The 288358-nt window shown below is 39.4% G+C and overlaps 5 protein-coding genes across 16 annotated transcripts; 2 read left to right on the forward strand and 3 right to left on the reverse strand.

Moving 5' to 3' along the window:
- Positions 1-45019: 45019 nt before the first annotated feature.
- Positions 45020-91021, reverse strand: GPBP1 (GC-rich promoter binding protein 1). 5 transcript variants are annotated; one of them, XM_070743309.1, is made up of 13 exons: positions 90614-91021; positions 88079-88983; positions 86599-86661; positions 61809-61925; positions 59258-59381; positions 55732-55955; positions 54271-54337; positions 52726-52913; positions 51989-52126; positions 51682-51840; positions 49907-50076; positions 47336-47438; positions 45020-45882 (listed from the first exon to the last, which is right to left on the reverse strand). In XM_070743309.1, exons 4-13 carry the CDS (start codon positions 61869-61871, stop codon positions 45727-45729), a joined length of 1392 nt encoding a protein of 463 aa, XP_070599410.1. In that variant the 5' UTR covers positions 61872-61925; positions 86599-86661; positions 88079-88983; positions 90614-91021; the 3' UTR covers positions 45020-45726. The 5 variants fall into 5 exon arrangements, with proteins under 5 accessions (XP_070599410.1, XP_070599412.1, XP_070599411.1 ...); XM_070743311.1 differs by having other exon boundaries at positions 86599-86646; positions 90614-90988; XM_070743310.1 differs by lacking the exon at positions 90614-91021 and adding an exon at positions 90180-90460.
- On the forward strand, positions 72267-85316 carry LOC139163260 (tigger transposable element-derived protein 1-like). Its single transcript, XM_070744213.1, has 3 exons — positions 72267-72734; positions 73266-73610; positions 85285-85316. The coding sequence occupies exons 1-3, from the start codon at positions 72326-72328 to the stop codon at positions 85314-85316; spliced, it is 786 nt and encodes a 261-aa protein (XP_070600314.1). The 5' UTR covers positions 72267-72325.
- An 8315-nt stretch (positions 91022-99336) lies between the features above and the next one.
- Positions 99337-133970, forward strand: MIER3 (MIER family member 3). Of its 7 annotated transcripts, none has more exons than XM_070743316.1 (13): positions 111850-112055; positions 113053-113077; positions 116493-116638; positions 117211-117345; positions 120195-120315; positions 122881-122966; positions 123411-123483; positions 125556-125707; positions 128010-128091; positions 128778-128869; positions 130855-130982; positions 131103-131257; positions 131339-133970. In XM_070743316.1, the coding sequence occupies exons 1-13, from the start codon at positions 112047-112049 to the stop codon at positions 131791-131793; spliced, it is 1659 nt and encodes a 552-aa protein (XP_070599417.1). In that variant the 5' UTR covers positions 111850-112046; the 3' UTR covers positions 131794-133970. The 7 variants fall into 7 exon arrangements, with proteins under 7 accessions (XP_070599415.1, XP_070599416.1, XP_070599417.1 ...); XM_070743318.1 differs by having other exon boundaries at positions 111851-112055; positions 113053-113130; XM_070743317.1 differs by having other exon boundaries at positions 111852-112055; positions 131103-131245.
- Positions 133971-138256: 4286 nt separating this feature from the next.
- Positions 138257-150864, reverse strand: SETD9 (SET domain containing 9). 2 transcript variants are annotated; one of them, XM_070736369.1, is made up of 6 exons: positions 150484-150864; positions 145481-145848; positions 143726-143849; positions 139562-139677; positions 139217-139322; positions 138257-139034 (listed from the first exon to the last, which is right to left on the reverse strand). In XM_070736369.1, the coding sequence occupies exons 1-6, from the start codon at positions 150567-150569 to the stop codon at positions 138947-138949; spliced, it is 888 nt and encodes a 295-aa protein (XP_070592470.1). In that variant the 5' UTR covers positions 150570-150864; the 3' UTR covers positions 138257-138946. The 2 variants fall into 2 exon arrangements, with proteins under 2 accessions (XP_070592470.1, XP_070592471.1); XM_070736370.1 differs by lacking the exon at positions 150484-150864 and adding an exon at positions 149858-150414.
- Positions 150865-153752: 2888 nt separating this feature from the next.
- On the reverse strand, positions 153753-232196 carry MAP3K1 (mitogen-activated protein kinase kinase kinase 1). Its single transcript, XM_070743321.1, has 20 exons — positions 231553-232196; positions 188338-188494; positions 187046-187255; positions 185976-186176; positions 185189-185305; positions 184117-184265; positions 179634-179755; positions 178911-178992; positions 177555-177732; positions 175790-176080; positions 174969-175090; positions 173768-173859; positions 172314-172503; positions 170554-171808; positions 167495-167647; positions 162865-163027; positions 160534-160665; positions 159383-159525; positions 157785-157916; positions 153753-156911 (listed from the first exon to the last, which is right to left on the reverse strand). Exons 1-20 carry the CDS (start codon positions 232083-232085, stop codon positions 156762-156764), a joined length of 4572 nt encoding a protein of 1523 aa, XP_070599422.1. The 5' UTR covers positions 232086-232196; the 3' UTR covers positions 153753-156761.
- Positions 232197-288358: the final 56162 nt, after the last annotated feature.

The following is a 288358-nucleotide window of genomic DNA, read 5'->3' on the forward strand; positions in this document are numbered from 1 at the left end:
TCCGTGCAACCAAAAAAACCCCCGCAAAAAAACGGCTTTCGGCGACTGCTGGGAAGCTGCGCGGCTGTTTTAAAAGGTGACAGCCGGCCTGGGGGGCTTCCCAGCACCCCCCCGAACCCGGGTTCGGGGTTCGGGGGGTGCTGGCAAGCCCCCCAGGCTGGCTGCGACCTTTTAAAACAGCCGCGCCGCTTCCCAGCTGTCTCCTGAAGCCGAACGCGGAAGTTCGGCTTTAGCGTTCGGCTTCAGGAGACAGCTGGGAAGCAGCGTGGCTGTTTTAAAAGGTGACAGCCGGCCTGGGGGGCTTCCCAGCACCCCCCCCCGAAGCCGGGTTCGGGGGGTGCTGGCAAGCCCCCCAGGCTGGCTGCGACCTTTTAAAACAGCCGCGCCGCTTCCCAGCTGTCTCCTGAAGCCGAACGCTAAAGCCGAACTTCCGCGTTCGGCTTCGGGAGACAGCTGGGAAGCAGCGCAGCTGTTTTAAAAGGTGACAGCCGGGCTGGGGGGCTTCCCAGCAACCTCCCGAACTGAACCCGGGGTTCAGAAAAATTTTGCCTCTTCTTACGAACTTTGTTCGAGTTACGAACCGGCGTTCGGGAGGCTTCTAGGAAGCCCCGCCGCCCGGCTGTCACCTTTTAAAACAGCCGCGCCGCTTCCCAGCAGTCTCCGAACACCGGTTCATAACTCGAAAAAAGTTCGTAAGAAGAGGCAAAATTTTTCTGAACCCCGGGTTCATATCACGAGTTGTTCGTAAGACGAGGGGTTCGTATCTTGAGGTACCACTGTATAATTAATTAACAAATTTGGAATAAAGAATTGGAATTCCAATTCTAGATGACAATGACATAAAGCAGTGTTTCTCAACCTTGGCAATTTTAAGATGTGTAGTTTTTAAACTCAGAATGCCACTAGTGGCTGGCTGTGGAATTCTGGGAATTGAAGTCCATACATATTAAAGTTGTCAAAGTGTTGGAAATATGGAAACCAAATACATTATTGCTCTTTTATTTCCACCATAGGATTTTCAGGTTTCTTGTTATACTACTGTGTTCCTATGCAGTTAAGGGACTGATAAAACTAGTTGCATGTACAAGATTTCAGTATAAATAATGTATACTGATTGGACTTTATTGGACATCTTGGCTTCAATGCAATGTTGGCACAGCTGCCTATAATTGGTAGTCCAGAAAAAAGCAAAGTCTTTATTCTTTTCCGTCCCTTGTGAGACAAATAGCCTAAGACAAGCCTTTCAAATGAGCCTGTTTGTAAGCTCTTCAATTATATCTGACAGCTGCAAGTTTGTTTCAAATGTTGATCATGCTTAGGGTTTTGGTTTCCATGCAGAGTGAAAATATTCATGTAATAGGATAAAGGTCATGTAACTGGCTTAAAGATGGCCAACTTGATGTCACTCATGTCAAGGGTTTGGGTTAGGGTGCCTGACCTCTCCTCGCCTCAAAGAGATACAATTTCCCTACATATTTACTATTAGTCAACATCCAAAATATACTATTTAATCCTATGTATATATACTTACATATTATACATGTGTATAAGGACACAAAACCTTTTTTTACTGGCAGAGGGTTGCAGGAGGTTATGGCAGCCTGTTTCACTGGCAGAGCACTGTCAGGAGCCTGTTTTCACTGGCAGAGCACTCAGGCCACCACATGTGTCCCCACCAGGAATGATGTCCATCTGGCCATGCCCACTCTGGCCACACCCACTCTGGCCACGCCCACCTTGCCCCACCCCAAGGACAAACACAACCTTCAATGAAATTGAGTTTGACACCCCTGGTTTAGACTCAGCTCCAAGGATTTCAGCAGAGGAGTGAAAACGAATATATCCAGAAGGCCTCAATTAGGGAAAACCAACGTCGAACATGATTTAAAAGGCATGGAAGTAGTGATGGGGTCCTACGGGTACGGTCAGGTACTCAGAACCAGTAGAAAGATAGTATTTTTTTTCCCTTCTGGGCTCTGGGTATGTTTTTCCTATCGCAGTAAATGAGGTTGAATATGCATAATTTTAGAATTACATAATTCGAAAATTATAGAATTACATAATTCTATAATTCTGGAAGATCTGTGCATTAATGTGTGTCTGTACATACACATACAGTTTATATTTAATAATATAATGTATATTTTTATATGCCTGTGTGTAATATGTATGTACAAATATAGTATATATACATAGAATTAAATAGTATATTTTGGATGTTCAGTAATAGTAAATACATAGGGAAATTGTATCTCTTTGAGGCGAGGAGAGGCCAGGCGCCCTAACCCTAACCCAAAACATTGACATGAGTTATGTCAAGTTGGCCACCTTTAATTCAATTCAATTCAATTTATTAGATTTGTATGCCGCCCCTCTCCAAGGACTCGGGGCGGCTCACAACAATAATAAAAACAATATTCCAGCAAAAACAAATCTAATATTAAAAAGCACATAAAACCCTATCATATTTTAAAAAGCAAACAACATATACATACCCAAATATAAATATAAAGGGGAAAAAAAACCAGGCACATGACCTTTAAGCCACCTCCGATCGCATGATCATCAAGCCACTCCCACCTGGTCACATGGCCGGCAAGCCACACCTACAAAGTAAGCCACGCCCACCATGTGGTAGTAAAAATGTTTCCAGCCCTTCACTGCATGGAAAGTGTTGTGTATCAAATTGTAATAAGTTGCTTTATCCTCATAGGTAAGTTAGAAGTGTCTTACTTTACATGTGCAGTTGAATTTGAATTTGCATTTGAAACTTAGCAAGCTGCTTACACCAAGGTCCACTTTGCAAAGTGGGAAAATGAAGATCATTAATTGGTTCAACCAGCCAGCAGCCCTCTATTTAAAGAGACCTCTGCCGGGCAGGGCTTTTACTAGACTTTCTACTACTTTCTACTACTTGCAATTAATAGCTGTTAGTCACTCCGCTGTCTCCAGCCTCTTCAGTATGAGAACTTAATAGAAGGCGTATAGTAACAACAAGAAATGTTTTGCTCTTTCGCCTAATGTTAAAGATCTAAGAATTTGGGGGTGGGGGAAATGTTAAACACGGTCACTAAAATAGTCCATATTTAAACAATCTGAACTTACAACTGACCTCTTTTAAGTGTGTTTGAGGTGAGATGGACAACAGCTGCTAAGTACAGCTCTTCTTTTTTAAAAAAAATAAGACTTAAATAACAAATCAATGCAAAATCCATGTGTCTGTGTGTTTGTTTGTGTGTGTGTGTGATGTATGTAATATTCATACGCAATATTACAAGTGTGCGCACACACACTTTGTTCCTTTGTAATTAGAAGAGCTCTCTTGTTGAACTTTAGTGCCAATTTGGACTAGATGTCTAGAAAAGAATTTTGAAAATAAATATGACCTTTCAGTGATCTAGAAGAAAGAACATTTGCTGGTGACCTGAAAGTACCTCCAAGGCTGTGGGGTTGCACACACAAAAAAAACAACATGCATAAGAAAAGGAGTTGTAGGAAAGGGTGTGTGTGTTGTTTTGTATTTTATTCTGCAGCTGTTTGCAAAGCCTGTATTTTGATACTTCAAAGCTACTATCTAAGGAAGATTTTGAAAGGAAAGGGAGGGAATTTCTAGTCTATTTCTATTTCATGACATTTTCACATCTGTTCCCCCATGAGTCTGTTCTGTCCCATTCTTGCACTGGTTTGTGAAAGTTTATATACTGCACAGATATTACATATAAGTCTGCGTTTAAAAACATGCCCTCTATCAAAATTCACATTTCAAAAGGTACCAATTATAGAGGGTTTTCTCTTGAAATTTCAAAATTTCTGAGACATGTGGATCAATTAAGTTCTGATCCAAATTAGCAAAAGGTCAAATTTCCTGAAACTCTCTTAGTTTAGACGATTGATGAGTTATGAATGACCACTTTTACTACATCAGTGTTAAGTGACAGATTTGCACATTCAACCATAGAATAAGCATGATAAATCCCCATTATATTCATATTTGTTTCCTTGGTAAACTATGTTATGTAAAGCACTGGAAAGGAGAAAAAAATGCTAAAATTAAAAAAATGATTAAAAGCAAAGGAGAGGAATAGAATGGAATAGAATGGAATGGAATAGAATAGAATAGAATTCTTTATTGGCCAACTGTGATTGGACACCCAAGGAATTTATCTTTGGTGCATATGCTCTCAGTGTACATAAAAGAAAATATTTATTTGTCAAGAATCATGAGGTAATTGTCCTCATAGGAAACAAAACCAAAATTAGTTTATACTCATAGGAGTTTTCTGTTCCTGTATATCTGTACATAACCTATTTTCTTTCCTTCTTCCTTCCTTCCTTCCTTCCTTTCTTCCTTTCTTTTTTCTTTCCTTCCATCTATCTGTCTGTCTGTCTGTCTGTCTGTCTATCTATCTATCTATAGATCTACCATAATCTATTATCATCTATCATCCATCCATCTAGCTAGCTAGCTAGCTATAATCCACCATCTTTTACCATCTCTTTATCATCTATAATCTATCATCTATCATATTTCGCCTTTTTCTTTTGTTATTAAAACTTTTCATCTCTCTTTCTGCAGATCTCATCAATTCCATCCAACATTGACTTTTTGAGTCTTCCCCTTTTTTTAACTACCCACTAGTTTTTGCTTCACATAGTCGTCCTCATTCATTCTGCTTGCATAACCAAACCACCTCTGCCAGCAAACATGAAATACAGGAGGGTCGACTCCATTTTCACTGGAAGAGAGACTGAGGGAACTGGGCATGGATAGCCTAGAGAAAAGGAGGGCCAGAACGGACATGATAGCAGTCTACAAGTATACAAGGGGATGTCATAGAGAGGAGGGGATCACTTTATTCTTCAGGGCACCAGAGGGCCGGACGAGGAACAACGGCTGGAAGCTGACCAAGGAGAGATTCAACATGGAGATAAGGAGGAACTTCCTGATGGTCACAGCGATCAACCAATGGAACAACCTACCAGCGGACGTTGTGAACTCCAACACTCTGGACATTTTTAAGAGAAGATTGAACTGCCACTTGACTGGTGTGCTATAGGGTTCCTGCTTGGGCAGGGGGTTGAACTCGATGGCCTTCATGGTCCCTTTCAACTATAACAATAAATAAATAAATAAATAAATAAATAAACAAACAAACAAACAAACAAACAAACAAACAAATAAATAAAAATGGGGCTGCAGAGCTCATTTTCCTTTGCAGAACATTTGGACCACCACAGGCACCCCTGACCTGAGTAAAATTGAGCTGCCCACACCCACCCTGGCCGTGGCCCCCAAGGGTCCCCCAAGGGCCACAACCTTGATCTGACCCTCAAATGAAATTGAGTTTGACACTTCTGTAGTAGGCAATTATTGTCCCAAACTAAAATTAGCTCTGAAACCTTTTACTTAACAAAATAGCAATTGACTCAGTAATCTGAAGTCATCCAAACATACTCAAATAAATATCAACATCTGCTTGACATTCTCGTCATTAACCAATCCTTTCTAGGATTACCCAACACTAATATTTCTCTCTCTCCCCGTCTCTCTCTCTCCGCTTTCGTTCTCTCTCTCTTTAGACGCCGATTCCTTCCAAAGTTTGTCCAGGTACATGAACCTTATTCACCTCTCTACAAAGTGGAAAAGGGTTATAGAATAAATCATTCACTCTGGATAAATATGGTGCAAGTCATTTGTGAAACAGCAGATCTGCAACTCCTCCAAACATCTGTTTACTTTGGATATTTCAGGCGCACATTGAATGTTTTGGTTTTTAATTGTAAGTTATTTTGTTGGTACCCAAATATATGAAAATGAACTTTTGAGGGGGAACCCCCCCCCCCCTCAACAGCCTTCAGCTTTTTCTTTTCTCTTTTAGACTACATTAAGCAAAGGTTAAGTAGTGGCCAAAATCAAGAAGTAAGTTTTAACAGAGATAAATCTAAAGTGCTTCTTCAAGTAGCAGAAAACAGATGGGGTGCGCCTGGTTTTACAGCAGTACATATGAACAGAATTTAGCAATTTTAATAAGCTATTAGCTGAATGGGAATTAGCAATGGATCTTTAGCTAAAAAGAACACCAGGAAATCTGATCATAAGACCCTCAAATTATTCTTAGTTTATTTATTTATTTCATTTTTTTTTAATTTTGTTTGACTTACAAAACATTTAGACATCATACAATACAACATTAAACATATACGATTTATATATTTACAAGATTTATTTTTTACAATTCTATTTACTATACCATTTTCTTAACTTCCACCCAGTTGTATATTTTTTCCCACACTTTGTAATAGTCCTTATTTTGTTGGTTTTGAATCTCATATGTTAATTTACTAAATTTGGCGCAGTCTAATATTTTTTTAATCACCGTTTCTTTGTTTGGAGTCTTATCTTGTTTCCAAACTTGTGCATATGCTAATCTTGCAGCAGTAAGTAAGTGATTTATTAAGTAGTAATTTTCTTTGCTGTGTTTGCCTCTTATTATGCCTAATAGATACATTTCCGGTTTTATCTCAATTTTGTAGCCCAGCATTTCTTCCATCCATGTCCTGATTCGAATCCAGAATTTTTTTGCTTCATTACATTTCCACCATATAGTTTAGTTTAATTGTATTAAAATAAAGAGATACTTATTTAAAATAATAGCAAATAGTGAGTCTTTTGCCTCTTTGAAATTGGACATTGTTGCTATCTAATGTTTCATAACTAGAAACTGATATCTAAACTCTTCAAAATTGAAATCTCCATATTTTTATCTTTTCTAACTTTTCTGTAGCATGTTTTTCCCAAAATAAGACCCTGTCTTATATTTTTGAAACCCTGAAATAAGCACTTGGCTTCATTTTTGTAGGAAGTCTTATTAATCTGGGGTGCATTGAGCAAGACCTCTTACATGATTTCTTGCTCTGTCTCCCTAACCAGAAGAAATGGCAGAGACCAGCTGCACATGCGTTTAAATCTTTTTGCAGAGAGCTTCTTTTTGGAAAAGGGCTCAATTTCATGGAATGGTTTATTTTCAGATGAGGGCTTATTTTCAGGGGATGTCTTATTTCTGAGGAAACATGGCAGTTTGCATACAATATTTCCTACTTAATTTTTTTTGACAGGGAAAGCCCTGTACTGAATTTATATAAAAATATAGTTCCCATCCTTCTGATGCAAATCCATCACTCTTTTTAACATATGCTATTTATAGGCAGCATTCCAAAACATAAGCTCTTTTTTTTTTAATTGTCTTTGAATTGTTTACTGTGTTTGGAACAAGCCAAAACTCAATTTAAATGAATAAAAATAGAAAAAGCAGCAAATCTGAAAAATGATTATTTTGTCAATAAAAATTAATAAATGACTATTATTTTCAATCAAGGGTACATCTGAATTCAACTTTATATTCTTAAGGGATAATTTTGAGCTAATACCATATTCTTGTAAGCTGGTAATGAAAAGAATGCTTGTGCCATCTAGCGGGTTGCAGAATAACTACACAAAATGTATTGTACAACATTTTCATAAGGATGTTTTTATTCAAGAAATGAAATGCTCATAGTAGCACAGTACATTCCCCCAGTTCTGCTTATTTATCCATCAACTATGGATCAATATACTGTATTTTTCGAAGTATAAGATACAGCTTTTTCCTCCCTAAAAGAGGCTGATAATTTGGGTGCGTCTTATACTCTGAAGGTAGGGGTTTTTTTTAGCCCTAACCAGCTGCTAACGATCTTCCCAGCTCTTACCTTGCAGGCTCTTTCATTGTTTCTCTCTTCAAATAATGTTTTCCAAGCCCTACGTATTTGCAGGGTTTTTTTCCATTGCTCTACTTGCTCTGAATGTTTCTTTCCAGGTGCTAATGATGTTCCCAGCTCTTACTGTCTTGCAAGCTCTTTCATTGTTACTCTCTCTGAATAAAGTTTTTTAAGCCTTAACCGGGGGATAAAATGATGTGCTGGCTAAGGATGCTAGCCAGATGAATACCTGGTAAGCAGATTCTTTTCCCTATTTCCTCCCAAAAAACTAAGGTGTGTCTTATACTCCCAAAATTACGGTAGCTTCAGCAACTCCCATATCCTCACATGCAGGGGTGGACAGCAGGCAGGATGGGATGGAATGCAGTTCCACTAGTGGAAATTAATGTATTTATTGGATTTGTATGCCGCCCCTCTCCGAGGACTCAGGGCGGCTCATAACATAAATGAAACTGTGTGCCCAGCTCCAGTTGACCATCCCACCCTCCCCTCCTCCTCCTCAGAAAGCGGCAGGGAGACCAGCACTGGCAGGAGTTGCAGGGGGCCCTTTTCCTCCCCCCTCTTTTCTCAACAGCTGATTGGAACCCATTCCCCAACTATCCAGCCTGAGGCGGAGGGTGACCCAGGAAGGAGAGCATGGGAAACGCGAAGCAAATTGTCACCCCAGAGAGCGACATTGGTGAAGTTGTAAGTCGAGGACTTAACAGTTCACTTGAGTGATGATGATTGTTCAAGCCACTCCCACCTGGTCACATGGTTGGCAAGCCACTCCTACCCAGTCACATGACCATCAAGCCACACCCACAAAATCAGCCACACCGACAGTGTGGCATTAAAAATTTTGGCTGCCCATTACTGCTCAGATGCCTTGAGAAGTCTGCCCTACCAAGGCCAAACCATAGTCCTTTGATTTTCAGTAAGCAGTAGGAATCAGGTTACAAAATATATTTATAGAGCCACCATTAAAATGCTTTTCTGAAGTTTTTTAAGTAATTTAATGCTCTTTGCCAAGCCTCTCAACTGAAGTTTTAAATAAGCTGTCCACAATGCACTACAAAGTTTGGTACTGCAAAGTTCTTGAACTGCAAGCATCAAGGTACAAGAGCATTTCGCACAAGCTGTGCATGTTTCAGACATGATTTGAAAGCAGTGCTTTGGATCCCAAAAGTGCAACACTCGCCTGCTAATCATTAAAGCAGCCTAACTTTTTTCTGGATTTCAGGCAATCTTGAAGAAAGGAGATAACTGTTTTAAGTTTACTTAGTTCCTTAAAGTAGCAGCATTATTTACACAGAGGTTTGGTGGGGAGAAATTGGACTGTCCAAAGAGCTTTTTTTACAAAACATGTCTGACGTATGCATAATGCTCTTTCATGCCAACAAGATAACAAAGTTGTGTGCAAATTCTTTTGAACTTTATCCAAGATTTAAGTGTCAGCTGTTCCTGATTCCAACATGGAATTATTCCAGTTGCTTTTATTTATTTATTTTTAAAAAGTTCTTCACTAACATGGGCCCCTCATTTATTTCAATTAGTTTTAAGTCAATCTGTGGACTAAAATCTTACAAAACACCATATGAAAGAAAAATGAGAGGCAACCTTATGCAGATTACAGGGGTATCAACAGGAAGTCAAAACAAAGTCAAGAGGGTGCCTGGAGGGATGTGATCAACATCTCCCCTTTTTTTACTCATGTTGCGTATTCAGGACACACACAAAGAGGTGGGGTTTCAATTGCATCAGCACCATCTGGACTTTATGTCTTTGTCCCCTTCCCCCAGGACCCTGACTGCTTTATGAAGTTGCATAGGAAACTTGGGAAATGCTGTGGAAACGTATATGATATCATCAGAGAAAACCATAAGAGTCTTTAAGTGCTTCGAAAGGGAAACGTTTGAGTCACTTGGAAAGAAATTCCATGGTTTGGAAACACTGCTGGTAGGATCCTGGCATAAGCTACATACTGTACAGTGAATGAAAAGCCACTCCATAATCTCCAAAAAGACCTTGACTTAGTGTCAGAATGGCCAAACATCTGGCAACTCCAAATCTCAAGAAAAAATGCTTTGTCAAAAAGAATCAGAACACAGGTTACATATTAATGAGGACTAATCATCTAACAGATAGGTAGGTAGGTAGATAGGTAGGTAGATATTTTATTTATTTTAGTTAGTTAGTTAGTTAGTTAGTTAGTTAGTTAGTTAGTTAGTTAGTTAGTTTGTTTGACTTCTATGCCGCCCAATCCCGAAGGACTCAGGACGCCTTACAACAATATAAAATTACGATATAGAATTACAACAGCAATAAAAGAAGTGAAAGAAAAAAGAATCTAATTACTAAAACCCTAGCTAAAACTCGTATTAGGATGACTCCAGAACATACATACATACCATTCATCCACAATCAGAATTATACAGATGGTCAAGCTGGTTGTTAATTTAAGGCCCCCTTAAATTAACATGGTCGGTAGATAGGTAGGTAGGTAGGCAGGCAGGCAGGCAGGCAGGCAGGCAGACAGACAGACAGACAGACAGACAGACAGACAGATGATAAATAGGTGGATGGATGGATGGATGGATAGATGATAGATAGGTAGATAGATAGATAGATAGATAGATAGATAGATAGATAGATAGATAGATAGATAGATAAGAGAGTGAGAGAGGACAGCTAGACAGCTATCACCACATGCTACTTGCATGCAATGACCTTTCACAAGCAAGAGATTGTCACATAGATTATTGTATCCATGAGCATTCCTACTACCGTATTTTTCAGAGCATAGGACACACTGGAGTATATGACACACCCTAGTTTTGGCGGAGGAAAATAGGGAAAAGAATCTGCTTACCAGGTATACATGGGGTGAGGTATCATCAATATGCCGATGATACCCAGTTATACATCTCCACCCCATGTCCAATCAACGAAGCAGTGGAAGTGATGTGCCGGTGCCTGGAGGCTGTTGGGGCCTGGATGGGTGTCAACAGACTCAAACTCAATCCAGACAAGATGGAGTGGCTGTGGGTCTTGCCTCCCAAGGACAATTCTATCTGTCCGTCCATTACCCTGGGGGGGGGAATTATTGACCCCCTCAGAGAGGGTTCGCTACTTGGGCATCCTCCTCGATCCACAGCTAACATTGGAACACCATCTTTCGGCTGTGGCGAGGAGGGCGTTTGCCAGGTTCGCCTGGTGTATCAGTTGCAGCCCTATTTGGACAGGGAGTCATTGCTCACAATTGCTCATGCCCTCATCACCTCAAGGTTCGATTACTGCAACGCTCTCTACATGGGGCTACCTTTGAAAAGTGTTCGGAAACTTCAGATCGTGCAGAATGTGGCCGCGACAGCTATCGTGGGGCTTCCTAGATTCGCCCACGTTTCTACAACACTCCGTGGCCTGCACTGGCTGCCGATCGGTTTCTGGTCACAATTCAAAATGTTGGTAATGACCTTTAAAGCCCTTGATGGCATTGGACCAGAATACCTCCAGAACCGCCTTCTACCACACGAATCCCAGTGGCCGATAAGGTCCCACAGAGTTGGCCTTCTCCGGGTCCCGTCAACCAAACAATGTCATTTGGCGGGCCCCAGGGGAAGAGCCTTCTCTGTGAGGGGGCCGGCCTTCTGGAATCAACTCCCCCCGGAGATTAGAACAGCCCCCACCCTCCTTGTCTTTCGCAAGTTACTCAAGATCCACCTATATCGCCAGGCATGGGGGAGCTAAGACATCTCCCCCAGGCTTTCTTATATTTTATGTTTGGTATGTATGTGTTGTATGGTTTTTTAACAGTTGGGTTTTTTTTATATAATTCTTATTATTAGATTTGTTCCATTGTTTATACTGTTTTTTATTATTGTTGTGAGCCTCCCTGAGTCTTCTAATAAAATCTAATAAATCTAATAAAATAAATAAATAAATAAATAAATAAAATACATCTGGCTAGCATCCTCAATCTGGTCAACTTCAGCACATTATTTTATCACCTGGTTAGGGCTTTAAAAAAATTTTCTTTGGAGAGAGTAACAATGAAAGAGCTTGCAAGCCAGTAAGAGCTGGGAATTAGTACCTGGAAAGAAACATTTGGAGTAAGTAGAGGAATGGAAAAAGCCGTGCTTGGAAAACATTCTTTGCAGAGAGTAACAATGAAAGAGCTTGCAAGCCGGTAAAAGCTGGGAATATTGTTAGCACCTGGTTAGGGCTGGAAAGAAACATTCAGAGCAAGTTAGACCAATGGGAAAAAATCCCTGCAAAGACTTAGGGCTTGGAAAATATTCTTCACAGAGAGAAACAATGAAAGAGCCTGCAACATAAGATTGTTAACAGCTAGTTAGGGCTGGGAAAAACTACATTCAGAGTATAAGATGCACCCAAATTATCAGCCTCTTTTGGGGAGGAAAAAAGTGTGTTTTATACTCCGAAAAATATTGTAGTTGGAAAAAAATCATTCAGCTATAATCATCATCCTTAATAAATACATGGTTTTGATTTCTTTAGAAGCACCGGAAATTTCATGCAAATTCCATATGCTGACAACATGGAATGAGTCAACATGTTTAGGTTATTTCCACTTTCACATCTGGAATATTAACAAAAAGGAAAAGGAATAGGATTTGGTATGCTTTTTTGTGGGTTTATTTATTCAGAAACCCATGCTGTCACATGACATATTTGGTCTGCTGTTGCAACAGTGGTAAAGAAAACAGGAAATATCTTTTTAAAAATCAATATGGATTTTGTATTGTACTTTTTATAAATCAGTCCCAATCTGTACTCCAAACCATAAGAAAACATATGATTTATCTGTTTTTCAAAGCATTTGATTAGTTTTATTTTTGTAAAAACTTACCATTAAATGCTCTGAGTGTTCCTTTTTCCTAATCTGATTGGACCCACATTCCTTCTTGTGCCAGGGACCCTCCAAAGCCCCCATGTGATGGTGATAATTATGACAAAAGTGCAGAACGTATCCTTTCTTTAAAAACAATTCAAGGTGTTTAACAAACTTTTCTTGTAATATGTCCCTCCTCATTCTCTTCTTCTTTTCTTCCATTGTACATGGGTTCCTTAGCTCAGAATGGGACACCTTATCATAGCCAATTCACTACAGCCAACTCACTGCTGGACAACTTGCCATGGCCAATTTACTATGGGACAACTTGAGTGACATAGAATAATTAAATAGAATAAGAATTCAATTTAATTATTTATTTAAGTTTTTACAAAAATTTGCCATTCCCATTACATTCTGCCTGTCCTTTAGCATCATTTCTTTAATGATTCTATTCCATCATTTCTTGATATTTGTGTAACTCTTGTCTCACAATGAGTTGTCCTCTTGTGAATTGGCCATGGAGAGTTAGAGTTGGCTGCAGCAAATTTATTTATTTATTTATTCATTCATTCATTCATTCATTCATTTATTAGATGTGTATGCCACCCCACTCAATAGAGTTGGGGTGGCTAACAACAATAATAAAAACAGCATATGACAAATCTAATATTTAAAATAACTAAAAAACCTTATTAAAAACCAAACATACACACAAACATACCATGCATAAATTGTATAGGCCTAGGGGGAAAGGAATATCTCAATTCCCCCATGCCTGACAACAGAGGTGGGTTTTAAGGAGCTTACGAAAGGCAAGGAGGGTGGGGGCAATTCGGATCTCTGGTGGGAGTTGATTCCAGAGGGTTGGGGCCGCCACAGAGAAGGCTCTTCCCCTGGGTCCCACCAAATGACATTGTTTTGTCAACGGGACCCGGAAAAGGCCAACTCTGTGGGACCTAATTGATCACTAGGATTCATGCGGCAGAAGGCGGTCCCAGAGATATACTGGTCCGATGCCATGAAGGGCTTTATAGGTCATAACCAACACTTTGAATTGTGACCGGAAACTGATCGGCCACCAATGCAGACTGCGGAGTGTTGGTGTGACATGGGCATATTTAGGGAAGCCCATGATTGCTCTCGCAACTGCATTCTGCACGATCTGAAGTTTCCGAACACTTTTCAAAGGTAGCCCCATGTAGAGAGCGTTACAGTAGTCAAACCTCGAGGTGATGAGGGCGTGAGTGACTTGTCCTAGACAAGTGATGGTGAACCTTTCTTGCCACATTTGTTAAGTGAATTACTGTGGTTGTTAAGTTAGTAACACGGTTGTTAAGTGAATCCGGCTTCTTCATTGACTTTGCATGTCGGAAGGTCACAAAGTTGGTTGCATGAGACCGGGATGCTGCAAGTGTCATAAATATCAGTCAGTTGACAAGTGTCTGAATTTGGAACATATGACCATGGGGATGCTACAATGGCCATAACTGTGGAAAAAAGATCAATCATCAGTGCTGTTGTACCTTTGAGCAATCAGTTAAATAGAAAGTTGTATATAGACGATAGCAGCGGGTTCCTCCTTTTTTCATACCGGTGCGTTGTGCGTATCACAACATTTTGTGCATTCATCTCATGAGATTTTGCTTCTGTGCATGTGCAAGAAGCAAAAAATCACTGAAATCTTGTGAGGGGATGCTCTTGTGCATGTGCAGAAGAAAAAAATTGCCAAATTGTATATGCACGAGCCTCCCCTCATGAGATTTTGCTTCCGCACATGTGTAGGAAGCAAAATAAACCCAAAATTTCAAAAAAAGAGATGGTGGCACGACAGTCCAGCAAAGAGAGCACTGGAGCTGTCATGCGCAAATTGCACAATCCACTGGGCACTACCGGAACAGAGTTCCAGGGTGTACCAGTAGGAACCCAACACTCTAATAATACCAACACTCTAATAATATTAATACCACTCTACTACACCCTGGTCAGACCACATCTGGAGTATTGCATCCAGTTTTGATCACCACACTTCAAAAGAGACATTGAAACTCTGGAGAAGGTGCAGAAAAGAGCAACCAAAATGATTAGGGGACTTGAAACCAAGACTTTCGAAGAGAGATTGCGGGAACTGGGCATGGATAGCCTAGAGAAAAGGAGGGGCAGAGGGGACATGATAGATAGATAGATAGATAGATAGATAGATAGATAGATAGATAGATAGATAGATAGATAGATAGATAGATGATAGATAGATAGATAGATAGATAGATAGATAGATAGATAGATAGATAGATAGATAGATAGATAGATACAGGTATATGAGGGGTTGCCACAGAGAGGAGGGAGCCACTCTATTCTCCAGAGCACCAGAGGGCCAGATGAGAAACGACGGCTGGAAGCTGACCAAGGAGAGATTCAACCTAGAAATAAGGAAGAACTTCCTGATGGTCAGAGCGATCAACCAGTGGAACAACCTGCCTGCGGAGGTTGTGAACTCCCCAACTCTGGACACTTTCAAGAGGAGATTGGACTGCCATTTGGCTGGGGTGCTTTAGGATTCCTGCTCAGGCAGCGGGTTGGACTTGATGACCTGCATGGTCCCTTTCAACTCTAACAATAAATAAATAAAATAAACACTGGTCGAGGACGACTTGTATATCAAAGGTAAAGAGTAAATTAACGGAACACTTTCTGCAGGTTTCTCAATATGGAAGGGCCTAACATAAGGATGTCCAATTGCCCCTTTATTATTTGTAGCTGGTTAGAAGTCCTGGTAGATGAGTTTCAAGAAGATAAGAAAATAACCAAGATCAAAATTCAAGCAGAAGTATACAAGGTGAAATGCAGATGATGTACCGCTACAAGTATGCAGCCAGAAACTTCACTCAACACTTGATAAAAGTAACTAAAGAATTTGGCTGTCTTTCTGGTTATAAAATCAATGGAAAGAAAACTAAGATAACAATAACAAGGTATTTCCCTTAAAAAAAAAACCACCCCACTTTATTTTTAAAAAAATAGACTCTGAGATAACAAGGCAACCAGTGAAATATCTAGGACCGTTTGACAGGATGCAATAAAGATATATTTCAAAACAGATATAACAAATTATGGGAAGAAATAAAACAATATCTTGAAAATTGGAAAAGTTGTGACTTTTTTGGCAAGGATTAATCTTGACAATAAAAATGAATACATTACCCAAAATGAATTGTTTATGTACTGCTTACCATAATGTGATGTCTCCTATTTCAATTGCCAATAGCCCTGAACAATGGATTCTAAATGAATCAACATGATAAAACTGTACATTATTTTCTTTCCACTTCCTCCGCTGTACAGATAACAGATGTTTAATTTCACTAAAAAGAAAAATACCATAGGGGAAAAAGAGGTAAGCTCTCACAACTTGTTATGGAACTGAATAGAAAGTGGATATATTTCTATTTGCCAGGTTTTTATAATACATAGGAAGAAGGTCAGTAGAGTTATTTTCAAATAATAATAATAATAATAATAATAATAATAATAATAATAATAATAACAACAACAACAACAAAAGAGTTCGAAGGGACCTTGGAGGTCTTCTAGTCCAGTGGTCCCCAACGTTTTTTCCACCAGGGACCAGTTTCAGCAAGACAATTTTTCTATGGCCCAGTGGGGGCGGAAAGGGGCGTGGTTGGGGGCGGGATTAAGCATGGGGGTGCTGGTCCTCCCCGCCCCTCTTTCCCGCCATCGTCCTGTGGCCGGCAGAACCTGCCTCCCAAGCCCTCTTGCCCAGCGGGAGCTAAGCGCTGGAGAGAGGGGGTCAGGCTGGCCCTCCTGCCTCCCCCCAGCCAAAAACGCAAAAGCGCCCTGCGGCAGAAGCCAAAAGAGGCTTGAGCCTCTCGGTCCTTCCCGCCCCTCTGTCCCATCCATCGTCCTGTGGCCGGCAGAACCTGCCTCCCGAGGCCTCTTGCCCGGCGGGAGGCGAAGCGCTGGAGGGAGGGGGTGGTGGCATGAGGGCCGGCAGCTGCTGACTCCACGGACCGGTACAACATGCCCCGCGGCCCGGTACTGGTCCGCGGCCCGGTGGTTGGGGACCCCTGTTCTAGTCCAATCCATTGCTTGAGACCCTACACTACTTCATACAAATGGTTATCCACATTTTCTTTAAAATGTCCAGTGTTGGAGCATTCTGAATTTTTTGGAGGCAAGCAATTCCACTGTCAGGAATTTTTTCCTTATTTCTAAGTTGCTTCTCTCTGTTCTGTCGAGCTCTCTGGTAGAATCCTCCCAAAAATTCACAGATACAAATTTCAGACACACACATGTTTGAAAATTCAAAACAATGTTCTTTATACCGAAAATTCAAATAAACTAAGCACTTTTTTTGTATAGCAAAGAGCACTCATCTCCAAACAAACTGGTAATTTGTACAAGTCCCTTATCAGTTCTGTGATACTTAGCTTGCAGCTGTGAGGCAATTCACAGTCCTTCTTCTTTCATAAAGCGAAACACACGTTGCTCTGGTTTAGTTTCAAAGCGGGGGGAAATCAGCACACAAAGGTCGAAGTCAGCAAGGCAGGCATGAAACACAATGATCCTCCACAATGGCCAAACCCACAGGCTGCTACTTATAGCAGCCTCACTAATTACCACAGCCCCACCCAACCACAGGTGGCCTCATTTTCTTTGATAATAATCTCTCAGTTGTTGCTGCCTATGCATCGCTCTCCACATGCATGGCTGTATCATTAACTCTTGTTCCGAATCCAAGGAGGAGCTAGATAATTGATCTGAGCAGTCTGCCACACTCTCCTCCTCCCTGTCACTCATGTCTTCTTGGTCAGAGGAGCCTTCATCAGCAGATTCCACCGGGAGCAAAACAGGCCTGCGGCATGTGGATGTCTCCCCCACATCCACAGTCCTTGGGGCAGGAGCTGGGCCAGAGCTAACCACAACACTCTCCTTGATTAGTTTCCACTCATTGCTTCTTGTCCTACCCTCAGGTGCTTTGGAGAACAGCCTGACTCCTTCTTCTTTGTAGCAACCTCTGAGATACTGGAACATTGCTATCATGTCTCCTCTAGTCCTTCTTTTCATTAAACTAGACCTACCCAGTTCCTGCAACCAATCCCCTAATCATATTTTTTGCTCTTCTCTGCACTCTTTCTAGAATCTTAACATATTTTTTACATTGTGGTGATCAAAACTGAATGCAGTATTCCAAGTGTGGCCTTACCAAGGCCTTATAAAGTGGTATTAACACTTCAGGTGATCTTGATTCTATCCCTCTGTTAATGCAGCGTAGAACTGTGTTGGGTTTTTTGGCAGCTGCTGCACACTGCTGGTTCATATTTAAATGGTTGTCCACTGGGACTCCAAGATCCCCCTCACAGTTACTACTGTTGAGCAAGGTACCACATATACTGTAGTGTATTACCTTCTGGAGCATCATTTCAAATCAAAACATCTTTTCAGGGGGTGGGGTTCCATATAAAACTTACAAGATGATCAACATACCCATGTATTGATTGTCATCCCATATTTCCAAATCATAAAGTAATATTTCTAGTGAATTCTAAAATTTTGTTTTATTCAGCATCCAACCACATGCTACAGGATGCTGCAGATTGTGATTACATCACCATGCACTCACAGGTGTTAATGACAGCAACTGGGACTTCTGGGACTGCCATTGTTCATTTGACACAGTCATATGACTTTGTGCCTTTTATGACTATGTTGCTTAGAGACAGAGTTCCCAGTCCAATTAAAACAAGTTAGCAAAGAATACTTTAGCATCAGCCCGTTACTAATCTATCCTTCATGTAGATTTTTCTTGAGCGCCATCACTCTGCTAAACAAATAATTCCATCAACACTGTCAAACTGTTTCCTAAGTCAGCATTGCAATTCATCTTCTCATTGTTCCCATCATTCATCTCTTCCCACAAATGAATGTATGAGTGTAACTTTGTTGCTTGTATCCTTACAATTTATATTGATTCATTCCTAATATGATTGGATTGCTTATTTGTACCTGGACAATCATTCAATATGGTACCTTATGATTCTTGACGAACTTATCTTGGGGAAATTTTTTGTCTCCAGGGCTTCAGGGAAGTTTCCCTGAAGCGTCCAGAGGATGAAATAGCCTTTCTGAAGGACCGGAAAAGGTGGGGAGAAACCTCCATGGGGCCTCTCTAGGAATCTCCTGGGAGGAAACAGGGCCTCCACCCTTCCTGTGGTTTCCCCAATCACACACATTATTTGCTTTTATATTGATTTCTATGGGAAAAATTGCTTCTTTTTACAAACTTTTCTACCTGGTCGCGGAACAAATTAAGTTCATAAATAGAGGTACCACTGCATAAGACTTGTTCTGCCAGATAATGGCTCACACATTGAATGACATATAACCAAACTTAGGGTTGGTCTCAAACAGGGGTGGGAACTTCATAATACATAAAAACAGCTGTAAACAAAACTAGAATCGTTGCAGCTGTTACCAGAAATACAGTAACTGCTTACTGTTTTAAGCTTTTGGCATTTGCTGGTTAAAGTTGCTTTGCACAATATTGCAAGATAAACAGTGTTAATGTTGGCTCTGGGGCCTCCTCCTTTCTACTCCAACTGACATCTCCCACAAACTAGATCTAGACCAAAATTTGGACCAACGGAATACCATTTATACAAGAAAGAGTAACTCTCTATTTAATTTTCAGTGGGGCCACTCTTCTCCTATCAGTGTTTCTCAACCATGGTGTCAGGGCTCCAAACAGCATCCAAAATTAAATCAGCGTCCGAGGCAAACTATTCCTCAAAGTTCCAATTTATTAATAGAGCCATGCTGGCACACCCAAATCTGAAGTCCCTCGGATTTCACCACCCAGTTGGAAGTTCAAATCATTTCCCCCATACCCACAAATCCATCACATTGTCCAATCTTCTACTGCCATGCTGACAGGGTCCGCCCCAGCAGAGGGCTGCCTGCCGCCGGCGCTACTGGTGCACTCCTGGTGGCGGATGTAGGCATGCACACATCCAGTGTGGGTGCATGCCCATCCACGAGCAAGATTCAGCTTCCTGTGTATGCACAGAAGCCAACTCTTGTGTGAGAAAATGCATGGGAGCGAGATTTCAGCGATTTTTGCCAATGTTTTTGCTTATGCATGTTGTGGTTGTCTCTGGCCCAGCTCCTGCCCCAGGGAATGTGGAGGTGGATGCAGGGGAAACATCATGTCATAGGCCTGTTTGATTGCTGACAGAGTCAGGTAGTGCAGTTTCCTCGGATGAAGAAGAAGGGGGGAGTGACTTGGAAGAGGGGGGCTTGGCGCACAGCCCAGGAAGCCAATCTCCATTATCTTCTGTCGATTCGGATGCGGAAGTCTTGGACCCACGCAGGAGCAGAATTATGCATAGAAGAGACCAATTGAGGACATATTACAGGAGATAAGAGAGGCCATCTGTGTTTGGGTGGGGCTCCAGTAATTTTTTTTTATTTATTAATAGAGTTGAAAGGGACCGTTAGGTCATCGAGTCCAACCCCCTGCCTGAGCAGGAAACCCTACAGCACCCCAGCCAAATGGAAGTCCAATCTTCTCTTGAAGGTGTCCAGAGTTGGGGAGTTCACCACCTCCCCTGGCAGGCAGTTCCATTGGTTGATCGCTCTGACAATCAGGAAGTTCTTCCTTATTTCCAGGTTGAATCTCTCCTTGGTCAGCTTCCAACCATTGTTCCTCGTCCGGCCCTCTGGTGCCCTGGGGAATAAAGAGACCCCCTCCTCACCATGGCAACCCCTCAAGTATCTGTAAACTGCTATCATGTCCCCTCTAGACCTTCTTTTTTCTAGGCTGTCCATGCCCAGTTCTCTCAATCTCTCTTCGTAAGTCTTGGTTTTGAGTCCCCTAATCATTTTGGTTGCTCTTTTTTGCACCTTCTCCAGAGTTTTGATGTCTTTTTTGTAGTGAGGTGACCAAAATTTGATGCAGTACTCCAGGTGGGGTCTGACCAGGGCATAGTAGAGTGGTATTAGTACTTCCCTGGTCTTGGAGCGTATTCCTCTGTTGATGCAGCTTAGGATTGAGTTGGCTTTTTTGGCTGCTGCTGCACATTGCTGACTCATGTTTAGTTGATTGTCCACCAAGACTCCAAGATCTCTTTCGCAATTCACTACTGCTGAGTGGGGTATCTCCCAGGCTGTATGTATGTCTAGGGTTCTTTTTGCCGAGGTGGAGGACTCTGCATTTGTCGGTGTTGAACCTCATTTTGTTGGTATGGGCCCACTGTGATAGTCTGTCTAGGTCTTCTTGTACTCTGAGCCTGTCCTCAAGGGTGTTGGCTACCCCCGCCAGCTTGGTGTCATCTGCAAATTTTATTAGTTCCCCTTTTATTCCCTCGTCCAGGTCGTTGATGAAGATGTTAAAGAGTACAGGACCCAGGACAGAGCCCTGTGGTACTCCACTGTCTACTTTTTTCCATGTGGATTTGGTGCCGTTGAGGACAACTCATTGGGTACGGTTGGTCAGCCAACTGTTTATCCATCTACATGTGTAGTAGTCTACTCCATTTTTTTCTAGTTTGTGGATTAGGAGATTGTGGTCGACTTTATCGAAAGCCTTACTGAAGTCCAAGTATATGAGGTCCACTGAGTTGCGTTGGTCAACTGACTTGGTTATGGTGTTGAAAAATGATATGAGATTGGTTTGGCATGATTTGTTTCTGATGAATCCATGCTGGCTATTGGATATGATCTTGTTTGTTTCTAGGAAGTGGGTAAGTTGTTTTTTGATTATTTTCTCCAGTATTTTTCCAGGTATACTGTAGAGGTCAGACTGATTGGTCTGTAGTTACCTGGGTCGGTCTTTTTGCCTTTTTTGTGGATGGGGACTACGTCAGCTCGCTTCCAGTCTTCCGGTAGGTCTCCAGTGATCCAGGATATTTGGTAGATGAGGAAGAGTGGTTCCGCTATGGTGTCTGCCAATTCTTTTAGGACTTTGGGGTGAAGTCCGTCTGGCCCTGGTGATTTGTATTCGTTGAGTTCCCTCAGGTAGTCCCTCACTGTGCTTTTGTCTATGTTGAGTTCGGTTCTGGGGCAGTTTGTTGCAGTTAAATTGCAGATTGGTTGGAGGGAGGTTCCCTTTTGTGTGAAGACTGATGCAAAGTAGGCGTTGAGTAGCTGTGCTTGGTCATTGCTGTCTGTGTTGCTGATACAAATAGCAGTGTATGGGCTTGGCCGTTGTGGAAGATTATCTGATCGCAGTTCTTCAGGATCGTGCCTTGCTGTTTTCCGGACTTTGTTTGTTGATTTTTCACGCCTTTGAAACCAAAGCAGAGCAAAGTGTGTGTGTCTCTCTTCATTGGAAGGAGAAGGGCTGTGATGTTTCTTCACAGCTGCTAGCTAAGTACTTAAGGACTGATTAAGGGAATTGTATAGCCTACAAGGTTGTTTTGGGACGAGTGCTGTTTGCAATACAAAAAGGGTGCTTTGTTTTCTTTTGAATTTTGTGATTGTTGTGGTTGGCTCTGGCCCAGCTCCTGCCCCAGGGAATATGGTGGTGGATGCAGGGGAAACGTCAACATGTCACAGGCCTATGTTATTGCTGACAGAATCAGTTCAGAGTTTAGTTTTCTCGGACGAAGAAGAAGGTGGGAGTGACTTGGCAGATGGGGGCTTGGCACACAGCCCAGGCAGTCAATCTCCCTTATCTTCCATTGATTCAGATGAAGACGTTTTGGACCCACGCAAGCGCAGAATTATGCATAGAAGAGATCAAGTAAGAACATATTACAGGAGATAAGTGAGGCCACCTGTGTTTGGGTGGGGCTCCAGTAATTAGTACTGCTGCTATAAATAGCAGCATGTGGGTTTGGCCATTGTGGAAGAGTATCTTATTGCAGTTCATCAGGAATCCTATGTTTTCTGGACTTTGTTGCTTTTTCACGCCTTTGCAAACAAACCTGGAATTTTCTACCACTCTATAGAGTGGCCCACACCAGGAGCAGCCCATCACTGGTCCACCCATCTCCTTCAGTGCAGGTGCAGAACTGCAGAGATGACCTTGGCTTTCTAGAAAGAATTTGATATGGCTACTTACTAACAACCTCATACAACCCCCTCCCTCCCATTTTCCCACAATAGAAGATGCATAGTAGAATAATATAAAGAGTAGCAGGCCTAAGATCCCAAATTAAATGGCTTCAACCTGAAACATAGCAGCTTTAAAATGTGCGGGCTTCAACTCCCAGAATTCCTCAGCCATCTAAGGAATTATGGGAGTTGAAATATGATTGTCACCCAAATTAAAGGCAACACCAAACTTCTGGGTGGCAATAAAAAATAGTTTAAAAGAATATGTTAGCATGATGCTTGATTCAGTCTAGGATCTTCAAAGGAAAATGTTTTAACGAAGAATTTCATGCGAATGTTCTTGAAAAAGTCACATTCACATAAACTTAAAAGTGGTCCTCAACTGAGTACAGTTGCTTAGCAACCGTTCAAAGTTACAATCTACTGTATCTGCAAAAAAGGAAACTTCAATTGAAGTTCCAATGGTTGTCTCCCTCTGCTCCTTGGTCATTTGATTGCACTTTGGGCACTTGCCAATTCAGCCGCATTTGTGGCTATTTGCAGCATCCCACAGTCACATGCCCACATTTTACAACAATTTTACCTGTAAGTTACTTCCAGTTTTCTACAAAATCATACCATAGTGAACAATGTCATAGAGAGTTCTGGTGAGACCACATTTGGAATACTGTGTTCAGTCCTGGAGACCTCACCTACAAAAAGATATTGACAAAATTGAACGGGTCCAGAGTCAGACTACAAGAAGGGTGGAAGGTCTTAAGCATAAAACGTATCAGGAAAGACTTAATGAACTCAATCTGTATAGTCTGGAGGACAGAAGGAAAAGGGGGGACATGATCGAAACATCTAAATATGTTAAAGGGTTAAAAAAGGTCCAGGAGGGAAGTGTTTTTAATAGGAAAGTGAACACAAGAACAAGGGGACAGAATCTGAAGTTAGTTGGGGGAAAGATCAAAAGCAACGTGAGAAAATATTATTTCACTGAAAGAGTAGTAGATCCTTGGAACAAACTTCCAGCAGACGTGGTTGGTAAATCCACAGTAACTGAATTTAAACATGCCTGGGATAAAGATATATCCATCCTAAGATAAAATACAGAAAATAGTATAAGGGCAGACTATATGGACTATGAGGTCTTTTTCTGCTGTCAGACTTCTATGTTTCTATGTAATGTCCTCCATTCCTCTGCACGCAGCAGAATACCTTATTCTACCAGACTTGAAATTTTGGGCTTAGATAGCTTTTTTAGTTCACATGCCAAAAGGGGGGGGGGTTGCTAGCATCCCTGCATGTGCCCACACCTCTTCCCTTCCCTCCCCCATGCATGCGTGCCCCCCTGTGCTGCCCTCCAGCACATACGTAAAGGCCTTTGTGAAGCCTGGTAGGTAAAAAAAATGCCCAAACAGGCAAACCGGAAGTTCAGGAAAATGCACTTCCAGTTTGCCCATTATGCCGTTTTTTGCCCGCCGGGGCTTCAGGAAGCTTTCTTGAACCTTCCGGAGTGCAAAAAACAACACAACGGCAAACCGGATGTTTGTCCGTTGGGGGAATTTTTTGCCTCCAGGGCTTCAGGGAAGATTCCCTGAAGCATCCAGAGGATGAAACGGCCTTTCTGAAGGCTGAAAATCAATGGAAACATCTCAGGTGGTCTCCGATATGGCTCCATGTGCACACTTGTGACACATGTGCCATAAGTTCACCATCACGGGCTTAGAGCTACATCACCTTTGTTATGATTCATAACCTTTATGGTTCATAAAGTCATCTACCACAATGTCCTACCTGTCAATGAATACTTCGCCTTCAACAGCAATAATACATGAGCACATAATAGATTCAAACTCAATATAAACCACTCCAAACTTGATTGCAAAAAATACAACTTACTTTAAATATAAATACAATAAGCCGCCCGAGTCCTCGGAGAGAGGTGGCATATAAGTCCAATAAATAAATCCACAGTAACTGAATTTAAACATGCCTGGGATAAACATATATCCATCCTAAGATAAAATACAGGAAATAGTATAAGGGCAGACTAGATGGACCATGAGGTCTTTTTCTACCATCAATCTGTAAATAAATAAATAAACTTTAGCAATAGAGTGATCAATGCCTGGAATGCACTACCTGACTTTGTGGTTTCTTCCCCAAACCCCAAAAACTTTAACCTTAGACTCTACAGTCGACCTCACCCCATTCCTAAGAGATCTTTAAGGGGCGTGCATAAACGCACCATTGTGCCTACCATCCCTGTCTTACTGTCCTATTGTCCTAATTTATCTGTACCTACTTTGCTTATGTTTATGTTTATACCAATACCTACTATCTTCTACATGTTTTTGACAAATAAAACTAATAAATAAAAATAAATCACAAGTTAACTTAACAATTACTATGTTCATTTAACAACCGCTGTAGAAAAAGGTTATAAATTGAGATCAGTTATATGATTAATTGGGCAGGTTCCATTAAGGTCATATCTCAAGGACAACTTGTACAAGGAATGTGAGCTATTGTGCATTGTAGCACTGTGATTGCACCGGTAATGCCAATGAAGTTGCCTCTAATTCAGAAATCCCAAAAGGAAGTGAGTGGACTTCTTCAAACAGCACAGGATTGGAATTGAATTATGTGAAGCTATTTTCTGCAGACCAAAACTTAAAATAAACAGATGCCCTCCAGATGTATTGAAAAAAACAATTCTGGGAGTCTGATGTAAAATAAGCCTGCAACCAAATTTTCCTATTTTGACCTCAGACATATGTGCAGGAAAGAATCAATGTCTTCCTCCAGGGAGGAGGCTGCAAAGATTACTTGACTTTTCTCAGCAAAAAAAAATACAGGAAATGAGACTCACTAGTCAAAATAACTAGAAAAATCAGAACAGAATTCAAAACATAAAGTTTAATATTAGCTTGATGCAAAAGGCTGGGGTTAATTAGGAAAACCTTGAATTTCCCAGCATAAGATAGCATTTTCGTTTCAGAGGGAATTCGTCTGTTAGTCTGATACAACCTTGATAACATCGGATATCAAAAATGAATCAGACAAGTTTCTGTTCTCTTGTTGCTTTCTTAATTTTAATGGTCATTGCTTGAATTATAAAAGCTGGTAGAACGTTAGAACTTTAACTTTGCCAGCAAAACAAATCAATATGACAGATGGAATCTCTACTCTCTGGCTTGTTTCATTTTCTCACCACTTCAAACATCATGGGAGATTTCTGCTCCATAGAATAATTTTGTGGTCCCAAGATATTTCCTTTCCATTTTGCCCTGCAAAAAAAAATATAGTTTTCCAACATCCTGCATTACTTATGGTACTGTCTTTCCCCAACTGTTTCTACCCATCCAACCCAGTCTGGCAGGAAGAGCGTAGTCCGGATCATAGGTGGGTTCTAACTTACTTCTCCACCAGTTCACTTCCTCCCACGCAGCATGGCCGCATGTGCATTGTGCAGTAGCAAAAATTCACAATTTTTTAAAATGCCAAAAATAAGATGGCAGCGCATGCACAATTGTTCTGTCGGGCTCTCTGGTAGAATCCTCCCAAAAATTCACAGGTACAAATTTCAGACACACACACGTTTGAAAATTCAAAATGTTCTTTATAATGAAAATTCACTTAAACTAAGCCCTCTTTTTGTATAGCAAAGAGCACTCGTCTCCTGGTAATTTGTACAAGTCCCTTATCAGTTCTTAGATACTTAGCTTACAGCTGTGAGGCAATTCACAGTCCTTCTTCTTTCACAAACTGAAACACACTTTGCTCTGTGTTAGTTTCAAAGCGGGGGGAAATCAGCACACAAAGGTCGAAGTCAGCAAGGCAGGCACGAAACACAACGATCAGATAATCCTCCACAATGGCCAAACCCACACACTGCTCTTTATAGCAGCCTCACTAATTACCACAGCCCCACCCAACCACAGGTGGCCTCATTTTCTTTGATAATAATCTCTCCGTTGTTGCTGCCTATGCATCGCTCTCCGCATGCGTGGCTGTATCATTAACTCTTGTTCCGAATCCAAGGAGGAGATAGATAATTGATCTCCTTCTGAGCTGTCTGCCACACTCTCCTCCTCCCTGTCACTCATGTCTTCTTGGTCAGAGGAGCCTTCATCAGCAGATTCCACCGGGAGCAAAACAGGCCTGCGGCATGTGGATGTCTGCCCCCACATCCACATTCCTTGGGGCAGGAGCTGGGCCAGAGCTAACCACAACACACAATAATAATAATAATTAATAATAATAATAATTTATTAGACTTGTATGCCGCCCCTCTCCAAAGCCTCGGTGTGGCTCACAACAGCAATAAAACAGTACAATACAAGTCTAATGGTTAAAACCAGGGGTCTCAAACTCGCAGCCTGCATGCCAACTGCGGTCCTTGGGACAATAGTTTGTGGCCCCCATCTTAATATAAAAGTTTAATGTTAGTGCCGCCCGAGTTTGATACGAATGGCATTTTTCAATGTTGTGTGCAGAGCTGAATGTGGTTTGTTTAGTCTTCTATATCTGCTGTATTATTATTATTATTATTATTATTATTATTATTATTTTCATTTTATTTATTTATTACTGATTTATTCATTTATTTATTATGAATTTGTTAATTTATTTTTATTTTTTAACACAAAATAAGATGAAAAAATAAAGACATTTGATAACATTGGAATGTTTTTGTAAGAGCTTTTCTTGTGGAAAACCTGATGCAGCCCAGCCTCACCCAGACTCCAGCAGCTCCCGGGTAAATTGAGTTTGAGACCCCTGGTTAAAACTATAACTAAAAACCCACTATCTAAAAAACAATCAATACTATACAGTCACAACCACACATAACTCTTAATGGTCAGAGAAGGAGATACATCAATTGCCCCATGCCTGGTGATATAGTTAGGTCTTCAGGGTCTTGCGGAAGGCAAGGAAGGTGGGGGCAGTTCAAATCTATGGCAGGAGTTGATTCCAGAGGGCCGTGGCCGCCACAGAGAAGGCTCTTCCCCTAGGCCCCACCTGACGACATTGTTTAGTCAATGGGACCTGGAGAAGGGTGGGTGGGTGGGTGGGTGGGCGGGCGGACGGACAGACAGACGGATGGACAGACAGACAGACAGACAGACAGACAGACAGAAGATAGATATTTTTGTGGCATTCCAGAGTTTATGAAATCTATGGTGGATTGAGGTGGAGTGTAGAGGTAAATGCACTTTTATTCCATAGCTACACCATTTCCAACCTTCCTTACATCTGATTAAACACTTTCATTGCCTTCCTTAATGTCTTCAGACACTAATGTCTTCAGACATTCATACTCTTCATAATAATGGGCAACCTTTGCTATATTGCATTAGCAACTGGCACATTTACAAGCTATAAATATTCCACTTAATGCAGAACCTGATTAAGAATCCATATAATAATAGCAAAAACCATTTTGCAATATATTGTTGCTAGTCCTCATTATCAAGACAACCGTTAAGCAATGAGTATATTAAGAAGACTCAGCAAGGACTTCATTAGCAGGACATCTAAGTCAGCATGATAAAATATAAGCATCCTTTAGTGAAAGTAACAAGCATCCATCATTGTTACTTTCTTATTAGTGCTTAATTACCAATCTGTCTTCAAAACATTTAGCTTTTGTTCTGTCTGGGTCCCTCCAGAGGCAAACACCAACCCAAAAAGAGAAGCCAGACACACTGGTAAAAATCAAAGGCAGTTTATAGAATTCAAAGCAAACACAGGTAACAGAAAATGTCCTTACAAACAGGAACACGCTGAAACTTCAAAGATGTTTCATGAAGGCCATGAAGTAAAACAGGATTCTTGCTGTCAAAAACAACGCTGGAGATAACAAACATACGCCTCCCCCAAGTCTTCCAGTCTTCTAGGCCACAAGCCAAAATCAGAGACGCCGAGAAGCAAAGCAGGGTCACAGAACTTCCAGTTGATAACGCTCCACATGGCTGAAAAGGCTGGCCTGCCTTTTAAACCCTGCTGAGGAGAACCACACCCAAACCCAGCTGTTGCCAATTCAGTGATGCCAATACCTTTCTAATTGGTCCCGTCTCTGAGCTGCACGTCGCTGTCTCATGTCAATTATAGCCTGTGCTTCCTCATCCAATGAGGCCAGGCTACTGGCTGGGGAGAGGGGCCCCCCCCGGGGGCTCTCAGGCTGCTCCCCCTCATCCTCTTCCTGACTTTCCTCTCCCCCGTCTGCCTGGTCCTCCCCCTCCTGTTCACTGTCCTCCTCTTCCGGGCCTGGATCCAGCAGAGACGCAGCCGGTCCCTGAGCAGCCTCAGGCTGAATCACAACAGCTTTGAAAGATTTTTTTTCTTTATATCACATATCAGGAAATTGCCCTGTTTAGGTCAAGAAAATGAAGCATAGTTGTCAATGATTTTCTATAAATAGCCATAGAATAGAATGTTGAAAAGGATCCAAATCCAGCTTTAAGATCTCATGGAAATGAGAATAGGATCCTTATCTGGATTCTATTATTTCTGTTCTTTCTGCTGAATCACTGATGTAGTGAGCTCTGTTAGTTTGATGTATTTGTAAGCTGTGATGATTGTCTGATATGTAAGACAAAGACAGGTTTGTAATATTATTATTTTATTGATAGATATTGATTGATTTGAATGTGTATGACCGGACTGTTTAACTTGACTGTGCTATTTCTAAAGTAAACACTAATTGAATGTTAATGTTTATGTTTTGTATAAGTGAATAATTATTCCTATCTCCTGGATATCTGCTGGAATCCCATGTTTCCTCTGTGCATGTCCTTGATAACTCAAGGTTTCTGCACACTCCTTAACTCCTATTCTGTTCTATTCTATTCTATTCTCTATCTGTGCTGATCAGCAGGACAGGATATGCATTGAATTTATGTACAAACAAATCTAAATACTACTTCAGTGATGGCGAACCTATGGCACAGGTGCCACAGGTGGCACACGGAGCCATATCTGCTGGCACGCAAGCAGTTGCCTTAGCTCAGCTCCAATGTGCATGGCTCACACAGAGGCTCTGGGAGGGCATATTTAGCTTCCAGAGAGGCTCCAGGGGGATGAGGAGGGCATTTTTACCCTCCATGGAAGCCTTTGGAGCCTGGGGAGGGCAAAAAAATGAATCTATTAAGCCCACCAGAAGTTGGGAAACAGGCTGTTTCCAGCCTCCAGAGGGCCTTGGAGGGGTGGGAAGCTGTTTTTGCCCTCCCCTGGCTTGAATTATGCGTGTGGGCACTCACACATGTGCAATAGGGCACACCCATGCTTTTTCAGTACCCAAGGAAGAAAAGATTCACCATCACTGGTCCACTGAACCGTCTCTGTACTTGAACTCAGGGCCATCTCTGGAGACTTTGATGATTTCATTGGGGGACATGGTTGGTTCAATAATGTTGCAAACCTTTGAGATATCAGGATCATTGGTGACATCTAGCCCAAATAAAATACTGTTATTACTTTTTTGTTCATGCTCAAAGATATCTTCAATGAGTAAAGATATATTGTTAGATACTTGTGGTTGCGCTTGTGGTTGAGATAGTGGTTGTTGTGTTGAGATAGGATTTTGAGCAAATGAGTTTCCTTTTCGTATTGTAATTTTCCCCCCCAAAAGATGTAAAACGTGCTTCTAAACATGTTTCCATGGAGTCTAGGTATGTTTGTTATGTTTTTATGGTTGTTTATAAGGTTTGGAACCTATCAGACATGGTAATTAGCTTATCCAGTATTGGTAAACATGGTGGACAGAAATAAGGAAAGGTGGGAGCTGCCTGTAGGAAATTGGCTACATGTTTGTTTATTTCAAGGCAGGTGTGGTGGGCATATTTTGTTCATATGCAACATTTCTTGAATTCTTCATCCTTTATTATATTTATAACGCTTGTTGTTGTTGGTAGAGATATCTTCAATTTCTGGATTGAAGATGTTTGATTGTAGAGTTTTTTGAGTTTTTTCTTGGCATGGTTAATAATCAAATAGCATCTGACAAATTAATTAATATCAGTAATCAATCAATGTCAAACAAATTAATTAATCAATGTGTGATTAATTTATAGTACTTAATCAATCAAATAACCAATACAATAATTAATTAAAAATTTGTTTAAATTTTAATTAATTAAAAATTTGTTTAGAACAATTTTCTAGAAGCCCAGCTTGTTACCAGACACTTTTTTGTAATGAGTTGAAATAAATATGTGTGTTTCTATTCCATCACAATACATATGGGTAGTTAAGTCTCTAGAGCAAGTGAAATTGGATGTACGGAAACCTCCTAAACACTAAAAAGTAAAGACTGGCTTTCCTGAGGTAAACTAATTCCACATGTTTCTGTTGAGACTTCCAATTACGGATTTCTAATTCTTGTCCTGTTGGCTGATTCCCCCACCCCCACACACACACATTATTTCCAAATTAGCTACTTTGAACTATTTTGTTAATGCTTATGTTTTTGTAGGAAGCCTTTCCCAACCAGATGGTCCACACAAGTGTAGGACATCAATCTCATCTGCAACACATCTGGAGGGCACCAAGTTGAAACAGTCCTATCTATTTACCAATATTTAAATCATCTTTAAAAAGTTCCCTAGTCTCTCCAAAAGTGAATTTTCCCTCTTTTTTGGTGTAACCTTTATATAGCCCATACCAGTAAGCAATTCTACCCATAATGCAGTGGTACCTCTACTTACGAACTTAATTCATTCCGTGACCAGGTTCTTAAGAAGAAGTAAGAACTTCTTCTCCCCACCTTTTCCGGCCCTGTTTCACCCCAGGCAATTCCTAGAGAGGTCCCACGGACGTTTCATCCTGCCTTTTCTGGCTGGGAGGAAAAGGCGGGGAGAAGCCTCCCTGGGGCCTCTCTAGGAATCTCCTGGGAGGAAGCAAGGCCTCTACCCTCCCTGTGGTTTCCCCAATTGCACGCATTGTTTGCTTTTATATTGATTCCTATGGGAAAAATTGCTGCTTCTTACAAACTTTTCTACTTAAGAACCTGGTCACGGAACGAATTAAGTTCGTAAGTAGAGGTACCACTGTACATTAACTATATTATATATTTTATATGCAGCCCAAGGCAATTCCTCTTCACTCAGTTTGGACAACCACAGTATAGAGACAATTATCTTTAGACCCTTTTTTTTTCATATGGCCTATAGATAAACACACTTAACTTTGAGGCAAATTTTCAATATACCTCTTTGGCTTCAAAGCAAGGTACAGGAATCCAAAGTCCAAAAATGGCTCCCTTAGAGTCTTGAGTGCAGACCTCAAAAGTTGCCCCAGATTGTAATTGTAATATGATCAGAGGAAACTCTATGTTTAATATAACTCCATTTAATTTCAAAGTTAATCAAACTTTTGTTTTTCTGATTCTATCGCCATTTGGTCTAAGGCCCCAGTGATGACCATACCTAAGAATTTATCTTTGACTTACTTAAAGGGGAAAAGGTGGTTCAGCAGAGTAATAGAGTATTGGCTGAATCATGAGCTATCTTTCTATTAAAGGTTTCGTTTCTTGTTTTCCAATGAAAACATTTTGATTGCGTCAAAGACTTAATTTCCAGGAAAGTTTACAACTACCCACAAAAAATTACATCAACAACGAATTGCCTAAACTAAACACAACTGAATACAACCCAAAAACCTCAGGAAAATGACATCTATGAATCACATTGATTTGAAATATAAACAGGATACTGCTGTTTCAACTATAGTACTGTTTACCAATTTGCATGCAAGTAAACTGGGCAGTATTTTAAGGTTAACTTGGACAGCAGCAATAATTCTAATTACTGTATAGTACTCTTGCATATGGTCATAGCATCAGAGTTTTCCTCTCTGATCCCTGATTCTGAAGCTCCAGTTTTATCCAGTGTTTGGATGCTAGAAAGAAGTGTTTTCCAATCAGATTTCAGTCAACAAAACCCAACTCTCTGTTGCAGTTCTTTGAAACACTGTGAAGCAGAGGTGGGTTTTAGCAGGTTCTGACTAGTTCTACAGAACTGGTAGTGGAAATTTTGAGTAGTTCAGAGAACTGGTAAGTGCCATCTCTGGCCCTGCCCCCGTCTATTCTTCATGGGTGGGGGGATTAAAATGGAAGCCATAACTTTGCAATCAAAGTTTTTACATTTATCATACAAAGGATGCATATAAAAAAGTGTGGCCTTTACCTTGAAAAATTCTGGCTCGCAAACTTCTAGATTAAGTGGTAGGTCATTGCAAAGCATTGTATTATCTATTCAGGATACGAATGGGAATATCTGAACAAATTCTAAATTCATTAGTCAACCACATTCTAAAGTGAGTTTACAAAGAAGTAGGTTTACCAGAATTATCCCAGGATCAAGTTATTCATTTACTTTATAATTCTCACTTACTCTCACTTCAAGAAATTGTCACTACAATTAAATTCATAAAACTGGGGGGAAACTTTTATCCCTAATGGGGTAAGATATAAAAGTACTGTATATGTTTTATTTTCATTTCCTAGATTTTTAGGGCAAATGTTTAAAACAAATCCCTGCCCTTTAGTTTTAATAAATCACATATCACATGCTCAGCAAATATATTTTCTAACTGAAGACATATTTTATTTATTTATTTATTTATTTATTTATTTGTTTGTTTGTTTGTTTGTTTGTTTGTTTATTTATTTATTTATTTATTTATTTATTTATTTATTTATTTATTTATTAGATTTGTATGCCGCCCCTCTCTGTAGACTCGGGGCGGCTAACAACAGTAAAAAACAATATAAACAAATCTAATATTAAAAATAGTTTAAAAACCCCAATTTAAGAAACCAATCATACATACAAACATACCATGCATAAATTTTGTAAGCCTAGGGGGAAGGGAATATCTCAATTCCCCCATGCCTGATGACAGAGGTGGGTTTTAAGGAGCTTACGAAAGGCAAGGAGGATGGGGGCAACTCTGATATCTGGGGGGAGTTGGTTCCAGAGAGTCGGGGCCGCCACAGAGAAGGCTCTTCCCCTGGGTCCCACCAGATGACATTGTTTAGTCATCATATTTCCTTGATAATTTGTTCCATACATTGATCCCACTGAAAGTGCTAGTTATCACCTAAAAAACCTTCTGCAGCAGAGCACTGGGTTATCTCAGGCAAAGCCTCTCTAATGTTATATGTTCCTTCGGTAAGAATATTGCAAGAAAACCAGTTTAAAGTCAAGATTCTATGCAGGCTTGGTGACAAGCTTTCTCCATTACAGTCCTTGTCTTGCTTTATTTATAGTTTAATTTCCAGAGTCTTTTATCCCTTTTCCAGATTCACATGCCATAAGAACATAAGAACATAAAAAGAGCCATGCTGAATCAGGCCAAAGCCCATCGAGTCCAGCACAGTGGCCCACCAATTATCCATGGGAATCTTGAGCAGAAAGAGAAGGCAAGACCCTCCTTTTCCCGACTCCCAACAAATGGTACTCAAGGGAATCCTGCCTGCCCCAACCAAAATAGAGGCGGCACATGGACATCTGTTTCCATAACCATCGATACACTTGGCATCCATGAATCTGTCTAATCCTGCCTTGAAGCTATCAAGGCTGACAGCTGTCACGACCTCTTCTGGAAGTGAATTCCATAAACCAATAACCCTCTGGGTGAAGAACTATTTCCCTTTATTTGTCCTCACTTTCATATCTATAAGCTTTAGGGAGTGCCCCCTCGTCCTAGTATTGTGTGATAGAGAAAATAATTTTTCTCTATCCACCTTTTCTATTCCATGCATGCTTTTATACATTTCAATCAAGTCACCTCTTAAACGCCTAGTATTGTGTGATAGAGAAAAGATTTTTTCTCTATCCACCTTTTCTATCCCATGCATGCTTTTATACATTTCAATCAAGTCACTTCTTAAACGCCGTCTTTCAAGGCAGTGTTAATGTTAAAGTCTGATCTTTTAACCCAACTGATCCTTTAAGTATATGCCATAGCCATATTTCTTCTTTTGATGATCACCTGCCCATGCATCATTGCAGTTTAGGGTATGTATGAAAAAAAGATGAATAACTATAGAGAGCCATTAGATAGGGCCTTGGGGAATCAATGCAGTGACAATTACAAAAACAAAAACATGTTTAACTTGGAACACATAGGAAAGAAACTCAGACTGGTTTTGGTCTAATTCCCTGAGGTATAAGAGGAAGGAATGAGAAAACACAGTCAAGTTTTTAGGATTCAGCTTATCTCCCTTAAGTCAGAGTTCAAACTTCTGGAGTCTGTTTCCTGACCTGGATTATCTTGAAGGGCTGACAATGACAGAATATTTTTTGTATCCATTGAAACGTGTACAAGGCTCTTTCGGAATTTTAGAAAAAAAACATTAAGAATCACTAATCAATTGGAGATTATTCAAGGATAATAAATTATCTCTGGAATTTATGCTTCCACTGAGAAAGAAGCTGAGAAAAGACCCACCACTTTGCAAAGAATATTGCCTCCCATGAAGACCAGAGTTCCAATTCAACCTGGCATTTACCGTATTTTTTGAAATATAAGGTGCACTTTCCCCCTCCTAAAAAAGGATAGAAATGTCGGTGTGTCTTATACACCAAATACAGCCATTTTTGCTGTCCCGAAGCCTCGCCACTGCATCCCATTTTTGGACAGAGATTCTGGGAAGCCTGCAGGGATCTCCTGGGTGCTGGGCAGATGGCAAAAATGCCCCCATTTTTGCAAAAAACAGACCATTTTGCAAAAATGGGATGGGCAAAGGATCTGGGAATTCTTCAGAAATTTCCTGGGGACTGGGAGAAGACGAAAATGCCCCACTTTTGTGAAAAAATGGCCGGGAAATGGCCCAATTTTTTAAAAAAACGAGGGACATTTTTGCCTTTTAATTCCCTCATCTAACAAGACTGGAGGAGGAATTCTGGGAGTTGAAGTCCACTAGTCTTAAAGCTGTCAAGTTTGAAGTTTGTAAAAAGTGTACATGGTTGTCAAAGGTATTCTGCTACACTGGAATTTTATTAAATAATATATTACTAAACCATTTGGTTCAGAATACTTTTTTCCTTGTTTTCCACCTCTAAAAATCTAGGAACGTCTTATACTCTGGTGCAACTTATACTCCGAAAAAATACAGTATGCACTGCATATAATAAAATATAAGGGGAGAAGAAAATGCCGTATTTCTTAAAAAAACAAAACTGGAGTAGAAAAAGTATAAGTAATAAATAAATAAATCTCCCCCAACAACCACTGCTTAAACCACTGCTTAATCTTGGTTAATGTGGTGATGGAGCAGGGTTGCAGAATTGCCCTCAAGATACCAGATAAGAGAAGAACCAGGTCACTCCAATATGGCTCATAATGCATTTCAAACGCTAAGTTGTATGCGTTACCAGACAAAAAGGGCTTTTTTGTTTGTTATTTAACTGTTCTTTGGAAGGAAACTTTGTGAGAAGCCCCCGCCTAGAAGAATGAAATATTTTGGGAAATATTAAGAAAAATCTTAAAGGAGGCAGAAATCTGCCTCAGTTTCCCTGCCCTAAGCAGAAACCGAGGAGGCCAGCTTTTAGAAATGCAGATTTGGTAATCCATTCAGAAAGACTGCGCCAGACAGAAACTCCAGATACGCAGTTACATAGGTTGACAAGATTAACTCAGACAAACACCTAGGCCACTGCTGGCAAACCTATGGCACTGTTGCCACAGGTGGCACTCGGAGCCATATCTCCTGGTATACAAGCTGTTTCATATCATTTCATTTATTAGACTTCTATGCCGCCCCTCTCCGAGGACCCGGAGCGGCTCACAACATGCAGTACAAACAATATGTATACAAATGTAATAAACTAAAATCCCATTATATAAAAAACAGTCAGTCTACTCAATCACATCCATAGAAACATAGAAACATAGAAGACTGATGGCAGAAAAAGACCTTATGGTCCATCTAGTCTGCCCTTATACTATTTCCTGTATTTTATCTTAGGATGGATATATGTTTATCCCAGGCATGTTTAAATTCAGTCACTGTGGATTTACCAACCACATCTGCTGGAAGTTTGTTCCAAGGATCTACTACTCTTTCAGTGAAATAATATTTTCTCACGTTGCTTTTGATCTTTCCCCCAACTAACTTCAGATTCAGATCCACCCATAACATTTAAAGGTCAGAGAAGCTCAGCTCCAATATGCATGTTTGTGCCGGCCAGCTAATTTTTGGCTCACACATAGGCTCTGGGAGGGCGTTTTTGGCTTCCGGAGAGCCTCCAGGGGGATGGGGGGATTTTTACCCTCCCCCTGCTTGGGGAGGGTAAGACATGAGCCTACTGGGCCCAGCAGAAGTTGGGAAACAGGCTGGTTCCAGCCTCCAGAGGGCCCCTCCCCGGGCATTGAATTATGGGTGTGGGCACTCACGCATGTGCAATAGGGCACACACATGCTTTTTCGGCACCCAAGGAAAAAAAGATTTGCCATCACTGACCTAGGCCCATGATGGCGAACCTATGGCCTGCACGCCCGAGGTGGTACACCAAATCCTCTCCATGAGCACATCACCATCGCCAGCTGCTCTTCCGTGTTCCATCATGTGCATATTCGTTTACCAGATTTTTTTAATTGATCTGGGAATTAAAACCATATAAAAAGGTTTCCATAACCCTCACTTAGCCATTCATTCATTCATTCTCAACCACAAATGGTTAACTAAATTGATCTGATCCAAACTTTGATCATGCAAGCAGGAATTGCAGAGTAAAATAAAAAGCATAAGGCCTTTTATTTATTTGTATTTTACAAAACCATAGCTTTAGCACCACCTGGTGGCTAACTGGATCTTATTCCCCAACAAAATGCATATACTGTAGTGTCAAATGGACAAATGGTTAAAAAATCTCAAAAAATTTAATAACACCAGAAAATAATTCCTAAAGCAAAAGACATCAATCTAGCAAATATAGATACAATACTGTAGTTCTATGTGTAGGGGAAGATAGACCACCAACAATATAATTTTCTAAACTGAAAAAATTGTAAATTTCATTTATCAAACTTTTTAAAATATTACATTATCATCTGTAATTATGTGGGATGACTTAACTGAATTAGGGCTGATTTGGAAAATTATTACTTATTTCCATTAAGATCTTGACAATTACTTGGATCATAAAGGAAAAGGTAGATTTTCTTTCCTGCTTTGAAGTCCTATACTCATGGGCTCTAAAAATATGTGATTAGATTTTGATGGGAAATTTCATGATTAGTTAACTTCAAACTCCTTTAATATTTTTTTAACTTGAAAAATAAGTGCTAAAAATTTTTGTTGAAAAATAATGGGCAGTCTTGAATGATTATTTTAAGGAATGTCAATGACTACAAATTTATTTCCCTAAATCACAACCACAGCAACATAATTGACTCAAATGTTTGATGGTTCAATTTAGATCAGATCCCCTAATCTGAGATGTTTTCATTACTGTTATGAAACTTATCTGGTATCTTGAGGACAGTTCTGCAACCCTGCTCCATCACCACATTAAGCAAGATTGCTCACCGCCAGCAGTATTACAATGGTTATTGGGGGTGGTACTTTTAATGTTATAAGCTGTCCGGAGTTGCTTGAAAATGAGATGAGCAGTAAATACATTTATTAAATATACAAAACATATGCAATGTAACTTGGTAATACAGTATTGTCACATTAAAGATGTAAATGCAGTTTTCAAATATACCCCACTTCTGAAGAGCTACACACTGTTTGTAGCTTATTTATAAATTATTCAAATAGTTTTGAATTATACACTGCTCAAAAAAATAAAGGGAACACTTAAACAACACAGTCTAACTCCAAGTAAATCCAACTTCTGTGAAATCAAACTGTCCACTTAGGAAGCAACACTGACTGACAATCAATTTCACATGCTGTTGTGCACGTTCAACTTTGTACAGAACAAAGTATTCAACTAGAATATTTCATCCATTCAAATCTAGGATGTGTTATTTGAGTGTTCCCCTTATTTTTTGAGCAGTATCTTTTTTTCTGTAAAGTTGCCATGTGTGTTCTAGTTTTTGCTTCGTGTCTTCCAAAGGCTTGAGAAAAGATAATGTATTTTCCTTTTAATCATGATCAATTACAGGCATTCCTCGCGTAGGCTTAATAACCAGTCATTCCATGACTATCTGAACTGACAAGAGTGTTGAATCAGTGGTCCATAAAACCCGTCCTCTTAGCACCTCCATGGTTAAGTGATCGTAATCTGGACATTTGGCAATTACAATTGTCATTTGACCGTCTGGAATTACAATGTCATGGCATCCCTATTGCCTTCTTTGCTGGCTTCCTGCAAGCAGAGAGAAACCTTTGCTAAGCAGTGGGGTCATGTGACACCACACTTTATGACTTCATTGTTTAACAATAGAAATTCTGGTGCCAGTTACCATTATTGAGAACTATCTTAGCACCATATCAACATTATGCATGCCTTACTAAGGTACGCACATCAGTTTATTTGTTGTAGTTTTTCACCATTTTTGTATGATTTGCAATTGATCCATTTGCCCAGCCATGTATAACGAAGTTGGTGTTTTATAAATTTTCAGAATCCACTGGAGATGCAGGCTTTGTACAGTACAACCTACATTACAACTGCAGATTATTATTATTATTATTATTATTATTATTATTATTATTATTATTATTATTTATTGGATTTGTATGCTGCCCCTCTCCACAGACTCGGGGCGGCTAACAACAGAATAAAAACAGCATGTGAATCCAATACAAAACAGCTAAAGAACCCCTAATTCTAAAAACCAAACATACATACATACAAACAAACATACCATGCATAAATTGTAAAGGCTTAGGGGGAAAGAATATCTCAATCCCCCCATGCCTGACAGCAGAGGTGGGTTTTAAGGAGCTTACGAAAGGCGAGGAGGGTGGGGGCAATTCTAATCTCCGGGGGGAGTTGGTTCCAGAGGGTCGGGGCCGCCACAGAGAAGGCTCTTCCCCTGGGCCCCGCCAAACAACATTGTTTTGTTGACGGGACCCGGAGAAGGCCCACTCTGTGGGACCTAACCGGATGCTGGGATTCGTGCGGCAGAAGGCGGTCTCGTAGATTCCCCGGTCCGGTGCCATGTAGGGCTTTATAGGTGATGACCAACACTTTGAATTGTCACCGGACCAATGGACCATTTTTTCAGATCAGAGGTGGGTTCTGACTTATCTCGCCACCATTTCCCTTGTGGCTACATGCTCATTGTGCGCTGTGCTGACACACATGTGCAGTGTTGAAAATTTGGCTTCTGCGCATGTAATAGAAGCAAAAAACAGCCCAAAAAAATCCCAAATATATATTTTAATTCCCCCAAAACGATGGTGGCATCCATAGACCAGCACTGACAGAACTGATTCCATGAGGTCACTACCAGTTTACTAGTGGTTCTATAGAACTGGTGCAAAGTGGGAGGAACCCACCTCTGCTTCAGATCAATGGAATATTTGGGGGGGGGGGGTTGCACTATCAAAACTGATTGTTTCAATGGCCTCGATTAAAACTGCACAAAACTGGGCTATTTATCATCTTTCTGATGCATATTCCACAATACATCATACAATTTAACAGTTGCTGCAAATCATTTGGGTTCTCACTCAACTGGTCATCCATCATCTAGAAACATAGAAACATAGGAGATTGACAGCAGAAAAAAACCTCATGGTCCATCTAGTCTGCCCTTATACTATTTCCTGTATTTTATCTTAGGATGGATATATGTTTATCCCAGGCATGTTTAAATTCAATTACTGTGGCTTCTGTATGCTCTTTATGCTCATGTCCCAACCAAGTTGCCACTATTATCAAAAGCATTCTTTATAGACTGATCTGTTAATACATTAAATCACCAAGACATTTTCAGCGTTAAACCTTCTCTTAAGCATTTCATTGTCAAATGTGCTTTACTTCTGTCATAACAGCTTGCCTCCCACAGTTGTGGATGGGTCATCAGTGGAGGATTTCAAAAATAAGATTTGTAACCTACTTTTCAAAAATAAACTAGACAGATAGATTGGGGTGGTATAAGATCTCCTGTCTTGAGCAGAAAGTTGGGTCTAGACCAGTGACGGCAAACCTATGGCATAAGTGCCACAGATGGCACGCGGAGCCATATCTGCTGGTACACAAACTGTTGCCCTAGCTCAGCTCCAACATGAATGTGTGTGCCGGCCAGCTGACGTTTGGCTTGCAGAGAGGCTCTGGGAGGGCATTTTTGGCTTCTATGGAGCCTCCGGGGGTGGGGGAGGGAATTTATACCCTCCCGAGTCCAGGGAAGCCTTTGGAGCCTGGGGAGGTAAAACATGAGTCCATCAGAAGTTGGGAAACAGTCCATTTCCTGCCTCCAGAGGGCCTCCGGAGGGGGGGGGCAGGGAAAGCTGTTTTTGCCCTCCCCAGGCATTGAATTATGGGTATGGGCACTAACACATGTGCAACATAGCATGTTCACCATCACTGGTCTAGACCAGCTTTGCTGAGGAATTCTAGGAGTTCACAAGTCTTAAACTTGCCAAGGTTGGAGACCCATGGTCTAGAACAGGGGTAGGCAAAGTTGGCTCTTCTATGACTTATGGACTTCAACTTCCAGAATTCCTGAGCCAATCATGCTAGCTTAGGATTTCTGGGAGTGGGAAGTCCACGTCATAGAAGAGCCAACCTTGCCTACCTGTGGTCTAGGTCTGCGACTCCCCTCCAGCTCTATTATTCTATATTTTATAAACCAGGGGTCTCCAAATTTGGGAACTTTAAAACTTGTGGACTTTTAACTCCCAGAATTCTCCAGCCAGCTATGCTATGCTGGCTGGAGAATTCTGGTAGTTGAAGTCCACAAGTCTTAAAAGTTGCCAAGTTTGAAGACCTCTGCTATAAACCATTGTCGTCGTTCAGAAAGCAACCTCCTTACTCCATAAGTACAGTGGTACCTCTACCTAAGAATGCCTCTACTTAAGAACTTTTCAAGATAAGAACTGGGTGTTCAAGATTTTTTTGCCTCTTCTCAAGAACCATTTTCTATTTAAGAACCCGAGCCCGTAAAAATTTCCCAGGAAATTTGAGAGCAGCACAAAGGCCCAGCCAATTTCCTGCCATTCCCCCTGGGTTTCTTTGGCGCAGTGTATGGGAGGCAGCCTCACGCCGGGTGTATGGGAGGAGCATGCTCATCCTCGCCTCAGAGTCCGTCTTCCTTTTTTTTTAAGCCTTAAAGTTTTGGATTTTTTTTATTCCCCTCACCTCACCTTCTTCCTTCGGCAGCGACTCTCCTCCTCTTCTTCCTCCTCCCACCCAAATTCCAAGCTTTTCTTTCTTTCCTAATGGGTTTGCACGCATTATTTGCTTTTACATTGATTCCTATGGGAAAAATTGCTTCTACTTACAAACTTTTCTACTTAAGAACCTAGTCACAGAACGAATTACGTTCTTAAGTAGAGGTACCGCTGTATTCCGCTCCGTGTCCTCAGAGAAGGGCGGCATACAAATCTAATAAATTATTGTTATTATTATTATCATCATCATCATTCCATAATTCAAGCCTATTGACTTTTATGTTTTCTTTACATTAACAAATATACAATTTATTTATTTATTTATTTATTTATTATTTGGATTTGTATGCCGCCCCTCTCCGAAAACTCGGGGCGGCTCACAACAAGTGAAAAGACAATCCAATACATAATCCAATTTAATTAAAATATTATAAATTTAAGAAAAACCCCTATACTAACATACACACACACAAGCATACCATATATAAATTCAACGTGCCCAGGGGAAGATGTTTAGTTTCCCCATGCCTGACGGCAAAGGTGGGTTTTGAGGAGTTTACGGAAGGCAGGAAGAGTAGGGGCAGTTCTGATCTCCGGGGGGAGTTGGTTCCAGAGAGTCGGTGCCGCCACAGAGAAGGCTCTCCCCCTGGGGCCCGCCAACCGACATTGTTTAGTTGACGGGACCCGGAGGAGGCCCACTCTGTGGGACCTAATCGGTCGCTGGGATTCGTGCGACAGAAGGCGGTCTCGGAGATATTCTGGTCCAGTGCCATGAAGGGCTTTAAAGGTCATAACCAACACTTTGAATTGTGACCGGAAACTGATCGGCAGCCAATGCAGACTGCGGAGTGATGGTGAAACATGGGCATACAATAAACATTGTGCAAGAATCTGCAGGGATGTGGGAGGAAGAGAGTTAATATCCTGTTGAATTCTTCACACATCCTTGCCTGGCTATAACCAAACTGCACTACCTTTTTAAAATTTTGCTCACTGTCACTTATTATTCTCTTGGAGGATTTTGCCAAGCAGCTTCCCATTGACAAACTAATGTCCTCTTAATTTTTTTATTCAGATCTTTTCCAGTCTTGTAACTTCCTTCTTTCAATAAGGCATGGATACAGTTGCCTCTCATACACAACCATTCCATAAACAAACACTATATGTTGTTCAGCTTACACAATCTACACCTGCAAAATTTATTTTACAATGTTCTCACTAACATTTATGCTTCTTTTTCCCCAATAAAAGAAATTCTTCGGATACTAACGTTTACATCGTATACATTTCTAAAAGTATTTCTTCCAACACTCCTTCATTTACTTATTTCCATTAATTTCACGAGAAGATATTCATATTTTAATCTTGATTGTTCCTTAGTCTCCTTGACTGCATTCTTTGCACTTATCTAGCCAAATAGCACAATCATTCTCTCATCTCATTTTTTTCCAGCCATCACAAGTAGTCCTTGACTTACCATAATTCACTTAGTGAGTCTTCAAAGTCACAACAGCACTGAAAATACACAGCATTACCAAGGTCATGTGATCAAAATTAAAGTGCTGGACAACCAGTATGTTATTTATGACTGCTGCAGTGCTCTGGGGTCATGTGATCCTCATTTGCAACCTTCCTAACTGGCTTCCAACAAACAAGTCAATGATGGAAACCAGACTGGCTGAACAACCCACCTAATTCACTTAACAATTTCAGTGAATCGCTTAACAACTGTGGCGAAAAACAGGTCATTAAATAGAATGCAGCTCTTGCTTAGCAATGGAAATTCTGGTCCCAATTGTGGCTGTATGTCAAGGACTACCTAGATTCCGCATTTCTCATCCAGAGCCTCTTCCACTTCATCATTCCATCAAGTATCCCTTAAAACAGGGCTCCCCAACCTTTCCAGCTTTGTGGAATGGTGGGCAGGCGGGGAGGGGGAATGTTCCACCTGAACGTCAGACAAGCACATGCGCGCATAGCTCCATTTGCACAAGTGGTGGGGCAGGTACACCCACTACTCACGCAAATGGAGCGTGTATCCACACACTTGTTCCGCTGCTCGCACAATTGAGGATGTGAGCATGCACTCCCACCATTTCCACAGCCCAAGGCCCAGTAGGTGGGCTGCGGCCTGGGGGTTGGGAACCCCTGCCTTAAAAGTACAGCTCTTTCAAGAGAAAATGCTGGTTTCTGTGTGTAACTTTTCCTCTGCATAGCTGAATCAGATAATTCATTTATCAAAAATCTAAATGGTGCAAGGGATTATACACAACTTGTTAACTTTTAGTTTCTACAAAGTGACTGTTTTCCACTTTAAAACAGAGATTAGATAACAAACCATAAATTAATATTACAGTGGTACCTCTACTTACGAACTTAATTCGTTCTGTGACCAGGTTCTTAAGTAGAAAAGTTTATAAGAAGCAATTTTCCCATAGGAATCAATGTAAAAACAAATAATGTGTGCGATTGGGGAAACCACAGGGAGGGTGGAGGCCCTGTTTCCTTCCAGGAGATTCCTCGAGAGGCCCCACAGAGGCTTCTCTCTGCCTTTTCCGTCCCTGTTTTCTCCCAGGAGATTCCCAGAGGCCCCACAGACGCTTCTCGCAGCCTTTTCCAGCTCTGTTTCCTCCCAAGAGATTCCTAGAGAGGCCCCAAAGAGGTTTCTCCCTGCCTTTTCCAGTTAGTTTCGCAGGCTCAGGTTTGTAAGTGGAAAATTGTTCTTGAGGCAAAAAAATCTTCAACACTCGGTTCTTATCTAGAAAAGTTCCTAAGTAGAGGCGTTTCTAGGTAGAGGTACCACTCTATATTAAATTTATACAATATACTATATCCATTTTTACTCTTGACTAATCCGGAAGCTAGTGTTCTATTTTAGATACAGAACAAACCTATATGTTGTACACAACGCAAAGAAGTCAAGATTAATTCTGGAATGAAAATTATTTTGAATAAAGGACAATTTTAGATGAGTATATTCAGTAGAATGTTTCAAGATTCTAAGAGTTTTTATTTTGTACATGTTGGATAGATCCAGCCCATGAAATAAACTTTCTGCATCTGAATAATTTATCAAAATAATATTTATTTTCCCCACAAGGATCAGAACCAATTTTGTAGGATCCAGATTCCTGGGTCTTGCAGCATCCAAATAAAGCTTTTGATTTACACCACTTCCATAAAATTTGGAACCGAAGCAAGTCTCTTCATAATTACTATATAGAATAAACTGCTAGAGAATTACTGCTTTGTTTCAAGAAGTAGAACTGTAACAGTTCAAGAAATAGATGTTTTAGTGCACTCTTGTTAGCAGACATGCTTCTCGGTATACTGTCTGTGCACAAAGTGAACACTCAAAATTTTCACTGTAAAATAAATCTGCCTCAGTGAGCAACATACTGAATCAAGCTGCCATTTTATCCCTTACACCTGCAGTTTTAAGACAAAACTTTGCCAAATATTACATAATCTTTTTTATTATTATTAAATGAGAAAATCTCATTCTCTTACATTATCACATTGCTTAGTCAGAGAAATGCTGCAGTGATGAAGAAAGGCAATGTGGAAAAAAGTTCTCATTTCTACAACATCCATTTACAAAGAAATTAAAAATCAGGTTCAACACAGCTCATTAGCATAACAATCTTAGGTTCCTTCATGAGGAGTCCCAAAGATCCTCCTTCTACTGGTGCATATCACTACCATCAGAGTATCATTCTCCTTTTTCAACATTTCTTAAATTGCATGAGATGCAGTACAAATCTTCAACTCTTCACGCATCATCATCTGATGTGTCGCTACTGCTTGTCTCTGTATCTTCATTCTCAAGCTTTGCTTTGAAAGTGCTGTTTTTCCAGGGATTGAACTTGAAGTCACAGATGAGACCGTTTTTTAGAATGCAATTTTTTCGGAGGCCATTTTTTTGCAACTGAAACAGAAAACAAACAGAATTTGAAGTCTTAAAATGACAAAGAATCTTGACATTTTGGGTTTTGTGCTTGTGAAGGAAACATAGCTTTATATATATTTTAATAGTACAGAACACAATTTCTGTTTTTAATTTTGAGCATCTGTGACTCTTTTGGTTGATTATTGAACCAACCAGGATTTAAGAGAATTTTTTTAAACTTAAGAGCTGAAAATAATAATTAAAATAACCTTCTAGTGCACAAAATTGAAAAAAAAACCTCCTTCAAGTAAGGAAGGATAATTACTAATCTTCTTCCATTCTTATAGGAAGAAGAGTTGAAATACATATGGGCAATCTCAAGTTTTATAAACCAAAACTCACAAGAGTAGATGTAAGTTCTGACTGAGTCCCAATCAGGCCAGATGGTAGAAAAATGGGAGTAGATCAGGGATCTCCAACCTTGGAAATGTAAGACTTGTGGACTTCAACTCCCAGAATTCCTCAGCCACCTTTGCTGGCTGAGGAATTCTGGGAGCTAAAGTCAACAAATCTTAAAGTTGCCAAGATTGGAGATCACTGGAGTAGATGGCAATTGAAGTATTTGAGTACTAGTCGTCCTCGATTTAAGACTACAATTGGGACTTTTTTTGTTGCAAGTCAATGAGGTCATAAAGCAAGACTTGGGACCAGACCCAATTTAATAACCTTTTACTGTGGTTGTTAAATTAATCGTCATTAAATGAACAACCCACAGGTAAAAAGGCTTGATTATGTTGGAGGACAGGAGCTATGCAAGCTTGTTTTTAACCTGCAATGTGGTAGTGAAACTTAAGATGGATTTTCGTTTTCATTTGTTTATCATCGCAAACACAACAATCTCCACTGACATTATTAGCATGTGACAGGTACTAGAGGAAGCCTAGTGGGATAAGTCAGTTAAGTATTACAAAAGTTGGGGGGAAATGAAGAATGGCAGAGCAAGAAAAAAATGAAATATTAATCACCATACTGAATAGTTGAGAGGCTCAACTACTATTTTGCATTTCAAAACAATGACTGTATTTCCTTGTAAAAGGATTATGAATGCTTAAAAAATTACTTTGCATCTTAGAAGAGCCATTGTACTCTTCTATTAATACTTATATGCATTTTAAGGGGGAATCCTGAAGGTACTAAATATATTGTCCATTATTGATTTGCTGAAATACAAAACTTTGTTTCTCCCTCTCTCCTCCTCATGGTCTGCAATTAGTATTATTTGGCAATTAACTAAAATTTATTTAAAATTAGTTATCCTGATCCACATACTAAGACATAAGCAGAATGAGATCTACAATCCTAGAGTCTTAAAATATTACATCAACAATAAGATGCAGAAATTATTTTAGGAAATATTAAATAAGCATTCTGATCTACACTTTGCTCTACAAAACATTTCATTCTGAACACATCTTGTGCTAATTTATCTTACCTGTTCACTAATGATCTGAAATTCTCTCATTTCATCTTCTGTCAGTGGAGCACAAGTGTCATCATTTTCACTGTCTTCCTGCCAACCCATTTCCTTTAACAACCTTTTAAAAAAGGGAGAAGGGTCAATATTTTGCATGAGATTTATATCCTGCCCTTTGGTAAGAAGCTCAAGATGGCATATACATAGGCATATGAAGCCAATATAGACTCCACAATGATTCTCAGATAGGGGCATTTACTTTTATTTGCAAGACCTTTCTATTTGGAAAAAAAATTCTCACAAATTCATGAACCTGTAGAAAAAATGCATCTCCTTTTCTGGCTTGATTATTTTGCCCATCCTGTTAAATACAAGGCTCAGAAATATTTACACCTTTATAACCATTTCACCATAGTTTTTTTCCCCCCAAAGTCAAATTACAGGAAACCTCTCCTACTCCACCTCTATTTCTACAGAGCAGTCCATGTATGGAGATTCTCCAGATCCTGGTTGTCCCAAAAATGCTTTTTCAAGAAGGAAATGGACTGGGTTTTTTTTTCTTTGAAGCTGTTTCACATCGTCTCCAAGAAGCTTTTTTTCCAGATTTTCCCCATTTTTTAGTTCCATATGCATAGTTATATCAATGCATATACCTTGAAAACATATCCATAGCATACAGTTACGTAATTCTAGCTGATCTCTTTTATTTTCATATCAGCACCTCTATCATATTAATAGGTCATCAGTCTGTGTTCGTTTCCCGTTCTCACTCCCCTCCCACTCTCTCCATCTAGCTTCCTTCCCTTCTTTCCTTCCTTCTTTCCTCTCTCCATCCCACCTCTACCTTTCTCCAACTACTTCCTCTCTCTCCCTCTAAACCTTCCCTTGAGTGATTTCAATAAGTTTTATATTATACAGACTGCTAATATATTACTAAATAATTATATTCTTTTGGTGTCTCTTCTCGTTTATAACATTTTTATAATATTTATAACCATTATCCTTTAATTGTTGGTATACACTTTAAAACTAATATTACCATTTCCTCACATTCTAGTTTTGTCATCTGGGTTAAATCATTTATTTGTCACTCCTAATCTTTTCATTTTGTCCTCACTTTACTTCAGTTTCTGAATACATTAATTTTCTATCCAATTATAAAACGTCATTCAAACATTATAATATTCAGATTCTTCTCTATCTTTAAGTTTCATGTCATTCTGCTCATCTCTGCACAGTCCAATTTTTTTAAAAGTATATCTTCTCTGGATGGGGCCTTAGATCCTTTCCATTTTTGTGTGAATGTGATTCTTGCTGCTGTTATCACGTGTACAATTAAGTATATACAGTGTTCCCTCGATTTTCGCAGGAGATGCGTTCCGAGACTGCCCGCAAAAGTCGAATTTCCACGAAGTAGAGATGCGGAAGTAAATACACCATTTTTGACTATGGACAGTATCACAAGCCATCCCTTAACACTTTAAACCCCTAAATTACAATTTCCCATTCTCTTAACAACCATTTACTCAACATTATTACTGGTACTCACCATTGAATAAGACACTTAGTGATCCTGATATTTATAAACATAATTATTTATTAACAATAATTTTTTTTTTTTTACGATAATGCTGATGAAAGTTTTGCAGTTGAAAGTTTGGCGATGACGTATGACGTCATTGGGCAGGAAAAACCATGGTATAGAAAAAAACCCTGCGAAGTATTTTTAATTAATATTTTTTTGAAAAAACGTGGTATAGGCTATTCGCGAAGTTCGAACCCGCGAAAATCGAGGGAACACTGTATCTTCTTTGCCAAGTTATTTGGCAAAACGCCTAACAAGAAGACCTCTGTTTTTAATTATTATTTTAACATTTTTTCAACCCATGTCTGCATTCCAGTCCAAAATATTTTTTGCTTCTGCACATGTCCACCACATATGATAAAAAGATCCTGGTATTTGCTTGCATTTCCAGCATTTCATAGTCTTGTCCTTAAACATTTTAACAATTCTTTCTGGTGACATGTGCCATCTGTAAAACATTTTATATAAATTTTCTTTATAGGCTGTTGTCTCCAAGCTCTGGTCTGGATGGTGGAGAATGGAACGAGGAGGGATACAACTTCATCCATCTCCAGTCTTCAACACTTTCAGCAGTTCCAAGAAAGCTCCACACCCATTTACACTACTCAGGTGACCCTGAGGACACAGATAAACCTCCAAATGGCTTCAACTCTCCCAAATAATGCAAATGATCAGTGGTCTTGGATGAGAGGCGAAATGTCTTCAAAGAAAACGAAGTCCAGTTGCCTCTTGAAAATGCACCTTTGGGATACAGCAGTCCATCATTAAGTTGAACTGCACATTGGGGATTTAAATCTTTAAAATAATCTCATAAATTATTTTATGAATTACAATATGCTCAGATTCCTTTTCCTATTTTGATCATATAATTTATCTTGAATTATTTTTTTAAAATGAAATAAACAATTAAAATAACAATTTAAAGATACTCTAATAAATGGTCCATATATAGCCTTTTCTCCTGCTAATGAATAAAATTATTTTAATAAAACCAAAATACTAACCGATGTTCTGCCTCAAGTGAACTCGAAAGGATATCAGTCTGTGGAAATGCTGAAGACTGGATCATTTGCTGAGGACTCTCGTTTTCAAAATTCCTGTTTACGTCCCTCCCTTGATGGCCACTGTTGCCGTTATGTAAATTAAATTCATCATCATCATCATCATCATCATCCTGTTAAAGAAGTCACATATCTGAGTAAATTCCAAAAAGAAAAAAAAAAGATTTACAAACAGTAAGTTGTAGACACGTTTATACATTTGGAAAATGCCAAAATTAGGAAAGGCTAAACTTTGTCCCCAGAAATGTGCAGATATTTGAAATGGACATGGGAAAGTGCTTTAGGCAACAGCAGCACTTTAAAGAAACTGCGCCTTTTCATGGTCTTGCACAATTGCAGTCCCAGGAAAATATGTGTTCAACAAACATTAATGAATGGGACCCACACCAGGTCAAAAACACCTTTCCCACTTTACAGGTGAATGTAACGTATCTCTACAAAGAGCTTTCTGCTAAACGATCCCAATACTGAACGTACAGTAAAGTAATTCCTAATTGTTTTAACTGTTTTTACACAGATGTCCAAACCCTAAGTTACAGGTTGTCCTTGAAAAACGAATGTAATGGAGCCTGCCCAATATGGTTGGTTGCATGTCACAACAGTTAAGTGAAATAACTGCATATAATCACCCCATTCCATGTTCTTCCTGTTGCAAACATTAAACAAACAGGAGTTATTAAATGAAATACAGGTGGTTCAGGTGATGGAGGAGGCTGTACAAGCCCATGTTTGCCTGTCTCAGTCCTCGCAATGTTACCCTAAGGCATCGTGTGCTGTGCTTCACGCTGGGGTCCCCACAGTCCTTCAGCTTCCTTTCCCACCCAGCAAGCAAAGGGAAATCAGGGCAAACAAAGTTTGGAAACTCTGACAAGGAAGGGGAAAGCAGAGCACACCGAGTTTGCAAACTCTGGCAAGGAAGAGGACATCCCATCCAAGGACTTGCAGGACTCAAGCGTGCTTAGAGCACAGCAGTACACAACTTACTTTTCTGTTTTTTCAGCTGCTAAGGGAAGCAACAAGGCCCCGAAAGGATCAGTTTCTTACACAGTCAGCCTCCTGGCAAGTTCCTCCTATTTTGCAACAGGTTCAATTCTGGTGATACTGAAGAGTTTTTTAAGGCCCTCTATTTTTTAAGGAGGCTCCCAAAAGTGCATAAGTAAAACTCTACAGTATCGCAAAAATATGATGTAGGATCAGCAACATAGCAAGCACATGTGTTGACCTATTTGCTTTTATTTTTCCATTTGTTTTTCATTGTACAAGATAATTCTGAACACATAAGCTTTCTTAGAAGTATGCTAATCAGCACAGGAAAAAGGACTGCTGCTTGTTTTTCCAACCCTTATGAATACTCACAATGTGCTCTCAAAACTATACCTTAAAGGATTCCTAAGCTAAAGGCTAGATTAATTACATATATGCTGCTAATTAACATACCCATTATTATATAAATCCTAAATAACATGCTACGCATATTTATTCAGAAGTCTTATCAAGTTCAACTGTGCTCACTACCACAAAGTTGTGAGAAGGACAATAACTATAAAGTTTTAATTACTGTTATTATGCACGCATTATCTTTTTATTCCCTAACATTTAACTGGGTTTTTAAATTATAGATGTTATTCTGTCTGGTTTGTATTCTGGTTTAACATTTTATTATGTGAAAAAGCAATAAATGCTTATCATGTAATAAACACTGTTAGGCACCTAAGTACCTTCTCTTGCTCAACACAGTTTTCATCATGTTCTTCCACTGGATCCCGTTTTAACATCTTCAAAAATTCACTCTTCTTATCAGTGCGTGTTCGTGTTAATTTGGTTAAACGAGGCTGGCCAATTTTATCAACTGGAGATAAGGAATTTGACCGATTACACTAAAGAGAAGAAGAAATGTAATGAGTGGCCCCAAAAAGTTCTTGTTCTTGTTTAATAAACAACATTTTAGGTAGCTTAGATTGTTTCAGATCTTCCATTTACTTTTTCAAAATCGTCAAAGAAATATTTTGACCAAAAAAAATGTACCTCTATCACGGACTTTTGTGATACGATAGGCTTGGCAGTAGGTTTAAAAGCACTAAAACTTCCACTACCATATGCAGAGTCATGAGGAAATGAAGGCCCAGTTTTGTTCTCTTTTGTTTGGCTTTTCCACTGTGTGATCTAAACATATCAAAATAATAGAATATTTTTGTACTCGGGTTGATAAACAACTTAAAGTGTCCAACAATAACTTGTCCTTTACATTTATTTTTCTTAAAAAACATAATATATTGATATTTTAAAATAGCAACAATGAGGGAAATCCCTATACTGAGGAAGAAATAAAAGGAAGAGCTAACAATGAATTGTAAACATCTCTGTAATGTCTACAATTGAGTAAAATTACGGTAAGTTGATAAATATATAAAATTTCATATTACAGTACTGTTATAAAGTAAGATTGCAAGAAAAGTCCCTTGAGAATGATTTCCACAGGTATGAGAATGAACCCCCTCTTCTCTGTAATAGAATTGGCAGCTCTAGTTTAAAAAGGTGGGGAAGCTGAGTTTTAGCTGCTTTTTATTTTCAGCAAGTATGTCTGTGTGTGTGACTGTTAGCATATGGGTTTTTTTTAAATATTTAAATATTTTAAATTTGTCTGATTGCTTATGATTTGTTTTTACATGTTGTGAGCCGCCCCGAGTCTTCGGAGAGGGGCGGCATACAAATCTAAGTAATAAATAAATAAATAAATAAAGTACAATATTTTCAAATCTTACCTTTGCTGGTGGAATAATAGGTTTAGGAACTAAACCTTTATAGACATTCAGGCCAGTTCCGTTCCCAACCAATTGTGATGAATGAATATTTCCTCCCACAGGGACTCCAGATATCTGCAAATCTTTTGTATTGCCTTTTTTAATAATCAGCATTCGTGGAGATCTAGATTTAGGATTTAGAGGGTATTCTACAAAGAGACAAAAAATATGTCATTCTAGATTATGGCTACATTTAAATCAGAAATACAGCAATCCTCATATATAGGTAGTCCTCAGCATATAATCACAATTGAGAACAAAGTTTACATTGCTAAACAAGACATTAAAGTCAGTTCTGCCCCATTTTAAGACCTTTCCTGCCACAGCTATTAAGTGAATCATGCAGTTGTTAAATTAGTAAACAGTTGTTAAATGAATCTGACTTCCCCATTTATTTTGCTCGTCAGAGGGTGATTGAATGTCCCCAGGATACTGCAATTGTCATAAATGCCAGCTGCCAAGTTTTTTAATTTTGATTATGTGACCATGGGGATAGTGCAATGGTGTAAAAAATGGTCATAATTCACTTTTTCAGTGCTGTTGTAACTTTGCAGTCACTAAATGAATGGTTGCAAATGGAGGACTATTTATATACAGTTGTTGAAATGCTTTTAGATAAGGTATTTGTATTCACTGATACTTGTGATACACTGTTTAGACTTGGACAAGCAACGGCTATATCTAAAAATACAGAATGTTATAATTCTCCTCCAATTATTGAGTCCCAAGAGATCAGGGGGGAAAAATGATTACTCAGAAACAAGAGGAAGATCTCAACAATCTTGGAAACCAGATGATTCCTCCAAGTGCAGAAATATCCAAACCGTTAATAAGTATTACATGGAGAGCAGCGCTGAAACCCAAACTGTAATCAATGCAAAATAAAATAGGGAAGAACAGAATGAACATCTAGGTAGTGATTATGCTGCATTTTGTTGCAAATCTCACATACTTATTTTCAGCATCAGTCTAGTTTCTTAGCACGCAAATACATGAATAGCCAAAGGAGGACAAATATACATACCGGTAAGTGTAATTCTGTATGAATAACATCTATATGCTAACTAAGATATTCAAAAAATGGGGGGGAAACTTATGACCTACAAATATAGATACTGACTTTTGTTTTTAATACAAAGCCTCCAAAACGATTACTGTGGAAAATCAGCAATATAAATTACCATTTGTTGAGACAAAAAAAAAGTATAAGCCCCAAATAGATTTAACTTTTAAGGGTCTCTAAGAACATTCTTAAGGTCTCCCAAGCACTAAGAAAAGAGTCTGAAAATCCTAAAATGTATATATGCATACACACATATACATAGACACATGCATGCATACATGCATGCATACATACATACTTCAGTACAATGAAATATTTACTTTAAACTTAAGGCAGTATTACAATCCAAAATCCCAAGTTATAAATATTACTTCAGAGGCACTTACTGAAAAATCAATTAATATGGTTTGTATAATATAAAATAATAATCTTAACGTTCTTACCCCAAACACCTTCAGCTAATGATTTATTTTGGTTTGGTTCCCTCTCATGTTCAGGATTCAGGGATGGCTAAAACAACAAATCCACAGCTTGATTAGTTTAAGTTCCATTAGAAACTGTCTTGTAATTGAAATCTCATTTTCTAGATTGCAAGAAGCATTGTCAAAGAACTATGGATCAGTAACAAGAGATAGTGAAATTGGTAAACTAACCATACTAGTCAGAGAGAAAGTATAATCATAGTGAGGCTGTAATCTAAAAGAGTTACCGTATTTTTAGAGTATAAGATGCACCCTTTTCCTCCCTAAAAGAGGCTGAAATTCCGATGAGTCTTATACTTGAATGCAGCTTTTTCAAAGCTTTTCCCCAGCCCTAAGTAGGTGCTAACGATCTTCCCAGTTCTTATCTTGCAGGTTCTTTCATTGTTACTGTATGCAAAGAATGTTTTCCAAGCTCTAACTAAGTCTTTCTAGTTTTTTTCATTACTTGCTCAAAGTTTCTTGCTCCAAGTAAGTTTCTTTACAGCTCTAACCAGATGCTAACGATGTTCCCAGCTCTTACAGCTTGCAAGCTCTCATTGTTACTCTCTGCTAAGAATGTTTTCCAAGCCCTAAGCCTTTGCAGTTTTTTTCGTTGCTCTAACATGCTTCAAATGTTTATTTCCAGCCCTAACCATGTGCTAACAATGTTCCTAGCTCTTACCAGCTTTCAAGATCTTTCATTGTTACTCTCTACTAAGAATGTTTTCCTAAGTCCTAAGTCCTTGCAAGTTTTTTTCATTGTACTTTAATAATACTTGGTCTAGTATCATTAGTGGTAATATGGTTACCATTGGAGTCTTTCCTTGAGAATGAGTTTGGATGACAAGACACAATTTCCTCCAAGATTATTTTTGGGATTCTCTTAAAATGAGGACAACTTGTGTATTAGGAAACACAGCTATATCAAGAACAGTCTTCTGGAAAAACAAAACAAAACAAGGCAAAACAACCCACCCCTCAAAACCAGGAAGGACAGTTGGGTGTTTCTGGACTTGCATGTTGAGTCGTGAAAATCCTTGGTCAGAAAGAAACTTGCAGGCTTGCAAACTCCAGCAGGCCTGATCTCCCCCTTGATTGCTGGATGGGAAGGAAGATGGAGTTGCAAGCCCCAGTTGATTCATTCAAGCAACATTAACCTGGGTGAATGAATAGCTGTAGAAATCCTGCAGGGTAGAATTGGGAGGGTGGGAGTTGAGCACTGTAGCATTCCTATAGTCAGTCATAAAGTGTAAATGACTACAGAGATGCTGCTGCACCTTAACTTTGAAACCAGGTTGTAAGCAGCTTTTGAGGAGTCTATCATAAATTTGTATGGTCACTAAGTCAAGGACTACCTGCAATATCAAGAACCAACAATAATGTCATGGAATGTTCTGAATAGTTGCCTTCTGCAAGTACCTGAATGCACTATGATAAACTTACAAAATCTTCAGCTTCAAATTGTTTGGGTTCTTCCTTGCGTGTCTTTTTCAGACTCTCACATTCAGATGCTTTGTTTTCCTGTGATCCTTGGCTTTTTCCAGACTGAAAGCTCCTGGTACGAGCACGTGAACCTCCATTATGATATCCTGTTCTATAGTTTGAGTTTTCTGTTCCATTTCTGCCTTGTGAACGCCAACCATTTCTTTCTTTTCTTCCTGAGTGCCCTTGAATAAGATTTAAAAGATTAAAATCAAAATTACATGCCATGTTGCACAAAATTTATTATAGGAAAATGTAAATGGGAGAGGGGCGTGGTCAGCGCCGCAATGGGACGGCATCCCTTGAGCTCCTGCAGGGGGATACTGAATCCCCACTGTATGGGGGTGCCAATTCCTATCAGATCGGCCCGGAGCCTCCTTGGAGGGGGGGGGTGAAGAAGGGGTCTTGTCTGCCCACCGTTTCTGGGGTCGGCATACCCCGCGGTGGGCTGGCTGTTGACCTCGCCCGACGGGGGTGAAACGACTTCAGTCGCCATAGTCACGGTGACTACCTACTTAAACAAAGCATCGGGAATCATCTGGAAGGAGAAGAAACACAAGTTTTTTGTGCTGGAGGTTGAGGAGAAAGCAGATTGTGAAGAAAGGGTGTGCTACTATGCCGTAGGGAAATCTTGATACTGAATTTATAATATTTTTTTTGGAAGTTAAGCTAGAGCGAAAGTGTAGAAGAAGCCAGACTATTAGAGGACTGCTTAATCAACGTTAAATGGATTTTAAAAATTAACTAAAACCCAAGAACTATACATTTGTTTTGCTTTTGGAATTTTGGAGTTAAAACTTGGCTTTTTTGAAACTATCAAAATTTAAACCTAAAAGATCTTAAAAGAAGTTAAAAGAATCAAAAGTTACTGTGAGATTTTGTATTGGGGATATCTGCTGAAGCTGAGGTGTTATTTGGTTGGATTTGTAATTCACTGAATATGACCTTCATTCAATAGAGCTGGGCAGATTGTTCCTATAACAAGTGATAAAGATCAGCTGGGAACTAGAAGAAAACATATTTGAATTTGAAAGGAGGGCAAAAAGACAGACCATTTGATTTGTTTGAGATATCTTGGTTTTTTAGGCTATTTAAAGATAAATTTGACAGATGGATAAAGTTTTTTTTATTATTCAGATGAGATGGAAGAAATAAAAGATTTATTCAAGGATATCCTGAAAGACATAATGAGTTGAAAGAAGAAAACAGACATGACAACACTGTTTTTTCAATTGGAAAGTCTAATCAAGATTTATAGAGAAAATGGGAAAATCTGGAAAGATTGCATATTTTGGCAGAAAGAGAGAGAAGATGTACAGTATGTATGCATTGAAGTGTTGATATAATTTTACAACGTTATATGTCTTATGAGTATAATATTATGATAAATGTCTAAGAAATTAGGATCTAAAATAATGGATTGATCAATAGTTATAATTTTGTTTTTTTGATATTTTTTAATAGTAATAGTGTTTGGTTCTTTTTCCCTTTCTTTTTTATTATTATATTTTCTTTTTTTAGCTTATAATTTGTTTTATTTTAGTTAGTAAGAGGAACTTACTTGCAAGAGGAAGATGGAATTATTACTTGCAAGAGGAAGATGAAATTATTTTAATAAGGTCAAAGGAAATCAATGTAGGATTTAATTAAAAGAAAATTTGGATATCTAGATCAGTGTTTCCCAACCTTTTTTGAGCCGCGGCACATTATTCATGTTTTCAAAATTCTGGGGAACACTGAAGGGGGGGGCGGGGGGGCTAAAGAAAAGTTTGGACAAAAAAAATATATCTTCCTCCATTTCACTCTATTTCTCCCTCCCTCTTTCTCTCTCTTCCTTCCTTCCCTTCTTTCTCTCCATCCCTCTTTCTTTCTTTCTTCCTCTTTTTTGCTCTCTTTCTCTCTCCCTCCTTCCCTCCCTCTATGTCTTTCCCTCGCCCTCCTTCCCCCCTTTCTTTCTCTCTCTCTCTCTTGCTTTCTTTCCCTCTCTTTCTCTTGCTTTCTTTCTCTCATTCTCTCTCCCCTCCTTTTTCTCTCTCTCTCTTTCTCTCTCGTTCACCACGCCAGCAACAGAGAGAAAAAGAAAGAGCAAGAGAGAGCCGGAGAGAGAGTGGAGTGCGCAGCAGCCATCAGCCTCCTCGCCCTCCCAGACATCCCCAGCGCCCGGCCTCGCGCCGCCTCCCGTTAGCCCGGCCGAAAGCCACACAGTCCCGGACTCCCGGATCGCTCGCTTCTCCGGCCAGCGCGGCGCTTTCCTGGGCAGATGGCTTTGCTGACCGGAGAAGCGAGCGATCCGGGAGTCCGGGACTGTGTGGGTTTGCGCCATGAAGAGAAAACGGCAGCAGGGAAAAGTCGGCCGTTTTCTCTTCATGGCGCAAAGCCACACAGTCCCGGACTCCCGGATCGCTCGCTTCTCCGGCCAGCATGGCGCTTTCCTGGGCAGATGGCTTTGCTGACCGGAGAAGCGAGCGATCCGGGAGTCCGGGACTGTGTGGCTTTGCGCCATGAAGAGAAAACGGCAGCAGGGAAAAGTCGGCCGTTTTCTCTTCATGGCGCAAAGCCACAGAGTCCCGGACTCCCGGATTGCTCGCCCCAAGGCAGGAGGCGGCGGCGGAAGAGAGTGGGCGGATCGGGCGGGCAATGGGGCAGGGCGGAGAAGCCAGGGGCGCGTTTGGCCGGAGGCACCGTGGGGAGGCAGGGGCAGGGAGGTGCGGCAGTAGGTGCCTCCGGCCAAACGCGCCCCTGGCTTCTCCGCCCTGCCCCATTGCCCGCCCGATCCGCCCACTCTCCTCCGCCGCCTCTCGCCGCGGCACACCTGACGATGTCTCGCGGCACACTAGTGTGCCGCGGCACACCGGTTGGGAAACGCTGATCTAGATGACAAAATTAGAGGTCAAGGTTAGGAGGTTTGTTGAATACCAGAAGTAATTAATTTGGAACTAGTAATTTTGTGGGGGCAATTATATATGTTTTACTAATTTGATACTATTTTTATTGTAATTTGAAGGTATGCTGAAATGTATTGAAAAAGGTTTGGAGGAAAAAATAAAAAAAATCCCCCCCCCCCCCCCACAAATGTAAATGAAACAGGTTAACTGAACATTATAAAGTAGTTCAGTTTAATAACTGATTCTGCTTTACATGTATGAAGAGTCTTTGGACAATATGTGTATATATGTATACCCCCCTCCCCCATTTAAGTTTTCAGAAAGGAGCAAGAAAGCAAGCAATAAATAAACATTTATACAACTGTAATATAATACGCATAATGTATCTAGTGGTTTTAAGGGGCTACAGAGGAGTCAGATCTATACTAACAATATTTTTTATTCATTGTATCTATAAATTAAAACATATACCAGCTATAATTGAAAATAAATGTATACTGCTGTAATTGAAAATATGATTTACAAAGTAAATCTATTTAGATCATGACTATGTAAATAATTAAACACTTTGATGCCTTATTCAAAGACAAAACATTACTAACCTCCATTTGAATGGCCACAACTAGGATCCAATCCATCAGAAGAGTTATGCCGTCTACGATTAACTTCATAACGATTTTCTGTCCATGAAAAGGTGCTGGAATGTTTCTCAAAGTTCAGTGATGACTAAAGATGAAAACAAACATTATTTGCTATTTGTATCAGAAGCACAATTTAATCAACACACTATTATGTAAATTTGCTGAGGACTATAATCTTGTTTCAATACCAACTACTACAATCTCATCCTTACCATTTAAATATTCACGCATTGGGAATGGTAAGCTATACTGTATATACTACATCCATTCAAATATTCAGAATAACAGAATAACTGAGCATGGAGATCTTCTAGTATTAAGAGCAAGCACACTGAAAGCTATACAGAAAACTAACTCATTAATCATTCTTCCTAGATTTTTTTCTCCTCAAATCCTTTGTAGGACGTTCAGATAGTAAAGGATGTAAACTTGTTAACTTTTCTAAAACTGTTGATTCCAGGTACAGTCTACCATTTCAGCACATGGTGGAGCTAGCGTTCTATTAATCTCAATACTGCAATCAAAGAAAGTTGCTGCCAGTTTTATCGATTTATTACTTTCCAAGCTGCAGATCTCAGGACTACTTTGAGGTGGGAATGGAAGTACAGTGATCCCTCGATTATCGCGAGGGTTCCGTTCCAAGACCCATCGCGATAATCGATTTTTCGCGATATAGTGGTGCGGAAGTAAAAACACCATCTGCGCATGCGCGCCCTTTTTTTCCATGGCCGCGCATGCGCAGATGGTGTTTTTACTTCCGCACCTGGGAAGACCCAGGGAAGGTTCCTTCCACCGCCCAGCAGCTGATCTGCTCGGCAGCGCCGCAGCAGCGAGGAGCCGAAGATCGGGGTTTCCCCTTTGCGTGGGCGGCGGGGAAGACCCAGGGAAGGTTCCTTCGGCCGCCCAGCAGCTGATCTGCTCGGCAGCGCCGCAGCAGCGAGGAGCCGAAGATCCGGGTTTCCCCTTTGCGTGGGCGGCGGGGAACACCCAGGGAAGGTTCCTTCGGCCGCCCAGCAGCTGATCTGCTCGGCAGCGCCGCAGCAGCAAGGAGCCGAAGATCCGGGTTTCCCCGCCGCCCACGCAAAGGGGAAACCCGGATCTTCGGCTCCTCGCTGCTGCGGCGCTGCCGAGCAGATCAGCTGCTGGGCGGCCGAAGGAACCTTCCCTGGGTCTTCCCCACCGCCCACACGCCGCTCGAGAGCAAGAGGGGGAGAGATAGAGAAAGAGAGAGAAGGAAAGAAAGATGAGAGAGGGAGGAAGAGAGTGTGAGAGAGGAAGAAGCAAGATAGAGAAAGAGAGAGAGAAAGAAAGATGAGAAAGGAAGACAGTGACGTCATCGGGTGGGAAAATATTTTTAATTAATATTTTTTGAAAAATCACGATATACCGTTTCGCGAAGATCGAGATCGCGAAAATCGAGGGATCACTGTATACATGCATTCTATTTTGCTAATAAAATCAAGATAGAATTTTTCCTCAAAAAATAAATTGCATTCATAAAATCAAAAATTACAAAGTACAATGTAAATTGTATTTCCATTTATTTCCTTCAATTTATTCCTCCATACCCATGAACTTTTGCAGCAAAAGAACTAAAGCTTTGGTTGCCAGTTGTAAGAAATATTAACAATAAATATGAAGCATGTATTTCAACTATAAAAAGAATAGGGTTTGACATAAAAGTGATGCTAAGAAGCCAAATTCAAAACAGTGATTTAAAAAGTGTTATGAAACAGGGTTATTAAAAATCAAGAATTGAAGTCTAGGTTCTATTTTGAAATGTATATTAAATAATAGAAAAAGTAAGGGTAAATATTTGAAAAAACACCAAAACATTTCAATTGCAATTTTTATGCTGTTTATCTGAGGGCAGTGATGCTGAACAAGTCCCTCGGGTGCTAAAAGAGCATCTGTCCGTGCTATCACGCATGCACGAGTGCCCACAACCATAATTCAGTGCTTGGGGAAGGCAAAAACAGCTCCCCCCCTCCCGAGACTCTCTGGAGGCCTGTTTCCCAACTTCTGGTGGGGCCAGTAGGCTCGTGCTTCACCCTCCCCAGGCTCCAAAGGCTTCCCTCGAGCCTGGGGAGGTAAAAGGCCTTCCTCCATTCCCCCCCCCCCTGCCCCTGGAGGCTCTCTGGAAACCCAAAACACCCCTCCCCCAGCCTCTGTGCAAGCCAAACATCAGTTGGCCAGCAACACTTGCAAGTTGGAGCTGAGCTAAGGTAATGGCTCGCATGCCAGCAGATATGGCTCCTCGTGCCACCTGTGGCACCCATGCCATAGGTTCACCATCAATGCTTATGGGGATTTTTTTAAAAAAATATATAATAGGCAGAATTTCCATGTTGCACAAAACATCTGGGTTAAAAATTCATTCTTTACCCAGTCCCTTAGTACTTCCTTGAAAATCTGTTTTGGATAGTTGTAGCGATTACCATTGCAAGGTAAACAAAAGAAAGGTAAAGGAAACATTTCCTACATTAGTAATTTAATAAATAGCATAAATAACCTTTGATGATGGTGGTGGAGTAGGAAAATTAAGCCAGGCTGGAGCAAAGTCATGCTGCGCCATTTAGGTCCAGTCTTACAATCAGTGAAACAAGGCTTCAACACCTCATGACAATACCTGTCAAACAAATGTCATAAATTTTTAAGTATGACATATGTTAATCCTGAGGCACTTAATTTAACAATTTTTTTTTTAAAAAAACCCTAGAAATGCAATTAAATAACACAAATACATAATACGATTTGCCTAGCTTATTTAGAAAAGAATGTTAAATAGACAACACAGAGTGATCTCATATTTTGAACAAAGAATTTTAAATGTCAACAATTTTAATAATGACATTAAAATTCACATTTTATCCAATTAAAAAAGATCTACCGTATTTTTCGCTGTATGTGACGCACCTTTTTCCTCCCTAAAAGAGGCTGATAATTAGGGTGTGTCTTATACACTGAATGTAGCTTTTTTTTCCCCCAGTCCTAACTAGTTGCTAACAATCTTCTCAGCTCTTACCTTGCAAATTCTTTCACTGTTTCTCTCTGTGAAGAATGTTTTCCAAGCCCTAAGTCTTTGCAAGGTTTGTTTCATTACTCTAACTTGCTCTGGGTAAGTTTTTTTCTAGCCCTAACAAGGTGCTAACGATGTTCCCAGATTTTACCACTTGCAAGCTCTTTCACTGTTAATCCCTGCTAAAAATGTATTTCAAAACCTGCCTTTGATTTTTTTTTATTCTCTATTTACTCCAAATGTTTCATTCTAGCCCTAACCAGGTGCTAACAGTGTTCCCAGCTTTTACCACTTGCATACTCTTTCATTGTTAATCTCTGCCAAGAATGTATTCCAAAACCTGTCTTTGTAGGGTTTTTCTTTTCATTGCTTTACTTGCTCCAGATATTTCTTTCCAGCCCTAACCAAGTGCTATTAATGTACCCAAGCTCTTTCACTGTTACTCTCTGTGAAGAATGTTTTCAAGTCTTAAGTCTTTGCAGCGTTTGTTTCATTACTCTAACTTGCTCTGAGTAAGTTTCTTTTAGCTCTTTCACTGTTACTCTCTGCAAAGAAGAATGTTTTCCAAGCCCTAAGTCTTTGCAGGGTTTTTTCCATTGCTCTATTTGCAATGTAAGGAAGATCTGAGGCTGGGGTGTGGGTTCAGATGGGGGCGGCTAGCTTTCTACCAGGTTCTTTTCTTTTAAAGGGAGAGAAAAAAGAGGGGGGGGGGCGAATAACAAGCTTTTCTAGAGAAAGAAATGTATATCTCCCATCAATTGCAATGTAAAGACAAAAAGACAGAATTACACTGCAATTGATAGGAGATACACATTTCTTTCTCTAGAGAAGCTGGTTATTCGCCCTCCCCCTTTTTTCTCTCTCTCTCTCTTTAAAAGAAAAGAACCTGGTGGAAAGCTCCCAGACGAACTCATACTCCAGCCGATTCCAGGCCCCTAGCCTTCATCAGATTTTCCTCAGCTTGGACTTGCAGCTGCTAGGTCTTCAGAGCCTGAAGCTGTCATGCAGTTGCAGAGCAATGCCAGCTCTAAGTCCAGCTAGAGCAGAAGGGGGAGTGAATTTGAGTCGTGGGGTGGGTGAGTATGGGGGGGGGGGGAGAGAACCAGGAGGAGAGCCGAGTCTGGCATGACTGATGGAGGAATTCTGGGAGTTGAAGTCCACAAGTCTTAAAGCTGTCAAGTTTGAAGACACTTGAGTTAGAGGTTAGGAGTGCAAAGGTCTTCAAACCTGTCAAGTTTAAGGCTTGTGGATTTCCATTTCCATTTCTGAGCTAGCATGACTAGTGGACGAATTCTGGGAATTGAAGTCCACAAGTCTTGAAGCTGTCAAGTTTGAGGTTTGTAAAAGGTGTACATGGTTTTTAAAAGTATACATGGTTGTAAAAAGTATTCTGCTACACTGGAATTTTATTAAACAATATAATACCACACCATTTGGTTCAGAATGCTTTTTTCCTTGTTTTCCTCCTCTAAAATCTAGGTGCATCTTATACACCGAAAATACGGTATATGATGTTTGAATGTGAAGATGTTTCCTGTATAAACACTTTAATCAGAACCTCTCACTATGCAAGTGAAAGAGAGAAGAAAAGGAACTTACATCTTCAATTCATACTGACGGAGGATTTTAAAAACTGGATACAAGTTTTATCAAAACAATATTGCACCCCACCCTTAAGTCTCACCAAATGAGACATACTTTGAATCAACATGTAGAAACCACATATTATGTGCATAGTCTGTGACAAGATGGGCAGCAAATAAATTTAATAAATAAATAAAACAAGGCTATTCAGAATTAATAAAATAGATTCAAGGTAATCCTGACACTATAAATTAAGTAAGTAAAATACAAAACTATCCATCTTGAACTCTTGCAGGAAAGGTGAGATATAAATTATAACAAAAAATAATAACCAAACCACTTCCATATTTTTAACAAGAAAAACAGATTTGGCCACAGATTTGAAATGAACTCAACACAGACTTGTGGCTAAACTTGGGTAGAACTAAGGGTTCAAAATTCTGATCACAAAAGAGATAAAAATAATGCCATATAGCAAATTATTATTATTATTATTATTATTATTATTATTATTATTATTTATTAGATTTGTATGCCGCCCCTCTCCGCAGACTGCATCACTGATTTATCCTCCCCCACTCAAGTTTGGAGCATTTAAAAAATCTTTTCTGATTATATTTACCTGCTGATACTTTAAAAATTATTGTAAATCTTACCCAAAACAAGCAATAAATTATTGTTGAAGGATTCATAAAAATATATTCAAATTATCTCATAAATTATGCAGTGGTATATTAAGTACCTCTGGACTTCAAAGAACAGGCAGGCTTATTAATATTAATGTCATTTAATTATAACATTAAACTAAAGTAAATATATTTTTCTTAAATCAATAACCCTAACCTTTACAGATCTAATTTAAGAAAACTAGCCTAGCAAACTTAAGAAGATAAATATTTGTCAAGGAAAAAAGCTTTCAAACACTTTTCTAAAAAATATTTATTTCTTATTCTGCCCAGACTTTCATTAAGGTTGAATAGTTTCATAGGCATACAATAGTTTCATAAGCATACAAACTAAATACAAAATAAATCCAATCAGATTCACCATATTTACTCTACAGCACACTTTCCAGCAAACTTCTTTCCACCTCTTTTTTCTTTCTTTCTCTCCCTCCTTCATCCCTGCCCTTCTTTCTGCTATAGAAAACTGCCAGTATTATTTACATTACAATGTCCTCTTCTACTTATTGAAATATACACAAGAATAATGCTGACATAAAAAAGTGAAATATATGGTCCGGGAGGCAACCTCGTGCCAGGTGTATGGGAGAAAGCACGAGGGAGTCACCACAGCGAAATGGTTCATTCCCTCTCCAAGCACCCAGAGAAGGGGAAATGCTTTGTTCACTCTGGACTGCCAAAGCCTCCTTAGGCGCCACTGAAAGGCTCCTCTGGCAGCCTAGAAAAGCCTAAGATAGCCAGGATTAAAGGAGGAATGGCAGGAAACTGGCCGGGCCTTCGTGCCGTTCTCAAATTTCCTGGTAAATTTTTCCGGGCTCAGGTTCTTAAGTAGAAAATGGTTCTTAAGAAGAGGCAAAAAAATCTTGAACACCCAGTTCTTATCTAGAAAGGTTCTTAAATAGAGGCATTCTTAGGTAGAGGTACCACTGTATATGTTAGTCCCAAGCTAGAGAACACAGAATGGTTTCTTTCCAACAGTGTGCTGAATTTCTAACATTAGGTTAGGGGAAATTAATGGAATAACCTCCAAAGCTGTCAAAATACATCAATCCTATTCATAATTCCACACCAAAACATAAAAGCCAATGTTTTGACAACCAGCTTTGTTAATAATTTAGCAGTATTCAAAAATAACCATGAAATAAATAAAAAATTTGCAGCCAGTATCAAATCAGTTTTTAACTTCTCTTGCAACCTTTGAAATATCTAAAGGTGCAATGACTTGGAATTAAGTGATTTTTCTTTTCTTGCAAGGAGGCTCACTTCAGATTCAGTGACCTGAGCCTGCTGAAAGAGAAACATATACCTAGTTGGGGAGTTGGCATGTCAACCAATTAGGAAGTGCTAAGAAATTTGCTTAGATCCCTTATCAGAAAGGGAAAGAAGGAACAGGGCGAGCACACAGAAAAAAACAAATATGCTTCCAACTTTTTTCTCATTCAGAAGTTGCAGTTTGTTTTGCCTTTCTGTTTATGTTCAGCCAGCATAGAGCTGAAAGAAATAACATGCTTTTGACGATTGTTAGAGCAATGAGAAGAATTCTCTTCAATGCCAGATAATCTCGGCTTTTCTTTGTGTGAACAAAAAGATGTACTTTTCTCCATGCACAGAATGGTTTGATTAGCCCTGGGGGAAATGACTCCATCCATGGTAACTAAGCAAAAAAGATTTCTCACAAAGCCCTTTAAAAAGTTCTGAAAAATGAAAAAAATGAAGCAACTGTTTACCAAGAACTATTAACAGAAACTGCAGGAATATAAATGCTCAATTTTCATAACCACGAGCTTAGGCAGCTTTCATACACCAGGTTGATTTGGATTTCACACATTGAAAAAGCTAAGAAGCATTTTTTCTACAAGTAATGCTACATTTATTTATTTTATTTTGATATATTAAACAAATTTATATGACTGTCCAAATCCCCACCTCCATCGTAGCAGCAATAGTTATATTTATTAAAGAAGTCATATATGGCAAAAAAAAGTTTTACATCCATTTGTGTGTGTGTGTGTGTGTGTGTGTGTGTGTGTGTGTGTGTGTGTGTGTATTTACCTGTAAATTATTACTTCTGAATCCAAGGTCTTCATATAAATTATATTACTATTTAGATCAGTGTTTCCCAACCTTGGCAAGTTGAAGATATTTGGACTTCAACTCTCAGAATTCCCCAGCCAGCGTTCACTGGCTGAGGAATTCTGGGAGTTGAAGTCCAAAAATCTTCAACTTGCCAAGGTTGGGAAACACTGATTTAGATAATGGTGCAGTAAAATAAGATAATAATATTGAACCTCAACTTTTTACTTTCATATAATAGTATAAACTAGCCATTTCTATAACAGGAAAAATAATCAGTAAACCCCACAATCAGTAAAACCCAAAATCAAAGATTCATTTTTTCCCATCACAAGCACAAAGTCCAGAACCAGTTTCCAAGTAGAAACTGGAAAAAAGTAAATGTGGGTGGTCCCCCCCCCCTTTTTTTTTTATCAAAGCATTCAATTTTGCCATTTGGAAGTCAACTCCTTTTCTTTCTTTTTCCTTTCTTTTCTACACTTTTCCTTTCCCCTTTCCCTCCCCTATTTTTCCTGTTATTTGTTTTTGTATTTTTATATTTTATATTATAAATCAATAAAAATGTTTGCATTAGGTAATGGTAAGAATTATCTAAATTCACATAGTAGTTTTGTCACTTAAACTAAGCAGATTTCATCTCTGAACACCTAAGGAAGTTTCTTGTAAACGCCATGTATCCTGAATAACTTAGAATAGGCTAAAATATAATTTAACTGAACAGAAAACACACTTCATCCATATGGAGAAAATTACTTTTATAGAGAAATATATCTCATTTCCAGAGCCGAACATCTTTAAGATTGGTAACATACCATCACACAATTAAGAATGCTCCCATATTTTGCATTAATGCAACCCTACTATTAGTTTACGATTTCTATGATCTATGTTAAAAATTAGGTATTGTAATTTTGGGTGACAACTGCAGTGAAGACATGAACACAAAACATAAATTTATATGTTTATGTATTAGGATTAGGGGCAGTCATTCATGGAACTCTCTTCTGTAAACGACATTCTTATCTGTATATGGATGTTCATTTTTCTGTTACTTTCTTTACAAATTATCTCTCAGCAGTGTTTCCAGATAAATTAAGGATTTTTTAAAAAGACTTGGAACCTTAAAAATAGCAATGTATTAAAAGCATGGGGAAAAACAACTTCACTTGGAACCAAAAAAGTAATAATGTTGGTGCCATGAAAATGTTTTACAAGAGATCGCTTTCTTGCTATTACTATTCTGTTAGCTAGTGAGATATGTAGAACACATCTTCTGAAAAGATTTGGAGAAAGTTGTAAAAACAAATTCTCAGGTAGTGGAGAAAGGTAGTATTATCTTCTAGTCTATAAGATATATTATAGCTTCAGTGGATGAATTTAACTCAACATTCCCACCATTACAGCAACCTGTGTTAAAACTAAGTCATATAATAATTTAATTTTTACAATAGTAATAGAACTTTTACATACTGCTTCATAGTACTTTTACAGCCCTCTCTAAGAAGTTTACAGAATTCGCATATTGCCTGCAAAAATCTGGGTCCTCCTTTTACCAATCTTGGAAGGATGGGTCAAGCTTGAGCCTGGTGAGATTTGATCTGCCAAACTGCTGGCAGCCAGTGATCAGCAGAATTAGCCTGCAGTACTGAACTCTAACCACTGCACCACCAAGGCTCATTTGGCAACACATATTATTTTCATTGTTATCTTCCATTTTTTAAAATAATGAAGTTTGTTCCAATATTTTCTAATATAGTTTCCTCTAGCAAAAAATTTCTGAGGTTAAATATGGGAATATAGAAAACTTTATACCTAATTATTTTGCTTTTGCTTTGTTATTGTCCATACCAAGACTTTTTAAAATCATTACCTTGTGCATCCCATTAAACTTATCTTAACCAGGTTAAACACACTGAACTCTTTCAACCACGTGCCATAAAGCCAACTCTAGTTTCTCCCCATCTTTATTATCAATCTTGTTGACATACATATTGGTACAAAAATTCTCACAAACTTGAGTGCTTTCAAAAGATGCTACCAAGATGTATTTTATGAGTCAGATGTAAAAAACACTTTATTACATGTGACTATTAACAGCATTTAATTTAAAATTTAATTAAATCTAATTTTATATTTATAATGACTGTATTAACTTATTGCAATATAGTTGTCAGTGCATTAATCAAAGGCCAACCCTGGCCCTCTGATTATAAAAAAAAAAGATTTACGTGGTTATGAAGAGCAAAATAAACAATTATTTTTCTAAAAGTATAGAAGCTAAAATTGAATATGGATACATTCTAACTACCAGTACTATATTCTATTATCTGGACCCTGTTCTAGTTGTGTTAAAACTGCAAATATGTGTTCAGTTTTTGACCTATCTTGATGCTAATTGAAAAGCTTAGCATGTAGGTCAACTCTAATAAAAGGAACTAATTTCAGTATGAATAAAATCATTAAAAACCAAGCAAAGCGTAATAGCAAATTGTAAACTGTTAACCAATATATTATTGTGTTTCTTTTCATCCTTGACTGAGGAAACAGGTCAAGTTTCTTATAAAAGCCAAATGGGGGAAGGGTTCTTCCACAAGGATAAGTGTCACAACACATATGCTTGCTTCCTGGGTCCCATCAACTGGCATCATTGGATGAAATGGCATTGTCTGACTCAGAGCACAGAACACCAAGGATCCCACAATTAATTGTAAATAGTAAAGTATAAATAATTAAAATAAAAAAATCTACAGGGGTGTCAAATTTGATTTCATTGAAGGTTGCATCAGGGTAGTGTTTGACTTTGGGAAGGGCAGGATAGGCATGGCCAGCGCAATGTCAACTCATGTCAGCAGGCACATGTGGTGGCCAAGTGCTAAGGGAGGACCTTGCTCCTTCATATAGAGATTACCATAATTAAACATTATCTCAGTCCAACTACACTCACTTCTACTTTTCATTATGATCTTAATGAGTTAAGAGGGGCACGGATGTAAAAAACATGTGATTAGTACACAAATATGAGGACTCTGACTACTTCTTCAGACAGACTTCAGACACAGACTCAAAATTTCTACAGACAGTACTTTAATCAATCCTGTAGGATCTGTAAAACCAGACCCATTTAGAGCACATCCAAGCAACCCTATTTGCTAGATCCGTGATGGCAAATCTATGGCACGTGTGCCAGAGGTGGCATGCAGAGGCCTTTCTGTGGGCACACACGCCATCACCAACTGATCAGCTGCTCTCTTCTGGGTTCTGGTGCTCTAGCGCATGTGTGCTCCAGTTTCGGCACTCTGTTCCAAAAAGGTTAACCATCACTGTGCTAGATGTTAGAATGCCACTCACAATAGACCTGCAAACGTTTTTTGGATTCTCCTTCCCCAAGAGCGGTGTTCACAACCTTTCCAGATTGGCAGACTTGCAGAGGTAGTGGCAGCAGCATCAGGGGCAGAAGGGATGGTTTTGTGCACAAGCACCATTTTTAAAAATGCAGCATCACATTTGTACTTGCCCACCACTTCCACAGCCAAATGGGCCTTGGACTGGAAGTTGGGGACCTCTGCACAAGAGAATCTAGGTCAACCTAAGCATACCACTGGCTATCTGCTGATGCAGTGATCAGAAAAATTACATTTTGCTACTATTAACACAACGTATTCCCTAATAAATGCTTTTATTTTATTTATTTATTTATTTTATTTATTGGATTTATATGCCGCTCCTCTCCGAGGACTCGGGGCGGCTGTATTTACCTGCATTCAGTCAGATTTGCTCATTATTTTCCACCAGGTGCACTCTAGGCACCTATTCTCTCACTCCATCACCAGAGTTGACCAAGATCAGTACTGGTAGTCCCCAACTTACAATCATTCATTTAGTAAGCATTCAACTTTACAACAGCACTCAAGAAAGTAATTTATTTTTCCACACTTGCATCTGTTGCAGCAAACCCTGGTTACCTGAGATAGACAAATAAGATCCCGCTTTCCTGTAGTAACCGTCACTAAAAATTTCCAAGTGTTTACAGAATTTCCAGATTATGAAGAGGGATAACATCACTTATCCACCTCATGTGTGGGCACAACACCAATACACTGCCACACCTAAAACGTGGCTGGGCTATGTCCAAAGGGGGACCTCTTTTCCATATCCAGCCATGCTTTAGTTATATACACCAGGGCAGCTCTCTCTTCCATTAACTCCTACATGAGATGAACTTTAATACAAACCAACCAGGCATTAAATAGCAAGACACAAGCTGGCCCGCTGGTGGTCTCATGACCAGATATTGGGTATTCGAATCCAGAAGGCTGGAACACAAATCAATTTAAGACACCAACACTGTCTTCCTGAGACAGTGCATCCCAATGATTTTCCTCTCTGATTTATCACTAGGATGTTACTACCCACACTTTCCTGCCCAAGTAAGCCAGCATCTTCCTAGCCAAGGCATCTCTCCCCCAGATACAGATGGCATATTTGCATAATAATTGGACAGACTAGTTTCACAGCCACTCCTGCAAAGCACTCAGCAGGAGTGGCTGCTCCTCTCATACAACTTGCCAGCCTTTGGTATTAAAAAAGCTATCAGTTTGATGCATTAATTATGGTAGTTATTTATTCATTCATTCATTTATTGCATTCTATATTTATTATTTTCATATATGACTCAAGGCAGAAAACATATCCAACACACCTTTCTCCTATTTTCCCCGCAACAAACCTGTGAGGCAAATTGGGCTGAGAGTGTGCCTGGGCCAAAGTCACCCACCTGACTTTCATGGCTGAGGCAGAACTAGAATTCACCATCTCCAACTTTCTAGCCTGCTATCTCAAGGACTAGATCAAACTACCTCTCTAAAGATGACCAATAAGACCTATTCAAGTTTAAATTCAGCACAAAAATTCATTTTGTACCACTTTAAGATAGTTACTATATCTTATCCACTGCGCATCACAGTATGCTTGTGGTATAAAATCAAAAAAGGTACAATGCCTTGTACAATCAAATATATACAGTGATCCCCCGTTTATTGCGTCCCCAACCATTGCGAACAGGGTACTTCGCGATTTTTGAGCAATTGCTACCATCTCGATCGTTGCGAAATGCTTTACATGGTACTTCGCGATTTTTGAGCAATTGCTACCATCTCGATCGTTGCGAAACGCTTTACATGGTACTTCGCGATTTTTCAAAAAAAAAAAAAGTTAAAAATACAGTACTTGCCCGGTTTTTCCCGCCCAAACTGACCAAACTGACGTGTGGCATTGCTGGTTGGCCGAAATCTCGGCCAATCAGCTTTGCCATTGCAATGGCAATGGTGATACAGCAAAATTTCAGCCAATCACCATTGTCATTGCTGATGGGCAGAAATCTCGGCCAATCAGTGATTTGCTTTGCTTTCCTTTGCAACTTGCAACTTGTGCAGCCGTTTCTGTCTTGGAACTTTGTGAGCTGTTGGTCGGAGCTGTTTCTTGCATTGGAGCTCTGTCTTGGATCTGTTTCTTCGATCTCTTGCTTGGAGCTCTGTCTTGGATCTGTTTCTTCGATCTCTTGCTTGGAGCTCTTTCTTGGATCTGTTTCTTCGATCTCTTGCTTGGAGCTCTTTCTTGGATCTGTTTCTTCGATCTCTTGCTTGGAGCTCTTTTGTGAAGACTTCGTGGAAGATGGCACCTAAACGTTCCATGCGGAGTGGAGCCGGAGATGCTAAAAAGAGCAGGAAGATGCTGACAATTAAGGAAAAGATTGAACTTTTGGACATGCTGAAAGCGGGACATTCTAATGTAGAGGTTGGTCGGCATTATGGGATCAACGAATCGACTGTGCGATACATTAGGAAAGAGGAGAAGAAGATAAGGCAAAGTTCTCTGATATCATTCAACAAGGGTGCAAAAAGAATAGTGACGCCTAGAAACAAAAGGCTTATGAAGATGGAAGCTGCTTTGTCTGTGTGGGTACAAGACTGCCGCAAAAAGAGCATTGCTTTGGATACCAACACTATAAGAACCAAAGCACAACAATTGTACAACCGTCTTGAAGACACAGAAGAAGGCGATGCAGATGAGGGAAACGCAGGTAAGGGCTGAGGTTTTTTATTCTGTCATTACATACTGTATTTAAGTGTTAAGTGTTAAGGGTGGAAGGATGGATGGAAGGAGGGAGGGATGGATGGATGGGGGGAGGGAGGGAGAGAAGGAGGGAGTGATGGAAGGATGGATGGAGGGAGGGAGGGATGTTAGGAGGGAGGGAGAGAAGGGAGGGAGAGAAGGAGGGAGTGATGGAAGGATGGAGGGAGGGAGGGAGGGAGGGATGTTAGGAGGGAGGGAGAGAAGGGAGGGAGAGAAGGAGGGAGTGATGGAAGGATGGATGGATGGAGGGAGGGAGGGATGTTAGGAGGGAGGGAGGGAGAGAAGGAGGGAGTGATGGAAGGAGGGAGGGAGGGAGGGAGGGATGTTAGGAGGGAGGGAGAGAAGGAGGGAGTGATGGAAGGATGGATGGATGGATGGAGGGAGGGATGTTAGGAGGGAGGGAGGGAGGGGAGGGATGGAAAGACTGTATGCTTTCATTCAAGTCACTTCTCTCTCCCTTTCCTGTCATTCTCTGTAGATGACTCTGAAGACCCCCAGCCATCAACATCTTCTGCTTCTTCAGCCCAAGCCACATTCACAGCAAGCAAAGGGTGGTTTGACAGATTTCAACGGCGCTATGGCCTGAAGAGTGTGTCATTGCATGGAGAAGCTGCCTCAGCAGATACAGGTGCAGCTGAAAACTTTGTCCGGCACACCTTTAGAGATCTAATTGCAGAAGGGGACTACCATCCAGAACAGGTGTTCAACATGGATGAAACAGGCCTGTTCTGGAAGAGGATGCCTTCACGGACTTTCTTGATGCAAGATGAAGCCAAAGCCCCTGGCTTTAAGGCCATGAAAGATAGAGTGACTTTGGTCATGTGTGGGAATGCAGCAGGCTTTTTGCTGAAGCCAGGGCTAATTTATAAGTCACAAAATCCAAGAGCCCTCAAGAACAGAAATAAGAATGCATTGCCAGTGTACTGGATGCATAATCCTAAAGCATGGATTACAAAACCCCTCACGCGGGACTGGTTTCATCACTGCTTCATCCCACAGGTGCAGGTTTATTTGGCTGCCAAAGGACTAGATTTCAAAGTGCTTCTCCTAATGGACAATGCCGGAGGCCATGATGATCTGGCAGATGAACATGATGGGGTGCAAGTCGAATTCTTGCCACCAAACACCACATCGCTTATCCAGCCGATGGATCAAGGTATTATCCGCGCATTTAAGGCACTGTACACGCGCAATTCTCTTGGAAGCATCGTGGCAGCAATGGATGCTGATGCAAACTTCACATTGAAGGCCTACTGGCGTCAGTACACAATTGCATCTTGTCTGACGAACATTCAGAGTGCCTTAGTGGATATGAAGTCGCAGACAATGAATGCCTGCTGGAAGAAATTGTGGCCAGAAGTGGTGCATGATCACAGGGGATTTGCTCCCGAAGAAATCCAAGATGCTGCAGTCCAGAAGTCTGTGAAGCTGGCACAGGCACTAGGTGGAGAAGGCTTCGTTGACATGACACCAGCGGAAGTCAATGGTTTGATAGATGAGCATGGCCTACCGCTGACAGACAAAGATCTGGAGGAGCTGACCAGGTCAGCGAGTGAAGAAGAGGAGGGAGTTGTAGAAGCTGAGGAAGAAGAAGATGTTGGCCTAACGCTAGAGCGGCTTGCAGAAATGAACAGAACTGCTGCACATCTGCAACGCATGGCGGAACTTTGGGATCCCAACATGACTCGCTCTATACACTTTAAGGCCTCCCTTGACAACACCATTGCACCATACAGAGCCTTGTTAGCCAAGCAAAAGAAAACGCGCCAACAACTGCCCATAACTATGTTTCTCACGAAAACCAAGAGGTCTGCCACAACATCACCTGCAGCGTCCATTGTAGACATGGTGATAGAAGAAGATCCCGATTTATCCTAGTTATGCTAACCCCCCCCCAAAAATGTAAAAAATAAATAAATATTTTTATTGTTTCTATCAGGATGACTAAGTGTATTCAATGTGTACAGGTTACAGGTACAGGTAGAGGTACAGTAAGGGGATGGGAAATGGTAATTTGTGGGTTGAAAGTGTTGGGACTGAGTGGCATAGAGAAGAATGAATGACTGAGTGAATGAAATTCAAACACAGGTGAGGGCTGGGGTTTTTTATTCTGTCATTGTTTAAGTGCTTTTTACTAAAGGAAGGAGGGAGGGATGGAAGGAGGACATGAGAGCCAAAAACCAGGTAAAAAATGGACTTTAAAATCAAAAGTGGCAGGTTTACTCACTGAGAGCTAGGAACTTGACCAGAAGAAACCCTGTTAAAAATGGGCTTTAAAATCAAAAGTGGCAGGTTTACTCACTGAGAGCTAGGAACTTGACCAGAAGAAACCCTGTTAAAAATGGGCTTTAAAATCAAAAGTGGCAGGTTTACTCACTGAGAGCTAGGAACTTGACCAGAAGAAACCCTGTTAAAAATGGACTTTAAAATCAAAAGTGGCAGGTTTACTCACTGAGAGCTAGGAACTTGACCAGAAGAAACCCTGTTAAAAATGGACTTTAAAATCAAAAGTGGCAGGTTTTACTCACTGAGAGCTAGGAACTTGACCAGAAGAAACCCTGTTAAAAATGGACTTTAAAATCAAAAGTGGCAGGTTTTACTCACTGAGAGCTAGGAACTTGACCAGAAGAAACCCTGTTAAAAATGGACTTTAAAATCAAAAGTGGCAGGTTTTACTCACTGAGAGCTAGGAACTTGACCAGAAGAAACCCTGTTAAAAATGGACTTTAAAATCAAAAGTGGCAGGTTTTACTCACTGAGAGCTAGGAACTTGACCAGAAGAAACCCTGTTAAAAATGGACTTTAAAATCAAAAGTGGCAGGTTTACTCACTGAGAGCTAGGAACTTGACCAGAAGAAACCCTGTTAAAAATGGACTTTAAAATCAAAAGTGGCAGGTTTACTCACTGAGAGCTAGGAACTTGAGAGCAGGAAAAAACCATGAAAAATAACCATTGCCAGCCTCCGAACTGCCGTCGCCCCACCGTCTGCGCACGCGCGGACTTAAAATAATTTTAAAAAAAGATCGCGCATGCGCAGACGGTGTTTTTACTTCCGCAGCGCTACTTCGCGAAATTTCGCTCATTGCGGAGGGTCCTGGAACGGAACCCTCGCAATAACCGGGGGATCACTGTATACAGTAATACCTCATGATACGAACTTAATTGGTGCAAGGAGGAGGTTCGTAAGACGAAAGGTTCGTAAGACGAAACATTGTTTCCCATAGGAAACAATGTAAAGTCAATTAATCCGTGCAACCAAAAAAACCCCCGCAAAAAAACGGCTTTTGGCGACTGCTGGGAAGCGGCGCGGCTGTTTTAAAAGGTGACAGCCGGCCTGGGGGGCTTCCCAGCACCCCCCCCCGAACCCGGGTTCGGCGTTCGGGGGGTGCTGGCAAGCCCCCCAGGCCGGCTGCCACCTTTTAAAACAGCCGCGCCGCTTCCCAGCTGTCTCCTGAAGCCGAACGCCAGCCGCGCCGCTTCCCAGCTGTCTCCTGAAGCCGAACGCCAAAGCCGAACTTCCGCGTTCGGCTTCGGGAGACAGCTGGGAAGCGGCGCGGCTGTTTTAAAAAGTCACAGCCGGCCTGGGGGGCTTCCCAGCACCCCCCCGAACCCCAAACCCAGGTTCGGGGGGGTGCTGGCAAGCCCCCCAGGCCGGCTGCGACCTTTTAAAACAGCCGCACCGCTTCCCAGCTGTCTCCTGAAGCCGAACGCTAAAGCCGAACTTCCGGGTTCGGATTCGCGAGACAGCTGGGAAGCGGCGCGGCTGTTTTAAAAGGTGACAGACGGGCTGGGGGGCTTCCCAGCAACCTCCCGAACCGAACCCGGGGTTCAGAAAAATTTTGCCTCTTCTTACGAACTTTGTTTGAGTTACGAACCGGCATTCGGGAGACTTCTGGGAAGCCCCGCCGCCCGGCTGTCACCTTTTAAAACAGCCGCGCGGCTTCCCAGCAGCCTCCGAACGCCGGTTCGTAACTCGAAAAAAGTTCGTAAGAAGAGGCAAAAATTTTCTGAACCCCAGGTTCGTATCACAAGTTGTTCGTAAGACGAGGGGTTCGTATCTTGAGGTACCACTGTATATGTAGATAAATTATTCTTGATAAATCCATGCTAAACTAAAAAATTGCAATTTTTTCAATTTATAGATAGATTAGCCTGAAAAATCCATTTTTTTATACATTGAAAAAATTACACAGTCGGGGGGCGGGCTTTTCTGAGCAAAAATAAACAAATAAGAATTAATTTTTTTTCCACTTGTTTTCATTTCATTGTGTTCAGAAACGTTCAAAATAGTATACTAGCGAAAAAAGTATTCAAAAAAACAATTCCAGTAGCTAAAACCAACCTTTTTTTACTCCGGGTCTAGAAGGACCTGGAGGAGTACAAGTGTATAGTAAATGCGAGGAGAACATCGGGGTTAAGCATACTTACCAATACCATCATTCAAATTCTAATTTCCCTTATTATTACTTCTCCGTACTGAAGGAGTGGGTCCAGCAGTCACATGGGTTGCTCCTGTCCAATCCGTTGGAACTGAGCCTAGTATTAAAAAAGAGTGCCGGATCCGCCCCTTCCCCAGAATTCGCTCAGTTCGCATATCCTGCGGTTGTATTGTGATAGCTCGTTCAACATTCTAACACCTTCCCTTCGATCTTTTCCTTCAAAAAGTAGTAAGATTTATTGTCTTTAATTATTTACTTGCACTAATTGCGCCAGCCGTTTAAAAGAAAAAAAGAAAAAAAGCGGCTAGGCTTTTTTCCTTGGGAGAAGTTGCGGTTTCGTTTTCCCCCGGCGGTTTTGCCGGTTACGATTCCTGCGGCCGCTTGTGGATTCTTCTAATCCTTTGGCCTGGAGGTCCTGGTGCAAGTATTTACCTATTGAATTATTGATTATTTATTGTATACAAAAATATTTAAGGGCTTAAGAAATACCTCCTGCGGAGTGAGACGCCTTCTAGTCTCCTGGACTTAGTCGATCCCTTCCCCTTTAAGAAATTTTACGCAGCGATCTTTTTCGGCGCGAAGGCCTTCGCGCCCTTTTTAAATCTAGGCCTCTCGTGTTGGCCCCCTGCCAGCCGTGTAGGCCTCAGTCCACCGCGTGGATCCCGGAGCGGGCCTTGGGGGTCCCAGGCTAAATTCTCCACCGGCTAAGCCTCCAACCAGAGTGCCTTGGTTTACTTAATTATAAAGTTTAGGGAGGCTGGCCCCGCTGGGTTTGGGGGCACGAACTCTGGGTTTGCCCAGATTGTCCTCAAGTTTCAGCAGCTTCGAGGCCTCGAAGCAGGATCCATTCCTCTTGGGAAGTCCTTGAAATTCTTCTCCTTATTATTCAGTTATTGGCTCAGCCTTGTCTTCTGTTAATTGTCAGACTATGGCTTCTTTTCCCAAGAGAGGCACTACCAAAGGTCCCAAAGAGGTTAGGCCTACTGGTAATTCTACTGAAGTCCCCCAGGCCTCTTCCTCCTCCTTCTCAGGCACCCATTCCTTAGCCAAGCCCACCAGGGCTGAGAAGAGAAGGGACCCAGCCCTACAAAAAATACATGACAAACCAGCCAAACTTTTAAGGTGCAGGCCCAAGTGCATATCAATCCAACCCCCCCGGAGGCCTCTAACCTGCCTCTTTCTGGGGTTCCTGTGCTATCCCTGGATGAGCCAAACCTAAATCCACCCCAACCTAACCTATGGGGTTTAGGTCCAGAGGAGCCAGATATTACCGAGGATTCCTCCCAGCCAGAACCTGCTCAGGCCCTCAGGGATCCTCCGGCTTTTCCGGCTGATATTTCTTCCTTGCCACCGGAGTTTCAGTCTATCTTGACTATTCTGACTAACACCATTGACGCTAAACTCTCATCTTTCAATGTGCCTTCTCTGTCTCATCCCTCTCCACGCTCCTCCCGTCCCGTGAGTTCTTCTCCTTCCTACAGAGCCCCAGCCATGGAGGTCTCTGACTCCTCTCAGGAAGAGGATGAGGACGTGGATGCAGAAGAGGATGATGACCCATTTCAGCGTCTGTCGGAAGATGAGGAATCTCAGATTAAGATTCCAGCCCCAGCTGCTATCTTTCCTTCGCAGCTTTTCAAATCTCTCCTGCTTAAAGCTAGAGTATCCACGGGGCTAGCCGGGCAAGAAAAACAGGCTACTTCTTCCTCAGATCCTCCGGAGGATAATCTTCCTTTTTTTCATGAAAGAACAGGAAGACAATGAGGTAATTCCTATGCCCAAGTTGTTTAAGGATGCCTTGCTTAAACAGTGGGACCACCCAACTGCTGGCTTACTCCCACTCCCAAGGACTAGAAGCTCTACAAGCTCTCCTCCGTCTATGAGGAACTCCTAACATGTCCCAAGCCAGATGAACCAGTGAAGACTCTCCACTCGACTGCCGCCATGCCTGGCGAAGCAGAGGAGGTCCTCCGGCCAGAGGACAAACGACTTGAGCAATGCTCAAAAGGAGTCTTCTTGCAGACTCATGGGCCTTTAAGAGTGCTGCAGCGGCATCCTTCTTTTCCAGAGCTATGCTCTTGTGGCTTCGTCAGCTCCAACCACACCTGCCTCCAGATGACTTACGGGGCCAACAGGATTTCAACAAAATCTTCGCAGCTGCCCAATATGTAGCAGATGCTACCCTCCAATCTTCCAGATTTGCAGCCAGGTCAGTAGCAGCCTCCACAACGGCCAGAAGACTTCTATGGCTCCGCCCTTGGCAGGCGGGAGTAAGACAGAAGTGGCAGTTAGCCATGGGTCCGCTGAAACGTGACCTCCTCTTCGGAGACCTTCTGGACCCTCTCCTTACAGAGACCACAGACAAGAAAAAGGTCTTGGGACCTACCACCTAGAAGGTCCCTGAACCGTAGCCCTTTCGGCGCACAGGGCGTCTACAGGATCAGGGCTTCGCATTTCAAAGGAGTCCAGGTCAGTTTTCCCCTCGGTTTCGATCCCAATCTAGAACCACCAGGGGCAGAGGTTCCCGTTATCAGAGAGGATCCTCTTCTACCAGGGCTTCCAAAAGAGCCAGATGGTAAGTTTTCCTCCTTTCCCATAGGCGGTCGCCTAGCCTGGTTCTCTTCCGCCTGGCACCGTTCTTGTAAGGACCCCTGGGTCATTGACACTGTGGAAAGGAGCCTAAGGTTAGAGTTCATTTCACCTCCCCCTAACCGTTTTATTTCGTGTCCTTCTCCCAGTTCCCCTCCATCTCGTATCCGAATGGAGGAGGCTATTTCTCATTTGTTGACTATTAGAGCTTTTCAACCGGTCCCCTCTCTCCAGAGAGGTTTAGGCTTTCTCCCATCCTCTTCATGGTCCCTAAGACCTCTGGAGGCTGGAGAGCCATCTTAGATCTAAAAAAATTGAACCGGTTCATAAAATATAGGATTTCAAAATGCATTCCTTATCTTCCATTTTTAGCAGCTCTACATCGGGGAGACTTTATGGTGTCTCTGGATCTCACGGAGGCCTTCCTCCATATCCCCATTGTCAAGGTCCATAGGAAATTTCTGCGCTTTGCCTTTCAAGGCAGGCATTTTCAGTGTAAGGCCATGCCATTTGGGCTCTACTCAGCTCCCAGAGTCTTCACTAAACTCTTGGGATCCTTGGCGGCTCATATCCGGGCTTCTCCCTTTCATATTTTATGTTATTTAGATGACATTTTAATTCATGGAAATTCCAGAACTGGGTGGCGGCAGACCTCTCTTTTACCATGTCGGTTCTACAGAATCATGGTTTCTCCATAAATCTTAAAAGGAGCCACCTTGATCCATCCACTTCCATTCTGCATCTGGGAACTATCATTAATTCTGAGTTATCCCAGGTTTTCCTCTCCACTGAGAGAAAACGCAGCCTTTTGGATCTCATTGCTCGCATCCTGCCCCAGCAATCTACCTCCATTGCCACCCTATCTTCCCTTTGGGTAAAATGGTGTCATCTATTGGTATTGTCCCCTGGGCCTGTCTTCACGCCAGGGAACTACAGTGGCTTCTATTACCTCCCAGAGATCGGGCCACAGCAACTCGAATCGTCGCCATTCCACCGACGGTTCGCAGATCCCTCAAGTGGTGGACTTCTCCAGCCCTAGACAAGGGATCTCCCTTCCAGTGCCCCGACCAGTTGTAGTCACCACAGATGCCAGCCTCTCGGGCTGGGGAGCCCACGCCCAGGGTCTTTTAGCTCAGGGCACATGGGCACTGGAGGAGGCTTCCAGGCCCATCAATTGATTAGAATTAAGAGCCGTGTCTCTAGCTCTAAAACAATTCCAATCTCACATCTCCAACCAGCATGTGCTGATTTTCACCGACAATATAGCCACCAAAAGCCATATTTGCAGACAGGGAGGCACAAGAGCCTAGGCCCTCAGGAGGGAGGCCCTGAAGTTAGGCCTTTGGGCAGAGAAGAATCTCCAGTCGCTTCTAGCCGACCACATCTCGGGGAGCCTCAACGTCCAAGCGGACTGGCTCTCGCGAGCGACCATAGATCCAGGCGAGTGAAATCTCCATCAGTCACTGTTCCACCAAGTCTGCCTCAGGTTCGGCCATTCAGTGTTGGATCTATTGGCGACCAAAGCCAATGCCCAGCTCCCTCACTTCATCTCCAGGTTCCCGTCTCCGGGAGCAGAGGCAATCACTGCCCTCAGGAGTCCTTGGCCTCCAGGTCTATTGTATGCCTTTCCTCCAATTCCAATTCTGCCAGACGTGATCAACAAAATCCTCCTGGAGAAGGCCCGAGTAATTCTGATTGCCCCTCACTGGCCTCGCAGGCCCTGGTTCGCGGACCTCCAACAATGTCCGTCCAGGACCCCTGGCGACTCCCCGTTTTCGGAGGATATGTCGCGACAGGGGGCCTCCTTCCATCCAGACCCAGAGTGGTTTCACCTCACCGCCTGGTTATTATCCGGAGGGACTTAGACCTGCGAGGGTATGACCCGGACACAGTGGAAATCATCCTGAAGTCTAGAAGAGGGTCTACCAACCGGATCTACGACCATACTTGGTCCAAATTCCATCAGTGGTGCTTGCAGAAGGGCTTATCTCCCCTGTGTCTTCCCACCCACAGGATAATCACCTTCCTCATGAAAGGCTCCCACCAAGGCCTCTCTACCAGCACCATCCGCCGACACCTGGCCGCCATCTCTTCCGTCTTGGCGGGGCCTCGCAGGCAGCCCCTCCGCTCCCTTCCAGAAATCCAAGAATTTCTAAGAGGAGTGGCCAACTTCAGGCCTTCTAAGATTCACAGATATCTCACCTGGGACTTGCCACGGGTTCTCCACTCTCTTACTCAGGCACCTTACGAACCCCTGAACTCTGCGTCCCTCAGGTACCTATCCTTCAAGGTAGCATTCCTGGTGGCGATTACATCCGCCCGACGCATATCTGAGTTGGCAGCCCTTTCTATCAGACAGGACCTTTGTCAGTTTCACCAGGACAAGGTGGTTCTGCGACTGGACCCCACCTTTCTACCAAAGGTCAGTTCCATGTCCCACAGATCTCAGGATATCATATTACCTTCCTTCTGCCTCCAACGAGAGCATCCCCTGGCAACTAGATGGCACACTCTGGATCTCACTAGAGCGCTAAAGGTTTATATCCAACGCACAAGATCCATCCGGAGGTCTGAAGCACTCTTCATAGCCTACCATCCCAGATCCTTGGGATCCAGAGTGTCTTCTACAGTAATAGGTCGTTGGATCAGAGGGACCATCTCTAAGGCCTACGAGACAGCTTCCCTTTCCATTCCAAGGAATATTACAGCGCATTCCACCAGAAGTGCTGCCACATCTGCCGCTTGGGCGACTCAGGCTCCGTTGGAAGAAGTCTGCAAAGCAGCCACTTGGGCCTCGCCAAATTCCTTCATCAACGATTCGTACGCATCAGCGGACGCTGCCTTCGGCAGAAGAGTACTCCAATCCGTTATCTCTCACGATAGCTATGTACTCCCACCCTAGGGACCTATCTCTTGGGTATGTCCCATGTGACTGCTGGACCCACTCCTTCAGTACGGAGAATAGGCGTTGATTGCTTACCTGAACGCCTCTTCTCGTACAGTGAGTGGGTACAGCAGTCACTTCCCTCCCTTTGTGTGGTCTTCTTTACCTTCTATTCTATTTTCTTATAACACATGAGAGTTGAACATTAAAGAGCTTCACTACTGAGCCTAGTCTATGGATTCGCGAATTCTGGGGAAGGGGCGGATCCGGCACTCTTTTTTAATACTAGGCTCAGTTCCAACGGATTGGACAGGAGCAACCCATGTGACTGCTGTACCCACTCACCGTACGAGAAGAGGCGTTCAGGTAAGCAATCAACGCCTATTCTCATTATATAAGAATGCAACTAGTTTCACATTCAGTTCTAGCAGGTGGCCTGCCTGCAGCCTCAATCAGGAAGGAAGCCAAAAATCAGTTGCTTGTGCTAATCAGGCTCTGCACTGTTTGCTGCAAGGAGGTAAATTGCTGGGAGGCAGAAGCCAAAGGGTGGCTGGGTGGGGCTAGATTCGATGTATAAAATGCACCCAAGTTTTCGCCCTCTTTTGGGGGATAAAAGGTGCATCTTATACTCAGTATATGATACATCCTGCCATACATCCTAAACATTTAGAAAGAAGTGCAATGCAGCTTCTGATATCTGCAAGTGGGCATTGCATACCATCCAGAGGCTACAATACAAGGCAAATCATTCAGTGCAAAGATTTCTTGAAGATGGAAGATACTGATAATGTAATCTACCGGATCCCTTGCATGGATTGCCCATCATTATGTAGGAAGACAAGGAAGAAGCTAATCTCCAGATAGCAAGACTACAAGGGAGCAGTAAGACAAGAAGTCCCAAACTCATTGGTAGCCTCTCATTGCAATGAATAAGGACATACATTCAATTTCACAGCTGCTAAAATTGTTGGCCATGCAGGTAAAAAGACAGCCAGAGAAATAATTGAAACCTGAGAAACAGACCCCTTGCCAGTCAACAGGAGTAATTTACTAACAACGTATCATGTATTTAGGAGCCTGATGACTTGAAAGCATAAAGAAAAAACAGCCAATCAACACAGACTTGCAGCACCACATAAATATGATGCAAACCCAAAGCACATATTCTGGTAGTCAGAAGTTCCCCTGAAGATAGGCTCAAGAACAAGTGTGAAAGCTCAGAAAACTAAACCTCCAGTCCCAGTGATTGACCCAGGTTGGATCGTGCAATAACTGCCCAGATGTTGACTAGAGCAACCTAATTGTTTTTTTTTTTTACAGTTAACAACTACCAGCATCAAAGTAATATTTACTTATTGGTATTGTTTATCAGTTTAAAGCTGTGTTTGCTTATATACAAAATAACCCTACAAGTGGCAAATACATTTAATCAGACTTCCTCCATCCATTTCCTAAATTGGAGGATTTATTAATCCTAAAACTAACTACTTGAAAACTATCTAGGGCAATGATAGTGAACCTGTTTTTTCTCGGATGCCGAAAAAGTGTGGGCACATGCTATCACGCATGCGCGAGTTCCCACATCCATAATTCAATGCCTAGGTAGGGCAAAAACAGCTTCCCCCATCCCCTAGAGGCCCTCTGGAGGCCGGAAATGGGCTGTTTCCCAACTTCTGGTGGGCCCAGTAGGCTTGTTTCAGCCTCCCGAAGGCTCCAAAGGCTTCCCTGGAGCCGGGGGAAGGTTAAAGCGCCACCTCCAAGGCTCTCTGGAAGCTAAAAACGCCCTCCCAGAGCCTCTGTGTGAGCCAAAAATCAGCTGACTAGCACACACATGCATGTTGGAGCTGATCTAGGGCAACTGTTTGTGTGCTGGCAGATATGGCTCCGCATGCCACTGTGGCATCAATGCCATAGGTTCACCATCACTGATCTAGGGACTATATTTTTATGTTTTTCAGATCATAATTTTAAAAAATCATTTTGGGCAATTGTGATAAAAAACACAAGTTACAAAAACTGTGTTTCATGCAGTTGGAACATCAGGGAACCATTTTTCCTCTTCATTAATTTAGAATGCCCATGCTGTTGAATAGTCTCATAAATGCAGATTGTCACTCAAAAGTACAAAAAACTCCATCTGTTAAAAATCAGTTTATTCTTACTGCTGTTAAAAAAAATAAAATAATCTTTTTATGTCTAATTAGCCCTTCTCAATCCAACCCCCGCTCCTAGATATACAAAGCCTCCTTTAAAAGTGGCTATATTGCCTACAGGCCAACCTCAATAGAGATGTAAGTCACCTGACTTACAACAAAGTAGTAACAATCCACTTTGGAACAAGCAGCTCAAGTTAAAATCCTTACTAAGCAATTAAGCTTAGCATATAAAACAGAAAGGATTTGGTCTGGAAAATGTGTACATAAAGAATATTTTTAATGGCATTAAAAGTTACTGTGTTTGCAACCAACAGGAATTACAACTCATTTCTACTATTTTTCTACTCTTAATTGCAACAGCATATATATCTGAAAAACTAGTATTCTCATATGTTCTGCTGTTCTCTCTTACTCTTAATGTCTTGCTTTAGCAACCATAAAACTTTATAAACATGAATGCTAACAGAACTAAAAAAACCTCTTGTAAGATTTTTTAATACATTTTTATACATTTTTGTTTACATTTGCTGAAAGACATACAGGTAGTCCTCATTTATCAAACACTCACTCCGTAACCATTCAAATCTACAATAGCGCTGAACAAACAATAGTTACAACTATTTCTTGTATTGTCATTGCATGTAGTCATGAATACAATTTGCAACCTTCCCAGCTGGCTTCCCACAAGCAAAGTCAATGGGGAAGCTGGCAGAAAGTTGCAAATCACAATCATATGATTTTTCAATTTATGACTGCATTGCTTAATGCCAGTTTTGATCCCAATTAACATTATTAAGCAAAGACCAATTATTAGATAGCATGCCATAATTTTTACATACAAAAGTGTCGGCTCTAGAGCAATGAAAAATAGAACTTGGAAATACTACCACAATTTGTCATAATGTTATGATAAATATTATTTCCTCTGAATGCCCCACTAAGAATTTCTGAGGGTTTTTAAAAAAATAATAATAATATGAAGCTTCAAATTTTGAGATGCATTTTCAAATGTGCATCAAATGTAAAATGACATACATATCTCTTTGGATTATGGTCCCAAATATACTTGGTTAATTTATTAAGTTGCACATAAAACTAAATGCATGTCATTTTCTTCTAATTAAACGTAAGGTCACTTAGTCTTCAATCTCAAAAAAGTCTCCAAAAGCATGGATATACCTTTCTGCAAAACCCAGCAATTACTTTTTTTCTAGATTGCACAGCTATCCATTGAAACTTTCATGACTCTGGGAAAAGACACAGCTGCTTTAAATGTTACAGAGCATTACATGAATACTCTGAAATGCTTACTTGGAATCAAATCCAAAGCACTCACTGCATAGTCATTTAAAATATTATGAATACATGTCCTTCCTTCTAACCTTGTGAAAAATCCTTTCCCAACCCAAAGATCCATAAATTAAGATTGTCTATTTGCCAGTAACATAAATATAGGGAAAGGTTTGATTTGAGCAATACAGATACATGAAAACAGCAAATTGTAAAAAGTAAATTCCAACTTAAATTCCATTTATCTATTAATGTAAAAATGTTATATACTCACTAAATAAAGTTATTTGCTAGATACATTTAATATGATTTAAGCCTTTAAAGTAATTAAACTGGCAACTATAAGAAATTATTTAAAACTATTGTTTAGGTAGCCCAAAGTATGTTTTATTTATTAAGTATATGTAATCTGAGAAATAGGAAAAACCATATAAGCTGCAATAAATGGTACTTACTTCTGAATTAGATTGCTTTGTCCATCTTATATGAGGTAGCACTGGATTCTGTTAAAAATAAACCTGCGACATTTAAAAATATTGAAGCATTAAATAATTATGTGTACTCTCTGTCCTAATTAAATGTGTAGCTTTTTATTAAATAGAAATACAAAACAAATACAAATTTATCAATCACTATTAATCAGTTCTCAAAAATATCAAATCATTCTACAGATGTTCTGAAAACCCAGTTAAAATTCTATTTCTAATTAGAACCAATTCTAAATCTATTTTGTATAACAAGATTCCACACCTTGCCTTCCTTTGCAACACCAATTATTAACCTTACTGCCAGATTCTAAAAACTATCACTAATATAATCCAGATAGGGAAGAGACTATGAAATACCAACATTATGGAGGTAACCAAATTTCCGCATTTTAGTTCAGCAATGCTATCTAAAATAGGTAGCAGAAAGAAGTTTTAATAGCAAATATTTGTTGAGTAAAATCTTACAACTCACATAAACATGCTAGAAAATACTGTAATGTAATGTAACAAATATTAAATAATCTGTAAACAAGAAGGTGGTTCTTTTCTATGTGTTTACAGTTGTTCAGCAACTATGTCGAATCAAATAAATAAATGTCCTGAACATGTATTTCAGACATACATACATATACATACATACATATATACACATATATATATATATATACATATATATATATATATATATATATATATATATATATATGTGTGTGTCATGAACATCTTCTCAAGATTCCAGATCTCCAGAAGCTTTTCTACAGTTCAGACATTCATCTAGATTGGTGTAGAAAAGGCTAGTGGATCAAGTGCAATAGCAAAAGCTGTTATAGCAACGTAGAAATTCATAACAATTGCTTCAATTTTTCTGATTAATAAAAATAGTTTCTATGCTATTATTACTATTATTATTATTATTATTATTATTATTATTATTTTTCAATGACAGCCTTAGCACACCCAAAGTTTAGGAATATAGCTTCCTTAACAACCACATTTAATTGATTTTTTTTTTAAGTTGCACTCTTTCAAACATCCGGTTTAGGTGTCAATAACTTGCTTTATTAAACCTGTTTCTCAGGTTAGACATTATGGGATATTTAATATGTTTTAATATGCCACAATATAAATGCATGTGTAAGGAAAAGTTGGGCACACAAAGAAAAAGTGTTTCCTATTTGAAAAAAGTTGGCAAGGAACAGGATCAGAACATGTGAGTATGAACACCTTGTTTCTGAACACCAACATTTAAATTTAAAATATAAGAAATTCAACTTGAATTTAATGTGATTTCAAACATCCATACATTAATCAAGCTACATTTTTAAACATTCAATTTAATATCAAATATTTCTATTTGCTCAAGAAAGATAAGTTGTTGTAATAGCACAAGCAAGCAACTTCAGTGCTCTTAAAAGTCTACAAAGATAGTATTTGGATGAATACTTACAAAATCCAAGAGTACTGCAGAGATTGGCATCAACTTCCCAAAATTTGTTTTCCAGTTTTGCTTCCCTTGAAATATCCTGAGCTCCCTAATGATACTACATCTGTAGCAAACAGCTGACTCTCCAAAATCAGCTACCCATTGTTCACATATACGGACTCTGCCAAGTTATTTTTTGAAGCAAACAAGTTTGATTTTAGTAGCTTGTTTTCTGAAACAAAGTTTTCTTCACTTTTCTATTCCATGTATTTTGCACAATAATGAGCATCAGCTCTATAAAAAAATAAATACTCTTTTTAAGACATAAAGAGCAGAACAAATTCCACATCCAAAACGAGGTGCCTTTCTAAGAGTTAATTCAGGCATGAGCACACAGCAGCTATCTCCATATTTCCATAATGCGTCTTTATATAAAAAGCAAATGCAAATGAAAAATAAAGTCCATCGCCTTCATGTAGGAAATAGGGTTCACTCCAAGCAGCAATATTAATCCTCCTAAAAATTTAAACAGAAGTGGCCATCAACTATAACCAAAAGGGAAGAATGAGAAGCCACCGCTAATAAAATTTCTAAATATAATTGGAAAAATAAGTCAATCTCAATTTTTTCTGAATCCGCTGAACCGAAAAGAAAGAGTTTTCAAAGAAATACGCAGAGCCTAAGAAGTTTATATAATTATCCATTCCATAGGGACAAAAATAAGTCCAAGGTGTCTTCAAACAAAAAGGGGAAAAAATTTCAAAAGTTCATAAAGCTTTAAGTTCTGAAGATTTCAGAAAAACACGAAGTGGAAAGTGACCAAACAGATCGACTCCAGGGTGGAAAAATATTGTCCTTTTCAACTGAAAAAGCTTTTCCTCATCTAGTCGGAAGCAATGGAAAAAAATAACCCAGACGTTCAAAATGACCTAAAATGGAAGAGGCACATCAACAAATGTTATTAAATATCTCCAATAAATTTCCGCAGCCCCCTCCCCACAAACAAGACAGGTCCTACTAGGTACAGGAAGACAACCTATGCCTGCTGAATTCAGCAGCCAAGGCAGTTTTGGGGGGAGGATCTACCTGACCCCTGTGGGTTCTTCCCCAAACCCCAAAAACTTTACCCTTAGACTGTCTACAGTCGATCGCTTCACGTTTCTAAGAGGGGTGTGCGTAAGTGCACCACTGTGCCTACCATCCCTGTCCTGCTATCTGTCTGTCTCTGTCTGTGTGTCTGTCTATCTATCTATCTGGATTTATATGCTGCCCCTCTCTGAGGACTCGTTACTTTTATCGTTTCTTTGTACTTATGTTTATACAAACTACTACTATCCTATACATTGGATTGATAGATAAATACATATGTACATACATACATAGTATAGTAGTATAAGGGAAGACTAGATGGACCATGAGGTCAATCTTCTATGTTTCTACATTATACACACACACACACACACACACACACACACACACACACACACACACACGGTGAGAGTGCTGGCTACAAGAGCAGCACTGCCACGGGAAAACCGCAAGGACGAGGCTTTGGATCCAAGTTCTTTTACCCCCAAATAAAGTACAGAACCGAAGCGGACAATATAGCAAGATCTCGGGTTGGGGGGGTGGGTAGGAAAGTGGAAGGCACGCTTGCCCCGCGACCCTTCCATACTTTCGTGAGGGGAAAAAAGTCCAAAAAGACTCGGGGTTTGTCAACTCCCACGAAGCCAAAGAAAGTTTAAAAATGCCCGAAAGGAGGAAGAAAGGTCGGGGGGGGGGGGGGCTTTCGTTTGCTGAACCCTCGGGAGCTCCGTTTTATGTATGATTTGTTTGAGTTGTATGAGTGTTTTTAATCAAGGGTTTTTAACTGTTTTGCTTTTTTTAATCATTGGATTTGTATTTTGTATTCCTGTTGTGAGTCGCTCCGAGTCTTCGGAGAGGGGGGGGCATACAAATCTAATAAATAAATAAAATAAAAAAACAAACAAACACACACCCGGGAGAAGCGCGCAGTTTGCCTCCTCTTCCTCTTCCTTCCTAGTCGGCCCCCCCCCCCCAAAAAAATAAATTTGGACTTCGGTAAAGTAGGGCACAAAGTCCTTCTTTCCTCCACCTGCCTCACCTCAGTTTTACGAAGAGGAATCGCTTTAGTCAATTAGTCGGTTCTTCGCGAGCTCCTTTTCGGACGTTCGTGTGGGTTTTTGTTTTTTTTGAACGCGGTTAAGTAAGGCCAAAAAGACAGCCGCGCCTCGGGTTCAGAGGGCCTCGGAAAGGACGAGGAAGGGGGCGGTGGGGGGAAGGCCACACGCTTCGAGCTTTGAGCGAGCGGAGAGGGAGCCTTGGGGACGACGGCGGCTCCCAAGGGTAAAAGCTTAGGCCTCTCCCCTCCCCCCGGTGGACTCTGCCCCAAGCTCTCCCCGCCCCTCACCTGCCTTCCCCTCACCGCTTGCAGCCGCCCCCCCCCCCCCAACGCAAACATCATTTCAAACGCTACTTTTTCCGCTCGGCCTGCAGAGTAAGAAGGGGAGTGAGGTGGACCGTGTGGCCCTTACCTACCGGCAAAGTTCCCAGAAAAAGCGGGAGCCCCCGAACGCGAAAGTTCCTCTCTCTTTTTCTGTCGCCGCCTCGCTCTTCTCGCCCTCCGCGCGCGCTGCTCTCTCCTCGCACCAGTCAGTCCGTCCCAAAATGGCGCCGCTCCGAGCCGCAGCAAGCGATGGCCTGCGCGCTTGAAACCTCGCGAGAGTTCAGTTTTACACACACACAGAGAGAGAGAGAGAGAGAGCCGGTGCCACCTGAGAGGCGACTGGAAGGGACGGAGTACCGACCGAGAGCGGCCTAGCGAGAGGCGCCGGAGAGAGGTGAAGCAGGGATGCCCGTTTGGCTTTCGAGAGGGCCGGAAACGTGATTTCTCGGACCTTCCCTTTGCGCGTCGAACGCCTCCTTCTCTCCAACCCGCGAACACCCTCCTGTGACGTCACTCAGAACAATCCCGAACTTCCGAGCGTTCTGAAAGGGGGAATCCCCTTTCCTGCCGACTCCAGCTGGAAGAGGGAATCCCCGCCTCCCCTCTTTCCCCCCACTCCCAGTCCATGCCACCAACGAAGCCAACATTAAACATGCGCTCATCTGCGCGGGATACGTTTGTCCCTGATTGCTTCTTGCAATAGCTGTGCTTTATTATTAACTCTTTGCAACCGTAACTCTTCTCCGGAGAACCAGCGACCAGGTGTGAAAGCAGCAACAAAAACAAGAAATTTGTCATCGGCCCAAATCTCGAGAGCGGTGTGATCTCCAAGATAAACAGCCCATCCTTTCCAAGATGATACTTAGGTGCAATTTAAGAAGCGCATCTATAATAAAATATTATATTATATTAATATTATTTTATATATATTATATTATATGTTATGTTATATTATACCAAACTATATTATATTATATACAATATAATATAATATAATATAACATAATAGGAAATAACACAACTTTCCATAACATTTTTGAGACAAATCTTTCAGACTTCCACACATCTAGGTGATTCATTCTTTTTTCATATCTAAATATTCTCATGCTATTCTTGTTAATAGAGCAGGATCAATATCAGTTGTTTCAAACCTAAAGGAAAAAATATGTGAATTTGAATGCCTGAAAAGTTTGAAAATTCCCCCCAAAATGGTCAAATCTGAAGTGTGAGAAAAAGGTATTAGGAAAGAAAGCCCTTGAATATGCCAGAACATAACGTAACGTAACATAATATAACATAACATTAAAAAAAACATAACACAACGTAATATATAACACAACTTTCCATAACATTTTTGAGACAAATATTTCAGACATCTACGGTAGGTGTCCACACATTCTATTTTCATCTCTAAATATTCTCATGCTATTCTTGTTAATAGAGTAGTATCAATACCAGTTGTTTCAAACCCAAATGAAAAATAGTTTCAAAATTCCCCCCAAAATGGGGGAGTGTAAGAAAAAGGTATTATGGAACAAAGCCCTTGAATATGCCAGAATTTAGAATTAGAATTATAGAAATAACATTGCTCTACAGCGTGAGTTTCCCTACTATAAGAATAGATTTCAGAAACAGCATTTTAAATAATTATTTGATACAAATGTTTGGGTGCCTTTGTCTATAAACCAAAATTAAACCAATTCCTGAACAGGGGGGGAGTGCACCTGACTGTATGACTGTAACTTGTTCCTTATATCCTAAGATTTTTATTAATATTGCTTCTTCATTGCTTATTTGACCCCTATGACAATCATTAAGTGTCGTACCACATGATTCTTGACAAATGTATATTTTATTTTATGTACGCTGAGAGCATATGCACCAAGACAAATTCCTTGTGTGTCCAATCACACTTGGCCAATAAAAATCTATCTATCTATCTATCTATCTATCTATCTATCTATCTATCTATCTATCTATCTATCAGCGCAGAGAGGAAATACTTCAATTCCTGGATGGGTGCTCCTCATCCATGCAGATAAGATGGATTCGTTGAGCATAAGCATTCTTTGTGGGGTTCAAATAATAGGCCGAGCTTAAATGTGGCTTGCTAGTTTGTTTCTCAGCAAGTTCTGCCAGTTTATTTTAATTCATCAATTCATCAGTTCTGGGATTGACGGCAGATTCCACCTCTCCCTCTTCCCTCTTCCACCTTGCTCTCTGCTCTCCAGCCCTCCACCTTTGTTATCATGTTAATGTATGCTTGTTTTATTTTTTCACTGCTTCTTGTTCTACATACTTGTTCACACACTTTTCATTTCTTGCTGTTGTAAGCCACCTAGAGTAGCTCCACGGTGAGATAGGCTTGCAAATAAATTTAACAAATAAATTAATAATTCAAGCCATTGGACAGCCTGTATTGGGTTTTTTAAATACATTTTTAACATATTGCTTATCATGCAATTTGCTGCCTTCCTAAAAAAGCCTTAAGTATATAAATGTTGTGGTTAGCTCTGGCCCAGCTCCTGCCCCAAGGAATGTGCAGGTGGATGTGGGGGAAACATCCACATGCTGCAGGCCTGTTTTGCTCCCGATGGAATCTGCCGACGAAGCCTCCTCTGACCAAGGAAGCGTGAGTGACAGGGAAGAGGGGAGTTTGGCAGACAGCCCAGGAGGAGATCAATCATCTGTATCATCCCTGGATTCTGAACAAGAATTAATGACACATCCACGCATGCGTAGAGTGATGCATAGGAGACCACAACTGAAGGATTATTACAAGAGAAAATGAGGCCACCTGTGGTTGGGTGGGGCTGCTGTAATAAGTGCTACAGATAAAAGTGCAGCCTGGTGTTTTAGGCTCATGGCAGTTTATCTGATTCATTGTTTCGTCAAGATCGTGGTTTTTGTGCTGTTCAAGATTGTGTGTGGACTCTCTGGACTTTAGAATTGGACTCAATTTCCCAGTTATTGGGTGAGCAATTGGATTGCATTTCACCTGTGTCTTGTGTGTACCAGAAAATCCCTTTGACATTTAAAAAGGGAGCTGTTTCTGTTTTTCTGTTAATAAAAACTTTTGGGTTTTCCTTTTATCGTGTGGTGTGTGTCTTCCTGGACTAATTACCCTATAATTACCGGTGGTTGAAACACCCCGGCAGAAGAATAAATAACATTTCAGTGTAACAAATGTTACTTAAAACTATTTAAAATATTTAATGTTGACACTAAATATGATGCTCTGTGAATACCTAACCAGTTGTGATTAATTCAATAAAACATAGCATGATCCAATTCTGTAAATTGGAATAGATGGGAATGGATGGTGGAGAATAATTTTAAAATGCCCCAGGAAGACAAAACATTCCCAGGAAATGTTAAATCTGGATACATTGTTACAATAAGTTTCAGCCATCTCTCTTGAGCAGAGGCCTCCAAACTTTAAGAATTGTGGACTTCAACTCCCAGAATTCTCCAGGTTTGGCCACCTCTGCTCTTGAGATTCTAAAAATTTCGATTGCGGCAGAATCTTCTTAACAATTTCTAAGCTAAGACAAGATGGATTGAGAAGGCAGGGAAAAAGGGGAAAAAAAGCAGTTAATATACTTCGACGAAGTATCCTACTTTTTTCCCTATCAAAAATGGAGAACCGGTAGCGGAAATTTTGAATAGTTCAGAGAACTGGTAAATGGCACCTTTGGCTGGTGCCAGAGTGGGGTGGGAAAGGAGATTTTGCAGTATCCTTCCCCTGGAGTGGGTTGGGAATGGATATTTTGAGGTATCCTTCCCCTGCCATGGCCACCAAGCCACACCACACCCACCAAGCCATGCCCACAGAACCAGTAGTAAAAATTGGATCTCATCATACAATATTAGTATGACATAAAATGTTATTTGTACTCTTATCAATTGGTCTTCAAATGAAGAAGAACATGATAGAACATCACACCACCATAAATGGTGAATATTGTTTGTTTGTTTAATTAATTAATTAATTAATTAATTATTAATTAATTAATTGGACCTTTTATGCCACCCCTCTGTAAGGACTCGGGACAGCTTATAACATATAACAGAACAATGTATAACATCCTAAATCCAATTAATTTAACTTTATAATCTAAAACACCCCAAACCCATAAAAAGACAGTCATTCCCATTCAATTGACTTACTCTCAACACATTGGTCATCTAGGGGGCTAGAAGCTAGTGTCCCCAAGCCATAAATGTGTCTTAGGACTCTTTCGGAAGGCAAGGAGGGTGGGGGCAGTACAAATTTTTTTGGGGGGGACTGATTCCAGAGGGCCGGGGCCACCACAGAGAAGGCTCTTCCCCTAGGCCCCGCCAAACGGCATTGTCTAGTTGACGGGACCTAGAGAAGGCCGACTCTGTAGGACCTAACAGTCACTGGGACTCATGCAGCCCGCAAGTATTCTGACCCGATGCCATGTAGGGCTTTATAGGTCATAACCAACACTTTGAATACTAGACTACCAGGCAAACAATTGATAAAGAATATTTCAATCTAATAAGTGCATCATTCTCAGGAAGTAGTTGAGAGACTGTAAATCGTTTTTTGTGTGTGCCACTGGTCAAGTGAATTGCATTTTCCTATAACTAGTTATGATAGGATTTTTGTGTTTCAGATCAGAACTAGCCTGGTTTTGAAACTAAGTTAGTGTCTTGACTGTTAGCCTTCCAGCTGTTGAGTATTATTGAAAACATATATATATGGTCAGTGTTCTAGGGCAATGTTTCCCAACCTTGGCAACTTGAAGATATTTGGACTTCAACTCCCAGAATTCCCCAGCCAGCGAATGCTTGAAGCGAATGCTGGCTGGGGAATTCTGGGAGTTGAAGTCCAAATATCTTCAAGTTGCCAAGGTTGGGAAACAGTGTTCTAGGGCGAACACAGTGAGACATAGATCGCCCTAGAACAAGGACAGAAGCACCAGCCTTAAGATGACAAGTGGGACCTCGTCGAAACGTTGCCAGAAATCTCTAAACCTGAATATGCCAAGACCTTCAAACCTGTACCTGTGAAAATCTGTGTATATATATATATATATATATATATGTCACATGTTTAAGCTGAATTTGAAAATTAAGGGAGACTAGGATAGATCTATTTCGGCCTTATTTTGGCCTCATCAGCTAGCCATACCCACTGGGACTTGAACCTGCAACCTTTGCCTTGTAAGGCAGAGAATTATCCTCTAGGCTACAGTATCCAATCCCTTCAGCTCTGTACCAGGAAGGGTTACATTTTGTGTCGAATCACCCTGGTATATTGAAGGAACATCACAGCTCCTTTTTGCCTCTCAGCCCAACCCAGGGCCATTTCCAAGGCAGTTAATTTTATTGATAGCCGACAATTCTATCTGTATGTGTCACATGTTTAAGCTGAATTTGAAAATTAAGGGAGACTAGGATAGATCTATTTCGGCCTTATTTTGGCCTCATCAGCTAGCCATACCCACTGGGACTTGAACCTGCAACCTTTGCCTTGTAAGGCAGAGAATTATCCTCTAGGCTACAGTATCCAATCCCTTCAGCTCTGTACCAGGGAAGGGTTACATTTTGTGTCGAATCACCCTGGTATATTGAAGGAACATCACAGCTCCTTTTTGCCTCTCAGCCCAACCCAATATATATATGTGTGTGTGTGTGTGTGTGTGTGTGTGTGTGTGTGTGTGTGTGTGTTCGTAGATTTTCACGGGTATATGTATGTAGATTTTTCTGAGTTTCGGTTTTGCCACGGGGCAAAACCCGAACTCAGAACAATATACATATACATATACATATACATATACATATATATATGTATCACATATTTTCTCATATATATATATATATATATATACACACACACATACATATATACATACATACATACATACATACATCACATAGACTTATACACCACTTTCCAGTGCTTTACAGTCCTCTTTAAGCGGTTTACAGAGTCCAGCATATTGCCCCACAACAATCTGTCTCCTCATTTTACCAACCTGGATGGATGGAAGGCTGAGTCAACCTTGAACTGTTGAGAACTGAACTGCCAAACTGTTGGCAGGTAGCAGTCAGCAGAAATAGCCTGCACTACTGCATTCTAATCACTGAGCCACCAGAGCTCTTGATATATGCAAACTATACTGCTCAAAAATATAAAGGGAAACACTCAAATAACACATCCTAGATCTGAATGAATGAAATATTCTCATTGAATACTTTGTTCTCTACAAAGTTGAATGTGCACAACAGCATGTGTGAAATTGATTGTCAATCTGTGTTGCTTCCTAAGCGGACAGTTTGATTTCACTGAAGTTTGATTTACTTGGAGTTATATTGTGTTGTTTAAGTGTTCCCTTTATTTTATTTTAATTTTTTTAATCTACTTCATAATGCTGGACTAAATAAGTTTGCTGGTTGATCTAATCCAGCAGGAGTCATGTTACATTCCTTCTGCAAAAATAGTGTGAAAAATGCTGGGATGTCTCGCTTGTAATATATATTGCAGCAAAATTATCTCATTTTTAATGCCAGGTCTGGACCTTTCTGATGGAGAATCCAAAATTCTCTGCCACATCAAGAATGGCGAGGGGAAGATTACCAGAAACATGATACTTTGACCTAGAATCAAGAACCTAGAGATTGAGTACAAAGTATCATGAATTATGAAACCTAATCATCAAAGGAGACGTCCTATTTACTAATAGTTCTAATAGGTAGAAACTCATCAAGAAAGATTTTCAAATATCTGTGGAAAAGTAGGGGGATAATTGATGATTAGAAACATAGAAGATTGATGGCAGAAAAAGGCCTCATGGTCCATCTAGTCTGCCCTTATACTATTTGCTGTATTTTATCTTAGGATGGATATACCTTTATCCCAGGCATGTTTAAATTCAGTTACTGTGGAAGTTTGTTCCAAGCATCTACTACTCTTTCAGTAAAATAATATTTTCTCACGTTGCTTCTGATCTTTCCCCCAACTAACCTCAGATTGTGCCCCCTTTTTCTTGTGATTAAATAGTCTTATTCCCTTGTCTGCCCCAGTTTTCCCATAACCTTTTCACTATTTTGTCTGATGTGTTCTTGGAAACTTGATCACTTCCAATCATTTTGTGAATCTTCAGTTAACCAAAAACATTTCTTTAAGGTAGGTTTGCATTTTCACATCATGCTTTTCCAGACAGCTGGATTGCCCTTTTATGTGACTTTAAGAAAAAATATGGTCCTTGTGAATGCTGGCTGTATTATTATTATTATTTTTTTGGTACACCTGCTATCCAATCCAGGAGAGCGTCTGCATACAATGAAAAGATGCTTTCTCTTTCTGCATATAATAGAAAGATGTTCAGAAAAAAGCAGCAACTTTATATTTTCCATCTGTGGGCACTGAAATGTGTTTACTTACTGCAACTAGTGATTTTCAAAAAAATGTGGTGTTCAAAAAGTTTTTGCTCCATAGCAGATAAATTCACACAAATGAAAAAGAGAGAGGCAGGAGGGCATTTCAAACAGGTTAGCCCCGATTTATTAGTTAGACTAGACTAGACCAGACCAGACCAGACCAGACCAGACCAGACCAGACCAGACCAGACCAGACCAGACCAGACCAGACCAGAATAGAATAGAATAGAATTCTTTATTGGCCAAGTGTGATTGGACACACAATGAATTTGTCTTGGTGCATATGCTCTCAGTGTACATAAAAGAAAATATAGATTTGTAAAGAATCATGTGGTACAACACTTAATGATTGTCATAGGGGTCAAATAAGCAATGAAGAAACAATCAATATTAACAAAAATCTTAGGATACAAGCAACAAGTTATAGTCATACAGTCCTAAGTGGGAGGAAATGGGTGATAGGAATGATGAGAAAAAACTACTAGAAATAGAAGTGCAGACTTAATAAAAAGTTTGACAGTGTTGAGGGAATTATTTGTTTAGTAGAGTGATGGCATTGTGGGGGTGGACTGTTCTTGTGTCTAGTTGTCTTGGTGTGCTGTGCTCTGTAGTGAACTTTTGAGGGTAGGAGTTGAAACAGTTTATGTCCAGGATGCGAGGGGTCAGGAAATATTTCCACAGCCCTCTTTGGGGGTTTATTTGCCTCCAATCTTGGAATGGAGAATGTTACAAGCCAACCACGACTATTAGTGGAAAACTAAGCAGGGTCGGAGCTGGTTGACACTTGGAAACCTCTGCAGAAAACAAACCGCTTTATTGTATGCATTACTACTTCACCTTTAACAACAACAACACAAGAGCACATAATAGATACAAACTGAATGTAAATCGCTCCAAACTTGACTGCAGAAAATACGATTTCAGCAATAGAGTGGTCAACGCCTGGAACTCATTACCTGACCCCAAACCCAAAATCTTCAACCTTACATTATCTACAATCGACCTCTCCCCTTTGCTAAGAGGTCTGTAAGGGGCGTGCATAAGTGCACTTTTGTGCCTAACGTCCCTGTCCTACTGTCTTATTATCCTTTCTATTACTATGTTCTACTTATGTTATGTTAATATGTGCTATAATACTATACTTGCTTGACAAATAATAATAATAATAATAATAATAATAATAATAATAATAATAATAATAATTTTATCCCCCAGACTTCCCCCCCCCCAAGAAAATCCCTTCTCCCCGCGATCGACCACGTTCTTTGGAGAAACGCGCGCAACTTCCTGTTAAAAGACCCCCCCCCCCCCCTCCGCAGAAGTTACTCTGCTCTGCCAAGGCGTTAACACTTTTCTCCTTGTTGCAACCCGCCGCCGGGCCACTTTCGCTTTCATTTCCCAGGATGCAAACCCGCAGCGCTGCAGAGAAGCAGAAGAGAAAACGAGGGAAAAAAGGTAAGTTTCTCCAAGGATGAAAGTGGAAGCAAACCCTGCCGGGGGGGGGGGGGGGAAGGGGGGCGGAGGATTAAAATGCTGTAAGAAAAGGAAAGAGTTGATTTTTTTAGAACCGTCCGATCTCTCCCCTCCTTCTTGTTTTGGGAACGGCTAGGCTAGGACGCCGGGGAAAGACACGGGATTTTGAGAGGTGAGCGGAGGGAGATTCGGTACTTGACGGGATCCAGCAGCCCTGACGCAAGAAAGGGCGCGCCCATTTATGATGGATAGCAAAAAAAAAAAAAGGTGCAAGGGAAATAAAGCAGGCCCGCCCTAAACTTCAACACTCAGAAGTATTTCAAGCCATTGTTAAGGGGTGCATCTTATGCGCTGCGCCGCAGCAAATACATACATACATACATACATACATACATACATACATACATACATACATACATAAATGCATGCATACATATATACATACATACCTCATCCGATTCCTAGTAAAGTCAATAAGGTGCATAAGTCTACCAGCGTGCCTACCGTCCCTGTCCTAATATTTCTCTATTATTAGTACATAATAATATATACTAATAATAATTTCTGTTCAAAAAAAAAGGTAGTTTAAAAAACATATCAAATAACAGAATTACAAAAAAAAAACCATTAAAATATGTTACGTTTTGATTGATTTGAACATGTTCAAGCATTATGCCAAAAAATCAAATGTTCCCATTTTTTTGTCCACCCCCTGTACATACATACTGTACATATCATGTTCAAAACAATAAAGGAAACACTCAAAGGACACCTGGATCTCGATATGAAATATTCTCATTGAATATTTTATTCTGTAAGAAGTCGAATGTGCACAGCAGCATGTGAAATTGGCTTGTCAATCAGTGTTGCTTCCTAAGTGGACAGCTTGATTTCACAGAAGTTTGATTTACTTGGAGTTTTAAATACATACATACATACATACATACATACATACATACTGTACATACATACATACATACATACATATATAGTTTAGTTATAGTTTAGTTTACTTATAGTTATATATATATATATATCGTTATATATATATATCGTTATATATATCGTTATATATATATATAGTTATATATATATAGTTATATATATATATATAAACAATATATATATATATATTGTTTAAGTGTTCCCTTTATTTTTTGGAGCAGTGTATACACACATACACACACACACAAATATATATATAAGCAGTGAGTTCCCTCCCATATTTATTTATTTATTTTATTTATTTATTTATTTATTATTTAGATTTGTATGCCGCCCCTCTCCGCAGACTCGGGGTGGCATACATATATTTGGATCTGCCGGGTGACTTGACAAACACACACACACACTGCGTTTTTTCCAAATGAACCGAGGTGACAGAGGCCTGTTCTAAACTTAACGGTTTGGAATGGACAGGTCCAATCTTGGCTCATTTCTCTTGGGCACGTACCGGGAAAAGGGGATGAGCAATTAGCCATGGTTTGCAAAGCGAGATTTAGCAACCTGGGATTCTATTCCATCCAGCAGCTTTTGAAAGGGGAGGGTTGGTTGGTTGGTTTTACAGGGGGGGGGGGCTTTATTGTCTCTATTTGGACCCGAGGATCTGGCCCAGAATGACAGAATGAAACTTTTCCGCTGACTTCCATATTGGCTGGGAAGGAGAGTAGGTAAATGACACCTGTCAAAAAAAAGGGGGGGGGTGCGATCCAGTGGGCGAAGCCTTTCATTACAGACCGCATTTCCGGTGTCCTTGCCTTATCTAAACAGAGCCATCCTGTGGGAAGTAACAGGGGGTTTAACAGTCCAGCACGTAGATAGGTTCTATATATACCGGTGTTTCTCAACTTCTGCGATGAAGATGTGTGGATTTCAAAATCACAGGGTCCTCCAGCCAGCATACAATGGAATTCTGGGAGATGAAGTCCGTGCATCTTAACATTGGTGAGGATTTAGAGTTCAGCCATTCTTGTGAGATTAGAAATACCAGGAATTCAAACTTTCAGCACTCTCAAGTGAAAGTTTTTGTCTGAAATAGTGTAGAGTCTCCTGCCCAAGCAGAACTAGGTTAGACTAGAAGACCTCTAAGGTCCCGTCGAACTCTGTTGTTGTTGTTGTTGTTGTTGTTGTTGTTATTATTATTATTATTATTATTATTATTATTATTATTATTATGTGTAAGACTGGCTGTTCCCTGGATGTTGCATCATGATTTCCCATAATATGGAATGCATCCTCTGCTTTTGTGCTTTATTTAAAGAACTACTATCTGCTGGTTTTTCTATCCTTTCTAATCCAAAAGTACACTGCTCAAAAAAATAAACGGAACACTTAAACAACACAATATAACTCTGAGTAAATCAAACTTCTGTGAAATCAAACTGTCCACTTAGGAAGCAACGCTGATTGACAATCAATTTCACATGCTGTTGTGCACATTCAACTTTGTACGGAACAAAGTATTCAATGAGAATATTTCATTCATTCAGATCTAAGATGTGTTCTTTGAGTGTTCCCTTTAATTTTTTGAGCAGTATATTTTATGCACTGGAGTGTAAAATAATTAGTTTTATATATCAAGCTACACTTATGTTGCAATATAGTACTTCAGTTAGCTGAGAAATAACTTGATGTGCCAAGGTGTAGGCAGCTCAGAAAACATTATTTTGTAATGTTTAACCTAGTTCAAACAAGTAACCACAAGCTCCCAATCCTTGTTGATATTCTGCATCCTATGTCAACAGTTTAGTAAGCTTACTATGAACAAATACCAGTTTTGTTATGCTTATGCCGTGACTTATACTATTCTAACTAAAAGGATGTTGTTATGCATTTAAAAGGGCCTTTCCATCAATCCCATCGCAATCCAAACTTAAATCCAATATGGATAGAGAGGTTAATAATGACTATTTGTGAGGTTCTTGGTTCTACTCAAGAGTTTGAAATAATAATATTTATAGTAATTATCAGAGAAGTCACACATTTGGAAATGGAGATCTGTTAATAATGAGGCTCTTAAAAGTTAAAAAGCAACAACTAATTTTAGCTATGTTAAATTGCATTAGTTCATGGATTTAGAAGAGGGTTTAAACACTACATTCTCCTTTGATTTAAACACAAATACTGCTAATTTGGTTAATGTATTTATGTTGTTTTCTTAAAGTATGGAAGCAGTTCATTATTCTGGGTTTTCTTTTGATTTCTTTGGTTGAGGGTAGAAATGGGAATTCCAGTACAAGTACTAATAAACCTCAATCTGCCTAAATATTTCTGCTCAATCAAGTCAGCTAAGTGTTTTTCCCTTATTGGACAGGAAAGGGAGAAGTAAACTTTGGTGAAAAGGATTGAGTTGGAAGACACAAATGCGATAGTCCTCTCTTTCCTCTTTATGAATTGGCCAGTATTCTGAATATTCTGAATAATTGACATTTCTACAAATGTTTATTACATGAATCAGGAGCTCATTGCTGAAAGAATAGGAAGTTAACTCCCTTCTTAAATTTCAAAATGATTTCCATCTACATCAAATGAAGGTGTTTCCGCTCCATTAAAGTGGAATGCAAAGGAGTTAGACAACTGTTGTACCCTGAGATTTGAAACCTAGAATGTGTAATGGACAGAGAACAAACTTGGCAAGGACTAGAAGCTTTAAAAAAAACAGTTGTACCTTATGAAACCCAGGGGAGTCATTTCTGTCTTCCTCCCTATGAAGAAAATGAATTATAACTCTTCCCAGATTTAAATAAGTTTATGACTGAAATATATGTATGTATAAACAAAAGGACTCCATATACTATATATGTTTATGTGGATCTGTGTATACATATTTGTTGTGGTTAGCTCTGGCCCAGCTCCTGCCCCAAGGAATGTGCAGGTGGATGTGGGGGAGACATCCACATGCCGCAGGCCTGTTTTGCTCCCGATGGAATCTGCCGATGAAGCCTCCTCTGACCAAGGAAGCATGAGTGACAGGGAAGAGGGGAGTTTGGCAGACAGCCCAGGAGATCAATCATCTGTATCATCCTTGGATTCTGAACAAGAATTAATGACACATCCATGCATGAAGGATTATTACAAGAGAAAATGAGGCCACCTGTGGTTGGGTGGGGCTCCAGTAATTAGGGCTGCTGCTATAAATAGCAGTGTGTGGGTTTGGCCATTGTGAAAGAGTATCTGATCGCAGTTCTTCAGGAATCGTGTGTTGCAGTGTACCAACTCACCCTCCTTTCCCTTTTCTTGCTTAAAAGTAATTATCTCACAATGATTTTCTTATTCTTAAGTAGCCACACCTTCTCTGGACAAGCATCTCCTTGCCAAAGAGACCAAATATAACCGTCTCCTCTGCTCTCTTGGCTAGTGATACTCATTTCTGTTATTGGCAGATAAATTGGCTAAATAATCTTTTCAGAAGGGTGGCTCAGTGGCTAAGATGCTGAGCTTGTCAATCAGAAGGTTGGCAGTTCAGGGGTTCACAACCTTATTGCCGCGTAACAGAGTGAGCTCCCATTATTTGTACCAGCTTCTGCCAACCTAGCAGTTCAAAAGCACAAGTAGAAAAATATAAGTAGAAAAATAGGGGCCAAATTTCAAGTTCTTTTTATCATATGTGATGGACTTGCACTGAAGCTAAAAAAATATTGGACTGATTAAAACATGGTTAGAAGAAACGCTGGGCCAAAAACTAGAGTTAAAACAAGAGACATTCCTATTGGGAATATTGTCAGAGTAATTAAAAAAAAACAGAAGAAATTTACTTGATTATGCATGGGGTGACTGCTGTCTGAATAGCATATGCCCCAAAGTGGAAATTAAAGGTGGTTTCAATGGAAGAAGTGCTAAAGAAGATACTAGATTGCACAGAAATGAATAGATTGACAACAAAGATTAAAGACAAATAAAATTCTGAATATTATAAAATATGGATGAAATTTTATGTGTGGTTGGATAAGAAATTTAATTAGGAAAGCGATTGAGTAAAGATTAAAAAGAAAGGGAGGATTAGAAGTATTATTATTAATTTAGGTGACGAGAATATCCGGGAGCAGGGAGGTAGCACTAATAAAGTTTATACATCCAAGATAAACTCTAATGTCAGATTGAAAATAATAATAATATAATAATAATAAAAGCTTTGCCAAAATTACAAGTTTGTAGAAAGAAACTGCCAGTTTCTAAATGACTGTTAAATTTAGAGATATTCCACTCAGGGAAGGGTAAAGAAAGGAGAGGATGTAGAAAGGTAGGAGATAGAAGGTGGAGGAAGTAAGAGAAAATTAAAGTGAGAAGAGGAAGGTTGAGTGATAAGATAATGGAAGTTCAGACTGATTTAGATTGAATCCAAAGCAAGTTATTTTTTGGTGTTGTATTGCCTCTGTACAAATCGATAGTGAGACCACACTTGGAGTATTGTGTACAGTTCTGGTCACCGCACCTCAAGAAGGATATAATGGAACTGGAAAAGGTGCAAAAAAGGGCAACAAGTATGATAAAGGAAATGAAGCACCTCCCTTATGATACCAGGTTGCAACGCCTTGGTCTCTTCAGCCTTGAAAGACGGCGTTTAAGGGGTGACTTGATCGAAGGGTATAAAATCATGCATTGGATAGAAAAGGTGGATAGAAAAAAATTCTTTTCTCTATCACACAACCCTAGGACAAGGGGGCACTCCCTAAATCTCATAGGTGAGGACAAATAAAGGGAAATATTTCTTCACCCAGAGGGTCGTTGGTTTATGGGATTCACTTCCAGAAGAAGTCGTGACCGCTGTCAGCGTTGATAGCTTCAAGGGAGGATTAGACAGATTCATGGATGCCAAGGGTATCAGTGGTTATTGAAACGGATGTCCATGTGCCACCTCTATGTTGGTTGATGCAGGCAGGATTCCCTTGAGTACCATTTGTTGGGGTCAGGGGAAAGGGAGGGTCTTACCTTCTCTTTCTGCTCAAGATCCCCATGGTCAATTGGTGGGCCACTGTGCTGGACTCAATGGGCTTTGGCCTGATTCAGCATGGCTCTTCTTATGTTCTTATGTGAAGGTATTTTTTGGTGATTCTTTATTATGCTTTGTTTATGGTGATGCAATTATTTGAAGTATGGAGGAAAAAAATAAAAATAAAACTTGGGGGGGAAAAGAAAAGAAAAATAGGGGCCACTTTGGTGGGAAGATAATAGCACTCTATGCACCTTTGGCATGCAGGCCACATGACCATGGAGAAGTCTTTGGAAACTTCTAGAGCCTGAAACGACTTAGCACGCATGTGTGGGGAAACTTTACTTTTACCTAATCTTTTTAGCCTTTTGGAATATGATTGTGGTGCTATGTTAAATAGCCATGAGGTTCTCTATGAGCATTTGGAGATTGCTCGCTCTTGTAGCAGGAAAACTGTACTGCTCAAAAAAATAAAGGGAACTCTTGAACAACACACTATAACTCCAAGTAAATCCAACTTCTGTGAAATCAAACTGTCCACTTAGGAAGCAACACTGATTGACAATCAATTTCGCATGCTGTTGTGCACATTCAACTTTGTACAGAACAAAGAATATTTCATTCATTCAGATCTAGGATGACTTATTTTGAGTATTCCCTTAATTTTTTGAGCAGTACCGGTATATATAAAATGCAGAAACAACTTCAGCTAGCAATTTCTATTGTGAAGAACATAGTGAGAAATGGAAGTTAAACAGAACTGCCAAAGACAAAATTTGAAAGACCGAAGGGGAAAAAATAATAATCTAGAGCTGCCTAAAAAGTAGTCAGTTTGGCAAAACAAACTCACAAATCACTGCAAGCTACCCACTGAAAAGCGTAGCTAATGCTGGAGTGGTTTTTTGCAAGATTACAGCACTGCAATGTTTCTACAACAGTGATTTGCATTGAATGTTTCTCAAAAGGAAACCTTTCTTCCTCTCTTTCCATTGTATCACAAACTCATTGTCTAGACTCTAAAGCAGTGATTTTCAACCTTTTTTGAGCCGCGGCACATTTTTTACATTTACGAAACCCTGGGGCACATTGAGCGGGGCGGGGGGGGGAGCTAAAAAAAGGTTGGAGAAAAAAATTATCTCTCCCTTCCTTCCTCTTTCTTTCTCTCTCTCCATCCCTCTTCCTTTCTCTTCCTTCCTTCCTCTCTTTTTTGCTCTCTTTCTCTCCCTCCTTACCTCCCTCTATGTCTTTTTCTCTCTCTCCTTCCCTCCCTCTCTCTCTCTTGCTTTCTTTCTCTCTTGCTCTCTCTCTCTCTCTTGCTTTCTTTCTCTTGTTCTCTTTCTCTCTCTCTTGCTTTCTTTCTCTCTCTCTTGTTCTCTTTCTCCATCACTCGCTCTTTCTCTCTCTTGCTTTCTTTCTTTCTCTCTCTTTCTTTCTCTTTTTTCTCTCTCTCTTGCTTTCTTTCTCTCTCTGAGCTTCGCGGCACACCTGACCATGTCTCGCGGCACACTAGTGTGCCATGGCACACTGGTTGAAAAACATTGCTCTAAAGTATGTAATAGAAAATTGAAATGTTTGGAACCAAGTGCTTGGACTGATGAGTTAAAAGAGAAAGGCCACAATCACATACATTTGGAGAAAAAAAGATGAAACATTTGAAGAAAAGAAAATCTTGCCAGCCATCAAGCACCAGAGTGGTTCTGTTATTCTTTGGGGTTCTAGCACAGAAGATATTATACAAATGGCAGAAAGAATGGATTCAGTTAAATGACAACATGTCCTAGAAGCTAAAATTCAGTGAACAAACTGGAGCAAAAAAGATGCAAATATTTCAGCAATACTCCAAATCTCAACAAATCAACCATGAATTACAAGAAAGAGAAATAATAGTTTTGGTACAGCTTTCACAGTTTCCAGTCTAGAATATAACAAAAGGCCCTCTCATGAAATGGGAAACCGTATACATGTGATCGACTGATTTATTAATTAAAAATAAATTGAAATATAATTAGGGCAAAAGACTTAATATCTCTGAGCAAGAAGAATTATACCAGAACAGGAGAGGAAGAAAATCTAAATATAGCACTTAAAAGATGTTATTTTTGTCAAGGGAATAGTTAAAAAGTGGAAGAGTATGTAAACATATGTACCTGCCATATTCACTGTTTTCTAATTATGAATCTGTAAACAACTGCTCATACAGAGTAAACAAATATTCACATTTATAGAAATATGCCATGTATAAATAACTTTAGATCATGTTCATTTACTTACAGATTCATTAAAACATGCATATTTGAAAAGGGTGCCTAAAATTGTGTATGCAACTATCTAAATAGCCATGAGCCACATTATTTTGATCCAGTAACAGATCCGGATAAGCTATGAAGTCAATATTTTCATGTTTCATAAAGTTATTTTGGGAATTTGAAAAGTGCATTGGATTCAGGTGAACTCTGAGCTGAATGGCTGTATTGCATCATTCTATACTCCAACCAAAGCAGGATCTCAAGTGAAGCACACAAACAAAATAATTTTAAAGAGGTTTCCAAATGATTTTGAGTACTGCATAGGGAAAGTCATTTTGTGGGATCAATACTATCTTGCCTTCTAATTAGCTAGTGTTTTATCACAACAGGGAAAATGGACAACATAAAAATTTAATATATAAAATAAATAAAATAAATTGTTCAAAATGTTTACATATTCAATTGCAATGTAATGTGTTTAATAAGTTAAATAAATTTATTATAGAGATCCAAAATCTGTAGTTTCTCACCACCTCTTCCATTGGTGCTTTTAGACTTGGGGTTCAAGGGGCTCCTATAAAAATACATTATGCAATTACAGTATTCTGAATTTTCTTTCTCAATTTTTTTGGAAAGAAAAAAATAATATACTGTGGTGGGAAAAAAATTGTAGGACTACAAGGATATGTAATGTCCTCTTGGTTGCTTAACATACTAATGGATAAATGTATAAATAATATTTGTGGTGATGTTAGAAGTGTATTCGCTGGGAACAGGAATAAACATATGCTTTTGTGTAGAGATAATGCTGAATTGTTGACTGAGAACCTGAAAGACCTGCATTGAGTACCATAGAGCAAGGAATAGGATCTGAAAGTGACTGTCAAAAATATAGGTAGCTGTGTCTGACAGGGAAAATAGCATTATTACAAGTTATATATACTGAAATGGTAAAATAACTAGAGCAAGTAGATGAATTAATGTATTTTGGGAAAATATTGAGGAAAAAATAGAAAATAGAAGAAGAAATGTTGAATGTGTACATTCTAGAAGAATGATAGTGGTTAATATTCAGTCTGTTGGAAGTAAGAAACATTTGTTGAAAGAAGCAAAATATCTTCCTATAAGAGTGGGCTTCTATTGATTGATAAATGGAAATAAGATGGATATGTTAAATGAATCATAACAATCCATTGATTTCAGTGGAAATAGAATACAGTACAGTACTTAAATCTAAGTAGGCAAACAAAAAGAGAAGTGTCAAAAATAACTAAGTACTCTGAGTTGAATGTGGATCAGAACAGAAAGAATGAATGAGGAGTGAAATGTAGAACAAATACATGGAGGAATAATAAATGAGTGAAGAATAGTGAGAAAGCGATCCTCTGATGGATTTGATGTGATCCTCAAAGAAACAGAGGTGTGTGTGTGTGTGTGTGTGTGTTTGAGAGTCAGTATGATGTTGAAATTAAGGCATCAGAATAGAAAACCCATACCCGTGGTTGTGATCTAGGCACAAACTGTTGGATGACTGTGGGCCAGGCGCACTCACTTAGCCCTAGGAGGAACCAATGGCAAATTACTTCTGAAATTTTGCCAAGAAAACTGAAAGTATTAGTCTCAGGATGTGTGACAAGAGTCAACACTGATTCAAAGACACACATACACAAAACCAGGAGGTTTGAAACGTGTATGTATGTATGTATGTATGTATGTATGTATGTATGTATATATATATATAGGGATTGGATACTGTAGCCTAGAGGATAATTCTCTGCCTTACAAGGCAAAGGTTGCAGGTTCAAGTCCCAGTGGGTATGGCTAGCTGATGAGGCCAAAATAAGGCCGAAATAGATCTATCCTAGTCTCCCTTAATTTTCAAATTCAGCTTAAACATGTGACATATATATATATATGTAGATTGTTCTGAGTTCGGGTTTTGCCCTGTGTAATATTTTGCATGTCTATGCGACGTTTCGGTGAAATCACATTCACCATCATCAGGCTGAAGTTTCAAGCTTCGTGCTGTTGTAAAAATGGAATGTTTGCAACTGTCATTTCTTCCTAGTATATAGTGTGGGGGTGGAGATTTGGTTTGAATGTAGCAAATAGATTGGGTGATTATGTTTTAGTGATATGATTGGTTGGTGGAATCATAATTATTAGAAGGATTGACATGGTGATTTTTATGAAGTGTTTTTTTGTTTAAGGCTGGTTTCCAAATCTCTGGTAGGCAGGATGTGTCATCCCTTTTATTCATGCAAAGGGGTTTTTTCTCAATCTCTATGGCTTCTAAAGTAATTCTTCTAGATAAATTTTCTGTTTTGGAAAGTAATTTAGTTTTTTCAAAGTCAATTTCGTGCCCTGTTTTTTTAATGTGCTGGACAAGGGAGGAAGTCTTTTCTTCTTTTTTAATTGCATTTTTATGTTCTGCAATGCGTGCACTTACTCTTCGATTGGTTTGTCCAATGTATGTGGCTGCACATGTTTTGCAAGGAATTTCATAGATTCCTTGGTATTCCAATTGGATTTTATCTTTTGGGCTCCTTAGGATATATATATATATATATATATGGAGCAGCATATGGATGAGGTTAAAGCAATAATAACTTGCAAGTATTGAAAAGTATGGAGAAATAGGGTAGGGTTTGTGTAACTACCATATTAGCTACATTTTCATTCCTTTTCATACTCTTTTCCCACGCACTATATAGATGCTTACCTTGAAATGGAATAGTATGATGAGTATATACGTATGCATATACATTATTTCATGAGAAAATGGAGTATATTGAATATGGAAATAAGCCAGCTGTCTTATGCATATTTATTTGAAAATAACTTATGCATCCTGCTACAACGTAGCTACATTATTTGGCAACAAGTATTGCTCAATGCAGCAGAATTTAAGGCATTTCTAGATAACACTTTTGTTATGTATTATAGTTTTTAACAGCAATCCCCATCTCATCTCTTATTTGTTCAAAGTTGTTTGGGAGGCATATACTGTACATAAAAGCAATTAATTTGTAATATTTCTCACTGCTATCATTGGAGCCTGCCCAAGAAAGCTCTCTTATCCCAATCTGTCAGAATATATTGTGTACATTTATTCTATTCTTTCTTAGTGATTTTTTTGTGGGGAGAAATACAAATGGGGAAAATACAAGAGGGTTTTAAGTGGAAAACGACAACCCCTACTTTTTTGGTAAAACTCCATAAGAATGGAATGGAATGGAATGGAATAGAATAGAATTCTTTATTGGCCAAGTGTGATTGGACATACAAGGAGTTTGTCTTTGATGCATATGCTCTCAGTGTACATAAAAGAAAAGATACATTTGCCAAGAATCATGCGGTACAACACTTAATGATTGTCATAGGGGGTCAAATAAGCAATCAGGAAACAATCAATATTAATAGAAATCTTAAGGATGCAAGCAATAAATTACACTCTCATACAGTCCTAAGTGGAAGGAAATGGGTGATAGGAATGATGAGAAAAAACCAGTAGCAGTAGTAGTACAGACTTAGTAAATACAGTGTAGTTTGACTACACTGTACACAAAATACAAATGTAATGTAACAGTGTTGAGGGGATTGTTTGTTTAGCAGAATGAGTCCATCAGTGAAGCAACCGTGTAAAACAAAAAAGCTGGAAATTTTAACTTTCAAAAACTTGTTAGATTGGTGAGCCCAGGGATACCTTGTGGCCAAACCCCACTCTTTTTTTTCTCCTCAAAGTCTGTAGCCAGGAATTAATGGCTGAGCGTCTGGCATCATCGTCAGCCACTACGCGATTTGTTTAGTAGCTGCACTAGGATGGATGAAGGCGGCAGGTTCGGGAGATGCTTTGAAAACATTGGGAGTTGGAAACACTTTCCCGGGGATCCTCGCCTCCAACTAGAGGCGGCGCTCAGGCGGCCTGTCGGAGACCTGTAATGGGAACCCCACAAGCAGCCCGGGGGAGGCGAGAGGCGACGGCCTAAACGGCCCCTTCCAACTCTTGTCACTGCAGCTACTCGGGACTTACTATCTAAGCACATCGCGGCCAGGCGTTTCAGCCGCGGTGCTCGAACTACCGGGCCGGGCCGACCAGGTGGACTAGTCCCTTGAGGACCCGCGCCGTGGTTCTTTTATCCACGGCCCGTAACAGGGGTCCCACCAAACTTCGCTTATGAGGCGGGGGTCCGGGCTGCGAGCTGGGAGTTCCTATCTACCTGCCCCCTTCTCTTCCATCCGGCGTCCCTTCCCGGGGCTGCAGCCGTAAGCAAAGCCTCCGGGAGGATGGATGGAGCAGCAGCAACCTCGCCTCAGCCCGCCCGGCCAGGCAGGGAGGCCGCTTTCTTCCCCGCTCCTTCCCCACCCCGGCTGTAGCCCCAGTCCCGGCCGGCCTGCCATTGGCTTAGCGGCCCCATCCGGGCATTTGGCGCATCGCTGCTGCTCAGCCCGAGCGCTCCCAATATGGCGGAGGTGAGCGGGGAAAGTGGGTAGGGGCGCTGGGGTCCGGCCGGTTCCCGGTCGAATTTCGCGGCGGGGCGGCCCCTTCAGGCCGCTCCGGAGCCCTTATAACTCCCTCCCGGGGGTCGGAGGCCCAGTAAGGAGGCCTTGGGGGCCAGCTGGGGTCTCCTCAGGCTACTTGAAGCCGAGAAACGCAGCCTGCGCGACTAGGCCGCTGCTGTCTCCGTCCGTCCGTCCGTCGGTCCGTCTGCCTCTAGCTGTCTGCTGAGCGCTCTGCCGGTCTCCACCCACAGTCCCGGGGCCGGGAGCGGGGAGAGGTCTCCTTCCTCCGGGTTTAGCGAAGGGGATCGGGATCCGGGATGGAGGAGGCTCGGTCGGGGTGAGATGAGATGAAGAGGGAGGCGACGGACCGGTGAGGTTCTCCTCCGACGGGCAAGCCCGGATCTTTTGGTCACTCCTTTAAAGCTGCCCCTGTCACCTCACGGGCGGGCCCGGGCGGGATGGGACTGGTGTCAAGGCCCAGGTCTGGCATCGGGGACGAGGCGGAGGAGTTGGGGGGTGGGTGAAAGAGGAAGGTTGGAGGGAGAGAGACAACTTGGGGCGCTGAAATGCGGAGGAAAAGGGAGGCGAGAAGAGGAGCGGTGGGGGTGCGGTGGGGGGGGGGGGAGAAGCGATGGAGGGATGCTGAGGGGGGAAGGAGGGAAAAGAAATAAGTTAGAGGAAGAAATGAAAAAAAAGATGAGGAAGTGTGTGTGTGTGAGAGAGAGGGAGAGATGGATATATGTGTGTGTGTATGTATGTATCACATTTTTGCTGTATATATTGAATAATTAGGAGGGGTTGTATATATACTGTATATATTTATATATAGATATACTGTATACAGTATATTGAATAATTAGGAGGGGTTGCCTTAACATTGTCCTTTTATAAAACCACTTTTCCCAAGTCTCTCTGGCCAGCCTATTTCTAATCTTTCCCCCCCTCTTTCTCTCATTGCTTGTTCCAGGCTTCCTTTGGGAGTTCCAGCCCAGGTTTGTCCTGTTCAGTTCCTTCTTCTGTGATTCCGGCAGTGGGAAGCTTTTGGGTACGGCTAAGGGCCAGAGTACAGGCACATCTATCAAAGATGTTTTATGTGTTTTCTTGCTTATGTTAAAATGATTGCTTCCTCCTTCGTTGTCTCTAGTTCATGCTCAGTTGTTTTAGCCTAAAAATCACCTGTTCGGTTTTTACTGAAAGTACCAAGCTCTTTGCCAGAGGTATTCTGCCCTATTGAAATTCTTGTGATCAGTTTCAAATTGTCCTGTTTGATTTTCCAAACATTTATTGAATGTGCAAGAGGCTTCAGTTTAAAACATTACTGATTAAAGTTATATGTTGCTTCAGTGATCTGCACACCTCCTGAACTATGAAGCATGCCATTTTGGAATTAAACCATTTTCATTAGTTTGTATTTTTCAACATGAACGAAAATTACAGTCTTGATTACCATAGTTTCAAAAGTAAATTGGACTTACTATAAGATTATTAAAGTAGGTTTTAGACCCTTTAACAGTGCACTATATTATTTGTACAAAGAGAAATACTACAATAAAAGTAGGGAATGAGATCTGATTAGCAGCTTTCTGTTCACTTAGTGGAAATTTTTTTTGTGTCCTTCAATCCTATATACTTCTCCAATCCTCTTCCAGAAGTTCTGTCAACTCATTGGAATATGTTTAGGGGACAAAGTTGCAAGGATAGTGGGATGCTCAGCTAATAGATGTTGTTCCTGCAAAGTAAAATAAAAGCAATGTAAACGTATTTGGAATTAAATTTCATTGATGATAATGGGATCCAACCTTTTCTGGCTAGAATAGATTGTGTGTATTCGTATACATATTGCCTTAAGGAAAGTTCCATCCGATTGTGAAGCATTCATCCTTGATCCTAATGCTTCTTTACTTTTAAGCAATGACAATTTCTTTCTTTATAGGATGTTAATGAACTTAATAGAAATGTAATTTTATGAGTGGAAACAGCAAAGTTACTTTTGTCAGTGAAAATAAAGTACAATGTATCTATCTTGTAATAAAATCAAAATTAAAAATATATTTGACATACAACATCTAAATGTATGAACAGTCTTATATCTTTGATCAACTCGTTAGACAGTACATTATATTTTAAAATATTAACTAATTTGACTTAATGTTTCTGAGTATAATTTTGCCCCTTTGAATTCAGCATAAATTCTGAGTAGAGAAGAGTAGAACTATCTATCAAGGTATTCTTTCTTAAAGATGCATATTTAATAATACATATGTAATGTGTAAATATAAAACAATTTAAAAAGTACTTCAAATAAATTTTTCAGAAGAATTGGTAAAACATCTGCCTAATATATAGTGTAGTGCTACATTAGAAAATTGATATATGGCACAAGTTTGGATGGGTAAGATTCTCTCCAGTTGCTGAGCATGATAGTATGTTCACTTGGAAGTAAGCTCACTACAGTTCAGTAGGACTTTCTTTATGGGAAATTAGTTGAAAATTCCATTTTTTAAAACTTGATCACCATGTTTTTCATAAATAAACCCACCTGATTGGACTGATAACATCCCCAAGATGACTCACGACAGTAAGCACAGCCCTTGGTATGCCTGCAAAAACAATGTGATAGATCTGTTGCTGTGTTTCAAATGTTGGCCATTTGTCTAAAATCGGTCTTGGATTCTCTGAATCCAAAGCTGTTTTATTTCCCAAAATGGGCCTGTAAATCAGGCCCATTTCTTCAGAATGGCCTTGTTAACATTCATCTAGCAGACTGAGGAAGTGACATATGATATCCAAGTTTACTCCCCTCCCTTTAAAATTCATCTGTGGAGCTATAATATCACATTTTTAGGGAGTAAGCTTCATTAAATCATTATGGCTTACACTGATAAAGACAGGCGTAGAATTATATTAACTTTATAATCATGATCCAACTTTATTGTTACCTAAGATTTTTCATCTTATAGTAGTACAGTATGAATTTTATTTAGGATCAATGTTCAGTCTAAGAATCATTTTTTAAAAATAATGAGCAAAATCAGCTAAAGTTAAGCATTAATGATTGCATTAATTTTATGTTTTTTATCATAATGCTTAAACTCTTGAAATTTGCTTATTAAATGTCACATACTTGTCATAATCATTTCTATCATGATTGAACACACTTAATTAAGTGAACACAATTTGAGTAAACAACTCTGTTAAGTGCCATACATAATCCTTTTCAAAGAAAGAAAATTCTAAAAAATAAAATAAACTCTTATATTTTATGTACACTATTGCAAATTGCAGCTTGTTTAGATGGTTAATTTTGACAGTTTCAGGTAAATAACATACATTTTATATCCAAGTGTATATACTTTTCTTTGATAGAAACTGTATAATTTGAAGGCATTCTGTTAACTTCCAGCTTATTAAAAACAAAAATCATAAAGATACACTCGAGTCCAGCTTGAGTCCTGAGGGTTATAAGAGCCCATCTATGTAACATTCTTGACAACAGGATGGAATTCAGTTGATACTGTCTTCTTCCCTTTTTTCAGCCTTCCCTTTTAGCTTACAGTTTTGAGCTTTCTTGGTGGTCTCCCATCCAAGTATAAACTATGCTTTTCTTTGTCAAAATCACCCATGATCAGCTAGGTGTTTCTACCTGCCAATATTCATGCTTTAAAAATTGCCATTAATTTTCAAAATATGTTTTTCTAAATCTGCAAAACAGGCTATAACCATCCTCCCAAAGGGATATCCTGAAGCCATTGAAGCAACATCTTCCAGAATTCCTAGCATTTCACGACCTTAAAAATACTGAGATGGTTCTATAAACATAGTGAACTGTGGAAACCAGTTTTAACATTTTTTGGTAGCTTAACTCTTCCTCCAAAATGTATTAGCTTTAGAATTTGAACCATCTCTTTAAGATAAGTTGGCTATTTTTTAGCATTCTAAAATAGTGCTATTTTCCTGATAACAGATTATGTGAACTTCCACATACAAACTATTGTGCCCATATCGGTTTCAGCACATTCAGTAATCCATGAAATCAAAATCGAATAGCTATGAAAATGATAGTTACATTGTATAGCTACAGTGGGTTTGGACTGGTGTAGCTAATACTAGTACAGTATAGTATAAGTGCAAATATGATTATTTCAATTTTAGTGTAATAAAATCATTCTATTATGCCAGTTGAATGTGTTTGCTACAGGGAAATCCCTTTCTACTCCTATAGAATTGTTTTAAGATAAGAAGCATTAATCTAATATTGTCTTTGATTTACTCTGCAGAATGTACAGCTTTGTTTAAAATTCATGCCATAGTTGATTTCTTTGGGGCATTTAATTCTTGAATTTTGGTAATTTAACATTTAAAATATTAATACCTTTTGCTAAAGAGATTCAAATTATCTTTTTTTAGTTGGCTCTTTATCTTCTGAGGATCATGACTTTGACCCTACAGCTGAAATGTTGGTACATGATTATGATGATGAAAGAACTCTGGAAGAGGAAGAAATGATGGATGAAGGCAAAAATTTCAGTTCTGAGATTGAAGATTTAGAAAAGGTAAGACTCCCCCCCCCCCCAGAGAGTATACATCTAGAGGTTTATTCTTAAACATTTATTTGAGAATGTTGCATTCTACAACTTTTGTGGCAACAGTTTATACCACATAGTGATAGAAATCATTCCAATAAATAATTTCTGGGAACAGCTATTTAAAAAATAACTGGAAAACCTATTTACATGAGCAATATAAATGAGGGAAAGTAATGTTAGTACAACATTTTTTTGGAATGAAGTATTAGCTCCAAAGATAAATATAATTATTATATAATTTGCATATAATGAAACATTGATTGCTTTGTGGCACTGTCTTCAGGTCTCTTGTTGGTTAAGAGAATATCTTATATTTCAATTTAATGATGCATGCTAGATTGTAAACTAATAGTTCAAATTATTAAGGGGATTATCAGTTTCAATAAACAATGAAGCATGAATAAATATTTTTTACCAATAGCATAATTTCTATTTAATTATTTAAGCTACTTTATTCCTCAACAAATGTGCAAAATCATATGTTCTTCTACAAATAGCAGTCTATTTTCTCTTTATTTTTTATTTTTTTAAAAACTCAGGAAGGAAGCATGCCATTAGAAGATTTACTAGCATTCTATGGCTATGAACCTACCATTCCTGTTATAGCAAGTTCCAGCGCAGACAGTTCCCCAAGCGAACTTGCCGATGAGCTTCCAGACATGACTTTGGATAAAGTAAGTTTATCTGTTGCCCTAAAATGCAGGATATTCCTAGGTCCTATGATTATCATGACTTCATTCCACTGAGAGATTAAATTCTTTGATTACCTGACCATGAATCTGACATTGATTATTCCTTAAATTTCAGCAGGTTGTAGTTCTAGGTATACAGTGATCCCCCGGTTATTGCGTCCCCGACCATTGCGAACAGGCTAATTTGCGATTTTTCAACCCGGAAGTCAAAACACCATCTGCGCATGCGTGCCCTTTTTTCTATGGGCACGCATGCATAGATGGCGCCGGGCAGATCAGCTGCTGGGCGGCTTCCCTGGGTCTTCCCCCTCTTGCTGGCGGGAGGGCGAGCGGCGGGCATCAGCAAGGAGTTTCCCCACCGCCCACGCAAACTCCTCGCTGCCGCCCGCCCTTCGCCCGCCCACGCCGTTCATTCTCGCCGCTTCCCAGCTGAGTCCTGAAGCGAATTCGCTTCAGGACTCAGCTGGAAAGTGGCGAGAGCGAGCGCCAGCGAACGGCTTGTCCGCCGCCTGCCTGCCCGCTAGCGAGGAGCCGAAGATTGGGGGCGGCGCGGCTGTTTTAAAACGTCGCCGCCGGCATGGGGGGCTTGCCAGCACCCCCCTGACCCCCAACCCGGGTTTGGGGGGCTGCTAGGAAGCCGCGCCGCCCCCAATCTTCGGCTCCTCGCTAGCGCTGCAGAAGTAAAAACACCATCTGCGCATGCGCAGATGGTGTTTTTACTTCCGCAGCGCTACTTCGCGAAAACCCGCTCGTTGCGGGGGGTCCTGGAACGGAACCCTCGCAACGATCGGGGGATCACTGTATTTAACTTGAAAGCCATATTTCCGCCAAACCGGTGGGATGGATATGTGAGCAAGCCTAGCTGTAGGTAGAATAGCAGAATTCAGAATGAAGAGGGGATATCTATAGAATTGTAGAGTTTTAAAAATGTTTTATCGGTAAGATATTACAGCTTTGATGTAAACTTACAGTAGGATATAATATGGCAAGTGTATCAAGTGCTATTTTGTATAATTTTTTTTTCTTTTTTGTAAAGCTAGGATTTTTAAAAAAAGGTTTTTAAATATTGTTTGGGAAACTGGTATTCCAACTGTCCATTAGCTAACAAAAATGTACATATGTATATATGTAAATGCATTCAAACTCTGTCTTGTCTGTCTGCCCATCATTCTATTCATCCACCTACCCATCATAATTACTTAACTACTTGCACACACACACATTCAGAGAGAGAAAGAGGAGTAAAATTTGCAGGGAAATTAAAGTATTCTATATAATGGAAGCGGGTATTTCATAGAAATTAATTGCGGAGTTTTGAATGATTTTTTAAAAGTCACTTTCTTAAAACATCACTTGAAAAGGAATTCACAGAAAAGTAAGATAGCTATAGAGAGATAAAGAATAAAAAATTATTATGGATTAGAGCAAAGAATTTGAAATTAAACTTTATTTTCTAACTTTATAAAAATGCCGATATTGTGTTTTGGAGCAAAAGGTAATAACATTTACAGTGAAAGAGTGAGATAGTTATATGATATTTTACTCAAAAATACATTTTGCCCAAAGGAAAAGAGTGATGGGGAAAATTAGGTATGATCGACTGGGAGCTTATTATTGGGGTTGGGGGGAAAAGTTTAATTTACTGATATTTTTATTTTACATTAAAAGTGTAGTCCTTAAACCAGCTAGTCAACCAAGACAATTCTTACAATTTCTAAAAATAGAGAGGAAATAAATAGGCAAGTACAGTGGTACCTCTACTTAAGAACGCCTCTATTTAAGAACTTTTCTAGATAAGAACCGGGTGTTCAAGATTTTTTTGCCTCTACTTAAGAACCATTTTCTACTTAAGAATCCGAGCCTGGAAAAATTTCCCAGGAAGTTTGAGAGCGGCACGAAGGCCCGGCCAGTTTCCTGCCATTCCCCCTTTAATCCCGGGCATCTGGGCTGCCAGAGGAGCCTTTTGGTGGTGTTTAAGGAGGCTTTGGCAGTCCAGAGTGAACAAAGCATTTTCCTTTCTCTAGGCGCTTGGACAGGGAATAAACCTCTGCCAGCACCTAGAGAAAAGAAATGCTCCCTTCGCTCTGGGCAGCTGAGGAGTCACCACAGCGAAGGAAAGGAACCGTGTATTGGAGGCGCGTGCTCCTCGCCGCTTCAGAGTCCCTTTTTTTTTTTAAGCCTTAAAGTTTTGGATTTTTTTGATTCTCCTCAACTCACCTTCTTCCTTCGGCAGCGATTGTCCTCCTCCTCTTCTTCCTCCTCTTCCTCCCATCCAAATTCCAAGCTTTTATTTTTTTCCTAATGGGTTTGCATGCATTATTTGCTTTTACATTGATTCCTATGGGAAAAATTGCTTCTACTTAAGAACGTTTCTACTTAAGAACCTGGTCATGGAACGAATTAAGTTCTTAAGTAGAGGTACCACTGTATTGAATTAAGATTCTCTTTCAAGTTTTTTTCTTCGAAGATTGAGAAAACCAGTGTAATCTGATTGTAGCGCTTCCGTGATTGGAGAACAGACCCATTAATTACTGGATCCAGTTCACCTCTCCTCATCCATTTAATGCCCTAGTATACATTAGCACACGACTGTAATTATACATCTTTTTTCATACAGAGTTTATTGGAGGATTTTGAATGAGGGATGAGGCATATTAGGCACTTCTGTCCTGCCTTTGTATTAATTTCAATATGACACCTTGAGGTGAAAAATCACACTGAATTGCTCCCTCCCCTCCTGGCTCTGGATTGTTGTTGAATCAGAACTCAGCTTTATTAGTTAATTCTTTTGAGACGTGAATGATGCTAATGATTGATTCTTTTGATTATAGGAGGAAATAGCCAAAGACCTTTTGTCAGGAGATGATGAAGAAACACAGTCTTCTGCTGATGATTTGACACCATCGGTTACTTCACATGAAACAACAGACTTTTTCCCTCGACCTTTAAGATGTAAGGAAATATAATCAGTATCCCATATTAGCTAGATTAAAATTGTGAGACTGTTAGTCATTTGTCTTGGTTTGAAGAACAACAAATTCTGCAGGACTTGGTATATTTTGAAATTTTATTTTCTTTCTAAGCCATTTTGTCATACTTACAAAACGGTTGTAAAAATAAAGTTAAGAATTTTAACATAGTCCAGAAGTTATGCAAAAGGAGAGAACTATGATCTTATCTATGGTAACCAATAGTTCTGTGACATGAAAACCATGCTGTTTACCAAAGAATATCAACTGAACTTTTCTCTCCAAACCCCATCCTTTACAGTCTCCATATTCTGATTCAAAACATCCAGAGCATGCCTGGATTGACAGTATATAATTTAAGTACTAGTGGCCAGTGTTCCCTCTAATTTTTTGGGGGGGTGGGCGGAAAAGTATAGTGTCTGAGCGGCAGCCCCTTCGGGACTGGGCGGCACATAAATATTAAATAAATAAACAAACAAACAAACAAACAAATAAAAAACCCACCCTGTTTTGCCTCAGAGAATTTCAAAATAAAATACTGTACTGTGTGTCTATAACAGTGAGCTCATAATAGGGCAACTCTATCAATATCAAAATGCCACTTAAATAGTTGAGCTAGTTTCAAACTAGATTTTGATTTTCTTTCTCTCTTCCTTACTCCCATTCTTTTTCTTTCTCTTTTCCTTCCTCTCTTGTTTCTATCTGTTTCTCTCTCTTCCTCTCTTCCTCTCTCTCTCCTTCCCTCTCACTCTTTCCCTCTCGGCTTCTGGGCAGGTTTGGAAAACTCTGAGTTGATGATGATTTTTAAGTGAGCGATTGCTCACTGCTCAGCTTAGAGGGAACTATGCTAGTGGCATGTTAATGACCTTAAAGCAAAAGAGGATCTATTCTAGTGATTTCTTATGAATATTAAACAACATGGAGAGGTGAGAATTGAGGTCTGGTATTCCACACACAGTAACTATAGGCTCAGTTGCTTTGCCTCAAAACTACTGACAAGAATTTCCCACTCAGAAGTTACTCTAGAATTGTATCTTCAAATCTCAGATACTATGCTTGGCAATATTGAATGTAGCCAGTAGGTCTGCATGTCCCCTTCCAGTCTCACTGAAAGCCAACCAACAAAGCAATCAATATTATTTTCCATCTCTGACTGAATTTGAATCCTGTTCAAAAGAGCTAGACAATTAGCTTTCTTTCGGATCTTCTCTAACTGTCCATACCATGTTCTCAATATCATTCCCTAAGAAATATTGGACACAGTCAGACACAATTCATCTAATATGGCTAATATACTGTAGTCCTTAAGAGCAGGCAGCATCACAGCTTCTCTCTGGGTACATTAATCACCTACTTGACTTCTACAATCCCAGATCACATTGTCTCTTTTACATCATTCATTTCATGGTTCTGCCCGTCCAGACTTAGACCAAAAGAAACAAATCTTAGAAAATGTGATGAAATCTGTAAAGTAAAAGTAATTTAGAAATATAAGATTGCTATAAAAAGTATTATTTAGTCAGAATAGTAGGGCTAGGATATTACATGAATTCATTCTTAATGCATGTTGGCATGCACCAAGTAATTTTGTCGTGATTTTATCTTTGAGTTACTGTTGTGGACAGCCTGGAATTACATTTCTGCAAGTTAGGTGACCATGTAACTTTATTGATAGAAATTTAAGTGGAATGAATATATGTTATTACTGTATTCGTTGGAGTACAAGATGCACTGGAGTATAAGACACACCTTAGTTTTGGGGGAGGAATTAGTTTTGGGGTATTCATCTGGATGCTTCTTAGTCTAGTCAGCTTCAGCACATTAGTTCGCTCGTTTGGGGCACCCGTGCTTGCTTTTTATCCCCTGGTTGGTGATAAAAACTATTTCATTTCTCTCTCTTCATAGAGAGAAACAATGAGAAAAGCAGGCAAAGTTAAGATCGCTTGGCTAGCAAAAAAGGGAAGACCCTTCACTCCTTAGCACCTCATTGATGCTGAAAAAAAGCTTAGTAAAAGCTAGTACATTCTTAGTATAAGATGCCCCCAAATTTTCAGCCTCTTTTAGGTGGGAAAAAGGTGTGTCTTATACTTCAAATAATACAGTAGTCATTTTTCTCTGGAATTTTTAGGTATTGATTTGATGAAGATAAAGATAGATAAGGTTGGGCAGGGCAGGGCAGGGCCTGCACTTTTGCTTATAGTCAAATTTATAATTCTATGATGCAGGGATTAGGAGTTTGCAAAATGTTTCCATTTCCCAAAGGCTTCTCACTACCTTAAATGTTTTAATTCTTTCCATGCAGTTTTGGAAGTGTGTAGAGATGTAAACAGATGTTTTGAGCTCAAACAGGGCCTCTTCTGTGTTTCCATCATCCACAGTCATCTGATTGGGATAATACAAAAGTGTAATTATTAAATAAAGCACTTAACATTGAACATGGGAACATGTACAGAAGTTGGATGTGATTTGAAGGAGGCATTTTATTTCAATATTACAATAAAAATATTAAAATAGTTGTCTGTTAATGCTCCTTTTCTATTGTAAAAAGCAAACACTACTTGCGATGGTGATAAAGAATCCGATGGTGAAGATGTGGAAGTAGATACCGGTAATTCATCTGAAGATTTGCGAAAGGTAATTCTTAAAGTGGATCTATAGCAATATATAAATTGTTATATGTTGTATGTATATTCTATATACTTAAAGTATGAAAACAGTAATATCACGATGTATAAAATTTCCTAGAATAACATTTAGTCTGCGGAGTCTGCGGAGAGGAGTGGCATACAAATTTAATAAATAAATAAATAAATAAATAAATTTATTGCTGGACTCAAAGCTCCAAAATTTTATTTGCCTTTGAAAATATTTTATTTCCCCATTTTAACTGTAGCCTAAAGAGTAGGAGATCTGAGTGTATTGTTGCTGAATTTTGTTGTGATCTCAGTATGAGCCCAGTATTTGTGGGTATGGATCTTGAGAAACAATAGTATTTGAATCCTGATCTTTTTGGTTCACAAATATATACCATCATAATGAAACGTGTATGATCACAATACCACATTCTATCTTTTTCAGGAAATAATGATTGGTTCTCAATACCAGGCTGAAATACCACCTTTCTTAGGCAAAAGTTGCAATGATGAAAAAGGTAATTAATATTTTTTATTGATTGGATTTGAAAATAATTGTTTAAAATATATTATTAATTAAAGTAAAAATTAAAACAATAGATTTGAATTCAAGATCATGAGACATGGAATATTTGGTTGAATTATCTTGAACTTAATTTATGAATTGTTTTTGAGTATTTAAATGAGGTATGCTACAGAATACTATATTTATTCAAAAATTGCTAAGAATCACAGTGAAGACCACATTTTAACAGGCCTGTTGAGGAGTGGGGTATCTGTTACTTCCAATATTTAATGTGAAAATACTGTATATGATTGTGCTTGTCAGCTATATAATGGTGTGATTACACAGATGTTGCAAATGAGATATTGGTTATATCATGTGTAATTTCATTACATAAAAGTTATAAATCACCATAAAAGTAGTAAATTAAGATAAATTTAACTGCTGTGTCTGTATTCTTAATAGTTTGTGGTAACATATATACTAAATAGCAGGAGTACATATACTCCTTGACTTACAGTTGACTTATGGTTCCTTTAGTGACTGTTCCAAATTACAACAGCACTGAAAAATATGAGTTATGACTGTTTTTCAAAGTTACGATCTTTAGAGCATCCCCATAAATCAAAATTCGGGTGCTTGGCTGCTGATTCATATTTATGCTTGTTATACCTCTAGCTATGCAGCCAAGCATCCTACTTGCTTTTCCTACTGCCCGACCACACTGCTCACCCATTTTGAGACTGTCAGAAATCACTACCCCTAAATCCTTCTCTTCTGAAGTTTTTGCTAACACAGAACTGCCAATGCAATACTCAGATTGGGGAATCCTCAATCTGAGTATTGCATTGGCAGTTCTGTGTTAGCAAAAACTTCAGAAGAGAAGGATTTAGGGGTAGTGATTTCTGACAGTCTCAAAATGGGTGAGCAGTGTGGTCGGGCAGTAGGAAAAGCAAGTAGGATGCTTGGCTGCATAGCTAGAGGTATAACAAGCAGGAAGAGGGAGATTGTGATCCCCTTATATAGAGCACTGCTGAGACCAAATTTGGAATACTGTGTTCAGTTCTGGAGACCTCACCAACAAAAAGATATTGACAAAATTGAACGGGTCCAAAGACAGGCTACAAGAATGGTGGAAGGTCTTAAGCATAAAACGTATCAGGAAAGACTTAATGAACTCAATCTGTATAGTCTGGAGGACAGAAGGAAAAGGGGGGACATGATCGAAACATTTAAATATGTTAAAGGGTTAAATAAGGTTCAGGAGGGAAGTGTTTTTAATAGGAAAGTGAACACAAGAACAAGGGGTCACAATCTGAAGTTAGTTGGGGGAAAGATCAAAAGCAACATGAGGAAATATTATTTCACTGAAAGAGTAGTAGATCCTTGGAACAAACTTCCAGCAGACGTGGTTGGTAAATCCACAGTAACTGAATTTAAACATGCCTGGGATAAACATATATCCATCCTAAGATAAAACACAGGAAATAGTATAAGGGCAGACTAGATGGACCACGAGGTCTTTTTCTGCCGTTAGTCTTCTATGTTTCTATGACCATTGGAATGTCCCAAGGTTATGTGATCTCCTTTTGCAACCTTTTGACAAGTAAAGTCAATAGGGAAGCCAGATTCAGTTAAGATCTGGATTGCTAACTTATCAACTGCAGTGATTCATTTAACAACTGTGGCAAGAAAAGTCATAAATTGGGGCAAAATTCACTTAACAAATGTCTCGCTTAACAACAGAAATTTTAGGCTCAATTGTGGTTGTAAGTTGAGGACTATCTGTATAACAATATAGCTCCTCAGAAACATTGTAGAAAGTATGTGTATTCTTAAGAACATTGAGTATATGTATCCTTAAGAACATTGAAGAGATAGAGCAACAAATATCCTCAGAGAAAAGTCACAACTGGATCTTTATCATACCAGAGTGTAGGTCATAAAATGTTAATTTTAAAGCAGATTCTTATAAATTGTATATATTTTTTGCATAACTTACTCTCCAGTAATATAGGTAAAGAATTTCCTGGGGATTGTTGGATTACTGGGCACTTCATTCAATATTTCAATATTTCTTAATAGCATATGAAAATGAGGACCAGCTACTTTGGCAACCTGATATTATTTCAGAAAATAAAGTTAAAGAGTACCTTTTTGAAACTTCTGTAAGAACTGGAAATGAAAAAATAATTTGCAGAATTCCTGATGGAGTGCACACCCGGGACAATGAACAGGTATGTTTTAATCTTATCTCTACAATTTGCCAATTGAACTCTGTTTAGGTAGCAAAACAAGTACCGTATTTTTCGCTCTATAAGACGCACCTGCTGATAAGACGCACCTAGATTTTAGAGGAGGAAAATAGAACAAAAATATTTTGAGCCAAAAAGTAGCTATCACACATGAGCAAGTGTGATAGCTACTTATGCATCCATAATTCTATCCTTTCTATGTCTTCCTCCCTCTTTCCTCCCTCCCACTTTCCTTTCTATCTCTCCCTCCCTCTTTTCTTTCTATCTTTCCCTCCCTCCTTCCTTTCTATCTCTCCCTCCCTCTTTCCTTTCTATCTCTCCCTCCCTCTTTCCTCCCTCCCTCTTTCCTTTCTATCTCTCCCTCCCTCTTTCCTTTCTATCTTTCTTTCCCCCTGCCTTTCTCCAAGCCCTTCCTTTTCCCTCTCCCTAACTACCCCCTTCTCCCTCCTTTCTATCTCTCCCTCCCCCTTTCTCTCTCCCTTCATCTTTCATTCCCTCTCTCTCCATCCCTCTTCCTTTCTCTCTTCCTTCCTCCCTCTTTTTTGTTTTTTCTCTCTCCCTCCTTCCCTCCCTCTATGTCTTTCCCTCCCCCTTCTTCCCCCCTCTCTTTCTCTTTCTCTTGCTTTCTTTCCCTGTCTTTCTCTCTTGCTTACTTTCTCGCTTTCTTTCTCATTCTTTCTCCCCTCCTGTCTTTCTCTCTCTGTTTCTCTCTCGTTCACCACGCCGGCAACAGAGAGAAAAAGAGAGAGAGAGAGAGGGAGAGAGAGTGGAGGGCGCCGTTGTCTTCGCCTCTGCCCGGCAGCTCTGCAGCGAAGAGGAAACAGTCGCGCACCGCCTCCCGGGAGCCCGGCCGACTTTTGGAGCCGTTTTATTTTCGGCTGGGCGGAGGCGGCGCGCGGAGGCGAAGACACGGTGCCCGGCCACGCTCCGCCTCCCGGGAGCCCAGCTGAAAACAAAACGGCTCCAAAAATCGGCTGGGCTCCCGGGAGGCGGAGCGTGGCCGGGCACCGTGTCTTCGCCTCCGTGTGGCTCTGCAGCGAAGAGGAAACAGTCGCGCACCGCCTCCCGGGAGCCCGGCCGACTTTTGGAGCCGTTTTGTTTTCAGCCGGGCGGAGGCGGCGCGCGGAGGCGAAGACACGGTGAACGGTGCTTCGAGACCTCCCCGCCTCCTGAAGCGATTCCTGTAGCCTTCCCAAAGGCTCGGAACCGCCAACGCTCCTCCGGTGCCGCTCCGCCTCCTAAACCTGCGCGGTGGAGGCGTCCCCCGGCCCAGCACTTCCGGAGGCCGAAAGGCGCGGCTCTCTTCGGGGTTGGGAAGAGGAGAGGCGGCGACAGAGGCGGCGGTCTCCAGATGAGTATATCGCCGCCCCCCCCTCTGCTCCAGCGCCTCCCCCCCCCCTCCCTGCCTGCATCTTCGCTCCATAAGACGTGGCTGATTTTTCATCCTACTTTGGGAGGAAAAAAAATGTGTCTTATGGAGCGAAAAATACGGTATGTGGTGCTTTTTTTCTATTTTTTTTAAGCTAATACATTTTATATCTATATTAAATCTTATTATTTGGCTTTAAAACATTTGTCCATAAACAATGTTTATAGAAGGATTTGGTTAATTTTTGCTACCCAGATGAGGTCCCAGATTGCTGGGGGAATATGCTGCTTAGAAAGTGCTCTAAAGCACTATGAAGCGGTACATAAGTCTTAAGTGCTTTGCTATTGCAAATAGTGCAGATTGAAAAAAGAGCAGACCAAACAGAGAAAAAAGTTGATATAGTGGATCAAAGTTGATATAGTGGAGATTCTGCCCAGAGGAGAAATGGAGGAGAAACTACGTTCGTTGATTTATTTTTTCCCTAAGGGGCATCGCTCATTGTTCTAGATAATATTTAGTCCTTTGCTGCCCCCACTCCCCCAGCCACTCTATTTACATGGGAAGTTCATCTCACTGGTTGCAGGAGGAAGATAACTTTTGCCATTTTACCTTCTATTAGTGATCTCTGGCAGTCTGTTCTGGAGAACTGAAGGACCCTCCAAAACAGTGCAGAAAATAGTGTTCACTAAGCTTCTTCCATAGTGTTTTACCAGTATGATATTTCTGCTGGATCAACAGCATTTAGTGGTCGGAAGAGGTTTTGATCCAGCCTCATAACTGTTTACGCTGTACAATGTTTTATTTGAAGTGGCTAAAATAACCTTGTAATAGAAACATTTGACATGGGATTACAGCTGCTGGATTGTGTATGTTCCTTTTGACTAGTTAAACAAGAAATATTGCAATCTCTACTAGGCACTCTACGAACTCTTCAAGTGTAACCACAATCTAAAGGAAGCTATTGAGAAATACTGTTCAAATGGAAAGACATCACAAGGTAAGTTCTCTATCAAGAGGTTTATATGTTAAATAATGTTAAATCGTAAAGTGCAGACATGGATTGTGATGACTGTGTTATTCAATACAGTTCCTCGTATTTTTGTAATACCAGAACAAATTGCAGCCAACTAATCAGAGTGATGCAAGTGTAACAGCTGGAGTATTCCACATATTTAGATAATCAAAGAAGGCATCCAGTCTCTTGGAAGATTCTGTTGCATAATATTAAAGTTCTGATCTGTAACTGGAATTAGTTACACTTTTATAGACAAACATTTACTATTCTTTATTATTGTTGCAATACTAATAAATAAGAATGTTGAAACAATGAAATTGTATGAAATATACAGTTATATATGCATGACCTCATCATTAACCATAAGTGTTCTTACCTGCTGATTGAACCCCTGGTGCAATTGATGGAATACCATTTCCACTGATTGCTTACTGTTATTGGCTAGGTTCACCCTTCAGCCTAAGATATAAACTACAGCTTACAAACTATAGTACCTTCCAGACATAAGGTAAACAAAAATCAAGTAAACCATGTTATGGTTTAGTTTGCTGTATGAACCAGGCAAGTTTGTTGAAAAGGTTTTATTTTTTGAATTTTGAGACCAAATGCTTGCTGATTTATCATAATATGAAATGCTCATTAGTTTCTCTCTTCTTCCTCCTCTTAAGATATGACAGCTTGGACAGAAGAAGAATGTAGAAACTTTGAACATGCACTTCTAATATATGGAAAAGATTTTCATCTTATACAAAAAAATAAGGTGAGTGGTTTTAGAAATAAATTTTAAATGATAAAATTGTTACCATTTGAGTAGTTGGTCAGAATATGTAAAACAACATAAACAGCATAGTTTTTTGAACCAGTTACTTGGTTTTTAAAAAAAATTACAATGTATTACCATAGACATATTAGAGAAATATATAAACAGAGAAGGAAAAAGAACAAATGAAGGGGATAAAAGAGGAGGATACAAATGCGTAAACAAGGGATTTACAATTTATAGAGATTATAAATTACACATACCGGTATATAATTAATTGGTCATTAGCATGTGAAATACCCATCTAGTAAATGATGTGCCTCTTCTAAATTATTTTTAACTAGCTGCTATACTCATAAGTATGTTTCACTGTTTCATAGAAACATTAAAGTATCACTTGAGGCCTTTTGAAAATAATGTTATTATGCAGAACTAATTAACAAAATTAAAGTATATTACAAATAGTGTATCATTTCAAATGTAGCCATTTTAAAAGGACCTTGAAAATTAATGATATAAATAGACCAATTCAGAAAACATTCATTATATTGATGAAATTGTCCCATACACTGGTTAGATTATTTCCTTGTCAACTGTAGATCATGAATATTCTGGACTTTGCAAGAGCAGTGGATCCACTAGATTTGTCTATATAAGCTCCTAATGGATCCAAAGAGTCTGCAGAGGTCTTTGGAGATTTCCATGATTTCTTGTTCCAGTTAGATTATGGTAACATTCAACTATTGACTATTGCATTCCTCTGGACTGTCTCCAAGGATTGGATATTAAAAGTACTATTCTATGATCATTTCACTCCTACCTAAATGAGCAGTCCCACTTGCAGGTCATGGTGGGGCAGAACTTGAGTCCCAAACTTCCTTAGTTTTAAATATGAGTTCATTGGATATTTTCATTCTTTTCTTTTTATATGACATTATATCCTGACCTTTTGAGCATCCACAAATGGCCAGTAACATAATATAAAGAAGAAAAGAAAGCAGTACATTGTTAGTAACTACTTGTGGGGTCCAAATAGTGAATAAAACTTTCTGTTCCAAATTTTGGAACGTTCAGATTTATCTATAAACATAGCCAGTGAATTGTATTTAAAACTATGAAGTTTTATTAAGAATAGTATTTTAAGAGACAAAATAATTATTTTAAAATTTAGATCCCCCCCCACACTTAGGATTGTTTTTATAAGAATTAAGTGCCAAAATTCCAATTATCTCTCAAGCTTCTTTAAACATAGGTTTTATCTTTAATTTGTGCACTGTAAAACTGTGAATTATATGTGCATACCACCAGACCAGTCTGTAGGAAGTTCTTGAACCCTACAGTCAGTGACAATTACAGCTTTATTCCATTAAATAAGATTATAATTGTTCTGATTTTGCCACTTAATGTGTTATGAGTAGATTAAATTTATGAATACCTGAGTAAGATTTAATCCATATTCAGAAGTCTCTACTGTTCGCCATTGAAACATCTGCTTAAGGAAGAAGACAACGACTATATTGGAACATGCTGTAGTCCTCAATTTATGATCACAATAGAGACCAGAATTTCAGTTCTTAAGCAAGCAGTCATTAAGTGATGCATCATGACTGCTCCCTCGGCTTTCCTAGTTGGCAGTTAAGTGACCTTATGGGTCACTTAAGTTGGTAGAGTTTAAGGCAAGGAACATGGGGGTGCATTGGTGAAGGCCCATGTGTACTGCACATGAAATCAGGAGTGTGCTGCACTTTTATAAGTCCTTTTGTTCCAACACTTGTTGAATTTTGAACAGCTGCTGAACAAATGGACATAGGTTGAAGACTATCTGAAGACAGCTGATATGATATTTGCAGAGCTGTCATACTGGAATCAAACTGGCAATTCATAGTTTTCGAAGTATTAACAATTTGCTAAGTATTTTATCATTTGGACTCCTTCCCCATAAGAATTTACCACAAGTATTAAGGCTATTTTTTTTCTGTCTATAGGTGAGAACCAGGACAGTTGCTGAATGTGTAGCATTTTATTACATGTGGAAGAAATCTGAACGATATGATTATTTTGCTCAACAAACTAGATTTGGAAAAAAGAGGTACAACCACCATCCTGGAGTCACGTAAGTTGAAAGATTGTGCTTAATATCTCGTTTAGAATTTCCCACAATCCATAGTAGTTCATCATTATACTTTCCAAATGGACTTTATTAAATAACTTCTCGATGATCATTTTCTTGCAGGGACTACATGGATCGGTTGGTAGATGAAGCAGAAGCTTTAGGTGGTGCAGTTTCTTCAGCCATAATGTCAAATAATAGACTAGAGCCCATTCCTGATCAACAACTAAGCCTCCTGAATTCAATCACTGCCAATGATTTGACAGGTAAATTAAAAGGTAAATTAGAAAGCTTAGTATACCTATAGGTCGGGGAAATGGTTACATCTTGTATAACATTTCCCCCCCCCTCTTTTCTAGCACTGACCAACAGCGTAGCTACAGTCTGCCATTCTACAGATGTGAACTCAGAAGACGCCTTCCCACCTCTGGACAGTTTGCCCCGAACAGCAGTTAATCATGTGCCTGTCGTAACAGAAGATTTGCTTAACTTGCCTAGTAATGGTGAAAATGATTGTTTTAATTTATTTGAGACTGGATTTTATCATTCTGAATTAAACACCATGAACATGTGCGGTGAAGAATCTGAAAGGCCTGCCAAGAGATTGAAAATGGGAATTGCGGTCCCAGAATCCTTCATGAATGAAGTTTCAGTGAACAACTTAGCTGTGGATTTTGAGAATCATACACATCATATTACCAGTGCCAAAATGGCGGTCTCGGTAGCTGACTTCAGCAGTTTATCGGCAAATGAGACAAATGGCTTTATCAGTGCCCATGCGTTACACCAGCACACTGCCCTCCATTCAGAATGAATTTAAGCAGCAAATTAATGACAGTGAACACTGTTGGCAGTTTGTGGTAAACTTGATGAATTGATCAGGTTTGCTTAGTCTTTCACTGGAAGTTTGAACTATATGACATCAGTGATGTCTTTATGTACAGAACTATATCTTGATTTATCAAGAATAATTTCACTTTTTTTCCAATCCATAACTGTGGAAACTTCGCATAATATCTAGCAGAGTTCGGGACAAAGAGAACTATGTGGTGCAGCTTTAAGCTCTGCTTCCTTTCTTTTTAAACCCGTAGAGAGACTGCTGTCTCAAAACCAGCACAGAAGTTCTGAACTTAATAGAGTGGGTTTTTGTTCTAGGTTGCTTCTGCCCTAATGGATGCAGTGGAATAACATTTGTTTACAGGTACCAGTTCTGATCCTTGCTTAATGTAGCATTTTAAAAAAAATAAAAAGCAGGGAAACATTTCTTTAATTTAAACTGCACAACTACACAAGGATCTTTTTAAATGGAAGCTTCTGTCATCTGATATTAAACCAGAGCACTTCAGTTTACAAAACAACAGATTCATCTTGGTGATACTAGCACAAAAGACAGTAAGATCAAAGTCTGAGGACAAGCTTAGATGCTCTTCTAACATAACAGGCCACGGCTACCTTACACAAAAATAGTTATACTGTCCAAAGGTTTTGTGTACTTCAACGTATTAGCTGAAAAAAATGTGTGTTGTTCAAATTGGGGTGGGGGATATGTATACTTCCGAAAAATAGAATCTGAAAACACCAAGTATTAACACTGCTTAAAGCCACTAAAAATGATACAAATTGCTCACTCCACTAATGAATTACCTATTGGGGTTTGTCTTTACTTCAGAACCTGGCAGTTCAAAATAGCATGAACATTTCTAGATTAATAGATGGTGATATGCAATGTATCTGAATCGTTTTCAGCCATTAATGTAGTTTTCTTCCTGGATTATTCAGATTTAAGTATATTAATATTCCAGAGAGAAAACTTTTGACAAGATTGTTCTGTGTTGAAGGATTTGTGAAAGTTCACTAAAACTTTGGTTATCAATTATAAAACTTGCCAATGTTACACTGACACTTATATATATATATATATATATACATATACATATATATATTTAATTTTGTTACAACTGATTTTAAGGTATTTTTTCCAGTGTTGATAGTAAATTGCTTCATAGTTGTATATCAAAAAAGACACCTTAATTAATTCAAAAAGAGTGTACTTTATATTTCTACAGATTGTATTAGCATCTTAAATTTGAGCAACAGCAGAACGCTCAGTCACTATGAAAAGTTTTTGAGTTCCTCAAATTGCACATTTTAACCATTCTAGGAATTTAATTACCACGTATATATGTTAATGGTGATCTGTTGTAAAGTATGCATCTGAAACTTGTCAGTCTAATACAGTACACAATAATGGGTAGCCTTGGCCCTGGATCATATTCTGATATTTTCAGTCAAATTGTCAGCTTTCCTGTTGCTGTAATTTGTGCTGAATGCTGTATCTTGTGGGGTTTTTCTCTTATTCAACACATCTTATTTAATTTTGTAAAATACTCGCCGTATTTTTTTCCTTTTGTTATACATTCATGTTTATGGGTTTTTTCAGTGGCTGGTGTGTATAAAAACCATCACACAAAATGTATGAATGCTTATACCAGTTGCACTTAAATGAACACACCCATTCTCATCAACTGATGCAGTACTATGTTCAGTTTATCTATGCATTGCTGGGGTCTTAATGAAGACCGAGACAGTCTAGTTTCTCGTCTAAAATTTTGATTGTCAGCAAGTTAAATGGACACTTTAGTTATTTAATAAAGACTTTTGACCAAAATTCTAAAAATGGTATGAGAGAACAATGAATTCTGGCTAGTTTTAATAGATTTTTAATTGCTGATCTAATTTAGCCTATTGGCTAGCTAGCTGGTAATGTTTACTTTTAATTCCTTGTTAAAATGAGGCAATAATTTGCAAGATTATGTAAATATGTACATTCTGCATATCTTTTTAGATACCTATTCCAATATTTTCTGACTACTTCTGTGTATAGTAACATTTTGTGCATGCTTGATGTGACATTCATAAATTTGTACCACTATGACTTTATTCATGTAAAATAGCTATTTATTGAATTTTTCTTTTAAAAGCTGGACTTAATACTGTTTCTCTCTATTTTAAACATTTTACTGGAGAAATTGTTACTGTTTATTAAAAGAATTGCGTTTGAATCAGAATGAAGTTGGCTAAATTGCAGCCATATGAAAAGTACATTGTATTGATTCATTATAGGTAAAGCACAATTCTTCTAACAAACCGTGATGACTTCTTTGTTCATTGCTGAGTATATTCTCTGTTGCCCCCTGCTCTCAATCCATTTGTAAAAACCAAAAATCCATGGTGGGCACCTGCCGTTTGTAGAGTTATTACTGAAACTCCAAAAGATCATTTGATTCACTTGGATGTGCAACTGGTGCTGCAATAGAGCAATACTTCGACTTTCGTTAACCATTTCATCCTCTCAATTGATAGCTTTGTAACTGTTAATTTTTCTTCTTTATATAGACAGGCCAATCTTATCTTCAGACTGCTTTATGTTCTCCCAAGTATTGAATAGATTTTGTGCAGTTTTACTTTGGAATCCAATAATCAGATCCATGTTAAGTTCACATCCGGTAGTGCATTAATGATACTATTTAATTGAAACAAGCTCTTTGAATGTAAATGAGTGGATAGCCTAGCCACTAGAAGACTGTCCAGTGTTACAAGCACAGTGTCTATAAATGGGAAAGTAAATGTGCAAATAATGATATTTCCCATGGGGTGTTCTAGTTATTGCTTCAGGCCAATTGAGGACGACAGTCCGCCTCTAAGAAATCAGTCATGTCCATCATTAATAGGTTCAAATTACTTTACCCTGTGCATAAATTAGTGACAATCGCAACCAGTTTTAATATCTGATGCATAAGAGGAAGTTGCTATTGTCGCATTGGTTTTAATATTTGTACCTAAACACTTATATTTTTTTTGAACATTATTTTGTATTTGTTGTACTTTAATACCTGGTGTACAGTTCCAGAAATAAATGTCTGGAAACCCTTTTTCTCCTATGAAAGTTTTCCTCCTGATGCAACTTTTGTCCCTTTAATATGTTTGGACAAATATTTTTAAAATGAGTTATGCAAGTGACAAAAGGAAAGTGAATGGCAAAATCTATATTATTACTATGGAAAGGAATATGGGAAAAAAGAATGTGCCACTTGCAAAAAGGATTGATATGACCTGTTGTTGAGAAGAAATTGAATATTCCAATGGATCTACATCTAGAAAGGAGTATTCCTTATTGATCAAGTAATAACCAACAGCCAACACAGATTTGTTAAGAACAAGTCATGCCAAACCAACTTCATTTCATTCTTCAACACTGACCAAATTAGTTAACCAGCGAAATGCAGTGGACATTGTACCTGGACTTCAGCAAAGCATTTGCCAAGGTTTCTTTAAGGTTTCTATTTCTTCATAAGTTAGAAAAAAGCGGAATAGACAGCTACACTACCAGATGGATTAACAACTGGCTAACCAACTGTACCCAGCGAGTAGTCTTCGATGGCTCTAAGTCCACATGGAGAGAAGTAAGCAGTGGGCTACCATAAGCTTCCATCCTAGGCCCAGTACTCTTTAATATCTTCATAAATGACCTAGTTGAGGGAATAGCAGGAAAACTAACCAAGTTTCCAGATGATACCAAGCTGGCAGGAGTAGCAAACAGTCCAGTGGACAGACTCAGAATTCAGAGGGACCTTGACAGACTAGAACACTAGGCCCAAACAAGTAAAATGAAATTCAACAGGGAGAAAAGTAAAATCCTACACCTAGGTAAGAAGAGTCTACGGAGAAGGGCGACCTAGAAATCCAAATAATAAATAATCAAAACTACACATGCAAACTGGGCGAAACCACACTCAATAGCAGCAACTGCACGAGGGATCTTTACGGTAGACAGCCAACTAAATATGAGCCAGCAATGTGCAGCAGCATCCAAAAAGGCCAACAGTCTTGAGCTGCATAAATAGAAGAATACAATCAAGGACCAGGGAGGTACTAGTATCTAGGTATCTATAAAGCCTTAGACAAACTACACCTAGAGTACTGCATCCAGTTTATCCAGGTAAATGCAGCATCTTCTAGATTAAAGCAGGGGTCTCCAACCTTGGCAACTTTAAGACTTGTGGACTTTGACTCCCAGAATTCCTCAGCCAGCTGGCTGAAGAATTCTGGGAGTCGAAGTCCAAATGTCTTAAATTTGCCAAAGTTGGAGACCCCCTTGATTAAAGCATTCAAAACTACTAACACATTGGAATACTATCTGTCCGAAGTTTAATTTGCTATAATGAAATTTCAGAACAGTAGGAGTCTCTTGTCCCACTCAGGCATGCACATGCATAGGTGTCCAGAGTCTTTATTAAGGCTTCTATAACTTGCCTCAGCAAATTTCCTGGGCTTGCACCAGCGTGACTCCATCGAGTCCCAAAGGCTACCCAAATGAAGCCAATACCTCAAGGCAAGGCAAGTCCAGTTCACTAGACAAAAGCAACTTCCCAAGGCAAAGGCAAGGCAAGGGCAACAGCTGGAGACACAATCCAAATTTCAAGGCAAGAAACAGCAAGGAAACAAACACATTCCCAATATCATGTCCATCTATCTGCTGTGCTAAATAGCCAGTTTCTGGGCAGCCCATCGAGAGAGGCGAGGCTACTTCTTTATGAGTAAACAGGCTGACTTTTGCCTTTTCTCTGCCCTACACGTTCTTGGATCAGGTGCAGAAGGCAGTTCCTCATCACTGACAGCTGCAGCTATGCTTTCCCCACCTGAAGCCTCAGGGTTGTCCTGCAGCTGTGCCTCAGCCAAATCCCTTTCAGACAGCTGCTTGAAGCCACTGACCAATTAGCAATAGCAAAAAGACGTAAATGAATGAATAAATAAATACATTGTCATTGTATGTATATACACAGTATACCCATGCAACGAAATTCGTATGCCAAAACCCAATCTCAACATACATAACAATCCGAAAGAACATGCTCAACCCGCCACAATTTCCCACCTGAACCATCCAACATCCACACAACAGACCAAGTAGTATTGTCCAACAGTTCACTGATGGTGACCCCCTAGTATATTGTTAAGTGCAATTATAGCTCTGGGATTAAAAACTGTTCAGTGTGGTTCGAGTTTTAATTTTTCTGTATCTTCTTCCAAAAAGCAGCAGTCCCAAAAGATTGTAAGCAGGATGAGAAGAGTCTCAAAATGTTGTGCACCTTTCTAAAATAGCGAGATGTGAAGATATCGTCCAGGGCTGGTAACTGGAATTCAATGATATTCTGCTTTTACAGCCCTCTCTAAGTTTACACAATCAGCATATTGCCTCCAACAATCTGGGCCCTCATTTTACCCACCTCGGAAGGATGGAAGGCGGAGTCAACTTTTGAGCCGGTGGTGAGATCTGAACTGCTGAACTACAGTAGTCGCTAGCAGAAGTAGCCTGCAGTGCTGCACTCTAACCACTGTGCCACTCTGGCTCTTTCCCCTTCAGATGTGCCTGAAATTGGTTCATCCTCTTTTGAGCGGTCATCTGGAGAAGTATCTGGGAAGCATTAGGGGAAGTCACATAAACATATTTCATTTTTTTTCTTTGCATGACATGGATATCTTTGTTTGACAAGTTATAGTCTCGATAGATTCTAAAAGTGTCCAATGAATTGTAATTTATAATGTGATGGAAGGAATATTATTAAAATAAATGGGATGTAATTGTATTCCCCAAACCCCCCAAAACACAATGAATCCCTGCTTTATACTATTATATACATGATTTTTTTTAAAAAAAAAACTGAACAAATGTCTTGGCTTGGGTGTTTTACAGGATCAGCAAAGAGGTAAGCTTCATTAATCTTAATGGGAATAACATCAAGAAAAAAATAGGGTTACAGTCTAAAAATATTGAAGTGGACTTCATAAACACTGTACTGTATATGCACTACACAATTTATTTTTCAGCGATGACACTTCAAAATAATCTTTCTAATGATGCATTTACTATGCAATTTCGTAAATGTGCAATAGGTAGTACTCTTATCAAAAACATTTTACACAAAAATATATCAACAACTATCAACAGTATTAATTCATTACAAGGGAGGTATTAATGTAATATTTATTTATTTGTTTGTTTTGTCAAGTAAGTATTGGTGGTATACAGAGATATAATAATATTTATATACATGATACTAGTAAAAGAGAAACATTAGGACAAGATTTCAGAAGTCTACCTAAATTCCATAGCTTTAAAATTGTTAAAAATGGACACAAACAATATCTACTTTTAACAGGTTTGTTTCTATGTCCTTTTACTGGATTTAATGTATCAAAATCAATCTCAAAAGTCATTTATTTGAAAGCAATGTGTTTATTTACTCATCTAAATTTTTCTGTACAGAATTCCAAGAACTGTTGATGAGAATACGGATTCAAATACAATTAGTTTCTGCAGATCTGTTTAGAAGATGAGAGTGAGAAGGTGAGAGTTCCTGTTTACAAAAAGTTTCAGGTGCAGCCTGCACATGGATTTGTTATTTCTGTTTTTGGCATAACATAATTTTTCATGAAAAGTAGTAATCTGACATGTATGCTATCATATATATTACATATCAAATGTATAGTACAAGCACTTCTGTGGTTTATATCTTTTAGTTAACTAAAGGGACAAACTTCTTTTAACAATAGTAAAAAAAATGATAAAGCCATTCAAAATCCAAAATATGAGCATGTTAAATCCAATACATTTAACAACTTGAAGTCTCTATGTACACCAGGGAACACATTTATTTCAACTCATGTGCTTGTACCGGTGTTTGTGAAGCAAGCATTTTCCAAATAAGTTATGCCCCATATTAATGCACAAAGATTAAATTTCAACCAAAGCTTTTTGCTATTTAAAAAACACAGCAAAGTTGTCTTAGGAAGTATATAGTGGAAGGCATGACCTAATTCTCAAAACTTTTGTATCAAAATGTATCTTCAATAATTCTTTGTTAAACGATACCAATTTGGATTAATTAAAAATCCATACATGACCATCAAGAAATAACTGTGTAATAGTTTGAAAAAAGTTCTTCTCCTGGGCCAATGTTTCGGAGAGCTACCAAAACCACACATCTCAAGGGCCTGCAGATGGAATATTTCAGGAAAAGAAGTTGGTCTCAATTGTGCATTTATATTTTTTAACAACACAAGCAATTTTTTCCTCTGTTACAATCTTGGTATATCCTACTTCAAATATTTGAGAATGCTTAACAATTTAAATGATTAAATTATTCCAGAAATATTCAGAAATACAAATTTCTCACCTTTCTATTTCATGGCTGTAGTTTATGTTTGGAAGGTACTGTTTAAATTCTACAGGAAACCATTTAGGTATGTTCAGTTCCTGATAGCAAACATTTGCTTCTTTTTCTGATGGTAAAAGAGAAATATCTTAAAATGCCTGTACATTAATATTTTTCTGAACTTACTCAAGTAAGCAATCCCTCTACTATCTAAGTCCTTCTGCAGAAGATGAGCAGACTATTCTCTGATGTAGAATAACCTCTCCTATTTGCAAAATATAAATGGAAACCCACTGACAATATTTAGGCAGTTTGATAAGCAACGTCAATTTTTAAATCTAATCAACGGAGAAAAATTGGTCTTACCTGATGAACAGTTATTAACATATTGTCCCATAGCCAACGGATTTTGCATAGCAGTTGTAAGCCAAAAGACATCACACGTTTTTAAAGGACCAATTTGATCTCTTTTGCTGCATGACCTGAATGATATTATAACATTAGCCACAGCATTCTATTCTTATTTTATTTTATTTATTTAGATTTTTTATTGCTGCCTATTTACCCATGGTGACTCAAGGCAGCTTACAAAAATATAAAAACATTATATAAAAAACAATAAAACTAATAAAAGAGAGAATCATATATAATAAAATAACCCGCCCCACCCCAATGACAACACATCATTTGAGCCATTTACTGGGCTCCATCCTGCTCTGCATTCCGCATGGCAACTGGCAAAATCAGGTCTTCAGCACCTTCTGGAAGAGTTATTAAGAGTGGGTTGCTATCGGTATACCCTGGAGCTCCATTCCAGTAATGGTTGATAGATTGCGCAATTTGCACGCAACCGCTCTAGTGCCGTCTTTGCTTGTCCATTGGGTGGCGCCATCTTTTCCCCCAAAATTTTGGGCCTTCCTTCCTTCGCATGTGCAGAAGCAAAATCTCGTTAGGGGATGTTCACGTTCATGAGATTGTCTCAATTTTTTGATTCCATGCAAAAAACCACCAAAATTGCACATGTGTGAGCTTCCTCTCGTGAGATTTTGGCACATTTTTGCTTTCTGCGCATATGCGGAAGCAAAATTGCATGAGGGGAGGTGCAGGCAGGTGCCTGAATCAGCAGGATGCACACGCAGCTCACTGTTATGCAGGTAAGTGGTAGGCCATTCTAATCTCTGGAGGAATGCTGTTCCAGAAAGAGGGGGCCACCATAGAGAAGGCTCTTCTCCTGGATCCCACCAGGTGTATCTCCCTAGGGAATGGGACCTGCAACATTCCTTGCCTCTCCGCTCTGGTGGATTGGGTAGATGTGACTGGAAAGAAACGGTCCCTCAGATAACCTGGTGCCAAGTCATTATTGCTTCTTGGACAGTTACAAATTACATTTACTTGTTAGAGCTGAATTACTGTACACAACAGCCATACATTCTATTCAGTGGTGGTGTCAAATATTTGTTTGTGCAAACTATAGTAGAAATAGTATGATAGTAATTACTTGTTTTATATTTTTTTAAGTTAAAGGATGAGAATTTGTTATTCTGAAAATCTGAATGCTGAGACACTTGAATAACTTGTCTTTTCTGCTGGTCTCAAAATGCTGAGTATAGGCAAAACATAGCACGTGAAGGTCATAGCTTGACCTTCAGATGAAGAGAGCGCAAGAAACTACATTCAGCTAGTGCCCTAATCCACTACTGCCACTACTCCACCAAAAAGGAAAGAAAATAACATATAAGAGTCATTCTGTAATTTTAGTATATCATGTAGATATCAATACAAATAGCATTTTACCCACCAACAATCTATTATCTTGGCCACAAATTTCCAGCACCAGGTAATATGTGTAAGTGCTTTGCTTAAATGTTGAAACACTTAACAAGGCACATACTGTACAAGTAATACAGATAACTATATCAAACCTTACTGATTATTGCTTGCTTATGTGCCATTGATTCTTCTCCAGGATGCTCTGTTCTCAACCTAGTCCTCTAAGCCTTACAACAACGCACCTATCACCACATATTCACCAAATACAAATTCCTTGTGCGTCCAATCACACTTGACCAATAAAAAATTCTATTCCATTCTATTCTGTAATTGAGTCCATCTGGCTGGTCATCCTTTCACCTTCCACGTTTCCCAGCATTAAAGTCTTCTCCACAGAACTAGGTCTTTGTATAATGTGTCCAAAGTATGATAAGAGTCTGGTCATTTACAGACTTTAATATTTCTAACATTGGCATTGTAGTTTCCAGTCGCAAGCAGCACATCTTGCTTGCATGTCTGTCAATTTCAACTTACATGTGATCATTAAATTCACCAATCTCTTTTTCTTTATTAGTGGTTGAGGCATAATCATAAAGTTATGATTATAAGCTGCCCAGAGTTATTTTGCGGTAAGGCAGGTGGCCAATATGAATAAATTTAGACAACGCCATACCACACGATTCTCTAATTAGTATTAATCAGTTGTTCTTTGCATAACAGCCTGGTACTGTCTGTCTTTAATACCTTTTTCTTAATTATGTAATTAATACAATTCCTTGTTTTTTATGTCTGAGTAGAAAACAATTTGAACTTCTGATTAAAAGTCTCCAATTCACAAATGTCAATGGAGATTTTCAGCCATCCAGGTCATGGTTGTCCCAAATGTACTTTTTAAAGAGGCAGCTGGACTTTCTGGTTTTATCCAAACTTCTTGGATAAGAAATGAAATGTCTTCCAAGAAAAACCAGAAAATCCAGTTACAGTGGTACCTCTGTTTAAGAACTTAATTCGTTCCGTGACCAGGTTCTTAAGTAGAAAAGTTCGTAAGAAGCAGCAAGAGGGGCTTGCTGCGGAGAGGGGAGGCATACAAATCTAATAAATAAATAAATAAATAAATAAATAAATAATAAATAAATAAATAAATAAATAAATAATTTTTTCCCATAGGAATCAATGTAAAAGCAAATAATGCATGCAAAACCATCCATGAATTGTATTTAAGCACCGCCGACATTCTGATCCTTGTTCGGGGGTGGGTGAAGGAGGCAGGCGGAGAGAAAGACAGCGGAGGCAAAGGGGAATCCCGGTGGTAGTGGCAAAGGGGAATCCCGGCGGTGGCAAGGATAGGCGCTTCAGCCCGCAAGTCGGTGGTGGCAAGCACGAGGGGGGGGGAAATCCCGGCGGCGGCAGCAAGCAAAGGGAAAATCCCGGCGGTGGCAGTCATGAGGCAGGGGAATCCCTGCAGTGGTAAGAGAGCGCACAGCGGCCAGCATAGGCGGCAAGCATGAGGAGGGGGAATCCCTGGCGGCAAGAAAATCGGTAGCTTTATGAGCGGCCGCAGGCTGCAGAAGAGCAACAAGAAAGGAAGTTGAGTTTCCTTACCGCGATCCTCGGAGGTAGCATGGATAAGGTAAAACCGGACTCGGGTTCGTAAGTGGAAAATGGTTCATGAGAAGAGGCAAAACCCCCCAAACACCCGGTTCATATCTAGAAAAGTCCGTTAGTGTTGTGATTCAGTCTGAGGCTCCTCAGGGAATGGCTGGAACTCTGCCGGCTCCATGCTCAGAGGGGGAGGACGAGGACCAGGAGGAGGAGGAGGACCAGGCAGACGGGGAAGAGGAATGTCAGGACGAGGAGGAGGGAGAACAGCCTGAGACCCCCGGGGGGGAGCTCTCCCCAGCGAGTAGCCTGGAGTCATTAGATGAGAACGCACAAGCCATCATAGATATGAGGCAGAGAAGGGCAGCACAAAGAAGGGGACAATTAGCCAGGTATTTCCATCCCTAATAGGCAACAGCTGGGTTTGGGTGTGGTTCTCCTCAGAAAGGTTGAAAAGGCAGGCCCGCCCTTCCGGTATTGTGGAGAGTTATCTTTTGGGAGTCCTGTGACCTTGCTTCGATCCTTGGCGTCTCTGATTCTGGCTTGTGGCCTCGAAGGCTGAAAACTTGGGGGAGGCCTGGGTTTTATTATCTACAGTGGTGTGTGTGCCAGCAAGAAGCCTGTTGTATTGTCTGGCCGTCGTGACTCTTCTGTGAAGCTTCACAGCATTCCAGTTTGTAAGAACAGTTTTTGTTATCTGTGTTTGTTTTCAAAGATATAAAATGACTTTGCTTTTTACCAGCGTGTCTGGATACTCTTTTTAGTTGGTGTTGGCGTCTGGGGGAACCCAGACAGAACAGTTAGTATAGGTGTTCTTGGTAGAGGTATCACTGTACTTCTTGAAAAAGCACTTTGGGAATGATCTCAATTCAGTGTTACCTAAGCTATCCATATATTCAAATTTCAGCTGTGTTGAGCTTTCCTGCTACAACTCTAATTTGTGGATTTAAATTTTCTTTTTCGGCAAGGCAAAATCAGCAACTAGATATCCCAAAGGCTTTAATTTAGTTATTTTATAATTTGAATTCTGAAGATCCACAGCTCTTCCTCAGTAGCATATTGAATACTTACTACCTGACCTTTATATGGTATAAACATTGAGAGTAATTATTAATTGTTCTTTATTCATATCAATATTTACTCAACGCTCTTATGCCTTACCTGTATATAGCTTTTGAGATTCCCCTATTATTTCCATCAATAAGAACACCGTCGATACACCTAAATATAAATGGATTGCCAATGGATTGGAAAAATATGGGTTCATGATTTTCATACACTGTGCCTGTTTTTTAAAAAAGAATTATTTTAGATGCTTATGTATATTTCTTAGCTATATGTAATGAATTAAATATAGTTATTCTTCAATAGAGCAAAATCTTAACTTTTGTCTCAATAGCACAATATTCTTAAAATTTTGACATGGATTAAATACCATTTTAAATTACTGAATCACACCTACCATTTCCAAGGGGTTTGGTACATGATTTCTGAGACACGCTAAGCTGAAGAGTAACAGCAGTTCAACAAAACTGTTGAATAAGGATTTGGACACAGGTTCCTGCAGTTGAAATCCGAGTATAGGAGTACGGATTGTCCTCAACTTACAACATTTCATTTAGTGACTATACAAAGTTACAATGGTCTTTTTAAAAAAATGACTTGTTTTTCACACTTATGACCATTGCAGCATCCACATGGTCATGAAAAGAAAATTTGGATGCTTGACACCTGATTCATATTTATGAAGGCTGCACTGTCCTGGGGGTTATGTGAACATCTTTGCAATCTTCTGGCCAGCAAAGTCAGTGGGGAAAGTAGATTGACTTAACAACTGTGTTACTAACTTAAGAGCTGCAGGGTTTTACTTAACAGTGGTGGCAAGAAAAGATCATAAAATCGGGCAAAACTCACTTAACAAATGTTTCACTTAACAAAAAAAAATGGGGTTCAATTGTGATTGTAAGTCAAGGACTACCTGCATGTACCATGTCACACTGGTTTTGTTTTTCTAATTTATAATACTGATAATGGATAATACTAATAGCAATATGAAAGATATCACTGATGCTATCTCCACCATTTTTGGAAGGATTACTGAACTGGTAATGGTTGCATAACAGTACAAAAGTGTGCTATTTTTAAAAAAAGTACATACCATAGTAAATCTGGACCTGTCAGCACCGCATGGGCAATCTTAGAAAACAGAATCAAACTGTTTTGAAAAACATTTGGGAAACACTTAAGCAAAGGATGTTGGTTAGTTTGCAGGGCAGCTGTTAACAAACAGCTACAAGTTACTTCAAGTTAGTAATGGCCAAAAGACTAAATAAAGGCATTGGACAAGCAGTGTGTTGCTCCCAGTTTGGACTGGTTCTTAAAACCAGTAGCGCTGGTGGCAGGAGGCTCCACCCATCACCCAACACACTTTTGTGTTGTGTGCGTGCGAATTGGTGGCAAAATTATTTAGAACCCACCACTGTATCGGCCGGTTAATTCATATCAAGGAGAAAAGCTGTAGTTTAAAGAACTTTTAAACATATTAGACCCTAGTTCAAACTTTGCCAGCTCCAAAGGTGTTAAAAGATCCTGGAGAACTTTTGACTTCAGTGTTGATGATAATGAGGATCCAATTGCAACCCAGTGAGCAGAATTTAGAGCCTGGAAACCAGGATTCAACTCAGAAAATGTTGACTCCCTGGCTTGAAAACAGCTGTGTTGCTTTGTTAAAATATGAAATCATTGATCATCCTTTCACCCACCCACCTATCCATCTTCCCAATCCTTCTAAAAGGTCCTCCACATATAAACATTAAGTCAAGGATTAAACCTAAAGCTATGATCTGCTGTACCACCTGATGAATGAAATATAGAGCGGTTTATGTATTAATTTATATAAAATCAATATTTCCATACCAGGATACATTGATACGACCGTTCCTTCTGGAACAAACCCCTTTTCTACAAAAACTCCTATTCCAGCTGACTCCAGTGAACTGGGTTGTCGAATAATGCTGAATCCTAGAGTATTGAACAGAACGTCTTCTGGATTAAGGGCTCTTTGATCTTCTTGATCGTTGTATACAGTTTTGGATATTGTTTTGGATTGCACTGAGTTTATTTCTGGATATTTTGATTTAATTACTGGAATTACATTTAAAAGGCACATTTGTCTGTTCAAGTTATTTACAAATAAAGATCTAAACGTTTTCAGTAATGCTTGAAGGACATCTTCATCAGAAGCAATTTTGTCTTTAGATTCTTCTGGCACAAGCCGTAGAGTCCTGAAGTAAGATAGGAGGAAAAGGTAAGTTAAAGAATGGTCACGGTTTAAAATTTCATAAATTTGTAGGGGAAGGAAGCATAAAGAAATATTTTTTCTTTTTATAAGAAAATTTTGTTAAATTGTTAATGATTATAACTTCCAAAACATGGTTATTGTGATATCAAACAGATAGATAGGATGTCCACTTCTATACATCATCTAGGCCAGAGTCCTTAACTGGATGCTCCTCAGCACCTGCAAAGGTCATGTATTCCTCCAACCAACCCTGCCTTTTTAAAAAAAATCTTAGAATGGATGGTCTGGAAAAATAGTTTGTAATCACATCTGTCTTGTGCTGAGTTCCCTAGGCAAATGACCGATTTGCTACCTCAATGGCTTGTGTTTCTCCCGCCAGAGGGGAAAAGAAAACTTCAGTGCAGTGTTTCACAACCTTTTCTGCTCGGAGGAGGCACTCAGTGTCAATGACAATGGTGAGGAAGGGGGATGGTTTCGTGAACACACATGTTCACCCACCAATTCAGTGGCCCTGTTCTGAATTGGCTGTGGCCTGGCATTACTAGATGATGATGATGATTTCTTCAATTTATATGCTACCAGGGGTGGGCTACTGCCCGGACCGGGGTGGGGGGGGCAGTGGGGTAGCAAAAATGGAACTCCACCCCAGAGCACCCAATTGTCACTGAAAGATACTGAAAAGAAAAGCAGGGCGTCCTGCATAAGTCACACCCACAGTGTGGTAGTAAAAAAATTTGGTAGCCATCTCCCAGTGATCTCCCAGTGATTCTAGGCAGCTTACAGTTGTTAAAACATTTTTTGAAATCCAAAAAATAATATTGAAACATAAAATAGCACATGTCAAAGAGACAATGATGACAGAGGGAAGAAAAGGGAAGAAAGAGGTGTGGTATTCCATGTGTTGGTCAAAGGTCATATGGTTGGGGAAGTCCAGATATGACAAAAAGCCATATATGTGTTGTGGTTAGCTCTGGCCCAGCTCCTGCCCCAAGGACTGTGGATGTGGGGGAGACATCCACATGCCGCAGGCCTGTTTTGCTCCCAGTGGAATCTGCTGATGAAGGCTCCTCTGACCAAGAAGACATGAGTGACAGGGAGGAGGAGAGTGTGGCAGACAGCTCAGAAGGAGATCAATTATCTAGATCCTCCTTGGATTCGGAACAAGAGTTAATGATACAGCCACGCATGTGGAGAGCGATGCATAGGAAGCAACAACTGAGAGATTATTATCAAAGAAAATGAGGCCACCTGTGGTTGGGTGGGGCTGTGGTAATTAGTGAGGCTGCTATAAATAGCAGCCTGTGGGTTTGGCCATTGTGGAGGATTATGTGATCCTTGTGTTTCGTGACTGCCTTGCTGACTTCGACCTTTGTGTACTGATTTTTTCCTGCTTTGAAACTAAACCAGAGCAAAGTGTGTTTCACTTTGTGAAAGAAGAAGGACTGTGAATTACCTCACAGCTGCAAGCTAAGTATCTCAGAACTGATAAGGGACTTGTACAAATTACCAGTTTGTTTGGAGACGAGTGCTCTTTGCTATACAAAAAGAGGGCTTAGTTTATTTGGATTTTTGGTATAAAGAACATTGTTTTGAATTTTCAAACATGTGTGTGTCTGAAATTTGTATCTGTGAATTTTCGGGAGGATTCTACCAGAGAGCTCGACATAACATATATGGATGCTCAGTTCACATCATGCTGTAAGCATGAGTTAGCATAGGTTTTTGTTCAGGCATTGTAATCATCGAGTATCTGGGTAGGCCTGGAAAATTCTAGCCTGTAGCAAAATGTTCCAAGAGGGACGTGCTGTCTGGCACCATCAAAATACATTCTTTGCCTGCTGCCAAAACTCCCTAAAGTTACTCCCTAAAGTTATATCCTCGCACCTGCAACACTATCAATGAGATAGTTCTTTGTATACAAGTTACCACATCGCGTAAAACTGTGCATGTACATAGCTGAAGTAGCCTAGAGATAACATTCATTATAAGAGAACTGGGTAAAAAATAAAGTTGGCTTCATTCTATTATGCCGGGCTTCACGTTACAAGCTCCCAAATAAGCCCAAAGGAGAAATTCAAACACACGTTTGTAAAGTAAACAAAGTTGGTTTATCAAAAGGAAAATACTGTCCAAAACGCACTCTTAATCAGCCAAAGTGCTCTCCCACACACCACAAGCCTTGAATGCTGTGAAAAACATAAAACAAAAGCAAAGCAGATAAAAGGCAGCTGTGAAGATGTCATAGCCATCCCCCTTCAAGAATCCTCACGCTGAAACTTAACTGTGAATTGTTCCACAAAGTCCTTGAAAATCCTGAAGCCCTTCACAAAAATCTTTGTAAATCCCACAAACCACAAGTCTCTCTCTCTCATAAAACAGATAAACTCCCACGCAGAGAGGCATCAAGGCTGGCAATTTATCAGCAGCCCCATTAGCCTAATTGCCCCAGCCACAGATGTTCTTCCTTATTTTCTATAATACTTGCACATTTGTTCTTTCTTTGACATCAACCTGTTTCTGTGAACATCTATGAATGCCTCCCCTTCTGAATCTAAGCATGATGATGATGATGGTTCACTAATGGGGTAATTAGCTAATGGGCTGCCTATAATTACCCCCTCCATTGATCCTACTTCACTTCCAGAATGTTCCCCTGACCCAGACCCTTCACTGTCGGAAGCTGTTGGCAGTAAAACCCGCCTCTGATAATGTGAGGATTCTCCCACATCAACCCCTACAGTCCTTGGAGCAGGAGCTGGCCCAGAGCCAACCACAACACATTAGCTCCTCTGCCTATTTTTGAACCCTTCTCCGCTCTTCAAAGTGACATCAATCATCCTGTCCAAAGGCTTGGAGAAAAAGCCAGGCCCTTCAAAATCCCAGTAGATGGGGAGTAATTTGTATTTTAGGGGAATCACATTCCAGAGGGCAGTCACTGCTACAGAGAAAGCACATTCCAAGGTGCCAATAGGTGACACTGATTCACTGCCAGAGTGAAACATTCAGACAGATATTATGGGAGAATCATAGCCTTAGTCAATGTAGCTAATACAGTGGTTGCAACTTACCTCTTACCTGCAAATTATTATATACCTATAGTGATTAGAGTTCACAGACGTGAAATTAGCATCCCTTGTCCCCTTGGGGTACACAAACAGTTATGCTAGCCTTCTCTAGATATTGATGAGGGCAAAATGCCCACAACCCATATGGTAGTGTAAATTTGTTAGCTACACAAACATGCACACCAATCTCCCTGTGTTTCAACTCTTTTAGTTGGCAGGTTATGATGATGATGATGATTATTTATTAGATTTATATGCTGCCCCTCTCCGGAGACTCGGAGGGGCTCACAACAACAAAACAGTACAAATCCCATAGTTAAAAACAATTTAAAACCTTAATATAAAAAACAGTCATACAAGCTTGTACAAGCTTAACTTGTATTTAATAAATATCACCATTGCCTTCTACTGAGAAAAAGTAGGGGTCACTTCTAATGGCAATATATTTCAAGCAAAAAAGAAACTTTATTCACTATAATCTACTATACTACTGATGACTGGATGAAGAGTAGGATGTAGTAGGGCAACCCTCCCCCCAACTTAAACTGATATTTTGTGATCCATGTTCAACAGAACTTTTCATAAAATAAAAATATTTCATAAATCTGTTGCATTAGTATCCTAACAGACAATAAAAATATTTGTGTATGAAAGTATAAGACTATAATTCCATACAATTTCACTCAATAGTTTAAACCAAACATTTTCATCTTGCTATATTTATTATTTGCAAGGGAACCCAGAATCAATTCAAACTTGTCTTATTACAGACACCAGTTTGTTAATTCAGAAATCACAGATATCAGGTTGGAGAGAAAGCCCAATTAAGTTGAATGTGAACTGCTGTCAGTCTAGAATTGTCCTCATATATCACATTCGTAAATACTTCCTTTTGAATTTTAATTACTCTTCAAAGTAATAACTTACTTAATTGCACTGAAGAAGAGAACATTTGCCTTTTTAAAATCCATCATATAGGGAGAGAGGGGCGCAGGTTGTTAAAACAAAAATATTCTATCAGAAAGTGGGGTATTGATACACAAAAGGGAGGGAGGGAGGAAGGAAAGGTTTTTAGGAAGGAGGTCCTTCTGAGTCCTTCGGGAGTTGGGTGGCATATAAATTAAATTAATAAATTAAGAAGATGGAAGGCAGGCAGGCAGGATAGGGTTAAGTGATAAGGATAAAGGAAGAAAGAGAAAGAATATTGGCACAGAAAATAGAGGAAGGAAGGAAGGGAAGGAAGGAAAGAAGGGAAGGAAGGAATTTATCGATAAGGATAAAGGAAGAAAGAGAAAGAAAGAAAGAAAGAAAGAAAGAAAGAAAGAAAGAAAGAAAGTGAAAGGTGAAACTTCGATCAGGTTGGGAAATTCTTGCGAGAAGGTAAGGCGAACCTTCGCAATCCCGCAACCTTCCAAGAGCGCCCGCAAGAAACCCGCACAGAGTTTTCCAGGTCTTTCTGCATCGTTCTCTCTCTCCCCCCCCCCCCCCGCCGAAGCTAGGCCTTTCCTTCCGCGACCGGGGAGGGAAAGGCGGGCGCGTGCCCTCGCCCTCACCTGCGCTTGTGGCGGAGATTGAGTGCAATCCAGGGTACGAAGCGGTACTTGTAGGCCTCCCAGCGCCGCCGCAACCCTCCTAGCATGACAGGGGAGGGCCGGCAAACCGCGCCGCCGCCCGAAAAAGCAGCAGAAGGCGCGCCTCAGCGAAACGAATAAAAATGGGGGTGGGGGGGAAGTGAGGGTGTATTCGTGTGTGTGTATGTGCTCCCGCCAATCTCGAAGGCGGTTCTCAAATTTCGTGGAGGTGGGAAGTTAAGATGCTTCACCATGATGGCAGACATAACCCCCCCCCCCCCAAATAAAAGCGCTTAATATCCCAACTCGCCCTCCAGATCTCTCCAATTCGCGAAAAAAGAATCCTCCGGAACCAAACTCGACCCAGGCAGAGTTTCCCGGGACGTGTTTTGAGGGCGGGGATGCTGGCCATCTCGGTAGCAAGTTTTGAGCTCTGGTTTCTGTGCCTGTCCGGGGGGGGGGGGACCTGGGGCGGATGCGAATGGTGGGCAACAATTGTCGCACGCCGTTTGCAGGCTTACTTAGGAGCCGTAATGCTTGGTTTCACGTTAAAGGCTTTGTGCGGTCGGGCCTCCGATGAGCACTGGAGTTTTCGACAGTTGGGCATACCAGTATTAGTCAAAGTTGGCTCTTCTATGACAGGTAGACTTCAACTCCCAGAATTCCTGAGCTAGCATGATTGGCTCAGGAATTCTGGGAGTTGAAGTCCACAAGTCATAGAACAGCCAACTTTGCCTACCCCTGGGCATAGCTATTAGGAGCGCTTGTTAGCAAGTCAGCTGCGCCTTTCAGGAAAGTTGATGAGTTAAAATAAAAAATGGGCCACTGCTTCCACGGGGAGGGGTGAACACAGTGGGGGCATCAAATTTATGTACTATTTATTACATAATAGTTTTTAAAAAATTGTCTTTCCTTTAGTACCATAGTATGATCCTTAATTACTTTTAAAATAGGAAATAATTAAATAGTATGTTTTTACCCATAAATGCTTTAATCATTTTAATCATTATCGAGCTTGGAGCGATTAATGTTGAGTTTGAATTTGTTGCGTGCTCTTGTGTTGTTGCGGTTGAAGCTGAAGTAGTCCCCGACAGGCAGGATGTTGCAGCATATGATCTTGTGGGCAATACTTAGATCATGTTTTAGGCGTCGTAGTTCTAAGCTTTCTAGGCCTAGGATTGAAAGTCTGTTTTCGTAGGGCATTCCGTTTCGAGTGGAGGGTTTCTTCTGGTGAAGTATCTTTGGACATTTTCTAGGGTGTTGATGTCTGAGATGTGGTGTGGGTTCCAGACAGATGAACTGTATTCAAGGATGGGTCTGGCAAATGTTTTGTTAGCTCTGGTGAGTAGTGTGAGATTGCCGGATTGAGATTGAACTTGGTTCAGATTTATGACCATTGCTGGGTCCCAAGGTCACATGGATCCCCTTTTGCAACGCTTCTGACAAGCGCAGTTAATAAGGAAACAAATTCACATAGCAACTGTGGCAAGAAAGGTTGTAAATGGGGACAAAATTCACTTAACAAATGTCTCACTAAACAGAAATTTGGGGCTCCATTATGGTCAGAAGTTGAGGATTACCTGTAGTTCTCCCTTTCAATCGAATGAGAAAATGAAGACCCACAAACTTTTTTTTTCTTTTTTGTGGTAAAGCAGATACTATGAAAGTTGCTGCCCCCTGAAATTTGATCAGCGTTTTACTGTAATCAGTTAATCAATCTATTTTATTTATTTAAAACATATATAATGCTTTCCACCATTAAACTTCATGAAACTTTTTAAAAATCCACCTGTTTCAGAGATATTGCCTTGTTTCATTTTGTTCGCTTTCTGATTTTGTTTACAGTATTTTTAATACAGTATATACATTTTATTCAGATTGTAAGTCTCCGTATCTGTCAATTGAAAATTGAATGAATACTATTTCCTAGTTAAAAATTATAGATAGTTCTCCCCATATTTTAGCAGACGACCAAGCAAAGAAAGGGAAGGTGGAAGGAAAGAAATCCAATGGCAGGATGGATGAACCAGTGGTGGTGGGTACAAGCATTGGGAAACTTGAAAGACTAGGTTAGGAGCAGATGTTGATGAAGAAAAATCTATGTAGTTGTTAAGAGTTGACATTGACTTGAAGGCAATAACAAGTCAATGCCTACTGAATTGATCTCATATAATGATGTGTTTCAGCTTTTCAGTTACGGTAGTTATCATGGCAATGATTGTGGGCACAGGTATATTTTGTGGAAATTATTTCAATAAACAAAATGCTTGGCAAATTATGTCAAACAGTATGAGTAACAAATCTGAGATAGTCACAAAAACCAGAATATAGTCAAGCTGCACTCTCTGACTCCCTTTAACCTTCAGAGCCAGCAATCACACCATCTGAAGGGATACTGAGGAGTGATAGGCATACCCTTTTTGGATTCCCAGGCCCTTTAAGTAGAGCAATTATTTGGTAGTCACACTGCAGATTCTGCCTCCTGCATTGGTTCACTTCAATTGTCCCCTCCCTGGTGCTTTGGACTGTTATATGTAAAGGATGTCTCAGTCTTACTTGTGTGCAGGTACCATATTGCCTATCATCAGTAGAATTCAAGCAGCCTTTGGACAAAGTTGAGAGAAAGATGACAGAAGCTACAATTTGTTTGTTCAGAAGCCAGAGCCGTAGATATACATCCATCCCATCAGGTGTACACTCAAAGCTGAACTGAGAATTTGCTGGATCCTAGAATGCTGCTAGGATAAGCCAGCAGCAAAGTCTGAATTTTCTGTAATTACTTTTATAAAGAGCAAATTTCAATCCAAAATAAATATGGAACAAGAATGAGCATGGTAGTCTTAAAAAATAAAATCCAAATTCCAAGAATTATGAAAAACTAAAGCAAGTTCACAGTTCCTATTAAAAATATAATTTTATAAAGTTGTACAGTTTTATCGCTGCAACCCCAACAATATGAGTAGTTTTTAATCAGTCACTTTTATTGATGGGTTTGAAAGTTTTAAGAATCCTTACCCTTACCCTACAGGAATATGTAGATAAAGCAGTTGTAGATTTTTGTTATAGCAGTTATAAGTCCAAATAAAAACTGTTTCTAAGATCAAGAAACAGAAACAATGACATCCTTACTTTCAGGCACATTTCAGACCACAACAGGTGACAAGATCTTCTTTGTTTAAAGGAAAATACATGTAATGCAGTAATTCCAGGAAGTAATAAAGTCAGAGTAATTGCCATCAAAAAAGGACAAGTTTTGTCCAAAATCTTTTATTTACTATAAAGACAAAACCACCAAAATAGGTACAAATTATACTATAAAATTGGTTCAAAGGGGTAAAAACTTTTAATTAAAATATCTTGATATATTTAAAATAACAAAGAATATAATGAAGCCAAATTTTCTTAACCCAGAGATCTTTAAAATTTACTTGCACAGTAAGGTGCTAAGAAGTTAGCCCTTAAGCCCTGGAACTCTTAGGAATCAGTCACATAGCAAATATAATTTCAATGTGAAAGTGAACTTTGGTAGAAGAAAATCTATAGGATACCTGAGGTAGTAGAAACTGGAATAAACAGCAGTAGACGTTATTTACAACTTAGGTACCAAATAACATTAAGAGCACAAAATTAATTACATAATACAATTTTCAGTCCAGCTTTGATCCAAAGAAAATAAGATTACATCACATCTGCATTTAAAAACACAATTACCAGCAAGCAGAGGAAAATGCAAACAAACTCAAAGAATGCTTTTAGACACCTAGAGGTGGTCCAAGTTTGATATGTGAAAGACGTGGTGATCTACAAGGATAATACTGATTAGCTGAGGTTTGTCAGTTTACATAATTGACATTTAAGTCCAAAGTTGTATTTATCTGACAAGATAAATGAATCCAGTACATGAATTGGCAAGAGTGCATCCTTTAAAGCTTACACAGAAGAAACTTAAAAACAATATGATTGGAATAAAGACAGATTCTAAACTGAAACAAGTCAAATACAAACAAAGCTACAAAACTTCACATTTAGATTTTTTTTAACTCTTCAAAGTCTCCCAATAATAAGAAAAAAAAACAAAGGAATGTAACATTTCAAAAAGAAATACACATCCACCTTTAATGACATTGCTCTTGATTAACTTTAGCATAGTCATTGTGTAAACCTCCATTAACTTTGTTTCCAATTTTTAAAAATTGTACATTGCCTAAATTGTACAGTATTATAGCTTATCAAGTTTGTCCTGAGCCTTTGATCATAACCAATTTCTGATCAATATTTCGACTGGCTTCTGAAGAGTTAAAATCGAAACAGTTATTTTAACAAAAGTTGATTAAACACAGTCAAAACTTTACTTCAAAAAAAATTGCCAGAAAGTAAAAGAGCTGCCATTTTCCTTCAATATCCCATTCATCAGAATTTAAATCATCATTGAAATCATTAATGACACATCTGTTTAAAAAAAAAGTTCTGCATCCTTGGTGCAAAAATATTTCTTCAAGGATATTTCATTACATTGTGTGAAAATTTAAACACAACTTTTTCATTGGCTCTTTTCCATTTTAAAAAATAGTTCCCAACAACTTAATTGTCAACTATTATGTATTTATTTTTCATATTTCCACCTTGCCATAATCCAAATTGTAAATGATGGGGCTGTGCAAGGATCATGCTTCAAGGCCACATGGTCAGCTTTTTGTGAGACAAGTTGTCTCATCTATCCCGTATTGCTACAATGTCGTGCCCACTCAATGTTGTCTTGTCTGTCCCGTATTGCTACAATGTCATTCTCAATTTTGCAACCTCTCCATTTGTTATTAAGGGAAGACACCTAAATAAGAAACAGTGTCTTATCCTGTTTTTTGTTTTAATTAAAATTTCATTCATTCATTCATTTATTTATTTATTTCATTCGATTTTTTTTTTTTAGTGCCACCCTTCTCCTTACTCAGGGCAGCCTACCAACATGTTAGCAACAGCATTTTTTAACAGAGCCAGCATATTGCCCCCACAATCCGGGTCCTCATTTTACCCACCTCGGAAGAATAGGATTCTATTTTCAGGAAAGGCTGTTAATGTGGGGATAAAGTCACAGAAACTACTTCTGGTGGTTTCAGGCACGACTCTTTATAAGTGCCCATGATGTATTTCTCCATATCCGAATAGGTTCACGGCAGATCAAAGCACAGCCCCAGTAAAAAGATGACAAATGGCATAAGGAAAACAGCAGGAGAAACAGCAAACATAATGCAATGCTAAGAATAAGGCTGAATTTAAAGCTTCGGCTTTAAATAGAATAGAAGTTGGGTATCAGAAGGCAGTATGACATAATACTCCTTTCTACCACAATTTTACCATGAGCTGTGATATTAAAAGGGCTTCAAAACAGAACATTCACTTAATCCTTGGCTATGAAGTTCTGTTATTCAAAAAAAAAAAACCCCCCAACCTTGTGCACTCCTACCCCAATAATACATCTTGTTAAAAACCCTGACTTAAGGGCAGCATTTTATTGCAGGTTTCAAACCAATTTTAATCATATTCTTTTACAACAAGCTGCCCAGCAATATTTAGCTTGAACTTGATTCTGGCTATTTGGATTCATTTTAAAAACATTTTTCCCTGAATGTGAAGAAAAATAAAATGAAACTACACAGTGGTAACTTCCAAAGGACAGTTACAAGACTAATAGTAAGTAAGTCAACCACAGTTGCCATACTTAGTGACTTCTAAAGCAGGCAAAGGTGATTTTAAAACTATCCAAACCTTCTTTTTCCACATAAAGAACAAGTTTCACCATAATGTAGACACCAACTTTCTTTAGAATGGATTGTTGGAATTTGCATGTTCTAAAAAAAAGTGATGTGTTTTTAAATGGCTCTTTAGCCACTCAACTGCTAATATTGCTGAAGAAATGCTTTAAAATAAATGTTTTTGTTTTTTTAAAAATCACGTTTTCCACTAAATAATCATGCAGATCTAAAAGAGGAACTGCTTCTCTGTTCATGAACAGACACATCTTTGAGAAAGGCACAGTTTACATATTTCTGCACAATTTGTGAAATGTTACATATTGAACTTATGTCAAGATCTCGATTTGTCAGTCACGTACATATAGGTCCTCTACTGACTTCAAGTCCTCAAAACATATAATTAAGGCCGGCAGAGCAATTAATACGCATTGCTATGCAAACCTGCACAGGAAGACCAGCACTTTATATTTTCAGTAGCATCAAGTTCAGTGTAACCCCAGTTTTCTACAACTACCACATAGTGCGAAAGACAGGGTGTTTTAACAACTCCCTTGCTGGGGGTCTGTCCTGAGGTTGGAGCTCCAAACATCGAAGTGCCACATCCCTTAAGCCTGGAGTCAAATGCAGTGGGATTGTTGGAGCTGTAGTTGCACTAGCAATCTACAATTAAACAGAAAATAATAATTACACAAAAAAGCCCAAAACAACAAGATTATATTCTGCAGAGCATCTTAGTATTTGCACTACTGACAATGTACACATTAAGTTTCTTACAACTGATTCTCGTTATTTGCAGATTCCATATTTATGAATTTGCCTACTTTTAAAATTTATTTGTAATCACAAAAATCAAGTGTTATGGTCTTTTGCAATCATTTGTGGACATGCAAAACAGAAAAAGATTGAGTCACTCTACACAGACATTCCCAGCTGAGGTTTCAATATCCACAACTTCAGTGTCTGCAGAAACTTATAGAATAGAACTAACGTACCGAAAATCATGAGAACTGACTATATATTGATACTATAAATATATGCGTTCAAACTATATATGCAGTTTGCAAAAGATTTTCAGACTGTTCAGTAATGAGACACAATAGGGGAAAAGGAAGGAAAACATATTTGCTCTGTTTTTTTTCTTTTTCTTTTCTTTTTCTTTTTAATTGCTGCTATTTTTAAAGCACTGGAATTTATTCATACTCCTTTAAAAATAAAATAATAAATTGGGATATCGGGCATATGATGTGGCTATTAAAGAAAATGTTTCTCAAACTGTGAAAATGCTTTCAAACTATAAGATATCCCTAATCACCCTTTGAAAAGGTTATATAATGTTCTTCACATCCTTTAGTTTATGTGCATGGTTATCATTTAGCCTAATCCAGCTATCTGCTGCAAATTCCTTTCCTCTCAAATTCTAATGACAAATTTACACTGCACTCTTGGGCATGTCAGTGGCCTTTGAATGAAAGAAACTCTCTGTGCATTTCCTCAACTATAGGCTTTAACATTTTCTCTTAAGGATCATTTTACCTTAAATATCAAAGCAAGATGATTGGAATGTTTCTCTGCATTCCAGGGGGGCTTAGCGCAAGCCATTTCTATAATAGCACAGCCAACACTCCACACATCACAGCTCCTGCCATACTGTTGGCCTCTCAACACCTAAGAGAGGAAAAAATAAATGAGATTAATTTTGATTCATCAATGGAGCACCTTAAAAAAACCAACAGTGTAAAATGCTTTATCATATTAGCCTGAAGTAGGATGCCATCATAAAAGGTCACAAGAGATTGCTTTATTTCAATATCCATAAAACACTGTTCCTGAAAAATATTACACTTACAAATTCCAGTTCAGAGCATAAATATCAACGTTTTTCAGCTTTTGCTATATCCCATGAAAATTAAATACTTGTTCCTGTGAGACCAGTGGCCCCATTAACTTTAAAATGCTTCTCAACCTTTCTAATGCCACGACTCCTTAACACAGTTCCTCATGTTGTGGTGACCCCCAACCATAAGTCCAGTGCCAATTCTCCCAGCAGAGCTTTAAGCTGATTGGCAAAAAGGTCAGAGGGACATCCCCACTGTAAACGCCTGTTTGGCCGGATTGTAAAAATATGTTCCAAGGTGCCAGAATAGAAGTTTTAGTTCTTAATACCATGAGAAATTCATATTTTCCCATGGTCTTAGACGACCCCTATGAAAGGGCCGTTCAACCCCCAAAGAAGTCCCAACCCCAGGTTGAGAACCACTGCTTTATTTGAAGAGAATGTGGAAATGGAGGACTATTTGTGGTTCCCAAAGTGCATTAATCATTTATGTATTTTTAGCAATTCTTTGTTTAAGAGCAGCTGTCTACCATGAACTCTGCTTGACAGCAAAGAAAGAAAATGCCAGTGCTATTAGGGAAGTCAAGGTATTTTGCTATTTATTTCCAGAACAATATTTCTTAAAACACAAGTAGCATTGCTCACTTGTAGCTTTTTCTTAAAAGAGAATTCACATATCATCACAAGTCAGGCTGGTCCACTAATATTGTAATGCGGAAGATGCTTTTCAAAATAATAATTAACAAACCTTGTATCTAGATACAGGAGAGAAGGCATCAGATAAATGATTGAAAATGTAGATGCACTCTCCTGATTTGGATCATCATTTCATATTACTATGATGACAAGGACGTCAACTATTTCAAGTAAGAAAAAAGTGAGCAAAAGTATTGGGATATGACTATGGCTGCTATTGCCCTACAAATTATGCATATGTTTTTAGATGATGTCCCAATTCTTAGATAAACTATGGCCCTTTGATGAGTTATTGACTTCAACTCCCATAATTCCTGAGCCAGCCGTGTTCCCCATCTCTGCCATAGGTAATAGAGGAATGTTAAATTATCAAAGTCAATCAAATTCTGAATAATGGGAGGGCAAAAATGGGAATTATTTCAATCAGTTCTTTAAAATAGGTGGCTGATTGGCCTAAGTGGGAATCATGGAATTGGATTTTGGCTTGATCAAAGAAGGTTCTTCTCAGATTCCTGTACCCACTCAAATTAGTGTTTCATAGAATTAAAGAAAGGTTAAGTCAAAAGTCGTTAATATATTTTTTCCTAAGATGAAATCTTACCTCTGGTGCCATAAATGCAATGGTCCCCAATAACTGTCCTTGAAATTCTCCAGCACCAGTTCCTTTTGATGCCAATCTAGCTGCTGCTCCAAAATCAGCAATTCTTAGCCGATGACCTGTGCTATCAATTAACAAATTGGCACCTGTTGGCAGTATTAGAAATGCAATTAACTGATGAAAGAAATGCAAATACACTTGTGGTAGAAAATGAAAAAAATGAACTATTTTTCTTTATTCAATAAAGTAAATGCTGGGGTAAATTTAAATATATCTTGCAGTCTACATTGTTGTATTATAAATATAAAAGTTAGCATAATAATAATATTACTACTACTACTACTACTACTACTACTACTACTACTACTACTACTAATGAAATTTAGAATCAAAAGGACAGAATAACAATCTGGATACTTAAATAGTTATAGACTAAAAAAAAAATTGCTATTAAATATGTCTATTAGAGATGTTCCCAAATAATATTTTTCCAGAACACAAATAGAATATTTAAAATAAAAAAAGCTAAAGTAGGTATACTTTAGCAACAATATTAAAAATAAAAAAGCTAAAGTAGGTATACTTTAGCAACAATTAAAACCAATAGCAACAATTAAAACAATTTATAATGTAAATCTCTACCTTTGTCTTTTATATATAAATATTTATCTTATAGATGATTATACATATAATATATAACAACTAGGCTTGAAAAAAACCTAATAGAAGTTAGCATTGTGCATGACAGCATACAATCCTACTTTTTTGTACTTTCAGTACTACATCACAGAATAGTTTTGAAGGTAACCATAATTCCTTCTGAGGACTACAAGATATCTTCCTTTATGCCAAAAATCTGTGCTTTTCACACTATTTTAACATAATACAAGATGAAGAGAAATAAGTATGGAACATTATATAAGTAATGATACCAAGATAGCTAAACACATTGAGGCAAGTTAATATCTACCAACAATTTTAAGAATGAAACTAGATAGTGATGAATGTTAATTCATCACTATCTAGTTTCATTTTTAAAATTGTTGGTATAATTATTCCCATTATCATCTAATGGGAATAATTATACCAACAATTTTAAAAATGAAACTGATTGGCAATGTGTAAATGTCTAGCTATAGTAACATTGATCTTACCTTTGACATCTCTGTGAATGATCTGATTTTCATGAAGGTAAGACAGGCCACGAAGCAACTGCTCTGTGTAGTTGGCAACCACAGACTCCTTAAAGGGTCCATATTTACTTAACAAATGAGCAACAGATCCTCCTGAAAAACAGGAATATATTTTATCCATTTAGGTTGACTATACATGGGCCAGCAATGTGCAGCAGCGGCTAAAAAAGCCAACATAATCCTAAACTGCATGAACAGGGGGATACACTCCAAGACTAGAGAGGTAATAATACCACTCTATAATGCCCTAGTCAGGCCGCACCTGGAGTATTGCATCCAGTTCTGGTCACCACACTTCAAAAAAGATATAGAAGAAAGAGTGCAGAAAAGAGCAACTAAAATGATAAGGGGACTGGAGACCAGGCCATATGAAGAAAGGTTGATGAAACTGGGCATGGATAGTCCAGTAAAAAGACGGTCCAGGAGGGACATGATAGCTGTATACAGGTACTTAAGGGGTTGCCACGGAGAGGAGGGGGTCACACTATTTTCCAGGGCACCAGAGGGCTGGACGAGGAACAACGGTTAGAAGCTGTCCAAGGAGAGATTCAACCTGGAGATCAACCAGTGGAATGGCCTGCCAGCGGAGGTTGTGATTGTCCCAAATCTGGATGTTTTCAAGAGGAGATTGGACTGCTATATGGCTGGGGAGGTGCAGGGTTTCCTGCTTCAGCAGGGGGTTGAACTTGATGACCTGTAAGTCCCCTCCAACTCTAATAAATAAATAAATAAATGAATGAATGAATTTGAAAACAGCAATTTGAAATATACTGCTCAAAAAAATAAAGGGAACACTCAAATAACACATCCTAGATATGAATGAATATTCTCATTGAATATTTCATTTGCACAACTATTCCATTTGTACAACAGTATGTGAAATTGACTGTCAATCAGGACAGCTTCCTAAGTAGACAGTTTGATTTCACAGAAGTTTGATTTACTTGAACTTATATTCTGTTTTTTAAGTGTTCCCTTTATTTTTTTGAGCAGTGTAGTTGCAAAATTTGATCTACAGGGCAGGAAAGGAATTCTAGGGGCTTCCAATGAATTCTCTTTGGCTTCCTTATATTGATGTGTGATTGTGTCATCAAACAGACACAAATAAATGTTAGATTATATAATACTTTATATTTTAACAACATTTTTTTTACTAAGAATGGAACAATAAAATTTAGTGCTATATAATTTTCACAAAATATATTTCATTGAAATATAAATGTTGAATCTTCCAGAACTCTCAGCATAAATGTTATGAAAGTTTTACCCGGCCCTGTTTCAGTGTTTCAGTGTTTCAGTTCATATACAAGTTTCTTTAGTACTGCTAATAATGAATATGCACAATGTGACAAAGCCTTTGGAATGTCTACATCAAAATATGGTGAAAACATGCTTGCTTTAATATTAGTGCTCACCAAGTCAAAACAATCCTCACTATCTGTTGTGATTCAGCCTGAGGCTCCTCAGGGACCGGCTGCGTCTCTGCTGGATCCAGGCCCGGAGGAGGAGGACAGTGAACAGGAGGGGGAGGACCAGGCAGACGGGGGAGAGGAAAGTCAGGAAGAGGATGAGGGGGAGCAGCCTGAGAGCCCCGGGGGGGGGGGGGGGGGGCTCTCCCCAGCCAGTAGCCTGGCCTCATTGGATGAGGAAGCACAGGCTATAATTGACATGAGACAGCGACGTGCAGCTCAGAGACGGGACCAATTAGAAAGGTATTGGCATCACTGAATTGGCAACAGCTGGGTTTGGGTGTGGTTCTCCTCAGCAGGGTTTAAAAGGCAGGCAAGCCTTTTCAGCCATGTGGAGCGTTATCAACTGGAAGTTCTGTGACCCTGCTTTGCTTCTCGGCGTCTCTGATCTTGGCTTGTGGCCTAGAAGACTGGAAGACTTGGGGGAGGCGTATGTTTGTTATCTCCAGCGTTGTTTTTGACAGCAAGAATCCTGTTTTACTTCATGGCCTTCGTGAAATATCTTTGAAGTTTCAGCGTGTTCCTGTTTGTAAGGACATTTTCTGTTACCTGTGTTTGCTTTGAATTCTATAAACTGCCTTTGATTTTTACCAGTGTGTCTGGCTTCTCTTTTTGGGTTGGCGTTTGCTTCTGGAGGGACCCAGACAGAACACTATCTATTCCAGGGGTCTCCAACCTTGGCAACTTTAAGACTTGTGGAATTCAACTCCCAGAGGTCCTCAGTTAACTCTGGGAATGAATATATGAGTAGAATATAGAGCAAAACAAAATGGCTACACATGTCAATTTCAGGCTCGACAGGAATACATTTTGGCATCCATACCTGCCATCCATTCTATAAACAGGTTGTAGTTGCTTTTCTCACATGTAGAACCCATCATTCGAATGATATTAGGGTGATTCAAATGGTTCATCATTCTTATCTCTTCTCTCAGGGCTTCCACCACTTCTTCCTGCTCAGATGATGTATTCCTGACGTAGGTTACCTGTTTCATAAAACATGTCAGATTTTGATTCGACAATTCCATAAGCAGAAAAAGTAGCAACTGTCACTGTTGTAAACAGATCAGATTCCATGCTGAACTATTTGAAGGAAAATATTCACAGTATGATATCCTGCATGATATCACTAGGTCAAAGTGCAGAATGTACACCTGGGATTTACATGAGGTTCCTAAGAGGCTTCCAGCATTGTTGCCAAATTGTAAATTTACTGTGAAAGTAAAGGGAATATGCAATCATTAGAAGGAATTTTTAAAATTATATTTAATTTTATCCTGGTCTCACAGATTGCTTTTTGAATGTCATTGAAAGAAAGAGTGCAATGTTTGGACTAAACAAATTGTACAACTGTACAATATACAGTGGTACCTCATGATACGAACCCCTCGTCTTACGAACAACCCGAGATACGAACCCGGGGTTCAGAAAATTTTTGCCTCTTCTTACGAACGTTTTTCTTCTTACGAACCCGCCGCCGCCGAGAAGCCCCGCCGCCCGGCTGTCGCTTTTTGAAACACCCGGGGGGCTTCCCAGCGTCCTCCTGAACTCGAACGCCAAACCCGAACTTCCGGGTTCGGCGTTCGGGAGGCCGCCGAGAAGCCCCCCGGCTGTTTTAAAAGGTGACAGCCGGGCGGCGGGGCTTCCCAGCAGCCTCCCGAACGCCGAACCCGGAAGTTCAGCAAAAGTTTGGGTTCGGGAGGCCGCTGGGAAGCCCCGCCGCCTGGCTGTCACCTTTTAAAACAGCCGGGGGGCTTCCCAGTGTCCTCCTGAACCCGAATGCCAAACCCGAACTTCCGGGTTTGTTTCAAAAGGTGATAGCCGTGCGGCGGCATTTTTTGGCGGTTTTTTTTTCATTGCACGGATTAATAGATTTTACATTGTTTCCTATGGGAAACAATGTTTCGTCTTACGAACTTTTCGTCTTACGAACCTCCCCCTGGAACCAATTAGATTCCTAAGACGAGGTATTACTGTATATATAACAACCCTGAATACCTGCTATTTTTCCTGCTGTTATTAATATTTTATTGGGACAAAATTCAAATAAATTGCATATAATCCTTTCCTTAGAGGAATTCCAAATAACTCTTTACATACAGAAAAACATTCCATATGCAATACCTACTTAAATCACTTCTTGATGAATGTCATTAAAAATTGTATATTGTATATGAAAGGAAGGAGTCAAAAAAAGAAAGGAAAAATGCAAAGAGGAGAAAACAATGGAAATAATAGTAAGTCATGAATTAAACTGAGGGAAAACAATACTAAGAGTGTTGGAAGATATGTATGAAATGGAGGCTGGGGCCTTGGTAGAAATTTTAGAAATTAGGCAATAGAAGAAGGTAGAGGTGGGAGGAATATCTAGATTGGAAATGCGAGAAATAGATATACATAGAGACTTAAAATTGGAATATGGGAGGCAAGTCCCCCCAAAAAGAAGCATAGCAAATAAAGTATTGAAGCAGACAAGAGAGGATAGGTAGATGATCTTTATCTTTATTGTTGCTCTGATTTGCCTTTCCGCTTTCCTCTCTTCATTTTAAAGCAGAGCAATCAAATTATGAAGCGGACAAGAAATGATGGATGGAGGATTCTTTAAAGTTGCAAAGGATACAAAGAAGACAAAAGCCAGGGTATGAGAGAAGAGAAAAAGATTTTTATTTTCTCAGTCAGCTCTTTTATAATGAACTGTTATCTCTACTCCTACTTCAGTGTGCACATGCACCGTGTTACAAGAGGAAGTAACTTATAATAAGCAGGTGTAAGGACAAAGCTTTAGAGTTTGCAGAAAACCTTGACAGTAGATAAGAAAATAGCTTTTAATGATACCAGCTAGCACAGATGTCAGTCAGCACGTCCTCCTTAGAACAATTTGCCCCAAGGTTGAACCTTCCAAGGTCTACTCAAATCTCTATGACAGCAAACTTAAGCAAAAATCCTGCTAAATCCTGCTAACTGTATGAAATGAAATGAAATGAATATTCTTATGTAGGTCTTTGATCACATAGGACATGCCCATCCATGCAACCTCTGACCCACACAAAGAATACTATAGGATTCCTTTTGTTGTTGCTGTTCTGAGTTGCTTTTCCCTCCCCCCCCCCTCTCTATTTTTTATCTTTTTCTAGGCAGGTGACATGGTGAGAAGTTAATCAGTAAAGAAAGAAAAAGTTTCTTAATAAAGGGTAACATGATTAAAAACAAGAATAAATGATAGAAATGAAGGGAATATTCATGCATACATTTTTATTTGATAAAATGAAAATAATAATGAGAAATAGGTGGAATAATTGAATAATGGTTGTAATCTAATATAGATGTGTATTGCCATTAGAAGTACATAGGTTGATTGAATGTAATAATGTTTAATCTGATCAATTTCCTATGTATTGGAATGGATGGCGCCCAGGTGCCATACTGTTCACACATTGATTTATCATTTTTATAAAAAATAAAAACTTGAAAAAATGTGTATTGTGATATTGAAACAATGTGCGCATGCGACATGCTATGCATCCCATTTTAAAGTCATAAAAATTGTGATACTCAATTCAACAAATGCTTCCAACAAATCAAAAAGATGACAGTATTAATTAATTCTACACCCTACTCCCCCCTCCATTGCAACAAATAGGAAAACAATATGTATGATGGGCGTCCGATGGGCGCTATCTAACAAAATGAAATTCAATGGGGAAAAAAGTAAGGTTCTACATTTAGGCAAGAAAAACAAAACACACAGGTACAGTATATGTGATAAATTGCTCAACAGTAGTAACTGTGACAGGGATCTTGGAGTCCTAGTGGACAATCGTTTAAATATGAGCCAGCAGTGTGCAGCAGCTGCCAAAAAAGCCAACACAGTTCTAGGCTGCATTAACAGAGGGATAGAATCAAGATCACGTGAAGTGTTAATACCACTTTATCAGGGTTTGGTAAGACCACACTTGGAATACTGCATTCAGTTTTGGCCACCACGATGCAAAAAGGATATTGAGACTCTAGAAAAAGTGCAGAGAAGAGCTACAAAGATGATTAGGGGACTGGAGGCTAAAACATGAAGAATGGTTGCAGGAACTGGGCATGGCTAGTTTAATGGAAAGAAGGACCAGGGGAGACATAATAGCAGTGTTCCAATATCTCAGGGGTTGCCACAAAGAAGAATGAGTCAAGCTATTCTCCAAAGAACCTGAAGGTAGAACAAGAAGCAATAGGTGGAAACTAAACAAGGAGAGAAGTAACTTATAACTAAGAAGAAATTTCCTGACAGTCGGAATGGTTGATCAGTGGAACAACTTCCAATACTGGAAGCTTTTAAGCAGATGTTGTATAACCATCTGTCTAAAGTAGTATAGGGTTTCCTGCCTAAGCAGGTGGTTGGACTAGAAGACCTCCAAGGTCCTTTCCAACTCTGTTATTATTATATAATATACTGGTATAGGCTTTGATAATTAGAGAAACATCAAGAACAATGGAGAAATATTTGTGGGATCTGCAAGGAAAGAGGAAAAAAATGAAATAATTTTTGTAGCACTATGATATGGGAATACATGTAGCACTTGACTTATGACCAAAGTTGAGTCTGGAATTTTGGTTGTATGTCATTGTGCCTGTTGTTAAGCGGCTCAACATATTTGATTTTATGACTGTTTTTGATATTTGATTTTATGACTGGTTTTACAATAGTTATTACATGAGTCACAGCATTTATTAAGCAATTCACACAGTCATTAAGCAAATCCAGCACATCCAATCAGTGATTTTTTTTCCCATTTTCTTTTTGAAAATGACAAAAAGAGATCACAAATTTTAGTCATTTTGCAATGGGACATTGAAACCACTCATAAATGCATGGCAGTTGCAACATCACAAAATATGATTTATATAACTGCAGGGATGGGAAGTGTAGCAGCAGTCTTAATTTTGAGGATGGGCTGTAACTGACAGTCATAACTTCAAACAGCCATTAAACAATTGGTCATTAAACGAAGACTGCCTGTATTTTGGCAGAATGCTTCTCATGACATGGTCCTATTAGTGAAGTAAAATGCAAATCCAACAATTGGTAAAACAGGACAGAAATAAATTGGCTTTTATTCTGTTCTTCTCAAAATCCAAGATTTTCTGGTCTTTCAGCCAATAGTTTCCAGCCTAATTTTTAATATTCAAATGCCTGAACAGTATTATAAAAACAAGATACAATCCATGATCTTAAAAGACCAAGGAGAGACTATACTATGCAATCTTTTTTCATTAGAATGATTACTTTTAAAAAGTAATTTCATGTTCACAGAAGGGGGAAAATGAATGTTTAATGATAAAATACCTCTCTGTATGTCTTTGCCTATTATTTTCTTAATGTTAATTTTTCAAATATTTAATCTTAATGTTATTTTCCAAATATTCATCAAAAAATGCTTTCAAAATATTAACAAGCATCTTTTTACCTGTTTCACCGCCATTAATGTCCCAGTGCCAACATCCTGAGCTTGATAGCAAGAAGAAAAAGCTCCAAGGCCTATCTGTTGACCTTTAAGCCATTCATTGTCTTCCCTGTAATGGTGCTTTGCTTTGGTATGCCCAGGCAGAGTTTCTGGTGTCTGCAAAATAAATAGATAGGATTATGTAATCCTTTGGAATTTGGGTAGAAAAAAGCATTAATGTATTCTTAAAAGAAAATATGAAGCCTCTATTTAGAATACGCAAACAGCATAAGTATTTCTTTAAGTGCACAGGTTGTCCAATTGAGATCTGCCCCACCCAGCAATTTAAAGAAAAAAAAATAACCAATTTTTAGGATATGTTTACAGACTTTCTACATATATAACCTAACCTTTTTATAACCTGCTCCATTTCCAAACAACTATGGCAGGCATTCAAAGACAAGGGATAAACAACAATACAAAACTTCAAGTAAATTCATTACAATAGGCACTACCATTCATTGGGGACAAAACCACACTGAAATAAAACTAAATGAATTGTTTCTTTTACAGAATAGCTATTATCTGGGACAAGTATTCTAAAGAGTGGGAACTGCCATGAAGAATGACTTCTAATTCACTGCCCTTCATTCTTGAGGGGTATTTTCAGAAAGTATAGGTCAGTAGTCCCCAACCTTTCTGGCTTGGCGGCCTGGTCCGGCAAGGGGGCATGTAAGTGGCAGGTGCAAGCGGCACATCAATCCTCCATTCGTGCAAATGAAGCTTCATGAGCGAGTGGAGGGCTCTTGGGCTTGCATGCCAAGCTCCACTCATTTGACTTCACTTCTGCACGAAGCTCCATTTGCACAAGTGAAGCTTCACATGTGAGCACAAGTGCCCTTTGCTCACGCAAATGGACTTGTGTGAGCACAAGTGTCCGCTGCATGCTCAAGTGCAGCTTCACACAGGCATGCTTGACCATTTATCTCGTGGCCTGGTTTCAAACAAGCCATAGCTTGGTACTGGGCTGTGGCCCTGAGGTTTGGGCCCCTTTGGTGACCAGGTTTGGGACCCCTTGGTCTAGGTGACCAAGTAGAACAGTCATAGCAAAATCTGGTGAAATGTTGCCTATTCATATTCTGGTATTCTGCTATAGGGCTATAAAGGTGATAATTATACAGTGATTCAGAAACTGATTTTATTTGTTATTGTTTGTGATGTGTTGGCTATGTGTATAAAAACACATGTGGAAATTAATAAAGTTATCAATAAATACACTCTGGCAGCCTCTAATGTTCTGTGCCAGAGGCTAAAAATATGATCTTCCTGACATATGCAGTCACAATTCAGATAAAATAGAGCACAATAAGTATCTATGAAAAATGAGATGACCATCCTACACTTTAGAACTCACACCATGCATCTCTCTCACAAAATACAGTTTCCCCCAAAATATGATCTACCTCAAAAGTAAGTTCTAGCTGGATTTTTACACATGCGCCCACTATACGTCATCTCCCCAAAATAAACCCTATGTACAGATGCACAGGTAAAAATTCAGGTAGGGGGTGTATAACAGGGTGGAGCTGCCCTACTACTTACCTTCACACAGTTGCCTTGCCATTCCTGAAGGCCTCTGTAGCCGAGAATTGACCTCCAGATTGATCTAGAGTTCTGTTATTGGCTGCAGAGGCCTTCAGGAAAGCCCTGCTGGCCTCGGAAGTTTGTGAAGGCTTCTGACAGTGAAAAAGAGGCTGGAAGTGACACAGGCAAGTGATGTGACTCAGTGAAGTATACCCCCCCCTCCAAAATAAGATCTGGTGCCCCTTTTGGTGGCTAAAAAATATAAGACGGGGTCTCATTCTGGGCAAAAGGTGTGTAGAACACATTCAGCCATAAAAATCTGCATTCTCTTAACTGGGTGGCTGGAATTCAATTCAATTCATTAGATTTGTATGCCGCCACTCTCCGAAAACTTGGGGTGGGAATTGTCTAGAGATCATAATAGCCAAGAAATTAAATACTGCTTCATTGTAAAATGAACATAACAGACATAAGATTCTGTGCATAGAATACATGTTTGAGTTTGGGTTGGTCTGAACTCAAACCAAAACATGCACATTTAGAGTATTTTGGCCTGTTGTATTGACTGAAATAGGGGCATAGATATATAAGAGCTGCGACTGAGGAAAAGATGCTGGGAAGATCAAGGAGTGAGATATGCTGCACTAGGACTGAGAAGCAGTGAAGGGCTGCTCATCTCTGGCGCTCCTGGTGTGCCCTCCGAGGCCGTCGCGGGCGCAGGTATGCCTGGTAGGCACGTGTGTGTGTACCCATTGGCGCAAGATTTGGCTTCTGCACATGCGCAGCAAGCAAAATCTCATGTGAGGATGTGCACACGAGTGTCCTCGTACCAGATTTTGTTTAGTTTTGAGGAACAATTAGAGTTGCCGTAAGTTAGGGAGGCATATAAATTGATATATTATGTTGGTTAGTCCAACAGTCAGCCAAATGTTTCATCTGCATTTGACTTTTTTGTCCACCTTCTCATCAAGGACCAATTTTAAATGTAATCAAATTTAATAAAAGAATATTATTATTGGGACCAATTGTTGGTCCAGCACATTAATTTATTTGGAATTTTTATTGTGAATAATTTATTTATTTATTGGATTTGTATGCCGCCCCTCTCCGTAGACTCGGGGTGGCATACAAATATTTTATGAATAATGTATTACTATGGCTGCTTTAATTGCTCAGGATAGTTGCAAATCATTGGAAGCGACTGTTGCCCTTGATTGGGAATAAAAGAGTAAATAAATGAATAAATCCGTAAATGCCATCTATCTTTTTTATGCATATACCTATATAAAAAGTTATGATCCCAATTTTTTTTGCAGTTTCTACTGCAGTCTCTCGTAGCATTCTTTCAATAGTGATTTCCACAAAACCTTGTGATTACTCTATCACTACAAACAGCACTCTATTTAGGGACAAAATCCATTTATCTTCAAAATGCTATCAGAGATGCATTGTGCAATAGTAACAAGAAGAAATAGTAAAATCCTAAATACAGTACTCACATCCTGCTGAATAATGATGATATCTTCACCATTTCCAACTTGAAGCTGAGGAACTACTGGGAGAGCATCCTGAGATGCTGACATGGCCATGGCAATAGCTAAAGCTTCCTCTTCTTCAGCTTCCATCTTTTCCTTGCATTTCTGATTATGGTTAACATCGTCTTTATACGTGTTATCATTCTCAGCGCGCTCAGGAGACAAGACAGCCACTTCGGACTTGAATGTGACAGTTCCATCACTGGCTGGAGCTTCAAGTAAGTCTTCCATGCTAGAACTGAGTTCTGCACTAATATCCAGTTGGCTATGTTTCTCTTCCACAGGGGTGAAAACAGTCTCTTCACTTGGTATAGCTGTACTAATACTATTATCACACTGTGATACGTCATTTAAATTGAGCGACATGCTATTTTTGGAGGTTTCCCCCTGTTTATTCACATCGCATGGTTTAGGTCGGGATGGCTTTGGCCTATGTATATGACTGAATGGCAGAGGCCTGGCCTGGGTAAAAACAGGGGAAAGCTTTTCCAATTCTTTTTGTTCGGCACAGTTTCTTTGAATCTGGAGAGAGAGCTTCCGCTGCATTTGAGGAGAAGCCGAAGGTATTTTGCAGGGAACAAATCCCTGAGATCTGAGTTTAGGCATTTCAGTTCCTAAAGGTGCAGATGGGGTAGAGGGGGAAGGCAAAATGGGGAACATGGTTTGGGAATGACAGGGTGAGAGAGATGAGTTCAAGCATTGACCAGGGGATCTGCTTTTTGTTTGAATGGCTGGCTTTAGTTGTTCCGTTGCTCCTGCCGTAAGAGGAAGTCCCAGTGAAATACCAGCCATTATATCAGAAAAGTCCTCCGGCGTAGCAGTTCGCTTTTTACTATCTAGTCCTTTCCCACTTTTACCTGTTAACTGAATTGTGTTGCTTGGAGTAGTATTCTCCGTCGTCTCTGGCGAGTTATCAGGAACCGGAGGCTGTGCAAATTCATGCCTGCATTCCCCAGAATGCATTTGCTCCATGCCTAACTGGATGGCTTCTGCAATTTCCATTTCGTCTGCTATTCCCATCAATCGCCGACGCATTCTAGTATGATGTATTGAGCTTGTCATGCTCAACATTTCTAACAGTTTTACAAATACCTGGGGTACTCTTGCAACCATTCTGGCAGCACTTAAAAATATTCTCCGGGACAATTTGCCCACCATCGAATGGGAGTTGTCAATTGACCGCAGCGCAAAGCTCAGTAGCGATAACAGCTTTTCATACCTAAAAATGGACACAAAATTGTTAATTTCCACTTATTTTTTTGAAATACAGCAATCCCTTGCTATTTCGCGGTTCACCTTTTGCGGATTCGCTACTTCACGGGTTTTCAAAGGGGGCTTGAATCCATTAAAAATTTTAAACCATTAAAAATTCATAAAATTCTTCTATAGTCCTACTGTACTCTATTAAAGAAACTGGTAGGATATCACATGTTGTTCCAGCTGAGAAACATTATGGGTATAGGGTTTTAAAAGTCCCAATACTTGTTAAATACATTAAAAAATATCTTTCCTCTACTTCACGGAAATTTATTTTTCACGGGTAGTCTTAGATCTTGGAACGCATCCCCAGCAAAAAACGAGGGATCACTGTACCTTTAAAAAAAATATTAGCATTTTAAGAAAAAAAAATTAAAGATAGATTTTAACATAAGACTTTCCAAACCAACTAGCATTTTGATACTAAAGACCAACTTTTTAAAAAGCAAGTTTTTCTAAATTATTACCTGTCAATGATAGCATCAGCTTGTAAAATGTCTCCACTAACAATGTGGGGATAAAATTCTCCAGGAAATTCTAACAGCAATCTATCTATAAGACAAAGACGTCCAAGTAATGCTTGCCAGTTGTTTGATTCAGATTGTGTCCCAAGGATGCAATTTAAGACAAAATCAATACCCCCAATTCCAATGGACCCTGCAAGAAAATATTAAATAATTAATGGAATTGATTTTATGTGTTGAAATAAATTGCAGTTGCAAATAGATTTGCAAATAGATTTGGCAGGTTTATATGTATATACATATTTTAAACTAAAAATTCAAACCAAATCTCAAATTGCTAGACCAACCCATACATATTTCTACTAGTTTTCTCATAATTCCTATCATCCTTTTCCTCCCACTGTATGACTGTAACTTGTTGCCTGTATCCTAAGATTTTTATTAATATTGTTTCTTCATTGCTTATTTGATCCTTAGGACAATCATTAAGTGTTGTACCACATGATTCTTGACAAATGTATCTTTTTCTTTTATGTACGCTGAGAGCATATGCACCAAGACAAATTCCTTGTGTGTCCAATCACACTTGGCCAATAAAATTCTATTCTATTCTGCATCTCTAGGGAGTAGTACCTATACCAATGATGGCGAACCTTTTTGACTTGGGTGGGCACGTCCCCACCCACAATATAATGTCCTCCCCTCTGCGCATGCACACAGATATCACTTAAGCCCCCAGACTTCGCCCATTGGGCGGGCTATCTATCTATCTATCTATCTATCTATCTATCTATCTATCTATCTATCTATCTATCTATCTATCTATCTATCTATCTATCTCCCCCCTCTCTCTCTAATCTATCTATCTATCTATCTATCTATCTATCTATCTATCTATCTATCTATCTATCTATCTATTTAATTTTATTTAATTGGATTTGTATGCCGCCTCTCTCCGAGGACTCGTGAAGCCTGGGGAGAACAAAAAATGGCCCAAAAGGCCAACCGGAAGTTCAGAAATGAACTTCTAGTTGCACCATTTTTCGCCGCACCATTTTTCGCCACACCAAGGCTTTAGGAGGCTTTCCTGAAACCTGGGGCGAATGAAAATGGCCGATAAGAAGGCTGAAAATCAGCTGGCCAGCATGCGCATGTGTGCTGAAGCTGACATAGCACAACGCCTCACATGCCCTCAAATATGGCTATCACTAACCTATACAGTGCATGTATTCCTTAAATCTATCTTGACACTTGGTGACTTCATGGATAGGTTCATGAAGTTTTATTGGTAACATTTTCTGAAGTAGTTTGTTCTAGCCTTGTATGTCTGAAAGAAATTGATTAATCAAAGACACCTCAGGTGGGACTAGAATTCACAGTGTCACAGTTGATGCAGTGCCATTAATTGCTATACTATATTGGTAAAGTTGCTTAAGCAAGAAAAACATGAAATTTACCAGACTTAAGTATTTCTCGACCAATTGCCAACTCTCCTGCTTGACCTTTACACATCTCCATCAATGTTGAAACTGAAAGTTGACTTGTGCGGCTGTAAAAAGAAGAAAGAAAACTATTATTTTAAGATAAATAAAGGATGAATTATTATTGGAGCTGACTAAATACCTTGTTATGTAATTTTCACTGTTCTCTAAACAAAGTACAGCGGTACGTCTACTTAAGAATTTAATTTGTTCCATAACCAGGTTCTTTAGTAGAAAAGTTTGCAAGTAGAAGCAATTTTTCCCATAGGAATCAATGTAAAAGCAAATAATGCGTGCACACCCATTAGGAAAGAAATAAAAGCTTGGGATTTGGATGGGAGGAGGAAAAGGAGGAAGAAGAGGAGGAGGACAGTCATTGCCGAAGGAAGAATGTGAGGGAAGCGGAATCAAAAAAATCCAAAACTTTAAGGCTTTAAAAAAAAAAAGAGGAACTCTGAGGCTGGGAGGAAGAGCACATGCCTCCCATATACCCAGCGCGAGGCTGCCGCCCATACACTGCGCCAGAGAGAGAAATCCAGTGGGAATGGCAGGAAACTGTCCGGGCCTTTGTGCCGCTCTCAAATTTCATGGGAAATTTTTCTGGGCTCGGGTTCTTAAGTAGAAAATGGTTCTTAAGAAGAGGCAAAAATCTGAACGGCCGGTTCTTATCTAGAAAAGTTCTTAAGTAGAGGCGTTCTTAGGTAGAGGTACCACTGTAATTCATTTTCTTAAGAACCATAAGACTGCTGAATGATCACACCAGAGCATGCCAAGATTGCAATCACCGAACAAAGCAGTCACATGACATCTCACTTAATGACTCTTTGCGCAACAATGGTGAGTCAATCACAGTTGTGGTCATACATTGAGAACTATGTGAAATTTTTAATCCTGGTTTATTAGTATTTATTAGTAGTAATGCCTACAGACAAATGTAACGCAATATATCAGTATCGTATTAGGTAATAATAGCGTGCTAACATATTACTTTTTTTCTAATTTATTTATTTTTTTGTAACAGTTTTCACTTTTTCAGCGCAAATATGCGCTGAAATAGAACTGCATGCAAATCCACCAATGGCTAAGTTCCCCTTGAATTTGTCCCTGTACTATAAAACTGATACAGACAATTTCGAACACAGTAATCTAAAATATTTAAATAGATTAAAGCATATACCTGTTGGGATCTGCACATTTCACCAATATGGTTTCCACAACTGGTTTTAAAAGCTGTTGCAGTTTTGTCCTCTCTGTAAGGTTATGGCAATGAATATATACCAGCATGGCTCTTAATGTTTTCTTAAAAAAAAAAGAAGATAAATTTTAAAAAACCACTACTTCTTAAAATCCTGCATACATTTCTGCAACCGAAAGACAAACATAAAATACGCCAACCTGTACAAACAACATTTTATACACAAATTTCTTCTTCCTACAAATTTGTCAATTGTAAAACAACACATCTCTCTATAATTTTAAATTTGCTCCTTTTTCTCAAATTCCAAATAAATATTAAACTGAATGGAATAGCTTAAGGCAAAGTTACAAAAGTCCACTAGGAAAGGACAAAACCAACCAAATCAGCTTTCAGACTTTTTACAGAAAACTGCTCCCAAATGGAAAAACTATTTAAGAAGTGAATAACATTCGAAGTAAAAAGGAAGTAGTGACATTTATCTTTCATATATATACATGCAGCTTAACACTGAAAATCAACTTATGTAAGGAATTGGTTTCAGTAATATTGCAAAGCGAGAGTACTTCAAACGTTTTAAGAATTTGGAAATAGAAAAGTTGATGCTGTGAGTCTTTGAAGATTGTAGTAGCAATTCTTATTTAATGTTTTACATAAAAAGCAAAACAATAAATATGCAAAAATATTTGTTTGGAGGGTCTGTGTCTCAAGTAAAGAATCTATATCTCAAATATGCTGCACAGTTTCTAAATTCTGAATATGATTTAGAAAGGAAGATTATAAAAGAAAAAAAAATTACTTACTAAAGCAGCAACATACACTTTGTAGACAGGGTCAGCACAAACCATAGAAAGTACACTGCAGCAGGATTCCACAACAACATCTCCTGAGATATTTGTCTGGGATGACCCATTAGCTGCCCCTAGAGTTCCATGGCTTGTGGTGTTTCCACTACTGCTTCCAGAATTTCCAGTGCTTTCACCATTAGCCAATAATAGAGCACCACTAACATCATGGGAGAGACGTCGAAGGGCCATCTCTCGTATATTCCAGTTTCGAGAAAATAGGCAACCTACTAATTCCATTCCAAATACCTAAGAAATCAACGTTACAAGGAGATCCTACAATTACATATTTACAGGTACATACACATGTATACTTGAAATAAACCACTGAAATTCTTATGGCTTTGACCACAAACGGATGTACTGCATGCTTTTAAGAATTCTAATTTTCAATATATATTGTGAAGCAATGCAGATTAACAAAATTGTTTGTTTGTTTGTGTGTGTGTGTATATATATATATATATATATGCCGCTCACTCCAAAATGGACTCTGAGCAGCTAACAGTAGGAATAAATACAACAACAATAAAAGCAGTTAAAATCTAATAATAAAAACCAACAATACAATAAAACAGTAATGACATTAAAAAAACCATACATACATGCAATTAACTTGCAATATTGTACTAAACATTATTAAATAAAAAAGATGAAACATGACAGGCTGAAAGAAAATGTACCAATAGATTTAATTCATTAAAAACACTCTGAAGTAGACTGAAGTTAGAACGAAAATATTTTCATTTTCATTCTCCAAGGGTGAGCACAATTAATACAGCTATTGCAGTTGTCTACCATTGAAAACTATGTTTGGACTCTAGACTGCCAGAATTGGACACAGAAGTCACTGCTATCAAGCAATTTTAAGTATTTTATAGTAACAAAGTATCTGGTCACAATAGCACATCAACTAATTTAGTATAGCCACAGGTCTCCAAAGTTCTTAAGTATGATTCACCATGATTAGATATGACTAATAATAAAACAGAAAAATAAAATGAGAAGGCAAGAACTAAACAAATAAGCAAATCAAAGAAATTTAAAATTGACAACTGAAAGAAATCAATGTAAGATGTAACTCTTTTCTCTACTGTAATAGCTATTCATATCACATCTAGATGAAGGACATCCAGACAGAGTTTCAGCATAGGGTCTAATTATGACAAGTCACTTAACAACTATTCATATTTATGACCATAATGGAATGGGTGCTTTAAGACCCAGCCATTGTAAATGGTTGCCTTGCCCCATGGTCATGTGGCTGCATATCGGGGTTTGGCAACTGGTCACCTTTTCACAATCACAACATTCCATGGTCATATTAATGTGACCTTTTTTGCCAGTTTCTAGCAAAAAATGCCATTTGAATCAATGCATTCACTTAATGGTCATTGTGTTTACTTAACAATTTTGCAGTGAAAATGTTAAGAAAAACACTTCCCGTTCTATGCGTGACGCAACTTATGACTGTCACAATTTACACCTGGATTTCCAGTCCGAATTGTAGTTGGACTATTTGTAACAGTCTAAACATCTTCTATGGACATTTGCTGTGTAACAATCTGGAAAAGCAAGTTCTCTGGGGGAAAATGACTAACATGTACTCAGATATTCACAAAACAAAAAACATATAGTCAGCAACCTACATATTTGTGCAGACTGAAATAAAGTGTTAAAGTTGCAGCTGACAAAAGAAAAATAGTTTAGAAATTTAACATACCTGAATCCATGGTTCAGCTAAGTCCTTATAGGTAGAAGGAATTTGCTGAACCCCATAATGAGTAAGGTTAAAATTGCTATCTTGATTCCTCCTTGGTGAACCAGTTACAGGTTGCTGAGTTTGTTGCTGGACCACACATACAATTGAAGGAGAATCAACAGGGCTTGGCAATTCATGACTAAAAAAATAATATATAAAAAAATAGTCAGAATTAGCAGCAATGTAATTTGCAAATATGTAAACAAAAAGATATAAAAATTATGCAAATGCAAAAATGAATATATAACTATATTGATTATCGAATTAGAAATAATTCTTGAACAAAAGTATTGTGATGAAATACAGATAAGTGACTGTTTATTTTTCTTTCTTTGTTATGAATCAATGCAGAATTACTAAAAGTATAATTGTGTCATTGTTTTTAAAGAAAATGTTTTTAAAAATCAATAAAGTTTATTAAAAAAATAATGAATAGATTTTTTTTTCAAACTTAAAGGAAAATCAAGGATTTAACGTGATCTGTATTATAATCTATTTGTCGCAATTCAATTTCTCCAAATAACGTGCAAGTAAAACCAAGGTTATCTTCAAGGTTTAATTCATCTCAAAAATATGAATGTGTATCTTGTCAAAAAGTATGCTCTGGTAAAGCAATACAGTGGTACCTCTACTTAAGAACTTAATTCGTTCCGTGACCAGGTTCTTAAGTAGAAACGTTCTTAAGTAGAAGCAATTTTTCCCATAGGAATCAATGTAAAAGCAAATAATGCCTACAAACCCATTAGAAAAAAAATAAAACCTTGGAATTTGGGTGGGAGGAGGAGGAAGAAGAGGAGGAGGACAGTCGCTGCTGAAGGAAGAAGGTGAGGGGAATTAAAAAAATCCAAAACTTTAAGAAAAAAGAGGCACTCTGAAACAGCTGGGAGGAGCACACGCCTCCCATACACCCGGTGCGAGGCGGCTTCCCATACACTAGCTGCAGCTGCTGCTACCTGCTGCCTCTTACTTCCCATGCTGAAGGGCTCCTCTCTCCTCTCGCTCGCTCACTCGCTTTGTAGCCAGCACCTTTTCTTCGCTGTGGTGACTCCTTGGCTGCCCAGAACGAAGGGAGTATTTTTTTTCTCTGGGCGCTGGTAGAGGTTTATTCCCTGTCCAAACGCCCAGAGAAAGGAAAATGCTTTGTTCGCTCTGGACTGCCAAAGCCTCCTTGAATTGTGATGAAAAGAGCTTATAACAGACATTTATAATAAACTAAGCTGAATTGAAAATAGACTGATGAGGCTTTTAAAATGTTTAGGTATTTAACTCTGCTCATAAATGGACAATACAACAAATTCAAATAAAATAAATTCTCACCTATAGAAATCATGTGTTCTCCACTTAGATCTACAAAGGGGGCATATAAGTGGCTCCTTGTTTCTTCTACATTCCTCTGCCCCTAAGATTGCACCAAAGTCCCACAAAGAAAAATAGATGGATTCTCAAGTTAGTAGCAAAAAAGGACATTTTAGAACAGAAATTATTCGAAAATGTGCAAAGAATTTATACTGCATAACAAACAGACATTGGAAAAGCTAATGTTATACTTAATCACATATCTAAAGAATAATATGCAGTAAAGGCATATGCAATAAATGTGGGCACTACAGTACCAGATCTTAACAAAAAAATTCAACATGAGAATGTATGTTTAACAGTTCTATAGGCACTACATAAGCTTTGTACCTGCTCATTTAAATAATGATCTCTTTATATTTGTTATTTTTACAAACAACAAATTTTTACAAAGATAAATAAAAATTACTGTTATGTTTTATATATTTCTATTCTCCCTTGTATTTTAAAAGTGTAAAGCATGTTTCCTTACATTTATATACAGATGCTTATTTCATTCAAATTGATTCCTTTTCTAAGACACTAGCTTGTAAGAAAAGAATTCCATTAATGTTCAAGCAATTACAAAGCCACTTATGACTGCAATTACTTTTGTTTCTCCACTCCTGGCAAGGATCTCCTTTGCTATTATTCTTTAAATCCATTCTTATGATTCAAGTGCATATAATAATATCAGTGACGTACATATTGACATGCAGTGATGGTGAAGTTTATTTCTGCAGCCTTCTTCACAGACCGTTAAGCTTTCCTCATCCAACATCCCCAGCAAACAAATGGGGCACATTTGTTCCTCTTCATCCTTGATACTATAAATATATATATATAAATATAGATAAGTATTTAAAAATCACTTTTAGCAGGTCACACTTATTTATTTTTCTTCCAGGTCGAAAGTTACCAACTCCTACAATATTTCAATACAAAATATTTTATCATACTGCAAATAGACAAGTATCACACTTTTGGTGCAGTTTTTGATAATTATTCTGCATAATCTTGCTATGGATAGGATGTTTTCATCAACCCACCTATTAGACATTGACATATTTTTTTTCCAGTGGGATTGTAGGATCTGTGAAGCAAACATTTTGGTGCTTGGCAGCAGGTTTGCAATTTCTGCTTTCCGTGATCATATGAAAACAATTTGAAACAGATTTTGCTGTTTTCCAGCAGAAAACAGTAGAAAATATATTGTGTAGTGACATGCTTTATAACTATGATTAAATAACTGCAAAATTGAACCAGATTAATGATTGCTCCAATTTATGAGCAAAATTCTGGGCCTTGATTGTGTATCAAGAATTACCTGTATTCTATTAGATATAGCCCAAACTACAGTAGTACCTCTAGATACGAGCTGCTGCACATGCGAGTATTCCAAGTTACGAGCCGAGACGCGAGCAAAATTTCTGTTCGACACCCGAGCTCAAATTCGGGATACGAGACGAGCTTCCACTAGGTGGCGTAAGAATTCCTTGCTTCCAGTTATCTTGGCGCGAAAAACAACGTCTAAAGGCATTCGTTAGAGATGCGAGTTGATCGACATACAAGCTCGGGTCTGGAACGAATTAGACTCGTATGTTGAGGTACCACTGTATTTTTTAGCATATCTAACTGCTTCAGATAAGTCCATGTGCATTACAAATCTTTATAGATTTTATAATCATCACACAGACTTTCCACATTAACTTACTCTATTATTATTACTCCGGAGACTCGGAGCAGCTCTAGGAGCCACATTTCCAGAATGAACATGAATACTGTATATATAGAAACACAGAAGATTGACAGCACAAAAGACTATCTAGTCTATCTAGTCTGCCCTTATACTATTTCCTGTATTTTATCTTAGGATGGATATATGTTTATCCCACGCATGTTTAAATTCAGTTACTGGGGATTTACCAACCAGGTCTGCTGGAAGTGTGTTCCAAGCATCTACTACTCTTCCAGTAAAATAATATTTTCTCACGTTGCCTTTGATCTTTCCCCCAACTAACCTCAGATTGTTGCCCTTTGTTCACGTGTTCAATTTCCTATTAAAAACACTTCCCACCTGAACCTTATTTAACCCTTTAAATGTTTCGATCATGTCCCCCCTTTCCCTCCTGTCCTCCAGAAGGGAAGGGAAGACTTAATGATTGAGTTCATTAAGTCTTTCCTGATAAGTTTTATACTTTGTAGCCTGTCTTGGGACGCGTTCAATTTTATCAATATCTTTTTGTAAGTGAAGTCTTCCGAAGTGAACACAGCATTCAAAATGTGGTCCCACCAGTGCTCTATACAGCAGGATCACAATCTCCCTCTTCCTGCTTGTTATACCTCTAGCTATGCAGCCAAGCATTCTACTTGCTTTCCCTGACTGCACTGTTCACCCATTTTGGGACTAAATCCTTCTCTCCTGAAGTTTTTGCTAACACAGAACTGCCAATACAATACTCAGATTGAGGATTCCTTTTCCCCAAGTGCATTATTTTACATTTGGAAACATAGAACTGCAGTTTCCATTGCTTTGACCACTTATCTAGTAAATGAGTAAATATATTTTAGTATAGTTACTACACTAAATAAAGCGAACTCTGCACTTGTGTGAATATGTTAGGAGGGAGGAGGAGGACAGAAGAAGATGATACTACACTAAAGACATCTTCAAAATATCCAGGTTAAGGGTCAAGTTCATTTTATTTACTTAAACATTTAAGCCACCCAACAGCCAAAGCTATCTGGGAAGTATACAATTAAAAAAGAAAGAAAGAATGAAATGCATTTAGAAGAACTTAAGAACTACCTATTGTGTAATACTAAAATATTACATTTAAATATGTTAAAGGGTTAAATAAGGTTCAGGAGGGAAGTGTTTTTAATAGGAAAGTGAACACAAGAACAAGGGGACACAATCTGAAGTTAGTTGGGGGAAAGATCAAAAGCAACGTGAGAAAATATTATTTCACTTAAAGAGTAGTAGATACTTGGAACAAACTTCCAGCAGACGTGGTTGGTAAATCCACAGTAACTGAATTTAAATATGCCTGGGATAAACATATATCCATTGTAAGATAAAATACAGGAAATAGTATAAGGGCAGACTAGATGGGTCATGAGGTCTTTTTCTGCCGTCAGTCTTCTATGTTTCTATTAAAATCTTCCAAATTTAAAATTAGAAGCCTATTAAAGGCTGGGAGAGAATGTACTTTAAAACTTGGTTACTACAAACAGTATTTTGCAAATATCTATTGTAAAGTAAATTCTTTGCATTCTGCAAATATTTTGCATATAAAATGTTTCTCTTTGCACATATTCTTTCAGGGGTTCATAATCATATAAAAATATTCCTTTCAAGATATCAGCAGTCATTTTTTTTCAAACTGCCATTGCACCTAATCTAATAACACAAAATGTAACACAGGTATAATTTTCAAGAAATTGTCTTATTGATAGACAAGTTTCTATCTGTGGAATGACAAGAGTAAAGATTTCTTTTATGGCTATACACTTTTAATGTTTATTCTAGAGGGATTACAGACCCTCCAGAAAAAGATTTTGGGGAACACAGGGAAAAGAAGAATTTTTTTGCCAGTTTTGACATAGTTTTGGATGGAAATGATGCTTCAGAACATGCATGGTCTTTCACAAAGGATCTATTGACAGCTCCTTAGTAGCTGTGTCTTTTCCTAGGATTCAACGGCTGTGCCAATTCCCCAATATATGGTTTTTAGTGTTAGATAATATTTTGTACTTGAAGCATCTTGGGGTAGAACTCTATCTTTTATTTTACTATAACACTATAAATGTTAAAGTAAATATGGTAAATATATTCTGACAGTGAGGAAATAAATTAGAAAATAAATTAGACACATAATCAGCATGTAAATATTTCAGTTAAACCACTAAACTGAGAAAAAATGCTCATTTTTCATATCTGAGCGCAAGAATGTTAAATACTAAAAACTTAAATAAAATCCCTTTCCACAGATCTTGTAAATCACATCTCATTTTTACATAGAGAAAACTCCAAGACAAATTCTGCTTCCTTAGGAGTGGTTATATCTGCCTAGAAACCAAAAGTTATTTTCAAACATAATACTCATATCAATATTCTACAACTTTATTTTGTAAACTTTCCTTATGAAAATAACTTGAGTCATTTTTATTTATTATTCTGTTATTGTATTCAAATGGACTCTGGGCAGCTTACGAAATCCAATGTGTGGTTAAACAGCAAGAAAATAAGGTAGCCCAGTTAAAAAACAACAATAACAACAATAAATATTTGGACTGAAATTTAAAAGTATTGGAGCATCAGGCAAAATAGGAAAAAAAAGTTTCTGGGTCTTCATTTTCTTTTTCACCCGAAAAGGGGAACTACAAAAAGGTTCTTATTAGTTCAACCAACATTTGAAAAATCAGGATTTTAACTCATCAATTTCCGTGCAAGCCACATCTGGCTCTTGTTAAAATCACTCCTAATCGCTATGACCAACTCTTAAAAACTCTACTGCAAATGATGATCATGTGACCGTAGGACATTGAAACCATCATCAATACATGCTAGTTGACAAGCTCCCAAGTTGGGAGTGTCAACATAAATGCAAGGATAGGTCATAGGTCACTTTTCCAGCATGGTTAGAATTTGAACAATTGCTAAATGAATGATCTCAAGGACTATGTGTACTAGTTTATTTTTAAAAGCTGAGATATTCTTAAAGACCCTAATACATTTAAATCATGCACCCAAACAGTTTCTTATATATACTAGCTCTTTAAGAAAATAACACTGTGATTACAGCAGCTGGACTCTCCTTAAAAATGTCAAAAGACACCTACCAAGACACAAGGAAATAAACAGAACAGATAGAAATATTGCTCAAAACATAGTAACAAACAAAAATTAGTCCAAACTTCATACTTAAGTCTCAATCTATTAAACAACAAAAGAAAATAAAAAATGTTGACATACAATAACTATGGGAAATGGGAATATTTTACCTTTTTTAATATGACAAATAAAGCAAGTATCTACCTATATACTACATTATTATTTATTTCTGGTCACTCCACACTATACCCTCAAAGGATGACCCAATGAGCCACAGGGTTGTCTATTTAAAAAAATGGAGACTACAGTATTTTGAATAGCAGTACTGAATTCTTAAGAATAATTACTAACCTATTTTCTGAACTAGATGTAGAGGTACTAGAAGATGACAGTGTATGAGAGTTTGACATGCGTGAGACAAACTTCTGAATGGTGTTACGAGATGGCGCCTTGATCCTTGAACTACGCCTACTGTGGTATTTCTGGAACAAACTCTCAACCTTAAGATTGAAAGAAAATATTAGTAGGCAGGGTTAGAATATGAACTACTGAAAGTTGAACTCTCTTAAATAAATAGATAATTGCAGCCAGACTATAAGGTAAAATTATATCAATTTATTTATTTATTACAACAACAACAACAACAACAATAATAATAATAATAATAATAATTTAGATTTGTATGCCGCCCCTCTCCGAGGACTCGGGAAAAATGACCACACGTTTATAAAATAGCCGCATGCTATAAATACCAACTATGGTATGAATGAATTCTGTAAATGGCATCTTTTGTAATTAGACACATATACATATACATTCTCTCTCATTAATGGGAATGCAAATACAGATGCTAAATGTTGCCAAATTCCATTTTAGATGTGAGAACCAAATAAAATATGTTCAATGCTCATAATTTTCAATTTGACATAAACTAATGATGCTAACCCCTGAAGAACAAGAGCAGTAATACCACATAAATTAAATATTAATAAAATTATACATGAATAAAAGGGCCAATTTGTTACCATTGTTTAAAAGCTACATGACATTATCCTCTGCCCCGATCTTTCTCATAATTAATGGATATATTACAGCAATAATCAGCCAGGACTAAAGATAACTAAGATAACTTTTGCATATTTAAATATCTATATAATTAAAGAGAAAAAAGTCAATAGTAAATATAAATGTGTATGTAATATAGGGAGAAAGAACATGATCTTTTAGCTAACCCTGTTAAATTCCAGTTACTAAAATGGAGAAATAATAATTTATTATTTATTTATTTATTGGATTTATATGCCATATCATCTAAAAATTAGATGATCAATTTTCCATGACTTTGAAACTGTAGAAATTCTTTATGGTAAATTTCAGAAGCCACAACTGTTTATCTGTGACAAAAGAAATAGGACATAACTACCTCAAAGTTCTTCAAGGTTTTTCGCCATAGCATTGGATCTGAAGATTCAAGTTGAAACACTCTAAGCATAACAAACAGCAGATGAATGCAAAATGTTCCACGCCCACAGCTACATGTCTGTAAATAGAAATTCGTTTATTGTGATTATTATGGCCATATTATATTGTTTTTGTAACCTTCCCCCAAATCACTTCTTACAGATTTATGAGGATAACATTTCTGGTTTCTTCAACACAAGAAATAATTGATTAATGATGGTTTTATTATTTACAAGCTACTGCTGTTGCTGATATAATCAACAAGGCATTCATATAGGTTTATATTTCATTGATACTTGTCAATGACTATGTTCTGATTTATTGATTTATTTATTTATTCGATTTTTATGCCGCCCTTCTCCTTAGACTCAGGGCGGCTTACAACATGTTAGCAATAGCACTTCTTTACAGAGCTAGGCTATTGCCCCCACAATCCGGGTCCTCATTTTACCCACCTCGGAAGGATGGAAGGCTGAGTCAACCTTGAGCCGGTGATGAGATTTGAACCGCTGACCTTCAGATCTATAGTCAGCTTCAGTGGCCTGCAGTACAGCACTCTACCTGCTGTGCCACCCCGGCTCATTATGCAAGCGAAAAATAAAATATGTCAAGAAACTTCTGGAAAGCAAGAAATGTTTCAGCGTTTTCACATATTTTCTTATACCTAGGTCATCTTAATTGCATCTTCTCAAATGATGTATTTATTTAATAGTTATTGATTAAATAGTCAACACTGTTTCAATTCATACCTGAGGACCAATGAACACTCTGTATTTATTATCTGGGCTGTCTCCACCTATCAAGAAAGAATTGGGTCCTATCTGTTGCAAGAGATACAATCTAGCTCTCATGACTTTGTTGACACGACGATTTGTTTCCTCGGGACTATATGGTGAGAAGCCATCTGGAGACGGTGCTCTTCGTGGGGGTGTTATACGTCCACTCTGAAACTTAAAAAATAATTTTATTTTCAGTAATTTTTGTCTCTATTTTTCATTTTCACATTCCTCGATCTTTCAAAGAAATTCAGCTATTTCCTTCAAAACTAGTAGAATGCGCACAGTGATTACCATGTTTCCCTGAAAATAAGACATGTCCTGATAATAAGGCCAACAGGGCTTTTCAGGACATGCGTTGAAATAACACCCCCCACCCCCAAATAAAGCTCCCTCGATTACTTTCCGGGGAAAGGGGGGGGGGCATGCTTCTCTTTTTGCGTCTGACACTCTTTTGGCCAGGAGAGCGAGAGTGAGAGGCGGGTGCATGCACATCCCAAAGGACTAGCTCTTCTCTTCTGGGCTCTGCCTACGGCAGTTTGAAACACATTCCTGCTTGCGAGGAAGAGGAGGCAAGGATCAATCCCTGCCTTACCACCTCCTGCCAGAGATAATCCACTACATACTACAAAAATTATTCCTTATTTTTCTAAGCCAGTAGTAATATGTATTCCTCATACAAACCTATACAATTTAAAGCAAGGGGTCTCCAACCTTGGCAACTTTAAGACTTGTGGGTTTCAACTCCCAGAGTTCCTCAGCCAGCAGCTGGCTGAGGATTTCTGGGAATTGAAGTCCACAAGTTTTAAAGTTGCCAAGGTCGGAGACCCCTGATTTAGAGCACAATAATCCAGTTTATAATCAATCAGAAATTAAAACAGCAACAACAGACAAAATACAGTAAGGTAAAATGAGTTTACAGTACAGAAAACATAACTAAAACACCATTTAATGTCCATCAAACTAATTCAAAATATTAGCTGATATGGAAGGAGATATATGAATTTGGTTTCATAAGCTTAGGCTACCCCATAATTACTTACAGGTACAGGAGACACCCTTTTCCTTCTAACACCAGGTGACTCAGATTTAACAGTCCTGGAGGAGGAGGAGGAGGAGAAAGGACCACTAGGAGAAGGACTCCGTCTCCCTTTCTGAGTGGGTGAAGTGGGATTTGTTTGTCCATCAGGAGAAGGTTCTGTTGCTGATTTGTTTGCTTCACAGCCATCTTTCATTGGTATTGGTTTTACCACCTTGAAATAATAAGGAAAAAAATATAGGCAAATAGTGGAGGAGATTTCAACAAACCAATTTTTTTAATGCTAATCAGCATCTATTTTTAGTTAAATTTAAATTATGAGGCAATCTTCCTTATAAAATCTAGTAATACAGTGATGTTATTTACAGTGAATCCAATTTTTCTTATAGCGTGTGCAGCATCTTAAAAATATTAATAAACCTGGAGAGAAGGTTTATGCTTATATTATTATAGAGCCTTCTCTGTGGGGGCCCCAGCCTTCTGGAATCAGTTCCGCCCAGAAATCCGTATTGCCCTCATCCTCCTTGCCTTCCACAAGAGTCTTAAGACTCACTGATGTCACAGGCTTGGGGCAATTAGATCTCTCCCCCCCCCCCCCCATGAATGTTATGTATGGCTGAGTCTGAATGTGTATGATTTTTAAAACATTTAGGCTAGTTATTTAGTTTAGTTAATTGGATTTGCCATTGTATCTTATTGTTTTTACTATATATTGTAAGCTGCCCCGAGTCTTCGGAGAAGGAGGCAAATAAACCAACCAACCAAACAAACAAACAAATACTGTAATGTATTACATTCCAAAAAAACAGCACTGGTTTCTTCACTATCTGGTAATCAAAGCTGTGTCCCAAACTGTCTTTTGAATTTTATATTTTGGAAAACACTGCCTCTTTCACTGTATTAATGACCACAGACACATCAGATAATCATCATTAAAGCTCACATTGTTTTATTGTAAAAATAAAAAATGTGGGATACAAGTAAATAAATAAATAAATGCAAATATAAAACATGTCTTCTTTCTAGTTTTTGTAATCACAAAACCAACGAAGCAGAAAGTAAAAAGCTACCCATAGAGGGCAATGTTGTGTCATTTTAAGCAACAGAAATTTAAGTTGGGTTTGACTTTGGTGAGGCTTTGCAGATCTATGAAAAGAGCAACATGGAAAAAAAATGAAGCAAGAAGGATTTCATTACAATTCCTTACAGTATCAATTGTAAGGTAATCTAAGATAAGAAAGCAAATTTTGTGCTTTCAGCAAATTCTGTTTTTTAAGTGCTTTCAGAGTTACTTACTACAGGGCCTCTCCTACTTCTTCTTTCCAGCCATTCATGTTTCCAAGCCGGCATACACGTTGTCTTGAGCTTTTCCCTGATCATTCGCTCCTCTGGGCGATCATCCATTTTCTGCAATCCCCTGAGGGTTTCTTTAGTCTCCATGTCACGACTGTAGCTGAAATGAAGAGCAAAAACTATCTATGTGACTGTCAATAAACATGCTGAAATGCTTCAGGTTTTAAACCAAATTATAATTTATTCCCTCAAAACCATTAAACTTCTAGTACCAGGAGCAATGCATTAATGCGTCAACATAAATAATTTGCTGTCCTTCTTCTTGTTCATATTTCTGAAATGCCCACCCAGTGGACATCCCATGCTTCCCGTCTGAAAACCGTTGAACGCCATACCCCCAGACCAAGGAAAAGATAGTTAAGAAGAAATTTGTGCCACCAAGAAAAGAATAATACAGATTTAATTGTTTTGCCATGGTCATGTTATCAAAATTTGGGCACCTGGCAGCTGTTCTATCTGGGTCACTCCGGAAGCCAATACTAACCCAAAAAGAGAAGCCAGACACACCGATAAAAGGCAAAGGCAGTTTATAAAATTCAAGAAAAAACACAGGTAACAGAAAATGTCCTTACAAACAGGAAAATGCTGTATCTTCAGATATATCCCCGAAGGCAAAAGTCCATGCAGCAATACAGGATTCTTGCTGCCAATACGAGGCTGTAGATAGCAGACCTACACCTCCCACGGGTCTTCCAAACTGCTGGGCCACAAGCCAGGAACAGAGACGCCGAGAACAAAGCAGAACAAAGCAGGACACCGTAACTCCAATTGATAACACTCCACATGGCTTCAAGGGCTTGCCTGCCTTTTAAACCCTGCTAAGGAGGACCACACCGAAGCCCAGCTGTTCCTAATTCAGTGCTGATAATACTTCTTTAATTGCTCCTTTCTCTGATCTGAACGTTTCTGTCGCATGTCAATGACGGCTTGTGCGTCATCACCTAATGACTCCAAGCTACTGGCTGGGGAGAGCCCCCCCCCCCCGGGGCTCTCATGCTGTTCTCCTTCATCCCATTCCTAACTTTCCTCTCCCCCGTCCGACTGTTCAGCCCCCTCCTCTTCGCTGTCATCCTCCTCCGGGCCTGGAGCCAGCAGAGACACAGCCGGTCCCTGAGCAGCCTCAGGCTGAACCACAACAGCAGCTAGCATGTATATGATAATCCGGAGCATGGCACAAAGCAACACAGCCAGAGAACTGGTATGAGTCCCTTTATTGGCACCAACTTTGTCCTCAATATCCCGTTTACTCCCTGGAGAAAAGCTCTCTCAAAAACCTGCAGCAGCTTCTGGCTGCAGATACTCTAGTCCAAACACTGTAAGCAGAATGACTGCAAATCAATCACTCCAGATAATGAGTCTCAGAAGCAAAGAATTTTTGGCAATAATTCCAACAAGACAAGCACACAGAAGCACAACAATAATTCAAAGAGTCAGAAAGAATGCCAGGAAGGCAGGACACAATTGTCAACACTAGATGAAATTAGTGTTCCTGACAAACAACCCTCCCATCTGCCTCTCCTTTAAACTCCATCCCCAGGTGTGCCTTGTGAAAGGAATCCGAGCCCTTTCCTTCCTCATATGCCATGCAACCCATGTTGATCTCTTCTGTGTTCTTCCCTGCATGCCCTAGGATGAGGAAGGGGTGGGCCTTGGTCTTTATCAGAACCCCCTCTCCCTTGTTCTACCTCTCCCCTGCTCTGCCCAGCCTGACTTTGCCTTTCCCCAGTTTCCTCCACAGCCAAGAAAGCCACTCTGCTGCTCTCTGTCAGCTGTTCACCTTCCACCTCAGATTCAGATTCCTTCAGGTGGAGGGGAGATGACAATGTATTTACATCGATTGCAGTGTCCCAATGTCACTTGACCATCATTTGCAACCTAGTCAGGGGCTTCTAATAAGGAAATGGGGGGAAGTTGGATTTGCCTAATGACCATGGTAAAAAAAATGATTGCTTAGTGACAGAAATCCCAGTTCTGGTTGTAAATTAACAATCACCTATTACGTTTATTTTGTATTTAATAGTACAAGTAATACATTTTCTTTATTATCACATTAAAATTCATAATGTTAGTGACTGGATATGGCTGAGAAAGCAAGTTACACACCACTTAAGAGAATGTATGCCGAGTGTTCCAAAATCAATCTCTGGCACACCTTTTTAATCCAGGAATGCAGAATCTCTCCATGTCTTCAAGACCCCAGATACAACCACCTTGTTTGGAATATTCTCTTAAGTTATAATTTAACTGACCTGCCTTTATTATTGGTTCAGCACCCACTAATAATTTATTTAAGCATTCTGAAATGTGATACTAGCTTGTGTTTCTCAGTTTTATACTTAAATTATTGTCATTTTGCGTCTGGTCTGTTTTTATTGCAACATAGTACTAAGATTTCATAATGTATACTAATAACTAGCTAAAACAATTAAATCCATTTCTCCTTCTGTACTAAAATACACACTCCCCAAATGTTTGAAGAGACTTTATATGTAATTTTTCTAACAAAACCCAACTTACTTCCTGTCATATGAGAGTATGAAATAATTCTGCCTGCCTATCTATATAATCTCTCAAGCATGAACTATGAAATCACATAGTCAAGCCTCTACCGTGTTTCCCCGATAGTAAGACCCCCCCGATTGTAAGACATATGGGGGGTTTCAGGGGGGTTGGCTAATATAAGCCATACCCCGAAAGTAAGACATATGTCTTACTTTCGGGGAAACACGGTACTAAAAGCAAGCGAGAGAGGCGTCGGAGCAGTTCGCGGTGGGGATAAGGACTCCTCGGCCGGCAGAGGAAGTGCGGCGGCGGCAGCAGGCTCCGGAGGGAGCTCGGGCGGTGGCGAGAAGACGGGATTCCGAGTGCCAAGCGCCACCTGCCCGCCGTTCATGCCAAGGACAGGCAGCCCCAGTTCCAGCACCTCGGCCTGCTCACCCAGCCTCTTGCCCGGCGGGAAGAGCAAAGGCGGCGGCGGGAGTAGTGGAGGCGAGGCGGAGAAGAAAGAAGCGGCGGATAGCTGGCAAGGCGCCGACTAGAGGGCTGGACCCCGCCGCTTTGCCGCCGCCGCCTTTGCCTCTTGCCCGGCGGGAAAGGCGACGAAAGGGGCTATCGGGTCCCTTCCAATTGCCCAGCCGGCGTCGCCTTAGTCAGCAGCGGAAAAGCAAAGGAAGCAGCAGGAGAAGCGAAGTTCTTGAATGGTGGCGGCGGCCCTTGATCGCAGCCGATGAGGTTCGGCTTTCTTCGCTTCTCCTGCTGCTTCCTTTGCTTTTCCGCTGCTGACTAAGGCGACGCCGGCCGGGCAATTGGAAGGGACCCGATAGCCCCTTTCGTCGCCTTTCCCGCCGGGCAAGAGGCAAAGGCGGCGGCGGGAGCGGCGGGGTCCAGCCCTCTAGCCGGCGCCTCGCCAGCTATCCGCGGCTTCTTTCTTCTCCGCCTTGCCTCCACTACTCCCGCCGCCACCTTTGCTCTCCCTGCCGGGAAAGGCGACGAAAAGGGCTATCGGGTACCTTCCAATTGCCCGGCCGGCATCGCCTTAGTCAGCAGCAGAAAAGCAAAGGAAGCAGCAGGAGAAGCAAAGAAAGCCGAACCTCATCGGCTGCGATCAAGGGCCGCCGCCACCATTCAAGAACTTCTGCGAAAGACGCAGGAGCGGCGGCGACGGCGGAATGCTGCTTGAACCGCCCCCGCCTTCTGCTTAAAACCCTCGGTTCGTGCCTTTCCTGCCCGCCTCCACTCACCCGCGCTTCTGCCACTTCTAGATTTTATTTATTAAATATTTTAAAATAAGAAATTAAAAAATTGCCCGAGACAATATAAGACATACCCCCAAAGTAAGACACAGTGGGGCTTTTGGGGGTAAAAAGATAGTAAGACACTGCCTTATTATCGGGGAAACACGGTATGTAGCAGATTACAACAAGAGGAACTGAAAAAAATGTTTATATACCCATAAAGCCTTCCATGATTTGCTTACACACACACACACACAAGCACACACAATTTATCTGCTTAAATAACAGGTCAATATAATGCCAAGGTAAATTTATCCAATATATTATTCCATCTCACCAATTTACAACTGTGCCTGCTTATTATTTCAATACTTTGAAATTCAGGCCAGGTAAGATGTAGGTATTGGTAGTCTGATCCATATACCTACATAGCCTTTTAATCAACTTGATCAGGAAGGAGTTGTGCTTTCCCCAAAACATGAAATTTACAGTTTTGAGATCCCAATACAGTGGTACCTCGAGATACGAGTTTAATTCGTTCCGGACCTGCGCTCTTAAGTCGAGCAGCTCTTATCTCGAACGACTTTTCCCCATAGGAATTAATGTAAATAATTTTAATTGGTTCCAGCCCTCAAAAAACTCACAAAGTTAGTCTAAATTATGCAAAAAGACATTGCAAGAATAAATGTAACTTTACTTATTAATAAGATGATAAGCTGAGAGCTTTCCTTCCCTTCCTCTTTTTACCCAAAACAATCAACATGGCAAACTTTTATTTTTATTCATTAAACTGTAGTTATTTATTCAACTTCACTGCCACCCAATCCTGTAGAGGGAGGAAAGAAGGGAGGAAGGAAAAGGAAAGCAAGAAATGGAGGGAGGAAAGGAAGGAAGGAAGGAAAGAAAGAAAGGAAGGAAGAAAGAAAGGAAGAAAGAAAGAAAGGGTGAAGGGACAGGAACAGAGGAAGGAAGGAAGGAAACTTATGAAAGGGGAGAGTAACTTCACTGCCACCCAATCCTGTAGAGGGAGGAAAGAAGGGAGGAAGGAAAAGGAAAGCAAGAAATAGAGGAAGGGAAGGTAAAAGAGAGAAAGAAAAAGAGCAAGAAAGAAAGCAAGCAAGAGAGAAAGAAAGAAAATGAAAGAGAAATAAAAATAGAGAGGGAGAATGAAAGAAATGGAAGGAGGGAAGGAAGGAGAGAAAGCAAGAGAAAGAAAGAAAGCAAGAGAAAGAAAGAAAGAAAGAAAGAGAAAGAAAGAAAGAAAGAGAAAGAAAAAAGAATGAAAGAGCAAGAGAGCAAGAGAGAAAAAGAAAGAAAGAGAGAAAGAAAGAAAGAAAGAAAGAAAGGCAACTTCAAAGAAAGGCTCACTGAGCATCTCTCACTCTCTCTCTTTCTATCCCTCTCTTTCTCTCCCCCCTCTCCCCCCCTTTCCCTCTCTCTTTCTCTCTCTCCCTCTCTCTTTCTCTCCCCCCTCTCCCTCTCCCCCCCCAGGCCGGCAGCGATGTTTTAAAACAGCCGCGCCGTTTGCGAGCTAACTCCTGAGGTGCGGAAGTTCGCCTTTGGCGTTTGGGCCACTCGGAATGTGAAATTCAAAACAGCGTTCGGATCCCCCCACCCCCAGCAGAAGCCAAGGACCCCCAGAGTGGGGCGGCAGGGGAGGCGACCGCCTCTCCACTCACCAAGTGCCGGGATACGAGCCGAGAAGAGCCGGGCTGGCTTACTTTCCTTCCTTCCCGCGCTGATGCAGAGCCACTCGAACAAAGCGTCACGCCCCCCTGACGCTTTTGGCGGCAAGAGCCCAGCGTCGCTTCGGAAGCCGCCGAAAGCATCAGAGGGGCGCGACGCTTTGTTCGAGTGGCTCTGCATCAGCGCGGGAAGGAAGGAAAGTAAGCCAGCCCGGCTCTTCTTGGCTCGTATCGCGGAGAGGGGCGGCATACAAATCCAAGTAATAAATAAAATAAAATAAAAAAATGTCTCTCCTCTCCCAGCTCTTATCTCGAGTAGCTCTTAAGTCGAGCAGCTCTTATGTCGGGGTTCCACTGTACATGGATCACATAATGCAATGGCTTTAGTTATTCATGCCCTGATGACCTTCACCTTATAGCAACCTGTTGATTGAATAACTAATTCACTTATTTGATGATTTTTTTCCAGTGGCTCATTACAACAGACGGCTGTACAACTAAATAGGAAAATGTCCACTCTAGTTCCTTACAGTATTTCTCTGTAGGGCATAATTTTCCATTTTACCTGACTATGCATAATTTCACAAGGAAACAAGAAACTCCGGTTGCCTCTTGAAAAAAGCACTTTTGGGGACAACAATGACCTGGATGACAGAATCTCCACAGGCATATTCACAAAATTCCATGTATGTTAGATCTGTTGCAAAATTTAAATTTACAGGTAGTCTCACTTAACATTTGATGACCAACATTACAACAGTCTCAAAAATATTTATGATTCTCCCTCTAAGTTACAAACCCTTTATATTTTGTTTGTGACAAAAACACCCATCTGAAAGAATGGATTTGCTTATTAATGACCATGTGCTTTGTTAATTATCATATTATCCACATACCAACCACCTGATTTGCTTCATAAAAGTGGTCCTAAAATGAAGTCAGACCATCCACTTAACAACCCCAACTGATTACAACCAAAGTTCCATGTGCAGAATCTGATTTTAAGAATATTATTAGGTTTTCCTTTATCAAATCATGCCTATCATTCATAGGCAGGTAATTCAACAATTCAACTAAATATTAATATTTAAATATTAAACAAGTTAATATAGCAGATTTTAATATTATATTTACAGAAACATTATGCTATAAGATAAAAAACATTCAGGATTATCTTTACAATGTGGTTATAATAGCAAAGTTATGTTAGGGATTTTTCACACATGCCTGGAACTTCAAATTGCATTTCCCACAGGAATAGTTCAGTTAACCTCTGTTAATATCATTATATTTCCAGATAATGCATTTGTCATGGAGGCATTATAGCTAACATGACATTCAGTGATTAAAATCTGTGGGAACGTTTATGTAAGAATGTGTATAGAAATAACTAACACTGCATAAAAGTACTGTAATACAAATGATAAATAGTAATAGTAATTTATTATTAAACACAATAATTCTGGTTGAAAATGATGGGAATTCTAAACACATCTAGAGAGAACCACTTTGAGAAGGACTTAAATGCAGTATCTAAACAAACTATTCCTGAGTGCTGAGCAAACATTTTTCAAAGAATAGCACCTTATGTTGAATGCAAGCCAAAGTAGGCAGTTAGAATAGCTTGTACAATGCACAAGAATCAAGTTGAAGAAAGGAAAAAAAATCTGGTTTGCCCAATCCATTTTGCAGGCTAGATAATTTTCTGGATCTTCGCCACTGGTATTTTGAAATATGGTAAAATGCACAGGAGGATTGCAATCTCAAATTGTTCCATGCAGTACTATTGCAGTATTCAATCTGCAGCAAACTATACACAGAGCAAAAAAAATGCATACTATTCCCTGCACAGTACTCACAAAAGTTCAGACAGACTGTTTCAGAGCGCTGTAATTCAGCCAAACATAAATGTACATCGTGGCTGTTTTAAATTTCTATAGTCAAATTCAAAAGGGATTAATTGGGTTAGTAGGCATAGTTGGTCCACACACCCCAATCTTCTTGTTGATTTCTGTCCTTTAGCTCCCAATCACTATGTGGCTTCCCTTAATTTAAGAGCAGCATAACCATCTACATCTTTCCGAATCTTCCTTCATCATCCTTTCTCTTGTGTCCCTTTAAGAGTACTTGACTCTTCTCTAACCTTCTCACACCTACCTTTTAAAATCTTCCTTTTAAGTCATCACTCCTCCATTTTATTCTCCCAAATGGGAAAATACCTGTGTGGACAAAGCACAGAGATTCTGGGCCCATGTATAGATGCAACAGGCGTCTAAATCTACGGATGGACCACACGAAATTGCTTGTTCATGCAAGGAATAATCCATGCACAGAACATTTTGTGCATCTTTATTTACAAGTCTGATACACATTTCCCTGATTTAATTATCTCTAAAGCAAGCCAATATATTTACAATAATTTTTAGACAGCATACCTGAATGCAGTTGAAACCATTTTTTTTTATATTTTTATAATTTCAGTTAAATATTTAAGTTCAGTTCAAAAATTAACTTTGAGACAAAGACCCTGCATTAACATGTTCCAAGGCAAGGAAAGATAACAAATTCCATATTCAGTTGAAACCAAACAATGATAACTACTGTATTTTTGGAGCATAAGACGCACCTTTCCCTTCCCAAAAGAGGGTGAAAATGTCAGTGTGTTTTATATACAAAATATAGCCATTTTTGGCCTACTGAAGCCCCATCCCCACATCCCATTTTTTTTAAAAAAATTGGGTGTTCAGAGGGTTTAGGAGCCCTGCAGAGTGTTCCTGGGGACTGCGGGAAAGCAAAAACATTGCCCCTTTTTTGCAAAAATACTCTGCAGATTGCGCAAGTTCTGCGCGACCACTCTGGTGCTGTCCATCGAGCATCGCCATCTTTTTTTTGAAATTTGGGTCCTTTTTTGCTTCCTGCACATGCACAGAAGCAAAATCTTGCAAGATATGTTTGTATGTGCATGCGATTTTAGCATGCGTGAAAGCATAAAATGTGAAATTGCACGTGCGTGAGCATCTCCTCCTGAGATTTTGGCGCTTTTTTGCTTCCTGCGCATGTGCGGAAGCAAAATTGTGTGTGTAAGGGGCGCACGCTTGAGTGTCCAAATCGCCAGGATGCACATACAAGTGAAAAATGGGCCCAATTTTGCAAAAAAAAAAAAAAAAAGGGGGGGGGAGGGGAAGGGATACGCAGAGGGTTTGGGAGGCCTACAAAGTGCTCCTTGAGGCTGGAGGAAGGCAAAAATTTCCCCAATTATTGTGAAAAATGGGCCATACAGAGGGTTTGGGAGGCTTGAAGACTGCTCCTGAGGGCCAGAGAGGACAAAAACTTTTTTTTCTTACTTACCTCTTTGAAATCTTGGTCTTAGACACCGATGCGTCTTATAGTCCGAAAAATATGGTATGTTGTCATTGTGTTTTTCCAATATTGCCTGTCTGTTCTTCCAATAACAATGATCTCAACTAAAAATTTAGCAAAGCTGCCACATCTTTTCTCTATAAACCAATAACCACCTATCTCCAACCAAGGAAGAATAAATTATTTTATTTTAAGGGTTTTTTTTAAATTGTATTTGTATTATTTTTAATTGTACACCGCCTGGAGTCCGGAGGGAGTTCGGCAGCTTATAAATCTATTAAATAACTAAATAACTAAATACATACGTATGGTACATACGTATATACAAACAATCAGGTATTTTATATGCTCAAGTTTATATGCTGCTCAAAAAAATAAAGGGAACATTCAAATAACACATCCTAGACCTGAATGAATGAAATATTCTCATTGAATACTTTGTTCTGTACAAAGTTGAATGTGCACAACAGCATGTGAAATTGATTGTCAATCAGTGTTGCTTCCTAAGTGGACAGTTTGATTTCACAGAAGTTTGATTTACTTAAGAGTTATATTGTGTTGTTTAAATGTTCCCTTTATTTTTTTGAGCAGAGTACTGTACTTCACTTCTAGAAAGATGAAATTTCCCCCTCTCTTAATTGCATAGCTGCTGAAAAAAAGATTACATGTTGCATCCCACAATATCAATCTGCCAGGGGACATATCTCCCAGCTGCAGTTCAGTCTATTCAAAAATGTGTAGATGTTCTTGGAGCATAACTCTGCACATATCACTGGCTGCCTGGAAAGTCTATTTTCATAATATTGAATGCAACTCTGCAATAGATAAAAGAAAGCCTCAGTCTTTCAATGCCACAAATATCTTACACTTCATTTCCTATTATCAGGAGAGATCCCTGTACTTACTTACTTACTTACTTACTTACTTACTTACTTACTTACTTACTTACTTACTTACTTATTTATTGGATTTGTATGCCGCCCCTCTCCAGAGACTCGGGGCGGCTAACAGCGACAATAAAACAGTGTACAATAGTAATTTGGTATTGATGATTAAAAATCAATTAATATAAAAACCAAACATACATACATACATACATACCATGCATAGAATTGTAAAGGCCTAGGGGGAAAGAGGATCTCAATTCCCCCATGCCTGGTGGCAGAGGTGGGTTTTAAGTTGTTTACGAAAGGCAAGGAGGGTGGGGGCCGTTCTAATCTCTGGGGGGAGTTGGTTCCAGAGGGCTGGGGCCACCACAGAGAAGGCTCTTCCCCTGGGTCCCGCCAGGCGACATTGCTTAGTTGACGGGACCTGGAGAAGATCCACTCTGTGGGACCTAACTGGTCGCTGGGATTCATGCAGCAGAAGGCGGTCCCGCATGTATTCTGGTCCGATGCCATGAAGGGCTTTATAGGTCATAACCAACACTTTGAATTGTGACCGGAAACTGATCGGCAACCAATGCAGACTGCGGAGTGTTGGTGTAACATGGGCATATTTGGGAAAGCCCATGATTGCTCTCGCAGCTGCATTCTGCACGATCTGAAGTTTCCGAACATTTTTCAAAGGTAGCCCCATATTGCAAGATGCAAGATGCACACTGCATGGGATCTGTACTGACATTTGCAGGAATAGATTTTAGTATAGATCTTAGAATAGATCTTAGCATGGCTGGTTGTGGGGAATTCTGGGAGTTGAAGTCCACAAGTCTTAAAGTTGCCAAGTTTGGGAACCCCTACCCTAAAAAGAACATTGGGGATCCTCATTGGCTATAGAGGGAAATTTCAGAAAACTAAATGAGAAAAGTAACAGAGTAAACTTGCTACATACTGTAGGAGAGGGAAAGCACTATTTATGTTAAGGAAAAGATGAACTCTCATTGTTTATATATGTCATTTCCCAGTTCACTGTTAGAAACTATTTTTAAACATCCTCAAAAACAAAAATCAGACATTCCCATAGAAATAAATGGAGAAGTCTAAGATTTTGAAACAGACAAGAACACATGTTACATCTACTCTAACATGCAAAATACAGCAACAACAAAAATCTCTTATTGTTTGGGAAACATCTGAAAAAAATAATCTGCTAATATAAGTTACAAAGCAAATGAATTTATTTTTCAGTATTGCAATTTGGAAAAGACAGCAGTTGCAAGATAAACTAATGATAGCCATAAAGCATATGCACGTCAAATACTACTCAAAATCAGCATTGTTATCATTGTAACAATATTAAGTTTTTATGTTAGGTAGGAATCAAGGCTAAAGCTGAAGGTACAACCAGTTTGTAATCATTAATATACAGGTAGTCCTCATTTAGTGACCGCAATTGGGACCAGCAACTTGGTTAAACAAAGCAGTTGCTAAACGAAACTTAAGTGAAGTTAAGTGATCTATCTTCAGATTTTCTTTGCTTTGCTGATTTCTGTAAATTTTAAATGCAAATCTGCTTGTAAAGTTATGTTTTCCTCACAATCCTAAATGCACATGGTCTCTTAATGAGGTACTCTATATTGATTTTATTCTTTGTTGTATTTTGCAGAGAGAGCAGTGCAAATAGCTCAGTTAATACAGCTTCAGAGGTGAAACTGAAGCTGGTTTCAGTTCCTAAATTAATGCTTCACTTTGTTGGCACTGTGTTGCAACAAAAAAATCCCACTCCTTGCCCCAGGACTCATTTATATTCAGGGTGCTTACTAACACACTGAAACCACTGCAATGTGCAATTCAAGCTGTATTGAAGTCTCACCTGCAAAATAATAATAGTTGACTCATAACCTTAAATATTAAAATTTGACACAGCAGTATTTTTCCAGATAATATTTTGAATCTCAGATCTAAGATTCTTTCAGTCTCATGGAGCAGGGTCCTAGCAATATGAATTATGCTACATGCAGGCTGGACTCTTGTTGTACTAGGCTTCTTTGGATAACTAGAGGTGAGTTGAGAAGATGAATTCAGAAGCCGATGAATGTTGTGAGGGGAATTGTATGTTCTGACTTACAGAATTATATGTTCTGACTTACATACAAAATGAAGGTGCAGTCCCATCTGAAAGGGTTTATCAAAGCTGGACAATTTCTAGTGGGTCTTGAAACATGTCTTTCTAGAAAAGGTTTTGGAGAAGATGGCATGATTACAAAAGAAGCAAATACCTTGATCCCTTTGGTTAGGCCTGTGATCCTGTAATGTGTGTGAGATGGAAACTGCACTTGTTCTTGTTGGCCCATAATAATAAACACTAGAGTTAGAATAATTTCGACAAAAACATAGTCACCAACAATAAAAATAATTGAATGAAATGATTAATACAATGTTGAACTGTCCCCTTCAGCATGTTGTTCTGTGGCAAGTTGGCCATTGTGAGTTATCCCAAAGTGAGTTACCCAAGAGTAGCTGACCATGGTGAGTTGGCTGTAGCCAGTGGTCCTAGATTAGTGATGGCTAATCTTTTTTTCCTTAGGTGCCAAAAGTGCATGTGTGCGTGTGCCCACACCCATAATGCAATGCCCCTGCATGTCCCATTCCCTGTGCATACGTGAATGACCCGCCGCATTCTCTCCCCACCCCATGCATGTATGTACAACCCCCTGCACCCTATTTTGGGCCTAGCGGGCTTCCCTTAAGCCTCCAGAGGCCAGAAAAGGCCCGTTTCTGTACTTGGGAAGCCTGTTTTTCACCCTCCCAGAGCCTCCGTGTCAGCCCTGGACTTACCTGGCATTTAAAACAGGCCACAGAGATTTTTTGGAGGGGAGGGAGTGCATGGGTGGGGCCGGTCAAAAATCAGCTAACTAGCGCGCATGAGGTGGCCTAGGGCAATGGCTTGCATGCCTGCAGACATGGCTCCGTGAGCCACCTGTGGCACATATGCAAAAGGTTCACCATCACGGTCCTAGACCCTTTTAGAAAGCCCAACAACTGAAAGATAAGACGGGATAAGCAACATAGATGCATCGCCCGCCCCTTTAGCTCTCAGTTAAAGCCATGATGTGATGTAGCTGAAAATCAGTTGTAAGATTCTAAGTAGAAAACAAAAAAGGATAGTGATTAGTTTTCAAGGTCTGTGCAAAGCAAAACAACACTACAGTATTTCCAAATTTACACACCTCCCATACTGGAAAAAAGATTCTCACATTCTTCATTCTCACCCTCTCACATCATTGAGGATCCTCTTATAGTCCCCAAATTCTAGAATTTGCTGATATCAGATGTGGTAATTGCCTCACTCAAGAAGGTTGAAAAGAGGAATAGAGGTTAATCTTTATGTTTACAATTTATGTACTGCACATACTTAATTTTAAGTTGGCTTCGAATCTTCATCATTTTCTCCTATAAGCTTTCCAGATGCATCTAATTGCTTGCTTTGAATCTGGTTTCATTTCAAGGCTCAATGATGAATTAGCAAATCTAAACTCAACATCTGGCTTGACATGGACTTGTTTTAAAAGTCATTATGCTTTGCAGCATTAGAGAGGTGTTGACAGGTACATCGGGGTTGATTGTGAACCTAAATTGTGAACTTAAATTCAGTAAAAGATGACTAAAGCTGACAAAGCATTTTTATATAAAGAAAACAAGGCAGCATTCTTTTCAAATCAAATAAAAATTCCACCTTTGGTATCTATGAGTCTTTTGTTTCTAAACGCACCATCTGGAGAAAGACTATGCAAAAGATGGTTATTCTTATTTTAGACTAGCTCAGTGCTTCTCAAATACCGTGTTTCCCCGATAGTAAGACCCCCCCGATTGTAAGACATATGGGGGGTTTCAGGGGGGTCGGCTAATATAAGCCATACCCCGAAAGTAAGACATATGTCTTACTTTCGGGGAAACACGGGGGGTATTGCCGCCGGGCCGATTGCCGAGCGGGGACGGGGCGCGGGAGGAGGCAGCGCTGCACAGGACCCCTCAGGCTGCTCCGCCCGGGATGGGGCTCCTCCCGAGCCCCCATGCGCCCCTCCGGAGGAGCCCCATCCCGGGCGGAGCAGCCTGAGGGGTTCGGTGCGGCGCTGCCTCCTCCCGCGCCCCGCCCCCGCTCGGCAATCGGCCCGGCCGCATTGCTGGCGTTCCAGGCGGGCCACCCGGCATAAGCAGCGGTTTCGTGCCTCTCTTGCCGAGCGAGGACGGGGCGCGGGAGGAGGCAGCGCTGCACAGGACCCCTCAGGCTGCTCCGCCCGGGATGGGGCTCCTCCCGAGCCTCCGTGCGCCCCTCCGGAGGAGCCCCATCCCGGGCGGAGCGGCCTGAGGGGTCTGGTGCAGCGCTGCTTCCTCCCGCACCCCGTCCCCGCTCGGCAATCTGCCCGGCGGCATTGCTGGCGTTCCAGGCGGGCCGCCCGGCAGTCCAGGTTTCATCATTCATTTATCTCGGCTCGGAAATTATGCGGGTCTTTCAATCCTGCTGCTTCTTTTTAGCTCCTTTCCTCCTTTTTTTCGGTGCCTTTCATCAGCTGATGGACCCCAAACATTGCAGACCCTGTGCTTTTCTGACTTACCCTCGTTAAGGATGGAAGGCTGAGTCAACTTTGAGCCTTCGGGAACGCGACCCTTTCAATTTTTTTCCAATATAAGACATACCCCGAAAGAAAGACATAGGGGGGCTTTTGGGGGTAAAAAGAAAGTAAGACACTGCCTTACTATCGGGGAAACACGGTAGTAGGGTGGGCCCCCCTTGTGGGGTGCAGAGCAATGCCAGAGGGTGGCACATGACTCTGGGGAATGTGCTTTCTTTTTTTGCTGCAGGAAGTAGGGTTTTTTTTTTACACTGAACAATAGCACACAGCAGAAGATACGAAGTGCATATAACAAACCCTTAAGAGACACCATGAATGAAAAAAAAGAGGGAGAGAGACAGAGATAATGAGACAAACGTAAGTCTCCTGAAAGCTAAGACAAGGAAATATGATGAAGTGTATGTAGAACTTAGCTTCACTGTGACTACAGTGGGTGACGAGGAAAGACCGGTATGTTTACTGTGTCTAAAAATGTTGGCAGCAGAAAGCATGAAGCCAAATAAATTAAGGCGTCATTTAAACACATTACACATCAATCGTACTGATAAGCCGCTTGAGTTTTTTCAGCAAAAATGTGCCAAATATTGCAAATTGTCCCGGCAGAGAGTTTGGGGTGGGGGGTGCGTGTGAAATGTTTACTTCTTCTTGGGGGGGAGGGGTAGTAACAGAAAATAATTGAAAGCACTGGACTAACTAATACCCAGCATTGCCCAGGAATTTATTTATTGCAATCCTGTATTAGACAGAATACTCTAAGACACCCACCTCGGAAGGATAGAAGGCTAAGTCAACCTTGAGCCAGTGGTACAGATCTACAGTCAACTTTAGTGGCCTGCAGTACAGCCTGCGCCACCCTGGCTTATATGCATAACTGTGGAATGCCTTGAGCAATTTCAACCAAACTTGAAACTGCCATGCCTCCATCACTCAGCTCAGCCCCCTGCCCCCTGCAATGGAGCCAGTGAGCGCTGGCACTTTTGGGGGGCCCTCTCGGGCATCACAGAGCCCCCCAGCCACCATCAGGGGACTGCTACGGTGCCGAGGCTCCTGGAGCAGCCAAAGGAAGCCAAGCAGGCGGCAGCAGGTCTCATCTGGGGCTGCACGATGGCAACCCTGTTGGGATGAATGGTCAACATCGCTCATGGATGGCCAAACAAAACCGCAGCTGTTCAACATGGCGCTGCTCTGCTGGCCAGAGAATGGCTCATTGTACAACTCCTGGAAGGGCACCAGCAGCAGCTCGAGGCTCCCCACAGGCCCAAAGGTGGTGCTCCCTGCAGCCTCACAGATGACTTATTATCTGGAAACAAATATTGTGATGGCAAGACACCCCTAGCACCGTGTGTGGGTATGTTTGGTTGCAATTGCTCAAGGCGTTCCAGAGTTATGCTGGAACATGCACGCACACACGCACACACGCACACACACACACACCTGAGAAACTACTGATTTTCAGAAATCCTGCCAACCTAGAAATTTGAGTCATTTTTTTTCTTTAGTTATTATGCATAAGATTTTAGCTACTTTGTTAGATTGTTAGAAAACATAACAATCATTGCCTACATATAACAATGATTTGCACAGGCTATATTTAAACTAACTGATTAGACAGTGGTTTCTTATTAACTATCATTATATTTGTCAACAATTGTTCAATTCTTACTTTCCTACTTTAACTGCTATAATTCTCTGCATAGATTGTAAATTACAAAATTGGAAGGTCAATTAAAAATTGAGTTTAACTTTAATTTTCCATAATTACTGTTCAAGATAAATCTAAGCCATAGCCTTTGATTTTATTAAAAACACGGAAAAATAAACCCCAAAAAAGCATTTAATGAAGCAGCAACTAAAACACGTGGTAAGTAAAATCCGAAGTAGCAATTATTTCCCCAAACTGATTCCTACCAGATTTAAGCCATATCTTGATTCAAGCTCTACCCAAGATATAAATATCTCCCTGAAAGGCAGCCTTCAATAAATAAAATATTATGTTCCTGTAACAGCCATACCATGCCAATTCTAAAAGGTTAGGAATATTTTCAACATTTAGCCTGATGCTTGAATCTGAAATATTACTTTCAATTGTGAATTATTGAATACTATTCCAAAAAATTTAGAATTAGGAAGAAATGAGAGATACTTTTGCATGGAGTGATCAAGATATCTATCAAAGGATATGGATGGGTAGATGGCTAGATTGCTAACAGACAATACCCTAATACTAATTTCCATGAAAAAATATCCATCACCAATATCCCCAGGTAGCTAACAATTATTATACAACTGGAACATGCCAATATTAATAAACAAGCAGCAATATCTAAGAAAACCACCCAACAATTACAGTAATTGTATTTCCTATAAAATGCTAAAATCTACTATATATATTTATAGCCATTTTTTGCATAAGATTTTGTAATCCAATAACATATTTGCATATGAAATCTTATCAAATCTAAACACAGTTTAGATACATAGATAACAGAAAAGCTGCCAATTTATTTATGTATTATTTACTTATTAATTCAACTTCTATGCTGACCAATCCCAATGGGACACATAATAAGTTAACAATAAGTTCTTAAATATTTATTATTGTATACTGTACTGTTACTACAATAGATGTATTCTTAAATTTTGAAATAATCATTTTCACTATTTTTACAGTAGCAGTTCTGAATTTCCTGAGGCCACATTCATGACTTGTGGTTTCCTTCAAACAAAAACGTTTAAAAAAATGTTCCACTTGCTTGGCAATAGCGTCTAGCTCTCTTCACCTAACTTTACTGACTTTACCCTTACCCTTTCAATTTTGTTATGAAGCCCTAATTAACTGAGCTAACTAACCGATCATTCATTAGGAATGTAACCACCTACACAAGTCTTCATTTCAAACTAGAGTTCATTTTTTTCATAATGTTCTAGGCCAGTGATGGCGAACCTTTTTTCCCCTCAGGTGCCGAAAGTGCGTGTGCGCAAACGATAGTACACTTGCGTGTGCCCACACCCATAATTCAATGCCCCCATGTGCCCTGCCCCCACACATGCATGCATAACCACTCCACACTCCATGTGCATGAACGCACAAGCACCACCACCCATCCTGTTTTGGGCCTAGCAGGCCTCCCTGAAGTCTATGGAGGCCGGAAATGTCCCGTTTCAAGACTTCCGGCAGGCCCATTTTTTGCCTTCTCCAGGCTCCAGAGACTTTTCTGGAGTCTGCGGAGAGTGAAAATGGCCTCCCCTACCCCCTTCCAGAGCCTCTGCATGAGCCCTGTACGTACCTGGCATCCAAAACAGGCTGCATAGAGATTCCTGGGAGGAGAGGGGCAGCCTGGACTGGAAACCAGCTGGGCGGTGCACTCATGTATGCTGGAATTTAGCTAGGGCAACTGCTCATGTGCCCTGCAGATATGGTTCTGCGTGCCACGTGTGGCACGCGTGCCATATGTTCACCATCAGTTTCTAGGCCAACTCTGAGATTTTGAAGATGCCACAAGATTCCTGGCTGATTTTGCTATCACCGATATGGTTACCCTTCTAGAAATGTTTAACTATCTAGAGCAAAGTTTGTAAAAGAGAGCTTTCCTTTAGGAATGTGTTCACATGAATAAAGCATGAGTTCTTTCTTAACGGTTTGCTAAATATTTCATGTAGCAACCTAAAAACAAATTGCCAATACCTGAACTCACTGCCTTTTCCTACTATTATTTATTAAAGGTATGTTGCAAATGTAATAGCATCAAGCACAATATTTAAGTTCTACTCCCTGAACACTGTCTCCCTGATCAAAACGTAAACTCACCAATAGCTGGATCTTGCAAACATAAATATACCCACGGAGAAAATAATACAAGAACTACTCATCCTAATTTGCAGTTTGGTACTACATAAAGCTACAATGGAAAAGGCTGCATTCAAGACACATTCCCAATGCCATTGAAAACTTACATAGCTAGCTATCAATTTACAATTGCTCATTTAACCAATGGAGTTATAAGGTTCTCCAAAAGGCCTGTGAAGTACTTCTGGATATCATAAAACATCATTCACCCACCTACAGTCACATGACTACTTGTTTGTAGAAAGAATGTGTGAACTTCTTGGATTATTGAATCAGGGAAATTAGACAGAGATGTGTCAATTAATATGATGATAATTAGGGGGTGAGGGTGGGAGGTCCTGCTTTATATGAAGAATAGAATTTTGGGTATTCACTATCAAAGTCTGATCTTTTGAACACAAGAAGTGTGATATGGTAGGAACAAAGGAGATTTCGGAAAACCTTTGAAAAACAAAGGTTGATACTCAACAGGCTGGAGTAAGATGGAATCTGGGAAGAGAGTGTGAGACTGACTATGCACATCTCTCCCTCACTTAAATTCAATTCATACACAAGTCTTGACATTCACCCCAAGATGTCAAGGTCCTCTTCAAAAACGATGGACAAACATAATGCTAGAAAGATGATGAAAGAATAAAATAATTGTAAATTGGATTAAATCAAACATAATTTTGTTTTAGACCTGAACGATTTGAATATGGTATCCCATATTCAAAGACTAAATACTGAACAGCCCTCAGCCCATAAAAGACCTCTACAAGAGAATAACCTTTTTACTTATACAATACTCTAGAGCAGTGATGGCGAACCTTTTTTTCCTTGGGTGCCGAAAGACTGTGCATGTTTGCTATTGCGCATACACGAGTGCACACACCCATATTTCAATGCCTGGGGAAGATGAAAATAGCTTCCCCCGCCCCCTGGAGGCCCTCTGGAGGCCAGAAATGGCCTGTTTCCCAACTTCTGGTGGGCCCAGTAGGCTCATGTTTTGCCCTCCCCAGGCTCCAAAGGCTTTCCTGGAGCCGGGGGAGGGTAAAAACACCCTCCCCATCCCCCCAGAGGATCTCTGGAAGCCAAAAATACCCTCCCAGAGTCTCTGTGTGAGCCAAAATTCAGCTGGCTAGTACATACATGCACGTTGGAGCTGAGCTAGGGCAACGGCTCATGTGCCAGCAGATATGGCTCCGTGTGCCACCTGTGGCACCCATGCCATAAGTTTGCCATCACTGCCCTAGAGTATCAACTTGCATTAATTAAGTTTATGTTTGGATGGGTGAGTAATTAACTTAATAAACCTGGAAATCAAATCGCATTCCAAAACTGTGATTTTGTCATCACCTAGTTATTTAATGAGAAATAAGACTATAAAGAGTTATCTCCAATTTAATGCAGTGATCATTTGAAGGGATTTTTTTTCTTACTTAATTTTTATAAACTAGAAAATTAAAAGGGAAAAATAACCCGAGAAATTCATATGTTTAATATTCTTCATTAAGAACACATAAACAAGCATCCAACATAGCCCATTTTTAATGTAGAAACACAATTAAACTAAATCTTCACAAAGTTAACAGCTCAAGTATCCAAAAGTTATTCATTTCCTGCTTTAAGATTTCCAAATTATAATAGGTTATTTGAATAACTGCATATTACCGGTAACTGCATAACATAATGACTTTAAATAAGGGTAGAATTAGAATACCAGACTGATTCATTTATTATAGATGGATATATGCTTTAACAATGTCTTTATTGTAATTGCTAAAGATGCATAACGTTCCTTCTAATTCAGGTTAGAGGGGGTAAAATCTTCTTAATATATGGGATTATATTAGCTTTACATACAATAGATTTTTCCTAGTTTTTCTTACTGAATATGATTTTAAATAAATGAAATTCAATCAAACAAAATGGCCACTGATATTGAATAATATATTTATTATATTATTATTATAATATTATTATATATTATATTATTATATTATAAAAGAACAATTGTCTTGCAACTGGCAGCAGAGAAGCACAATAGTACTTCATAAATAGGCACAATATATTATTTATTTGTATTCCATCTTTATTATTTTTATAAATAACTCAAGGTGCAAACATAGCCAATATGCATGCCTCCTCCTATTTTAACAATACTATGAGGTGAATTGGGCTGACAGAGAATGACTGGCCCAAAGTCATGCAGCTTTTTTTTTGAAACCTAAGGAGGGACTACAACTCATGATTTACTGGTTTCTAGTCTGATGATTTAATCACTAGACCATTCTCTAAGTCTAAGCACATGCAAAAATTCACTGAACAGCTGTGGGGAAAAAAATCTGTGTTAAGATTTTGGAGCATGATAAAACTTCTCCTGTCAATACAGGTAGTTTTCAATTTATCATCATTTATTTAATGATCATTCAAAATTGTAGCAGTTCTGGAAAAAGTGGTCCTTGAAATTATGAGCCTCGCAACATTCTCACGATCACGTGAACATGATTCGGGTGCTTGTAAACCAGAATGTATTTATAATGGTTGCAGTGTCCCAGGATCATGTGATCATCACTCGCAACCAATCCAGCCAACTTCTATCAAACAAAATCAATGGGGGAAGCCAAATTCACTTAATGACCAAAGAAAATAGTTATAAAATCAGGTGCAATTTACTTAATAGCTGCATTGCTTAGTGATGGAAGTTCTGCAGTATAAATCCAGGACCAGCTGTACTATTAGAAATAATTTAAAGTGCTTTGTCTAGAACAGCATGTCTGGAGGAGTTTTGACATGGTATGGAGAAGGCACAGAGCATTCCAGAATTTTGCATACCATTTTATCATGGACCTTGAAGCTTTTCACATTCTTACCCACTTAATCTTAATTACCAACTGTTCTGATGACACATTAACCACATACTGAAGGCAACAGTATGGGGAGCAACAGTGAAGCTATAGCTGCTAGCATCCATGGCATTCCTTAAGCTACACGTGCTCTCTGGATGGTGCTAAATGGATGAAACAACCAGATGCAGCCGTACTGCCCTCTTGGGCCTCATGGCCATGACAAATGACAAATGAGATGACATGTTGAAGATGTTGAAGCTACAGGAACCTTGGGGGCAAATGATCATGCAATATTGGAATTTAACATTATGTAAAACAAGCAGTAGAACAAAGTCAAACTATAGTCTTTGACTTTAAGAGAGCTAATTTCAATAAACCTAGAGAGAGCTTGGGAAGGATTCCATGGATGAGAATCATCAAGGGGAAAACAACTCAAGAAGCTTGAGAAATTTTGAAAAGTGAGATTATAAAAGCCCAGTCTAGCACACTACCAATGAAGAAAAATAATAGGTTCCAAAAGAAACCAGCATGGTTGAATAAAGAACTCTGTGACAAATTGAAAGCAAAGTGTAAAAAGCGGAAAGAAGGGGAAATAACCAAGGCAGAATACCAGCACATAGCCTGAGCCTGTAAAGATGAAGTGAGCAAAGCTAAGGCTCACAATGAACAAAGGCTTGTGGCAAAAGTAAAAAGTAACAAAAAAAGGTTCTCCCAACATATTAAAAACAAGAAAAAAGTCAAAGAAACAATTGGTCCATTGCATGGAGAAAGTGGCAAGATGAAAAACAACAAGGAGAAAGCAGAGCTACTTAATTAGTTTTTTGCATCTGTATTTACACAAAGGGAAAAATAGTCCAACCTATCAAAAACAACATCACAAAAAGCCGTATCAGGAACACAAGTTAAAATAGGAAAGAAAATGGTAAGGGAACACTTGTCTACCCTAGATGAGTTCAAATCACCAGGACCAGATGGATTACACCCCAAAGTTCTGAAGGAACTGGCAGGCGAGATCTCAGAACCACTGAACTATATCTTTCAAAGATCCTGGAGGACCGGGGAATTGGCAGACGACTGGAAAAGAGCTGATGTGGTTCCCATCTTCAAAAAGGGGGAAAGAATGGATCCAGGAAACTACAGATCTATTAGCCTGACCTCCCCCACCCTTCTTGCCTTTCGTAAGCTACTTAAAAGCCACCTCTGCCGCCAGGCATGGGGGAATTGAGAGACTCTTTCCGCCTAGGCCTTTACAATTTTATGCATGGTATGTCTGTATGTATATTTGGTTTTTATAATAATGGGTTTTTAATTGTTTTTAGTATTGGATTATTATTGTATGCTGTCTTGCTATTGCTGTTAGCCGCCCCGAGTCTCCGGAGAGGGGCGGCATACAAATCCAATAAATAAATAAATAAATAAAATAAATACCAGGGAAGATTCTGGAAAAGATAATCAAGCAACAAATCAACAAACACCTTATAAGCAAACAAAGCAATAACCAAAAGCCAACATGGATTTGTCAAAAACAGATCATGTCAGACTAATTTTATTGCATTCTTTGACAAAGTGACAAAATTAGTGGACCAGAGGAATGCTGTTGATTTAATTTACTTGGACTTCAGTAATTGTGACCAGAAACTGATCGGCAACCAATGCAGACTGCGGAGTGTTGATGTGACATGGGCATATATCTGGGGAAGCCCATGATTGCTCTCGCAGCTGCATTCTGCATGATCTGAAGTTTCCGAACACATTTCAAAGGTAGCCCCATGTAGAGAGCGTTACAGTAGTCGAACCTTGAGGTGATGAGGACATGAGTGACTGTGGAGCAGTGACTCCCGGTCCAGGTAGGGCCGCAACTGGTGCACCAGGTGAACCTGGGCAAACGCCCCCCTCGCCACAGCTGAAAGATGGTTCTCTAATGTTAGCTGTGGATCGAGGAGGACACCCAAGTTGCGGACCCTCTCTGAGGGGGTCAATAATTTCCCCCCCCCCCCAGGGTTATGGACTGTTTTCCCCAAAATAAGACATCTCCTGATAATAAACCCAATCCAGCTTTTGAGTGCATGGCAATACTGTAAGGTCAAGTGTTTATTTCAGAGTTGGAAAAAATATTAGATAGATGCTTATTTTTGGGGAAACACAGTGGAACAACCTGGATTTCACCCCAAATGTGATTGTAGTGACTAAGTCATTGAACTAACTTCCTACCTGGAGAACAAATTCCAAAGGAAAATTTAAAAAATATTTCAGTTTTGAAAAGTTGCAACAATTTACTGAACCAACTGGCTGGAACATCCTGTGGTGCTGATGCTTCGAAACTACAAACGCCAGCCTTGGATTTGGTTTTTTCCACAGCTGAATATTGTGCCAATGTGTGGCTTAACAGCGCCTGCACTCAAATGGTCAATGTCCAATTCCACCGGACAATGTGTATCATCTCTGGCACATTGCATCTCGCTCCTGTGCCCTGGTTACCAGTACTTAACAATATCATACGAGCCAGCATGGATAACAGTTATTCTTGTCTAATGTTCTGTTAATATTAAGATACTTTACATTCATTGCATTACCACACTCTGTTAAAGCTTAATCCATGGAATAAAGAAATATTATTTTGGTTGCATTTATTCATGATGCTTCATGTCGCTTCTTTAAAACAATGTTTTGTTATCAGCAGATAGAGTCGTTTATAAGTTTCTAAATTGTAATATCAAAATCAATTTAAAAATCAAAATCAATTCCAATATTCTCCTTTGTTCCTTTTAAAAAATTTAAATGATGTTTGTAATTGTATCTCTTATGGTAGATTCCTTACATAGACTAACTCTTAAGAATACAATGAGTTTATTATCAATCCATTCTAAGACTCTTAAGTCAGTGATGGCAAACCTTTTTTCCTGTGCCAAAACCATGCCCACACCCATAGTTCAATGCCCCCCGTGCTTGTGTGCACAACCCCCATTCCCCATTTCCCGACTTCCAGTGGGCCCAGTGGGTCTGTTTTTCACCCTCACTCCAGAGGTTTCCCTGGAGCCTGGTGAGGGTAAAAACGGCCTCCCACGCCACCCTGAGGCCCTTCAGAGGCCAGAAATGGCTCATTTCCCGCTTCGGGTGGGCCTGGTAGGCCTGTTTCTTGCCCGCCCCAGGCTCCAAAGGCTTTCTTGGAGCATGGGAAGGGTGAAAATGCCCCCCAGTAGGCCCTACGGAGGCTAGAAACGCCCTCCATGTGAGCTGAAAATCAGCTGGCCGGTACCCACATGCGTGCTAGGGCTGAGCTAGGGCAACAGCTTGTGTGCTTGCAGATATGACTTTGCGTGCCATTTGGCCACACATGCCATAGGTTTGCCATCACTCTAAGCCATGGAATGACTTATGTATATCACTGAATCAAACATAGTTTTAATGTTGGTCTTGCTTTATGTACTTCAGCATTTAAAAACATGGGCTGTTCAAGGAAACTTTCTGTCACCTTATGAGTTAAAGGAATACATTTAAAAAAGATATTACTGGCTAGAGAGTGGCTAGGGTGTTTAGGAGGCACTGTGAGAGAGTGGTAATTTGGATACTAACAGATTTTGTTATTAATATGTACTGTACAGTTTTGTTTCAAATCACAACATTGGAGATATACTGTATCTGGGATGAATGCATTAAGGTGACCTCTGAGCTGTTTATTCCTTTAAAAAGAATTACGGTAATTTGTTATTTTCATATTACAGTGATCCCTCTATTATCGCGAGGCTTCCGTTCCAAGACCCCTCGCGATAATCGATTTTTCGCAATGTAGGGTTGCGGAAGTAAAAACACCATCTGCGCATGCGCGCCCTTTTTTCTATGGCTGCGCATGCGTAGATGGTGGAGTTTGCGTTCCCCGCCGCCCACGCAAAGGGGAAACCCCGATTCGGCTCCTCGCTGCTGCTGCGCTACCGAGCAGATCAGCTGCTGGGCGGCTGAAGGAACCTTCCCTGGGTCTTCCCCCTCTTGCTGGCGGGCGGGCGAGCGGCGGGCATCAGCGAGGAGCCGGGGTTTCCCCTTTGCATGGGCGGCCGGGAAGACCCAGGTTGCGGGTTTGGGGGGGTGCTGGGAAGCCCCCCAGGCCGGCTGCGACCTTTTAAAACAGCCACGCCGCTTCCCAGCTGAGTCCTGACGCCAAACGCGGAAGTTCGCCTTTGGCGTTTGGCTTCAGGACTCAGCTGGGAAGCGGCGCGGCTGTTTTAAAAGGTCGCAGCCGGCCTGGGGGGCTTCCCAGCACCCCCCCGAACCCAGGTTGGGGGTTCGAGGGGGTGCTGGGAAGCCCCCCAGGCCGGCTGCGACCTTTTAAAACAGCCGCGCCGCTTCCCAGCTGAGTCCTGAAGCCAAACGCGGAAGTGGTTTTTTTTAAATTAATATTTTTTTAAAAATCGCGATATAGCGTTTCGCGAAGATCGAGATCGCGAAACTCGAGGGATCACTGTATTTCTTTTCCCTATAAAAAATATTCCCCACCTAGTTAACAATGAAGAGAAGTCGGCATATTCTTACTTCATGTTTTAAGCAATGAGCTTTTAGATTGAGTGAGTATGGTCTGATTTTTTTGGTGTCCTGACAATTGGTCAACAGCTGTGGCTGCCATCATTAGAGACATGGTCAGCTGTTTTGTATACTTTTGGCATCGCATGACAACTGAAATGGAGTGACTGGACTTTTGTATTTGTACCTGCTTGACTGACATTAGCCATAAAAGCTCAGACCAGTATACTATATGCCAGGTGTCAAATTCAAAACAACACTTTGTTGTCATGTGATGTATCACAACTCCCACCCCCCCTAAAACAGGGTAGGTGAAGCCAGCACGTGACGCATCTGGTTCCCAGGCCACGAGTTTGGAACTCTTACCATACACTTTCATTTTTCCTAAGTAATAAGAATATATGTATTGGCCCTCACAAGATCTATGTAGACTAAAACCCATGTCCATCCATGCATAATTTGATGATAGACAAATGCACAACTATGGTGTGCATAATTGAGACTTTAGTTGGACAACAATTGTGATCTTATTGGAGATCATTCTCCCCGTCCTGCTATATAATTCTGAAGCCAGGGAGATTTAATTGCTGCATTCATTCATGAGACCTTGGCAATGATCAGTAACATTTACCTGAAAGTAATTGGATATGAGTCCTGTGTATAAAAGTGAGTGGTAAATGGCACCCAGCTGATTAATATCAGCTTTCCAGGTTTCCCAAGTTTATATGCCTGCTCACTTTCTCTCTCTCTCTTTCTCTCTGTGCTTGTTGCAGATGGCTGATGTAGGCAAGCCCGATTGATCAATGCCGATCTGCTTTTACTCTCACTCTCTTTCCCCTCTTGCTTATTGTGGATGGACAGATATGAGCAAGCTCCCTTGATTAATGCCCCAGAGAGAGGACTCCATGATTCCACGGATTAGTCAGAGGCTTAGGGCTCAACTAACGAGAGTTGTTAAAACCTGCCAGCACCCACTCTAATAACAGAAAGGGAAAAAGGAAAAAAACCTTAAAGGGACCAAATACACTCATGTAAAGAAAATGCCAAAAGAGAGAAGCCAAAATTCAGGAAGGGATGTCAGTAGCCACGCTTGTCCTAGTCTGAGGACCGAGTGAAACTGGGATCAAGGTTGGCGGACACTGTTGGCTCAGACACTATACTTTTCCGCCCATAGCGAAAAAAATTTAGAGGGAACATTGTTGGCGGACCCAGTGATTTATAGAAGAATGAGACTTGGTCCTTACCTCTGACTGGGTGAGGACATCCCAATCTGAATGATAACTCAACCTACATGATGGAGAAAGAATATGCACATTATGGCAGGCTTCAGTTCCATGGAATATAGTATCTGCCTGGACTGCCTGGATAGGTTGGGATTTGGTAATACAGTGGTATCTCTACCTAAGAATGCCTCTACTTACGAAAAGGCAGAGAGAAGCCTCCCTGGGGCCTCTCTAGGAATCTCCTGGGAGGAAACAGGGTTGGAAAAGGTAGGGAGAAGCCTCCGTGGGGCTTCTCAAGAAATCTTCTGGGAGGAAACATGGCCGGAAAAGGCAGTGAGAAGCCTCTGTGGGGCTCTTTAGGAATCTCCTGGGAGGAAACAGGGCCGGAAAAGCCAGGGAGAAGCCTCTATGGGGTCTTTCTAGGAATTTCCTGGGAGGAAATAGGGCTGGAAAAGATGGGGAGAAGCCTCCGTGGGGCCTCTCTAGGAATCTCCTGGGAGGAAACAGGGCCTTACCCTCCCTGTGGTTTCCCCAATCGCACGCATTATTTGCTTTTACATTGATTCCTATGGGAAAAATGGCTTCTTCTTACAAGCATTTCTACTTAAGAACCTGGTCACGGAACAAATTAAGTTCGTAAGTAGAGGTATCACTGTCCTGTCCTGGATGGTTCTGTTGCTACCTGAGCAGGTAATTCCAGTCTGTAGTTATGGGATAAGAGCAATCAAATCTTTACTGTTTATTTTTCTGCAGCATGCTGTCTATTCAAGTGGCTCTGGGCATATTGGGGGAGGGGGCACAGGAATCAGTCCTTTTCTCTCTGTCATTTCACTAAAAAAGGTGATCTAACCAATGATATGCAGTTACACATTGCCACTGACGGCTGGGCTAAAGATACTGTGGAAATCTTTGAGTTTAAGACTGTGGATGGAGAGAAACAAGCTGGAAGTGCTGTGTATTTGTAAACAACTTGGATAATTGAAATGTCAGTTTTGGTAATTACCATAATAAGGATCACACATTCTACAAAGAAACACGCCTGCTCAGTTGCTTGGCAGCAATTTCTAGCTTGACTTTTAGCAACCTGCAGACAAAAGAGATCCAATATCATAGCTGCCCCTCCCTCCAATGGGTTACTAACATACTTACTGAAGCCTTTGGAAGTCTTCAATAATTTTTAAAAAGTGGAGTTCCTCTCTTCTGCTGTAAGATTCTTAATCTGTTGTAAGAAGACTTGTCTTCCAGACAATTTTTACACTGCCTAAAAGGCTTATCGTATTAATGAGATGTCTATAATTATTTTTGGGATCCTGGTTTCAACAATTGTGGTTGACAGTTACTGTATAGCATGGGTATCAAACTTGCCATGTGACATTGCTTTCACGTGACATATTACAATGGTTTTCTTCCCCTTCGCAGAGCTAAGGTGGACGTGCCCTGTGTGTGAGGCATTCGGCTCATGGCCGCCAGTGTGACACCCTTGCTGTATAGGTTCATACAGTAGTTTACCAATTGTGGGTCTGTGCATATCTGGAAATAATCATTTACAGAAGGCTCTGTGATATAAATGTCCATATTATAAATAAGCCTTTGGTTTGCATATTTTTCTGGCTGATTTGAATTTACAAGCCATTTCCATTCATTTAAAATTTAATTGATCACTTGATAATTCTATTAATTCCAAATGTTAAAAAGATCAACATCAGACTGTTTGATATACTTTCTGTGCTGAGCCCTTACAGTGTTAGAGATACCTTGAATAGGTATAAGGAGACCAGTTTGGAAAGATTTCCTTGAGATGCTTGTGGATACAGTGATCTATTGACATCTATTGATCTATTGGGAGATTAAATTTCTGAATACTTCTCACAATAAGAAAAGATTCAAAGATTTACTTGTTTGTTTGGATCCCACCTTTATTATCTTCCTATTTTTCCCACAACAACCCTCTGAGGTAGGTTGGGCCAAGTGTGTGTGACTGACCCAAAGTCACCCAGCTGGCTTTCCTGGCTAAGATGGGACCTTATGTAATGTGTATACAAACTTGAAGGATTATCACTTCACAAATGGTGTTTAATCTTTCACGGAACTTTTTTTAAAAAAAATTTTTATCATTGTTTGAAGTTGCTAATAATATAAGAGGAGGCTAAAATATGTGACCAAATAAGCCCCATGTTCTCTGCTGTTTGTTATAACATTACCTCACAAATCCCTGTTGTGCTTAAAAACATGGATGGTAAGACATGTTGGGACTCACTAAAAATGGGCAGGCTATTCAATTTTGATAAATGATAGTAGAGGTTAAATGTGCAACTCCTTCTACCACATCTATGTTTAATCCTGTAAGAAGGCATGCCAGTGACACTTCATGCCTGCACAACTCCTAATAGCAAGAAGAAAAGTAGTCACAAGTTGCACAATATAATTCTCTAGCTGTAAGAACTTGTCTTCTAGAAACAGTTGGTACTTGCCACAAGCCGTATTTTAGAGATTACTAGAAGTTTTTGCCAGAAGCTACTTCCATTCAGACTCTTGTTACCTCTGCCATTTGTTCTGTTTAATGGGTACAGATAGGTAAGTAGTGTATGTTCTTGGAAGAAATTTTATAAAATGTTTCTCCACCTTACTCACTTGTTGTTCAGTAAACAAGATTAACAAGATTGCAAGGAAGGAAGGAATGCACGTAGGGTTTTAGGTGCTTTTTAAAAAAGAAATAACTACACTAATTTCCATTTAACATTTTTGTTCAGCACATAAATATTTGCAGCACTGAGTCTTAGATTGAATAAGAAACAGATGTCATATATTTATTTGTGTGTGAACTATTTTCGTGAATATAGTATCTGCACATATCAGGAAGAATTTGGGTACAGTATTAGTCCTCGGAAAGGGGCGGCATACAAATCCAATTAATTAATTAATTAATTAATTAATTAAATAAATAATAAATAAATAGAATGGACTCTAAAAACCTAAAGCTGAACAATAGTAGAAGGAGGTATGTTGGTTTCTGAAATACCAATGCCTCAATTTTTTTTTACAAATTTCTGTCAGAGTATTGGTTGGAATCTGATGTACAGAAGCAACCCCCCCCCCCAAATTCCATTTAAATAGCATTTTGAAAATGGAACTTGATTTTAATTAATATGCTGATTTTAGAGTAATTTCTCATATTTTAAAAATACTATCATGGATCTGTGTATAATAATAAAGAGGTTTTCATCTCTGTTTATGTTGTAAATATACTTAATAATTTAAGATCCATGATTTGATACTTGTAATATTGAAGCATTGTGCCTTTTTTATTTCCTTAGTATTAATATACATTTGTCAAGAATCATGAGATACAAACACACCCCTTTTCTCAAACTTTAGGAAAAGGTTTAGATTCACACACTACCCTAATCAAAATCAGGCTATCAGATGTGGTACGTGCCACTAATATATACCATATTAAATGAGAATGTATACATTAACAGAAGACTAAATAATCAACATTGCTATTTTTTGATGACTGCTTAAATAGCTCTTGAACCACAAGCAGCATTACCTATAAAAACAGATTCTAGAAAACAACAACAATAGAGAAATATTGCTCTTCTAGGCTTCCTGAATGTATCTAGCTGCCTCTTATGCAAATGATGCTATATACAGATAATTGGGCTGAACCAATAGAGTTCAACGAATATTCTTATGTTCTTACTTGAAATCTCATTACATCTTATTTTTATATATACTGTATCTACATATCTACACATCTACATACATACATACATACATACATATATATAATCACTTCATTCACACAGCACTACATCCTTCAATATATTGAATCTCCAAAGACCTATGCAAAGGTCCTTTTTGTAGACTTTACTTCAGTATTCAACACCATCATACTGGACTTTCTCCTAACTCAGTGGTTCTCAACCTTTCTAATGCTGAGACCTTTTAATACAGTTCCTCATGTTGTGGTGACTCTCAACCATATGTCTAGTGCCAATTTTCCCAACAAAGCTGATTGGCAAGAAGGTCACAGGGACACTCCCACTGTAAACGCCTGATTGGTTGGATTGTAAAAATGTGTTCTAAGGCGCCAGAATAGAAGCTTTGTTCCTAACACCATGGGAGATTTGTCCTTTCCCATAATCTTAGGCGACCCCTGTGAAATGGTCATTTGACCCCCAGGTTGAGAACCATGTTCTATTCTATATCAGATACCTGTACAATTAGCACAGGATCCCCCCCCCCCTTCAAGGCTGTGTGCTCTCACCACTTTTCTCTTTATACTGAGCCATGGTGGTGCAGGGGTTAGAGTGCAGCACTGCAAGCTGCTTCTGCTGACTGCTGGTTGTAGTTCACCAGTTCAAATCTCACCAGGTTCCAGGTTGACTCAGCCTTCCATCCTTTTGAGGTGGGTAAAATGAAGACCCAGATTGTTGGGGATGATATGCTGACTCTGTAAACCGCTTATGTAAAGCACTGTGAAGCAGTATATATGTCTAAATGCTATTGCTATTGCTACCAATGATTGAATTTCAAACAATCCATCTTTTAAAATACTGAAGTTTGCAGATGACACAACAGCGATTGATCTCATTCAAGACAACGATGAAACTGCATACGGGAGATTGAACATCTAGCCTCGTGGTACGGTCAGAACAATCTGGAACTGAACACACTCAAAACTGTCGAAATGGTGGTAAACTTTATGAGAAACCTTCCCATCCTACCACCTCTTACAATTCTAGACAACACAGTGTCAACAGTAGAGACCTTCAAATTTCTAGGTTCTATCATATTTCAAGACCTAAAATAGTAACCTAACATCAAAATCATCAAAAAAACACAACAAAGAATGTTCTTTCTGCACCAACTCCGGAAGCTCAAACTGTCCAAGGAGCTCCTGATACAATTCTACAGACGAATTATTGAGTCTGTCATCTGTACTTCTATAACTATTTGGTTTAGTTCTGCAACCCAACAAGACCGACACAGACTTCAGAGGATAATCAGAACTGCAGAAAACCCCAATTACTGCCAACCTGCCTTCCATTGGGGACCTGTATACTGCACAAGTGAAAAAAAAGGACCATGATAATATTTACTGACCCCTCCATCCTGGATATAAATTGTTTCAACTCCTACCCTCAAAATGACGCTATAGAGCACTGCACACCAGGACAACTAGACACAAGAACAGTTTTTTCCCTAACGTTATCACTCTGCTAAACAAATAATTCCCTTACCCCGTCAAACTATTCACTAAGGCTGCATTACCATTAGTCTTTTCATTATTCCTATCACCCATCTCCTCCCACTTATGACTGTAACTTGTTGCTTGTATCCTTATGATTTATATTAATATTGATTTGTACCCTATGACAATCTTTAAGTGTTGTACTTGTGATTCTTGACAAATGTATTATTTTTAATGTACACTGAGAGCTTATGGACCAAAGGCGAATTTCATTTCATTCATTTCATTTATTGGATTTATATGCCGCCCCTCTCCGAAAACTCGGGGCGGCTAACAACAATCATGAACAATGTACAGTAAAAAATCCAATACTAAAAAACTAACTTAAGACCCCTAATATATAAAACCAACATACGTACAAACATACCATACATACAGTTGTATCAGCCTAGGGGGAGAAGAAGTCTTAATTCCCCCATGCCTGGCGGCAGAGGTGGGTTTTGAGTAGCTTACGAAAGGCAAGGAGAGTAGGGGCAATTCTAATCTCTGGGGGGAGTTGGTTCCAGAGGGCCGGGGCCGCCACAGAGAAGGCTCTTCTCCTGGGTCCCGCCAAGTGGCATTGTTTCGTTGACGGGACCCGGAGAAGACCCACTCTGTGGGACCTAACTGGCCGCTGGGATTCGTGCGGCAGAAGGCGGTTCCTGAGATAATCTGGTCCGGTGCCATGAAGGGCTTTATAGGTCATAACCAACACTTTGAATTGTGACCGGAAACTGATCGGCAACCAATGCAGACTGCGGAGTGTTGGTGTGACATGGGCATATTTGGGAAAGCCCATGATTGCTCTCGCAGCTGCATTCTGCACGATCTGAAGTTTCCGAACACTTTTCAAAGGTAGCCCCATGTAGAGAGCGTTACAGTAGTCGAGCCTCGAGGTGATGAGGGCATGAGTGACTGTGAGCAGTGACTTCCGGTCCAAATAGGGTCGCAACTGATGCACCAGGCGAACCTGGGCGAACGCCCCCCTCGCCACAGCTGAAAGATGTTTCTCTAATGTGAGCTGTGGATCGAGGAGGACGCCCAAGTTGCGAACCCTCTCTGAGGGGGTCAATGTTTCTCCCCCCAGGGTAATGGACGGACAGATGGAATTGTCCTTGGGAGGCAAGACCCACAGCCACTCCGTCTTGTCTGGATTGAGTTTGAGTTTGTTGACACCCATCCAGGCCCCAACAGCCTCCAGGCACCGGCACATCACTTCCGCTGCTTCGTTGACTGGACATGGGGTGGAGATGTAAAGCTGGGTATCATCGGCGTATTGATGATACCTCACCCCATGCCCTTGGATGATCTCGCCCAGCGGTTTCATGTAGATGTTAAATAGCAGGGGGGAGAGGACCGACCCCTGAGGCACCCCACAAGGGAGAAACCTAGAGGTCGACCTCTGACCCCCCACTAACACCGACTGCGACCGACCGGAGAGGTAGGAGGAGAACCACTGGAGAACAGTGCCTCCCACTCCCAACCCCTCCAGCCGGCGCAGAAGGATACCATGGTCGATGGTATCGAAAGCCGCTGAGAGGTCAAGAAGCACCAGGACAGAGGACAAGCCCCTGTCCCGGGCCCGCCAGAGATCATCCATCAACGCGACCAAAGCAGTTTCCGTGCTGTAACCGGGCCTGAAACCCGACTGCTGGGAACCTAGATAATCGGCTTCTTCCAAGGACCGCTGGAGCTGGAGTGCCACCACCTTCTCGACAACCTTCCCCATGAAGGGAAGGTTGGAGACTGGACGATAGTTGTTCCTTGTGTGTCCAATCACACTTGGTCAATAAAGAATTCTATTATGACAGACCTGATGGGATTTGTAGATATGTCTGAGGAGAGTTGGTCCCTCAAATATCTCGCTCACCACGATGGGATTTAAAGGTTATAACACCTTCTTTTCATAAATCAAATATATAACTAATGCTTTCATTGTATTTTACTGCCTTTTAAAATGGAATTGTGGGTTTCTGTTCAAGTGCAGAATTTCTTACAAAAGCTACATATGCAGATATGCTAAATCAACTTACATGTTGTTTGCACATATTTCAGGCAGGTCCAATTTGGTCAATGCTTAAGGCATTAAGCTAGAATCTAGGAAGCATAAGTTCTTGTCTCACTTTTGGAATAAAAGTTGGCTGGGTGATTTTAGGCCAGTCACTCTCAGCCTCACCCAGCTCAGAGGATTGTTGTTGTAGGAAAAATAGAAGAAGGAAAGTGTATTAGGTATGTTCACCACTTGAGTTATTTATAAAAAATAACAAAGATAGTATTTTATTTATTTATTGGATTTGTATGCCGCCCCTCTCCGTGGACTCCGTGGATTTTAAAGGAAATAAAATTAAAACAAGCTAAAAAATAAAATATAGTGCAAATATATACTGCAAAGAAGTGAAACCAAAGTGGATAAAAATCTATGTTTTTTTAAAAAAATTGATTTTTAAAAATTTAAATAGGATTTTTTAGGGATTTTTATCAAATTAATTTTAATAAAATACTTCTGGAGTAAAATGTATCTAGATAGTTTTCTATTTAAGATACATTAATAATTTAATTTATTCAGCATGAAATAAAGCTTAGCTATGTAACATGAGGCTGTGTATTCTGCAATATTATCGTTTTTGGGAAACTCATTCAATGAATCCAAGCTCTGCAAGCTGAGATAATGTGCTCTGCATTGATGCTTTCACACAATTTCACAGTAATTATGAGATACATCATAAAACAAAGTGCAGGAATATTTCTTCATCCCATTGTTTTGAAAATCTATGTACACTACAAAGTGCATTGTTTGAAAAGAAATGCATCTGTACCACCAGGCTCTAAGTGTGAGAAGGAAGGGCAACCAGTAAAAATGAAAGTGAAACCTTCTAAGCAGCTTATAAATACAGTGGTACCTCTACCTAAGAATGCCTCTACTACTTCTAGATAAGAAGCGGGTGTTCAAGATTTTTTTGCCTCTTCTCAAGAACTATTTTTAACTTACAAACCCGAGCCCCCGAAACTGTAACCGGAAAAGGCAGGGAGAAGCCTCCATGGGGCCTCTTTAGGAATCTCCTGGGAGGAAACAGGGCCTCCACCCTCCCTGTGGTTTCCCCAATCCCACACATTATTTGCTTTTACATTGATTCCTATGGGAAAAATTGCTTCGTCTTACAAACTTTTCTACTTAAGAACCTGGTCACGGAATGAAGTAAGTTCGTAAGTAGAGGTACCACTGTATAATATTAAAGAGCACCTGTAATTTCAAATCCATCATGGCAGCGCCTGTTAGTGGTCATCCACTCATCTGCTGCCTGCCACGTCCCTCAACTTGTTGTCACTGCCACATCACCAGCCATCCCATTAAAGTGAATGGGACTGCCAGTGCGTCAACAGCGGGTCAGAGGAGTCACTGTGGGACAGAGATGACAGCTACTCTTTAAATATTATTATTTAAATCAAGTCGATTTAAAACAAGCTTTTTTTTAACTAGTGATTTAAGTCAACTTGATTTAAATCAAATCCATCCTGAGTGAAACTGAAAGAATATAAACATGTCTATTAATTATCAAAAATTAACAATATGTATAGATTAATTTCAATGTAATATTCATTTTTAATATAATTAATCTTATCTCAAAATATTTTCTAAGAAATTTGATTATTGAGTTATATCCATTGAAGTTGTAAGTGTACATTCAGACGTTTAATTCAACATACAGTGATAAATTTTGGAAGAAATGTAAACTCAAGTATTGTATAGAACAGTGGTGAACCTTTTTTTTCCTCAGGTGCCGAAAGAGCGTGCGCATGCTCACACCCATAATTCAATGCCTGGGGAGGGCAAAAACAGCTTTCTCTGCCCTCCCGGAGACCCTCTGGAGGAAGGAAATGGCCTGTTTCCCTGGTGGGCCCAGTAGGCTCCTGTTTCGCCCTCCCAGGCTCCAAAGGGGAGTGTAAAAATGCTCCCTGGAAGCCAAAATAGCCACATTATTAATATACTATCTAAGAATAATATATATTCAATATTAAGTGCCTTTAATATTTTGAGACTGTGTAAGGGAATCTACCAACAGTTCAAAAAACAAAGTGAAAATCAAAAGAGGCAAAGTACAATACAGTATTTATAATTTAAAGGGTCACAATATAATTTAAAGGCCTGACAAACAAATTGATTGATTATCATTCAAACTATAGGATGAAAAAACTAAATTGCATTGCAATGAACAAAAATGCAATAGAAATCATACTTCCTTAAAATGCATTTTAATGTTCAGTCTGCACCCTGTCAAAGGCCTTTTCAGTATCTAACATATTAGAAGAGTTGATTTCAGTGCACAGTATTTGTAGCTACATCCATAATATCAATCACCTGGCAAATATTGATCAAATACTTATCTAACTCAGCCATTTTTGATGCGTATGGTTACGGAAATGAAGAACTCATTCCATAAACCCAGATAAACAACCTCTCCCTCTGTCACACTGGGAATAATAATAATAATAATAATAATAATTATTATTTATTAGATTTGTATGCCACCCCTCTTCACAGACTCGGGGCGGCTCACAACAGTGATAAAAACAGTATAAAATGACAAATCTAATAGTTAGAATCTAAAATAACAATAGTACTGTACATTTTAAAAGTCTAAAAAACAAGGAACCCCAATATATAAAAACATACATACAGTCATATCATGCACAAAAACTACATAGGCAGGGGGAGATATCTCAGTTCCCCCACGCTTGACGACAGAGGTGGGTTTTAAGGAGTTTACGAAAGGCAAGGAGGGTGGGGGCAGTTCTGGAGGAAGCTGATTCCAGAGGGTCGGAGCCGCCACAGAGAAGGCTCTTCCCCTGGGTCCCGCCAGACGACATTGTTTAGTCGACGGGACCCGGAGAAGACCAACTCTGTGGGACCTAACCGGTCACTGGGATTCGTGCGGCAGAAGGCGGTCTCATAGATACCCTGGTCCGGTGCCATGAAGGGCTTTATAATGCAGTACAAAGGTTTCCAAACAAACCTAAATCCCAATCAACCAGGATCTATCTAGGTTCACACAGCAGCTTTTCCATCCAGTTTATTAGATGACAAGGTGTCAAGCAGAAGCCATCATGTGGAGTTAGAGATTTCGGCCTGTCACAGCATAAGGGGGGATGGGAGGGGTAATGAGTAGTTACTAGACACAACCAAAGATTCCTTTCTCTGAACCAAGGTCACCGTTTGTTCTGCCTCAACTGATGAGAAGAGGAAGTTGATAAACCCCTGCACACGGACTGGCTCTCGGGATGAACTTGTGGGTGTGGGGATGTAAGATGAACCTTAACCTAGGTGGGATTCTGGGAAGTATTCAGAATCAGAATGATTATGGCATAACCAATATGGTTCTGTTAATAAATTGAGCTCTGATTGAGAGAATTGGACTGGGACTTGATTTATTTCTCAGGTGCTATTTGGAACACTGACAGTTGGTTCTCCCCCCACCCCCACTGAAGACAACTGCACTTATCTTAAGGATGACTGCCTCTTCACTGATGTTATTATGTGACTTACAGAGCAGGGGGGTGGCGGCTGTTCACTGCTATTTTCATGGTAAGCACTGTCCGTTTTGTACTGTTCATGCTTTTGTTTTGTACTGTTTGCGCTGTCCCTTTTTCTACTGTTCAGATATAAAATGACACTGGGGTGCATATTGTTAACTTTTTCATTCAAACTGGTATTTGAAAAATCCATGTTTCTTGTTTAAATATATGATCGCTGACCATTTATTTGATTTGTTTTTATAATGCAATTTTTATATTCCAATTTAAAAGTTTCATGCTTTGATGTTATAAAGTCAAGCAGCATTAAAAATTATATTTTTTAAACATGTTCTTAAAATCAATCCTGAAATGTGTGAGACCTGTTTGCCTCTTCTATTCTATATTCTATGATTGGTCTCATTTGAGAAGAAATAATTTCTATTGCTTATCATATGACAATCACTAAGTGTTGTACCTCAATATTCTTGACAAATATGTATATATTTGTCAAGAATATATATATATATATATACATACATACATACATACATATATATATATATATATATATAGCGCACCGAGAACCTATGCACCAAAACCAAATTTCTTGTGTGTCCAATCCCACTTGGCCAATAAAGAATTCTATTCTATTCTATATCAGATATTCTATTCCACCTCCACTGATCATTCAAAGTTTAATTAGTATAGATTTTGCTATTCAGTCCCCCCCCCCCCACACACACACATACACAAACACAGTATATATAGCATACTACTACTGGAATGAAGTCCTGTTACTCCATTATATTTTTTTCAAATCTTCTCTCTATATACAAAATCTATTTTTTAGTTAGGTTCAATAACACAAGATTGTCTAGCTATGTATTTTCAATTATCATTCTGGCAGAATTTCTATTTGTATTCTTCCTCCACCACTCCAATGTAAACAAGTACATTAATATATAAGAACAACATAAAACTTTGATAATGAAAATATAAAGTTCATTACTTTTGAAAGGCAAATTGCATAAGGGCTAAGCAGGAATTCAAGTAATAATCTTCACCTATAAAAAGTTTATTATAGTAGCATTAAGACTGCTTCCTCATAGATAAATAGGAAAAATCATACCATCTTTTTTTTTTTTTAATCCTGAAATAAGTGCTTGGCCTTATTGCCATGCATTCGAAAGCCCAATTGGGCTTATTATTAGGGGATGACTTATTTTGGGGGAAACAGGGTAGTTACACCAAAAAGACAGCTTAATTACTTAAGTGTAGCTTTATCCTTAAAATCAAACTAAGCTTCACTGAGTTTAATGCAGCTTGGTCCCAGTGTCTGGAATGCAGCCTAAATTTCAGAAAATTATTTTATCATTAAAACTCCATTTTTTAAATACAGTGTTCCCTCGATTTTCGCGGGGGATGCGTTCTGAGACCACCCGCGAAAGTCGGATTTCCGCGAAGTAGATATGCGGAAGTACTGTAAATACACCATTTTTGGCTATGGACAGTATCACAAGCCATCCTTTAACACTTTAAACCCCTAAATTACCATTTCTCATTCCCTTAACAACCATTTACTCACCATTATTACTGGTACTCACCATTGAATAAGACACTTAGTAATCCTGATATTTATAAACATAATTATTTATTAACAATAATTATTTTTTTTGTTATTTATTTGCAAAAATTATTAGTTTGGCGATGACACATGACGTCATTGGGTGGGAAAAACCGTGGTGTAGGAAAAAAACCGTGAAATATTTTTTAATTAATATTTTTTGAAAAACCGTGGTATAGGCTGTTCGCGAAGTTCGAACCCGCAAAAATCGAGGGAACACTGTATTCCATTTTTACCATTGGATATAATGAGTATTTTGAAACACTCAAGACCACAGCTTTACTTTTACAAAATCTGCTTTTGCATACTCTTTCAAGAACAGTGAACAATTAATACTATGTAATTCTAGTAGCATTTACTGAACAAAAGTACACATTAATAAGTAACATTAAAGTACAGTACACAAAAAACTAATCTGGATTTCCAAAAAATGGAAGGCTACAATAACATTAAGACATTATCTAGAAAGCTACCTTTCTTTTTTATTTTAGGGAAGTCAGGATATTATCATAGTTAAATATTTGGGGAACGGAATAATTTAAGACTATTGAACTTTGGATTAACTGTCATGACTAACATAATGCTCATATTCACCAAGGAAAGTCACTCTATGCAGCTGCAACCTTCTCCAAATGGAGATGTTACACTGCATTAGTAATCATCCAATCCCTGAATGGATGGGTGAATATTTTTATCCCAATTCCAATTGACAACAGATTATTATACACAGCTAATTGCTTAGACCAGAATTACCGGTAGTTACAGAGATTTTTATTTTATTTCATAAGCATTTTCAATTAGGATGGGACATACTCCAAATAGTAATTCAGAAATGTAATGAAGTAGGAACTATTTAAACCCTGGGATGAAGAATCATAGATAAGAGAGAAATATGTGAGGGTCTTAAAGCAGCTGCACTATCTACTTATTTCAAGAAGACCATATGAAATGAATTAATATTAGTTATTGCACTCACTGTATTAAATGTAATAATGTGATTTAGATTTTAAGAATTTAGTTGAAGCATTTACCATTTAGAGCCAGTATCGTGCAGCAATTTAAGGCACTGTGCTAGTTACCAGGTGACTGAATTCTACTTCTTCCCGAGACACAAAGCCAGCTACTGACTTTGGCCACTGTCCCTCAGCTCTAGAAGAAAGGTAATGGCAAATAACTTACAAAAATCTCACCAAGAAAACTGCATGGGCTTATCCATGCAATCACCAGGAGTAAAGAATGACTTGAATGCACACACACACACACACACACACACACACACACACACACACACACACACACAGAGCTGAAATATTAACAAGGGTAATAATGGCTATGCAATGTTTAAACATATTGAAATTACAGTTTGTACAAGCTGTATTTTTGTTGGATTTATTTCAATTAAATCTGTGCTGTCCATGGAGAGATAAGCTATTTAAGTCAAACGATTTCTCTGGTATGTATAAATGTTTTCTCAGCAATTAATTTTAATTTATTTCAGTGAATACCCCCACTCCTAAATGTGCAAAATTTTTGTTACATGTTTGTAACAAAGGAATTTGTCATGTACAAGCAACGACATGTTAACAAATACAATATTCATGAAATGCTGATCTTTCTGTGGTCAACACATTACAATAAATCTTTCACATGAGATTTACAGGTGCATTTTCTGCCTTATTTTTCTTCCAGCAAAGGTTCATGGAAATAAAATAGCCAGCATCACTATGGCATATAATGAGCACACACTGTACAGACACACATTACAGTGATATACTATTAATCTACTTCAATACTAGCTATTCTAAAAATGCATTTCCATAATCAGGGTACACAGTTCATGTGCAGCTTGAAATTCAGTTTCAATTAGCAGCTTATCTGTCACATATTTTATATGTTAACATAACTGCTAAAAAATTAGCAAATTCACAAGTTATAAATGTACACAGAACCACTGATTATTGGCTGCCTTAAGACTAGATCTGGTTGTACAAGTAGTTGAAAAATTAATTGCATATTAAGACTGTAAGACTAAACATGCCTATTAAAAGTGAGTCATAGGGGATTCAAGGTGATCTGTTTCTGAGAGAGATCCCTATTTAGGATCAGGCTTCCTTCATGAACAATGCAGAATGTAGGTCTCAGAGCACCCCCTTACTGACTATAAGGGCATTTCTCCCTCAATCCTTACTAAAATGCTTTGAGAAAAAAAATGCATTTATCCGAACAGAGAGTTACTAAAACCAACATAGGAGCACTTGAACATATTATTTAAAAAAAAACAAAAAACACCTCCACAGGTCTTGTCAAATTTAAACCAGCGTGTTTTAATTTAATATCCCCAACTGAAACCTGTGTTTCCTGTATGGAAAACAGGGCAAATTCTGCCTTGTCGGTTAAACTTTTTAAGAAACGCAGACAAACCCATGCACACTGTTTTTTCAAGGCTTGTCAACTGAAATCTCAATTTATATCCGTTTCAACCACAGCCGGGTAGAGAGAGGCATATGCATGATAGATAGAAGATAGAACTCTTTATTGGCCAAGTGTGATCGGACACACAAAGAATTTGTCTTAGGTACATATACTCTTAGTGTACATAAAAGAGCCTGGGTAGGTTAGTATGTTATGTTATGTTATGTTATATTATATTACTAACCTACCCATGGTCTCTCAAGACTAAAGGATGCCAATGTACATAAAAGAAAATACACATCTGTCAAGAATCATGAGGTACAACACTTAATGATTGTCATGGGGTCAAATAAGCAATGAGTAAACAATATGAATAAAAATCTTAAGGATACAAGCAACAAATTACAGTCATACAATCGCAAGTGGGAGGAGATGGGTGATAGGAATGATGAGAAAAACAACACAAACTGCTTTCTCCCATTCCATAAACAGATTTCTCCATTTTCAAACAGCGTGGAGGGAAAACAAGCTCCAGACACGCTCTCAGTTACTGAACTGTTGAGAACGCCAATGGAAATGGCAAACTGAGGTAAAATAATTCCCCCAACACTGTCAAACTTTTTACTAAGTCTGCACTTCCATTTCTACTAGTTTTTTCCTCATCATTCCTATCACCCATTCCCTCCCACTTAGGACTGTATGACTGTAACTTGTTGCTTGTATCCTAAGAATTTTTAATTAATATTGATTGTTTCCTCATTGCTTATTTGTCCCCTATGACAATCATTAAGTGTTGTACCACATGATTCTTGACAAATTTATATTTTCTTTTATGAGCATATGCACCAAGACAAATTCCTTGTGTGTCCAATCACACTTGGCCAATAAATAATCCTATTCTATTCTAAATACTACTCCATTTCGCCGCATTTCCCAGCTATGTTTACCCGCGTCCCCATTGCCTCTCCCCCCCCCCCGTCCGTTCCCCCAACTCTGGATCCTCCTCCTAGTAAAAAAGAGAAAAGAACCGCCCGAAGAATTAAGCGGCTTGATCCGCACACAAACTGAAAAGGCTGGGACATCCGGTCTTTTTTTCTCCTCACCACCACTCCGGCCAATTCAAACTTCAAAGCCTTCTCCAAAAGCAAACCGCCGCCGGGCAGGTATTTGAAATGGCTTTTTTTTTCGGGGCCCCGGGGCGCCCTTCGGAAAAAGCCCTCCCCCCCTTCACAGCAGAGGCAAAATAAAATAAAATTAAAATGGGGCTGTGAAGCGCCCGAAAGAGAAACACTTCCAAAGGGTTGCAAAAATGAATAAATAAATAAAAAAGGATGCGCGCGCCGGCAAGTTTTGCTGCTAAAACAATGCTCAGGAAGCAGAGCGCCGCGCGCTGACCTGCGCCCCCCCCACCTCAGAAAACGACCCCTGGCCGGCTGCCCTGACAAATTGAGTCCCAGGCAGGCAGGCAACTCTCGAGGCTCGCCCGAGTGTTTGCAAACACGCGCTCTCGCTCGCTCGCTCTCTGCAAGGCGCCTCAAGCGCCGCGTTACCTGCCCGCGGCGGGCGCAAACAGCCCCGCGTCACCGGCCACCCCCTCTTCTCTTCGGCCAGGCCGAAAGGACCCCGCCGCTCTCAAGTGTCACCCGCTTGCCCGCCCGCAGCCCCACTCACCCAGCTCCGGCTGAAGCGGCGGGGGGCGGCGGCGGCAGGAACTCTGGGATCCTTTGGGCGACGCCAGCTCCCGCCGCTTGGCTGCCGACGTCCGGCTGCGGCAGGTCGTGGGAGCCGGCGTTGAGGAAGCCTCCGCCGCCGCCGCGGCTGGGGGAGGACGCGGGGCTGCCGGGGGTGGAGTGCGGCGCCGGGCCCCCGGGCTGGGGGACTGACGAGGAGGACGTGGCGCCCCCGGCGTTCTTGTGGAGGCAAAGGGGCAGCGCCGGGCACTCGGCGGGCTCCGGTAGCCGGTCCAGCTCCACGCTCCGCACTTTGCGCAGCTGCTTCCGCTTCCAGTCTGAGCGCGACTCCCTCTGGCCGCCGCCGCCGTCTCCGGTGGAGAAGCTCACCGGTGCGGCGCCGTTGCTATACCGCGAAGGCTTCGGGCTCAGAGCGCCCGCGGCGGGCGCTGCTACGGAGGCGGCTTCGTTCCCCGAAGATAATCCTACGTGATCCCCCGCCGCCGCCGCCGCTGGTCCTCCTGCCGCCGCCATTTTCTCTGGCGGGTCACATCCCAGCCCACACTCGCCCTCCGTCAGTCAAGCGCACCGGCTCTGAGCGGACGAGGGAGCGGATTCCCCGGACGGCCGCTACGCCGGTTGCGTAGCTTGCGCCGGTTGCGTAGATTGAGGAGAACTGGGCCGATGGGCGGGCCCAGGTTGCGGGAGGGAAGGAGAAAGAAAAGAAGAGGGCGGAGGCGATAGGTAACCTGAGGGGCGCCGCGGCTGGGTTTTTTTTGCGCAGCCGGGCTCCCTCAGCGTCTCCTCTGGCCGGCCAGGTGCATTTGGCTTTTGGGCTCCGCGCTCGCTCGCCTTGGCCGCTCCTCCTTTTCCCCAGCCGAGTTTCTTCCCTCAGCTGCCCTGCTTCCCACCAGAGAAAACAGTATCTTGGGTTGGAAAGTGCCTGCTCCTCACTAGGGATCCTTCCGTTTCACTGGCTTTCGGGAGGATTGCACGCCGATCTGCTTTGTTAAAAAGCCGTCGTTACTAGGACTTACAGTCCTAGGTTTAGAAAGCTTAGAACTATGTCGTCTTAACCTTGCTCTTGTGTTCGCATTTACTCCACACTTGTACTGTTTGGGGTGTAACGAAATGTAACAATCAGAGTGTATCAAAAAGTAAACAAAAAGGAAAAATCCCCACACTCATAGTAAGAATCTCTCAAATGAGGAAAAGTCAATTAATCACAACTTTCAGATCCGCATGACAAAGAATCTAAAGGGTCTCAAATTTCATTTAGGGCCATATAGACCCGAGCATAATAGCAGGGTTAAACACGACCTAAGCATAGCCCATAAAATCATCTGCTACAGCATCCTTCCTGTCAATGACTACTTCAGCTTCAACCACAACAACTCACGAGCACACAAACAGATACAAACTTAAAGTAAACCACTCTAAACGTGATTGCAGGAAATTCGACTTTAATAACTGAGTACAGTAGTTGATGCATGGAACTCACTACCTGACTATGTATGTAGGTATTTGTTTGTTTGTTTGTTTGTTTGTTTGTTTGTTTATTTATTTATTTATTTATTTATTTATTTATTTATTTATTTATTTATTTATTTATTTATTTATTTATTTATTTATTTCGACTTCTATGCCACCCAATCCCAAAGGACTCAGGGCGGCTTACAACAACAATGTAAATACAAAACAATAAAAAGAAGACAAATTTTAAATCTAAAAAACTATAAAACCCTAATTAAAAATCCATAAATTAAGCAATCACAACAACATGCATACTAATCATTCATACGATCTGGCCATGATAGTTGATTAATTCATAGCCCCCCAGGCCTGCCAGCAAAGCCAGGTCTTCATGGCTAGTAGGGTGGGAGCAGTACGGACATCGGGGAGGGGGAAGGGTTGATTCCATAGAGCCGGGGCGGCAACAGAGAAGGCCCTTCCCCGCGGCCCTGCCAACTTGCATTGCTTAGTCGACGGGACCTGGAGGAGGCCAACTCTGCTCTTATAGATCTCTGTGAGGTATGTGTCAAGAGACGGTCCCTGTAGTATCATCACCTCTCCCTCTAAAACTTTACCCTTAGGATATCTACTGTTGACCTCTCCCGATTCCTAAGAGGTCAGTAAGAGGCATGCACAAGTGCACCATTGTGCCTTCTGTCCCCTGTCCTAATGTTTCTTACTAATATCATGTATATAAACATTGTTATATCTTTGTATACCACCGACAGGTACTTGACAAAACAAACAAACAAATTTGTATATGTCCAGTCAGCAGAAATAAGGCAATTAGTGGACCTCTGAGGCTTAAATGCAAGGATGGAAGCGTTTTGGTTGGCAAAGGGGAGAATTCTCCTCCCCCCCCCCCCAGGACTCTCCACATAATAATTCTGGCATTTCCTGTAAGTTGGAAACTTAGAAGTAAAGACCTTCAGGCAAAGCCTTATGTGCTGAAGGTCTGTTTCAAGAAGATTTGTTTCTTGGGAATAGAAAATTTAAACCCAAGAAGTTTACAATGGGGGAATCAGCTCTGTCACTCTGGATGGCATTGGCGTGCCTTACTTATTTTACAGTTAACAATGTTTTTACCAGTTGTCCTTTTATAATTTTTCATAATACAAATTAACTTGCATCATGGTAGGTTCAAATTCTTCCAGCTCCAAGTTATAAACCCAAGTTATAAATAAGAGAGGTGGTTTTTTTGTTTGTTTGTTTTAGTTTTATTGCACAGTTGTTTTACTATAACAAACATTTTTCTCTCGTCAATTTATTCTACAATATGACAGGCATTTTAACCAAAAATAGAAATCTTGAATAGCTTCCACATTTCAGTAATTTCTCAGCAAATTTCACATTACTTTTTTGATTGGCATCTTGGACTTGTAAACCAGGGTCATTGACAGTTCCTGGATAAACCCATGAGTAGGCTGAGTGGCATCCTGACACTGCAGCTCACTGCAACATTAGAGTGTTGTATGTGCCATTTCCATTCTTAGTTACTGGAATGTCATTCGATACTCTCCTCTGCCCTTTTCTCACATCTACTTAGAAAACAATGAGGTGTATCTAATTTTCCCTGAGTCTTTATGCTTCAGAGAAATTAAAGACTTTGGCTCTTGGTATATTAGACAACTTCTACCCAGTTGCTAAATTTCCCTTTGTTTGTCAAAAGGGGAATTGAAAACCAACTGCACAGTATCTCGGAGAAAACTGGTTAACTAGAAACTTTTCAGCCAGGATTTATGCCTGGACATGGGAAAGAAAGACCTAGTATTTTGTCTAGAGCAGTGATATTGAACCTTTTTTGGGTCGGGTGCCCATGCCCATAATGCCCTCCCCATATGCATGTGTAAACCCCCTGTGTTATCTCCCTACTGATGCACACAACCCACCCCCCTGCCCCCCGGATATGGGCATAGGCCTCACTGAAGCCTCTGGACTTCTAGTTGGCCCATTTGACTATTTTTCACTCTGCCCAGGCTTCAGGAGCTTTCCTGAAGCCTGGGGATGGTTAAAAACAAGCCAACAGGCTAACCGGAAGTTCAGGAAAAAAACTTCTTGTTGGGCCGTTTTCGCCATCCCCAGGCTTCAGGAGGCTTTCCTGTAGCCTGGGAAGATTGAAAACAGCTGAAAAGAAGGCCAAAAATCAGCTGGCCAGTGCACGCATGCCTGCTGGAGTTGACATAGGGCAACACCTTGCGTGCCATCAGATATGGGTCTGTATGCCATAAGTTCGCCACCACAGGTTTAGTGAGTGATCTTTGTTGGGTTTTGTATGGAGAGAGTTCACCCTCTTGATCTCTCAACATAGTTTTCTAACATCCACGTAAAATACTCTTTAGACTGCCTGCAAGATAAAAATATTAGAAGCAGTGTTCTGTGGTGATTCTGCTCCTATTTAGAATAGAATAGAATAGAATAGAATTTTTTATTGGCCAAGCGTGATGGGACACACAAGGAATTTGTCTTTGCTGCATATGATCTCAGAGTACATAAAAGAAAATATAGAGTGTCAAAAATCATGTAGTACAACACTTAATGGTTGTCATAGGGGTCATTGTGAATGGTTCTAGATAATAGTCCTGGAGAAAGCAATAATGTTTTGATTGCTGCAGCAAGGAGTATTATAAAACTTGATCCTATACCCAATGTTATTTAATTATTAAATGAAATTATTGATGGAGATCCTCTCTCGGTTTGGGTGTAATCAGAAGTGGGCTGCTAAGGTGCGCAGAAGCAAAAACTATGCCAAAACACGGGCACAGTTGCATCTCTGCAACCTGCACAGGTGCAGTAGGAGAATTGTGCTGGACTCTGCTAGCACTCAGAGCCACGGGGGCGAGCACACCTTAGCAGCCCACCTCTGGGTGTGATGATATGAAATATATATTGCTACTCCAAAGCAGGCTAGATATGCAGCGAAGGCCTTCATCTGGTGTCTGGAGGCTATGAAGGACTGGATGGGGGGAAATAAGCATGGAAGTCTTTGCTGCATATCCAGTCTGCTTCTGTGATGTTTTTCCATAAGCAACTTTACTTTTGGGAACCTTGGTCTCCCTTGTGATTTGAACAGAGTTACAGTACTCTCTTAATGAAGGACCAGCTGATTCACTTAAAGGTCCTTCTGGACTTCAGTTTCTGTTTCAATAACAAGTTGAGGTTGTAACAACTAGGGCCTTGTCCAGCTTTTATGATGTATTACATATATATCTCCGGGACCGCCTTATGCCGCACGAATCCCAGCGAATGATTACATCCCACAGAGTTGGCCTTCTCTGGGTCCCGTCGACTAAACAATGTCGTTTGGCGGGTCCCAGGAGAAGAGCCTTCTCTGTGGCGGCCCCGACCTTCTCGAACCAGCTCCCCCCTGAGATTAGAACTGCCCCCACCCTCCTTGCCTTTCGTAAACTCCTTAAAACCCACCTCTGCCGTCAGGCATGGGGGAACTGAGATAACTTTCCCAGGCCTGTACTGTTTATGTATGGTACGTTGTGTGCATATTTTTTAAATTATGGGTTTTTAGTTTTAATTATTAGATTTGTATTATATATTGTTTTCTATTACTGTTGTGAGCCGCTCCGAGTCTATGGAGAGGGGCGGCATACAAATTTAATGAATGAATGAATGAATGAATGAATGAATGAATGAATGAATGAATGAATGAATCATTATCTCAAGCCATGAAACTTTATGACCATCTTGTCACCATGCAGTGTTACTGTAAAATATTCTTTGGGGGACCATCTTGAAGATTACTAAGAACTGGTACTGAAGACGATGATTGGATTGTTGGCAGGTAGACATTGCCTCTACAGTTGCTACACTGATTGACAGTAAGCTTCCATGCTCAATTCAAAACCTTTAAAACCCTCCACAGCTGGGCTGTGACCATCTTGCCACAATTGATTCTGCCTATCCTATCAGATTGTTGAGGAAACCCTTATGTAAAATTCTGCTCTTATGCAAACTAAGGGAGTACACTCTATGGAGATTCTCATTGATCCAGGCTACGGTTGTCCCAAAGGTGCTTTTTCAAGAGGCAACTGGAGGTTCTGATTTTTCTTTGAAGATAGTTTGCTTCTCATCCAAGAAGCTTCTTCAGCTCTGATTGGATGGTGAGGAATAATTTCACGATTGGCCCACAATCCAGTCAGAGCTGAAGAAACTTTTTGGATGAGAAACGAAATATCTTCAAAGAAAAACCAGAAGGTACAGTTGCCTCTTGAAAAGGACCTTTGGAATAAGCAGGGGTAGGCAAAGTTGGCTCTTCTGTGACTTGTGGACTTCAACTCCCAGAATTCCTGAGCCAATCATGCTAGCGATAAGGGAATATAAGTAGGCCCAATTGTGAACTTTATGCTATTGTATACGAAAGAGAAGGATATCCATCTTATTTTTGTAATAATTCTTATATATTGTGTTATATTTTATGAATTCCCTCCTCAATGAACCTCAGCCACATCAATCATTCCACCATGGCTCTTTTGTCCTCTTTTCCATTGTTATTGGCAATTGTTATTTCAAAAACACAAAGGAGCAAGTTCCTTTGTGGTGCTTCACAAGATTGAAAATACAGAGTAATGGCTAACACATGACAGACCAGGTCACCCCTAATCATGCATCACTATGTTCAGAAGTGAATAGTTGCCTGAGGAAAGATGACAAGGTTATGTCTATCATGCAAAGACAACTATAGGCTTAAAAAAATATATGTCAAATCTATTACACAGCTGGATCCATACTGTACGGATTTATTGGCTGCTGAAACTGAAGTGGAGTTGGGAAATTCTCAAACATTGCACAATGAAGACTTCAGTCAACAGAAAATCTTATCTTGCTGAATAGAATAATGAATATTAAAGGCCATAGATCTACATCAATAAAATTCTCGTGATATCTTTCCCTTCCAACAAAAGAAGATGCCAAATCTGGAATGTCTCTGGAATCTTTTGAGAACATATGACAACGATCTATGCCTATGCTAAAATCTATAGAAGATTTGTATACATTTAGTGTTCTGACAGTGATAGTGGATGGAAAGTTAAATTCAGGATTTGTGCCATGGCAGCAGGTCCTGTTGCGTTCATGAAGATTGTTTTTTTGTTTTTTTAAGGCTATTTTTAAAATGGCTTCAAACACTATTGCTTAAAATATACACAAGAAAGGAATATAACATTAATAGCTGGTCTTATTTTCCAGTGGGTTCACAGGCACTGATATAACTGTCAAGTACAGGCAATAATCCTTGGTTAAGAATATCTCACAGCAAAAGGTAAAAGAAAATCTTCTGTGCTTTTTTAAAATTCATTTGTTTTCTCTACATGAGAAAAGGAATATATTTCTTTCATACCGCTTATTCATACTGATTTTCAATGCATATTCATCTATCACCCTTTCATTCTTGACTGTACTAGTTTTATCATACACATTTCTTAAATACTTCATTTCCAATGCAGTCAACTTAATTTTTAAGTTTCTCTTTATAAGGCCTGTTTACACATATCTCCACCAGCCTGCCTTCCGTCCCCTGTCCTAATACTTCTCTCATATCTCTACTAAATACATGTTTATGTTTATGAACTCTAATATTTCTTCCATACTATTCCTATATCTCTCTTCTAATCTTCCTTTGATATATTTTACTATGTTTACATCCTCTGAAACCTACATTATGTATTGGACAAAATGAATGAATGAATGAATAAATAAATAAATAATAAAATAAATAATAAATAAATAAAATAAAATAAAATAATAAAATAAAATAAAATAAATAATACAAATGTTCTAATTTTTCACCATTTATGGATAACATGTAATTCAGGTGCGTCAAACTCAAGGTCCATGGGCTGGATCTGGCTCACAGGATGCTTAAATCTTTCCTGCAGGGCCAGCCTAGAAATAGCAGAGGCCCAAGTGCCTCCGACAGCCAAAACTAGGAGTGAGGGGGGATCCACACACGGCATCATATGCCCTGTTTTGACTGGCAGGGTGCTGCAAGAGACATCTGTTCAGTTTTCTCTCCCCACCCCTACCGACTGGCCAATAGAGAACTGCAGTGCTGATCAGGCCCTCAAACAAATCCAGTTTGATACCCCTGTTGTAATTGATCATTCTATACTTGTCTGACCCTTTGAAGTGGTAGAGCTTGACAAGGAAATGTCCAAACCCTAATGGTCTTTGAAATATTAACTTTCAGATCCTTATTCTTGTTGCAACATATCAGCTATCAGCCGATCAGCTATCTAACCTGCAGATAATTCAGGTTTAGCCAGCAGCATGGCATTAACAGCACACAGATTCATATCTCCCATCAATGCAACATTAACATCACCACAACACATTTATCCATAGACACAAAGAAACCAAAGGGAAACCACATTTCCTTGTCTTGTGCACTGTTCAGTGTTGAAATAGTCACCACATACTCAATTTATGCCCATGCATATTTCATTTCTATCAGAAACTGCTCTTATCTTGTTGAGCAACTAAGCTTCATTTTTACACAAAGCCTTCCATAATTCAAGCCTATTCGCTGTTTCATACATTTCCTTTCAATCTTAAAATGTGTTCTCATATTCAGACATTTGTAAGTGATAAGAACATTGAAAATCTGATCTACATGTTTCCTGCCCACACTGTTTTTCCCAGACATGGCTCATTGTTAACATTTCACTCTCTTTTAATTAGAGTTCTGTCTTCTTAGAAACTCTGAACAAACTAATCCCTCATATTTTTTTCATATTTACTCTTGTTATCCTTGTAAAATGGAACAATAACTTTATTCTTCCAACTGGCTACATCAGGGGTGTCAAACTCAAGGCCCGGGGCCTGGATCCGGCCCACAGGGTGCTTAGGTCTTGGAAACAGCCAAGGATCGGACTGCAATGCCTCTGCTAGAAAGAAACGGAGCTCTGCAGGGCCGTGAGGTCCATTTTCACTGGTAGAGGGTTGCAGGGAAGCGGTTGCAGCTGAATATGGGGACCAGAAGCCTATTTTTGATGGCAGACAGCTCATGTCACACAACTGACATCAACTGACACAATTGACATCAAGCTGGCTGTGCTGACCCTGATAATGTCCACCCCAGTCCTCCGAGGTCAAACATAAGCTTGATGTGGCCCTCAATGAAATCGAGTTTGACACCCCTGGGCTACATATTTAAAAATTATTTTGAAATTCTGAGATATCTGAAAGCCACCTGCGTTGAAGAAGTCTGATATAGATTCGTTTCAGTTGTACTCACTTCTATTTTTTTAAAATATTTTTTTATTTTTAATAATAAACAAACAAAACAAGACATACAGACAGACTTATAGATATATAGATATATATACAAGAATACAAAATGAATTTGCTTAATACTTTATACTTTACAATTCTGATTCTATTAATTCATTTTTTTTCTTAAACGTTAGTTCAATTATTTTTTCTTTTCTATCCAACTATATAATTTACCCCAAACTGTATAGTAGTCCTTATTTTGTTTATTCTATAATCCATATGTTAATTTACTTAATTTAGCACAGTCTAGCATTTTCCTAATCACAATTTCTTCATTTGGTGCATTTTCTTTTTTCCAAGTTTGTGCAAACACCAAACTTGCTGATGTTAATATATGTGTTATCAAGTAGTAATCTTCCTTGCTATGTTGCCCTCTAATTATTCCCAAAAGATACATTTCCGGTTTCCTTTCCAATTGATAATTTAACATTTCTTTCAACCAATTTTGTATCTTAGACCAATTTTTTTCTGCTTCTGGACATAATCACCAAATGTGATAGTATGTACCTATGGCAGATTTGCATTTCCAAGACTTATTACTTATGTTTGGATGGATTTTGGCTAGACGTGCTGGAGCATAATGCCACCGATAAAACATATTGCGTAAATTTTCTTTATACGATACCGACAATGTCATCTTGTAATTAATTTTCCATAATTTTTCCCAATTGTCGTTTCAGTTGTACTCACTTCTAATTACAGTAATTATTGCACAAATAACACCATTACTGTCTTGGTGGGTAATCAATACCTAGAACAAATTTCACAAGGCTACCTTTCTTGATTTTGTTAAATTTCTCAACAGCTTTTGCTTCCATTAGTGCCACCATCCATATCAGTCCTTGACGGAAATCAAGAGGCACTGTTTTATGGAGGCTTCACTACTTCTTGAAAGGATGATTTTAGATGGAAAGTAAATGCTGAGGAACTCATGAGGAACATAACTATAGATTTATGAGCTCCCACAAGGGTATCTATGAGACCGCCTTCTGCCGCATGAATCCCAGCGACCGGTTAGGTCCCACAGAGTGGGCCTTCTCCAGGTCCCGTCAACAAAACAATGTCGTTTGGTGGGGCCCAGGGGAAAAGCCTTCTCTGTGGCGGCCTGGCCCTCTGGAACCAACTCCCCCCGGAGATTAGAATTGCCCCCACCCTCCTTGCCTTTCGTAAGCTCCTTAAAATCCACCTCTGCCGTCAGGCATGGGAGAACTGAGATATTCTTTCCCCCTAGGCCTTTATAATTTATGCTTGTTATCTTTGTTTGTAGGGATGTTTGGTTTTACAATAAGGGTTTTTAGTTGTTTTAGTATTGGATTTATAAGATGTTTTTTATTACTGTTGTTAGCCGCCCCGAGTCTCCGGAGAGGGGCGGCATACAAATCCAATAAATAAATAAATAAATCTCTTCTCCAATGCTAATCACCATGGTTTTGAAAATGTGACAAAAATGACTGAACACATTGATAATATGCATTTCTGCCTCTCTTTTTTTCCATCAGAATTCAAAGATGTTTTAATTTTTTTAAAAAAATGATCAGATAAGGACAAACCAATTGTAACTTGTGCTTCTGTCAAAGGCAGATAAGGGAAAGAAGATTCAACTTGTGCTAGAAGCAGTCCTGAAGACTCAAGTTTTGCAGTTTGGTGAATTCTAGTTTGAGAGAATTGTGTGAGAGAGGTAGGGTTGCAGTGGTAGCTAGTAGGATGTCGACTCTTTCATAATTTCTACTCGGTACAATTGAATTTTATCAATGGTGTAGGAGTGCAGAGTTCAGAATGACTATGTACATGTGTGCCATGCATTAAACCAAAGGACAGCAGTCCATAATGTGACACCCATTTTATTGCAATCGTTATGTTGGCAACATCATACTGATGTTGGAGTAAGGTCCATTGAAAATGGACTAATTATAAAACTAATTGTGAAACATTCTGAACTTTTATGTAAGATTGATTCATTGAAATGAAATATTTAACTTTTTATTAGAAATGCAAGCAATCTTTTACAAGTAGTTAAGTAGTTACAAGTAGTTAACCTCAAGTAACAACTTCATAAAAAAGGAAATAATTATCTAGATCTTTCATAAGTATCATAAAGTCTGAATTCTTATCATATCATTTATTTTAAAACAGAATCTGACATGTGCCTGAAATTTTAATTACAGTACTTGATTTGAGAAATGTTATGTAGGTAACATACTATTCTACTATTTTAATTATTATCTAGCCAAAGGCTAAATCTTATTATCGATTAATAAGATCACACGTCTAGACTATTTTTACAGTAATTAAGATTATGTTATTAAATTGTTTGTATGTATGTTTGTATGTATACATAGTTTCAGTATAATTCTGCAGGTTATTTCTGTGCAACTTTTAGGAGCTGCTCTACATTTGGGGGCAGGGGAGGGAATTCCTAAGAAAAATTCATAGCACATAAAGTAAGCATGCTGATGAGATTGGGGGAAGCAAGGATTCATTTTATTTCTTTTTTAGTTGGAATAGGAATGAGGGGATTTTTGTAATCTGAAATGCTAAGTAACTGGCATTCTTTATTCTTTTTGAAAGGAATATAAAGTCAGAACAGGGGGTGGGTTCCTCCCAGTTCAGACCAGGTCGCTTGAACCGTTAGCGAACCTTTGACATATTTAAATGTTTCGATCATGTCCCCCCTTTTCCTTCTGTCCTCCAGACTATACAGATTGAGTTCATTAAGTCTTTCCTGATACGTTTTATGCTTAAGACCTTCCACCATTCTTGTAGCCCGTCTTTGGACCCGTTCAATTTTGTCAATATCTTTTTGTAGGTGAGGTCTCCAGAACTGAACACAGTACTCCAAATGTGGTCTCACCAGCACTCTAAATAGCGGGATCATAATCTCCCTCTTCCTGCTTGTTATACCTCTAGCTATGCAGCCAAGCATTCTACTGGCTTTCCCTACCACCTGACTGCACTGTTCACCCATTTTGGGACTGTCACAAATCACTAGTGACATAATTTTGGCATTATGGATCTGGTTCTGTCTAGGCCAGTCCGTGCTTGCCGCCATCTTTCTTTCTGAATTTTCGTCTGATTTTACTGTGTTTGAATGGCTTCTCCTGATTCTGTGCTTTGGAAAAAAGCTCTCCTGGCCTGCCCTTTATTTCTTCACCCAGAATACAGCTGATCAGCTCCTCAGCTGTGTTTTGGGATGAATCTACCTTCTGAGCATGCACGGAAGTGAAATTGCCCGAGGAGACACACATACGCAAGAAACAAAGGTAAATGGAACCCACCCCTGAGTCAGAAGTAACAAAAAAATGTAGATCATCTTCAAATTTCCAAGAAATCAGAGAGCAGAAATGGTAGTGGTTTGGAAGCGTTTTGTGAATATAAGGATACCTGTGGAGATATTTATCTATCTTATAGGACAGTGATGGTGAACCTATGGCATGGATGCCACAGGTGGCACGTGGAGCCATATCTTCTGGAACGCGAACCATTGCCCTAGCTCACCTCCAACTTGCATGTGTGTGCCGGCCAGCTGATTTCTGGCTCACCCGGAGGCTCTGGGAGGCCATTTTTGGCTTCCAGAGAGCCTCCGCGGGGGGATGCGGGAGGGTGATTTTAGCCTCCTCCAGCTCCAGAAAAGCCTTTGGAGCCTAGGGAGGGCGAAACATGAGCCTACTGGGCTCACCGGAAGTTGGAAAACAGACCATTTCTGGTCTCTGGAGGGGTGGGGGAAGCTGTTTTCGCCTTCCTGGGGCTTTGAATTATGGCTGTGGGCACTTGCGCATGCACGATAGAATGCGCACACGCTCTTTTGGCACCTGAAGGAAAAAAGGTTCACCGTCACTGTTATAGGATATTTTATGTAGATGTTTCTCAACCTTGGTCAGTTTAAGATGCATGAACCTCAACTCCTGGCATTCCATAGTCTCTAGAGAATTCTGGAAGTTGAAGTCCACACATCTTAAAGTAGCCAAGATTGAAAAACATTTTGCTATAGACGCAATCCACTTATGTTTCCTACATGAATAATTGCAATATTACATATATGAAGCTGCAGTTATTACAGAACATTTTATGATAGCACAATAACTGGCTCATTTATTATGGTAGCATTGGTGGATGATACTACTTGGCAACATTTCATGCCCAGTCTTATTCCGCACAGAAGATTCTCACAAAGCTCATTGCCATTTGAGCAACGTGGTATCATGAGATGTTGACGCTTCTATGAACTGACCCTGCAGGAATCTGAGATATCTCCAGTACTAGATTATTAGGGCACAGTCTCAGCACTACCGCTTCTTGGTCTTCTTCTCCGTTGCTTCAGCTACAGTACAGTGGTACCTCTACTTACGAACTTCATTCATTCCGTGACCAGGTTCTTATGTAGAAAGATTTGTAAGAAGAAGCATTTTTTCCAATAGGAATCAATGTAAAAACAAATAATGCATGCAATTGGGGAAACCACAGGTAGGGTGGAGGCTGTTTCCTCCCAGGAGATTCCTAGAGAGGCCCCATGGAGGGTTCTCCCCACCTTTTCCAGCCCGGTTTCCTCCCAGGAGATTCCTAGAGAGGCCCCACAGAGGCTTCTCCCTGCCTTTTCCGGTTACAGTTTCAGAAGCTCGGGTTTGTAAGTGGAAAATGGTTTTGAGAAGAGGCAAAAAAATCTTGAACACCTGGTTCGTGTCTAGAAAAGTTTGTAAGTAGAGGTGTTCTTAGGTAGAGGTACCACTGTACTTCCTTTCCATCTTACTGCTGATTCAGCAAGAGCAAAGTTGAGGCAAATAAACAACAAGCAGCTACACTATCCATATGACATTAAATGAAGAACAACACAGACATTAAAATGGTAGCAAATATAGAAAATAAGGCAAGTCTCTAAGCCAATAAACCACTGGTGGTTGTAGGCTAAAAGCAGTTGTGTAATGCCCAACTTCAACAACTTCTAACATCTTCTTAATGAAATGATAGCAGTAATGGACCGCAGCCAATATGACTGGGATTATTGATTAGTTAGTAAAAATGTTGATACGTGTGTAACTGCATGCCCCCGACGCACCCCCCCCATGCACCCCCGCATGAGATTTTGCTGCTGCGCATGTGTAGCAAGCGAAATCTTGCATGAGGATTTTGGCAATTTTCAGGCTTTTTTTGCTTCTGGCTTGCACGGAAGGAAAGAAATTGGCAAACATTGCCAAAATCTCACGCGTGCGAGTGTCCTCATGCGAGATTTCACTTCTGTGCACATGCACAGAAGCCGAATCTCATGCCTGGGGTGTATGCGTTTGCCAGACACCTGCGCCTGCCCGCACCTGCTGCCAGGAATGTGCCGATAGTGCTGGCAGAGGGTGGCCACTCAGTGAATGATAGAGATATCTTGAGCGTATTTGGAGAAATAAAAATCCCCCTATACTCCCCAAGTGATCTTGCTTTTACATACTTAGAGGAAGGGATGTGTAGCCTGCATTCCAAGTACAGTGGTACCTTGACTTATGAATGCCTCTTCTAACAAACTTTTCGAGCTATGAACCCGGTGTTTAAGATTTTTTGCCTCTTCTTCCAAAGTATTTTCACCTTACAAACCCAAGCCACAGCCGCCGCTGGCATGCCCCACCTCCGGGCTTCTGTTGGCAGCTGAAGCGCCCGTTCTTTGGCTGCTGGGATTCATTTTTTCTGGCACTGCTTTGAATCCCAGCGAGGGGAGCCTCAGGGAAATCCCAGCAGCGCAAGAATGGGCACTTCGGCTGGCAGCGGAAGTCCAGAGGTGGGGTTTCCCAGCGAGGGGAGCCTCAGGGAAATCCCAGCAGCGCAAGAATGGGCACTTCGGCTGGCAGCGGAAGTCCAGAGGGGGGGTTTCCCAGCGAGGGGAGCCTCAGGGAAATCCCAGCAGCGCAAGAATGGGCACTTCGGCTGGCAGCGGAAGTCCAGAGGTGGGGTTTCCCAGCGAGGGGAGCCTCAGGGAAATCCCAGCAGCGCAAGAATGGGCACTTCAGCTGGCAGCGGAAGTCCAGAGGTGGGGTTTCCCAGCGAGTGGAGCCTCAGGGAAAGCCCAGCAGCGCAAGAATGGGCACTTTGGCTGGCAATGGAAGTCCGGAGGCGGGGATTCCCAGTGGCGCAAGGCAAAAGGGGTAGGTTTTGGGATTGCACGCATTATTCGCTTTTACATTGATTCCTATGGGAAACATTGTTTCATCTTACGAACTTTTCTATTTACGAACCTCGTCATGGAACAAATTAAGTTTGTAAGACGAGGTACCACTATATAACATTTCTCAACTTTGACAACTTTAAGATATGTGGACTTCAATTCCCAGAATTGAATGCTGGATGGGGAATTCTGGGAATTGAAGTCCATGCTTCAAGTTACCAAGGTTGAGAAGTGCTAGCCCCTAGTCTATCAAGCAAAGCCCTGGTGCCAAACCAGACTTGCTTCATTGTATTAGTAATTTTAATTGTCAACAAAGTTTATAGAATCTGAACCAGCATTTAAACAGAAAAAAATTAGGGACAACTCTGAAGTTTTCAGCCACAAGTTTTCAGTACTACATTGATGCTTTGAAAGTTGAAACGGATCTCGGTGATTTAATAGGAACCACATTCATTGAAATTATTCTGGTAATTGTTTTCTTGTCTTTGGTTTCCTTCAGAAATAGTAGAATGGACAGTTCTTTTCATTTTACTTTATTTTATTTTATTTTAATTTATTTAATTAATTTTAACCCCAAATCCAAATTTAGAGACAATAAATTTAAATATCATCAACAAATATTAACAAATTATAGCACCACTATACCATTGAAGAAAAAAGGATATATGATTGATATAATGATAAGGAGATTATAAGATTGTACTTATGTATTCAATGTATAACAACTGTAAAAAGGAAGATTTTCCTTTGTAAATTAGACGTAAGCTGCACATAAATCATACTACTCTTCGAGTAGTGCCAATTGTAAATAATGATACCAAATATGCTATATATAAAGCAGAATGCTTAATTTTTTTTCTCTTTCTTATCTCCTTTTCCTCTTCCCTTTTTTTTCTTCTCTCCTTTTTTCATATTTGTTTTATGTGTACATATTGTATATGTTGTCTTTTGTTGTGTAATTTTAATGTAAATATTTAATAAAACTTTTTCCAAAAAAAAAAAAAAGTAGAATGGACAGTTCATTCTTAATACTAAGTTCGAAGTAAGCTTTTTTAAATATGCCATTATGTAAAACTAAATTCATATCAGAGAACCAGTATTTAAATAAAAACATATTTAATGGCACAAGAGAATGAATTGAATATCTAATATATTAGGTAAGCTACATCTGGGGCGGATAGTGTTTGAAGAGTCAGGGGCTCAACGCAGCCTTCTTATTTTCAGGAGAGCCAAGGGAATCACCCAGCGATACTATGACAACAGCAGAATAAACAGAGTTGAAATAAATTTATTCTTCCTTTTTTTTTTCCTGTTTGCTTTTGGGGGTGGGTTTATGTGTGGGGATGGAAGTAGTTGCATAACATTTGTGTATGCTAATGTAAATATACTGATGCTAATTATATAGCATAAGGCCTGCGCTTATTGGGAATTAGGTTTCATATACCGTAAATGATAACAACAATTGTAAAAGGCAGCTTTATTTAGAATAACTTACATTCTGTGAGAATACATTTATCAGTATCAAACAATAACAGCTGCTATTCTATGTCCTTGGGAAGGACTCCATATGTAGATAATCCAGTCAAAACATCAGGATGATTGTGCAATCATCATCAACAGCAATCCAAGCTATTTATTCATGAAATTCTCTTTTTCCCAGGAAATGGGCTAATCCATTTCAAGGGTGGTTGATACATTTCCAAGGGTGTACTGTATCTTCCAGGAAAGGAAGTAGTTTGTAGAGTTTCAGTTAAGGTGTGGCCCTATGAACTTGTTTTGGGATCAGAACATATCTGGAATTTTTTTTCCATCTTTGGGGCACACAAATCTGTTCCGAAATAATTGAAGTATGCACTAGCATAATCTTGCACTTCCAAATGTTGCCCATGTCTCCTATGTATTTTGACCTGAGAAGAAACTAGCAATTTGATTGCAAAGTAAAATTTACCACCATCACTTTTCTTTTAAAATTGGTTTTGCAAATAATTTAAAACTATTGGTATCAGAAAGAACATAGAGGTTCCAGAATAAAAAGAACTGTAGAATTAATTTTATTGTTTCTACAGAAACACCTATAAATTGATTTTATCAAGGAAAGGTTAATCATTTCCCCCCCAAGATCACATTCTTCTGTCATAAGGAATAAGGGGATTTAAAAATCTCTTAATAATTAACTTGTAAAACTACCTATTAACCGTGACTGTAATCTCAGCCACTAATTTGGCTTCCATCTATTAAGTAATATTTTCCAGGAAGAAACATTTAGGGAATTTAAATATAAAGAACAAAGTCATATAGAATGTTTTACATGCTGTAATAACTATTAAAATCAAAATATTTAGTGAGCCTGTCTCTTATAGACCATACAAATCAAAGCATGAGGGTTTAAATATCACAAAATGACAATAAAAATGTTAGTTAGATCTTAAAAAATGTAAAGGGAAATTCACTTACAGTAGTTTATAACTTGTGCAAAAATATATATTTACTTAAGAAAGAAATATAAAATATAGATTTATAATTTTCCCCAAATCATTAAATATTAAGAAAAAAATAATTCCTGCACTCCGCCCACATATTTTTTATCTTATATATTTGTCCAAACATTATGTGGGTAGTGTAAGGTACAAATAAAGAGTTTGTGAGACGTGACAGACACATAAATTTACACATGATATGAAAGAAAATAGACACTAGAAAAGTGTATACTACACAGTACATAGACCATATGTGATAGCCAAGTTCTTTTATGTTCTTGTTCCTAGTAGTGATGATGTTCATCCATTGCATTGTCCATTCAAAGAGAACCTTGACATGTAACAGGTTGTGGGCTGTCCACAATGTGTCTGCAGGTGGCTGGAAGGTCTATACGGGCATGAAATGTTCTGCCACCTGTTGGGCAGACATACAGTGTGTGGGCACCATTGTTGCAGCATTTGCAGCTCTGGCTTTGCGGAGTGCTTACTACTCTTCTACTATGATTGTTGTTCTGCCCTCAGATGTCTGGCAGCCTTGGTGAATCTGCATGCGCCATGTGGTAGCCAAGTTGCTTTATGTTCTTGCATTTGTCTTAACAGTACATACAGGAAGATAGCTAATAGGTGGATTTTCCCTGTTAATTGTTATCCAAAATAAAATGGCATTTGTGAATCATCTTATAGTGGACATAATTGGCTTGGTTTGAAATTTCTTAATGCTACAAAATGAAAAATAGCTGTCTTATTTTTACAAACCTAAAAATCGAGAAATAGGAATATTTTCACATTATAAATGTGTTGCCAACTGATTAAGGACACCCCCATCCTAATAGATAATACTATGAGTCAAGAATGATTTACACATTTAAGTTAGTCTATTAAAAAAGTTACGTGATTAAATAAATATCATAGAAATATTAAATGCAGCCTTTAAAGACAAAACGTCTCAGCTGGACATTTAGAATCCGTAGTGGAACACAATTGGAGGATATATGAAAAATGTTTTTATTTTTTAGTCATTCTCATCTTATTCTCATTTTATTTTTTATTTATTTATTTTGTCCAATACACAATGAGGGTTTCAGTGGAGATATATATATATATATATATATATATATATATATATATATATACATATACACACACACATAGTAAAATACATGATGAAGGTTATAGAGAAGATACTCATAGTAAAATATATCTAAGAAAGAATAGAAAAAAAGATATAGTAATAGAACATATCAATGAAAGAATAGAAGAAGATATATAGGAATAGAAGAAAGGTATAGGAGATATAGGAGAGCAATAGGACAGGGGATGGAAGGCCCTCTGAAACCTGTAATTAAAAAATAATAATAATAATAATGAAGCAATGTGGGAATAAAGTAGCATTTATTTAAAAGAAGGGCAAAAACAGCAGGGAAATTCAGCATAGTATTAAAATGTGGTCAGAGCGGATCTACCCTGAACTAAGAAGAAATAACTGGCTTTGTGAACAATTATAACACCTATATAATGAGAAGAATCAGTCTGAATTAATATTTGGCTAAGTTTGTCCCAATCCACCAATTTTCAGAGGATCATTTTTAAGGAGTGGCTCGAATCAAAGATTCTAAATGTGGAGGCAATTTTTTAAAGAGGTTTATAATGGGATTACTAAAAACACTTTTCTATGAACCAGCAAAAGTATTTGCAAGATTTGGGTGCAGTCCAAAGACTTGGTAAAAACCACTTCTTCTGTTCTTTGACTCAGCACCTTGGCTGGGAATCAAAATGCCTACAAACATACCTAGCACCTACTGAAGCTGCTTTGTTAAAAGAAAAGAGAAGAGAAAAGGGAAGCGAAGCGAAGCGAAAAGAAGACAAAAGAAAAGGGGAAAATAAAAAATATTTCCCAAGATGTACATACATTGTGAGGTTACATCTCAAGTATGTTACCCGCTTAATTAGTTTTTAACATCTGAATTTACTATCTATTTATATGACAAAAGGTAGAGATCATATGATTTAATGGATGGCAAACAAATCTAATAAATAAATTATTGAAAAAAACATCTATTCTGGGGACTTTGATGTGGTTTATTGTGCCATCACCAGTGGGTCATTACCGGTTCGTGCAAACCAGTCTGAACTGAGAGTAACCCACCTCTGCTGAGGCTACATCCTGATCATCATTGCCCAAGGCAGAAATGCTCTATGATTTTCTTCTTTTGTTTCCATGTGCACTTGTATCTATACACAGTGAAGGGCCGCTCTTCTTACCTTCTACCGGAGCTCCCTCGCAGGCTGTTGTGGGCGCAACCGCGCTCATTGATCACGCATGCACCCATCAGCATGAGATTTGGCTTCTACACATGAGAGCCAAATCTTGTGTGAAGATTTGCACAAGAGTGAGATTTTGGCTATTTTCATCGATATTTTTGTTTCTGCACATGTGCAAAAGCAAAAAATGAGCAAAAGCAGCTGAAATCTCGCTCTCGCACACATACTCATATGAGATTTGCCCTGCTGCGCATGCACAGAAGCAAAATCTTGCATGGGGGCATGTCGGGGGCGCGCAGCTGCGCACACATTCTGAATTTTCCTACTGGAGCCACGCACCTGGGCGCAGTGGCTGCTGCCCACCACTGTCTATAGATATTTATGATTTATTATGTATTAATTGGACTTTTATGTTGCTCCTCTCCAAGGTCCCAGGGTGGCTCACAACATATAATAAAACAATATATAACATTTTGGGTCCAATTAATTAAATATAAAACCTAAGACTAAAAACCATAAAAAACCCCAGTCATTCCCATTCAATCAGTTTCTCTCAGACCATTCATCGGCCGGGGGGCAAGAATCTAATGGCCCCGAGCCTGGTGACATAAGGCATAAGGGAAGGCAAGGAGGGTAGGGGCAGTACGAATCTCCTGGGGGAGTTGATTCAAGAGGGCCGGGGCCCCCACAGAGAAGGCTCTTCCCCTGGGTCCCGCCAAGTGACATTGTCTAGTTGACAGGACCTGGAGGAGGCCAAGTCTATGGGACCTAACCAGTCACTGGGATTCATGCGGCAGGAGGCGGTCCCGTGGGTATTCTTGTCTGAAGCCATGTTGGACTTTATAGGTCATAACCAACATTTTGAATTGCATCCGGAAACCAATTGGCAGCCAATGCAGATCATGGAGTGTTAAAGAGATATGTACATGTCTGGGTAAACTCATGACTGCTCGCGTGGCTGCATTTTGCACAATTTGCAGTTTCTGAACGCTCTTCAGAGGTAGCCCCATGTAAAGAGCATTGCAGTAGTCAAACCTCGAGGTGATAAGGGCATGAGTGACTGTGAGCAAAGACTCCCTGTCCAAATAGGGCCATAAAATACTGTTTGGATCTGATAAAGCACAATGATCAATCCAGGTGGACCTGGGCGAACGCACCAGGTGGACCTGGGCAAACGCCCACCTCACCACAGCTGAAAAATGTGATATATAATTATATATAATGCTATATAATATATAATATAATTTAATAGTTGCAAGAAATAGTCTTAATTTATACAGTCTCTGCTACGGTATAGGGATAATTTTTCCCTGCACTATTAAAACCCATGAATATTACAGAATAACACAAAAACCTTACTATTTATTGTGTGGATCTTACCTGTTTCTTGTATGGTTCATATTAGTGTCAAGAGGTACAGTATCAGCAGCAAACACAGAAACTGACAACAATTTTTATAAACTACTATGACAATGAAGTATTATCACAGTGCAGGTTGCTCTTGCTCATCCAGATTGATTATTGTGCTTTATCAGATCCAAACAGTATTTTATGGACTTCCTGTTCAGGATGACATATTCAGACTGTCTGCATTTCTTTGTGTTCTTTGGCTGTGACTTTTAGATCTGTACACAACTGCCAGGTAGCTTTTGGTGTTCTAAGCTACTTAGAGTTTTGATCCCTTCTAACTTAAAGATCTGCCTTTCCAATTTTATTGATCAGACTGGCAGGATCTCCAGGCAATTCTACTTTTATATATATTTGATACCAGGTTAGCTTGAAGAGGAAAAAGAAAATTTTATGAACACATCAACAATTCTATGGAATTCTAGATTGCCCTGAAGGAAAAAGGAGTCATATGATATCTGGCAGCGACTACACGATATCAGATCCAATCAGGTCTCCAGATAATAGCTTGCCTTAGGGCCTCCAGTGGACCACAAGGTTCAAAACAAGGCCTCATAGCTTTGGACTGGGGAAAAGGAAGGAAGATTTTTTTAAAAGTCCAGAGAGATAAAAGACCACAAAAGTAAAGTTTTGCAACAGAAAGAAAGTAGAAACACCCAGTTCTGATCTTTGATAACACTACAGACTTTTCTGCTGTCTGTTTACATCATTTGCTGCAATCTCGGCGTTAGATTTGGATTTCTTCTCTAAATGTATGCATTGATTTGTGCAAAGAATTGAGAGTTCAATTAATAGTGTGGCTTAGAAAAAGCTAAAAGTCCTTGCCTAATCACACAATAAATGTCAATAGTTGAGAAAGGCTCGTTTTGTGTTTTTAAAGTCAGGTAATGAAGTCAGGTAATGAATGCCAAATTTAGTAGATACCATATACAGTGTTCCCTCACCACTTTGCGGTTCACATTTCGTGGACTCGGTGAATCGCGGGTTTTTATAAAATATTAATGGAAAAAATATATCGCAGATTTTCTTCGCAGGTTTTCTGCGGAACTCGCCTGCCTGAGATGCTACTTGCCTACATGAGATTGTAAACAACGCACGGTTGGTTGATTGATGGAGAAGCGACCAACCAAAGAGTGCTGCTTTGTATCATAGAGTCTGATTGGCTCGGTACAGTAGCACATTGTTTACTTTTCATCTGTGCACAGCTTCCCTATCTCTGAGTCTGCTCCTGCAGTCTGGCATTTCACGTGGAGCATCATTTCATCGTGTAGGTTTAGGAATTCAAAACATTTTACAGTAAGTGTAAAGGTACGATACATGCACAGAACAGTGTGGGAAAGGTTATTAAGGGAATGGGAAAGGTTTATGTAGCGTAAAACTGTGTGTGGGGGGTTATAAAGCTTTAAAATAGTGTATAAATAGAGCATCCCTACTTCACGGGTTTCCATTTATCGCAGGTGGTCCTGGAACATAACATCCGCGATAAATGAGGGATCACTGTAAACAGATATGAAGAAATTTACTGTGTTAACTAACGTATGTCAGCAGTTGTTATAGCAATTAGCTCCAAAACACTACATTAATTTTGCTCAGATTTTGTTGTGGTTAGCTCTGGCCCAGTTCCTGCCCCAAGGAATGTGGAGGTGGATGTGGGGGAAACATCCACATGCCGCAGGTCTGATTTGCTTCCGATGGAATTTGCAGACGAAGCCTCCTCTGACCAAGGAAGCATGAGTGACAGCTAAGAGGGGAGTTTGGCAGACAGCCCAGGAGGAGATCAATCACCTGTATCATCCTTGGATTCTGAACAAGAATTAATGACACATCACGCATGTGTAGAGTGATGCATAGGAGACAACAACTGAAGGGTTATTACAAGAGAAAATGAGGCCACCTGTGGTTGGGTGGGGCTGCTGTAATTAGTGCTACAGATAAAAAGAACAGCGTGCTGGTTTAGCCTTGTGGCAGTTTATCTGATTCATTGTTTCATCAAGATTGTGGGTTGTGTGCTGTTCAAGATTGTGTGTGGACTCTCTGGACTTTAGAATTGGACGCAATTTCCCAGTTATTGGGTAAGCAATTGGATTGCATTTAACCTGTGCCTTGTGTGTACCAGAAAATCCCTTTGACATTTAAAAAGGGAGCTGTTTCTGTTTTTCTGTTTATAAAAACTTTTGGTTTTCCTTTTATCGTGTGGTGTGTGTCTTCCTGGACTAATTACCCTGTAATTACGGGTGGTTGAAACACTCAGGCAGAACAGATTTCTCCAAAATCTGCACTGCGAAATACAAGTTTACGAAGGAGGGGTTCCAGAAAACAGATGTGCTCTGCTCAAAAATACAGCATGTGCTTGGCCAGATATCCTATTCAGCAAAATCAGCTACCGCGGTCTACTTCTAAAACAAATACAGGAGCACAGGTAGTTCTTCCTTCCTGGGTTCTGGATCGTTTTGCTGCAAATTTGCTCATGGGCATGGCGAGGGCGTGTGCATGCTTTGCCTGTGCAGGCGCCCCAACAGCAATTTTAAAAATAGCTGCATGCATGCACAGAAGCAAAATCCAAGATGGCAGCACCCAGGGGTCAGCCCCGACAGAATTGCTCCGTGATGTCATCACTGCTTTACTAATGGTTCTAAAGAACCGGTTAGAACTGGTAGGAACCCGCTTCTGGTCCTTAAGAATATTGGCTGCCTTTTGAATTTCAGGATGGAGGGGGTTCTAAAATGCAGGTGTGCTTTCTTCAAAAATACATCATGTGTCTGGCCAGATATCCTATACAGCAAAATGAGCTACCAAGGTCTACTTCTAAAACAAATACAGGTAGTTCTTATTTAACAATGTCAGCTGGCGGGACCTAGGAGAAGAACCTACTCTGTAGGGCCCCCGGCCCTCTGGAATCAGCTCCCCTCACTCTCCTTGCCTTCCAAAAGAACCTAAAAACTCATCTTTGTCGCCAGGCCTGGGGTTGCTAGATCTTTCCCCTGACCAATGAATGTTTTTAGTACGATTGTTGAATGAATGATAATGGAAGTTTTTAAATAGATTTTTATGGATTGTTTTTATGTATTAATTAGATTGATTTTACTATTGTTTCTTTATATATGTTGTGAACTGCCCCGAGTCCTCAGAGAGGGGCGGCATAGAAATCCAATTAAACAAACAAACAAACAAACAAACAACTGTTCAGTGACCATTCAAAGTTACAGGCTCCGTGGGATTTAAAATTATGATCTTGGTAGTTCCTGAGGTCCAAGAGGTTGGGGACCGCTGATTTAAAGTATTTCAAATGATACGATCCAGGTAGAGAACCTACTCTGCTGTTGCCTGCCTTTTGGAATATTTGCTTTACAAACGCAAGGTGGATTCCCACTCTCCTGGCCTTTCAAAAATATTATTATTATTATTATTATTATTATTATTATTATTATTATTATTATTATTATTATTATTATTAAAATTTGTATGCCGCCCCTCTCTGTAGAGACTTGGCTCTATCACCTCACTTGCAGTTTACTTACAGTCATAGAGCATGCCAAAGGTTCTCTACTCATCTTTAATTAACTTATAATGTTAAAATTTAAATATACTTGCTCTATTTTAATATTTTTTATATTCCGTTTTTATGTTTTTCAACACTTTTTTTGTGTACCACCTAGAGCCCTTTTATGAGGGAAACAGGCAGTTTCTAAATGTGATCAATGAAACAATCATATAATCAGAACTTCATTAAACCTTAGAACATTCTCCCAGAAGAAACACTCCTCCTATTACTACTACTCTTCATCCCTCCTTCTTCCTCCCTCCCTCCCTCCCTTCCCTTTTACTCCTCCTTTGAAATGAGACTTGTGAATCTTTTTTGGAAGGAGAAGCACTATAGACTATATTCCTACAAGATCATTGCGTGACTAGAATTAGAAGCAACACATTTATAAGTGTGTCAGCATATGCTATTTCTTCATACGCTTCAAAAACTAGCATTGCATCCTTTAGGGTATATCTATAAATAATACAGGCACCTGTTTAACTTGGCAGAGTAGTCATTTTATATTTCCTTCACTGTTTTAAAAGCATTATAGATCCTGAGATATGCTTATACATTTGCAATTTAAGAGCTAACTCAGATGAGACATGGGACATCTGTGTGATAAGAACTTCCAATTTAAGCAAGCAAGCAAGCAAGCAAGCAAACAAACAAACAAACTTTAAGGAAGTTTTAAAAAGTGCAGCATTGCACAGGAAGTTAATTTATACATTTTGCTATAATGTTTTTTTCCCTCTGATCTCTATGACACCGGAAGCTGCCTTTGTTTCCAATGGGAAAAGCTTTATTTTATTTTATTTTATTTTATTTTATTTTATTTATTTTATTTTATTTTATTTTATTTTATTTTATTTTATTTTATTTTATTTTATTTTATTTTATTTTATTTTATTTTATTTTATTTTATTTTATTTTATTTTATTTTATTTTATTTTATTTTATTTTATTTTATTTTATTTTATTTTATTTTATTTTATTTTATTTTATTTTATTTTATTTTATTTTATTTTATTTTATTTTATTTTATTTTATTTTATTTTATTTTATTTTATTTTATTTTATTTTATTTTATTTTATTTTATTTTATTTTATTTTATTTTATTTTATTTTATTATTTTATTTCAATTCAATTCAATTCAATTCATTTCATTTCATTTCATTTTATTTTATTTTATTTTATTTTATTTTTTCATTCATATTCATTCATTTATTAGATTTGTATGCCCCCCCCTCTCTGAAGATTTGGGGTGGCTTTGTCCTGGATATGGCACCTTTTGTTCTGGATATGACACCTGAAGCTGCTGTAAGTTATAATATTGGTTGAGATCGGGGTAACATTCAATTTTTCCCTACCTGTTCTATGGGCGTGGCTTGGTGGGGAGGTCATGTGACTGAGTGGGCATGGCCAACTTGATGTCAATCACAGCAAAGTGGGGCGACATCATCCCACAAAGCCACGCCCATCAAGCCATGGCCACAGCACCAATAGAAAAGTTCAGCCAAGTCTTCTAGCGTTCAACCTGGCCGCTGCCCAACTCATACACAGAGAATAAACATGAGGAGACAGCAGTAGGCTACGAGCCGGTGCGCTAAATTGCACTCGCCACCGCGGCTCGTAAGTTCTTGTGGGGCCAGCACGATTTGCTGGTACATCTGTGGAGGCAGCAAAATCACGCATGGCGCCACAGGTGCGCCAGTGTTTTGGTGAGGTTTTTTTTGCTTCTGCGCATGCCGAAACACAGATGCACCTGCGGCTCCGTGCGAAATTTTGCTGCCTCCACAGGTGCAGCAGCAAAATCGTGCTGGCCCCACAAAACCTTATGAGCAGTGACCGGGAGCGCAATTTAGCGTTCTGGCTCACAGCCCACCGCTGTCTCCTTCTCGTGTTTATTCTCTGTGTATGAGTTGGGCAGCAGAGCTGCTGCAGTCTGTCCCTTTAAGGTACTTTGACCCCAGGGAGGGTGGGGACTATAAAGGGAGCAGCAGCTCTGCTGTGAATGGAGAGAGAAAAGTTTGGCTTCCCTCAGTGGAACTGCTGCTCCCTTTATGTTTTCCCCAGCCCCTCCTTCCTGGGAAAGTACCTTAAAGCAGTTTTTCCCAACCTTGGCAACTTGAAGATATCTGGACTTTGCTGGCTGGGGAATTCTGGGAGTTGAAGTCCAAATATCTTCAAGTTGCCAAGGTTGGGAAACACTGCCTTAAAGGGCCTTTTCCAGGTCCCATTGACTAAACAATGCCGTCTGGCGGGACCTAGGGGAAGAGCCTTCTCTGTGGAGGCCCCAGTCCTCTGGAATCAACTCCCTCGGGAGATTCACACTGCCCCCACCCTCCTCGCCTTCCGCAAAATTCCGAAGACCTTCCTATGTCGCCAGGCATGGGGTAATTGATGTATTCCCTTGTTGACTAGTAAGATTTATGTGTGGTATGATTGGATAGTATTGACTGTTTTTAAAGATAGTTGGGTTTTAACTTTAGTTTTTAATTATTGGATTTGTACTACGTTGTTCATTGTTATTGTGAGCCGCCCCAAGTCTTCGGAGAGGGGCGGCATACAAATCTAATAAATTATTATTATATTAATTATTATTTTTGGGCTCAGTTGTGGTTGTAGGTTGAAGACTACCTGCAGAAAAAATAATTGCTGCCAACCTGCCTTCCATTGAGGACCTGTATACTGCACAAGTCAAAAAGAGGGCGGGGAAAATATTTACTGACGCCTCACATCCTGGACACAAATTGTTTCAACTCCTACCCTCAAAACGTCGCTACAGAGCACTGCACACCAAGACAACTAGACACAAGAACAGTTTTTTCCCCCGAACGCCATCACTCTAGTAAACAAATAATTCCCTCAACACTGTCAGACTTTCTACTAAATCTGCACTTCTATTCTACTAGTTTTTCTCCTCATTCCTATCACCCATTTCCTCCCATGTTGACTGTATAACTGTAACTTGTTGCTTATATCCTAAGATTTTTATTAATATTGCTTCTGCATTGCTTATTTGACCCCTATGACAATCATTAAGTGTTGTACCATATGATTCTTGACAAATGTATATTTTATTTTATGTACGCTGAGAGCATATGCACCAAGACAAATTCCTTGTGTGTCCAATCACACTTGGCCAATAAAATTCTATTCTATTCTATTCTACCTGTACACATTCAGAGAGAATTTCTCATGTCAGTTTTTAATATTCCCATCCTTTGTTTTTAAAAGCCCAGAGAAAGAATACACAAGGCTGAACTATTTTAAGCATTTTGTTTGTTTTGATTTTGCACATGTGAAACAAATCCAAGGCACTCTGCTTCCTGAGGCAAACAAGAACTCTCCTTCCCCAATTCCATACACAGAAATGTCCTCTGTAAGCCTTTGAGGGCGTGGAAATAGTTAGGAAGCAAAGTCTCTGCCTAATGGTAGAGCAAACCCTAAACATTTCAGGGGGAAATTGATGGGGGAAGTTAGGAGCAACATTAACTCTTCCTTGCAAAAACTTTGATCTCTAAATTTAGAATCTCCAACAAAAGTAAATGAAGCAACAGCAGGATGGAAAGCTATGTAAACCTATGCACACACATCCAGTGAAAAAAGAACGGTAGTCAGTATAATCTACTCCCAAACCTGGTTTTGCTGGTGTAAACAAAAAAAAGTTGAACTTATTCTTCTTTACAGTGTTGTGGGTTGTATTCTTCGCAGTGAAGGTCCAAAAAAGAGCCACAGTGAATTTGGCTTTTAAGAGTAGATTGAAATATGAAATCAAAGGAGAAAATGAAAGAATTCATTTGCCTCAATTCACTAGTGCTGCATATTGTGGTTACTTTTGCAAACTAATATCAAATGCATGCCTGAACATGGGGCTGGGCACACTTTGGATATGATTTGGAAACAATGATTCAGACCTCACAAGCACAAGTAGCAATAGCATTTAGACTTATATACTGCTTCACAGTGCTTTGCAGGAGTGGGTTCCGGATTCTGCTATTGTCGGTTCCCTTAGGGATGCACTGGTGGGTGTGCATTGCACGCTGTGCATGCTTTGTGCGCACACATCACAGTAGTAAAAATACAGTACTAAACATGTGGAGAAGCAAAAACCAAAATGGCGCCACTTATGGTGCCTCCAAAAGAACCAGTTCAGGGAAGTAGCAGGCCTGGGTTGCTACTGTTTCCAGCGACCCAGGCTGCCAAGGTTCTATAGAACAGGTCCAAACTGGTAGGAACCCACTTCTGTTTACAGCCTTCTCTAAACAGAGTCAGCATATTGTTCCCAACAATCTGGGTCCTCATTTTGCTGACCTCAGAAGGATGGAAGGATGCTGTTTTCCGCTTAACCCACAGTGTTAGATCGGAATGAGCAGCAGGACATGCTTTGGCCCAATTCTTTTTATTAGGAACCGGCAGGCAAGGCAATGTAACAATTACAGTGATACTTTTTCAAGTTCGCGGCAAAAAGTAAAGTTGCGTGGCGCGGCTTTCCCATTTAAAGGGCTTCCTTACTGTAGGCGCGGCTTTGACAGCTGTTTGGATTTTCCCGCCCGCTGGCTAACCAATCAGCAGTCGGATATGCAGATGAACTAGTTCAAACGTCTATTAGCATAAACTATTTACATACTCTTCTTTACATGAATACATAACACACAGTTTCTAAGAATTTCCATTGGGGGGGGAAAACACTATATCTCTTTATAATACCTGATTGTACCACACTTTGTCCAGTTTTAGTTGGTACAACATAAAAAAGATATTGAGACTCTACAAAGAATGCAGAGAACAGCAACAAAGATGATGAGGAGACTGGAGGCTAAAACATATGAAGAACTGGGTATGTCCAGTTAAATGAAAAGAGGGACTAGGGGGACATGATAACAATGTTCCAATATCTAAGGGGCTGCCACAAAGAAGAGGGAATAAAGTTCTTCACCAAAGCATCTGAAGGCAGAACAAGAAGCAATGGATGGAAATTAATCAAGGAGACAAGCAACCTAGAACTAAGTGGAAATTTCCTATCAGACAGAACAATTAATCAGTGGTACAACTTACTTCCAGAAGTTGTAGCTGATCCACCACTGGAGATGTTTAAGAAGAGATTGGACAACCCTTTCTTTGAAATGGTATAGGCTTTCCTGCTTGAGCAGTGGGTTGGACTAGAAGACCTCCAAGGTCCCTTCCAACTCTATTATTCTGCTATCTTATTAAAAACAAATTTAATCCCCTCCCTTTTCCACCAGTCACTTCATAAATTGAAAAATGCCATGCTTCTCCCACAGTTGCTATTTGCATCCCTTTGAAACATCTGAAAATGCATCAGGTATAAATGTGGCTTCTATTATATACAGTTGACCAGCTCCAGAGTTCCAGGTGATTAGGAAAGCAGTTTAAAGAGTGAAACAAGTAAAAACTTGCATAGATAACTTTGGTATGAATACAGTGAAATGTAAAAAACAGTATCCACAACAAATGCCCTTAAAACAGGTGGTATATTTGAATATATCCAGAAGCAAATCATCAATTTGAAGATTTCACATTGAAATTTTTCACCTAGGAAATCAGACAGACAAGCTTTTGATAAACAAAATTTAGGACATTGTAAACCAAATTACAATGATATTCCAATGATACGAATTTCTTAACATTTTTAAGACTTTTGTGTAATAATGAAGTTGGGATTACAGCAGAAACAAAGAGTGAAAACGAATAAGTGAGATTTCAATGTAAAATCTTCAAATTGATGATTTGCTTCTGGCTGTATTCAAATATACCACCTGTTTTAAGGGCATTTGTTGTGGTTACTATTTCCCCCCCCCCCCCTAAATCAGTAGAATAGAACAAAGAAATGTCTCATTATTTGCTTTGCCAAATAATACTGAAACATTTGCTTTAAATTTCAAATAATTGTCAGTTGGTATATACACTTCTATTGCTTAAAATGAAATCCAAATGACTTGCCCATATAAGCCTAATACTCCCTTTTGGTCTGATAGTCTACACCAGTGTTTTTCAACCAGTGTGCCGCGGCACACTAGTGTGCCGTGAGACATGGTCAGGTGTACCGTGAAGCTCAGAGAGAGAAAGAAAACAAGAGAGACAGAAAGAAAGAAAGAAAGAAAGAGAGAAAGCAAGAGAGAGAGAGAAAGAGAGAGAAAGAGCAAGAAAGAGAGAAAGCAAGCAAGAGAGAGAGAGAGAGAGAGAGAGAGAGAAAACAGAGAGAGAGAGAGAGAGAGAGAGAAATAAAGCAAGAGAGAGAGAAAGCAAGAGAGGGGAAAAGAAAGAATGAGAGAGAGAAAGAAAGAGAACAAGAGAGAAAGAGAAAGAAAGAAAGAGAGAAAGAGAGGGAGGGAGGGAGGGAGGAAAGGTGGGAGAGAGAAAGACATAGAGGGAGGGAGGGAGAGAGAAAGAGCAAAAAAGAGGAAGGAAGGAAGAGAGAAAGAAAGAGGGAAGGAGAGAGAGAGAAATAGAGCGAAAGGGAGGAAGAGAGAGAGAGAATTTTTTTGTCCAAACTTTTTTTAGCCGCCCCCCCATCCCCACTCAATGTGCCCCATGATTTTGTAAATGTAAAAAATGTGCCGCGGTCAAAAAAGGTTGAAAATCACTGGTCTACACAGTCTTAAGCATGAAATGCCAGGAATTAACTTATCTGTATGCAAAGCATGTTACTACAATGGAATGTGTGCATATATCTCTTTTACTACATACTTTATTCAAATCATGGGAATACATGTTTTCCAAAACAAGCATATTAACGAGATTAATTCTGTAATGAACTTCAGTCAATGCGCTGAACTTACAGCTTGTTTACCCATTACAAATGCAGTGGGCATCCATTGTGCTGTAGGATCTACTGCATAATGCAATATTGACGAGCTACTTGCAGCCAACAGACAGCATGACACCCTTGGTTAGAAAGGGTGTAGCCCAAAAAACTTCCAGGATCCTCATCCACTTCCTTCATGGGCCAACTGATCAGCCAGCTAGCAGGAAATGGATTGTTGGTTTCCTGTTTTCATTATTAGAAGGAAATGAATCAATGTGGTCCCTGCAGACCAGTTCATCACCTGTTAACATCAGCCAGAAACAAGCAATGCTTAGTGCACTATTCTTACCAATATCTCTACTTTTCCTTTTCTTTTATGCTTGCTTGTTTGTTTGTTTTTTGGATTATGTTCACACTGCTACCCTGCAGATATCCTTTTTAATTTATTTATTTATTTATTTTGCCAAACAATTATAGCGTGGTAATTTGTACAAATAAAACATTAGATAAGTAATGATAAAAAGTAACAAAAGAAGACAATAGGACAGGGACGGTAGGCACAGTGGTGCGCTTATGCACGCCTCTTACAGACCTCTTAGCAAGGGGGAGAGGTTAATTGTAGATAGTCTAAGGTTAAAGGTTTTGGGGTTAGGAGTACAAAACCACAGAATCAGGTAGTGCATTCCAGGCGTTGATTACTCTGTTGCTGAAGTCGTATTTTTTGCAGTCAAGTTTGGAGCGGTTGACATTTAGTTTAAATCAATTTCGTGCTTGTGTGTTGTTGCGGTTGAAGGTGAAGTAGTCGTTAACAGGTAGGACATTTTGGTATATGATTTTATGAACTATAATTAACGGAACGGAGACGATGGAGTTGTAAGTTGTCTAAACCAAGAATTTCAAGTCTGGCGGAGTAAGGTACAGTATGTTGTTGTGAGAAGAGGAGTTAAGGACTCCTATATATACATCTTCGGGTTTAATCAGAGGAAAAAAAGTCTAATCTCTATTGCATTATCTAGAATATCTTTACACTGGTGCTGCTGAAAATACATTTCAAAAGCGCATAACAGACAAAATAGTTAAAAGTGGGGGGGGGGGAAGGGTAGGAGGCTGTATGACTTATAAATTTGGGCAGGGGGAGAGGAAGCAAACAAGTAGACATTCAACTTTGTATTTCTTTTTCTCCATATGACTCTATTAAAATCTGACAGATTAACTCTACTTTATCATCAAAGGTTTCCTTCTTTTCTAAATTTGGTATCAGAATATGAATTTGAATCTACATTAACCCGCCTTTCTATTAATCTAGCTGCTGAAATAAATTTTGCCCTTTTAAAAGAGGCTAAGCTTCCTTTTTATCCTTATGAATGTGACTTTTCTTATTTTTTTTTTCAAAAAATGATATCCACGTGATATCATTGAACAATCAGCTTGTTATAGAGCTTATTGCAGCAGTATGAACAAGATCTGAAGCTGGAATTGAGTGATTAATTTCATATGCCAGAGGAATTAGCCTGCAATACATATAATGAAGGGCAAACTACAGCTGCAAAAATGGCATGCTGCTTTACTGGTTTTTCCATGTACTACTTTGTCAACTGGCATTTTATAATAAAGGCAGAGAAAATACATTTACATTAACCGTCTCAAAAAGCTTTGCATGAATTCTTACATTATTTTTATTCCACCATTTAAAAAAATATATTTTTTTGTTCTTTGGGGTCTTAGATTTTTCGCAGTAGTTGAGAGAGGTGAAAAAAGAGAAATTATATTTGAGTTAGAACAGACTATGCTGATGAATATGAACTGTACAGAACACTTCAATAGACATATACCAAACAGATATAATTATTATTAAGAAGGGACTGTTTGTTGTTTTTTACCGATGCATTTGATAAGTGAGTCTACTAATACAAGTAACAACTTGGCTTTGTTCAAACTCAGTATTTACAAATTGTGGGGCCAGACCAGTGGTGGATTTCAAAACCTGTTGCTACTAGTTCGTGTGTGCAGGATGGGTGGGTGGAGCCTCCCGCCATGGCTGGATGAACTGTTAGCAACCCATCGCTGGGCCAGACAACTGACTTCCTTTGTAACTGCCCATAAATCTGTTTGGAATTCTCTGAAACACCATCAAAAGAAGCTGAATTAAGAATTAAGATGTATGAAACTACTTTTGTAAACGATTGCTTGTGTTCTCCCACCCTGACATATACAGTGATACCTCGTCTTACAAACCCCTCATCATACAAACTTTTCGATATATAAACCTGGGGTTTAAGATTTTTTTGCCTCTTCTTCCAAACTATTTTCACCTTACAAACTGAAGCCGCCGCCACTGGGATGCCCCGCCTCCGGACTTCTGTTGCCAGTGAAGCACCCATTTTTGCGCTGCTGGGATTCCCCTGAGGCTCCCCTCCATGGGAAACACCACCTCCGGACTTCCGTGTTTTTGTGATGCTGCAGGGGAATCCCAGCAGCGCAAAAACGGGCGCTTCGCTGGCAATGGAAGTCTGGAGGTGGGATTTCCCAGCGAGGGGAGCCTCAGCGAAATTGCAGCATCACAAAAAACAAGGAAGTCCAGAGGTGGGGTTTCAAGGACTTCTGTGTTTGTGCAATGCTGCAATTTCTCTGAGGCTCCCCTCGCTGGGAAACCCCACCTCCGGACTTCCGTTGCCAGCGAAGCACCCGTTTTTGCACTGCTGGGATGCCCCTACTGGGATTCCCCTGCAGCATCACAAAAACATGGAAGTCCAGAGGTGGGTTTCCCAAGGAGGGGAGCCTCAAGGGAATCCCAGCAGTGCAAAAATTGGCGCTTCGGCTGGCAAAAGGGGTGAGTTTTGGCCTTGCACGCATTAATCAATTTTCCATTGATTCCTATGGGAAACATTGTTTCATCTTACAAACTTTTCACCATACAAACCTCGTCCCAGAACCAATTAAGTTCATAAGATGAGGTATCACTGTATTACAAATTCGAGCGCACTGTGAAATACTGTACAATAGTACCTCTACTTATGAACTTAATTCTTTCCGTGATCAGGTTCTTAAGTAGAAAATTGTAAGAAGTAATTTTTCCCATAGGAATCAATGTAAAAGCAAATAATGCAAGCGATTGGGGAAACCATACCTTTTCTGGCCCTGTTTCCTCCCAGGAGATTCTTAGAGAGGCCCCACGGAGGCTTCTCTCTGCCTTTTCCGGCCCTGTTTCCTCCCAGGAGATTCCTAGAGAGGCCCCATGGAGGCTTCTCCCTGCCTTTTTGGGTTACAGTTTCGGAGACTCAGGTTTGTAAGTGGAAAATGGTTCTTAAGAGGCAAAAAATAATAATCTTGAACACTTTTCTTATCTAGAAAAATTTGTAAATAGAGGCGTTTGTAGGTAGAGGTACCACTGTATGCTCAATTATATGCTTCATTCATGAAATTTATTCTGACATAACTTTTTCAAAATTGAAGATACTCAAAGCAATTTGCAACTATACTTATGCATTTTCCTACATTTAATAATGAATCTAGTTCTTCCATTCATCACCTGTCTGTTCCAGAAACAGGGGTGAACAAAAGCCACCCTATTCTTTGATGATAAAAGGGCTGAGATTTTTTGAGGGATCCAGTTTTGGGTTTGTTTAAATTAGATATTTATTTGTATTGTTACATTCATCTATTTTGCATCAAGTGGTTTGAACACATGATCAGTTTTTTTAATTCATGCAGAGAGCGCCTTGGGACTGCAAATATCTCACCCGTCCAAGACTTATATGATGCCTGTTCATAAAAACAATGTAGATTCTCAGAAATTTATTGGCACATCTGATTGCAAACTGACTTTTGCAGATGAGCTGTTTCACTGGATGCTAGGAAACATGCAATTGAGAAATTCATGTTGTTCACATTGGCTCCAAGATGAATCTGACAGAATTCCTCTATATTCTTATTCTATCCCATCACTAATTGCAATAAAATTACGATCCATATTTTAGGGAATTAGAATATTGTTTCTTTTTGATATCCAGTATTCTTCCAATTCCTTTCGATCCTCACACAAAGATTAGAATTAATGTTAGAAATGTTGAAAGTATCTACCATATATACTGCTAAAACTCTTTCTGTTTTTTTGTTTGTACCTTCTGTTTGTACCCTTGGTTTAGCCCAAATGGTGCATAATATCACAACAAGTTTTGAATCAAGATATTACAAATCCACTAACTTAAAGTGTGCAGATTGCATTACCTTTCTCACTGATGGCTCAGTGAGTCACAAGGTTCTTAATATTTGATATTCTATAAGTAATGATCAGCAATGTGTCTATATAGAGATGTTCTGTTTAGAATGACAGAATTTGTTTATTGTGTCCTCTGTTAAAATGCTATTGATTGTTATTCCCAGTTTAACTTTGCTTCTTTCGTTTAAATAAAGCTATAGGTTCCATCTCTGAAAGTCTCCCATTTTTAATACTGCATATCTCTTTCTAGCTATCTAGAAAAAGTAAAACTGTTCCAGATAACTTTTTGTTAAATTCTACTCTTGTAATTTGTTCTTTCCCATTTATGGAGATTTTTTTTACACTTTTCATTTATCATTAAAAGTTATTATCATCAAAATCCAATAAATGCAGACAGAGAAACACAATGAAGTTAAATAAAAACAAAGGAGTGAAGGAGGACAGTTAAGGAAATTTTTAAAATTATAGATTTTCTGGACAGGAATAAACCAGCCGTCAGGTATTCCCAGGGTAAAACCAAACCATGCAGTTTTTTAACTGCAGTTTTCTCACCGCAAGAACAATCTTAAAGAATTTGATGATCCTCCTGGATATTTCTGTTCAGCTGTTATTTAACAAAAACAGAGCATTCTTCACATCAGATCAGCCCATCTGGGAAGTCTTTAATAGTACTATTAATTCAGAGTGCCATGCTTGATAAAAAGAACAGCACAATAGATTGTGTAAAACTGTCTCGATTGCTCCGTCTGTTGTGGCCGTCTATGGTTGAACCTTCTCTTCAGGACTATTAATGGCAAGGCATTGAGCCTGGCTAATGAAAACACTCTTCTGTATGGGACAAAAAGGCTATTCTAAAAGTAATTAAGTAAAGAGAAAGGTTTACCACTGAAGACACAGTAACAGTAGTAAGGGGTTTTGCTCCTATCTCTAGAATTCCAGACAAAGAATGCACTATTTAATCTCCAAAATTTAAAAAAATTCTAGGGCCCTGATCTTGTCAAAAATATTATGATATGCAAAAATATTGTAAAAAATATTGATCAGGTACAAGATTATGGTTTTCTTCAAAAAAAAGCAAAGCTATCTGGATCAAAGTATTGTCTTAAATGCAGTGGGGACAAAATACTTGCAAATATTGAATTAGAATAGAATAGAATTATTTCGTTGGCCAAGTATGATTGGACACACAAAGAATTTGTCTTTGGTGCATATGCTTTCAGAAAATATAGATTTGTCAAGAATCATGATGTACAACACTTAATGATTGTAATAGGGGTCAAATAAGCAATGAAGAAACAATCAATATTAATAAAAATCTTAAGGATACAAGCAAGTTACAGTGATACAGTCATAAGTGGGAAGAAATGGGAGATAGGTATGATGAGAAAAAACTAATAGTAATAGTAGTGCAGATTTAGTAAATAGTTTGACAGTGTCGAGGGAATTATTTATTTAGCAGACTGATGACATTCGGGAAAAAACTGTTCTTGTGTTTAGTTGTCTTGGTGTGTAGTTCTCTGTAGGGACATTTTGAGGGTAGGAGTTGAAACAGTTTGTGTCCAGGATGCGAGGGGTCAGTAAATATTTTCCCTGTCCTGTTTTTGACTCGTGCAGTATACAGGTCCTCAATGGAAGGCAGGTTGGCAGCAATTGTTTTTTCTGCAGATCTGATTCTCCTCTGAAGTCTGTGTCGGTCTTGTTGGGTTGCAGAACCAAACCGGACAGTTATAGAGATGCAGATGACAGACTCAATGATTCCTCTAATCGCTTTTCCATTGATTCCTATGGGAAACATTGTTTCGTGTTACAAACTTTTCACCTTACAAACCTTGTCCCAGAACCAATTAAGACGAGGTATCACTGTATTACAAATTAGAGCGCACTGTGAAATACTGTACAATAGTACCTCTACTTATGAACTTAATTCGTTCCGTGATCAGGTTCTTAAGTAGAAAATTGTAAGAAGTAATTTTTCCCATAGGAATCAATGTAAAAGCAAATAATGCATGCGATTGGGGAAACCATTTTTCTGCAGATCTGATTCTCCTCTGAAGTCTGTGTCGGTCTTGTTGGGTTGCAGAACCAAACCAGACAGTTATAGAGATGCAGATGACAGACTCAATGATTCCTCTTAAGGAACTAACCATTAAGGCCCTGGAAGGCCTATATGCAGGAGTGAGCTGCTGCCCGGACCGGGGGGGGGGGGGAGGAATGCAGTGGGGTAGCGAAGATGGAGCTCCACCCCAGAGCACCCAATTTATATTGAAAGATGTTGAAAGAAAATGCAGGGCATCCTGCATAAGCCACGGCCACAGTATGGTAGTAAAAAGTTTGGTAGCCCTTCACTGCCTATATGCTTGAATTTTTTTCTTTTGGTCTTTTGTTTCTTTCTCTGAAACAATGAATAATTGGAATAAAACTTCCAAATATTTCAAGTCTTTGTTTTTGCTCAAGCAGGCATTTATTTTCCAGTTATAAAGGGAAATATAAATGACTGAAATATAAGTGAAAGGTACCCTATGAGTTTTGAAATGAAAAAAATATACATTTATATATGTATAATGCAATAAACACTCATCCTTCAAAGTGAAGCTAGGGATTTATTGCCAAGCCCACATTCGACATCAAATCCTATTTTACACATATGTCATTTTGCAGAAAATGGGATTTGCTTTGCCTTAATCTGAAATATATGCTACGTTATACATCCTTACTTGCTGCCATTAAATGGGCCAATGGGGTGCAAACAGAATTCCTTGCTTGATAATGTGTTACGGTCTTAGTGTTACATTATACCAGTCAAATTTATCAATGGTGTATCTCTAATTAGGTCTGCTATTAGTAAGCTGCCAACTATCTCCTTGGTGTCCCTTCATGTAGCATCCTCAAAAAGCTAAAAGAAGTGTTTGATTTCAAGCACTGGTAAATGGTTATAGTAGTAACTAGAGACTGTCTTGCAGGCTCGTTTTCCAACTTCTGTTCTTAGTCTTGGCAGGATGAGGTGTTGATGGCAGGTGCTGGATTTGCTATAAATGGACAATTTATAAACAGAGCTGACAACTGGGAAAACAGTGTATATGTTGGGGAGGAAGGGGGAGCAGAATACTAGCATTTCAGATGCTGTAATTTGATTTCCTATCAAATGGCCTTCAGCATGGAATATTGGTAGCTACTGTTCTGAAAGGTAACCATTTGTCTTAGATCTAAATAAATGCTGCTTAGATTATAGTACTATTAGGTTTAGAGATTTTCAACAGGCTATTAATATTAAAGTTCACATGGCTGGCTTTCCTCCTCATGTTTTTATTGCTTTATTGAGTTAATAATCATCTCAAACACGTGACTTCAACAAAACAGTTTTTGAAAGATCATAGCTCTCAAAGATAATTTTGATCTTGAAGTTTGTTGTATAATTGGATTTGTTGCAAATTTTCTCCATTGGTTGCTACCTTTCATCAGAGAGGTTGTCTTGCATTCAAAGGCATTTGAAAGTGATGTCAAGTATTAAGTTTCATGAGTCAAATTCAGAGAAGAATCAAATTTTGTACAAGAGATACTTTTGAATTCAAGGGGCAGCTATATAGGCAAACAGAAAGTTTAGTTTAGTTTAATTTAGTTTAGTTTATTAGATTTGTATGCTGCCCTTCTCCGGAGACTCAGGGCAGCTCACAGCATAGCAGTAATACAATACATTACAAATCTAACAATAAAAAATTAGATCCATTTAAAAGACATTAATAACATAATAAAACGCCTAGCTATGCAGTCACACACATTCAACCTAATCTATCATACAGTAAGGCCAAAAATATAATAAAAAGGGGGAAAGATGGTAATTATCCCCACGCCTGGCAACAAAAGTGGGTCTTGAGCATTTTACGGAAGGCGAGGAGGGTGGGGGTTATTCGAATCTCTGGAGGGAGTTGATTCCAGAGGGCCGGGGCCATCACAGAGAAGGCTCTTCCCCTGGGTCCCACCAGCCGACATTGTTTGGTCAAAGGAAAGCTCACTGCCTTGTTTTGAATCAAAAAGCTTATAAAACGGAATTGTTTTTATCTGGGTATCATTTCTCTCTTTATAATGTCTATTAGTCTCGAAAGATGACAAATAGTGTGATAGTATTGCTTCCGGATTCCAAATGTTGATAAAATATTATTTGCACAGAATCACAACTTGTTGGTTAACCTATTTGAACTTCCTGCAGAAGTGAAAAAAATGAGGGAAGGAAACATTTTGACTAGTGTTGATAAAAAGGAATTTTTCACATTTCTAAATTGTGGAAAAAAAATTATTTAAGGCACAATTTCCCCCCCCCCCCCAATGAAATCTTTTATTTTAAAAGTTTGCAAACATTTTAAAAGAGGGTTCTGCATTTTCCTGTTTAAGTATCCATTTGTTAAAAAAGTAAAATAAAACTGGGACACTGAGCAGAAATGTCAAAAACTGGTTCAAGCAAGGGGGTGCATAGAATGGAAGAAATATACATAGCAGGATTGTTTCTCATGCCTAAAATGATTTATCGATATCTCAGCTAACGATAAGAATCCTCCTATCAAGCTCTCAATATTCATAGTTCATATTTCTTAGACAGGAGGAACATTTAAAGTTAGGATGTTATTGGCATTACCTCAACATCACTGTGGGGGGAGATGATTTGTACATTCCGTAAACGATAGATGAGATTTCCCCATCATTCTGGGGATGTTGTCCAGAGTACTCCTTTCCACTTCAGCTCATACTTAGCATTTTAACTGGGAAAGACAGCACATTTGCAAACAATTCATTCAGTTTTAGCCACCTTCCTTTTCTATTTTCTAAGAAAGCCCACAAGGTTTTTGTAGTATGTTTACTTCCTATATCATGTTTATTTATTTATTTTTATTTATTTATTTTGTCCAATACACAATACATATTGAAGAGAATAGATATGAAGTATTATATATAAAGAGAAGATATAAAAATAGAGGAGAAGATATATGAAGGAAGAAAAGATATATGATATATGAGATAAGGAGAGACAATTGGACAGGCTAGTGCACTTATGTACGCCCCTTACTGACCTCTTAGGAACCTGGAGAGGTCAATCATGGATAGTCTAAGGGAGAAATGTTGGGGATTAGGGGTTGACATGACTGAGTCCGGTAATGAGTTCCACGCTTCGCCAACTCGATTGCTAGTCATATTTTTTACAGTCAAGCTTGGAGCGATTAATATTAAGTTTGTATTTGTGGCGTGCTCTTGTGTTGTTGCGGTTGAAGCTGAAGTAGTCATTGACAGGCAGGAGGTTGCAGCATATGATTTTGTGGGCAATACTTAGATCGTGTTTTAGGCGTCGTAGTTCTAAGCTTTCTAGACCTAGGATTGATAGTCTGCTTTGGTAGGGCATTTTGTTTCGAGTGGAGGAGTGAAGGGCTCTTCTGGTGAAGTATCTTTGGACATTTTCTAGGGTGTTGATGTCCGAGATGTGGTATGGGTTCCAGACAGATGAACTGTATTCAAGGATGGGTCTGGCAAAAGTTTTGTAGGCTCTGGTGAGATTGCCGAAGCAGAAGCTGCGTAGGATCAGGTTAACAACTCTAGAAGCCTTTTTGGCGATATTGTTGCAGTGGGCTTTAGCACTTTTAAATTAAAAGAATCTAGAAAACTTAAAATGAAGGCAGCATGGGCCAGAACCTAGCAGACATCAAGGAAATATCTATTGTTAGATATTGTTGTGCTCCTCATAGTAAGATTTCCTATACCTGACATAGAGTAATAGAAAAGGAAAGCAAAGAGGAACATAAGGGATAGTAAACAGTCCCAAGCCTTTGATGTTCTAAAGCTGGAAGTCCAACCACCTATTAAATTTTATGGCTTAACATTGGTTCAAATAGTGCAGCCTTATTATATTTCTTCAAAAGGCAGGTCTCCATGAGTTCAACTGGATTGGCATTTAAGCAAATGTGATTGGATTTGTCCTTATTAAATAATAACATAATGTAACAGATAAATACAGGTAATAGATAAAATACAGGATAAAATACAGGAAATAGTATAAGGGCAGAGTAGATAGGCCATGAGGTCTTTTTCTGCCGTCAATCTTCTATGTTTCCATGTTTCTATAACAGATATACCCCAAAAATAAGACAGCGTCTTATATTAATGTGCTATGTCTTATTTTCAGGGGATGTCTTATTTTTTTTAATGAAGAAGAATTCCCATTTATTACTGAACAAAAAAAATGAACATTTATTCTATACTGTACAGTAGTAGTCATCACAAACCAGGATAACCAGACAATCTGTGAATCCTATCAATAAATTCTTACTACTATCATACCATTATTTCCATGTACAACAATTATACTTTCTTCAAATATATGTTATATATGTTCTGTTCAGGAATTCTGCGAAACAAAATGTCTCCTAAATCTTACTTTCGGGGGAAGCCTTTTATTAGGCAATTCTACGAAACCTCTTCTATGTCTCACTTTTGGGGGTGACTTATTTTCGGGGAAACAGGGTAGGTATAAACAAGGTTATTAATACATGAAATCAGTAATGGGCAGCCAAAAATTTTACTGTCACACTGTGGGTGTGGCTGATTTTGTGGGTGTGGCTTGATGGTCATGTGACTGAGCAGGAGTGGCTTGCCGGCCATATGGCCAAGTGGGAATGGCTTGAACGATCATCATCGTTCAAGTGAACTGTTAAGTCCTCGACTTACAACCTCACCAGTGTCGCTCTCTGGGGTGACAATTTGCTTCGCGTTTCCTGTGCTCTCCTTCCTGGGTCGCCCCCTGCCTCAAGCTGGATAGCTAGGTGAATGGGTGCCAATCAGCTGTTGAGAAAAGAGGGGGGAGGAAATGAGCCCCCTGCAACACCTGCCGCGAAAAAAGATGGCAGCACCCGAAGGACTGATACTGGAGTGGTTGCATGCAAATTGCGGAATCAAACTCCGCCTACCTCACCCATTCCTGGTTTGAGGAAGAAACTATAGAGTCATGTAATAGTATTCCAGGCATTGATGACTCTGTTGCTGAAATCGTATTTCCTGCAAGTTTGGTACGGTTTACCTTAAGTTTGTATCTATTGTGTGCTCTTGTATTGTTGTGGTTGAAGCTGAAGTAGTCATTGACAGGTAGGACATATTAAGTAGAGAGAGGCATGTCTAGAAAAGGCTGTCATGGTATTAAAACCACACTGGTTAAATCTTGAAAGATTGCTGCAATAGAAGGTTAAAAGAATTTTGTAAAATATAACAAGGAAAAAATATTAGCTTAAATTAGGATTTTATTAATATCAGATTAGATGTACATCTAGACGTTGAATGTTTGTAATCAGAAAATTGGTCATACTTTAGGCCAAACAATTTACCGCTGGTTGTATACACTGTATAAGAGACTTTAATGAGGCTGTCTGGGAGACAGCAGGGGGGGGAGGGGTTATGTAAAGTCTTGTCTTTGTATTGTTGTGAATATGTATATATTTCAAATAATATTTTTTTTAAAAAAAAAACATTGAAATCATTTTTCCCTTGAGCTGTATTATTTACAATGTATTTATGTTAGTTTGAAAGATTGTAACACAACAGCTGTGCCTCTCCAGGGTATGCTATCTTTAATATGCAGCTGAAAAAAGTTTTGTGAAAAACACAAACTTTGCTCCCTCTTTTTCCCCTATATTTTTCTTTTCTACTAAACTATGTGATTATTTTATTTCTCTTCCAATTCTTAATGATATTAAGCCTTTGAAGGTACTGTAAACCTCAATGACATTTTCCTAATTGCCTTCAGGGATTTACTGTAAACGGTCATTTTTTTTTGGTCTATAGAGAAAACCCGGTGTGCCTTTTCTACTGATTAAACAAAGAACAGAGGAATGGTTGTTTTTGTTTTATTTTTACAGAAGGAATTCCACTGCATCTTGCTTAATTGAAACATCCACAAGAAGTAACTCCAGTGAATCTACAAGAATTATAACATATATGGGCAGGTCAAGATAACTAAGTAGCAATACAAGATCATGGAGCCACTTAACCAACCAAAATAAACTATAATTGCAATTGCAATTATAATTACAATTGTCTTCTGTCTTTGCACAAGTAAACAAAGCGCAATGCAGATGTAGTCTTATCTTTTGCCTTGCTGGTACAGGCAAATGTTTCAAAAATAAGAATGTGACTTACAAATTGTAGCTTGGGTGACTTAATATAGCTCTACAGATATGCTGTAGTTTGATATTCAAACCCTTGATGGTGTTTTCTGAGAAACATCTGCAGCTAATCAGCCCTGTTTTATTATTTATTTCAATATCTAAATTCAGAAAAATTCCCATAATTCCTTTTATGAGGAATTACTCATACTCATGGAATATTCAATTCTATATAGGTCTAATTAGAAAACAATCAGTTGGAATTTAGTGCAAATTTGCACTTACAGACTTTCAAACCTTCAACTAATTTTCTTTAGATTTACTCCTGAATAAATGGGCAGTGGATACACTTACCCAAGAGTAAGATTCATTCTGCATAATGAGTTTTATTTATGAGTAAGCACATATATTGTGACATTGTTAATGTGTCCCTTTTACCTCTGGGACTTTATGTATGCAAGAGGATTTTGTTCAATCCTGCCTAGAACTCTACTGGGAGAAAATCCACTAAGCTGTCACTGATGAGATGACTGTGACATTTTTGAGTGGAAGACAGCTAGGTATATATAATTAAAAGGACTGGTGAAGTGGTCTTTTCACATTAGCATGGATCAAATGGAAAACGGCACATGGAAACGAAGGCACGTCAACCCCCATGAGCTCAGTGTATTAACTCAAGGTTAGATTTCAGCACACAGATTCCTGCCAAATGTGGGAGTCAACGATGAATATGGCATTGCTTTATCTGACAGATATGAACATACTTCTGTGTACTTCAAAGATGAATTTACAACAGTAATCTAAGGACTTGTTCACATACAGTAAAACCTTAACTTTAGAGACTCCCATTCTGCAGATTTCAAATGAAGATGCAATTATCGGAATTTTGATTTTGCTCTCCAAATAAGAGACTATGTTGGCTATGTTTATTTTATTTTATTTTATTTTATTTTATTTTATTTTATTTTATTTTATTTTATTTTATTTTATTTTATTTTATTTTATTTTATTTTATTTTATTTTATTTTATTTTATTTTATTTTATTATTTTATTTTATTTTATTATTTTATTTTATTTTATAATTTTATTTATTTTATTTTATTTTATTTTATTTTATTTTATTTTATTTTATTTTATTTTATTTTATTTTATTTTATTTTATTTTATTTTATTTTATTTTATTTTATTTTATTTTATTTTATTTTATTTTATTTTATTTTATTTTATTTTATTTTATTTTATTTTATTTTATTTTATTTTATTTTATTTTATTTTATTTTATTTTATTTTATTTTATTTTATTTTATTTTATTTTATTTTATTTTATTTTATTTTATTTTATTTTATTTTATTTTATTTTATTTTATTTTATTTTATTTTATTTTATTTTATTTTATTTTATTTTATTTTATTTTATTTTATTTTATTTTATTTTATTTTATTTTATTTTATTTTATTTTATTTTATTTGCCATACAAATATAGTATTGTATTGTAGTATGTTTAACATAATATAAGTATAAAGTAGAGATAGAAATTATAAAAAAGACATTTGGACAGGAACGGTAGGTACAAAGGTGCACTTATGCACGCCCCTTACAGACCTGTTAGAAAAGGGGAGAGGTGTATTGTAGATAATGTAAGGTTGAAGATTTTGGGATTGGGGGAAGAAACAACAGAGTCCGGTAGTGAATTCCAGGCATTGACCACTCTATTGCTGAAATCGTATTTTCTGCAGTCTAGTTTGGAGCGATTTACATTTAGTTTGTATCTATTGCATGCTCTTGTGTTGTTCTTGTTAAAGGTGAAGTAGTTGCTAACAGGGAGTACATTGTGATGTATGATTTTATGAACAACAGTTAAATCAGTTTGAAGGCGGCGTAACTGTAAATTTTCTAAACATAGTAATTGAAGTCTGGAGGAGTAAGGTAATTTGTTGTGTGAGGAGGAGTGGAGGACTCTTCTTGTGAAGTATTTCTGGACTCCTTCAATTGTATTAATGTCTGTTATGCAGTATGGATTCCATACAGGTAAGCTGTATTCAAGAATTGGTCTGACAAATGTTTTGTATGCTCTGGTTAGTAGAGCGGTGCTTCTAGAGAAGAAGCTGCGTAGAATTAAGTTTGTGACTCTTAGTGCTTTTTTGGCAATGCTGTTGCAGTGAGCTCTGGCACTTAGGTCATTGGAAATGGGAAGAAAGTCTGGATAGTGATGGTTTCTGAAGATGGGTTAATATTTTTTTTTAATTTTCATGAACCGGACTGCATGTTATACTGCAAATTACATGAGATGTGTAGGTATTTTGGTAAACATTTTAGTCTACCACATTTTCCAAAGTTAGTTAACCCTGTGAGGTTGTTAGGGTCCTCCCTTTGAATGAAAAAGTTCATCTAAACTTTTGACAGATAGCTATTGTACTTACTGCTTTAAGCATCTGTCCAAATTCACCTCCTCTATCAACACAGCCCAAACTAAGTGGGGAGAGTGATTGATGTATGTTTTTTTCTCCTGTTTACCCATCATGGTATTCCGAGTCTTCAGAGAGGGGTGGCATACAAATCTAATCAATAATAATAATAAATAATAATAATTAAAAGACAGCATCACCTGCAAACTGGTTGCTAAGCAAAATAGAGTTTAGCTATGGGGAACAGATTATGCTGCAATACTTGTGTGTAGTCTCACAGCCTGGAGAAAAGTATATTAAACTTGTTGTCCAGATGTGTGCAGCTGGGGGGGGGATGTACTTGCGTAGGAAGTGAAAATACAGGCACTTTGATGATAAAAGAAATAAATTAAAAACTACATTTTATAGCTTGCTCCCAGCTCGTTTGTTCCTTCCAAATCTGAAATCACTAGGTATAAAATATACTAGGGGTGCCCAGAAAGTAAGGTACCACATTTTTTCTCTCTCAGTCTACAGTAATGATACGAATGCAAAACTTTAGATATTCATTATTTGAATTATCAGGAGTGTGTGTGTAAATTTTGCATTTCTTCAGACATATAGTGTAGCTGCAGCAGTGTTTTGAAATGGTGCCTGTAAATGATGTACATAATAACTATAACTATAACTATAACTATAACTATAACTATAACTATAACTATAACTATAACTAAACTATAACTATAACTATAACTTAACTATAACTTAACTATAACAACTATAACTATAACTATAACTATAACTAAACTATAACTATAACTATAACTATAACTATAACTATAACTATAACTATAACTAAACTATAACTATAACTATAACTATAACTATAACTATAACTATAACTATAACTATAACTATAACTATAACTATAACTATAACTATAACTATAACTATAACTATAACTATAATAAATATTATTAATAATTAGATTTGTATGCCGCCCCTCTCCGAGACTCGCAGCATTACAAGCAGCGTGTCGTTATTGAATTTCTCACTGTGGAGAAAGAAACTGTTGGGAACATTCACAAACGTTTGTGTACAGTTTATGGAGAATCTGCAGTCGACAGAAGTATGGTTAGTCTCTGGGCACAGAAGGTGAAGATATTAGAAGAACAGAACAGAAGAACAGAGAGTGAGGCCACTAGAACAAGGAGTGGTACTGATAGGGCATACACGGCCTTGTGTCATGCTGAAGGAAGGCCATAGAACAGGACGGAGATTACGTGGAAAAATAGGGAGTGTAAACAAAATATAATTCTTTCTTGTGTGTAAGTTTCATTGTGTTAAATAAATAATTGTTGAAGAAAAAAATGTGCATTACTTTCTGGACAACCCTCGTAGACTGTTAAAAGTAGGGCAAAGGTGATTGGCGAACTAGTCTCAAACAAATATATACTGTATATGCAGATTTTGATTAATTCTTTAGCTTCAAAACCATATTTATTGGTCCTTATATAGTTATCCATATAAAGCAAACTAAAAACTAGATTCATTTACCTTAGCATTTTTTAAACTGTGTTTGAAAGTTAATGTTTCAAGATTTTGGCAGAGACTTTTCCTAGCTCTCTTTGGAGATAATGTCTAAGATTTTTATTAATATTGATTGTTTCTTCATTGCTTATTTGACCCCTATGGCAATCATTAAGTGTTGTTCCACATGATTCTTGACAAATGTATCTTTTTCTTTTATGTACGCTGAGAGCATGTGCAGCAAGACAAATTCCTTGTGTGTCCAATCACACTTGGCCAATAAAATTCTATTCTATTCTATTCTAGATAGAGAGAAACTACACATACATAGTTTATTATCATGGGCCTGAAACTGGATGTTTAATGACTGAAAATTCACAGTACATATGAAGAATGTTTCATACAAGAAACATTTTTTGCCCAAATTCACAAAAATTTCTCTAAGTACCATAGAGTTGTTCTTCATTAAAGGGATACTATTTAAACTGTTTTGGATAGACAAATTGCACAGTAGAAATCAATATTTAATAATCTGTAGAAATGGCTAGAAAATAATTCTGGCCCCATGTTTTCCTCCCAAGAATTCTAGCTAATATGTTTAATAACTGCTTCAAGAAGAAAGGTAATATTCCTTATGAGGATTTTGTACCACAGAGTCAAAATACACCAATTACTGCTAGGATGTCCCTGAGGGAGCCCAGGATACTTATTCAAAATAATAGCCTATAGATTAGCCACAGTTAATCAGGCAATTTAATTACAGATTACCTTAGGCAGATTATGTATTTCAGCTTCATATAAATATATATTTGCATACAATTGTCCTGTTCTTTTAAATACATAAATACATATGTGTGTGTGTTTGTGTGTGTGTTTTCTATCTATCAAAATATCTGCATTCACACACACACAAGGCAGAGGCTGCAGAATCAAATCCGAACTGATTTAATTATTGTTCATAAAATCATACATCACAATGTACTCTCTGTTAGCGACTATTTCACCTTTAACAACAACAACACAAGAGCACGTAATAGATACAAACTAAATGTAAATCGCTCCAAACTAGACTGCAGAAAATATGATTTCAGCAATAAGATGGTCAAAGCCTGGAATTCACTACTGGACTCTGTTGTTACACTATCTACAATTGACCTCTCCCCCTTTCTAAGAAGTCTGTAAGGGGCGTGCATAAGTGCACCTTTGTGCCTACCGTTCCTGTCCTACTGTCTTTTATCATTTCTATCTCTACTTTATATTTATGTTAATACATATTATAATACCATACTTGTTTGACAAATAAAATAAAATAAAATAAATAGAAATAAATCTTTAGTACACTGGCACAGATGATGTTACTTAGTTTGGATAATGAAAAGTCTGCAAGAAAACAACCAACTTCAGAGAACACCAAAGCTCCTGACTATCTTTAATCTTCTTGAACCACTTTAGTGTTTTATGTCAGCTATCGTGAAACAAAAGTTCACTTCGTTGAAATAAACTATATGGCAAAACACACATCTACGTTGGCCAATTCCCTGTGCTTCGCAAATCATTTCTTGAAAATAGCATGCAGATAGAACTATAGCAGCCAGTCAAATGCAAAAAGGTCATGTGAATCTGCCCCCAAAGCCTACAATTTCTGATAGATACAATGCTTAGGGAAAAAAAGCACACATTCCTTCCTATGAAGGATGAGCATGACATTTCTTCTTTCATTCCCATAACTCTTATCTATACCTGAAAGTGGGAAAAAATGCAACTCATAGTAGCACTGCCAAGCATGTTATCTTTGGCACCACCAATTTGGCAGCCATTCTTTGAAGATAATGGCAGAGTTTTGTAACTCCCTAACCTCTCCCCGAGTCTTCTGTAAAAAAGGGATTTAAATTAAACTTCAATCCTCTTCATTTTTTTTCCACAGAAGAATTTCTGTAGTTCAAAATCCCAGATGTGATAAATGACTGCTATTACTTAGAAAAATAAGGCCCTAAACAAGCTAGTAGGAAAGTACCTCAACTTAACCTTGAGTCTTGATGCAAGTTATAGTATTATTGAATCACGTAACAGCCCTGAAACAGGGATGGAAGGTAACAGAAGCTATTGATGAATATCATTACCTTGCCATTTTGCTACCAAAAACATGCATATACATGTTTTACTCCAAAATGGATGAACAATATAGGTCAGTGATGGCGAACTTTTTTTCCCTTGGGTCCCGAAAGAGTGTGTGTGCATGCTATCGCACATGCGTGAGTTCCCACACTCATAATTAGCACATGTGTGAGTGCCCACACCCATAATTCAATGGCAGAGGAGGGTGAAAGCAGCTTCCCCCGCCTCCTGGAGGCCCTCTGGAGGTTGGAAATGGCCTGTTTCCCAACTTATGGTGGGCCCTATAGGCTCCTGTTTCTTACTCCCTGTTGTGGTTGGCTCTGGCCCAGCTCCTGCCCCAGGGAATGGGGAGGTGGATGCAGGGGAAAATTCAACATGTCACAGGCCTGTGTTATTGCCGACAGAATCAGTTCAGAGTTTAGTTTCCTCAAACAAAGAAGAAGGTGGGAGTGACTTGTCAGAGGAGGGCTTGGCACACAGCCAAGGCAGTCAATCTTCCTTATCTTCTATAGCTTCAGATGATGACATTTTGGACCCACGCAAGCGCAGAATTATATGTAGAAGAGACCAAGTAAGAACATATTACAGGAAATAAGGGAGGCCACCTGTGTTTGGGTGGGGCTCCAGTAATTTGGCCATTGTGGAAAAATATCTGTTGCAGTTTTGTCAGGAATCCTGTATGCTGGACTTTGTTGCTTTTTCACGCCTTTGAAACCAAAGCAGAGCAACGTGTGTGTGTGTGTGTGTCTCCCTTCGTTGGAAGAAGAAGGGGTGTGAAGTTTCTCCACAGCTGCTGGCTAAGTACTTAATGACTGTTTTTATTTATTTTATTTTATTTTATTTTATTTTATTTTATTTTAATTTTATTTATTTATTTATTTGTTTGTTTGTTTGTTTGTTTGTTTGTTTATTTATTTATTTATTTATTTATTTATTTATTTATTTATTACTTGGATTTGTATGCCGCCCCTCTCTGAAGACTCGGGGCGGCTCACAACACGTGGAACAAATCATAAATAATCTGACAAATTTAAAATATTTAAAGATTTAAAAAAACCCATATGCTAACAGACACACACACAAGCATACCATGTATAAATTAAACATGCCCAGGGGGAGATGTTTCAGTTCCCCCATGCCTGACGGCAAAGGTGGGTTTTAAGGAGTTTACGGAAGGCAGGAAGAGTAGGGGCAGTTCTAATCTCCGGGGGGAGTTGGTTCCAGAGGGTCAGTGCCGCCACAGAGAAGGCTCTTCCCCTGGGGCCCGCCAACTGACATTGTTTAGTTGACGGGACCCGGAGAAGGCCCACTCTGTGGGACCCGGAGAAGGCCCACTCTGTGCTTAAGGGAAATTGTACAGAATACCCAGTTGTTTTGGGAAGAGTGCTCTTTGCAATACAAAAAGAGTGCTTAGCTTATTTTGACTTTTGTGATAAAGAACATTGTTTTGAATTTTCAAACGTGTGTGTGTGTGTCTGAAATTTGTATCCTTGAATTCTCCGGAGGCTCCTATCAGTGAGCCCGGCAGAACACTTCCCAGGCTCCAAAGGTTTCCCTGGAGCCAAGGGAGGGTAAAAATGCCCTCCCCCATCCCCTTGGAGGCTCTCTGGAAGCCAAAAACACCCTCCCAGAGGCTTGGTGCAAGCCAAAAATCAGCTGGCTGACATACACCTTCACCTTGGAGTTAACCTAGGGCAACAGCTCACGTGCCAACAGATATGGCTCCACGTGCCACCTGTGGCACCCGTGCCATAGGTTCACCATCACTGCTATAGGTTGTTTAGACCAAAATCAGGACATAGTACAATTTAGCATACCACAATAGAATAAAATTATGCAGGGAGGAAAAAAATGTAACAAAACAGTGAATACTTGTTATATAGTCTGAGAAGTGAAGAAATAATGTTTCAGAGCAAAATGAATTATGCCAGCAGAGGACATGGGGAATGTGAATTGTCCAGCAGAACAATGTTTCCTTTATAGAAAACATACTATATATAATTAGTGTGGGGAAAGAGTTGGCTGTTTACTTCACTGATCCTGAGAAAACTAATTCTTAGGGATAAATTTGTTGAAATCCATGTGTTTGGAATCTCCTTCTTCTACATGCATGCACACACATTGTTTTGTGTTGTGTGAGTCTTATATTGTAATTAAAACTAATAAAAAAATTAATAATGATCCTGAGAAAACTAATTATCTCAGGGTCTGCCTTCTGCTGCACGAATCCCAGCGACCAGTTAGGTCCCACAGAGTGGGTCTTCTCCGGGTCCCGTCAGCTAAACAATGCCGCTTGGCGGGACCCAGGGGAAGAGCCTTCTCTGTGGCGGCCCCGGCCCTCTGGAACCAACTCCCCCCAGAGATTAGAATTGCCCCCACCCTCCTTGCCGTTCGTAAGCTACTTAAAACCCACCTCTGCCGCCAGGCATGGGGGAATTGAGATGCTCTTTCCCCCTAGGCCTTTACAATTTTATGCATGGTATGTCTGTATGTATGTTTGGTTTTTTATATTAATGGGTTTTTAATCATTTTTAATATTGGATTATTACTGTACACTGTCTTATTATTGCTGTTAGCCGCCCCGAGTCTCCGGAGAGGGGCGGCATACAAATCCAATAAATAATAATAATAATAATAATAATAATAATAATAATAATAATAATAATAATTCTTAGGGATAAATTTGGGCTAGTTCTTAGGGATAAATTTGGGCTAGTTCTTAGGGATAAATTTGTTGAAATCCATGTGTTTGGAATCTCCTTCTTCTACATCCACACACATTGGTTCCAGGAAACAGCTAATTAACTTCCTATTGTAATCTTTGAATGCTCCCAATACACCTTGCTGTATTTGAGTGCTGTATGCCGCCCAGAGTAACTTTTTTCTGATATAGGCAGCCATACAAATTTGATAAAATACAAATGTAAAATAAAGGGCAATGAGGACGCAGCAATTCTTGTGCATATTAGGCAGCTCCTAAGAGCCGAAAAGAAAATTGGTAGCTACCATTCTGCATATTTTAGAATAGTCTTCCTTTCTCAGCTCTTCCTGGACAAAGCCTAAAAGACGCAGAATACGAGTTTAGGGACAGAGATCTAATATACTACGACAGTGTCATACAGCATCAACACTTTAGAGTACAGCTCTCAAAGAAAACTAGTTCTTCATTTTCTCCTGCCGACATCCACCTATCCTTGTCATGTCAAATAAAGGTAAGGAAGTCACACATGCGAATAGCTAGTGCGTGTTTTGTACCATAAAGGACTAGATTTTAGCAGCAAAGAAAACGGAAACAATGCCGACTGTTCAAGTGGAAGGTTTACTTTTCAAGCCAGGAGAAACCCTGCTTGGCCAAGAAACATCGCAGAGATCATAATTCTTGGCAGTCATACTATCTTTTTAAAATACAGTGGTACCTCTACCTAAGAACACCTCTACTTATAAACTTTTCTAGATAAGAACTGGGTGTTCAAGATTTTTTTGCCTTTCCCACTTACAAACCCGAGCCTCCAAAACTATAACCAGAAATGGCAGGGAGAAGCCTTCGTGGGACCTCTCTAGGAATCTCCTGGGAGGAAACAGGATGGGGAGACGCTTCTGTGGGGCCTTTCTAGGAATCTCCTGAGAGGAAAAAGGGCTGGAAAAGGTGGGGAGAAACCTCTGTAGGGCCTCTCTAGGAATCTCCTGGGAGGAAACAGGGCCTCTACCCTCCCTGTGGTTTCCCCAATCGCATACATTATTTGCTTTTACATTGATTCCTATGGGAAAAATTGCTGCTTCTTACAAACCTTTCTACTTAAGAACCTGGTCATGGAACAAATTAAGTTTGTAAGTATGTATGTATAGAGAGAGTGGGGTAGAATGGGAAGATCAAGTTTCCAGAAGCAATGTCTTTGCTATTTATTCTGAGTATTCCATTAAACAGCAATAAGTAACTGCTAACACTGCTAAAAATACTGCTAACCAGATCTTACAAAACATTTGTTAGACCAATTCTGGAATACAGTTCACCTGTCTGGAACCTGCATTGCATATCCGACATTAATACAATCGAGAGAGTCCGCTCGCAACAAAATACCTTATTCCACCAGACTTGAAATACTAGGATTAGTCAATTTACAACTATATCACCCCGATCTAATCTAAATGGAGTTCATAACATCATAGACCAAAGTGCCCTTCCTGTTAATGACTACTTCACCTTCAACTGCAGCAATACACGAGCACGTAATAGATTCAAACTAAATGTAAACTACAGTACTCCAAACTCAACTGCAGAAAATACGACTTCAGCAATAGAATGATCAACACCTGGAATACAGTACCTGACTCTGTGGTTTCTTCCCCAAACCCCAAAAACGTCAACCTTAGATTGTCTACAGTCAACCTCTTCCTGTTTCTAAGAGGTCTGTAAGGGGCGCGCATAAGCGCACCACTGTGCCTACCATCCCTGTCCTACTGTCCTCTTTTATAGTTACTTTTTACTTATATTTATACAAACTACTCCACTATCATATACATGTTTGACAGATAAATAAAATAAAATAAATAAATTATTACAACTGATGTTTTGAACTACATTTATAAATATTATTGAATTATTAATGGAGAATATGTGTAGCTCAGGGTTGACATGATAGGTCCTTGGTGCTCTCTGGACTTGCTTTTTTTCTTGCAGATATTTATCCAAATTAGGTAACATCATCAGAGAACACCAAAGACCCCTCAAATATTAATGTATTTATCTTACAATTCCTTCCTTGAGATCCACTAATAAGAAAAAGCAGGATATACTATTAGCACTAATATAATCAAGTAGATACTTACATCTCTCTCTATATATATGCATCCCAAACTATTGGAAAATGTCACACTTGATGCAACTAATCAGCCAAGCATTTGCTACCTATATCAGTTCTCTAAGATTTGTTCAGATTATTAGTTTGATATCTGATTCCATTTCATTAATACCTTGTTGCAAATCCAGTTCAAAGATTCAGTAATAATTATAATATATAAATCATGGTGTGGAATACCCCTATTGGAAAGGCATAGCTGTCCATCACATTTACAAAATCTGACAGATGTGTCATCTAGCAACAAAAATGAATGCACTCATCCTGCAAACAACAGCCTGATATTTAAAATTGAATCTTCAGCTTCTCCTTTTAAAAATGCAACGCTTCCATCTTAATATGTATCCTGCAGGATGTCCATATGTGAAATTGATGCAAGATTCCCTTTCCTGTTCCTGTTCCTTGAAATTAGTTTGTTTTGGTTTTCATATAATTCTTCTCTTTACAATTTCAGCCCTGAGTCATACAGTAGAGATATTCTTGGAGAACTGTGTCACTTTTCACTAGTGATTCAATTGCTTTCACAGAGATTTCTTTATAACTAAAATGGTGTCCTCCAGAAAAAAAGATTGTGCCATAAATTGGCAAATAAATCAAGGAATCTACTGAATTTCCTTGCCAACATTCCTTGCCTCAGAAACGGCATTCCAAAGATACATATATTTATAGACTTCATATACAAAATTTCATACATTAAGCAAAGCTGTGTAGAAAGTTCACATATTTTGGAAAGGTTAAATGCAACATGCACACACTCTGTTTTGTTGTAGGGAAGGGACCTCTGTGCCAAAACAGCACTAACTATGTATGAGATAAATATGCCAATATTTCATTTCATTTCATTTTATTGGATTTGTATGCTGCCCCTCTCCGCAGACTCGGGGCGGCTAACAACAGTAATAAAAACAGCGTGCGACAATCCAATACTAAGAAGCTAAAAACCCTTATTTTAAAACCAATCATACATACAAACGTACCATACATAAATTGTGGAAGCCTAGGGGGAAAGAATATCTTAATTCCCCCATGCCTGATGACAAAGGTGGGTTTTAAGAAGCTTGCGAAAGGCAAGACGGGTGGGGGCTATTCTAATCTCTGGGGGGAGTAGGTTCCAGAGGGCCAGGGCCGCCACAGAGAAGGCTCTTCCCTTGGGTCCCGCCAAACAACATTGTTTAGTTGACGGGACCCGGAGAAGGCCAACTCTGTGGGACCTAACTGGTCGCTGGGATTCGTGCAGCAGAAGGTGGTCCCGGAGATAATATGCTCAGCAGAAGCCTCCCTCCCTCCCTTCTTCCCTTCTCCTATTAATGAATCAGCCCTCCATCCACAGGTGGGCTCCTCCCGGTTTGGACTGGTTCAGCTGAACCGATAGCAACCCGTTGGTGACATCACAATAAGGCTGAGAAACAATTGCTAAGGGATCTTTCATATGAGGGGATAAATAACCATAGGCAGATTCCATCAAGTGTCAATGCCACTCTTTAAATACCTCATACTTCATATCACCACAGCGGCTAGGATCACCTTTGCTCAAATCTGGAAAGATTTGGGAACACTGCCCCCTCCCGAAAGCACAATAATTAGCAACATTTATGAATGCGCTGAGATGGATAGGCTAACAATTGACTTGCGAGGCCAGAAAGACTCAAAGTATTTTGAAATATGGAATAAATGGTACCACTGGATCGAGCATAGAAAAACAAAAGTAAAGATAAAGAGTTGAAATAGAAGCATAACATGTAAATATGTATGTAGAAAAGTATAAGTATTTTAGCTATTGTAATAATATAATATCAGTACAATATGTCCAAATATATAAAATGTGAGGTAACTCAAAAAAAAGAGCTGGGGTGGCGCAGCAGGTAGAGTGCTGTACTGCAGGCCACTGAAGCTGACTGTAGATCTGAAGGTCAGTGGTTCAAATCTCATCACCGGCTCAAGGTTGACTCAGCCTTCCATCCTTCCGAGGTGGGTAAAATGAGGACCCGGATTGTGGGGGCAATATGCTGGCTCTGTTAAAAAGTGCTATTGCTAACATGTTGTAAGCCGCCCTGAGTCTAAGGAGAAGGGCAGCATAAAAATTGAATAAATAAATAAATAAGTAAATAAATAAATAAATAAATAAGAGAAGAAGATGCAATGATGTAACAATGCAGAATCACTTATTGTATTTATTGTATTATTGTATAATTGTT

This window comes from Erythrolamprus reginae, chromosome 2 (genome assembly GCF_031021105.1).
Source record: "Erythrolamprus reginae isolate rEryReg1 chromosome 2, rEryReg1.hap1, whole genome shotgun sequence".
Lineage (NCBI taxonomy): Eukaryota > Metazoa > Chordata > Lepidosauria > Squamata > Dipsadidae > Erythrolamprus > Erythrolamprus reginae.

Coding starts and splice junctions, on each gene's coding strand:
- LOC139163260 (XM_070744213.1), top strand. CDS start 72,326: ATGGCACCTAAACGTTCCATGCGGAGTGGAGCCGGAGATGCTAAAAAG. Junction 72,735..73,265: donor TGCAGATGAGGGAAACGCAG/GTAAGGGCTGAG, acceptor CATTCTCTGTAG/ATGACTCTGAAGACCCCCAG. Junction 73,611..85,284: donor TAGAGTGACTTTGGTCATGT/GTGGGAATGCAG, acceptor GTCTTGCTTTAG/CAACCATAAAACTTTATAAA.
- GPBP1 (XM_070743308.1), bottom strand. CDS start 88,108: ATGCCAATCTCTGCAGTACTCTTGGATTTT. Junction 59,382..86,598: donor CAAAGCAATCTAATTCAGAA/GTAAGTACCATT, acceptor TTTCATCTTTAG/TCATCACTGAACTTTGAGAA. Junction 45,883..47,335: donor TTCAGATCATTAGTGAACAG/GTAAGATAAATT, acceptor TTTCTGTTTCAG/TTGCAAAAAAATGGCCTCCG.
- MIER3 (XM_070743314.1), top strand. CDS start 99,338: ATGCAAACCCGCAGCGCTGCAGAGAAGCAGAAGAGAAAACGAGGGAAA. Junction 116,639..117,210: donor AGATTGAAGATTTAGAAAAG/GTAAGACTCCCC, acceptor TTAAAAACTCAG/GAAGGAAGCATGCCATTAGA. Junction 122,967..123,410: donor CATCTGAAGATTTGCGAAAG/GTAATTCTTAAA, acceptor TATCTTTTTCAG/GAAATAATGATTGGTTCTCA.
- SETD9 (XM_070736369.1), bottom strand. CDS start 150,569: ATGCTAGGAGGGTTGCGGCGGCGCTGGGAGGCCTACAAGTACCGCTTC. Junction 143,850..145,480: donor GGTCGTATCAATGTATCCTG/GTATGGAAATAT, acceptor TTTAAAAAACAG/GCACAGTGTATGAAAATCAT. Junction 139,035..139,216: donor TACAGCCATGAAATAGAAAG/GTGAGAAATTTG, acceptor TTCCATCTGCAG/GCCCTTGAGATGTGTGGTTT.
- MAP3K1 (XM_070743321.1), bottom strand. CDS start 232,085: ATGGCGGCGGCAGGAGGACCAGCGGCGGCGGCGGCGGGGGATCACGTA. Junction 188,495..231,552: donor GCCGCTTCAGCCGGAGCTGG/GTGAGTGGGGCT, acceptor TCTTCATTTCAG/CTACAGTCGTGACATGGAGA. Junction 172,504..173,767: donor TCGAGAAATACTTAAGTCTG/GTAAATTTCATG, acceptor ATTTTCTTGCAG/GGTCCATTGGAATTGGGGGT.